Source organism: Micropterus salmoides, unplaced genomic scaffold (genome assembly GCF_014851395.1).
Source record: "Micropterus salmoides isolate LMB-PRFRI ecotype aquatic unplaced genomic scaffold, ASM1485139v1 Ms_hic_scaffold_18, whole genome shotgun sequence".
NCBI classification, from domain to species: Eukaryota; Metazoa; Chordata; class Actinopteri; order Centrarchiformes; family Centrarchidae; genus Micropterus; species Micropterus salmoides.
This window is the reverse complement of record NW_024040928.1, coordinates 29,248,044-29,536,401: the sequence shown is the minus strand read 5'-3', so window position 1 is coordinate 29,536,401 and position 288,358 is coordinate 29,248,044. Positions and strand designations below refer to the sequence as shown.

Here is a 288,358-nt window from a genome sequence, read left to right as displayed (position 1 = left end):
GCGGCCACACACTTACACAGCCAGTCCATTCCCCGGCTGGCTAGCCAGCCGTCTAACAGGAAGACCATGTTCAGGAACAACAAGGACGTGCTGAGGTTCATCAGGATCTTGGAAGGGTAGTCACGGCGTAGTTTTCTGTGAAAAGAGTTGTGGCATGATGTTGAAATAGGATTTAGAACTCGATTTGCTCACTTTCAGTTCCACATATTCACAGCCAGCCATCCAAACCACAAACCAAATTGTTTGGTTAAGTTTCTTGCCCAAAGCCTCGCCACATGGCACTGCTGATGTTCTCACAGACGTGTCCTGCTACAGATCGTTCCCAGTGATCAAAGGTTTTAAACTTCAGCACCAATTCACAAATTCTGCTTTCCTGGTAAAACTTTTTGAGGTAAAATATGGACATACACACATCTAGTAATTGAATTTACATCCCATTTAGCAAAGAACACAGAAAGTACAGGATGTTTGTCCCGTCCATTTATGTTCAGAAATTGAAAGTCTTTCACTGATGTAGTGGTTTGTTGACACTGTCACTGGGATAAAACTGATTTCTTCTGTTTTTTCTTTACATCGTGGTTTGATAACGCGACACCGCCTCCTAGTTCACACGTGTACATCGCGTTACACCCCCGATGGGCACAAGGGTAAAGTAAACACACATCAGCGTGTCCGAGCGACACCAGTGTACGTTCACTTATGTGCAACCCGGAGAAGCGTGATTCCAGTTCAACTGTGCATTCACGTGCTCCTCCTGCCATTTCCCAAGTTGTGAAGTCTTTCTTCCGACTTGGATGTGTTCATGTGCTCTAAAGTCGGAATGTGTTGGATTGTCATTGCCATCCAGGTATGATGCAACAGTTTGAAGGTTTCTCTTACAAAGTGATGTTTGTAACTGCACCAGTAAACTACCTGAAACCACAAAAATACTGCTTGTACTGCAAATACTGCTAATAAATAACTTGCCCACCGTGTTTCTACGTGTATGACGTCAACAACTCAGCAAATGTACAGTACGTACAAAGTGTTGAATTAGTTTCTTAATCAATATCCACTTGTTTAGGCAGTCCAAAGCATCCGGTCAAAGCTGCTCCAATCAATCAATTTTTACATTAAGAATCCATCAAACGACTAAACGTGACTCACTCGAAGGCGATGTAGGTGACCAGCGTGACAGCAGAGAAGATGGCGGAGATGCCGCAGCCGATGTAGGTGATGAAGGTCAGAATCTCGTTGTTCTTCGCGTCTATGTGGAGTGACGCTCCAGAAAAGTCCTGGAGACGGAGACAGAGCGATGCCAAGCACGATAACATCATGAGGAAGAAGTATTTTCATAGTTTCCTTAAGTGGAAGTAACATCACACTGTAAAAATACTCTGGTAGAAGTAAAAGTCCTGCATTCAAAATGTTATAAAAGCAGTAGCAAAGTACTCCTTAGGCAGCAGCCTGTCTCTGTATGATGCTGCATCATATGCACGATATTATCTGATTATTATTACTATAACATTAATATTAATGTTGAATCTGTTGAAGGTGGAGCTAATTTTGAACACCATAGTTATATTTTAGTTACTATTTGGTAGTTTCATTTTTTAAACTAATAACATGTTTTCTGTGTAAAAACTTGAAGTAAAGTAGCTTAAAACTGACATACTCAAGTAAAGTTCATCAACATTGTACTTGAGTAAATGTTGTTACTTCACAGCACTAAACAAAACCTGAACAACACATCTCATAAATAAATCCACATGTTGCTCATGATGTTTGAAGCATGAGCTCTGTGCAGCATCTGATCCATAACTGGTCCCTGAAAACTCTTTTTAGGAAGTAAAAACACCCAACAGGGATGTCTGTGGGGGTTCTCAGTCACCCAGGTCATAGTCCATGGTCACAGGTCATTGTGTAAAGAAGGACTGGTTATTTTAACCTAACAGGGAGTGACCTTCAAACTGAAGTCTGGTTCTTTCCTCCAAAACACAGCAGCTTCTGTTTCACGTCAGCATGATCTGCCACACAGTCTTACCATGAGGATGCCGAAGTGTGTCAGGTGGTCACAGAGACAGATGGTTCTGTTTCTGGTGGATTCGTTGGACACACGGCAGCCCGTTTCGTTCCAACCTCCAGCACCATCTAGTGGCAGCACAGAAGTATTAACGTACATTGCAATCACCTCTGTGCCGGGAACATTCAGAAGTTTTCAGGTTTCAACTACTGAAAATAAATGTTTTTCACCACCACAACCTCCTTTGGATTTATATAGAGTTGAATTTGGACTCCTGCTTGCTTTCTACCTCTGAACAGTTATTTTAAAATATCATCTGGGAACTGTTTGTGCAGCGGCTTCCAGAGCCATTTGTAATTTTTATGTATGTTAGCTGAGGTATGAACTGGGCAGCTGTACTATGTAGGGAAGAAATAAACACATGTGGAACAAAAAAGGATTTCAGATCAAACTCAGTATGAGCTGATATTAGACGAAGGTGCCGGGACATCTTTGACTTTAACTGTCACTTCTTAAATAGTCTCTAGATTTGAGGCCCGCTGACCTTCTCAGTATATCAACTCAACATCACTTCAGTCAACTGAGGCCCACAGCTTCAGTCATACAGACAGAAGCAGATAGTCACAATGCAGAAGCTGGCATGTGCCGACCCAGGGAGAGAATGTGATCGTATTTCTGCTTTTCTGAATAATTGATCATGACCCTAGCAGCATTAAAAATGTTTTTTAATTGGCACTGTTTTGTTCTCTGGACTTGGTTGGTTATTTGATTTTAAAGCTGCTTGCTGTCTGGCTTTCATACTTGACTCTGGTGGTCTGCTTAAATGCACAAAATGTTTTTTCCCACATATGTGGGGTTTATCTGCATGCACAGGCCTGAACCACAGATAGATAAATCAAAAGGAAGGGTCATTTAAGAACTTGCTCGACCACAGAGTTTCTAACTGACAGAATCCCCGTGGTGAAACTAATAGATGAGAAATTTTTCTCAGAACACTTGAGGTATGTTTTGTTTCTTGGTAAAGACATAAATGTCTCCCTGTAGATCGGAGAACCTGTACTGAACCTGAGGTTTAAAATGATGTGACGATGGACAGACTTACTGTTCATGCTGAAGTCCCAGAACATACAAACTGGATTCAGGTATTGCTGTCGGGGAAGAAGAATGCAATTTATCAAAAATTAATGTTTTCAGCAAGATGTTACTTGAGTTATCTTTTCAGCCCCCCCCCAGCACAACCCGACCCCCCTTTTAGAAAAGCAAAGCACAACGTTAACTTTTGCTCTGTGACCTTTTCAAAACCTTCTCCACACTGCCAGGAATTACATTCGGGTGGAAAAATTCAAACACCTGTACTTTGAGTCTACAAGTGTTGAGTGTGAATGTTAGTTTCCGTTTGAGCACTTAGGCTCAGTGTATGAATGTGTGTGACTGGTGAATGCAGATGTAGTGTAAAAGCGCTTTGAGTGGTCGAAAAGACTAGAAAGGCGCTATACAAGTACGGAGCATTTACATTTACCAAAACACCAAACCCACCCCCACCAAAATGCTATGTTACATGTTACGCAGCAGCAACAGGCTGAATTAATTATTAAATATATAATGTACATTTAAAAAATAAGAAAAAGATAAATGCTTGGAGAAAATATAAATAGGGAAAAAGAGAAAATAAAATGTATTCTTTAATGAAACACCTGGACACCTGACCCTCAGCCGGAGCCACACATATTGATCTGTACCTGCTCAATGTTGGTGTCAAGGTGAGCGATCTCAATCTTCACTGGCTGCTGCAGGTTACTGATGGAGACGTTCTGGACACTGCTGGCTACCACGTAGCTGTTTAAAGAGCGGCTGCCCTGCTTTTTCTGAAAAACCAGCCGACATAATCAGTAAACAACGCTTCTCAGGAGTTTATCGGGGTCACGTTCTGCTTTTTCGTGGTGTCGTGGTTAAATCAGACCGGGCTGACCTGGAACAGGTTGGTGCTGTTGAAGAAAATGAAGTTGATCCTGTACAGAGACGATCGGTCGGCGTCGCTCAGGGAGCCGCTGGACAGCAGGGACCGAGGGAGGGTGATCTGAGACAAAGGGTTAACCCTCTCTGATTGAAACTCAATCTGGGAGAGGAAAAAGAGAAGGAGAGGAACAATCAGCAATCCACAGACAGAAAGAAACACTTTCAGAAACAAGAGAAAGCTTCCTTCACAATAAAGTGAAGCTGCTTCCTGGGCCTCCCGCTGTTACCTGTGGGTTGGTGCTGTCTGGAGCGAGGAAGGCGCTGAAGGTGGTCCCGTTGAACGTGGAGGCGTTGAGGGCCGATATTCCCAAAGCCAGATGTTTGGAGGTGATGCTGACCGACGGGCCATCAAACTCCAGCTTCTCAACCAACTCATCCACCGTCTTCAGGGCTCTGAGGGGGGAAATGACTTCTGTTAACCAGTGTGAGGAAATGAAAATCCCCGTGACAACAAGAGAGTATAATAATAACCAAAAAACCACAGAATTGGCCAATCACAAAACAGATAACAAGTAACAAAGCACAATAGAGGTCAGTAGAGTACAGTAGAGTACAGCAGAGGTTAGTAGAGTACAGCAGAGGTCAGTAGAGTATAGCAGAGGTCAGTAGAGTATAGTAGAGTACAGTAGAGTACAGCAGAGGTTAGTAGAGTACAGCAGAGTACAGCAGAGGTCAGTAGAGTACAGCAGAGGTCAGTAGAGTATAGCAGAGGTCAGTAGAGTATAGTAGAGTACAGTAGAGTACAGCAGAGGTCAGTAGAGGTCAGTAGAGTACAGTAGAGTATAGTAGAGTACAGTAGAGTATAGTAGAGTACAGTAGAGTACAGCAGAGGTTAGTAGAGTACAGCAGAGGTCAGTAGAGTACAGCAGAGGTCAGTAGAGTATAGTAGAGTACAGTAGAGTACAGCAGAGGTCAGTAGAGTATAGCAGAGGTCAGTAGAGTATAGTAGAGTACAGTAGAGTACAGCAGAGGTTAGTAGAGTACAGCAGAGTACAGCAGAGGTCAGTAGAGTACAGCAGAGGTCAGTAGAGTATAGCAGAGGTCAGTAGAGTATAGTAGAGTACAGTAGAGTACAGCAGAGGTCAGTAGAGGTCAGTAGAGTACAGTAGAGTATAGTAGAGTACAGTAGAGGTCAGTAGAGTACAGTAGAGTACAGTAGAGTATAGTAGAGTACAGCAGAGGTCAGTAGAGGTCAGTAGAGCACAGTAGAGTACAGTAGAGTACAGCAGAGGTTAGTAGAGTACAGTAGAGGTCAGTAGAGTACAGTAGAGTACAGTAGAGTACAGCAGAGGTCAGTAGAGTACAGTAGAGTACAGCAGAGGTCAGTAGAGTACAGTAGAGTACAGCAGAGGTCAGTAGAGGTCAGTAGAGCACAGTAGAGTACAGCAGAGGTTAGTAGAGTACAGTAGAGGTCAGTAGAGTACAGTAGAGTACAGTAGAGTACAGCAGAGGTCAGTAGAGTACAGTAGAGGTCAGTAGAGTACAGTAGAGTACAGTAGAGTACAGCAGAGGTCAGTAGAGTACAGTAGAGTACAGTAGAGGTCAGTAGAGTACAGTAGAGTACAGCAGAGGTCAGTAGAGTACAGTAGAGTACAGTAGAGTACAGCAGAGGTCAGTAGAGTACAGTAGAGTACAGCAGAGGTCAGTAGAGTACAGTAGAGTACAGTAGAGTACAGCAGAGGTCAGTAGAGTACAGTAGAGTACAGCAGAGGTCAGTAGAGTACAGTAGAGGTCAGTAGAGTACAGTAGAGGTCAGTAGAGTACAGTAGAGTACAGCAGAGGTCAGTAGAGTACAGTAGAGTACAGTAGAGTACAGCAGAGGTCAGTAGAGTACAGCAGAGGTCAGTAGAGTACAGTAGAGTACAGCAGAGGTCAGTAGAGTACAGTAGAGGTCAGTAGAGTACAGCAGAGTACAGTAGAGTACAGCAGAGGTCAGTAGAGTACAGTAGAGTACAGTAGAGGTCAGTAGAGTACAGTAGAGTACAGCAGAGTACAGTAGAGTACAGTAGAGTACAGTAGAGTACAGTAGAGGTCAGTAGAGTACAGTAGAGTACAGTAGAGGTCAGTAGAGTACAGTTAAGTGACCCTACTCCTTGGAGGTGTTGGACAGAGCTGTCTCTGAGCTGGTCATGACGTTGGAGATGATCTTGACGACGGTGGAGGCCAGCGTGGTGTTGATCTTCGCCACGTTCACCAGCTGATTCACCTTGGCCACCACTTTGGACACCTGCAGAGAGGAGGAGGAGGAGGAGGAGGAGGAAGAGGAGGAGAGTTTAGTGACGCGTCTCGCAGCATCTCTGAGCAGCTGAGGAGAGAGCAGCGTGGACTCCCACCTCTTCGTTGGACAACTCGTTGTCGGTGATGTTGACGAGCTGCTGCGCCACGTCGGCCGCGTTTTCTGCTCAAACAAACACACGAGACACACGAGTCAGCAGGATTCAGGATCTGTCATGTTGAGTTCAGCATGTATCTCTTCTGTTAGTATCTAAGTGGATCTCTAGGCTCCTTCAAGTCCTGTAAGATGCGAGCCCGGCACACACAGTGATAATAATCAAGTCACTCTCGGGCAGAACTCAATGAGAGGGAACTGTGGGAACATCAGTCAGGTAAACCAGCACCAGCAACAAGACAGTTTTAACCAGTTTTATCCCATCGACTTGTCTGAGCTTTTACAAACAGTATGACAAATGAGAGTGTCCTCCAGCCCACTTGATGTAATACCTACAAAGTTTCTACTGAAAGTAATGGATTCTGTTGGGCCCCATTGATTGCAGATGGCAAATCAAATACTGCCATCTGCTGGTTCCCTAGTAAATCACATTAAGCCTGTGGCAAAGAACCTTGGTGTTTGGTTTGATAGTAATTTAAATTTCGAGCAGCACACCACAAAGCTTGTTCAATCATGTTTTTATCAACTTAGAAATATAGCAAAAATTCGATCTATGTTAACTTTTAAGGACACCGAGACCATTTTACACGCCTTCATCTCATCACGCCTGGATTATTGCAACAGCCTTTTCACCTGTTTAACCCAAAAATCTATTGATCGACTCCAGACTGTCCAGAACTCAGCTGCCAGGCTTTTAACCAGAACAAAGAAATATGACCACATTACTCCTATTTTAGCTTCATTACACTGGCTCCCAGTATGTTTTAGAATTGACTTTAAAATTCTATTGATCACTTTTAAAGCTCTTCATGGCCTCTCGCCTTGTTATATTTCTGACCTTTTAGTCCCATACGCACCAGCACGTACCTTGAGATCCTCGGGCAGAGGTCTGTTGTCTGTTCCAGAGTCTCGACTGAAAACTAAAGGGGACAGAGCGTTTGCTGTCAGGGCCCCGAGGCTCTGGAACAGCCTGCCCGAGGAAATCAGGTCGGCTGAGTCAGTGAACTCTTAAGTCCCTTCTTAAAACATACTTTTATAGGAGAGCCTTTCCCGATCTTATTTGACTTTATTTTATCCCTTTTATTTTATTGTATTTTACACAAACGTGTATTTTAGTATTTTCAATGTTTTCATGCTTTTATCTTGTTATTGTTTTTTTATTATTGTCTCTTGGGTATTATTGTCTTTACACTTAAAGCACTTTGTAACTTGTTTTTGAAAAGTGCTCTACAAATAAAGATTATTATTATTAAACGTGTTCTCTCCTCTCAAAGTCTGTCAGCAGATAACAGTAATGTTAAGTTAATGTGCAGCTGAGCAGCGCGTCTCTTGTCTGTCTGGGTCGCATGTCAAATGCAACTTTTGATTACGTTTGATAAACGCCGACGGGCCACAATTTATAAACTGTAGCTCGGGAAATTATACTGCATTGCACGTGGAAATGCGTTCATATGCGCGTACATGAAAGTAAACTTTCAGTATGGATGCACATCTCAGTAAATAATCAGATATCGAGCCCTGTCATTTTATAAATACTGTTTTATATATGAAAATGTAATGAAGGAAACCTGGAGGAGCCAGTTTGAATAGGCCTGATGCAGCTGATAACATTAATATATAGAAAATATCTATAATTGGGCAGCACGGTGGTCCAGTGGACAGCCTCACAGCAAGAAGGTCGCGGGGTCAAACCCCGGTCGTCCCGGCCTTTCTGTGTGGAGTCTGCGTGTTCTGGACACAACAGCAGAGCAATAACGTGGGCTAATCCTCCCGCAGTATAGGAAATATCCTCTTCCTTATTGTGATTCTCTGTAACTTACACTGCTGAACTCAAACCTGTCTTGAGTGAATTTAAAAAGACTGATTGCTTTTTGTAAGATCAATAGATTTGAATGTGTAGTTCTTTTTACTTTTGATTACTTAAAACCAGGTACTTATTTTACTTTTACTCAAGTAGGTTTATACTGGATGACTTTTACTTTTACTCGAGTAACATTTTTCATGTGGTATCTGTACTTTCACTTAAGTATGAAAATTTAGTACTTCTTCCACCACTGGATATATCCCACCGACTGCTAAGTGCCGTGGTTTGGAGATTCTACGGCTTGGATCGGCTTGATCTGGTTAAAAATAGGAACAACTGCATCAGAAAACATCTGGTTCTTTGATAAAAGGTCGACGCTACAAGCTCGTGCACAAACTAATTTTTGAGATAAGTTACCTACGAGTAAAACACACCTCTGACTGGATTTTTCTCCAAGACAAAGGCCGCTGAGGCTCATGGGTATTGCTGCATTTAAAGCCAAAATGATGGCTGAAACACGATTTCTCAAACAAATGTGATGTAACCGAAAGTGGTGGTCCAAACGTAAAACTATATGATCACTGCATTGTCCGGGAGAGTCCTGGGTTTCTGTTGTATTTACAGTATCCCACCCCTCACATTTTTGTAAATACTTGATTCTATCTTTCCATGTGACAACACTGAAGAAATGACTCTTTGCTACAGTGTAAAGTAGTGAGTGTGCAGCTTGTGTAACCAGGATCTAACAGGCTGGTTGCTGAGCGTACCTGCTGTCACCGGGATGTTGGCAATGTTCGTGCATTTACTGGAGTCTGGAGTTGTCCAGAAGGATGAGTAGTTCTGTGCACTGATCGAACTGACAAACAGAGAAATAGAGAGCATGATGACATATTGATTTATTGTATATATGTACAGTATATGTATATAATCCAAGGCAGGACTTGACAACCTACCAGAGCATCTGTATAGGTAGAGCTGAGTTTCAGCCATGAAAAGAAGGACTAGATAGAAGTGGCTGGCATTCATTCATTCATTAAAATAAAACCGCTTTAATAGAGCTTGAAAGAGCAGCAGTGGTGACTGTGTTGTTTTTCTGAAGAATTAGTGCTGTGGATAATAATAAAACCACTATTTGAGATATTTTAGGGTTTTTCAAGGACCTGCAGACATCTGGTCCACTGCATTAATAACTTTGGTTGTGTAAAATCTCACGGGGAAGAAAAGAATAGTAGTTGAACATCAGACTCTGGAGTTTGTATTCACACAGTATCTTCCACCCTGTGGACAAACAAGCCTCCATAAGGACTTCCTGCTGCCAGTGTGTTCTGTCAGAAGTGAAATTGGCCATCTGTTAGCTCTCTGCGAGGGCAAACGGAGCTATTGTTTGACTGTCAATGGTTACTGCAGAGATCCTCGCTGTGCACGCTGCTCCTGAAATCTCAGCAAATTAGATCACAAGGGTGTCTTGTTCTGGAAATGTCAGCGATAAAGTTGATCCTGATTAAATCTGCAGTTTGCAATCGAGTGTAATGAAGAGCCGCAAACAGGTTTTATTTCTGACGACAATGACTGTTGACTTTCTTAAAAAAGTAATTTTCATACACATGCATTTGGATATTTTGTGCATTCTTATTAAAGCACAATAAAGTGTTTAAAAAGAACAATGAAAAGCCATTTGTGTATGTCTCACAGCAACGTGTCAGTTAATGCATGGCGACTGAACCTACACTGTGGGAAAAAGCAATATAATATGGAAAATGGTGAAAACTGTTCCTTCAAGTCATCAATTTCTTTCCATTCATCTCAGTGGAATAATATTAGAGAGAAAATCAACTTACAGAAACCTGCTCGTGAGAGTTCTCTATACTAAATGATAAGTTGCCCCGGAAGCCGAAGTCAGACACAAGCTTTTATTATGATTAATGTAAAATGAGTAAAAAAAAAAGAGTTTATCTGGAAAGCTGTAGGAGGCGGCGCTGCTCACTCTGCCAGAGAAATACTGGAAGGTCTGGTTAGTTTCAGACAAACAGAAACCCTGGAATAGGTTGTAGTTTTGTCAAACTTTTTTAAAGAATGAACATCAATGTTTAACTTTGTACAGCTTCTGAGCTTAGATTTTGACAGATTCATCTCCACGACAAGTGAGCAAACTCCGTCCACTGATAAAGACCAGAAAAAGTGGTGGTGGGTGGGGATGGCGCAGCGGCACATGCCTTGGGTGTGAGAGACCCGGTTCCAAATCCACTGTGAGACACCTGACCTGGGCCCCTGCACCATGAAGTTCAACATACCCAGGATCTGTTTTCGTTATCTGGCTTCACTAACCCTAACGATGACCAGGATGAGCGGTCACACGAAGCTGGTTATGAACTCGGTAAGTCCACCCAGGCTTTCCTAATCCAGCCATGAGCGCGTTCATCAGAAAAGAGGCAGGGTTAGCAGCAGATGACCAATCACAGACATGAACAAGTCTACTGACATCACAGCGTCATATTTTACAAAGAGCAAACTGGAATGTTAAGACAAATCTGACATAAATAAGTAAGACAGCTGCCGATAAGGTGAATGTCTAAACGAACAGGCGTGTCCTATAATATGAATGTGTTGATGTGTTCTTCTCTTTCAGCTCGGCTGTGTGTCAGCGTTTCCACAATAAAAGCCTCAGGGCCTGAATAACATTTGTCTAAATTAACTTCTTAAAGCAACAAAACGAAGAATCCATTCATGCCATGAAATGTTCTCAAACGGTGGTCGAAAGACATTAATCCCACGTTACCTGCGCCCACATCGCAAAAGGCGGGGCGCTACATGCAGTCTCTTTACTGCAAGATAGCTACTAACCTAAAGCAAATGTTGAACTTAATAGGCCTACCAAACTGTATGCTTATAACATAAGAAATATGAAACCCATTTATTTTAACGGCTGTGACAGACTGGGAGCAAATTTCAAAGCAGTAAGTGGGCTTACTGTAAAAACCTACATTGGTAGCTTACAAGGCTTCCGATCAGTGTCTGTAGGATGAAAAGTTTCTCCACTTCACCGCAGCAAACATAAAAGCGGCCAATAAAAGTACGAAGTAAGATGTCATTTCCCAAGAGAGCTGATTCAGCGTAAGTTACCACGGTGATCTACTGCAGTAAGAAGTAAACCACCGTCGTGGTCCCAAAAACCCAGATTTAACCACTAAGGTACCTCGCTAAGCTCAAATCCTGCTTCGTGGTGCAGGCCTCACATCATAACAACAAACGTTTGATCGAAATAAAGTCTCTGATCTCTCCAAATGGATTTTCTTGACAGCCTGACATTAATGGAAACCAAACAAATGATATTACCAAAAACCTTGATTTAGTACAAAATCTGTGTGTGTGTGTGTGTGTGTGTGTGTGTGTGTGTGTGTGTTACCAGGTCCTGGAGGCCATCTGGTCCTTGTTGGGGAAGCAGGGCAGGTACTGAGTGATGGTGGGTCTGGTCTGAGGCCAGTTGTAGTGCACTAGACTCTCCCCCGGACAGTTTGCTATTATTTATTAGATATAGTTAGTTTAGTCATTTCACATTTAAATGGTCACAGAATGTAGAAAATGAACGAGAGTGCCAAACTAATCCCGAGAATCGAGGAGAGTCCCAAAACACAAACAAGAAGACAAGCAGCATGAAACTGGACAACAGAAATCTACAGGTAACAAAGCTCCAGACGGAGGACGAATGGGACCCAATCAACCAACAGAGGGAATAAATCAGAAAAGAAAAGACGTGGACGTGAGATGCAGAGGAAGAATCTGCGTGTGTTCAAAGCCAGAAAGACTGAACAGGGTGATAATAACATGGCTGCACATCTACTGTGCTACAGAGCGACTACTGATGTTCGTTACTTCAAGAGAATCATTTGAAGGCAGAAAACAGGAGATGTATTTTTTTAAGCATTGATCTGTTGTATATTAAATGAAAGAAATGAATATAACACTACATAGTTCCTCACCAATTAATCTGACATTGGTGGAATCGGGCTGGATCTGCAGACCGGCACCCATGAGCCCCTCTCTGCTGGACAGCGTGGCAGAAACATCAGCTTCACTCAGACTCCGATTGCCGTAAGGATAAACCAGCAGGGCCTGGCACGTGTAACTGGAGACAAGAGATGACACTGATGTCAAATGAGCTGCTGAAAGACTCAAAGATGTGAACAGACAATAACAGACTGAGAAACACTTTCAATATAACAGCATCCAAGGAAGGTTGAAGTCAAGGGCAACTGGACTTGGTTGAGGATACTTGAAGACGCTTCCTCGGTTCAGCTGTTTAACCTCTGCGGGTTCGACTGTCCAGCTGCCCTTGACTTTAACCTTCTTTGCATAACTATGACCTGGATGACTGAGCATCTTCACAGACAATATAAAAACATGTTTTACCTCTCCAGGTTACCTCTGCTCTGCAAATCAGGCTGGACACTGGAGAGAAACAAATGAGAAAGACGTAAGAAAATGTCTAACTGCGGTTATACATGACCAGAATAAACCTGTGAGGTCAACAAGACAAGATCTCTAGCTAGCTTGTGGGTCAACAGATCTTTTACTGATGCTACTGCCTTTCACCGGCTGTCACGTGATTAAAAACCCTGTTAAGTGCTGTTTTTGAAACTGGTGAAGACCATCAGAAAGACCTGAGAAAAGTAATTGAATGACAAAGCAGGTGAAAACAAGCAGTCATTGGCAAACAGTGGTGTTCGACGCACACATTGTTATACAAATGAAGCAGGAACCTTTGCTGGATTACCTGATGGAGTCGATGTAGACTGCATAGTTCCAGTTCTGAAACGTTTGATTTAGCTGTAAGAAGAAAACAAATCAATGAAATCACTCAAGTTATCACAAAAGTTATTTTCAGTATGTTCATTGGTCTGAATATGATGATTTGAAGACTCCACATTTTATTAAAATGTCTTCTTCTCTCAAGTTAACTGACTTGGCTGGTTCACTGATTGTCTCAAAATACTGACTCTGTGTGGCACTGAGAAAAGCTTGAGGGACGAAAACCTTTGCCGGCGATCTCAACCTCACTGTTTTGCGCACCTGTGAAGGCCTCATTACCCCGCACCGGGCCCCGGACCACAAAGACCGGTGATTTATTGTGTGTCTGTTGGTTTGTTCTAATTTAGTTGGTGAAGATGAAACAAAAAACGAAATGATCCGATTCTTAATGCTAAGGCTGGATCTGTACCTTGTCTACCTTTGGTGCAAACAGATTTGTGTTTAAGAAAATGATAATATAACCAGAGGGGGGTCAGCTGGGGCCCATAACACATTTTCAGCTAGATTTCAGTCCATGTTTTTTATGAGCGGTGAAACTGTTCCTGTTTTGGAAGTTCCACCAGACACTAAAACTTTTTCCCTTCTTGCTGCTTTCTGTGGGACACCAAAGGTTGAACTTGCATAAATCACCAGAGTAAAGCCACTGTGAAGTGCAGCGTTGGCTACATCATCTTACCCAGAGGGCCGCAGCTCGCTCAACATCAGCCAGGGTCAGCGTCGCGCCCCTGTCATCCACCACAAAAGAAATCCGGTAGAACTGCCTCTCTGCAGACGAAGACGAGGGCAAAGACAGACACAGAAAGAGAAAAAAATACTTCATTCTCAATCTGACACGTGCTATTTCACACATATAATGGAACTATTGTGCCACATAGCAGGAGATGAATCGAGCGGGTGGAGCTAATTGAGTTAAGGTAAAAATCCAATTAGACGGTGTAAAATAATCAGGAGGCCTGTGCTGCCTGACAGATAACAGCAGCAGAGGAGGAAGGCGCAGTCATTACGATTTGTTTTCTTGCTGAATGGGATCGTTCCGAATCAGAATAAGCTGCAGGAGAATATGTTTCTGTTGTTCACCATTTTACACTTTCAACACATCTGTGTGCCTGCAGTCTGACACCTCACCACATACAGAAGGAACCCCCCCCCCCACAAAACTCATGTTAGCCAAAAACATGTACTACATTTAAAACATCATTGTTTGTGAAACAAATAACTTAAGTAACAAAGTTCTTGTCATGTTGAAGTCTGTAATGTCCAAAATAAGTTTATTGGAAAGGGAAGTCGAGCAACATGTGTGAGTTTAGTGAGTCGTAGTGCTTTTAAGTTGAAGAAGAACTGTTAAAATCCTAATGACAACAAAAACTGAGGGATTCCTTCCAAGTAAAATAAACTTAACATTGGAAGTGTTTTCTCCCTATAAGTTGAATTCTAAGCTTGACATATCTGCATGCTCAGCTGATCTCCTCTGCACTAAACTAGGGTCGTTTTAGTCATACAGACCAATATCACAAATTTGCTCAAGGGGCTTTAAAATCTGTCAAGCGTACGACATCCTCTGTCCCCTCAAAAAATACAAAGAGTGATTCAATGTTCTTTTCAAATTTAAATTATGGATTATTTTGCTGCATTTCCATGATAAAAGCTTTATATTGAAAATAACTTTTTATTCAGCAATCATGAAAAAGAGGGAGACTGACCTGATTTTGTCAAACAAGTGTGATTTTCCCCAACAGCAGACACACAGTGTGTTGAGTTATTTATTTAAATGTCCCAAACAGAAGCTTGTTTGGTCATTTATTCTATGACAAGGTATTTTAGGGCTCTCAGCGCTCCTGCCATGCTTCACATTGGCCACTAGGTGTCCCTCCAGTATTTGTTAGTAAATGCTACTGAGCCGTCAAAAGAATTTATTTCTACTACTCCATCAGTTCTGGTGGGAGACCCTGCACGCTGCAGACTTTTAGTGATATGTTTTTTTACAAGCTTTAGGGAGCAGCTGGTCATTGCAAACATGTCCACTGGATTTCACAGCAGCCTGTAAAATGGAGATGAGGTGTCTCTTATTTACTGTCTGAGAGTACAAGCAGCAGAGCAGGACGTCTCTACCAAGAAGCTGGATGGACTAAAAAACTCAGAGAAGCACAGGGGGGGGTGAAATTGTAATGATGGACAGATAAAAGAGAAGTAAAAACGGAGGCAGAGCGAGAACAAAGCACCACAATGCATGTATGTCTCTAACTACAAGTACCAGGCTAAATACTACAGTCGGATTGGACAACTAGCATCAATTATAATGTCCTACACAGGGCTCAGAATCATCACGGACCAATCACCAGCCTGCAGCACCTGAGGGACCCATTCACCTGATTGACAGAGATCTACCATTCCAGTACAGGTAAAAACTATTGAGTCTAACTACTGCTGAAAACCAGCTGTACAGCTACTACACTGCTAAACCCAACCACCTGAAGTCATTTAATCATGTATTCAGTCTTAAAATCTTCACTTATTATCCATAGAATCGATCACCAGTTTCAAAATGTTTGTTTTGAATCAACCATTAACATACTACATGGCCAAAAGTCTGTGGACACCTGCACATTTCAGCCATAAGTGATAGTTGAACATGTGATTCCAAAACCATGGTCATTAATCTGCCGCTATGATCTCCAAGGCCTCCAAAGTGTTGGATGGGGTTGAGGTCAGGACTCTGTGGTCAGTCAAGCTCTTCCACACAAAATGAGTGAACCTTTTAATTATTTAAACGTGGCGCTAGTAGTTTTGAGCCATTTTGATACAGGAAAGGGCCAAACACAAACTGTTGCCAAACAGCTGGAAGAACATGTCTAAAATATCAGTGTATCCTGTAGCATTAAGATTCCACTTCACTGGAACTAAAGGAAAAACAAACGTGCACCAAAAGAACAATACAGTATGTGGGCAGGCGTGCCCATATACTTTTGGCCATATAGCTTATATTGCAATATGCAAGTATATCTCAACTGATTAAATACATTTTCTTAGGTTAACAGTCTTTCACCTGTTTTAAATAAATCGACTTTAAGACTAGATACAAGATACTATGATGGATTTTTTTTTACAGTACATGCTACTGTCAGTACAGTTGATTGTTTTATTATTCTCTACATCTACAGTGTTGTTACTGCGTGACATACTGTTCCCTGATGACAGTCCACACAGACATGTAAAATGAAAGCGATGTTTACATTGGCATGGCACCGCAGTCCTGGCTGCTGAAACCACGGGCGTAGGGCGCACCGTGGACTTTTTGATGCTGCTACTCCCTCCACTGCTGTCTGACACACTGCCTGCTTTAAATGGAGTCGCTCGTGAGGAGTTCTTTGTGGTTAAAAAACGGTGAGCACTGACGGCCACAGGTAGCGTGGGGGAAAGGTGGACATCTTTGTCATTGTTCACAAATACTCCTGAGCTCTGATTCTGACTGTGATTCGACACACTTGGACTTGAATTTGAACTTGAAATAGTTAAAATTGATGTGCTTGTATTCACACTGAGATCTGGCATTGGTTTGCTGCCTGTCATCTTCCCCAGAGATGCTTCTGTACTTCCATTTTCTGTCACAGTTGTAGCATTTGTGGTGTTTGTCATTTCAATTGGCACTGAAGTGGAGTTTTCGACAGTGGTTGCATTTGACATGAAGATATATTTGAGGCCCGCTGTGTTTGCGGTGTGGTTATCAGTCCGAGGAGGTAGGAGACCCTCTAACCCAGAAATGAAGCCTTGACCTGGAGCATCGTTAGAGGAACCAGTTGGAGATCTGGGGGCTGGCGTGGAAGAGGCAATATTAAGGCCAGAAGAGGGCAGGGGGTTGGGAATAACTGGAGCACCAGTGGGTTGTGTTGCTACTGCAGAGCTAGGCCGATAACTGGGTTTAGAAGTGGGGCAGGGAGAGGTAGTTTGCATTTCAACAGGAAATGTTTGAGAGTTCATGGCAGCTTCTGGGTTAAGACTTTCATTAGGCTGGAGGCCTATTGGAGCATTTAACTTTACATCCAGAGTAACATTGTCATTGATGTTCACTGCTGTAGAAGCCAGTCCTTCAACAGAGGTGTGTTCATCCGCAATATGTAATTTTGGAACAACATCCGCAGGGTCAAAAAAAGCAGAGAGATGTGACAGTTTCCCAGCTGCAGTGAGATTTCTTGATGCCTCTGGTGATGATACTGAACCATCGACAAACCTAGAAGCATCTGCTGTTTGCGAGTTGTTTGCAGTCTGCGGCAAAACATCGTCCTCGTCACGGGTTTTTGAGCGGCTGAATTTCAATTTATCATCAGGGAGTGCAGAAGCTTGGTCAAGAGGAAGTGATTGGATGACTGTGATGAACTGCCGGATTGACTGGCTCACAGAGTATGTGGTGGATCTTTGGAAGGTCTGTAAATGGTTTTCCAAGGGGGTCTGGCTTGTTGTGGGCTGCTGGAATTCAGCAGTCAGCCAGCTGGGTGACAAGGACGCAATATCTGCCTCTTCCATGCTGGCAGACGCTGTTGGCAATGCCACCCAGCTGGGGAGGAGAGGAGAGAGAGAAGGGGTGATGAAAGATGAGAGGGGAAGGGAGGAGACAGTTATGTGGGGAGGGATTGCAGGATAGATGGGAGAAAGTTGAAGAGAGGGAAAAGGAGGTGTGGGGGTTGCTGAAAGAGAAAGAGAAGGCGAAATGGAGGGCGAAAGCAGTGGGGGAGTAAGGGCCAAGGAAATAAAGCGGGATGAATGCTGCTGCACCCCCCCAACATCAACATGTGCCTCTGCATTTTGTGTGTCTTGCCCTGGCCTCTGATTTAAGTTTAGTTTCTCACTTGAACCCAAAAACTCGCTCACATGTGCCTGAGCGACCAAATGTGTGTGCATCTGTGCGTGTACTGAACCGTGGGTGTGAATCAGACGGCCGCGGTGTTCAGTGTTAGTTTGTGTCAAGCCTGAGTGGTGCGTATAATCCAGCCCTGAAGCGTGCTGCGGGGCTGCAGCGCTAAGCTGTGCACTTGGGCTGATGTAGAGTGCCAGCGTTTGGATCGTTGCCATGACAGATGGATTCAACAAAAGGGAAGTGGGGTGATTAAACGCATCGTCATAGCCAGCGAGTGCCTGAGAGCCGGTGGAGTTAAAGTGAGCACCAGCGGTGGTGTTTGTGTTCACCTGTTTGTCAGTGTGTAAATGGGAGATTGTATGCTGCAGGCTCCATGGATCTCTGCTAAAGGGCAGACTGGAAGTATGTCTGCCTTGTGACCCAGATGCAGATGTCTGAGCCGAGAGAGGAGAGTTCTCAGCCACAGGATTAAGGGAGGATGAGGAGGACGACGACACCGCGGTGTCCTCTCCGAACATCGGTTCTGTCATCCTAGCAGCTTGCATCACAGCTGCAGCAGGAAGAGTCTCAGAAGATACAGTGAGTGACAGGCTGTCAGGGTGATGGGAAAGGGGACTGGAAGTTGAAAGGACAGGATTTGAAGACAAAGAAGAAACAGCAGACAAAGAAGCAGAGAGCAAACATTGCGTTCTATCAGTATTTGGCTGGAGCAGAGCTGGAGTGTGTTCAGAGGCCCAAATGCCAGCTGTCGGCAGTGATGTAAAGCCAGTGGCAGACTGATGCACTTGATGTGACTCGTGTGGCAGAGTATGTGTGTCGCTCAAATCTCTCTGATCAGATTGAACCAAGAGCTGGCTGACTGAGGCTGCATGAGGAGAAGGCCACAAAACCACTGACGAACCCAACTCAGGGTCAATCCGCTCGGATACTGCAGTACTGGATATCAAATTCTCCATGGATAATCCTGAGGGAGTTGGTCGAATTTGACTGAAGGAAGAGTCTAAAAAAAGATCTAATGAACGGAGGAGCTGATCTGACTGGGTACCGAGCAGCTGATTACCCTCGGAGTAGGGCAACCGACTTCTGAAAGGCTTTGGTGTATTATTAGAGGACTCTTCAGCAGAGAGCGAGGGATATTCAGGGAGCAACGCACTGTCAACAACTGGCATCTGAGATTCAGTTTGGGCTTCAGAAAAGAGAGGAAGTGACAGCGTGGATGCTGTGTCAACCACAAAATCGATGTTACGGTCCGAGGTCAGAGACAGAGATGACAACACAGAAGGCTGAATGTTCCCGCTAACTCCATCTGACTCTGGAACGTGAGAAGATTCACCAACACCCTCTGTTTCTGAAAGCCTTCGTTTGGCCTGCTGGGAAGAGGAGGGTAGGAAGAGGAAGGGCTGCTGAGAATCAACAGCGGGTGGAAGAGGAACGGCGGTGGACCAGCGGGGAGGTGAGGATGAGAGAAGAGTGTTAGAAGAGTAGAGAGGAGGCGAGGTTGGAATTTGTAACGTAAGAGCAACGGGGGAGAAAGATGATGAAGAAGACAGAGGGATGGCATGAGAGGACGTGAAAAGAGTGGACGCTGACAAAAAGGGAAGTGAAGGGGATGGGGGGATAAGTGGTTGCAGGCGAGATGAGGAGTGGTGACGGATGTCAAGAGGGAATGCAAAAATGTTAGAAGGGGAAGTTTTGGGGAAAGCTGGAGAAGCAGAGGCGATAGGAGATATGGCTGTACTTATATATAAATTATTAATCAGTCTACTTCTGGCCACTGCAAGGTCGGCATCACTTCCAGTCATGTCTGATTCAGATACACTGTCCAGGGGGGTTGGAGAAAGCGATGAATACGATATGAGGGCCATGTCTTCCTTCTGTGGCTCTGAAGAAGAAAATATCTGCTTGGGGAAAGGAGAGGAGCTCAGCTGTACCATAGGCAGAGAAGGTGTTGGCTGTATGAGGAGAAGGGATGAAAGGGAGGGGGCAGGGAGAGGCAGCGTTGGTTGAAAGGTTTTCGGTTGTTGAGTGACAGCTTGTTTGTAGGAAATTTCCTCTTGCTTTTGTCCACTTGAACTAGTGTTGTTTAGAAGCCAGTGTTGAGTCTGAGCTTCTGTCAAAGTCTGGGAAAAAGTTGGAGTAACAGTTTGAGACTTGCTGATGAATGTATCTGCTTCTGGCACCAGTCTATCTCGTGAGTGGTTTAGAGAAAGCTTGCTGTCTGCTGCTAAGTCACTCGCTAGGGTTTCCAAATCATCATGAATATCTGTTTGGGCGAGCACTTCACTTCCTCCCTCAGAGGCAGTTAGAGGACGCGTGACAGGTATAAACGCATCTCGAGGGTCTGACGTGTTGAATGATTGTCGGTTTTTGGTGTCAGGGCCGATGAGCGTTGGAGGGATGGTGGCGGGTTCATCCGAGGAGTAGGCAGCATCTAACTCATACAAGCTAAAAGCGCCGGCCTGCTCCGTGAGCTCGGTCAAATCATACACAAACGGCTCGGACCCTGACGAGTGCTCATCGCCCAGCGGTTCCAGAGGGTCTGTCCAGTTACGCCTGGAAACTGTTTGGTTCCCCCCCCCGCTCGTGCTCAGCAGCGACCACTGTGGCGCTAAAGGTTTGTTCTTTCTGTTACTAAGCGCTGACGATGACGACAACAAGGATGATGATGAGGATGCCAGGGGTGCTGCCCCCACCACCGAGGAAGATTCCTTTGTATCTAATACCTCATCTCTATGTTGCAATGGAGATGACCCCTGAGACGAGACTGAAACCCCTGATTCAGGAGGTGGTTTTGGGTCTTGAGTGGTTGTAGGGGTCTCCTTGTTGGTGACTGGTTGGTGCGAAAAGTTTGGTCGTGATGTAGGTTGAGCTGATGAACGTAAGCGAGCAGACCCCAGCATGTGTGTTGCATTTTTCAACCCAGGTGCATGCGTGTACCCAGCCGTGTGTTTAAATGCACTTGTTTGTGTTGTGTATGTAGGCCTGGCTGTGGATTTGAGTTCTGTCGGCTGTGCAGCGGGTTTCGTGATGTGAGCCATGGGCCTGGGTGAAGCTCTGGTGGCCGCTGGACGTCTTCCTCCAGTCGGCCTCTTCCTCCCCTGCCAGATCAAAGGGGTGGAGATGAACCCCAGGGAGGCCTTGGAGCTGCGATGGCCTGGAGGCCTGGGGAGGGAGGCTGCAGGTCTAGGGTGAGAGGGTTCGGGTGGAGATGGGGGACCTGGGATGGGAGCTAAGAGTCTTGATTTAGATGCAGGGAGACTAGGGGCTTGGGTCGGAGGACTCAACGGACTGGATGCAAGGGACCTACGATGAAAGGCTCTTCCAGGGGGATTGGGAATGAAAGCAGGCCTAGTGTGTCTGATTACGGTGGCTGGAGGAGCTGGAGGTCCGTCTGCGTGAGAAACAGGGGATCCTACGACAGGTAATCCAAAAACATTCCTGGGTCTTCTATTGTGAGCTACTGGACCAGCGGCCAGAGGCTTGGACCGGGACGCCAGGGGTTCAGTCCGCTGAAGTGTAACTACAACAGCAGGCGCAGCGCTGGCTTTGGTTGGAGACTCCTCCGCTGTCACCGGGGCACGGCAAATCAAACCAGACGGTGTTTTGGTGAAAAAGCAGGGTACAGATAAAATAAAGGTAATAAACAGCAAAAGCTCAAAGCAGTAGAATAAACAGAACCACCTGACACATTTACATCAGATGACCATCTCCAATTTCCTTTACTCACGACAAGTGTAAGAATAAGAAAACTGTACTTTCATTCCAATTATGTTCCTATTTTTCTTTGCTTATCAGAGAAAATATATAATTACAGGAACAGAAAGAGCAAGAAAGGCTCAAAGCATGAAAAGTGGAAAACAAGTTTTTCTATGATTAGGCTAGACTGTCTTATGGATTCAGTTGTTAGCAGTTGTTAGCTGGATAAATGAAAGCTTAAAACAATGATAGCAACATTTCTTTATTTATGAGATTGATCACGGTTGGTCGGTTAGTAGTTACTAGAAGCAGCAGAGGAGTCGAAACCACAGGAAACAAGAGGAGAAAAGAGGAGAAGATGGAATAAAGATGGAATAAGACAGGAGGAGTAAGAAGCATTCTTAGTGCTGCGCATTTTGGAGGCAGTAGGGTGAGTGTTTTAGAAATGTAAATTATCAGCAGAATGCTAAAAGATCTAAAGGTGTTTTTTTAAATCAAAGAAATTCAAAACGTGATCAGACACCTTTTCAATCACAAGAGGTATATCACACAGGTCAAATATATCATTGTGTTAGAAGTAGTATTCATGCTGCTGTGGTATAAAAATAGACTAAATACGTTTACAGAGATGTCAAAAGGCTCAAGTTTAAGCATTATGATATTTTAAGAGAAATTTTGTTAAGCCGGGCTTCTTAACCTAACTTGGATATTCTTAGTAGCAAGTCCATGAATCAGTTGACTCATTGAATACCAGTCATAAGCATGCAGTTAAATTATGTATGCAGCCTATTTGGAAACAATTTTGTATGACATTAGAGTTTAATGACTCAGACCCCTTAAACACTGATGGTCCAGAGTCCAATCCTATATGTTTTTTGGACCTACCAGCACTTATGCCACCCAGATTTATTAGTGTTTTGTATGTAAAGCTTGCCAGTCTTAGCAGAGGCTTCACTCTCTGTTGCTCTTACCATGCGCTGTGGGGTTAGTAGCTGGTTGGTTAGTGGTAGCAGATGAAACAGTTGACGTGCTGCTGGTTGTCTGTGGAGCTACAGGGGAAGTAAACAATCACAGAATATCAGTCAGCTTAATAGAAGAATGCTGTACATAGAGTTTGCACCAATCTGGGGGAAGGTTGTCATATCAAAAGAAAAACACAGCTACACTGTTGGGATAACAAACTCAAACACAGCTTCAATGTGGAAAGTCAGCCACATTGTGGAGACGTCTCCCTAAAAACAAAGCTACATTGAGGAGACAACAACCACCAGGAGACAAAGGTCTGGTCCCCACAAGGTTAACATTTGAGAGTTAAGATGTAGTTTTAGCACAAAGGCCAGCATTAGGCTCAGGTTACGCTATGGTTAGGTACTGGGGTAAGGTATGGAGTGGTCAAACCAACATCCTCTTAAGCAGAGGCTTGATCATTACCTCTAGGTTAACTAGGGCCTTATGTATAACTCAATATGAACACAACCTGTTACAGTAATCCTATCCCTTCACTGTCCTTCCTATTATCTCTCCGACTTCCTCTTCCTCTTAAAAACATTGCAGACAACTGGACGTGAATCTTTTTAAGTTATTTAGAATAATTACAACTGGAAAAACTGGAAGAAACCAGCATGTTATGATTTGTTAAAGCACCGCTTACTTTCTTGATTAAAGCAATCTTTCGTCAGCATTCTGCCACAGGAACAAGGACATGCATCTTTCATTTCACTGACAAGTGACAAGAAAATTAAATGTATGAAGCGGACATAGTAATGCTGTCATTGGTGAGAGGATTGATTGTGACTGAAGAGGTAAACAGGAATCCCTGTATGAATCAATGCAAAAAAGCACTTCACACTGTATCTGTGGAGCGCCATTCAGTCCAAGGTATGGATGTCGATTAAAAGCTTTTTTAAACTTCTGCACACACACACACACACACACGCACAAGGATACACATTTTCAATACACTCAAATAAAAGTCCTTCATCTTATATAATAAGATGAATACACGTCTGCTGTATTCTTCCTCACCTTCAAGAATTTTATTGACAGCTACAGTTTATGTCAGTAAGTTTAATAGCACTGACTTCAATAGAGGCCTTCAGTGTGTGTTTTAAATGTAATTTCACAGGTCTTACTATAGCCCTAAACATAATTAAGAGAAAATGCTTTATATGTGTACAGGCTTGCAGTAATAAACACAGGACAAAATGTGAAACCATACAGTTTAAATACGCTAATACAAATGACAAAATAACACAATAAGATGATGTTAATGATAGCAGTGATGATGTAGATAATGAAGAAGGTAGTTATTATGCATACTAGTAAAGAACTGGAAGTTCTGCCATTCATTCATTCATTCATTTCATTTCTCAATTACACTTCCACACATTTGGTTTCTTTCATTTATCTTTTGTCTGAAGCATGATGATCACAATTTTCTGTCCATACCTACTATATTATGGGACAGAATGTGAGTACATCATTATTTTAATGAAGATGAAACAATGATTATCTTGTTAGCCTTGATAACTTCAGGCTCACATCATGTGGGTAGTGATAGAAGAAAAGAAATCCCTTATTAAAGCCTGTAATTCTTTTGTAGGAAATGATATGAGATGTTTTGTTTGTTGTTTTGGCTGAGCTGTGCGTCTATGTTCCCCAGATTGGTAAATAAATTTGGATGCATCAGTTGGGGCATTGGTCAGTCCATGGAGTGGGAAAAAGGGGGGAGACATTCTTATGTTGCACTCAGGTTTCCATTAGGCCTGGCGTAACAGTCATCAACCAACAAAAATGTATGGTAGTAAAACTGCTGAGTTGGCTGTGAGAGTAAAAAAAAATCCTTCTGTGCATTGATAATACAGGACTATGACCACAAAATGTGCATTTAAGGACCTGAAAAAAAGACATTGCACAAGTTAATTTGCTTATTCAGGCATCTACTTCGGCGCTTTAAGAGTTTCCCAGTTGTTGACTTGGTTCTTACAAGAAAGAAAAAACAGCAACTCCCACATGAGGTGAGTGCGTGCAGCTGTTGAATCATGTTTGATCTTAGTTAAAATAATGAAATAATCCTATCCTAATCACCACATATCATAGTAGCAATTCACATTTAACAGAAAACCTTATATCATATCATAACGACAGATGAAAGAAACCACTTGTGAGAAAACAGTGAGCACGCTTCTCTTGCTTATCATCAGAGTCTAGTGGGACAGAGGCCAGCTGTGAAACGCTAGCTTAAAACTAACCTCCAGTCTTTTGGAGAAATACAAATGAGGAAGCAAAAACAAAGTAAACACAATGATTTGAAGTTATCAATAACAGAACCGGACAAAATCAGCTAGTTAGCTTAGTGACAATATTTACATAGGGTCAGCTACCTTACCATGAGCCGTGCTGCTGGCAGAAGCAACGTTAGTGGCATGAGATGCAGGGGTAGCAGCGCTGGCGGTGATGGTGATGGTAGTGGCAGGCACAACTGATTAGCACAATAATTTGGCATGTCAGTAACAAAAACACACAACCACACTGGGGTAATGGGAAAAGCTCTTATTCTGTTTGGTTGCAGGGCCAATCTCCAAAGTCTTTCCTGATTCAGAGAAAAATAAATCTGGATCAGGGTAAGCCTTTTGATATTTGGTGCACAAACTGGGTTTCCCAAAAGCATCTAGGAGTCAATGCGTCTATTTGGTTAGAGGTTTTCTGTTTTCAGGGCTTGGATCCAGAACTGTTTCTGGTCTTAAGTATGTTGCAAATGATTTTGTACCCTGAATATTTAAAATTTAGGAGAGAAACATTCGTTACATTACGTTTTTTGTTCTTATTTGAATGGGAGGTCTAACGATGCTGATGGCAAACAACAAAGCAGCGAAGCAGATGGAGCCTTACCAGAGGAGGAGGAGCTGGTTGTGCTGGTGGTGGTGGTGGTACTGATGGTTGGGGTTAGTGGCATGCTAGTGGTAGATATGGTGGATGTAGATGTAGATGGAGTGATGGTAGAGAGAACTGGAGATGACAAATTAAAGGAAACAGAAGAACGAGAGGGACCACACATAAAATGGTTTTAATTCTGCCATGTGCAGATCAGAAACGCCTAACGGTGCAAATTTTGTTGCTTACAACAAGCATAAACTTTTGGCTAAACTTTGTGTTAACGGTATTTCCTGCTTCGGTTGAACTGCACTGTCTTTGTTAGAACAAAAGAAAATCCATATTACACTAATCAAAGAACAAGAGCTGATTTTCATAACTTCCTGGGAACATTCATTCACCACTACAACTTCTCAGATGGAAAAAGAATGACAAAGGTTAATCAAGTAATGAAAAGATTGGATGAACTAATTTTTTTAATGGAGTAGTAGATAATATTTATCTAATCTCAGTCGTCCTGAGTCAAACACATTCATCAGAACAGAATTAGCTGAATCTCCTCCCAGGTAAATGATGAATAATAGAGTGAACAAATGAATAATAGACGCTTTTGCTTTTCAGAGGAACATGAAAAGTAAAATGGCTCCGGGCAACTTTTCATGGGTCACTGAAAGGTCAAACTTAAGAGGGTTCTGATTTTTATGAGAGGAGCCTGTTCAAAAAACCCATTAGGGCTAATTGATTTTTGGTAATGAATTGCAAATGACTTCTTCGAAAAGAAGTCTTCCTTTTGTATCTCAGACGAGCCCCAAAGTTTATCCTAAATTTACAGATGAGGCAGAAGAGAAGGGGACTAAACAGGCCGTTTTGGCGTTAGTTGCTATTAACAAAAATCAAGAGATAAACCATCAAAGACAATCAGCACAGCAGCTGAAAAACAAAAATGAGCATTTTAAAAGAGGGGTACAGGGAGGCTTAAAAACTAGAGTAGGGGGAGGAATAAGAGGGTGATCAAACAGCAAAAGGAAAGTGCTAGAGTGAAAAGGGAAGGCATAAGGAAGAAAGGAATAAGAAGGTATGGATGAAGAGGAGGGAGAAGGGAAGAAGGAGGGCGAGGATGAGGGTTGCTTACCGTAGGTGCTGGCATTAGTAGCATTGATGTTGTTAGTGGAGTCAGTGGAGGAAGCGGTGGGAGAGGAAGTGGCTGGCGGTAGTGACAAGGGGTTGGGATGAGAGAGAGTGTGAGAGAGAGAGAGAGAGAGAGAGAGAGAGAAAGATGCAGAGGATGATGAATGGTTGTGAAGCTGCATGATCATCTTCAGTGTAGAAAGTAGGGGTTTACAGTAGAAATACGTTGCTGCAGGTTTCTGCTTTCAGTATTTTCGCTGTTGTTTCCCAGTTGCAAAAATTCATCATTAAAGACGAATACAGAGGACGTCAAACAAAATGGCAACAGTGCTGCGAAATTAATCCCAACAGGACGGGAGCTGATCAACAACACACAGGGGAAAAGTGTCTCGAGCTTTACAGATGATAGGCACAATGTCTGTCATGGAACATTTAACATAGGTTACAGCACTTGCCTTTGATTTAGGACTTCTTTGCACACACCTTGGATGGCCTAACTTCTATATTTACAGTTGCCATGTTCAAAGGTTTCATGACGGGACCTTTAAGGTTGTGTTTAGAGGCATAACAGGTTATGAGGAAAGACATACTGTTGCTCATCCTTCAATAAGGTCATTGTGGACAAGAACCCAACAATCAAGGTGATTCCTGAGTTGGGTTGCTATTACCGGGTATATTTCTTCCTGCTGCATTCTGTAAAAGGTAGAAGCATTGAGAAAATGTCTTTTTATGGCGGAATGAATACAACGTGTTAACCAACATGTGCTGCCAGAGGCTAATAATTGTGAATGGAGAACAGTCTTGAGCTGAATTTTGTAGTTAGACCGAAGGTATAGTGAGGTGATGCAATTTGGACAAGACAATCTCAACTGCCCATCAGTGGGATGTCGCAACATGATATCCACTATCAAACGTGTATTTTGAGACTTTTATTCTGCTGTTATTTGGTCTTGATATGGGGGACAGAGAGCAGGCCAGGGGAGCAACTGATAAATAATGATCCCACAAACAGCCTGTTCCAGGAGAACATAAACAAATGTAATATTTATTGGCATATAGTAGTCATACCAATTTATCCCAGAAAGTAGGTAAATGACAAAATTCTATTATCTTTCTTGTGGTTCTGTTTGATTTTATCCACTTACAGCTTCCTCCTCAAAGAGAGCTGCATTTTCCTGAAAGGTTCAACCTTGACGAAAGCTTTGTTTGCGGAAGCGTCTGTTCTCACTGAGATTAAGGTATCCTGGTGGCACAGGAACTACAAAGCCTGGCATTCAATCAAAATACATGCCACTGACTTCCTACCCAGCTCCTGGAGTGCTGGTCTTTAGATGACCTCGCACTCTGTAGAACAATCTAGTTCGTGGTCTTAATGTATAACCCTGTGAGTGTCTCTCCCATGGCCTGCTGACCTTCCATGGCTGCCGTAGTCGTTGATATTCTGGAACACAAACTGTAGCTTAATTGGTTCGACTCCTTTCCTCTCGTGAGCACAATCCCACAAAAACTGACCTTTAGAAAAATGTCTCTCTGAGGCCTCCATAGAACAGGATAGTGTGAGAACTGACATTTAGGGAGCCGGGTTGGGTCACGTCGTCAGCTGGCCCCCAGCTACTGTTCAAGTTCAAGTTCCAAATCACGTGACCTCCTGGAGCAAAGATTGGCTAGAGTGAGATTTTCTTTAAACCATGATCTGTGTATGGACAGTATTCCAGCTCTAATGGCTTTGGCCGGGAAGTAAGGGGCTCGGTGCTGCAGCTGTACAGCACCCTTTAAAACATTTTCTGGTTCCTTCAGATATGTTCCTCTCAGGACACAGAGGGACCATTAAAGTACGATACCATTAACAGAGCAAGAGATTCTTTTCCACATTGTTTGGAGAGAATTGCAAACTTTGTCCTCTTTTCCCCTCATCTGCAGACATTTGAACTTGTGAGGAAGGGTTAGGTAAGAACACGCAGAGTGGAGCATCTGTTTCCTTTTCAAGATTTTGCTCATTTCAACGATTAAGATTCCTGTTTTTGTTTGACTTCTTCTCTTCTCAAGCCAAGTCAGTTTCATTTATAGAGCCCAAAATCATCAATCAAGTCAAAGAGCTTTGCAATCTGTGCAACATATGACACCCAGTGGCCTTAGAACCTTGACTCGGATAAGAAAGTCTATAAGTTCCTTGCCGTCCTGTTTTAATGATCATTTTCAATTTGCGCATAAAGAAACCTCAGGGAAAACGCCAGAAATCCAAATAAAAGTCAAAATGTCCACAAAGGTTTAAAGCTTGGCTGGGGTATCGATTAAAAACAATCGTGACAAAGGTCAATGGAAACAGATGTACAGGAAGCATGTGACTTAAAGGTCACACAAGCTTCTGCTCAACTGAAGAAATGAAAAATCGCGCCAGACAAACACATCAGATCTCTGTGACACCCTGCTCCCATTAATTAAGTCAATTCACTTATTTTATTCACTCATTTTATTCTATCGTCCACTCTCCTCACCTTCTCCTTTTTTGCCTTCTTTCTCTTTTCAATCTTGTCTCTCATCTTCTTAGATTTTGCCTTTTTCGTCTCCTTTTCTCTTCAAACTAAGACATTAAATCTCTGGGACAGTTTGGGAGCAAGAACATGTCTGGGGCTTTGGGAAACGTGGAGGTTCTGTGGGGGGTTTGAGAGTTTCTCTTAACAACCCGTCTAGAAGTTTGGGTTAAGCAGCTTTGGGGGGGGCTGGGAAACCTCGGGGGTAGTGGAACTTAAGAAAGGAAAATCCATCATTCTGTGAATCTTAATGGCAAGTGTGAGGAAGTGATGCTGCCAAGGTTGAGAGTTTGATTCCCACTGGGTTCATCTGTATTAAATATGTATGTAGTCGTGGAGGAAAACATCAGTTATATACATCATTCTTGGCAGTGGGTTAGGGGTTTCATTCTTTACTTCAGTGAATAATTCAAGCTATGAACACTGCCAGGGTTCATTCCCACGCGGGTCGCCTATGATAATAATGTGGGCACTCGTGGTACCAAAAGGTTCTTTGGATAACAGCTTCAACTCAAAGTTTTATGCTGAAAAAAGCATGGCTCAGAGGTTAAGGAAAGAACGCATGGACGTGAAATGAGCTTTAGACTGTGTTGATGCAGCTGTATTGTAGAACAGTGGTTCCCCAGGGATCCTTGAGAGGTCTCCAGAGACTCGCCAGCAAAAAGGGGAACAATTTATTTTCACTATAATTCCATTTATAAGTAACACAATGACGTGTGAGGTATTTTGGTTACGGGTTTCATACACTTTCTGTAACAAAACATCTAAAAGCAAAAATCCTATCAGATGAGCGACCCTCGGACGAAATCTTATCAAATGGGGTCCAGTCTGAGAACCACTGTTGTAGAAGATATTTGAAACAAACCGTGTCATGCAAGCGATGAACTAAACTGAACAACAAAACTACCAGAAGCTGCAAGAAATGGTAGGTAGGGTTTACAGACAACTGAGTTTTGGGGGAAGTTGTTCAAGAAAACAGTCTGCAGTACTGATGGCAGATGGATGAGGTATACGTGTGAGAAGGGAAACCTCTGCAAGAAGAAAAGAAATAAAAGAAGTTTCTACCAACCCACTGCTCCCAGTGAGTATGATGTGGTGTTTATAAGATTGGTATGTATCTATATTATAACCGGTGTGAAAGTTACCATAGACATCTAGCTTAAATATTTCAGTGTAAAACCAGATTAGAAATTAGATTTAACCCAAATGTCTCTCAGTGTCTTCAGCCCTCGTGTGTTTATTTTTCCTACCTGGGCAGCCCAATCCAGAGGGGTTACAGCTGACAGTGAGTGGGACTGGTGTGCTGGATGGGGAGACACCTTTGGGGAGGGGAGGGAAGATTAAAAGACAAAAAGGTTAATCAGTTAAAAATGATTAGGGGACGTGGTTTTACTTTTGGGACATGTTAGCAAGAAATGTATTCACACTCAGTCATTTTAATACACTGACATTCATTTCAGTGCCTTCAGACACAGCTCTGGGAGTGATGCAGCAGCACACAAAATTCAATTAAATATTTGATGTCAGTTGGTTAATTTTACGTTGTATTTATAAATTGCTGGATACTTACATGTATGACTCATCAAATCAAACCCTCACATTGTTTAACTGAATGAAAATATAGCCTGATAATCAGAGACAGCCCAGAGATGTGGGCAGCTTTTTAAAACGTCTGGAACCATGGTAGATTTTCTTTTACTCCAAAATAGCATTTTTTGATTCAGGCCAGATGAAAATATTTGATATTACAGAGAACATGGAGTCAAGATGTTAATGTGGCTAAGAGTCCATAGCTATGCTATTGACTCAGGGAGCTAAATGCTAACGTCAGTGACAATGATGACGTCAATAACTATGCTAGTATGCTGAGGTCAAGCAAGTATAATTGTTACCGTGTTCACCATCTTAGTTTAGCATATTAGCGTGCTAAAAGTTGCTACTGAGCACAGAATGGGAATGGCATTAGTTTTGCCAGAAAATAAAAAATGGCAAAAACTATTTCCGCTTGCTTGCTCGAAGTGGTTTTTGTCTTTTTTCAAAAAGAGTTAATGGGCTAAGATGAAAACACCTTTGCCGAATAAGTTCTCTTTTTGTTGCAGAATGAGTTCTGATGTTGAACATCTACCTCACATGCCCAAAGATTTTCCACCTCTCTCCATTTTTATCAGATCCACGGTCTTTCGGTCCATGCGAATGGTTTTGTTTCTGATTTGCAACCTCTAGCCTACTTTTGTTTATTACAGCCATGCATAACATCAACTTCTGACAAAACTACACTTTGCGTAGCCCGGTTTATTCGCTCCAAACCAGCTGATGGAAACATGCCTAATTCGCATTTTCTTTTTGCTCTCTTTTTTGTGGCATTTTAAAAGTTCGCTAAAAAGTCGCTTGACAATTAGATGGAAACATGGCCAGCCAATCAGCAACAGGTAACAGTGGATTAGACACATGCCTTTGGTGTGGGAGATCTGGGTTCGATTCCCACCCAGATATCTACCAATGCGTCCCTAGCAAGACAATTAACCCCTAGTTACTCCAGAGGCGTGCGACCTCTGCCATGCACAGCAATATATATTTTTCCACCCGAGATCTGTTATCACGGCAGCAGGTGAGCCGCTCGCTTGTTAATGACGCAGCCTGTCAAACAACTCAAACAGCCGAAACCAACATCTGCACTCTGTGTTCAATGTTGCTTTAACGTTACCAGGTCAAGTTTTTAACCGAGTGAAGTCTGTGCGAGTGAACACACGCACCAACCCCCCCATGCCATCGTCCCAACCTTACTGACAATTGCGATTAATCGCAAGAAAATCATGCGATTAATCGCGATTAAAAATTTTAATCATTGCCCTAACTATCCATCCTTCCATCCTTCCATCCGTCCATCGTCAACCGCTTATCCTGCGTACAGGGGGGGCTGGAGCCAATCCCAGCTGACATCGGGTGCAAGGCAGGGTACACCCTGGACAGGTCGCCAGTCCATCGCATGGTCCTAATTATTATTATTATTATTAAGTAAAGTAAAGAAAAAAAGAAGTTATATGACAAGGCCAGGGTGAAGCACCGTGTCAACATCGGTGCAGCATTTCTAAGCTGGAGAAACCGACCAAAGTTTGCTGTGTTTCTGCTCGATCGGTGAGTTTGCTAACTTTTGTGATGGCTGAGCCCAACTGGTTAGGTTTGCAGCAGCAGTAGTCTAACCCACAACCGAGATAAGGAGTAGTTACATCAGTCATGTGCTGTCTGTTTGCAAACGGTTTTATGACCAGCTTAGCTTCTGATACAAACTTATCGTCCTGTTCTCAGTCACTGTGTTGTTGTGAAAACTATTTAAAATATCTCTAGCTAGTTTTTTTCACTTGGTTATGCACGTTAGGGTCATTCATTCTTTATCATATTATAATATGACTTAGGCGTTGGCTTAGATACGTATATATGTTGCTTCAATGTATTCTGTATTTAAATATTGCCAGACTGGTTCTCAGCACTTTCTACAGAACTGCAAAAACATGATGTCTTTTTAAGGCTAACTTACCCAGGCCCAGCAGGCGCCGTAGATACTGCCAAAATGTTATTTCATCAGGGACACTTCTGCGGCGCTTCGGAAGGAGCACTGAAGGGAGAGGTGAGTTTGTTTGGGTTGAGTTTAAATATCAACAATCTTTGTCCAGAATCGCAAAGATTCCTTTTAAGGGATTACCAGAGACAGCAGGATCCATGTGTGTATAGAAGTTAATGCCAATCCATCTATGAGACACTGAACTATTACACAAGGTAACTTTGAGCTTTTGGTGATGCTAAAGGAAAAGTCAGCGGCTCACCAGAGTCAGTAGGATTTATCCTCTAAGGGTCATGACTATCTGAACCAATTGTCCTTTAAATAGTTGCTCCTTAATAATAATAATAATAACCCTTCAAATAGTTGCTCAGACGTTTCAGTCTGGACCACAGTGGTGGAGCAACAGACCGAGTGACATCTACCAGCATAGCTAAAAATGGATAACAGCAAGAGAAGAACACTAAAAAGCTGATGTTAATTGTCATGATTTGATATAAGCACTTTAGCCATACTGCGTTTGATTTGTCACATTTCACAATCACATTACGTACATGTTTGGTGAAATACTTAGGTCTTAAAATGTACACGAAGTGGCCATGTTTTTATATTCAGGTACGTGTTCATTAAACTTCTTATCCTGTTCAGGTTTTTTGGTGAAGTGGAGCCTATCCCAGCGTGCATCGGACAAGAGCTGGAGTACACCCTGGATAAATAAAGTGATCATTTGTTTGTCAAAATGTTTGCTGAATCTCTGACAATCTGCATTTTAAGAAACTTTCTCACACTATGTTTTGATTGCATGCAGATTTCCAATCAATCAGACTGTGTGGGTTGTGGTGGAACACAGATTGGCTGCTCTCAGGGATCAAATTCCTGATGTTTTATTTCAGGGACAGTACGTCTAACCAACTGTGCGCTTAAAGCAGCCAAAAACCAAGCACTCGTCAAGCACTTTGGCCATTTGAAATGTAATCCCGAGCCTGGCTCCGTCCCACACATACTGTATATTCACAGGCCTACAGAGGGAGTGGGAGAACGGGCAGGCGGTGAAAGCAGAGACACAAACGCACACTGTAGCAGAAGGAATGTGTTCAAGTGAATGTCAGCAAATCACCTCAGTGATCAGCCGTGAAGAAGCAGGAATTCAGTAATCGTGGCTGGCATGCGGTTCAAAAGAGGTGAGAAGGGCTGAGGACTGTACCCTGTCACAATCCACCTTTCTCTTCTTCCTTTCCCTCCATCTCTACTCTCCTTTCTCTCTTTCAAGAACCGCTCACTCTCTTCCCTGACTCTCGTTTCTCGACCTCTTCTTGCCTTTCTGCCACCCTCACCTCGTTATTTCTTGCATGCTCCTCATGAATTAGGTGGTGCTGGATGGTTAGGGACTACTTAAGGGTACTGCTGCTGGTGGACAAACCATTAACTTATGCATTATTTTTTCCCCACCAGATCTTTGACAGCTCTTTTCTGGCTCTGATTGGCTGATTGGCTAACCCTAACTACACATAACCTTAACCAACCGAATCAACCGAGGCAATGAATACTAGACAACCAGAGGCAGAATTGTGGAAAATCTGGTGGGGATAACAAATAACGGCCACAACAGCCCACCAGCCAAACTTACTACCTGCCAGGTTTAACAAGCTAGCTAGCTTAGTTGCTAACTACACAATATTTTGAGGAAATAGGAAAGTTGAGAAGCAAAAAGAGATGCATTTGTATAATTTACTGGCTCATGATTGACCTGAAAGGTCAACATTGCAAAGATGATTGGTCGACAGTGTATGCTAAAGTGCTGAATAACAATAAAGACTCTTTCCTCTAAGATTTGCGTAGGGAACAATAAGTTTATTCAACGTCACGCCTCTTTTATTGAGCACTTGCTGCTCCTGCAGAGCCGCGTTAGCTCCTATATCAAACTGAATGATGCGACACAGCTAACATATCTTCCTGTTTTGTACTCTTGAGCTCATGGTGGCCTCAAAGTCCAGGGGTCTCATTTATAAAACTGTGTGTAGAAACCTCACTAAAAGCGTACGTGCGCTCAAAAGCCAAAAATATTCAGACTGCGTACGCACACTTGTAAGCAAGTTCCCTTTATAAACCACAATCTACTTGAAATGTGGTGCATGTGAGGGAGCTCAATCTCCGACCCTTCAAACGCCCATGGTTGCCTAAATGGTCAGTCAAGTCCTTCATATTCCAAAATTCTTCACACTAACAAGCACAATTAATAATAGTAATTAAATTATAGCTTTTCAAATTCACGCTTAATGATGTCGTGACAACTTGTGGGCTAGTTGGCGAGCTACCTCTCAGGTGATAACTAGCTAGCTGGTAACACTGTAGTAGTAGCCAGTGTGTATCTGGTGTGTTTCTCTTTGGATTATGTCGAGAACCGGCCAACCAATCGACCTCACACGTGGCGGGTGTGTTGTTAAATTTGGACACGAGACACATTTAGAATTAATAAACTTACAGTTCATTACAGCGCGACCCGCTCTGCTCTGCAACAGCACGGGCGGGATACGCCAGTGGGGGGGGCCATCTATGCTGCGATGTGGTAGTGAATTCCTACAACTGAGTTATCGTCATCACGCAGGTTAGATATATGTTAGAAACTTTTATAAACTGCTTTACAAACATTTCTCACAGAAGCTCCCCTGTTTACTGGGAGAAATGCCAGAATGCCAAATCATTGCAGCAAAATATTTCTCCTCATGCCACAAACTGAGGACAACCAGTGGAAACTCAGACTAGACCAAATATATTGAATAATATATAATTATTATTTTCGTTGTTTGTTACTTTTGTTTTTCTTTCAATTTCACATTTGATACTGATTATTTTTTTGTCTATTAATATAAATATAAATATTTATTTATATTAATTTTTTATAGTTTATTTAAATTTTTTAATACACACTCACACACTTTTATTGTTTTTGTTTTATTTATTTTATTTTATTTATTTGATGAACCATATGAATTGAATTCACAACACACATATTACTATTTTATTTTTTTTAATATTTATTTATTTATTTTTCACACACACAAACATGCTTACTATTTTATTTATCTATTTTTATTTTTATTTTTTTTATTTTAATTTATTTTTATTTATTTATTTTTTCACAAACACTCACTTTTACTGTTTTATTTATTTATTTTAATTTTTTATATTTTATTAAAAAATTTTAACACACACACACACTTTTATTGTTTTTGGGTTTTTTTGTTTTTATTTTATTTATTTGATGAACATATGAATTGAATTCACAACACAAACAAACTATTTTATTTATTCATTTTTATTTTTAATATTTATTTTTATTTTTTTCACACACACAAACACTCACTTTTACTGTTTTATTTACTTTATTTAATGAACTGTACGAAAAGATTTGTTCTTTTGTAATTTATTTGTAGCTTCGGCAATATTGTTGTTTTACATTCATGCCAATAAGCAGGATTGAACTGATGTGTTGAAAAGGAGTTGGAAGAGTTTTATGAAGTTCTAAGGAAGTGCTGAATATATAGTGGTATCGACCAACGCGAAAGCTCTCCGCGGATTTAGCTCACCTCCATGAGCGAATCCTGTGATGATTCCACTGAAATGAACTGATTTCGATCTGACATTTCACTATTATAAATGCTCGTGTGGTCGGGTCCCCTTCTTCCTCTCCAGCGCTCCTCCTCACATACGCCTTCAACCCCTCCTTTATTCCCTTCCTCTTCCTGATCACTCTCCCCTTCTTTTACTTACCCCTCTTCTGTTCTACTTCCTCACTCTCCTTTCTTCACCTTGCTCTCTCTCTCTCTCTCTCTCTCTTCATATCCCTTCCTTTTCTTTTCCTCTCTCATTTTTTCACCTTCCTCTTGTTCTCTCTATTCTGCTCTTGTCCTCCGTTATCTTCCTGTGAGCAGCATGTTGTGATTAGGGAAAATGAATGCCGCCTTTGTGCTGCTCTGCTGGTTTACCGAGCTCTTTAACAGGAGAAGGTGTTGGCCAGGATGGACGTAGACAAAGCAAACTATCAATAATAATGAGCTATAATTAGTCTAATCATTCAGCTCCAGGTAGCAGAGTAAAATCAACTGTCATACTGGCAAAAAGTGTATTTTATCTGCAAGAAGAGAGGCACACACGGCCATGTTTTACTGTTTTTTTCTTTGCTAAAATGACTAAACATTCACTCGTATTAAGCCTGTTTGAGAACTATTTGAATTTCAGAGCAATAATAAGAAGAGTAATGTGTCAAAGTAAAAGTGTTCAGAATGCAAACGACAGAAAAAATAAATAATGAGAAACACGTTTCCCTTTCAGTGTAAATAAAAACATGTATTTTCCAGCCAGCCTGTTTCCTCTGTATGTCTTTATCAGGGTGTCACGGTGTTGATAGCTGCTGATAAACTATAATTAATCTAATGACTCAACACCAGGCAGCGAGCGATAATTCACTGTCATTACTGGGAAAAACATGTTTATTATTTACAGGGAGAGAAGCTTTTACAGTTTAATAATATTCTGCAGCATTTTTACATAAACTAACAGTTGACACTTGCAATAACACTGTGGCTTTTTCACCAGTACCCAGTGTATTAAGCTTTTCCATTTGCTGTCTCCTAACACACAGCGCATGGATGGATTTAAGTGGGAAAATATCTCGTTCTGAACTGGCAAAGACAGACCAGGATTAAGATTCTCCCTTTGCCTGGCAGGGTCATGCATTAAAGGGACCCTGCGGAGCTTTTGACCACTAGTAGCAACATGGAGCAATGTTTCTAAGAGTGGGTCCCACCTGAATGCAAACATAACTTTTATGTTACGTGTGCAAGAAGAAAAAAAGCTCCAGAGGGCACCTCTTAAAGTAAGGGAGGTTGTAATGGACGACGCAGAGGCTAAGCAGAGTTCATTACAGCCATGGAGGGTTTTATCCCACATGTACCATGAACCATGCCAACAAAATGGGGGCAGTTTTTATTGGAGCTACTTTCTACTGAAATTTCTTTTTTGTTTTCTCTTGTGGTTTGAGTGAATGGTCCTTTAAGTTAAAAATGTTTACAGCAAAACTAGCATTTACTGAATATCTCTAAGTTTCAGCGCTCTGTGCAGAGCTGACGGCCTTTCCAAAGTTCGAGCTACACGTTGTTGAGGTTCAGTTTTTACTTTTTGAAAGGATCATTTCAGTCTCTTACATGTCAGGGCTTACAGTTATGTCCAACATTTCTTTTTAGTAATAACAATAGTGTACTCTGTGAGTACGAACACAAGTAAGCAGTAAGCAAGTCAAAGTTGAAGCAGGAACGTGGTCTGTAAGCTGTCGTCCTTTTGGGGTAAAATTTGATTAAAATAGATATTCCTTGCTTTTGAAACTATTTTCACCAGGTAAATTGACCTGTTTTTACTTCCCATATGAATCTTTTGTAAATTTTACTTTTATCATACTTCCCTAGGTTGCTTGTATGTTTTATGTAAAGCACTTTAAAACGCCTGGTTGTTCAAATGTACAATACAAATACATTTACCCGACGCTTTTATCCAAAGCGTATTACAATTGCTATACATGTCAGAGGTCGCACGCCTCTGGAGCAACGAGGGGTTAAGTGCCTTGCTCAGGGACACAATGGTGGATGGGTCACAGTGGGGGATTGAACCCAGGTCTCTCACACCAAAGGCATAGTCTTATTCACTTCCACATCACCAGCCCCGAAACTTGCCCTGCCTGTAAAGAACAGTTTAGGTATTAATTTTACTGTTCACCTCTGTTTTATCTTCAGGTTTCCAACCTGACTGCTCACATGTTCCTAAATCTCACGTTTTTTTTTTGGTACTGATAAAGAACTACCGAGAACAGAGCTGTAAGAAAAGCAAATTATCCTTCTCAGGGGCTGAGACTGAAAGGCACCATCACAAAGTCCATCTTTCCCCTCCGGCATCAATAAGATGAATATACACGTTTTAGCCTACACAACCGTTCCTTAACGCACTCATAGAGCTCGGCTGGCGTCTGGCGACAGCTCTTTCTCTCCATCAACAGCAGCCTCATTACCAGACCAAGATCAAAGAGCAACATAAACATGGCTTCAAATGGTCCAGAGTGCTTTTGTAGCCTCGTAAAAGGAAAACAACATTTTCATGGTAAACAAAATCAAGCGCACCTCGCTGTGCGGAAAGAAAAGGGAGTGTGAAATGTACTTTGAAGCTTTGGTGTCGCGATGAGGGGAAATCGTTTACTGCAGAGCCTGGATGTCCTGTCAACGACTGCTAAACCAGGTACAAAACATGAACAGGATTTCATTTTTAATTTGAGCATACATTCATTGTGACGAAGACTAATAAAAGTGAATATTGCAGCAGCCCATTAAAGTTAAAGATTTTCTTTTAATTTCCATTAAAGCCACTCAGGTGAAAGTGTTTTATAGCCGTCCTTTCATCTCTTGCCAGGAGACTGAACAAACACTGACAAAACCAACGACGATCATTTAGACTTGGTCTCACGTGACTCCGACGACCACAACTACTGTCGTTACAACAGCCAGGACGAACCGGCGGTATCGCTTTGATAACGACCCCACAGAGGGTCTACCTTCCTTGGATATTTAGTCTACACCGTTCGACAGGAAGCAGACAGAGAAACCCGGTCTCAGTACCAGAGTTGTCACTCGAAGGATTTGGAGATTCGGAGGCAACATTAGGTACTATAACATATTTAATGTTGCGTACATGTGTGTATAAAGTGTAAATCGCAAATGAATTCAGTTTGAAGAATTGTTAAGGGTGCTTGAACCATAGGCTACATGTAAATCCTATGGCTGCAAACTATTCCAACTATTTTTATTGAGTCTTTTATGCATCCCTGTATTGTTTTTTATTTGCAGTTTTCCACAGTTTTTCTTTTTAAATACTACTTTGCCATACCCGTCTTGCTCACAGCTCAGCAAAGACCCAATTTGATCATTAAGGCCCTTTATGAAAAATGCGTCTCCAGGACTTTGGCCAAGCAGCATATAGGAACATAACTGGATTTCATTAAACACAGTAAAGGAAATAAGTCTCAAAGCCATGAGAGAGAGAAAAACAATACTCCGTCAGCCAGCAGCAGCAGCAGCAACAGCAGCCATGAAACTTCCATTACGGAAGAACGGAAAATGTCAAAGTTTGTGGGCTCTCAGGCTGTAAACTTGCCTGTCAAAACAGCTTCATGTATGACCTTCTCTATCTGGTCTGATCATCCCTGGAGCTCTTTAAACCTCCATGTTAAAGGAGCTCAAAGGCTAAAACACAACATTTCTGTTTGTTTCTCCACAGCACGTCCCTGTTTCTGCTCACTGGATACTTTCACACGGCCTCTTTGTGCACATGATGTTTACATGTATTTACCTGAATGTGATTGTGTACTTATCTTATATCTGTCACCCTTATTTGAACCTTCTGCACCCAAACAAAAACCTGTGAACTGTTGGTGACATCAGAACATTTAATCTCTGAGCAGCAGAGTCGATACATCACCTTTCGTTCTACAAACTAATCTTCTGTTTCTGTTTCCAGCTGCTGTCTCCCCCTCAGGCATCAATTAAGCTCATCTCATCTTTATTTATTACTAATTCTGTAATAAATGCAGACCTGCATGTCTGGAGAGTCATGTGTGCCACTATTTCTGCTGTCAGTCAAATATCTTGCTTATTTAGGCCAGAAAACGGTCCTTCACAAGACCCCAGCTTTACGGTGATGTCTTCAAATTGACTTCTTTTGTCCGACCAACAGTCCAAAAACCAAAGACACTGAGTTTACTATGATATCACAAAGGGCAACGCAGCAAATCCTCACACCAGAGAAGCTGGAATCAGAGAATACTTTCAGTTATGGGTCAGGATTGAGAACAACCTTGGGGTTGCCAGTCTGTGAAAAGTCTTTTACTTCAAAGATTGTTTGACCACTTATTTAAGGAGAAGGCTGCAGACCAAAGGCTAGATATGATTCACAGTCTGGTGATGTTAGCGTATCAGGAATGAAACATTTTACTTAGTTAACAGAGACCAGATCAAGGCCCTTTGAACTGCCTGGACGGAGTTAACAGCAGAGGTATGTGTCCATGTGAGTGTGTGTTTGTGGTGTTCAGGCTGTGTGTCGGTGGTCTTCAGCAGGGCCTCTTTGATGAAGCAGTCAATCTCTAAGCTGCTGCAGACCCTGAACACAACATGCGGAGCTCTTTTAACTCCTGACCTGCTTACAGAACTCAGGGTGTTTGATTTTTTTGTTTACTTTTATCAAAACCTGCTGAAAACACTTCAGTCTGTCTGAATCACAGCAGACTCCTCTCATATATAGGTGAAAATTTAACTTCGGCTCATTTGGTCCAAAAGCCACTGAATCACTGAGGCGATAAAATCAAACCTCCCAAATGAGCTTAAACACCCTAAATATGTAAACGTCTACAGTCCTGTCTCAGCTGTCCAGGTGGCCACCATCATAGGCTGCATAAAAACAATGTCTAATCACGCTGCTACTGAAAGGAAAAAGAAACTGTCAAGAAATGTTGTGTTTTAGCTGTAGATGCGTTTACTGACCACCACTAACCATGACAAGTATCCTGATCTAAGGGTCCTGGATTTAAGTTCTTTTTATCTTGTGCCTGCATTGTGATCGGATCTCAAAATGCACATTAGGCGGACGGTCAGCAGTGTTGGGAGTAATTACAGTAATGTATTGCTTTTTGCTGTAACGCAGTAATATAATGCATTACTACAAAAGAATTTGGTAATATTATACCTGTTACAATCTCAGCAAAGTGCGTTACAACGCATTTTAACCCGCAATTAAGAGGTGTTTTGTTTTTTTAATAATTCACCAACACGAGAAACATTTCGGCACCAGAAAAACTAATCCATGAGTAAAAGAGTAACTTTATTTCCTGTTGCTGGAATCCGATGGTCGAGACTGTAGGCAGGCGGAGTCAGGTGACCTTTCAACTGGTTGTTTTTTTCTTATCAAGAAAAAGAAAGGTACAGGTATATAAACGGCCGCCCGGGTACATTTGGCGACCTATATTACATTTATTCATTTAGCTGACGCTTTTATCCAAAGCAACTTACGATTGCTATACATGTCAGAGGTCGCACGCCTCTGGAGCAACTGCAGGTTAAGTGTCTTGCTCAGGGACACATTGGTGGATGAGTCACAGCAGGGAATTGAACCTGGGTATCTCACAGTAAAGGCATGATTCTTATCCACTGCGCCATCACCACCAAATCTTTGCATTTCACAGAGAAACACAGAGAGAGAGATGTTTTCTATTACGTTAGAAGATGCCGACACAGTGGACATTTTACAGGCACGGACCAGGTAAAGTGACAGTGAACACACCAGTGCAGATGCCACTCTTTAGCTACCACGTTGGTTTTGATCGTTTCGATAGGCTACATCGTTAACGAGCCTCCTCTATCTGCGGCGCACCTGCTGCTGCAAACGGAATCTGCTTTGATTTAGACAGTATGATACCTTCCCAGGTCTCATCTCTCCAGAGGCGAAGCGCTCCTCAAAATGTTGTAACACCCCACCTGTGAGACATCTTTCATTGTAGGTTGGTTGGTTGGTGATAACCGGTTCCATTTGGTTCTTAATTGTTTAAACATTTGTCTAAAAGATCTCTCATGAAGCCTAATTTCTCTTTTATAAGGCAAATAGCAACGCAACAACATTTCTGATTGTAACTTAAATATTAAATAAATAATCTATCTTATTCAGATTTAATAGACATAATCAGCGCTGGTTTCATCAAACTCTATGAACTGTTGGCTTCTCCACCTGGAGAGCAACGACCTGTTCTAAGTTCTGTTCACATCTGTTGATACGGTCGAGTTGTTGTGTTTATATAATCTGGTAACCGCCTGTCACCTGTAGCTTTAGGGTCACATTGCTGCACGGCCTGCATCACTTTGACAGGAAGACTTTATCTGACTGACAGCTTGCTGGAGGTGAAAACCATTTCACTCGTGTCGTCCACATGTACAGAGTGTGTGCAGCGGGATGATTGACAGTGTGCACAATGAGCAGCAACGAGTGGAGGCTGCTCGATGTGCATCAGAACGTGTGAATCATTGTTGTTCCTGAGTGAACAAGGGGTTTAAAAACTACAATACATACAGCACAATCTTAACAAATAATTCAGTCACGAGACGTGCATAGGAAATGTTTCGTATGAGCGTACAGAAAAGTTGACATTTAAAGAGAGTTTTGCACTTTCTCATCCATGCATCACAGCTCTGTCAGCACAAGCAAATGTATACAGACATAGATTAGCAGGGTGTTAGCAGCACTCACCACTAGTTGGCGCAGCAGTGGTTAAGTGAATGCAATATGGGTAGCAGACTGTGAAGAGAAGCACAGATTAGTGGACATCAGTCAAAATAGCACCAGTTAATAAAAATGCAGGCGGTTGGTCACTTTGGGAAAATCCAATCCTGTTTTTAAAAGACATGAGGTCAATTAGTCAACGAGGCGATCAGGTAATAATGGCCGGTAAATTACACACAATGAGAAAAACTGCAACAATGAATTAAAATGACGCAAGGTCAAACTATCAATTACACAGCTCATTAATGACAGGCAGAACATAAGCAATGAGTCATTCATCAGTCGTGGAATAATGGGTTGAACATGAGGCAATACGCCAGACAAGCACAAGATAAAGGTTGTGTGAAGGTCCAGGAAATAGACACTGAGAAGATGCACATGGGGATCTTCAGTCACCTTGTGCGTGTTCAGGTAAAAAGTACATTTACGTCAGCCAAACGTGTTAATGAAGAACTGAGGAACGCACTTGTATACTATATTATTTATTATACATTTATTATTTATTTATTATATATATCTCTACCACCCAGTTCTCCTGTTGACCCAACCTGTTCTCACTGCCGACTCGTCACATGTGGTCGCATGGTCGAGACCCATCGGCGTCAGTTTGTAACGCACTGGGGATCCCTACAGGGTCATAGTTCAACACAATGGGGGAAGCCCTGTTTTTGACGGTAAAGGTAGGTATGTGATATTTAACAGAAGAGACTGAGTAAGGAGGTTTATTTTGAAAGTCTAACCGGACGTTGCATATTTATTGTTGCTAACCTTACCGGACGTTGTATATTTGTTGTTGTTAAGCGTTGCTACCTTGACCCACGGAGCCTTAAACGTCAAAAAATGATGCAAAGGGGTACCCAGGGAGTTAAAGCGACGCCTAGGGGCCTCGACCAAGCGTCACTATGTGATGAGTCGGGGGTGAGAACGTGTTGGCTGCTCAGTCTGGCCACTGATTTTATCTGCAAGTATGTTAAAACTGTACAAATCAAGGGAGTCACTTTGTGTTAAAAAGTGATGGGGACAAAATCAGCCATTTCAAAAAGTCCCCAGTGTAAATGACGCCTATGATGTAACAAAAGTCACAGCTACTATTATTGATGCTCAGGTGTTTGTGTGTCCTCTGTCTTGAATATCCACCATTAAAAATGACCATACCGATTATCGTACAAGCTGATTTCAGTCATTTCAAAATCAGTGTGTTTAAATTTGAGGACAGTTTTAGGCCCGTTTCTCTTCTCTACAGCAAGACAGCTGCACCGGTAGAAGTATTTATTCACCTGTTGTATTATTTAAACAATATGCATGTGAAAGTCAAATTTAAACTGAATTGCTGTTTTCTACCTTGAAGCTTAATCTTTCCTGGCGGTGCCCAAAGGCAGTTTAACACTTGTACATTATCAGAAAACCAAATTGTACTTGCACCCAACTTTCAAAAACTGATGCGTCTGTTATTCCATCTCGTGCGACTGTCTGGTCTATTTTTGGTAATGCACAATTTATTTTGCTTCGTTAATACTGACTTTACCTTGGTGATGTTCCCGTTAGATCAAATCCAACATACTGTATTAAAAACAAGACTGACACTGAGTTCAATCCTGCGTTGGTTTCGTACGTCGTACAATGTGTGTGTGTGACAGAGAGAGAGAGAGAGAGAGAGAGAGAGAGAGGAAACTTCGTGCAGAATCATGCATTTCTTGAAAACCACTGCAGGTCTCCAAGGCCTACAAGCACGCACACACACACAGGCCTGTTCTCCAGTGGATACAACATTGGCAGGAATTTCACTGAAACCTCTGTGGCTAACCTCCTGTGGCTGCACACTCATTTACCGCGCTTTAAATAAGAGGTACAGTACAACTCTGTGGACACACACACACACACAGTGTACTCTTACACTTTCTTTCATGGTTAATACTTAAATATGGTGAGAAAAAGGTTGATTATGTAAACTTGGTGTCAGGTTTTTCAGCGTGTCAAGAGAGTCTGTGGCCATTTATATCTGCGTGTGTGTGTAAAACGCATTTTAGAGGCTTATGTACTAATAATTGTACTAATAAACACTATGAAAAACCTTGCAACAAATAAGCAAGATGCTGTAACTGCACATGACTTGATCTTATTTCCTTTTTTAGATCATACAGCAGTGTCTGTGTGTGTGTTGTTAGAACAGAGCAGGAATCAGAAAGATGGCTGGTCAGCAGCCAAACTGGTTGCTGGAGTCAATTACCTTACCAGCCGCAGTCAAATTTGCCAGAGTCTGGTTGTAATTTTCCACCCTGATAGCAAACAGACTGAAACATTTAGCACTTTAAGTTCCTGCGTGGTACAACAGAGTGAGGTACTGCTTTACTAATATTACCACAGTATTTTGGTTAATAGCTATTTAATGATCTTAAGATAGTCATCTTCATTTTTTACTGAAAACAACAGATCAACTGGATCCATATTGGATTTTGATATGTCAACATAAATGGATGAAGATGCTGTGAATAATTTGCTTTGATACTGAAATGACTTTTATAGATGTTTTAATTTAAGTGTTCACTAATTCAATAAATGGCCTTTTTTTTATTTTAATAGCTTCATAAAATCTGACAAGGATGACATTTCACTTTATTTACACTAGATGAAGATTTATTATCATTTATAGAATTAGTCCTTTTATTTAAGCTTCTTTTTGGACTGGTTTCAAAATACTTTATTTGTGTTAAAGCAAAACAAAATTACTTGAACGACTTAAATTGTTTAAACCTTACAAAGTAACACATTCAATTAGTTTTTACAATGGGCATATTCTCCACACGTATTTTGGTGGAAAACTTGTCACCTTTTGTATCATGAGGTTATGAAGACGATGAATATCAAAACCCGTTTTAAAAAGTTGTCTGGTTTGTAGTGACATTTAAACCTCTACAACATGCTTTCAGATTTGTGATTGTGTTTATCTACGCATGTCTGTGCATCAGATTATCAGTTCTCCACATGCGTCCACTGCTCTGAGGTCAGACTGTGGCTGTTTGCTGTACTCACTGCAGTTGAGCGTGGCGTCCATCTGGGCCAGAGTGGACGGGATGGTCCAGTAGCTGTTGTCCCAGTCGATGACGTTCCCCACCGTGTCACAGTTTAACGCCCTGAGCTGCTGCTCTGTCATGGCGTAATCCCACAGCCGGAAGTTATAGATGTTCCCGTTGAGGCTCTGCTCCCCTGAACACAAAGACACACAGGAATCAGAAAACGTTCACACAAATCTATAGATTTCTGTTTCTGTTTTATAGATAACACTGGATTTATCTCTTTTTCAGCCGTGCTAGAGCAGTGTGGCAACTTCGGTTGGTTATACGAGCGTCTAAAAGACCCTTCCTCTTTCTCCCACGTTTAGCCTGCTTTTATTCTACGTTTCATTTAGACTACAACAAATATCGCAATATTATTTTTTTCAATAACAACATAACAGATGTTCAATAAATATTCAATAGATATTTGACTTTTATTAAGATGATTATTTAGTTGATTAAAAAGGACTGGAAAAAGCTTTTACCTAATTTCTCTTCTGCATATTTGACTCGCGTTGACCATAAAGAGGAGTTTAAACCACAATTAACCATCAGGTTTTTCCAGCTTTCACTCAGCAGCAAAAATCAGCCTCTAAACTCTATAGAACGATTTGATACTTGATAATTATCGATTTCAATATATTGATAATTATTGGCCATATCGTCCAGCCCTACATCAGACCTTAACATCACCAGTTAATGCTCACTGGCTGAAGAAGCCTCTTCTTCAAGACAAAATATTGTTTGATCTGAACTAACCAGACTGTCAGAGATCATTCATTAAAGGAGACCTATTATAATTTTCCACATTTTATGACTTATCTAGAATGTTACGATGTTGGATGTTCATGTTAAACATGGCCAGAGCTTCAAATAATGAGGTTAAAGTGTTTAAAAGAAATTCCTGTGAGCCAAAACCTCAGATTTCCTCCTGTTCTGTTCGCTCTGTTTTGAACTGCTTCTACGTATTACGGAGTTCCATATATGGTCATTTGCTCAGTCTGTCTGTACCGCTCAGCGGCAACAACAGCCTGGCAACACGCTTCAGGTCTTGGCCAATCAGAAGACAGTGGGCTTTGAGAGGGGGAGGGGCCCTAAAGAGACAGGAGCTTGTTTCAGACAGAGGCTGAAATGAAGGCCTACATGGAGAGCCAGTATAAGACAGAAAAATTTAATTTGAATCATGCAAATCTGCCATACAGGAGTCACAGAACTACAATATAGACCTGGAAAAGCAGTTTAATTGGTCTCCTGTAAAAGCTTAAATGGTAAAACTCCTCACCTCCTAACTGGAACACTCCACCAGCTGCCACAGAGAGCCCCGTAGAGGAGGCGCAGGTCTTGGCCCAGAACTCGTTATTGAAATAGACCGCCACCCGGCCGTTTGACGATGTCCAGAGCACACAGAAAGGCTTCATGGTGGAAGTGAAGACAGTGGTGGACATGATGGACTCGATCGAGCATTCCACTCCGCCAACAACCATCTTCGTTCCGGTTACATCAGAGCCCAAACTCAGCGCCACGTTGTTGTTAATGTCATAGTAGGTGAAGATCGACTCTTTCTGTTCAGGAACCAACATAATTCTTAATAATGAGCTTAAGGCAAAATACCACAAGTGGATATACTGTCATTTCAGAAATCACAAACAGCAGCTTCACCTGCTGGTGTAGCCACTGACATTTAAGCTTTAAGTCATTTCCAAAAAAGAACTGTTCACCATCTTGTGTTAATATTAACACGGAGGACCTGATCACGTTGTTCTGCTCGGATTTAAATTAGAGTCTTTTAATTTTTCCACAGGGCACCGTGTCGCTGAGCATCATGTCACCGCACAGGCAGAAGCAGTCAGAGGAAGCTCTTCTGGGTGAGTTGATGCGGGGAGGTAACGTATTCATATTCTTATGCACAGTTAAGATGTGTCGAAGCTGGGAAACAGGACAGTGGCGTATCTTGAATAAACACTTTACCTGCCTCTCGAGGAGTGTGGGTGTGGTTTCATCAGATTTGAGAAACAACAATCCAGTCATCAGATGCTACTACTGATTGGTGCATGGAAACATGGAACATGCTCTTTTTCCAAGTGAGTCCTGCCCACTTGGTGAGAAGCGGTCGGAGAAAACAAGAAATACAGAAACTCTGTGGGAGCCCGTCCCTCATAGGCAGAAGCTGATTGAGAACATATGTTTTGATGTTACAGAGAAATACTTTCAGTTTTCAGGAGCTTTAATGAACCACAAACTGTGGTCATGTGTAGAACTCATCACCCTCCCTGTAGACCTTTGTTTTGCGTACCTGTTTCTGACTGCTGCGTTGCAGCTCAAAGCACACGGTCAGCTGACTGAGCGTCGGTATAGAAATGGAGCTGGCAACCCTAGTGATCTGGCCTTTGCCGCTGGAAATGCTGACCTTCTGGTTCCTCAGGGCCACGGCAACTAGAAAGGAGAGGTGGAAGAAGTGAAGAAAGGAAAAGAGGGTGGAAGGATGGAAGAAAGGACAGAAGCCAAAGAAGAAGAGTAAAGAAAAAGACAAAGAAAGTACGTGGAGTCAGGAAGGAGAGAAGGACAGAAACACAGAAAGGGAAGCAGGCAAGGAAGAAAGGAAACAAGGAGTGTAAGCAAAAAATAAGGACAGGAAAAGTTAGGAGAAAATCAAGAAAAGAGGAAGAATGAGCAAAGAAAGGAAAAAATAACGAAGGCAGAAATGTAGGAAATAAGCAACACAGCAAAGAAAGAGAGAAGAAATAAAAAGCAAAAATAGGAAGGAAGAAAGGAGTTTAAGGGGCAGAACGAATAAAAAGCATGAAAAGAAAGAAAAGAACAAAGGAGGAGATAAATAAGTAAGGAAGTGAGGAGGAAAGAAAGTGAGAGAGGGGGAGTGAAAATCCATCATAACAAGAAGGGAAATATTTTATTTCAACTAATCGTCTAAATTAGAGAAACTTTTCATTTCTGTTTTATAAAGTGCACTTTAAATCTAAAGAAACATTTGAAACCTTTTTGATGAAAGTTTGACTGAATCTCAAAACATACAGATAGAAAAAGTGTTTCACACTGTTCTACCCTGAACACACACTTCACCCCCCGAGTACTGATGAATCAGAGAGTTTGTCTTTTAGAAATTTCACGTCTCAAAGCTTTTCCCAGCAGAACGACTCTGGCTGGAGCTGCTGGCCGAGAGCAACAAACCAACAGCCAGTGTGCAATGGAAAAACACCACACACACACACACACACACACACGCAGATGCACCAAAACTCCACAGCGACACCGCCGTGAGAGCGGCCAAGTCTTCCTTTGGTGGGTCGATACCTCAGACTGTGTGATGCTGATCCCCTCGCTGTCTGCCGTGCAGAAACCACTGATCTCTGTGGCTTCAAACTTAAATTAAAGCTGCGTTAAGTTTTTCTTTTTGGCACCTTGGCAGCAGAAGAGCTACACAAAAAGCCAAAAACGACCTCTGACTGAAACCTTCCTCAGTTCAAACTAAATACTTATTTTGTGAGAAAATCAGTTAACTTGCCTTTTCTGAGATTTCCACCGTGTTCAGAGTGAGACGCAGTCAACAGATAGGCCTCACTGTAATAAATCTTAAATGATTCATCCCATTCTGCCCACAGACGCAGTGCTGCTGTACAACATTTAACTGTCCAATAAAAAGACAAAGTCAGGTGGCAGCAACAAATATTAGCTTTCACCTACAGATCAAAGTTTATTTTGCAAAGAGAATTATATCTTATGTTTGTGTCGCAGAGACAGCAGCTCAGTTAAATCGACAGCAACATGTTTTTAGAAGCAAAGCATTCACTTTTTGTTTTATAAAATTTTGATTCTACATGAGAAGTTAGACTTAGGTTTATGATTGTAATCCCCAGCTGCATCCTTGGAGGCTCCTCTACACACCTGCATCATCTAAGTGCAATCACAGGATCGGCACTTTAAATCAGTTATTCAACTCTTTACCCATGTTGCCTTTATCTCAAAGTAAGACTTAACCGTCCCTCAAACTGCCAGGATCACTCTGATAACAGCGTGATAGGCCGGATCGGTTTACCCACCCTCTGAAGAACAGGGTCCTGGTGTCAGCCTGAACCTACCGTGTTGGAAGCTAACCCTGAACCCCCTCTTCTGCACGCTGAAGTCGGAGGTAAAGGACAGCTCCATCACGTCCCCTGTGGAGTTCAGCGTCAGCCCGTTGGCCGTCAGACCACAGAATCTAACGTCTGTCTTTCCCGTGTTCACCACCACCCGGTCGTAGATGCAGCCCGGCGCCTCCTCCAGCTCAAAGTGAAGGAAGGAGAGTTGGATGATGAAGCCGGCGGGGGCCCTCATGGTCCACCTACAGGCCTGCGAATTGGGGTATACCTGGGGGTAGCAGGGCGACGTGAATTCCCCCTTGGACTCCGTCAGCTCCATGTTACAGTTTGTCGGGATGCAGCCCAGCACTGAAGGTGATGGCAGGATGATACATTCATGAACTTTCAAAAAGGGACAACCTCCACCGAAGCTGTTAAAAGTAGGGTAACATCACTCAGAAGACAAGATGCTAGTAGACAAGGACAAGGACAACAGAGGACAGGAGGATAGGACCCATTCAAAGGGTTGTAGACAAGAGGTCGTAGGCAAAGGAGGCAAACACCCACTACCATTAGAAATCAGGAGGCAAGTGGACAGATATCAAGGACAAACACAGTGCAGTCGGCTGTGCGGGGCATCCTTTACGACTACCGAAGAGTCAAGGACAAAGAAGATGAAAACAAAAGTTTTCAAGAAGGTTACAAGGACCTTTAGGATTCAGGAGACAAACAAGGTTTTCTTTAAGGGGACAAAATCATTAGGAATTATCTTTTTTAGATCACACTCCAGGAATCAGGAGCAAACAAAGACGAAACGGGACAAGACAAGTCGTGCAGTTAGCTAAAAGTTCAGCAGCCCAGAGCGGAATCAGTCTATCAATCAGTCAACCGAGAGCAGATCGATCGGTTCAGACAGAAGTGGACTGAGAATGTTCACTTCCACCGAGTCACCACGAGCCACGTCCCACTTCTGTACGTTTTTACAACACACCAACTGCGGCACAACAAAACATGCACATGCAGAATAATCTTGCCGGTTAGATCGAGAAAAAGTCACCTTAATAAATAAAAGATTGAGCAGAGAGGACAGATCGATGAGTCAACCTTGATAATCAGATCTCTGGTGTTTCATCAGCATGAAATACCAGTGAGAGTTAAGCTGTTTCAAATAATCCTCCAAAACTATAGTAATATTTAAATATCTGTGCACTACAAAATGTGTAGAGGAGGTGCAGAGTGTACCGACCCTCAAGACAACCAGTGCTCTCGTGTATTGGGTTATATTGTCCTCACGTGGATTTTCCTTTGTTAACGTTACTGCTGAGACTCAATACTGAGCCGTAAAAGTCAAGTTAATGTGGTGCTGTGTTTAAGATCCTCTCTCTCTAGGAGTTTTTTGGTAATACCAGGTCAATCAAAGAAAAAGAGACACACAGAAAAGGTCGGTTTGTCAGAGAAAGTAACCGCTGATGGAGCTGGATTTGTTTTCCGATTTTTCACTCCAAACATAAAAACATGTTCATCATCTTCTATCACAGCTGGAAAGACGGGGGCCGTCCCTCACAAAAAATAATAACAGACAAGAGCTGAAATGGAAAGTGGAAAGAATGGTTCGTCTCTCGCTCGGGGTAACAATGGCCTCCGTTGATCTCTGGCTCGGCCTTTGCCACAGCCAAAACCACAGCCAACGCACTGGAGACGTCATAAACGGCGGCATGTGTTTTAACCCTTACTTATCCATGAAGAGCTGCCTGCTGTCACAACATGTTTCCACTTCCCCACATTCAGACACATTTCACCAACACGTCTGGCAGTTTGCAACCCTAAAGTCACTTCTATAACTTCTCAGCAGCTTCTGTTCCCAACAGAGAGCATGTTAGTAAGTTCATTTCTGGGTATTTTCACTTTCTAGATATACTTTCCGACTTCTGTAATGTTGCCTGGGAGTCAAGTAGGCTGAAACTTTTACAGAATCAGTTGTTAAAACCAGTGAATCAAACTTGTTGGGGAAAAAAGTAGTAAAATCATAAAATAAAGCTTGAAATAGTAATAGAGAGAACACATCTTCTGAATGCACTGAGGGAAACAGACAGCAGTGTTAATCCTGAACAGTCATATCAGCACATGGTTCAACCTGTCCTCCAACCTTAACGACAAAAATAGGTAGTTTATCCAAAACGACACTAGGCGACCGGACCTTAACTTCTTTAAGGTTTACGGGCAAATGCTCTGAAAGGCGCCTATAAATGTAATAACTAAGCTGCGTAAGTCACATGACATTAAACATGCGGTAAACGTTGTGAAAAACATTGTTTTGGGTTGATGTGAGTACATTACAAAACTCACGGAAGTCAGTATGTTAAAACTCCACTCGCACGCCGTTACCCTGCGTGAAAGCTTCACCTATCCAACCACCCCATCCTACCTTCTTACTTTGTCGCCATTTACAGTAAACTACCCTACATCCTCCTTTGCTACCGTTGTGTGGCCCCTGGAGATCACAGCCACAACAAACGTACAGACGGGTCGTAATAGCGTGGTTGTACAAACAACTCATATGGGCGTTTTAATAAAAAATTCTGTTGGTTGATGTAAAAAATCAAAATCCATCTTTAAATATGTTTGGTGACTCCGCCTAAAAATCTATCCAATCAAAACGCAGCGAGGCCGCTGGGAACCACCACGGCAGGGAAGATCAATCGCAGTTTACTGTTTCTTCTACTGTTGCTCCTGCTGAAGTTCACGAGTAAAGTGCAGCAGATCCTGTTTCTACCCTGAGCTCATTAACACGTCACTGATCCTGTCTCTAACTGTGACTGTCCACCTTCTTCATTGTGCATGTTCTGCTGTCAGGTTTAAGGAGTGTTGAACGTAACGCACATAAAGCATACGCCTCTGTTCAAGTCAAACCCTTTTCGACTCCTTGTGTGTGTTTTGTGTTTTGTGTGTGTGCGAGACAGAGAGACGGAGAGACGGAGACTAAACCTTCTGCAGCCATTAAAGCTGTTCGGCATGAAATTTCAGGAACATTTGGACGCAACATCAAAAAGCAGCAAACTCCTTTTTCCCACTAATGGAAAAACTAGAAGCAGCAACACGGTTCACATACCGAGCTCTCTCTCTCTCTCTCTCTCTCTCTTTCCAAGCACTGTTTAACACACACTGAGACAGCATAGTCCCCCCCCCCTCTCTCTCTCTGTCTCTCTCTCTCTCTCTTTCCAAGCACTGTTTAACACTGAGACAGCAGAGTCCCCCCCCCCCCCTCTCTCTCTGTCTCTCTGTCTCTCTCTTTCCAAGCACTGTTTAACACTGAGACAGCAGAGTCCCCCCCCCCTCTCTCTCTCTCTCTCTCTCTCTCTTTCCAAGCACTGTTTAACACTGAGACAGCAGAGTCCCCCCCCCCCCCCCTCTCTCTCTCTCTCTCTTTCCAAGCACTGTTTAACACTGAGACAGCAGAGCCCCCCCCCCCCCCTCTCTCTCTCTCTCTCTTTCCAAGCACTGTTTAACACACACTGAGACAGCAGAGTCCCCCCCCCCCTCTCTCTCTCTTTCCAAGCACTGTTTAACACTGAGACAGCAGAGTCCCCCCCCCCCCTCTCTCTCTCTTTCCAAGCACTGTTTAACACTGAGACAGCAGAGTCCCCCCCCCCCCCCCTCTCTCTCTCTTTCCAAGCACTGTTTAACACTGAGACAGCAGAGCCCCCCCCCCCTCTCTCTCTCTCTCTCGGGGAGTGTAGACTTCTCTTGGTCTACCCACGATCTCTCCTGATCCGCTCATTTCATTCAGCTTGTAGAGTAAGTAGCTTTGTGTGTGCGTGTTTGTGTGTGTTTGGCATACAATTCATCCTAAAAGCTGCCTCTCAAGTTTCTGGCAGCACAACCTCACGTTTCTCTTTATCCTCTCCAGTCCCGCTCTGGAAGCGGTGAACCTTTGACCCGCCCGGATCAACAGAACCAATCAGAACTGACGGTTCGGTCGTCAGTATGATGTGATCTCCAAGTTACAATGTTTGTCTTCAGCTGTACAGTTAGAACAGTTGAAGGAGTGAAATACTTCTTCGACGGTTTGACGTCGACACAGTCTTTTTCCTTGTTAAAGAGGAGGTGTTCAGAGGTTGTACCAGAGCAGGTTTACGTGGTTTATTTTTCAAACAACACCATATTTTTTGTCATACTGCGCGTTGCTGCAGCTCCTCTTTCACTCTGTGTGGAAGGCTTCGTTTAACCTATGGGGTGATACATCACGTCTCTACATGATCAACTGTGTGCTGTTTTTCCACCGCTGTTTTTGAGGGCGTGTCGGAGTAGCCGCTTGGCGAGCGTTATGTGAGGCGCATTTAGCTTTCATCCCTGTGTCGTCACAGGTATGAAAGGGAAGCGGCTGCACTACAAATGAGCTGTTTGTAGTTGTTATCAGTTCAGAGCAGAGTTTTCTGTGGGAGATGGGAACTCCCTTTGGGCTTTTTCACTTTGCAAACCTGTTACATGCACATAAAAGATATAAAACTCAATACAGGAAAGGGGAAAATACAAAAAGCAGAATATGACCTCTTTCAACTGGGCGCCTACATTATCCACAATGCAACTCAACACTTCAGTCTGAGACTGGGGTGTGTTTTGCTAGTAGCGGCTAATGCTAACTCCACACCAACACATTTGTATTAGTTTCAAACTTGTGGTCTTCACCCAACACTGACTCAAAGAACATCACTCCCAAACACCTGGAAACACCTGGAAACACCTGGAAACACCTGGAAGCAGATGCTGAGGTGGAATATCCACATCAGATGTCATCAGCGTGTCATAAAGCTACGTTACTTTTGGCGGCAGGACTCCCATCGTCACTGTGTACTTTGTAAATGAATATATTTACCTGTTTGTTGTATAAAAACAAACAAATTAAAATATAGAGCTATATCGCTGCCAGTGTAATGACTCACTCCCAACGCATCATATGCGCCAGCTTGGTCAGTGGCCGCATGCTTCAAGCCATGGAACCAATACAATTCCACTGTAGTCGTTTGGAAAAGTGGCGCTGTCCAGCGTGGCTTTATTTTACCTGGAAAAAGCCCGGCTGACACCTGTGAGACACTTTGTTCTTGTACGGGAGGCTGCACTACGAATATGAGTAAACACCTTCACCCTCATGGTGTAAAAATCAACAATACCGTGTTTGACGCGCTGCGCCGGTCTCTCCGTTCTGCCTCGCCCTCCTCGGACAGCCCTGAGCATAATATGGTATAATCAGGTAAGTGAAACTGTAGTGAAACAAGTTCTTTGACGAAATTCTTAAAATTGTGAACAACAGCGTTACTGTAATGTATTTTTTTACTTGTAGACAAATGTACGCAAACTGGAGACTCAGTGTGAAACTCCACCCACATTAGCCGTGGATCAGAATCGAGAATCGCGAAGAACCGGAATCGAAAGGAAGAATCGGACTTTAAATCCATATTGTCAAAATAAAAAATGATGCCTGACCATAGTTGTAGCCCTTTTACCATAATTTAGCAAATGTTCTGACGTGGTGTCAATGTATAAAGAGCGAGAAAAGCCTGCAGAGGGAGGAGGTCGTGGTGGTTTGATCGGTCAGACTGTACTTTACACCACAGCACTACTTTATTCTGAGAGCTTTACCATGGGTATCAGGTACCGAACCTTTGTGGACCCGATGCATTCACTCGTCTGTGGTTTCAGGTACACTCCGGTTCCCTCTGGCCTGCTGCGCCTGATCTGATCTTTTTAACCCTTTATTGTTTGAGTTTGAGGCCGATTAAAAACATAGAGTACAGCCGGAGCTGTGTAAAAGGACAGGAACCAACCTGACCGGTGCTGGCTGAGCAACTGATTAAACAAGACGAGTGTTGTTTTGATCCTGAGGTCTTTCACCACACGGACTCTCTTAGTCAGCAAACTAAACATCCTATCTTGTATCTTGTAGCGAACACCTCGCGCTGCGCAGGAAGCACCACCGCTGCCGACACACTGGTCACCATTGAGGCCCAGAAACCATCCATCTGTCCTGCATTACTGCTGAACACAGTGGCAGAACTGCTCCCCATCTTCACCTGTGATCTATTAGCCAAAGAAGAACGCTGCTTATTTAACATTACACAGTGAAAACGTTACATAGCTTAACACAGCTTCCTCCTTGTTGGCCCATAGTAAACTGACAGACAGGCAGACAGACAGACAGATGAGCAGACAGACAGACAGACAGGTGAGCGGACAGACAGACAGATAGACAGATGAGCAGACAGACAGACAGACAGACAGACAGACGAGCAGACAGACAGGTGAGCAGACAGACAGACAGGCAGACAGGCAGACAGACAGACAGACAGACAGACAGACAGACAGGTGAGCGGACAGACAGACAGACAGACAGACAGACAGGTGAGCGGACAGACAGACAGATAGACAGATGAGCAGACAGACAGACAGACAGACAGACAGGTGAGCGGACAGACAGACAGACAGACAGACAGACAGACAGACAGGTGAGCGGACAGACAGACAGACAGACAGACAGACAGGTGAGCGGACAGACAGACAGATAGACAGATGAGCAGACAGACAGACAGACAGACAGACAGACAGACAGGCGAGCAGACAGACAGACAGACAGACAGACAGGTGAGCGGACAGACAGACAGACAGACAGGTGAGCAGACAGACAGGCAGACAGACAGACAGACAGGCGAGCAGACAGACAGACAGATAGACAGACAGACAGACAGACAGACAGGTGAGCAGACAGACAGACAGACAGACAGACAGGTGAGCGGACAGACAGACAGACAGACAGGTGAGCAGACAGACAGGCAGACAGACAGACAGACAGGCGAGCAGACAGGTGAGCAGACAGACAGGCAGACAGACAGACAGACAGACAGGTGAGCAGACAGACAGGCAGACAGACAGACAGACAGACAGGCGAGCAGACAGGTGAGCAGACAGACAGGCAGACAGACAGACAGACAGGTGAGCAGACAGACAGACAGACAGACAGGCAGACAGACAGGCAGACAGACAGACAGGCAGACAGGCGAGCAGACAGACGAGCAGACAGACAGACAGACAGACAGACAGGTGAGCAGACAGACAGACAGGCAGGCAGGCAGACGGACAGACAGACAGACGAGCAGACAGACAGACAGACAGGTGAGCAGACAGACAGACAGACAGGCAGACAGACAGGCAGACAGACAGACAGGCAGACAGGCGAGCAGACAGACGAGCAGACAGACAGACAGGTGAGCAGACAGACAGACAGACAGACAGGTGAGCAGACAGACAGACAGACAGGCAGACGGACAGACAGACAGACGAGCAGACAGACAGACAGACAGATGAGCAGACAGACAGACAGACATCTTGGAAAGAACAGGAGTATAAAGCATGTACAGAAATCCAGTATGACTTCCTGAAGGGAGACTCCTCTCTTGACTTTGTCCAGGCTGCTGCTCAAACAGATGCTTCATCTGCTGCAGACGAGCGCTCTGATACATTTAAATCAGCTTCTGCTAAACTTGAACGGTTAATTAAGGACACCCCAGTTTTTAAACCAAGATAAAGTGAAGACTTGAGCTTTAATTCCTTCGTAAAGTTTATAATTTGATTCTAGACACACACACTCATCTTCTAACTTCCTCTCCTCTCTCCTCTCATTTCCCTCCCCTGTCCTCGTTTCCCTTTCTACCCACCCCATCATAGTCTCCTCTCCTCTTCTCTCCTCTCCTTGTTTTCTCTCCTTGTCTCCTTCCCTCCCCTCTTCTTTCCTCTCCCTCTCCTTTCCTCTCCTTGTCTCCTCCCCTCCCCTCTCTCTCTCTCTCTCCTTCACTCCCCTCTTCTGGGGCGGCGCGGTGGTGCAGTGGTTAGCATGTCAGCTGGGATTGGCTCGAGCCCCCCCACGATTTCCTCTTCTCCTCCCCTCTTCCTCTTTTCTCCTTGCATTCTCCCTTCTCCCTTCTTCCCTTGCCCCCTCCCCTCTCTCTCTCCACTTATTGCCTCCTTCACTCCCCTCTTCTTTCCCCTCCCCCTCCCCTCTCCCCCTCTCTCTCCTCCCCTTGCCTCCTCCCCTCTCTCTCTCCTCCCCTCTTCCTCTCTTCTCCTTGCCCTCAATTCAATTCAAATTCAAATTAGCTTTATTGGCATGAATGTGCAACAACAACATTTCCAAAGCATCATACATACAACATAAGAACAATCAACCCCAAACATTTCATTAAACAAGTGGTGCATTCTTCCTTCTCCTCTCCTCTCCTCTCTCCACTCCTTGTCTCCTCCCCTCTCCACCTGTTTGTGTTTAGCAGTGCTATAAAACAAATGCACCTCGTGTCTCCACCATTACAGGTGCGTTCAGTGCACCGTTAGTGAGGAGTTGTCTCAGCGGGGACAGCTCGATGCCTCCTCCCCGCCTCTCTGGCTGTAAGTCACCTTCAGTGCTGCGAATATAAAACTTTTCTGCTTCCTCTTCACTCTCTGATGAAACGCTGCTCTGCTGCTGGACTGTTAACTAACGAGGAGCGACAGGAGAGAGAAACCCGACCACAGAGAGAGAGAGGGTCCAAACTGTGATTTTAAATCCTCAGAGTTAATAACGCCGGGGTGTAATGACGGGAGGATTACACGTTTACATTTAGGTGGGTGGATTGGATTTGAGGGCAGCAGTTTGTCACAGAGTCAATGAAGACATATCCACCGTTAGCTAATTAATTTGAGATGTTAATATTTTACGGCCCTGACAGTATTGTGTTTAATGTTTCCTCTGATTGGGGTACGTTTCGGCTTGTGTGTGTTAATTGAATGAAATTGAATTTATTTACAGAACATGCAATGAAGCCTCAAATTATCAAGAGGTTGTGGTGACGACACAAAGATCTTAGGGAGAGGAGAGGTGAGGAAATGACAAATATAGAGTAGATATGGAGGGGAGAAGGAAAGGACAACATTTAGGATAGTGAATGAAAGGAGAACATGAGAAAGGAAATGAGAGAATAGTAGGAGGAGACGTTTCAAGGAGCGAAAGGAAAGGAAGGGACAAACGGGTCTTGAGAGGAAAGGACAGGAAAATGAGAAGGGAAAGAAAAGAAACAAGAGAAAATTGGGATAGACAGTACTTGGGGATAATTCTGCAAAGGAGTGGAAGACAGGAGAGAGTAGTGCAGGGAAGAAAATGAGAATAGAAAATATGTAAAAAGTAGGAGAAGTGATGGGAGAAGGTGAAATGGATTACGTTTTATTGCATCTCACCTCGTTCATGCTGATGTAGACAGGAGAGGAAATGTGTGTGATTGTGTGCAAGAATCAAGCGGAAACCTCCGGCTCTGAAAAGTGTCTACCACGGAGACCTGTCAATCAGGAAAGAGGCGACTCGTACAATTAACTATCCGTGAACTTGTCTTTGGGTGCTGGCGGTGCTTCTGTCTCAGAGCTTTGACCCTTTCACAGCGTATTTTCATTTTGGTACTAAAAACATTTCAGTTGTACTAAAAGACACTTTAAGGAGCTGGCTGTTTTGTCCGGTAAGTACATTTAGTTTTAAGCCTGTTTGTCATTAGCCAATGTTAGCATCCGGGTTAAATAAAGTTTACTTTCAATACAAATCCTAATGACTCATTTGTCTTTAAGTCAGTGGGTCAATTTGACCCTGAACAGTAGAGGAGTCTCATGTTAATTCATCAACATCAAAATAATAATAAAGTTGCTGCTTTGTCTTCTTCACCAAAAGCTTTGAAGCTGCTGCTACATTACATACATTTGAGGTCGCAAAGTGATGAAGAGAAAAAGAGCTCCAGCTTGTAGGAAAAAAAAACGACTTGAGGAAATAAAGAATCTGGATGATGTGAAAATGCTTGTTCATGTCTGAAATATACTGTGTCTGAGTTCATGCCATGAAATTCAAAATACATGTGGCGGAAAGCGTTATTTCTAACTTGTTCTTACTCCCACGCCGTAGCATATGGAGGAGACCCATTGGCGTCAGTTTGTAACGCTCTGTAGGAAGCCCAGTAGTGTCATCTTTGGAACGCTAAAGGGATTGATATTTAACAGAAACGTCAGCGTAAGGCGGTGGTTGGGGTGAGTGGACGCCCAGAAACGGACTTTCAACCAGGAGACAGTTTGTTCCAACGGGAAACAAAAAGTCAACATTTGATTTGGTTTTATTCAAGTTATGTAAGTCACGCAAGTTACGCAAGTAACGTTACTTTACTCGCGTAAGTTAACTGATGTAACTTGGTTATTTTAACCCAAACCGTGATGTTTTTTTTACACCTAACCAGGTACTTTTGGTGCCGTAAACTAACCAAACTGCGATGTTTACAACGTTAACAACGTGCCGTTTCAAAATTGCGATGTTTCGCAATGTTAACGTACTTTTATTTTCAAAGTCTAACCGGACTTTGCATGTTTATTGTTGAAAACGTGACCGCAGAACCCTACAAGTCCAAAAAGAACACTAAAGGCTACTCAGGCGGTTAAAAAGCGGCGCCTCCGCCAAGGGGTCTTGACCTTGTCCATATGCGAGGAGTTGGAGCGAGAATGTGTTGGTGTTTCATATTCATGTTTTTTATCTGGCACTTCGAGGGTTAAGGTTTGCTTTAGGTCCTGATCATGATCGCATTGACATGAAGTAAACATGTGAATGAACGTAAACATGGCAACTTCGCAGCAGCAGTTTCCTATTCAGTAATGAATTTCAAAGGGGAAAGTAACCTGGATGTCACTCCAGTTATGATTCACACAGCTACTAGAGGTCGTTGTCAGGTAAACAGAGATTATTTATGCAGCTGAACAATAAATGCTGTTGTTGCACTGCATCAACCATTTTACTGCTTAGTAGAGAAGGAAAACCAGAGTTAATAACACTTTACGCAGCTTCAGCTTCACACACACAAACTCTGGACAAAATGAAACACCACACCCGCTATTCTGAAGTTTTTTTATGTGTTTCAAAAGATGATTCAAAACCAGGTCTCCTCTGGTAAATACTACACGTTCACACGTACTCTGTTCAGCTGTATCGCACAAAAACCATCATCAAGGAAAGTAACAACATCAAACATTTAGGATCTTTCATTTTATAGTTTGACCCTGAACGAAAAGCCAACATGTAAAAGTGTTACAGCCATGAGTGTAAAAATCAACCCACAGAATAAAGAATTATATCAAGATGAGTTTTGGCAGCTAAACAAAGCAAAAGTGTACATTCCCAGCACGTATTTAAATGTGTAGGTAGCTGTCGTTTGCACTGGGGACGCATAATTTGTTAAACTACTTTCTGAAATATAGCTTGCAGTTAAATAACAAATAAAATGCCTTTAGAAAGAAAACATGCAACTTAAAGTAAAAAAACAAACAAGCTACTGATTAGAAAATGACCCAAAAACGTGCAGCAGCTGTCAGTAACTTTAACAACTTCTAAAGTTTTCTGTTCTCTCCCTGTGAACGTCACAAAAGAGGAGGGAAGACTAAATCATGGCTGTGTATGTGTTGCCTCAGCAGGGATGATATTACGTGAGAAAAGTTGATCTACAGGAGAATCAGATCTGAACAGAATAAATATAAATTACTTATATATTATTTATTATTATTTAAAATGTCACGTGCAACCTGAATTTTCTGTTTATAATATGTGATATGTGTCATAAATCTTTCCACAGAGAGCAGGAAATGGTCCCCACAGACCGCCCGCTCGTATAGCTCGCCATTGAGGATATCAACACGCTTTAAGGAACCTTTTTGTCTCGTTCTGGTGAACCTAACACAGGTTTGTTTACAGGTTTGAGGAAGTCCAAAATATCAGGATGAAAAGCCTTTCGGTTACTCAGATTTGCTGCGAGTACGTTGTGTTTACAGAGTGTTTCTTGAGAAAGTGTGCTTCAATAAAACTATGACCAAATACCTTCAGAGCACAGATGACTCAATAAAGTCAGTTCGCGTGTGTGTTTTCACAGCATGTGTGTGTGAGCATGGCTGTTTGGTATAAAGGGAGAGGTGAGATCAGGTTGGGCGCATGCATCTGGGATGGCCTGCTGTTTAATAAGCTTCTGTGTGTGTTTGTGTCACGCTTTCATTCGATCCAGCTACGTCAACATTTCCTGACACCTGTAAAAAAAATCCTGCGACACCACCAGCTTCATACAAACAACACGTCGCTCATTTAAGATGTGAAACCAGCTCAGAGGCCGAGGCTAATGACCAGCGCTGAGCGAGAGAGAGTGTGCGTGTGCTGCTAATTACTAGCTTCACTTGTTGAGTTGAGTTGACGATGTGTGTGTGTGTGTGTGTGTGTGTGTGTGTGTCTCCATCTATAATTACTCTCAGTTATACTGGAGGGAGAAAAATGTAGAAAATCCAATTAGTTTTTCAAGTATTCATTCTGAGGCATGACACTGTACTCACACGCAGCCGTGAGCCGTTGAGGGTTTGACGTGTTCACAGACCCTTTTCTTTATAAGCGTCAAAACAAGGTTGACTCCGCAAAAATTGAACAAACACATTTATTCATGGCAGGCTGACGGAGCTGTTTTTTAATAAGCACCCTGCTCAACATGACAGTATTTCTATTTGGCAGCTGTTACAACCGCAAGCTTGTGTGCTGGTGCCACTGAGCAGCTTGCTCAACAACAGGGCTGCAACTACAGATTATATTCATTATCAGAAAATCACTTTTAATGTCCTGGCGAATTGTGTTTATTAACTGGTAGAAGTAATTACCTAAGTGATCCTGTCTTCAAATTACTGAATTCCTCTGTCCAAGAGAAAGAGAAAATGTTATCAAACTGAAACTTGAACTCAACAGAAGTTGTTCGGCCAACAGGATGATATTTATTATGAATTTAACCTTGAAAATCACAGTGCGTCTACAGGAAGTAGAGAAAGATGCATCTTTATGCAGAACCACTAAGTTATGTTTCTTCTCCACGCAGAGATTTTCAATCGGCAGTAACGTTTTCAGGCGTTTTAAACACACATGATTTAGTCTTCTCTCCTCTTTGTGTCTTTGTTTGGGGAAGTAACCTCTTTAAATGTGCACGTGGGACCTTTTCACCTCAATGAGGAATGAATTCATTTAAATTCAGTCAGATTTATTAAAACGTTATTGCTCTTGTGATATGGTAGCATCCCTTTCAGACCGTCTGACAGACACGGCACTGGCCGGAGTTGATTTGCGCCGAGCTGAAAACTTCCTCTTGCGACGCCCCCCTCGACATTTCGAGCCCTTTGACTACGTAAAGCAACTTTAAACTAAGTGTTGATTGTCCCAGTCAGAGGCTTCCCAGTTCTCTACGGTGTACTTTGATGAGCTACCAGGACTTGAAGAAGAAAAGCACTTCGCTCAGCAGATGAAACTTCGTCATGCGGTGGTTTAAAGGCAACATCAGAAAAAATGCCTCATCACTTCCTCTTGGCCGATTCTTTGTCCGGCATTTGTTCCTGCTCTCTCGGATCTAAAAAAACCTAAACAGCTTGAAGCTGATATTAATTGTCAGTTCAATTTAACACTAAATGTGTGCAACTTCCATTCACTGAAGTGGTTTCAAAACATATATGTGGGCCTCCATAAACAGTGCATAGTAATTTCTCTTTCAGTTTTTAACATGTGGACCAATTTAAAAGGGGTTAATATGAAAAAGGACATAATTACAGTCCTACACTGTTTCAGTGTCTGTACAATTACAATTATCTGCGGTTTATAGTGATGCAATGGACTAGTGTTTTTGGAAAGCTGCACTTCCAGACATCCACTGGGAGACAGCCACCGGCCACTGACCAAATACAGCTACTCTCTGTCTGTCACCCACTCTGTCCAGTCCTATTGGACAGGACTGCTGGTAAAAAGAGAGAAGTGAGTGATGAGATTTAGGGATGAGCCAGCTGTTTCTCCTGCTGCGGCTGAAAACTCCGATGAAATGAAGAAGTGTGTTTTCTGCAGAAAGCTGTCCTCACAATAACCTCAACATGTGGGTAACACTTATCTGTCAGAGGCAGCGCCGAGCTACAACCCAAACTTCTGTTCATTTAGCCCGTCTGACAGAGACGGGAAACAAAAGGCCTTTGTTTCGCAGCTGACGTGGGAGACGGGAGGCTGGCTATGCTACAGCTCTGGCAGCGTGGCTTTTTTAGGAGAAGCTGCAATTATTGAAAAATAAGTAGAGGGGTGAAGGATGTAGAGAAGTGTACATTTTATTCCCTCTAGGCAGATTTACGGGAATAAAGTTTGGACGGGGCAGCATGGTGACACAGTTAATTAGCATCACGGCCTTACAGCAAAGTCCTGGTTTCATATCTGACCCGGGTTGTTGGGTTTCCAGCCTTTCACCATCCAAAATAAACATAAATACACGTTAATGGCGAAAGTAGACTCGACGGCACTGAGATTTTTAAGATGTGTGATCACAGAGAAGGTGCGGAAGCAACAAAAGGCTGTCGTTTTAAAAACAGACACGTAAATAAGCTGCATCTATGCTGTAAAACACAACTCTCATCTATATCATGTCGTGGCTGCTGAAGCATTTCCAACAGACACTGAATCTGCGGGCCATGACGAGCTGCAGCCGGAACATGGCGTGCTGTGTACATTCTGCATTAGTGTTACGCTACAAAAACTCTAGGTTAAGGTTAGGGAACCATGATGGTTGCAGGAAAGTCAGACCTGCTACACGTCCATCCACCGCGACCTCCGCAGTGATTTACATCCAGTGTCAACGTCAGCTTTAGATGTCAATCATGAGGTCCACAATTGTCCAATACTGGCGTAATTCCTAGGATGCTGTGGGTTTCTGTGTGAGTTTCTGGTGTCCCACATATTGTTTCACAGACCATGACAGGTCAGTTGAGTAAGAGGCTCTAAATTGCCCAATAGAGAGTCCCTCCCCTTCCGGCGGACGACCATGGGACCTTATTTTTGAAACAAATATGTTCGTTAGACAACGTCCAGAAACAACGGAAGTCGCAGGTTGTCGTAAAACTGTTGGATAAGAATGTGAAAATACGTAATTACAAAGACCACAAACCCAAAAGTAAAACTGTTTCTCTCACTGAAGCTAACGTCAAAGAGCTTCCATGTGTAGATGATGTGATGAAAGGACCAGGAGTCGTCGGATTAAAGCTAAGCTACCTGGCTAGTAGCAAGCAGGCGATGAACGTTAGATAGCATTGCAGCGCTAACATGTCCGTATATTGTGCGAGACGAGAGATGTTGTTCACTTAGCGCTTTCACACAAAACTAAATGTAACTTTACTGTTTTACAACAAACTGGGATTTTCTTGATGGGAAAAAAAAATATCTTTAAAACTGACAAACATCATGTGTGTAATTCAGAGGACAGTTCAAACGGGATAAAGAAAGTGTTTTCTGCTGTGGAAGTTACTGTAATTACCAGTTCACGATGTGCAAATACTGCCAAGGCTTCTGCAAGCTCAAATATATCCAACTTATTAAGTGTCTGAAAAGCAAACATGGACATCAGCCAAAGTCCGTCATTCAAGTTTGATGACTTAAGTGCCCAGAATTTCCTTACGCAGCAAAGTCATTCCCATCTCTTTCATCGAGTTCCCACCGCTCGATCCTGATATCCACACTTCATATTAGCTTTTGAGGAACGAACACGTCCTCCTATCGGGAGAAACTGAGTCCGCCAGGAGGATTATATTCAGCAAACACTGCAAGTGCAAAGGTCAAGGCCCTCTTAACGGAGACGTAACAAATCTTTCTTGTGACCCTGAAATGAGGAAGTCTGATAAAGAAGCGCCAGGAAACACGAGCTGAGCAGAAAAGGTGGAGAGGGCTTTTTAAAATCTCACTTTGTCCTTTTTTACATCATATCTGATCCCGAGCGGCTGCTGGCATTTCACTGTGACTCAAGGAGCTCGGTGATACTTCAACTGATATTCTTCAGCAACACAGAGGTACTAAAAATACTCAGACTTTAATCCTGTGGATTAGTCGGCTTCCATCAACCTGCCCTTCTCTCTTTTCACCTCTCTGTCCTTTCTAGCGTTTCTCTGGCATTCTTTGGCTTGCATTCCTCTCTCCTCCCTCATTCATTCCTCGTTCTCCCTCGGCCCTTTGTTGTTATCTCTCCGCTGCCTTCCTTTGCTTTCCTTCCTGCCTCCTACCAATGAAATACAGTTTTACCCACCCTGTGTACAGTTTCTACCAAATCAGAGCACAACAGCCCACCAGTACTTGGGACTGAAGTGAAATGTCTGTCTGGAGGACAAAGAAACCAGATTCATGCTTAAACTGTTCTTCAGTTAGACAAAACCTCAACGACTGCCTTTACAAACTGAGACAGTTTCCTCTGGAGGCAAAGCCTACAGTGTTTGAGGTTTCAACCTTCAACTTATACTTTAAGGAAAAAAAAAACATGTTTTATTCAGATTGCAGTTTAATCTGATAACGGTCTGCTCGAGACATACGTGTTTAAAGCTGTTCTGAGCAGCGACGCTCGGTGACCAAGACAGAGCGGCGAGACACGATGAATCGTACAAATGGTCGAGGACGGTCTCTCCTCGAAGGCATTCATGCTGTTGCACTTATCTGTGCATACAAAGATAAACAAAGTAGTTGTGAGAACTTGAGAGAAGTTCAAACTCCGCCTACATTCACCCCTGGCTTCACTCTGTAAAGTGGCCGTGAATGTTTGAAATATTCTGATGGTCCGACGCAGCGGAAATGAACATTAGCATCGGGCAACTGTTCATTACATCCTGTTTAGCGTGTCATAGTGGAAGATAACCAGTGCCGCTCCTGGGACTAACAAAACCTCCCCTCGCTGAGTGTGAGACCAACAGGAGGTTTTATACCAGTCTCCTCCTCACACATACTCGCCCTCTTTCTACTGACTGAAAGGATGATAGTCCCCACCCAGCGACCAGGGGAGGGTCCAGCCTCACCGTCGATCAGAAAAACCATGGAACCATGACCACGTCTGTACGTCGCTAAACAAGTGAAAGATCCGACATAGTGACCATCTTAAAAGACTAAAACGTTGTGTAGTCTGATCTCAGCGTCTGGCTTTCCCGGTTTGGGCCTCTCAGTTTCAGTCAAGGGAAAACAGTTTGTTTGTCTCCTTCCTGTTTCAACATAACAACACCCCCGTGCGCAGATCCCTGACCTCCACCCCGCCCGAGACCTTTGCGGGTCTGATTTTGAGCAAACACATAATGATGTAGCTGGACAGAACATTTAAACGAACACTAATGAGCTCAGTAGGAGAACAACACACCAGAGGGAGGAACTGAACTCTCTCTCTCCAGGTGAACGCTGACTCACTCTCCCAGGTGTTTCGTCTGCTCGTCCTCTCGTCTTTCACTAGGAGATAATTGAGAGCGGCATCCGAGGGGGAGGAGGTGAGGAGGTGAAAGGCGGAGATGACCGGAGAGGAATGATCAAGGAGAAGAGAAGAAGGCCAAGAACCAGCAGAGAGGACAGAGTAACGCCTTGTTTGTGTTTAATGCAACAGCCGAGGCACAGCGGCGAGTGCGCTGCCGCCGCCAACCTTCCAACGCTTTCCTTCAATATCCAGGGAAGTAGAAAGTCACGCCACAGCACAACGCAGCAGCAAAAGACAAAATATATGTCGCAGCTTGTGTATTTAATTCAGATCCCTCCGCTCAGAACGTCCCTGTGCTTGACGCTGAACAAACTAAGGGATTCTTGTCACGTGTTTATGTTTATCAAGGCTTTAAAAGTGATATTTCCACTTAATATCGACGGCAAATTCAGGCCTGAGTGAGTGAATGAATAACAGCGCCGCAGGTGTTTTGGAAGGAAAAGGCTAATAGAGATCTTTGGAAGGAAGACAAAAAGGGAAAGAGTAAAGGAAGATAACCAAAGACAAGAAGAAAAAGCTAAGACACCAGGAGAAAAGAGAAGAACACTGAGCAGAAGAGAAACGAGGGGAGGACAGCAGTCTGGCTGATACGATCTGGCTCGCCCTCAGCACCAGCACACGCCCACGAGATGTTATGAAATATGTATGAACGGACCCTCCTCTGCCCTCTCTCTCCCGGCTCTGCTGTACTGTCCCTCTCTCTCTCTGTCTGTCAGGACTTCGGGGAGGAGGAGGACTGACGGGAGAGTTTTGCCGACTGCAAAATGAATTAAAACGTCACTTCATCATGAAGATGTGGCGCCGCAGATGTGACTTTAATCATTAGCTGTTGACAAGAGTCTCATACAATATCCCCCTGTCTCTCCTCATCAACTTCACTCTGTCCAACATTCAAACGCTCTGAAAAATCCTCCTCAGTCTCTTTAATCCCCGTCTCTCCGCCTCACTCTAAACCGCCGTCAGTCTCTGAACTCTTGAGCTTAAGTGAATTTGCTTTACAGGCATGAAAGTACCTGGAGGCTAAAGCTGCCGAACACCAGGATAAACAACCATAAAATGATCATCTTCAGCTCAGTCAGTCACTTTTCCTCTCTCGTGTCAGTGTTGTGTGTCTGGTTTGTTTTCTGACCAACAAAATCAGTCTTTTAATTTGATTTTATGTGCAACAATAAACAAAATACTGTGGCTTTTCTGCAGCAGATTCAGATAGATGACTCTTAAAAACCACATATGGAAGCTGATCCAGCCCGGCAGTGAGACTCTTTGTGGTCTGAATCCAGTCACTGTCATAAAGATGAATTCCTTTTGGGGGTTTTATTGGATCTCAACAAACTCTGTTTTCGGGCGGGGAAGTTAACGGACCGTTTTGTTTGTGTGTGTGTGTTAAAGCTGCAGCTGGAATAAAGTTCTGTTGTGTCTGTTAATTTAATACAAACAACTAAATGAGGCAGCATTAGTATAGAGTTAAAAGTGCTCCAGTACTTACCAGAGAGGGAAGAAGGATTTTACTTTTTAACAGCTTTTGCTAATAGATCCATTAGAACCTCTTATATAGGCGTTAAAACCACTGAAATAAAGTTTATAATATAAACAGCCGACAGCTACATTTTGTGAATCTATAATCTGTTCTGTGTAATCTGGATCAGCTGCTCCGACAACAAATTTAAAAAAATAAAGAACAAAAAACAAGCTGGCGACCTGCCAACACGTCCGCAGACCTAAACAACGAGACAGGTCGATTATCAAGTGTTCCGAAACGACACAGAAGTCCGTTTGAAAGTACAACTATGTATGATAAAGGACCCCAAAACAACATGTACGTATCCTGTCCGCCAGACGACCCCAGCGTCTCGGCGCGGGTAACGGTAACTCTGTCTCGGACGTATCTGCATGGATGAAGGCTCGCCACCTTCAACTAAACCTCTCTAAGACTGAACTACACAAGTTAACGTTCCTTCTGGGCCGCTGCGCTCCTCCAACGAACGCCGCCTGGCTCTGCCAACCCCACTCCCTGTTCTCATCTGTGACTCCACGATGGTGGAACGAGCTACCTCACGCCATCAGAACAGCGGCGTCCCTCTCTGACTTCAAGAAGCTCCTGAAAACTCTGCAGAGAACACTTCCTCTGATAACACCTCTAACATGCACTTTTCTCTTCTTCTTCTGTCTCCTTACAATTTCCTTGTATTGATTGCACTTTTTGTTACCTGAAACTTCTCTCCCCGAGTTATTTACCCCATTGATGTGATATGTGCTGTGAGCTCTTACTAGTATTTATTGTCAGTTGGGTCGTAATAAGCTGCCAGAAATTAAGGTTTGCACAGAATTTAAATAAAGCCACTGTGAAGGTCCGACAGCCTGCATCAGAACCGGGGTTACTCTAGTGTTTGGAGACTGCAGGCCAAAGTGATCCACATCAGATCTTTTCCAGTTTGTCAGTCCGGTCAGTCACTCTAGAGCGAGCGCCTTTTCTCTGCATCACGGGCACGCTACTTCCGCCACTACGGTGGAAACAGTGTAGAGAGAGAGAGAGCTGAGCAGAGCCACAAGGTTGTAAACATTCATCATAAATTAAGAGAAATACGGGACATCAGGAGAATCGTGACCGCGGGAGGAAACCGAGCGAGGGCAATGAAAAACAGGAGTTTCCCGTGAAAAATCGCCGTATTCTGGCCGTGGCCAGTTCAGAAGCCACGTTTAGAAGATAATGTGAGCAGGCAATCCTTTGGTCAGAGTGTGGAGATACTCTGATCCCTTCAGATGTCTGAGTGGAAACACTTCAGCTACTCAGCTTCTAAATTTAACCCCTCTCTCTCTCTCAGATCCGTCATCGCCCGGAGACATTTACAGTTTCCTGGTCTTGTCCAGTTTATCCACTGGTCAGCAACACACACACACACACACACACACACACACACACACACACGTTGGGTTGTGTTCTTGTCACCAGAGCGTCCACCGCTAACCTCTGTGTGTGTGTGTGTGTGTGTGTGTGTGTGTGTGGTTTTGTACTGCTGGGAACTTTACGAGTGTGTGAACCGCTCGGTGTGGCCTGAGGCTGCTGGTAGGGTCTGGAAAATACATTAAACACACCCTCTCTCTCTCTCCCCCACCATCCCATCTTAATTTTCCCATTCAACGAGCGCTATTGGCACGAAAGTTGAAATCATCAACAGCCAAGAATGAAGACTCTCTCCACCTCCTGTCTCTGTCCTCGCTTTAAGAATAAAACATAACGCACCCCTGTCCAACACTTTGTGTTTCAACATGACGGCGCCTCCCGTTCACCAAGCAGCTCTGTGTCCTGACCTCGACCCCGTCCAGCACGAGCCGGACCCGATCGCTCTGGTGTCTGAATGGCAGCAAATCCCCGCAGCTGGTTCAACATCTGGTGGAAAGACGGACGCGAGCAGAGAGGAGGCCGCGGCGCGTGAATGAACGAGGAGTCACCGTCGCACGAGGAGGGAACGTTCAGGTGTCCGCGTACTTTCGGCCGAGACAGTCGGCTCCTTGCAAACCTTAGAAATAAAACTGTAATGAGACACATGTTATAGTTTGCTTTTGGCAAAACCAGCTTCTGCACTTTAAAGTTTCCACACGGACCTACTGACACACTGACCTCATCACCGGCCTGCTGCACACACACATAAACCTTAAGATTATTTGAACAAATTGAAAGAACAACAACAATCGAACAAACGACTGATTTTATTCAGGAATAAAATAAAGACAGTAAATGAAAATTTAACCAAGCAGGGACTGAGCCAACGATCGACAGACTGAACGAACAGACCAATGATCAAACAACTGGGCAGAAGAAAGGAATTAATTATCAGTAAATCAAATGAGCGATCGATCAGTGGAACAAACACGAGAACAATCAAACCAACCAATGAATGAAGGGAGATATGATTACAAAAATAAACTAATGAATGAATGAATGAAAATTTTATTGATCGACTGATCGAACGTGAGTCACCGTGACATTAATGATCAGTGATGTTAAAACTGACTTTCTGAAAGTTTCGGCACAAACTTACTGGCGTCTCGACGTCACTCTCAGGAGAACTAGAACAAACTAAACCCAGAAACATGAAGCTCTGCTTCACCAGCAGACGTTCAGGAGCAGCAGTTCTGCAACGTTTAGAAATGGAACACGGTGACAACAGAGGTGAAACTGGAAGCGTTTCTGACCATGTGTGGGAGGAATGAATGAAAGCGTGATTGCTGTGATGAAGCACTTCACAGCGATGAAGGAGTAAACCAGATGGAAATGATATCCGGCTGCAGATTTCATGAAAGAGCCGTGACTTTTTCTGCAACATGACAAGCGGTTTGGTTAATGGAAGCACATGACGGGGAGAAAACGAGGCATGCTCGGGCGCAGGGATGGAAAATATGAGTGAAAACAAACAAAAAAAAAGAAGAAGTGGGATGAAGCGAAGAGCAGACAAGCGAATGGAAGATGGAAACATGGGAAGAAGAAAAAGATGGAAATCATATAAATCACTGCTGTCAAGATGAAAACGCTGCATCTCTGAGACGGCTCCAGTGTATTTTTAAAAAGTACACTAAGAGCTTCTTAACGGGTTCGGAGGACTGTTTTCATGATGCCAGTGATTCTTTCATGAGGAAAGTGAAACACAGCGTTTTCTCCCGACAGCAGGAAAACATGAATTACATGAGAAACAAAACACGAGTGAAGGATGTCAACAAGAAAATCAAACTCTCAAACAGCAGAAGCATGAAACAAAAGTCAAACATCTTAGACTTCACAGAAGCCCTCTTTTCTTTCAGGTGCTGAGAATTCCTCAAATTATAATGTTCAGCCTGTACGGCCTCTTCACATAAAGATAAACACTCTCAGCTTCAATTAGCGAATTAAATGTCTCCACATCTCCAGATAATAGCGCTGGTGGACTTTGAATCATTACATTAAATTATTCATTCATAATTAACACCCAGCTCTGCTTATATCTGACTCGGGGCAACGGAGCGGATTTCATTAAGTCAGAAATATTTTTCAGTTTCTGCTGAGTTGCTCTCACAGCTGTTCATTTTCCAGGAAATAGGAACTCGAGTTGTTGTTTGCAGCTCTGTCTGTCTGACTGATGGTGATGAATGCTAGCTGGGAGGGGTGTGTGTTGTTTCTCGCCGTTTGCACACTACACTAAACTCTCCGTAGGCCCGACCCCATCGTTACGTCTACACTCTCGTCTGTGAAGGAGCTGCAGGAAACACCAAATGTGACGTTTCCTTGTTAAAAGGTTTACAGGTGAGTCTTCAACACGTTCTCACTCCCAGCACTCGCACCGTGGAAATGTCCTGCAGCGTCGTATTTCAACGCTAAAGGTAGGTGTGGGATATATCCTGTGCGAAACAAAAAGTCAACATTGATTGTTTTAACTTAAGTTACGTTACTTAATCATACCTGCAAACCCTCCCAAGATTATACCGTATTTTACCGTTCTATCCCACTGAGACACCACAGCCAATGCTGGCCAGTAGCAACTGCAGGACGCCACAGTACTGAGTAGAAAGCATTTCTATAAGCTGTAATTTTAGCTTTTAATTTTAGTGTCCCTTTAGCGTCTCGAGCTACGTCCAAACGTCTCAGTCAGAGTTTGTTTAAGGTAAGATTAAAGCGTTTGGTTTGAGGCCTTCGTGTGGGTAAAGGCAGACGTCGATGTGGATTTTAGGTGAACTAACAGTCTCCACCAGGACTCCTCTTTGTCGGTTTGACAGCTGTGAGAGCAACTTGTCTTCCTCCTGTCAGATTCGCTGCTCAGTTAAAGACAAAATCCACCTGCCCTGACATTTTCCTGTTCTGAGCCGGAGGAAAGGACCACATGGGGGGTAAGCCGGGTTCCTACCGTGCCCGAGCAGAGACATCCACAGCAGGACGACTGGGACAACATGACGGAGCCTCCACCTTCCTCCTCCTCCGCTGCCGCCGCCGGCTGTACTGGACTCCCTGCAGGAAGAGAGGGGGGACATCAGTCAGCACAGAACGCTTTATATTCAATATTTAGCTCGTTTACGCTCCCAAAGACCCAAAAAACTCATCATGTGGAAACACACTGATTTCTCAGTACAAATTGTTTTCCAATAAATTCAACAAGTTGTGTCCAGCGTGAGGACAGACACTAAAGGGCAGCTCCGCTTTAATCTCTGTTCATTACTCACTGTAACTTAAACTGTACGTCTGCAGCTAAACCGAGGCTCTGAGTGTGAGTATGTTGTGGCTAATTTACACAATCGAAAATATATTCACTTTTGTTTCACTGTTGTTTCCTGATGCTAGAAAGTCCCTATTGAAACCACCGTGTACTGTCATGGATATAACCCTGTGTGTGTGTGTGTGTGTTATTCCCACCAGCCACAGAATAAACAGGTGACCAGGGATCACACCTGGTAAACAACACTGTGTGTGTGTTTACACCTTCAGCTCAGAGATAAACGCCCCCAGAGAGCCAATCAAATGGCTCCATCAGGTGATGATAACGTTGTTACAAGCTAACAGACACGCTTGAGCTGCTGATGAGACGAAGCGTCTCGAGTTTCAAAGGTTTTCATGGCTCAGCTGTATGTTTAAAAAGGTACAACGTGTAGAAGCGCGACTCTGGGATGATCCTTTCTGCTGAAATGACAGAAATTCCGTCACTTAACGATGGTTCGGTTGTGTTTTCTGCACCGTGACGCTATTGCAACATGAAGAGATCATGAGTAACCCACGCGTTTCCATGCGCGCTGTTGGGAGTGCAGAAACCTGATATCTGAAGCTGAAAACACACAAGGAAACTTTCACAGATTAGAGTCCTGGACCAGAGCACTGCATGTCAAACGATCATAACAAATTAAACTTTGATAAAAGACAGAAGGTTCAGTCAGGAGATACGATTCCTAAAAATGAGGTGTAGTTACTGTCCACAGTATTTAATTTGATCACAGACCAATGCAGAAAGTGATGAATTTAGGTGCGAGGGGCCAAATCCCTGCTCTTCATCTGGTTTTGATCAATTCATGAGTTCAAATCTTGAGGTTAGGATTTAAAAATCCTTTTATTTGGAATCTTTGTTGACCAAATCCAGGATTTAGCAACAACATTTTTACTCAACACACTTCAGTATCAGTGGGAGGTCAGAGCACAGCGGGGTCGTCTGTTCCTCACCTCTGCTCTATATTTTATTATGTTTTATCAGCTCTGTTTGGATTCGACCCATCTATCACACACAGAGATATCATGAAAGGACTGACGCCTGAGTACGACACCGGCTGTCAGCCGCCTGACACCTGAGCTCATCTCTGCCTGTCTTGATGGAGGAGAAGTCGCCAGAGATTAAACCAAAAGGTGGAGGAAGCCCGTCATCCGCAGTTCATGGGGGTTCAGCGCCGACGCATCCAAAGCTCAGAAGTCTAACACAAGAAAGAGAAGCTGAGGTGAAGGAGAAAAACAGCATCGAGAGCGTTTTCATTCAGGAGAAGTGTCTTAACTTTAGAGTCTTTCCGCCTCTTCTGTCATGGTTGAGTTCTGTACACACTGACTTACATTTTTTATTTGACTCATTTGAATGATGCAGCGATGAGTTTTAACCTGAAAGAAATAAAAGCTTCCCAGAAATACCAGCATCCTTACAGCACGTCCTCTAAACGACATATGTCCATCGGAAAGTAGAACAACAGTTCCCCAGAACAACATGTGTGAGTGTTGGCGGGTACGGGTCCAGCGGCTGGCGTACAGGACCTTCAGTACGTTATGTAAGCCACGTGACATTTGGTCAGGTTTAGGCAACAAAACCACCTGGTAAGATTTAGGAAAAGATTTGGGTTTAATGTAAGTCACATGACAGTCGTCTACAAAATGTTATTCGACATCTCACGTTGGACTTTCGAACCTCCGTCTCCCGAGTGAAAGTCTTGAGTTTACTTGACTTATTCAACCCACCACCTCCTTACACGGACTTTGTCAGTCTTTATACTACGTCACCTGACTTCTTCTGCCTCTAGAGGTCACGCCCTATCTAAAAACATAAATATGGGTCGTAAGCTGCTGCGTGATCTACCTTCACAGCTGTTTCTCTGCTGAGGACGGGCTGTTTCTGTATCAGCTTTGGAAAACAAGTACTGGTCTGACTTCACCAACATCAGCAGGAAAAGTCCCCGTACGTGTTTATTGTATTTGGCAGATAAACTCAGTTGGACTCACATTTGTTCGGTGAAGAATAACACACCTTGTTTCATCTCAACACACTGTTCCTGTTTCAGCGTGCTGTTGCTCAACACAGCTGCTGCTGCTGTTTGTGTCCTGGGACAGAACAGACCAGAAAACACAGAAGACCCTACGGCGGCTTTTAAACGCCAAAGTACATCAAAACGTATTTGGCAGCTCGAGCAGAAAGAACAATGTGCTGATGTGAGCCTGCAGCTTATGATACGCTGTCTTATCTGGCACGAACAAACTGTTGAAAGATGAGGAGATAATCAAAAATATTGACCGTGGAAATGTCAGCTTGAGCCGTGCAAACCCTGCCTCTACTCAGCAACAAAGTCAAGTAATAAGTAACATGTTTGTAGTGAGACTAAGACAATCCAGATCAAGACAAAGACAATGACATGAAACTACTAGTGGAGTACCAGCCACACCGTCTCATTTCTGCTTTTCCTTTTTTAAAAAGTAATGAATTAGCCATACTGTACAAAGTAACCTTGTTCTCTCCTGGTTATCCTTAGTTAGCATCCACCCTGATGCTAATGTTAGCTCCCTACCTTTAGAAACTGTAAATAAATGAGTCGTGAACGTCACTTATCCTCAGCATCTGTATCTGGTTTTGACAGAGGAGCTCATTTCATGTTCACCGTGAGCCACGCAGCGCTGACAGTTGTTAGAGATGTCAGCGTTAAAGGATTCTACTGTCTGTGGAAAGTTTCTGCCGAACAGATCCATCTGACAGGATCACACACAGATCTGTGTGATACACAAGACATTTTAAGCACATTTCTCAGTGATAAAAAGCCTTTTGGTATTTATTAACTAACTCCAGACGATGTCAAGTGCAATCAAACACTGCTTAAAGCTGCGGTAGGCAGGGTTTTGTTATGTGTGTTGAAATTCTCTTTACATCCTGACAGCAATCCGTACATCTCCTGCTGGTTTCTCCAAAGATACTTTTTTAATCTTTGCGTAAATATAGTCAATGTCAAGATGTCTTGCTGTGTAGCAAGAAGTGATTATAATGCAAGAGAAATAAATACAAGAACTAGTCATGAATCACTGCCAGATCATTTTGTAATTATAATATGGCAGTAACCTACAAACCCTGACCTTGTTTGGGCAGTTAAGTCCAAGCCAAACCAGGCTTTTTGGTAAGTGATGGCCTTGTGTACTCCAGTGGAAACCAGCCCTGACTGCCCCCCATGAAGCTGCTGTGAGCTGCTTTAGCCCAGTCAAGGCCCCACATCATCCTGTAAATGCAGAGATATCTGTATATTCTGAGGGCGGTGCAGGAAAGGCTGCGAGGTCATCAAAACCATAAGGATTCATCCTCTGAGCACTATTACTATCTAATGTTGTCACGGCAAACAGTGACCTCATGGGGACGTCAGTAGCGAATGAAATATCTGCACAACTACTGAAAGAATCAAATGAATGAAGTTCTGTTCAGACATTCATGATCCCCAGAGGTTGAATCCTACCATCTCTGTTGATCCTGGACTTATTATCTGGTGCCACCGGCAGGTCACAGTTTTTACTTATTCAGTGAAATATCTCAACATCTACTGGATGGATTGGCACAAACGTTTGTACAATTCATGGTCCTCCTGATAATGATCCCACACTTTCATGTTCCCCTCAGGATAAAATGTAATAACTCTGGTGATTCTCTGACTTTTCCTCTTGCACCAGGTCAACAGTATAATGTGTCCAATACTTTGTTTAATGACCAAATTCCTGCAAAACCAATGACATTCCCATCAGCCTCGGCTGTATTTTGTGTTTTTATGGCTGATTAGCAAATGTTACCATGCTAACACGCTAACTTAACACACGGTAAACATTCCCTCTAAACATCCGTATGTTAACATTATCACAGTGAGCATGTTAGCATGCTGACATTAGCGGGTAGCACAGCCTCACAGAGACACTATCATGGCTTGTTATGCTGATGACACCCAATTGTATGTACCCAAAACAACTGGCGACACGAGATGGCAAGTGCAATTTATACTTGTGCGTCAAATCAATGGCGTAGCCTCTGCGTAGCCCCCTACCCTACGCCGTCACCTACGCCGTAGCCTGACGTGCACCTCCTCAAAAATGTAACAACACGTCGAGTTGATGCGGACCGTAAGTTCTGTGATTTGTTGGCTGGGTAGCCTTGCAATGCCTCCGAGCCAACAGGAAGAGCCCGTGCTTTGAAGTAACTTTTACTAGTGGCCAAAACGGCGGCTGTAACACAGTGGATCAATATATTTGAGCGTCACACCCGTACATAGCTATGCACGTAGACCCTACGCAGGAGTATTAATCAAGCTTTAGTCATTTTCATGTCCAACAATTTCCTCCAGATAAACAACAATAAATCAGAGAGCATAATATTCGGTCTGCCCAACCCCAACCAGCTGATCTGTAATAATCTTGGCAGTCTGTTAATAAACATTAAACCTGCAGCTAGAAAACCGGGACTGCTATTGAAGTTTTTTTGTAGGTCAAGGTTTGTAGGTTTTGTAGATTTTTGTAGGTCAAACATGTGGCAGCAATGTTATTAACTGATTAAAGAAAGCCCAATCACAATTGATTTTAATATTAAGAAATTAGGAGCTTTACTCGGTCAGGCCGTATGTTTTATTATCTCTGTGCTGAAATGCCGTGGCAATCCACCCTATAGTTGTTGAAATACCTGATGCTTTCTTAGCCGGCATGCATATAGCTTTAAGCCAAATGGCAGCTCCATCCTGACATTTTAGCATCTGGCTAGTCAACAATGAGTGTCCCATCAGCAGTAGCCTCAGTGCCGTGATTTAACGACATCACAAAGCATTAGCAGTCCGAAGGCCGAGGGTCAGAGGTCACGTTATCCAGACAACATAAAAAGTGAAGGAAAATGACATCATCTGTCTCTCTCTCTCTCAAACCGCCGACTTTCAGGCCCACAGTGAAACTAATCTAAACGCTGGGTTTGGTGTTTTCGTTGGCTGTAACACATTTAACTGTCACTGCTGTCAACAGACTGTAACACGGCGAGAACTGACAGCTGTGTGATGTCGAAGCCATAAAAACAGCAATCCAAGTCACCAGAGCGTGAACATAAACTCAACTCCTCCGTTAGAATCACAGAGTTACAGCATCTCACAGTACCATGCTGTAAATCACACAAAAATGGTGCTTGAGAGGAAATTAATTCACATAATTTAAAAATATCACTGGCTTTCGTTCAGTTGGTGGTTGTTTCCATTATTTGTTAATCACTGCAGTGCTGAAGTAATCAGTCTGTTCATCATTAGTGTGACAATAAGGTGAAAGAGTTCAGTATTTGCTGGTTACGCCTTCACTAATGTGAACAAGATCGTGCTTATTTGACTTTCATCATTATAAACTGAAACATGGGGGCTTCTCCAAACGAGCATTTCCTTAGCGATGCAATCAGCGTTTCACTGGAGTTCAGCACTTTGTTCCTAATTGAAATCTTTCAACAACTGTTGGCTGACTAATGGCTCTGTCTTTAAATCTCACTAACACATCGAATCTTGCTGTTGTGAACTGGACACAAACAAATAAATGTAAGAACACAGTAAAAGTTACGAGCTGGAACTGTTTCTTGATGACCAGCTGCTGGTCTCAGAGCCAGGCTACGTGTCCCCCCGCCCCCAGTGGTGGACATTACCTAAGAATATTTACTAAGGTACTGTACAGATTAGAGGTATTTGTACATGAGTATTTTCTTTTCATGCCACCAGGGAGATACTTTTTACTTCACTACATTCATCTGGCAGCTTCAGATACTTTACAAAGTCACATTTTTACGCACGAAACACATGAAGAGTTTATAAAATATGATGTTTTGTCATAAATTAAACTCCCAACAGTTTATACAAGTACAGCTAGTACAGTCGTTGCTTGACAGAAATTGTAGTAGTAGTAGTAGTAATTTTTCATATAAAAACAAGGGAAGGGAGCTCCTGAAAGATGAATCCATCTTCACTGCCGCTGGCCAAGCTCGGACTGCAGGACAAAGTTACTCAGATCTGATTCGTTTATAACAAGTCACTCTAGAGCGACCATTGCGTTTGTGAACGCAAACACGGAGGTCGTTTTAGGCTCTCGGTCATTGTGGCAACATTTCTCACTATTTTCAGTATTTTTACAATCGATTGATGGAGATTAGAAGATTAATACATAGTGAAACAAGTCATTAATCGCAGTCTGATACTAAATAGTTAATCCTGCTTATACATGAATGCATGAGTAATAATAATCTATTGAAATAATAACAGTCACAGGACAATTTTCTTTCTGCATCATACGAACATATTTTTACTTAAGTAACATTTTCATTGCAGTACTTTTACTTGTAACATAGTATTTTTACAGTGAGGTATTAGTACTTTTTACTTAAGTAAAGGATCTGAATACTTCATCCACTACAGCCCCACCTTTATGCTCTTCAGCTCTATACTTAATTCACAGATATGAGATGATATCCATCTGAACATTTCAGTGTTTCAAGAAAATATGCAATAAATAATAAAAAGCTGTTTGTGTCGCAGCTCTTATCAAACATAAGCTGTGATCAGCATCAGGAGGCCTGGAGTAAACCCAGACTTTGATCAGCCTCAAGCTAGTTCTGTACAGAAGACGTCCTGATGAGTGTTGACCTGCTGCAGTAAAACAGAGTGACTTTAATGCACTGCGAGAACAGACAGGAAGAAAACCCTCCGTCCGTCTCCAGAGCGTCTCGGCGGCGCGCTTAAAGAAGTTTAGGTTTCCTCGTCTCTGCCTGATCAAACTGATGAATTGTGAAACACATGATGGACTGAAGGTAAAGTAGTACAAGGTGTAGAAAGTAAAAAGAGACAGACTGAACTTTTAATTACATTTTTCTCTTTCCGTCTTTCACCACTGTGTGTGCATCATGAATATTTAAACCAGAGGGAACAGATTGCTTCGTCGCGTCCATCCAGCGCTGCAAATTCATGCAGCTCCTGACATTAAAGAAAACTCGCCTCTTTGTCAAGTCATGCGTCTTGTTTCCTTGTCCCACCCCCCCACCCCAATCCCCACCTCCCCCACCCCAATCCCCACCTCCATCTCCAGTATGGAAATGGGACTGAATGACAAGTGGAGCGAGGTCAGCGAGCGAGCCCGCGGCCTCGACCACATAAAGAGAGCGATTCATGTGTCTGCAGGGCTGGACGGCAGCCGGCAAACCCTCCGCCTCGAGTCAGACATTTTGTGGCCTGGTTCACACAGTCACACTGAGGGTTTCACACCACGTTCACGCAGAAATTCACCTTGAAATGAAGAAGTGCAGGGCTAACACGTCTTTTCACAGTGTCTCACGCCTGTTTACGTCCATAACCGTTCGATTCCCGACCTGATCTGTTTGAGTTTTAGAAAGATATCTCAAAAGTTAAGCGAGGGATTATTATCAGAGTTTTCATCCATATTTATTCCGCTGCGTTGGCGTGGTGGTGAAATCTCCACATCTGGTTTGTGTAATTAGTCTGCCGAGCAGCCTCGATTGCAAGTTTTGTATTCTAATCAAATGTGTGGGTGGATGCAAAGTGATGAGGCTCTTAAATTTCCAGCCGAGGCCCCGTCTCTGAAGTGTCGCAATTTAAAAGAATCTTTCAGCGTTGGAGGTCTGAGCTCCACGCAGAGGCCTCTGGTATCAACACTGCGGCCCCTGTCATACATGTGGCTGTAAATCTGTGCTCCCTGGTGAATTACACTGCGAGTGTATTAAATAAAACCGCTCCCCTTCACCCCCTGAACACATTTATACAGACTAATGCGCTTTCAGCAGCAGTATGTTTGGTTACCGTCTGCACTCTCCGATCTCATTCTTATAAATCCAGACGTCCAGTTTGGAGAAGACATGACTTTAAAGCGATCTGTGACGATTCTCAGTCATCCAGGTCTTAGTTTATCCAAGGTGGGTTAAAATCAAGAGACTTCTTTAAGACCCCAGAGAGGTTAAATAGCTGGGACTCCTTGTCCTGCAGTCAGAACTGAAGAAGCTTCTCAGATGAGACACAAAACGTCCTCAAGTATCTTCAACTAAGTCCAGTTGCCTTTGATTTTAACCCACATTGGAAACCTTTAAAGCTGCATTCATCGATTCTTGGCCACTAGGGGGCAGAATAACTTTTCAATAACCTGGCACATCATCCTTTTGTAAAGTCCTTCATGTTAGCAAACTCTGATCTTCACTCCCCTTTAGACTCTGGTTTGGTTAAGGAAACAGATCTGGCTCTTTAGCTGCTGGCTGTTTCATTTTCTACCTTTAAAAGAGATTGCAGATTTTCCTGTTAGACAGCGCAGATTTATTTCCCCCGCATGATTAAATGCATTTGACTAGCTGGTCTGACCTGGCCTATAGTTCACTGACGTCTAGATACGTTGAGGAATGGTGGCAGAAAACAACTCGGTCAGGTTTAGGAAGAGATCAATTTACACGGGACTTTAACACCAGCCTACTGTGTTGGTTTGACCCAGCTATCCACCCCAGACACCTCTTTACGTGGACTCTCTCGCGCTTCACACTACGTCATCGGACTTCCTCCTTTGATACCATCATACAACAACTAGAGGTCGCAGCCTGACGTACGAGATGAGAGATCTACAAGTGACGATAGATACTAGGAGGATCTGAAATGTCATCAGTGGGGTAAATACCTAGGGTAACAAGTGGGAGTTAACACCACAAGTTCCTTCGAGAAAAGTATTTGTTTAAAAGAAGACGATATGTAACGCTGTTGAGGTTGTTTTATATCAACAGGAGGAAACATTTTGAATCAACGGATCCTCCTGGTAGTTTCACATTTATTTATTTAGCTAACATTTCATGATGCACTTATTGTAACAGCGTCAGCTAAAGAAATCTAAAGCACGCCTGGTCAAGGTTAGAGAACTATTACTGTCCTATGGGACAAGAAGCACAGCAGGTTCAATATTTAACCAAAACCACCCTCTTTTTTGTAGCCTGAACGTGCAGACGGTGAACTGTTCTCTCAGGTGTAACCTGCTCTTGTCCTACAAATCATTTAGTAAAACATTTAGTTTAAATGTGAGTTTTAGGACAGGCCAGCATAAAGTCGGGGACGCTCTTCTTTATTTTCTGCATCGGCCAAAAACAAACCAGGGTGGATTTTTACATAAACATCTCACCTCATGCAGTTTCATGTTGGCGGCGGTTCCCCAGCTGGCCTGCTCTACTGACTACAGGGGGGAAAAGGGGGGAATGCCGCCTTCTTCTGCTCAGAATAATGTCATCAGGATCAAACTCAACCTGCAGGTGGGGAGATCAAATCTTCCCCTTCAGTTTAATTAAAGCACATTCCTCTCTGCGCCACCCGACTCACCTGGAACTCATTCAGCTACAGATTATTTGTCAAAAAGCTTCTGTACGTTTAATTTGATCAGCTAAAACAACACCTGTAAACCATCTTCAGGTGTCCCCATACACCTGAAGAACAGATAACCCCCCCCCCCCCCCCCGCCGCCGCCCCCAGCCATCACCTCGCGCCTCCTTTCAGAGACGTCTTGTTCAAACCTTCAACCTTCTGGGACCACAACATGTTCTCTGGGCGTATCTGCTCACACGTTGTGTAACAGCTGGCACAAACAGAGTCCACCTTAAACAGCACTTTCTTTGATAAAGTCCGACCCTGATAAAGTCCAGAGCATCACGTCACCGCAGAGGAACTGTGGAGACTTTTAACTCTTATCTACCACTCGAACAACCGTGTCATATTCTAATCAGGTGTCCGTTACATCCCTACATTTAGGTTTATCTCTCTGATCCCTCTGAAATGTTTCTAAACTGATCAGGAGCTGATTTTTATCATCCTGTCACTAACAAGATGTCAAGAAGTCAAACTGTTTTGACATTTGAGGGCACTGAAGACATCCTAAACAACGTGACTTTCCTAAATCTACCACGAAAATAGGAATATTTTCTATTTTATGATTTTTATGCACACAGACTCTGGTCTTCAGACTTGACCTATATTTATCTAAACTATTCTCTGGTTCAGCAGCGGGAGTCAAATCCAAGATAAAGGTGGTTACGAGGAAACACCTGAACAGAAAGGACTGCAGGACTGTTTTAACTCGGTGTTCCTGATAAACAGCGAAGGTGTCTGTTTTATATTCTGGTGAACGTCTGTTGGTGCCCAGCAGTGGTAAAGATTAAAGTACCCTGCAGGATTTTTACTTTGGAAGTACATTTAGCAGGTAATACTTTGATACTTGAACACACTCTGAAATGCAGGACTTGTACTGGAGTATTTTTACACAGTGGCAATGCTCTACTTTTATTTAAGTAAATGATCTGAATACTTGATACTGATTTTACCTCTTTATTCTCTACAGGAATTTTCTTTAGTACTATCAGTATCAGTCAAATATTCTTATGATGCTCCTGTGCACATAATATATAAAGTAGTATAAAGCTACAACAAACTATTTTTTATTCTCGATCAATCGGACGATCATTTTCTTGATTAATCGTTTGCTTTTATACATTTAAAAAGTGCAATTTTTGAGGATCCGTTCCACCTCAACACCACTAATACTCGTTATGTTTACTATTTATTAATTATTACAATTTACCATTACTGTACATATTTCCACACTCCTGTTTCTATTTTTTTATTATTATTTCCTTCACCTTAAATGCCGTGATGTGCAAGACTTTCCCCTCAGGGATCAATAAGGTGTTTCTGATTCTGACTCTTAAAAAGTCGTCTTCAAACTTCTTTTTTTTGTCTGAGAAACGAACCCGAAGAGATTCAGTAACTCACACAGGAGAGGCTGCAACAAATGATCAATCGATTAGATCAGTGGTTGTCAAACTCTTTCACATCCAGGACCCCTAATAGGACCCAAAGTAGACCACAGACCCCTGTTTGATAAGATTTTGTCCCTTTAAATTACTTATTTATTACAGAAAGTGCATGAGAAGAGCTAAAGAGCCCAAACTTCTGTCGTTGTGTTACATGGAATAATATGTGAAAATGAAAGATTCCCCTTTTTGCTGGGGAACCTCCTCAAGGATCCCTGGGGGTCCGCGGACCCCACTTTGATAGTTCATTCATTCTCTGTCAGTTGACTAATCTGTTCAGCTCTCTATCGCCGATTATATCCGAATACTGAAGGAACACAACCACTGAGGTCGCATCTCTCTGGGGCGTTTACATGGCAGAGAAACTCACACAAAGTGTTTCTGTTAAATGACGATCCAACTTTTTTTCAGTCTCAATACATTTAAATTCGATGACTTTTCAGAAAACAAAATACACAAAAGGGTTAAAGTAAAGTAGTTTGATGTAAAGATCCCACAGGTTACTGCTCTTTGTTGTTTAACCTAAATTTAAAAGCCAAACCAGAACGTTACATGACGACATCAGCTGCTTCTTCATCTGCAGCAAATAAACTCACAAATATATCAAGAAGTAATATCAGATTTTTGTTTCTGGCGTAGGGAAACCAAACAAAGACGTAGCTGAAGAGTTAACTGACTAAAAACATGATAAACTCTTGAGTTTCTGAATCCAGGACATTTTAATAATAACAGCCTTTATTTTTATATCACTGTTCTTTCAGAAAATGCAGCTGTTGTAGCAGAGAGGACAGACATAGAAATACATAAATAAAAATGTGTTTAATCAAATACAAAAAAAAGCATAATAGTCTTGAGCTGCTTTCTAAAACTCTCTATGGAGGCAGCTTCTCTTATGTGTAAAGAAAGTCAGTTTCAAGCCATAAAAACACAACCAAACTTTTTGCTGTTGGTTCTCGGTGCATTAAGCAGAGCTGCAGCAGAGGAACTGACAGAATGTGACCAGATGACAGGAATAACGACTCTATTACTAACAAATCTACAAAAGCGTCACCACACAGCTGCGATCAAATATCCTCTGCTGATCAGAAGCAGTGTTTTACACACAGGAGGAATCTGCTTTGGTGATGAGGTGCTACACGCAGACAAACATATAAATACGGAATAAACAGATGCAAAATACTTTGACACTAATATTACAAAGACTTCCCCTCAGAAGAGAATAAAGGCTCTCATGTAACTGCTCAGTGGAGACAGACTGTAAACGTGCAGCTACATGCAGCCAGCAGCATCATGGAAAACAGGATTTTTCCCCCTTTTTTCAGCTCTCAGGTCAGAAAAAAACCTTTATTTCTGTTTTCCTCATTAAAAACCCGCCAATCAAAAAAGCTTCACCAGAGAGAGAGAGATGAACATCTGTCCAGCTGCTGAAGCTGCAAATAAATACTGTTTCATCACAAACAACGAGCTCAGCCTGAACATGTTTCAGTTCAGAAGCATGATGAAGAAATTAAAAGTTGCACATCGGGAAGAACGAAAGCTGCCACATGAAGCTGTCTGCTGGGCTCTAATGGAGGTGAAACCATCACAAAAGACTTGAGCACTCACATGTTTTCACTGCAGCGGCAGCTGGTCCCCCTGCAGGATCATCCTCCCGCTCCCAAAACTCTGAGCGAACTTTTACTTGCGCCAAAAAGTTTGGAGACTCCAAATCAACGAAATCCAAAAGGCGCCTGGTTCACGCGCAAAAGTCTCCAAAGTTTTGGAGAGAGGTGGAGAAAGAGAGAGAGGCGGCCCTGCCCGGGTGGGTTCGCTTTGTTAATCCGGACTCCCCGGCTGCGGTGTGAGGATGCTGCTCTGAAGGCAGCGGAGACTCTGAGCGTCGCTTTGGGAGGAGAAGAGGAGTCAAGCTGCAACGACGGAAACCACGCACTTCCGGACACGGTTTCAAAATAAATACAGCCGGACAAACAAAACCAAACTTTCACAATAAAACCAGTGAGTCAGACACACGTTGAATCATCACCGCCCTTCAGACAAAGAACCTGTCCGCTCTGAGTTATTAGAGAAGACGTACAGGGCTACATACTCTTCAACAAGCGTGTGCGTGAGCTCAGGTTGGGTGATTTTCTTGCTGTATGTGTAAACACAGCCTGGATAAACACATCAAACGAAGCATCTTAACTTCTAAAAATACTCTGGAGTAAACTGCAACAAAGGAAAGAGTTATTAATATAGACAGTTAAGACACGTAGAACAATGCTCTACATCAGGAGGAGGTGAAACAGCATTATGTTACTTATCAAAAGCACCTGCTGTAGAACAGTGTGCGGTTTGGTTGAAGAGAGGCAGACGTTTACATGTCTAAGGACAGAGCTTTGTTGTCTGTGTCTGAGGCTGAAGCAGCAGTGTTAGCCTACTTTTAAATGGTAGGAAATATAACGAGGATCAGAATGAGGTCAGAGTATAATTACACATTATGGAGGGTCGGGGAAAATATTGCATAACGCTGCATCAAGTAGCAAAAACTCATTCTTTGCATTAACCCAAGCTTCGCCCGAGGACCAAGTCCAGATCTGCGCCAGGGCCCTGGTCAATGGCACTGACTGCTTTGATGGATGTACTTCCTGCAGCAGCTGAAGAAGTTCAGCCTGCCAAAGACAATGATGGTGCACTTCTACACCTCCTCCATCACCATCTGGTGCGCTGCTGCCACTGCCAGGGACAAGGGCATCATTCGCTCTGCAGAGAAGCTGATCGGCTGCAATCTTCAGGACCTGTACGCCTCCAGGACTCAGCTGACCCAGCTGACCCCTCCCACCCTGGACACAAGCCGTTTCAGACTCTCCCCTCTGGCAGGAGGCTGCTGTCCATCAGGACCAAAACCTCTCGCCACAAACAGCTTCTTCCCGTCTGCAGCCTCATCAACAAGGTCCGGGTTCCCCCACTGACACCCCCCCTTCAAATAATGCAAATGTCTCTGCACATGTAAATACTGTGTCATTTCATATCATGCACAAACCCGGCACGTTGCACAAATGTGTTGTTAATTGTTCATCTTTGTTGTTGTGTATTTTTATGTTGTCAATTTACAAATTTATGCACACAATATCCTCTTCGTTGCAACACGTCTGCACAACACAAACCAGAATAATGCACATGTAAATATCTGCCACGTTGTTCTTTCTCTGCAAATAAGTTGGATTATTTTCTAGTTTGGTCAGGAAACCCACACAGACACGGAGACAAGATGCAAACTCCACACAGACACGGAGACAAGATGCAAACTCCACACAAACACGGGGACAAGATGCAAACTCCACACAGACACGGGGACAAGATGCAAACTCCACACAGACACGGGGACAAGATGCAAACTCCACACAGACGACCAGGGTTTTTTTGTTACTTCTTTTGGACAACGCACACTTGTTTCTTCTATCTGGTACAAGCTACTTTTCTTTTTTACCAATTATGCTTTTAAGAAGTGATGGGGACAAAATCAGCCCTTGACACCTACGCTGTCGTGGCTCAATTGTTGATTGTCTCTGGGATAAAATAACATGATGAGGATCCCAAAGGTGTCCAGGAAGTGACTGAAAGCAAGTAAACCAAGGAGGAAGGAGGGGGGAGGGGCGGCGCCTTTTTCAAGCCACATCCCCAGACTTTGAGAACCCCTGTTTCTACCTACCTCTGCATATTGAAATAATCTAAGTGTGTCTGTCAGTGTAAGAGTAAAGTGTATGTTAGTGTTTCCACCATCAGGTGGTGCGTCCTGCAGGTGGGAGAGTGAAATCATCTGTTCGGCATCATCACAGAAACAGCATGTGAAGCCCCGCGTGGCATTTGATCGATCGCGATAACTCCGCTGTGATAAACGCGGAGCACAATGGAGACAGTGAAGCGAGCGTGAGCTGCTGCCTCTCATTTGCCTTCAAACGTCATGTGGTCAGATCTTCCAGCCTGATAGAAACATGGGAGCGGAGACGGGAGGAGGCTGCAGAGATTTGCATCATGATGAGTCCCTGCAGGAAAACCTCTCCATCATCCTCATCCTCATCACTCCCTCTCAGGGAGGGGACGGCCTCTGATGAAGCCGCTCTGCAGAAAGTGGAAAACATGGCTCAGACTTCATGAAAACTGTTCAGACGGCGGTAATGTGTCTGTGATGAGCTGCGATCGGTGAAGCTCTGGTCGCCACTTTCAAACTCAACAGGTGTTGATTTCCTGAGACTTCCTTTTCCGAAACACTGTCAGCAGATTCAAGCAGACCTAAAGTGCAGAATGATTCGCAGCCTGATGTCTCCTCTTCCCTCTCTGCTGCACTGGGTGACCTTCATCACCATGAACACACACTGCAGTTTATTCTGGCCCCACATTCACCATCCTGCCGCTCCAAACACTCACTACAGCACACGTGGATTCATCCGCCGCGGAAAATAGTCCCCAACTAACGCACATTTTCCTCCCGTTTGTCTGATACAAACTACAGCGAGCATGAAACTATACATGTGTGAGGTGTTTTCTGCAGACAGGAAGTCAGACAGTGTTGAGACGGACTGGCGTGGTTTTGGTTTTGGCCCTGAACCCTCACTGACTTCGCTGCCATCCTGTGGTAAGTGCTTCAGTGTGAGAGGCTCTAAGGGCCCGAGATGGTTTAATGGGACAGAACAGCATTTTGCGACCCATCACGTTACCTTGAGGACGCCAAAACAACTGCGGGTTTGGGACTTTTGAGTTTAACTTTTTTACTTCCTTCACAGCTGAGGAACTGAAGGGGCCGACTGCCCGATTTGAAGGGGCTCCTGCAGAGTAAACTGCTTATTTGGCTTATTAAAACTGCATCACACTTACATGTAAACTTCCTTATTCTCATAGTTGCTCCTTCCATGTCTGTTTACCTTTTCTCCTCCTGGTAACACTATGAACTGTGGGTCATTTCCTCAGGCAGAGTCTGCAGAGGTGCCGACTCACGGAAAGTCTGCTTAAAGGGCTCAAACGGTCGAGGACGGGGTGGTGGACGGGTGTGAAGTTTGCGTCCCGTGATTGTAACCGTTCATTCACAGTCTTTGAACAGGACTGAGGGACGTTCACCACGATGACCACGTGTTAACTTTCAAACACACAGTGACGTCATGTTGTCCCGTGAAATAACGAATGTTTGCTGCGTCTCTGAACTGGACCGGGAGCCGCTTCAGTTCCAGGAACACCGGCCTCCCGGAGCTTTTATACGAGTTAACTGAAGGCGCCACTTTCTGCCCCGGGCTGAGGACCTGACCCCACTCTGAAAAGAAAATACCTTCTTAAGAGACAGGAGTCTCAGTCAGAGGGCCGGGTTATGTAATATTAATAAAAAGAAGAAAACGTTTTGTCCCTGGCAGAAACACTCACAAAATAAAACCTGTTTTATGACAGTGGACTGAACAAGAAGTACAGAGACGAGAATCAGAGCACAAAGCATTAAAAAGGTCTTCGAGGTGAAACACTTGGCTGATTTATCGACCTGATTTATTAGTTTCTTCTAAAAATAGAAGCAAACGGGGACAAAAACCGACCAGGAGACACCAAATACACCCGGAGAGACAGAAAGACTTTTAATTTGAAAGGCAGATAATGGCAGACAGACAGACAGACAGACAGACAGACAGACAGACAGACAGACAGACAGACAGGAAGACAGGAAGACAGACAGGAAGACAGGCAGACAGGCAGACAGGCAGGCAGACAGACAGACAGGAAGACAGACAGGAAGACAGGCAGACAGACAGACAGACACAGACAGACAGGCAGACAGACAGGAAGACAGGCAGACAGGCAGACAGGCAGGCAGACAGACAGACAGACAGGAAGACAGACAGGAAGACAGGCAGACAGACAGACAGACAGACAGACAGACACAGACAGACAGGCAGACAGACAGACAGACAGACAGACAGACAGCTTCAGATGTAGTTTAGAGGAAGTTAGTGATGATCTGAAAATGTCTCTGAATGAAGAGGACACCTGTTGTCTTCATGGTTTCTGCTGAACCACCAAATCCATTTTATACCACAAGCTTTGCAGCCAGAAATGTTAATCACAATCTTTGGCACTCTGAGTGATCAGCTGTCAAAGGTTAAAGGATCCCTCTCGGAAAAGCAAAATCTCTGAATAAAACAACATTTGTTATCCTCCCAAAACAACACGATTGTTTCCTGTAGCAGCCCACGACTAGCGACCGGAACTAAACGACGTTACGCAAGTCACATGACATTAAACACGCGGTTAACGTGAAACAGTCGCAGTTTGGTGAGATTGAGGGAAAACGTCGTGGTTCGGGTTAAAATCAAGGGAGTAAGCGAGAGTTCAAACAGTGAAGCTGACCACAGCCTGCATGGAGGAGTCATCAGGCCCCAAAAGATAAGAAGCTGTCGGGCAATCTAAAAAACCTGTTCTGACATCAGTGACGCCAGCTGGTAGCCTTGTAGTCGTACTACCAAGCGGGAAGCTTACGGTCAGAGAACTGATGCGAACGCAGAAGTCCCTTAAACCAGAATTATATAGAACGGCCAGCAGGGGGCGACTCTACCGATTACAAAAAGAAGTCCGGCTCCATTAGAAATTATGGTAAAATGTTTCTACTTGTCAGCTGATTTATTCCCTCAGTAAACACTTTCCTGATGAGTTTATGGTCTCAGTCGCTAGTTTCAAGTCTTCTTCACCACAGCGTGATGTTCATTTAGTAAATTATGGTCCCATTTAGAGCTAATCTAGGTAGCTAGCTCAGCACGTCCAAATACGGTCACGTCTGGTGCCACTGGTTGCAAAAACTCAACATGGCGGCACCCTATAGGCCAAATTTGAGGCTTCAAAACGGCATACCATACGTGTGACATCACCATGACTACGCCCACTTCTTATATACAGTCTGTGCGTACTACACAGGACCAAAACTGGCTTCACTGCTCTCCATTCAAACCCACAGAGAAGCTTCGTCCTTTAATTATATTGTGAAGGTTTAAGAACATTACGTCAGTCACGTGACGGGAGTCAGTAACGCTATTTAACTTTCTCGCTATTTAAACTAGTCGCTAATATATAATCTCCCTACTTCCTCTTTTGCTTCCGTCGTACTAACGGAAGTTTCCACAGATCAGTCAAAGTGTTTTCAGACTGTCGTCCCGAGGACCTGGAGCTACATTCTTAAGCTAATGTTTTCATTTCTGTCAAAGTAAAGACACTTAACACGTTTCCATCGGCTAACTTTTCAAAAACAGAAGAATCTCTTTTTTAAACTTAAAAGTTTTAAAGTACAGACAACAAACTGAGAAGAGCAGCGAGACATTTAAAAATGGACAAACATGTCAGGGTTTTTTTTTGTTTTTTTTTACAGTGCAGTGACAGATTTAGGGTTTAGAAGTAAAGATGGACTTTATGTGAACTTGTTTTAATGCGTTTTAAGACGAGCTGGGACACTTTGAACTTTAGGTTTGTAACCCCCCCCTACTTTCCTCAGAAAACACCATGACGACCCAAACTGGAACCACCTGCTTCCCTCCATTACACAAGCCTTCACCTCCAGCATCGCTGACTTCCTCTCATGACGTCTGAGTCCCCTTTGTGACGACTGTATTTTGAAATTTAACAAATGAGGTTAAAGTTCACAGGTTCCGCTCCTGAAACTTTAGTGTCTCGTTCCGGGGACATCCGAGACCCCAGAAACTGAAAATAGGAGACTTTTTGGTGACAAAGGGGAAAAAAAATTATATTTAAGCTTTTAGAGCCACTTTGTCTGAGCCGGTGGATTTATCTATCAAAGATCTAGAAGTTGGACAAAAGATATAATAAACACTAGGCTATAGATCATTTGGTGGCAACTGAGAAAGCAGTTTCAGCTTAGTTCATGTTCTAAAATAGAGTATTTTATATAAAGCATATTTTGAGGTCAATCAGGCGTCGGCTTTCTGCTCGTACTGACTCTGAAGCTGAAAGGCAACAAACTTTCAGAATATGAGCTTCAACATTTTAAACCAGACATCCAACTTTTCATAAAATAATAAATGAAAAACAGGAGAGGAGAGTTCAGGCTCTTTGTTTCAGCAGGTTTGTGCCACAAACACACATTTTAAAATCAGTGTTTTGCAGGAAGTTGAATTCAAACTTCATCTAGAAAAACAGAGAGAACAGCTCCATTACTGGGGCTTCAAACGAGCGTTTTATTGGAAACCAGTCTACTTACCAGGAGTCAGTGGTTCTGGGGTGACGTAGAGCCTCCTCAGGGGGGTCGTGGACGTTGAGCGGTCCTAAATGATGATGCTAGCAAGGCTATGTTGCTAACCTGAATCTTCTTTATTTCTGCATTGTAAATGATTGATACACATTAAATCCACTTTAGGTGGCGTTTCTGTTGATGTCTCCCAGCAGGCTGAGCTAATGTTATCTAGAGACCCTGAAGAAGGTGTTTCTGATACTGATGTGGTGTATAACTGAGATCTGCCAGCATTAGCTGTTGTCAGGACTCTACCCCGTTTATCACTCTGCTGGTGGTTATGAACATCCTAACTAATCCATAACAGCTCATTTGTTGGCAATAAGAAATAAATGCAAACTGCATCGATCCTGTGCCTGATTTTATGGAGAAAACTGGTTCACATCTTATTTTGGTTATGTCATGTTCATGTTAGCTGGCTCAAACCCTGAACTTGAATTAATTTATATAAAAAACAAACAGATAAAACCTTTGTTTAGAAGACTGGAAATGATTGGAGCCTCCCGGTGCACGAGCTCGGCTACAGATACCCACGCACAAACGCCAACAACACAAAGCATCATTTCAAATATTTTATTCAAATGAACTTGAACCACTCTGATGATGAGATATGAGAGAACACCCTTAAAGTCCTGCCCACTACAATAAGTTCTGAGAAACTTAAATTAATTGTTAAATAACAAGCAGAAACTAAATCACGGCCTCAGAGACAGAGATATGTCAACACTAAATCAAAGTGTAACCCAAATGTAGTCAAACACATTCTGAACTGCATTTTACAGGTAAAGAAAAGAAAGAAAAAGGTTTGAGGGTCAGTTCTTCCGTTAAGAATACAATGGAGGAAGATGTGGCCGCTGTCAACTAACTCAGCTGCAGAGGACGAGAAGAATCTGAAGAAACCGGCTTCTGGAAAGCTGCTCGGCAGTCAGATTCATCACCTGCATGCAAGAGGAACTGCTCCACGAGTCAGCCGGCTCAGTCAGTCAGAGTTTAGTCCGTAGCAAACGTCAGTCGGTGGTCAGCTGTGATTTCCTGCTCTAGCTAAGTCACGCGTCATGTTCGTCAGTCTGCTGGGGGCGGCTGTAGTTTTTGAAACATGCTTCTTCTTGTAGAGTCCGATGAGAAGACGGCGATGAAGGCAGAGCCAGGTTCAGAAAGAAGAATCTGATGATTCACACCATTAGAGTCAGTTTATCAACACTAAACCAGAGAGAGGAGCCGGACGTTAGCAGACGACGGGGGAAGAAGCGCAGGATCTGAGCGCAGAAACAGAATCTGATCGCAAACTATTTCTGGATTTAATTTTAATGTTTTGTTTTGATCCTGTCTTATGACTTATTTAGTGTAAATTGTAAACCACACTGAACGGCCACTGTGTATGAAATGAGTGCGCTCTATTAAACTACTTCTATTTGGCTGCATCACAACAATGTCTGTATGTGAGGATCCTGATGAATCTGGAATAAGCCAATAACGGGTCAATAAAGAAGCTCTGCCCTGCTGTTTGGGCTCTAATAGCCGTCAGTCTGTCAGTCAGTCAGTCAGAGCGACGCAGGGTCGGACACTGGCAGCCATTGTTGCAGACTGATTTCCATCATGTCCTCTGACGGCGAGCTGAACGGCCTCAGTGTGTGTGTGTGAGTGTGTGTGCGTCCTCAGATCAGTGCAGATAGAGAGAGCGGCGCTGCTGGAGAGAAAAAGGGGAGGGAGGCGTGGAAGGAGGGATTGGATCGGAGGAGGACAAAGGTTTCATTCTTTGCCGGTGGTGAGGAGCTGCAGGGCTTTCTGGAGGTTCTGGATGGCCGTGCCGACGTCCTCGTACTGCAGGGCGCTGCCGGCGTACTTGCAGTACTTCTGGGCCTTGGTGAAGTCGTCTGGGGAGAGATGAACGCCGCCTGGAGGGAGGGATGATGGGAGGGCGGGGTGACAGGAAGGAAGAATTGGAAGATAGCAGGAGGAGGGGAAACAGAGTCAGATATCAGCTAATCAGAGGAATCGGGGATGATTACCGAGGCTGCGACCAGCGGCGCGAAGACTGATGCTGACATAAATCATCAAACCGTTATCACCAGAAACATTTCAGTGAATGTTTGTCTCTTCTTCTCACACACAGAAAACATCCACAACAGCTTCCTGTGCTTCTGTAAACCTGAATCACAACCTGGACCTTGAGTCTGATACAAATAACAATTCTATGCATTTTAGATCCCATAATAAATAAATAATCACACGTTTGGTCAGTAAAATGTCAGAAAATACAGAATTATGATCATTAAAAGTTGTCAGATCTCAAAAAGATTCAGTTATAATGAAACAGAGGATACTTTGGAAAACGAATGAACGAATAATTGATCAAACATTTCTGTCAACTGAGTCATCTTTTTACAGTTTTTAAAGACGCCGTTTCCAGAAAACTAAAACAACCTAAAACAGGACAGAAAAATCTTGGAAGTGGAAACAACAGATTTTACATTTTGTGTTTCGTTGACTAAATTGATTTCTGAATAATAATAATAAGACATCATGTTCCAGAGAGAGACAGTAAAGAGAGAAGAAGAAACTCGGCGTCCCTTTTTAACGCCCTGGGTAGCCTTATGCAACGTCCAGATAATAAAAGTAGTGGTTACTACGTTACTTATGTGACTCCAGTGAAGTAAATTATGTAACATCACTAAAAAGAATCAATGTTGACTTTTTGACTTTTGACAAAGCGTCCGTATGTGACGCCCTGAGAATGAGGACGGGCTGGAACGTCTTTTGGAATAATTTTATATACAGTATCTCCCAAAAGTGAGTACACCCCTCACATTTTTATACAAATACACAATCTTCACAAAATTACTCACTGTTGTTGCCAGCGGTTTGGACATTAACGGCTGTGTGACGTGTTATTTTGAGGGGACAGCAAATTTACACTGAGCTGCACACTCACTACTTTACACTGTAGCAAAGTGTCATTTCTTCAGCGTTGTCACATGAAAAGATAGAATCAGATATTTACAAAAATGTGAGGGGTGGACTCACTTTTGTGAGATCCCGTAGACACAGTTAGATTTAATTAAATAACCATTTCCTGTGGCCTTAGTTTGATTCCCTACATGTTTTAAAGTTACACTTTTGGGATTTGTGCAGCGAGATCCTCAAAGCTTCACCTCCACCAACAAGTTCAATTTAGTCTTTGACTTAACTCAAGTGTAACAACTGAAATCACTAAACCAGCGCTGGATTACTGGAGCGCTGAGAAGGTGATTTAACAGTTTCTGCTAGAGAGATGGGGTTTTCTGGAAAGATAAATCTTGACACTCCTCTCTTTCTTTTTGTTTTAAATTTAATTCAGCGTTTATTGGCATGAAGTTCTGAACATAAAACAGAACACCAAAGCAGATCTGTTTCTCTGTCTGCTGCCACTTGTTCACTAAAATGTTTGCTTGTGTGTAACGACAGTCACAGTCCTCCCGTCCTCCCGTCCTTTGTCCAATGCAAGTAACATTACACATTTTCACAGCTGCAGACTCAGAGTTAGAAAGGCTGATAAGAGCTCCTGCTAACGTGGGAGCACTTGTCTTTTTTTGGTCTTTATCGTTGGGGTCCACGCAGACATCGTGGCCTCATCTTTCCACACGGAGTTTGCCTTTAATAAAGGCCATCAACAACAGCTCTAACCCTAAAAGCCGGCACTCGGCCGGGACTCCCCTGAAATATGAAGCCGTGCAAGTCACTGAATGTTTCATGACACAGTCCTGAAAATATTTCACAATAAAAGCCCCGTTAAGAAATGAAAGGATTCCGTCCATATAGAGGGTTTTAATTTGAGGATGATCCAGGACTGCAGGACAAACTGACTGCAGTATCAATAAGAGTATTCTCATCAATTAAGTCCTCACTTTGGGAACGGCAAGGGATCAAAAAGACCACGTTAAAATAGAAAGTGTAGTCTGGCTCCAGAAGGATTTAGGTGCTCTCCTGGTACATGTATTATTACATTTATACAGGTCCATTATGAGCTGCGCTGTCGCCACTGAGGCGAACGTGGAAGTACCTGCTGCAGAGCTCAGGGGGCGCCGTCATCTGAACCTTTTAAAATAAAGACTGATCTGTGATCTGCCTGATGACGGGAGCTGTCAGCGAGGAGGCGTGACTACTTACACTGTGTATAAGTACACGGTGCAGCTTCCCTTTGATCAACTCTCATCACTGCGGTATTTAATAAAGAGAGACCAGCGCTGTCCTATAACCTCTGAGACAGACCCCTCCCTGTGAGCTCATCAGGTCCACAACATGCACCCCCACCCTCCCTCTGTAAACCTATGACCCACAAACCTTAGCTCAAGTATGACACAAACATGCTCAATATGTACACACTACTCTAGTTTTTGTTTACTTATCTATACTTTGCACTGTGTACTATACATAATGTGCATGTACTATTTGGCAGAAAGACTTCAGCTGTGAAATAACTCAAGGGCTTGGTCAAAAGTCCTGTGGAATACAGGGAAGTATAAGTAAGTAAGTTGGAGGGAAGTTTACTCAATACAAGTTACTCCTTCTAAACTCCACAGGATGGCTTAGCTGGAAATGTGAGACAGTCACAAACTTGTTTGGGGAAGAGGTCATAGAACACACAGGGAAAAGGTTAGTTATGACAATATCTGAACCACCCGAGTGATTGTTATAATATTGGGAAAGTACCTCCAGAGTTTAAGCAATGAATCAGAAATCGTGTCCTATGAACACACGTTGGCCAGAATCAGTAACGAAGCTTTGAGAGGTCATGGGAACGCTTCCTTGCTTGCAGTATTACTTTATTTATTAATGTACTTTGATTATTGAATTGTTATTTGGGTGAAATATACTGAACAAAATTATAAAGGCAACACTTTTGTTTTTGCACCCGTTCATCATGAGCTGAACTCAAAGAGCTGAGACTTTCTCTTTGTACACAAAAGGCAAAATCTGTCAAAATCTGTGTTAGTGAGCGCTTCTCCTTTGCCGAGATAATCCATCCACCTCATAGGTGTGGCGTATCAAGATGCTGATCAGACAGCAGGGGGATTGCACAATATCATTTTAGCACCCTTGAAAGAATGCAATGTCCAGCAAGTCAAATAAGCTCAACCACAACTTATTTGCTGATGTTTTCAAAAAGGAAAACTTGCACGGTTCTCATTTTCCATGACTTTTCTAGGATTAAATTATGTCACATCAGAGAGATTTCTCTGATTTAATGGTTCTTGGATAAACAACGTTTGTTGCTAATGAGTGACAAGCAGGCTCTACATGAGTCTCCCAAGGTGAGCGGGTTCAAATATATATTTTATCTTTGTCTGATGTCCAAAGCAACAGCCTTGCACTAAAGAATCTCTGTAATTACATTTAACAGCTGCGTTTTACTCTGCGTGTTTCTGCAGCTTATTACACTCACAGCCCTCCACCCATCCCTGGAGGAACCACTACGTCTTATAGTGACACTATAAACTGCGTAGAACCTCCTTCACCTACAGGATTCCAGTGTACGCTATAGGAGGGCAGGACTCATCACTGCAAACCCCCCTCAAAGATCCGTCTAAGGACTCCGTCAGTCATTTTATTAGGTTTTCCCTCGTCTCTCTCGTTTGCTCTTTAAGAACTGGCTGTGAAGGTTCATCGACCCTCTCTCTTCTGGTTCTAAGGGCGTACTCACACTTAGCAAGCGATTCATAGTTTTCACGTGACGTCAGGTTCCAAGAGGAACGCGGCCTCGGAGGGCACAAAAGACAAAATGCCGGATGCTCTGATCGGCGAGGCGAGGCGTAAGGTGAGGGATTCTCCACCAGGTAAACGTAAACATCACCGTGGTCGAGCCCAGGCAGGGAGCTGCCGAATTTTAACGGCAGAAATACGGCAGCAGGTGCTGTATGTGGATCGCACGTGCCCAACACCTGCATATCTTTCTTGTTCTTGAGTTGAGAGGTGATCCCAAATAATCGTGGGAAAGGAAATTTAACGGCTCCAGTGATCACGCTAGATGTGTACCCGAGCCGGTTAAACGTCCTTGCGCACGGTACGTACGCCCTTAGAGACTGTCCTCCCAAGAAGAACGACTCATCTCTACCGTCGACCATCTTCTCTCGTATATTGAACCTTTTTTCTCTTCTTATTTCGTTCCAACACATTTCTCTCCTCCCTTCTGTCGCTTGCCTCCTTACTAATTAATCCTCCATTAAACCCTCGATTTCTCTTTCTCATTACATATCTCGTCTTTCTAACCCCATCCTGCCTTTTTAATGTAAGCCCATTCATTCAGCGGGTGCTTTATTGGTGCACAATCTGCTAAACCAGTGTTATCTCTAACTGAGAAATCTGGCAGTGCTAATATAATACAGCTGCTGAAAGTGGCTCTGCCAGGATTAATTCAAGTGTTTCTATTTAAAAAGGATGTGAAACATATACTGTGGATATTTTGTATTTTGGATATATTCTTTCTCTGTCTCTACTCATTTATCTCTTTTCTGCCCTCCTCTTCTTTCATCTGTCCCCCCTTCTGTTCCCTATATCTTAAGTCCTTTCTTTATTCCTTTCCCATCTACTTCTTTCCCTCCCCCAATCCGTCCTCCCTTCCCCAGAGGACTCTCTTTAACTCGAACCATGCCTCCACACTGCGCTCTGCAAACAGTGCGTGAGACTCTCCATATCAAACACACTGGATCCTACAGCTGCAGATCTCTGCTGCACGTTTCCAGCCACGAAATGACTGACGGCGCAAAATCAAAACACATTACTGAAGAATAATATACATAAGAACTCGGCTTCGCGGCTGACAGGACAGTTTTATAGCAGATCCTCTTATTTTAGAAAGACTGAATCTGATTAAAGTGTATCTGAGTTTGAGGATTACATTCGCTGCTACTGCGTGAGGCTAACGAACCTCCTTTTAAAAGGGTGTTTCCAGAACCAGTGTCTCAGTTACTCTAAATAATCCACAGGCCACGTCGGGAACAGTTTTCATTGGAACTACTTTCTATCGGAGAAATCGTACCAATTCAAACTGTTCTGTGGATGTTCAGCAACACTTGTAGGGCCAAGTAAAACCTAAACCATCTGAGTGTCTCGATGAAACCAGCTGTAAATGAGCACATGTGTTTTCTATTCGATTTTTATTTTTATTTTTTTTTTAGATAATGTCACGGTTCAATCAGTCGCCACATTTTCAAACCTGTGACATTTGGAAATCAAAGACAATTTGTTTTCCACCTAAACACCTCATGTCACCTCTATTCCACGACCATCAGTGGTCGTGGTGGTGGGCTAGTGAGCGTGTATAGGAAATATTTTAAATGTACGCTGTGATGAATTTAACTCCTTTGAAGTTCTCACTCTTAAAGTTGGAGGGCTGCATCATATTTGTTATAATTTATCGCCCCCCAAAACCGCCTGGAGGATTTTTATCAGAACTTCCTGAATTTTTATCTACTCTGGTTTTAAATTATGACAGAATTGTTCTTTGTGGCGATTATAATATTCATGTTGATGACCCCACCAATGTTAATGCAACTGACTTTTTAAATATGGCCACTTCTTTTAACTTCATATCTGCTTGTCGTCACTAAATATTACTGCTCCTCTAAAGGTTAGGCCTACGTCTAAAGCTAGTAAGCAACCCTGGATAAATGACAGCATTCGCAGCCTAAAAAGGGAATGCAGGAAAGCAGAGCGCTGATGGAAAAAATCCAGTCTCAAGTCCATTACCTCAGTCTGAAGGATTTATTAATTAACTACAATAACATGGTTAAGGATGTGAGAACACACTATTTTTCTGAACTCATTACTACACATAAACACAATCCCAGGTTTCTGTTTAAGACTGTGGATCAGCTGGTAAACCCAACCCCTCCTTGTGCCTCAGCTGGAAGTAATGATGACTGTGAATAGCTTTTATCTTATTTTACCAATAAGGTGGTGTCAATCAGAGCCTCTATTACCCCCGCGGCCTCTTACTCAGAGGTTCCTCACCAGCAACAAGAGAGTTTTAACCAGTTTTATCCCATCGACTTGTCTGAGCTTTTAAAAACAGTATCACAAATGAGAGTGTCCTCCAGCCCACTTGATATAATACCTACAAAGTTTCTACTGAAAGTAATAGATTCTGTTGGGCCCCATTTGATCTCTGTTTTCAACAGCTCCTATCTACTGGTTGTGTCCCTGATTATTTTAAAACGGCTTGCGTGAACCCACTTTTAAAGAAACCTGGTTTAGATCCCTCCCTCCCACATAATTTTAGACCAATTTCAAAACCTTTTATTGCAAAGATTCTAGACAGAATTGTGTCCAAACAGCTGCTCACTGTGCTGGAAAATAACAAAATATTTGAAAAGTTTCAGTCTGGTTTTAGGAAGTACCACAGCACTGAGGCTGCCCTGCTTAAAGTCACCAATGACCTTTTAATGTCTGCTGATGAAGGTATGTGCTCAGTCCTTGTACTCCTGGACCTTAGCGCTGCTTTTGACACCATTGATCACAACATCATGTTAGACAGACTGAGGCACTGGGTGTGGATCTCTGGTACGGCCCTAGAATGGTTTTCATCCTACCTGTCAAATAGGAAGTTTTGTGTGTCTGTAAACAACTATGTCTCTTCGTTCTGTCCAGTTAAATATGGTGTGCCTCAGGGGTCGGTCTTAGGACCCATTTTGTTTTCCTTGTATCTGCTTCCCCTTGGACATATTATCCATAAACATGGCATTTCTTTTCATATTTATGCTGATGACACACAAATATACTTGCCCGTCTGATCCACAGACCCTGGAATGCTGAGTTCACTTGACAACTGCCTTTGTGAAGTTAAAAAATGGATGTCAAATAATTTCCTCCAGCTGAACTCAGACAAAACAGAAATCCTGGTCATCGGGTCTCAGCAGATGGCAAATCAAATACTGCCATCTGCTGGTTCCCTAGTAAATCACATTAAGCCTGTGGCAAAGAACCTTGGTGTTTGGTTTGATAGTAATTTAAATTTCGAGCAGCACACCACAAAGCTTGTTCAATCATGTTTTTATCAACTTAGAAATATAGCTAAAATTCGATCTATGTTAACTTTTAAGGACACTGAGACCATTTTACACGCCTTCATCTCATCACGCCTGGATTATTGCAACAGCCTTTTCACCTGTTTAACCCAAAAATCTATTGATCGACTCCAGACTGTCCAGAACTCAGCTGCCAGGCTTTTAACCAGAACAAAGAAATATGACCACATTACTCCTATTTTAGCTTCATTACACTGGCTCCCAGTATGTTTTAGAATTGACTTTAAAATTCTATTGATCACTTTTAAAGCTCTTCATGGCCTCTCGCCTTGTTATATTTCTGACCTTTTAGTCCCATACGCACCAGCACGTACCTTGAGATCCTCGGGCAGAGGTCTGTTGTCTGTTCCAGAGTCTCGACTGAAAACTAAAGGGGACAGAGCGTTTGCTGTCAGGGCCCCGAGGCTCTGGAACAGCCTGCCCGAGGAAATCAGGTCGGCTGAGTCAGTGAACTCTTTTAAGTCCCTTCTTAAAACATACTTTTATAGGAGAGCCTTTCCCGATCTTATTTGACTTTATTTTATCCCTTTTATTTTATTGTATTTTACTTAAACGTGTATTTTAGTATTTTCAATGTTTTCATGCTTTTATCTTGTATTGTTTTTGTATTATTATATTATTATATATATAATTATTATTATTATTACTCTTGGGTATTATTGTCTTTACACTTGTTAAAGCACTTTGTAACTTGTTTTTGAAAAGTGCTCTACAAATAAAGATTATTATTATTATAATTATTATTATTATTCCGCAACAAGTCAAACAATGTCATGACTGTGGCATGCGGGATAAAACACCACTGGTTTGGCAGGGGCAACACGGAGCCATGTGGAGAGTGCGAGAACGTTGCTTATTATGATTGTATAGTTTGTGTTAATATGCTTCGGCAGCGCTGTATTGTCCGGGGTATCTGTATCGATAGGGCAGGTACAGCAGCTCAAGAAGAAAAATCTGAGGAGCGTCCAAGAAAAGTTATGGATGCTCTAGATAAACTATGAAACGGCGTTAACCACAAATGAAGCTTTTCCTCGCTTGAGAGTGCCGAGAGAAGACGAGGACTGAGGGCAAACGTGATGTCGCATTATTACATTTACTCTACCTAAATAACGAATTATCGTCTTGGAACTGAGGACTTCTCTCTGTATTTTCTGACCCATTTCTGAACACGAGCCAAGACAAACTTTGCGCTCTGCAGGTTAAAGAACCAAAACCTTCTCATGTGGGCTCAGTAGGACAAAATATTTTATTGTTATTGAAGTCTTCAGTGCAGGTAGACATTAATATCGGGTTTGGAGTTAGACACCGGTGTAATTTTAACCCTGCTTGGTAGCTACCACCAAACTTGCATCTTCTTTGTGCTGAAGTGATTGTTCACTGGTTTAACTAAGAAGTCACTGCTGTATTTTGGGTTGTACTAACCACTAGGGGTGGGGAAAAGACATCGATACAGCATAGTACTGCAATACTTTCCGTGGCAATACCGTATCGATACAGAGACGCCAAGTATCAATCTTTTATTATATAAGTTGTACGTTAGAATTTTACTTTTTCTGTACTATAATAATAAAATCAGCTGCTTTTTCAGTCCTGTAGAAAAACACAATTATTTAAGAAAAAAGTAATAAATTCCAATACATCACGAGATGTTTAAAATCGCAAAAATTGTGCCATAAGTATTGTGATAATATCGTATTGTTATATCTGATGATCCCCTCCCACCCCCACTAACATCAGCAGGCAGCGGTTCAAAACATGGCTTTCCTTCCACGCAGCAGAGGGGATAAATCTGAAGACCAGCACAGCCAATGCTTCTCTCATAGAGTTAATGTCTAGCACATGAAATAATAACGACACCAAATGATTCTTCTTCTTTAATGTTAACATGGCGGGACCCCACTTGCAGAACTTGGAGTGCCGACTACTGGAACAGAGCAACAGATAATGTCTCTCTTGGCGGAGTAATGCTCATAAAACACGGCCCTCTGCTCTTAAAAATGTCCTGGAGAAGAAGAGGAAAAAACCTGATTGAATAGTGTTGCACCATAAGCCCCTAATCCCATGGCTGATTTCTCTTCTCCTCGAAGACTCGCAAAAATGCTGACTGCATACTCCCAAGGATGGGAAGAGGTTGAGAGGAGGAGGAGGGGAGTGTCATGGAGGAGGAAAAATGAAGAGAGAAAGTCAGGAAAGAAACGAGACACAGCCAGAAACCACAGCGCTTGACAAGGAGAGACATTTAGGGAGTGACGGCATCAAAAAGGAGCCTATGATAAAAAACACTAAATATCATTTTCTAACTATCTGTAATATTTCTAAATCATGAGTAAAATAACAAAGCTGACCATCAGTTTCTGTGTCAACGCTCTCAGCAGGATGACGGTGTTTCAGTACAGCTGCGATTAATACATTTTATTTTCAATTAGGATTTTATGAAAACAAGATAATGGAGATTAAACGATTACTGTGCCTCAGTCAGTTTCGCAACGCTGCCCTCGATTTAAACTGCAGACACTTTTGTAAGATCTGTAACTTTGGCGAGCAGAAAGAGGAGACCAGCTGAAGAGGACCGCTGAGTGAATAAATCACAACGTTTCACACCTCATGAATGAACAGAAAATGCAGAACAGATGAGCTGCTGAGCAGAAAACGTGCTTACGGGGTAATTTTTCTCTTCTTTTCAGGCTGGTTGACATGTTTTAAAGGAGTGCCTTTTCCTCGGTTTATCTGTGCAGACTAAGGTTTAATGTATTCCTCAAAAGAGGCTTTTTCATTTTAATTGTAACAGCTATCGGACAAAAGTGTAATTGCGTGAGTCACACACGGTTTATCTGGCACGCCTGAATTCAAGTAGAGAAAAAGTGCAGTGCTGAAAAGAGAAAACTACTTTTCCCTCGCCGGTTAAGTCTGAGTCAAATCTTGAAAAGACCATGAATTATTCATTGTACCTATTTATCCAGAGTTCTGTTGAGCTTGCATGGTCAAATTTATAGAAAAATATCAAGCTATTTCCACACGTATCTCTCGTTCTACAGTATCTGCAATATTCCACTATTCAGTACTTCAGTTAGATTTTACCATCATAAATCCATGACGGGCTGCAGCTAACGATTATTTTAATTGTCGATTTATCTGCTGAATGTCAGAAATTGGTGAAAAATATTGATCAGTGTTTCCCAAAGCCCGACATGACCTGCTCAAATGTCTTGTTTCCGTCCACAATGCAAAGAGATTTTTCATTTCACAGTCAAAGTTTGTAATTTACTATAAAATGCATGTTGCCGGCTCGTCAGGAGAAGATTTAAGGTTCTCCGTCTTGCTCAACAGGAGACCTAAACTCCACAACCACCCGAGCCACTGCTGCCCCCAAACGTTTCAAGAGTTAACGCCGTTAAGCAAACGGCGCAGCGCTCCGCGGCGCTGATGATGGAGCGGCGAGTGCTCGTCTTTCTACTTTTCCCACCAAGACTAAACTTGCTGATTGAGAGGGTTGAACTGGACACTTTCCTGTAGGACGTCTACCACAGTAACCTCTCTCGGCCACACGCTGCAGATGACTAACCGATTTTACGTTTTGGCGAGCGCTTGAGAGGAGAAAGAAAAGCAGCAGGATGAAAGAAACAATCGTTACTCATATTGGTGCATTAATGCTAAATGCTAAAATTATTGCGTATTAGAAACTTGGCAGTTGTTGAAGGAGAGAAATATTTAGCCAAGAGTGAATTATGGGAAAAGGATGGACTAGAAGCTCTCCACCACTCCTTCCATTTACTCCTCAGTGTCTCGTCGCCTCCCTCTCCTCCTCACTCTCTGCGGCTAACCACCAGCAGCTAATGGTAGACTAGACGGCAGCAAAGTGGTTAAGATTATAGGTTAGATGGCAGACAGATGGTGCAGGGACCAATCAGACGACGACCATCAGCATCACCACCATCTCCTGCAGGGTCACTTTTTCAGCGGTTACTCGCCGGTTACTTTACATCTTCTGGTGTTCAGAAGAAGAGTGCTATTTTTTTTACGAGGGCAGCTTAGTCATGGAAGCCATCTTTTCCAACCTTCTCCCCCGGCTCACTGTGGACCATCAGCTGCCTGCAGCTCTTCTACACAGAATAACGCCACATCTGCTTTTAACATGATTTTACAGGGATAAAAATCTCTGCTCATCAGCACACACGGTCTCCGACAGCAGGTTCTGTTTTGGATCCGGTTCCAGGTTGATAAAATATGTTGATTCACTGAGCTCTAAATGAATCCTGCCTGTCGTTGCTCTTTTTTATGAACAATGTGCAAAACATTCTTCAGGCCATTAGGTTCTTTAACGCTCATTGGTCGATAACGTGCCTTGCATGGCTGACAAACTGCACTGATGTCACTTCATTCTGCTGCTTCTTTACAGTAGGGCTGGCCCGAATGTCATTGTTTGAGCTTCGACGCTTCGATAGTAATTAACAGTGAATAATCGAAGCTTCAAATCTTTGTTTTTAACTTTGTGATGGCAAGGATGGCAGACCCATGTGCAGGACTAAGAAAGGGAGGACTTAGATAAAAGAGTGATATTTATTGCAGGGTAAAAAGATCGGATATTTAGTAGGTGAAGAGCGAGGCAGAGTGAAAATAGATGTGTGCCGAACCGGGTTGGTGGCTGCCGTACAGAGTCTGATCCAGCAGGTCCAGAGCAGAAAACGAGAATAGTTTAGCCGGGCGGGGTCCAGCAGACAGGATGAGTATTCTATATATATATATATATTTATTTATTATAGTACAGTATTTGGTGCTTTTGTAAATTGTGCTATTTCAACAAATCACACGTAAGTAAGATCAGTAATTTTAGAATATTATCCCCTCACCGGCAGAAATCTAGCATGCTAAACAGCTGGAGCCGTCGGCCGACTCGACATCCAGCCAATGAGAGCAGGCAGCTACTTTTTCACCGCAAAACCTTTTTTACTCCCCTCCAGCTCTCTATGAAGCTCAGACGATGCCTGCTGCCTGATCCATTCTTTCACCCAGATTCTTCTCTTTATAATTAATCGCCTGTGGTTTGGCATCATTTCCCGAGTCACTTTTCAAATGTTTTTCATGACAAAACGTGGTTTGGAGACCGGACAGAGTCGTTGTCAGCTCACACCACAGCAGTGGTGTAGTCTGCACCAGGCTTGAGATCGTTTGTGAGAAATGAGAAGCACCTGTGTTACGTCACTTTACATTTTACGCAGACCGTGTTTACACGCAGCGAGGCGTCTTTGCTGAAACGACAGAGGTTTCTGTAGGCTGAATGTGCCAGATAAACGTTCTCTCATATCAAAATCAATAACTGAAGATGATCAAGTTAAAATTTCCGGTATTTGGATCTGCGTTGGATTCAGTGGGCTCTGGCTGTGTCAGATACAGTGTAATCAACATTTACCGTTTTCTGCTGTTCGTCTATTTTGTCGGGTTGTAGGTGAAGGATTTGAAGCGAGCTGCCACTCAAAACTGTTCCTGCATATTCATCAGCTGAATCATTGAGTTTTAGTGATTTTTGTCACGAATGCTAAACGCATTAGAATCTAATTAGATTCCATTAGGGATTCAAACGAATTTTGATTTCATACACATTTTCATTTTCAACTGTCCCTCTTGTTTCTGTCTCCCACCTGCCCTCTCTGATTTCGCCTTGCCTCGGTCTCCGTCTTCTTTACGCACTCTGCCTTTGTTCCACCTTTGAAAACATCTGAGAGTTAAGCTACCAGGTGACCTCAAAACACCGCCACAACTTCAAAGTGGGCTTCAAAGGCACATCGGGACGGACCGGACGTGTATGCTCTACCAACTACGCGAAACACTGATGTTGTGAAATGCAAAGTACATACACTGTGCATGAAAAAGTGGGAAAATGTTAAAGTTTACTGCACAGACGCAGGCAGAACCAGGACACGGAGATCTCCCAGTGGAAAGTCAAAAGCGCCATGTTTTCAGTTAGGTTTTTACTTTCTGACTCCCAAGACTTTGTAGTGATGACAGCAACAAGAGGAAATAGCGTGTTGAGTCTGTGCCACCGTCTCACGGAGAAAAGTTCAAATGCTGCTCTACGTTTCAGATTTAACGCTAGAACACGTTAATCTGACAGCAGTATTTTCAGACTCGTGCCGTGTTGAAAGTGATACGGAAATGTTGCAGGTCGGATCGAGCAACAGTCCCGTCGTGACCTTTACATAAACGTGACCGTGATGCTTGTTCAGACATGAGACTGACGTGTTAAATGGCAGTCGGATTAAAGTAAAGGGGTTCGTGCCTGAAAGGAGCTTTAAATACACTGGAGTGGATTATTTTACCAGACTATGTGTTAACCTTGCAGTTTTCAGCACCACCTGCTTCTGCACACATGCACAGGTGTATATTCACGACAAAAGCTTAAAAGTGTATTTTATCTTTAGACAAACACGCGTGTCTCGTCATTAAATTGTAAAAAAGAGGTAATGGTTTAATGAAAGCCAACAGGGCTCAATCGCAGGAATTCATTCCAACTATGCACAGCTTCAAAGTTTCTTTTGTTTTTGTAACAGATTGCTCCCACGTGGACCAGAGGGGGCTTCAGAGTTGTATAAAATATTTTTTGGCCCTAAACTACAGAGACGGGTATTTTAAAATCCAATCTATACGAGACCAGAAATCACTGCAGATGTCAGAGAGCTGGTGGAGGATACTAACCTTTGCAGCTGAGCTGTAGTCAGTTTTGGGGAATTAAAAGAGAAGCCAGTTGGAAAGAGAGGAAGGAAAGAATGTGTGTGTGTGTGTGTGTTTGCAGGGTCAATGGGAATTATCTGTAAGCAGTGTATTTTGTATACGTGTGCGTTCTTACCCTGCTGCTGGGCGTTGAGCAGTGTGGGGTCAACAGTGGGCACTGATCGGGGGAGAGGCACTGGTTTAACGGCTTCTGCTGGTCAACAAAAACACTTCAAATTATAAACAACAAATACTAAAAAAGATATTCCTACTAATAATCACTTGTTAAACACTTAACTAGGATAAACGGCCATGAGCAAGAAATAAACGGAGGAAAAAAGGCTTTACAGTTGCTGCTGAACTCAAACATTGCTGATTTTTAATACCCCGATGTCCACGTTAAAGAGACAAAGACCTCTGGCAGCCGCAGGAATTAAGACTCAGGGGCGACGGATGGGTCAACAAAACATTGGGACGTTGCCTCTGGACACGACTACCAGCAACGTTACTGTCACCCTTAGGCCCCGCCCACAATACTGCGTTTTGGTTTCAAAGCCTTTTGAGAGACCTTTTGCTGCGTTTGCACCTCCCGTCCAGACTGAAACGGCGAAAACGAAGACCTAAAACGATGAAGTTTGGAAACGCTGCCGACCCCATTTTGCATTTTAAACTTCGGGTAGCGTTTTAGTGCAGACGGGCAAAAACGGAGGACTAAAGAAACGATGACGCTCGGCTCTCTGATTGGCTCTCATAAGTCATGCAAAGCAGAAACACGATGCTGCTGACAGAGTTTTTGATTTGGTATTTTTACTACAATATTTTGTACCGTGAAAATAACCACTCTATAGCCTACACTTGTACCGTGTACGACGCCGTGTACGACGCCGTTTACTTTGTGTCGCTTTTAACTCACGCTTTACATTCAGTAACAGTCCCAGCTCCTTATTGGTCCATGCAAAATAAAATCTGGTCTGATTGTTCGTCTGTAGTACTTTATTCTTCCGCCAAATCTTCTGTAACTGCAGAACAGACCACCTGCTTCATGTTTACAGCGCCACGCTCACGCCCAGTGTTCCTGAACGGCCACTAGATGTGCGTTTTCGGTCGTTTTAATGTAGACGGAGATAAACTCTGATACGCAGCTGAAACGCTGCTGTGGACGGAGATCGGATTCGTTTTAAAAGTTCTTAAACAAAACAAAACCAGAGTAGTGTGGGCGGGGCCTTAGTTTCTTTTGACCACGAGTGTTTCCTGACTTTAATCATGTGGTTATATAAACTCATGCAGGAAACTAAGACTTACTCTCTCCATTAACCAGTGCCTGTGCGTCTGTGTTTGTGGGGAAGGGTGTTTGAGTTTTCTGTCACCAGCTCTTTGTGCAGAAGCTTGTGTAATCTATTAATCACCCTAGACGACCTTTTGTGTTAAGCACATACAGACTAATCCCCACACTTTGTCTAATGCTCCATTCATCATCAGGGGAAACAAAATCAAAACTTCCTCTCAACCCTTTGTGTTTACACTCACATTTGCCACAGGGGTACGATTAAGTCTTACAGTGAGCACAGATTGCTTTGATAACTCAATATCTTTATGTCAACATCTCAATAATTACAGTCATTGCTGGACTTTACATGAACTCTGCTTCAGGAGTAAAACCTGACCGCAGATAAGATCCTCCGATCCTCTCTTTGGCGCGCTGCCCTCCTCTTTGTTTCCTCATGACGACAATGGCAAACATTTGCACAAAGGCAACAGCCTGAAAACAAACACACACACACTCTCGCCGTGAGGAGAGGAAGTGTGTTATTCGGTCACATAGTTGACGTTATCAGGGGAAATTCCAAGACAGATGATAAGAAGAGCTGATGAGTCACAACAGTGCCAATCATGTATTTTGGCTTAGGCTATAAATTTATGGGAGAATAATGGGAAGCTGGAAACACAACGTCAGTAATGGTTATCATTCTATAGGAACGGTCATCACAGACCCAGCCCTCTTTCCAGGGAGTTTCAGATACAGTCAAGTAAACGCATCACAGCTGGACCTGGACATGCTTGACTCACATCCAGTTAGGCCAACCAGGAACCTCAGAAACTCTACTCAGCAGGTTTATTTAGTTTGTAGTGGAGATGGACTCTGTTCCCCAAATGTCAGACTTTTTAACCTGAAGATGAAACCAGATTATCATCCGGTTTCTGCTCTTTACATTCTCTCAGACGCAAATTCAGCAAATGCACTGCAGAACGTTCTGGGGGGATACGTGTCTGTATGTACAACTGGATAAAGTGTTTTAATTCTATGTTAGCATATTTTAACATACACTTAATTATATGTTGTGTGTGTTGCTGTAAAATGACAAATAAACAACTTTGTACTTCTTTAGAATAAAAGGAGCTGCGGTTATTAATCGACCGCTGTCAGTTATTGTGAAAACTTAGTGTCCAGGTTTATAGATGAAACCTGCTCCTGAGGTCTAAAGATCTCACGATCCATGTCTAAGCTAGCCGTGACCCTTCGACTCGGCCATCGACTCGCCCCTTTTGTGAACCGTGTTTAACCAGCAACAATCCAGGGCTGATGGGACATTGGGTTTATTACAGGCAGCTACAAACAGAAATGTTGAATGATACCGGGTTCTGTTTTCCATTACTGTCCTTATCTTAACCTTCTGCACGCACTACACGGTCTGTCAGTCTGTGCAGGGAGGGCTGGAGTTTATGTTATTTTGATTAGAAATCTATTTCAGATATTTCACTGCCATCTCAACAGTTAGTGTGGCTAAAGGCTTTGCGTCATCATACCTGTGGGTGGAGGCAGCTCGGCCGGAGTGTTGGCCGGTGCGTGGGCCCCTGGTGGGATGTGGATGTTGTTGAAGTTGGTGGTGGGGGCCGACGGCCCTGGACCTGGACTAAAGCCAATACCCGGGGCAGGACCCGGCCCCAAACTCTGGTCCTGGTTGTCCTGGTGGTCCCTGAAGGAACCCCCGTGGGAGAGACCCTGGCCTGAGAAACCTTCAGCTCCAAACTCATCTAGCAGAGAGACAGAAGGAGAGAAGGCGGTGTTGAGACTGTTGCACCTTTCTTTTGAGGAACTGTGACTTGATGATTAAGGGAGGCAAAAAGTCAAATTCAACACAAAATGAAAGCGTTCATTAATGCTTTACGAAACACCCAGAAGGTCGATTCATTCGGCAGAACGTTCCAACAACAACAGAAAAGATGTTCTACATCAAACACCGTCACATTGCTGTAGCCTGGTTCCACACCTCTTGAATTGCCGCCAACATCTCTGATCGTTTCAATGATTCAAACAGGCTCCGTGTTCATTACTGGCTGTTTTTCTCAGTTGGAGAAACAACGGAGCCAATCAGAGCTCTGCAGACGGGATTAGGAACACGGACACCATCTTCCTGTGCCTGAGCCAGAAAGCCACAGAAAAGGTGACCAGCGGCACTGACCGACCATCTTCCGGTTTTGCCTGCGCGTTGATTCTTTTTGGGAATGTGGGAAACACCTGATGTCCAGGACACTCTATTTTATTTTATTTACTTTATCTTTATGGCTGCAAGTCAAAAATCTGTTACTGGATGCAGTCTCCAGAGAAGCCCCCTATGGACCTTTACAAAACATGCTTTACACCCACTTACTACTAAAGAGACAAGGGTGAAAAATACCAGATGAACTGGAACTGTTATTCTCCTTGTTGTTTTAAATATTCAATTGTGACAGCGCCTAAATCTCTGTGAACAGTGTTTGTCTAAATTTAGCCGACCTCATGCTAGTCCTGTTTTCATTCTGCATCTCATGTTGTGTGACGTTAAAATGCTACAAAAAGAAAAATTTATCGGAACAACTGCAGATAAGATATCCACGCAGCTGTGTAGGTTGTTGTAGAACGCCTTGAGGAACATTAACATATTTCTTGGATTGGATACTTTCTCACAAACTGAGATTGCTGAGTGAAGCTGGTGGGACGTTGGTCTGTTTGTTCTGCTCAAAATAACCTCACCTTCCAAACAGAAAACAACGCCTAACAAGAAGTGAACGCAGACGAAAGAAGGACATGATCTTGGACGACATAACTTCATACTATTAACCAGGTTCTTTTGGTCAAGCTTACATGAAACTAGCAGTTAGGTGAATGAGAAAATAAATAAAGGCATTTCAGTCTACGCAACTCACATCTCTCAGATTCACAACACAGCTGCAGTGTTTTCCCTAAAGCAGTCATTTCCTGTTCCTGATGTGTTCATCTAATTGCTCACCCTTTGCTTGTACAGAGGTGTTAAAAAGACATGAGGTGCTGTAGGAATGAATCTTTGCTGCTACAGAAGCGTTCAACAGATTGGCGGAAACCCCCTTCGGGTGATTCAAAAAAAGAGTTTAGGCGAAATGATTAGAATTCATGAGATTGAGATTGAAGTGGCCGGCCAGAAAGAGAGTAAATCACATTCATAGAGATTCAATCAGAAACTGATTTCAGATGAGAAATGTGGCATGAAGCGGGGACTTTCTCGGCCTTTCCCTGTGTGCAGCACGACTGCTGATGACTGCATCATATTATTATTACTATGCTTCTGCATTTGTTACCAACACTTCTGAATTCTGGACATAAGAATGTGTTGAATAACACTGCACAGAACGTTGTGTATTTTCTCAATTCTCATGTTTCTTATGCTACATTTTACTCTCTCAAACTGGTGAGGGAGTTTTTGGTTGTCTTACATATTTGCAGTTGTTTTCCTGCGCTTTGAGCTCTCTCAGCCACCATAGTTCAGCAGTAGGCGGAGCTCTATGAAATCTGGACACCTGTATATACACTCACCTAAAGGATTATTAGGAACACCAGACTAATACTGTGTTTGACCCCCTTTTGCCTTCAGAACTGCCTTAATTCTCCGTGGCATTGATTCAACAAGGTGCTGAAAGCATTCTTTAGAAATGTTGGCCCATATTGATGGATAGCATCTTGCAGTTGATGGAGATTTGTGGGATGCACATCCAGGGCACGAAGCTCCCGTTCCACCACATCCCAAAGATGCTCTATTGGGTTGAGATCTGGTGACTGTGGGGGCCATTTTAGTACAGTGAACTCATTGTCATGTTTGAAATGATTGGAGCTTTGTGACATGGTGCATTATCCTGCTGGAAGTAGCCATCAGAGGATGGGTACATGGTGGCCATAAAGGGATGGACATGGTCAGAAACAATGCTCAGGTAGGCCGTGGCATTTAAACCATGCCCAATTGGCACTAAGGGGCCTAAAGTGTGCCAAGAAAACATCCCCCACACCATTACACCACCACCACCAGCCTGCACAGTGGTAACAAGGCATGATGGATCCATGTTCTCATTCTGTTTACGCCAAATTCTGACTCTACCATCTGAATGTCTCAACAGAAATCGAGACTCATCAGACCAGGCGACATTTTTCCAGTCTTCAACTGTCCAATTTTGGTGAGCTCTTGCAAATTGTAGCCTCTGTTTCCTATTTGTAGTGGAGATGAGTGGTACCCGGTGGGGTCTTCTGCTGTTGTAGTCCATCCGCCTCAAGGTTGTGCGTGTTGTGGCTTCACAAATGCTTTGCTGCATACCTCGGTTGTAACGAGCGGTTATTTCAGTCAAAGTTGCTCTTCTATCAGCTTGAATCGGTCGGCCCATTCTCCTCTGACCTCTAGCATCAACGAGGCATTTTCGCCCACAGGACTGCCGCATACTGGATGTTTTTCCCTTTTCACATCATTCTTTGTAAACCCTAGAAATGGTTGCGTGTGAAAATCCCAGTAACTGAGCAGATTGTGAAATACTCAGACCGGCCCGTCTGGCACCAACAAGCATGCCACGCTCAAAATGGTTTAAATCACCTTTCTTTCCCATTCTGACATTCAGTTTGGAGTTCAGGAGGTTGTCTTGACCAGGACCACACCCCTAAATGCATTGAAGCAACTGCCATGTGATTGGTTGATTAGATAATTGCATTAATGAGAAATTGAACAGGTGTTCCTAATAATCCTTTAGGTGAGTGTAGTTTAATGATGGAAACGATGGAGAAACTTGCAAATGAAGAGGTAATGGAAAATGGAAACTTTGGTGTTTCCTTATTTTACCTCTTTACTTAAGATTTCATTTAAAGTCTCTCAAAACAAAGAGGAAGATGTTGGCTAGATAGTGAAAATAAATATGAAACTCCAGTATCTCACAAAAGAGAGTACACCACTCACATTTTTCTAAATATTTGATCTTTTCATGTGACAACACTGAAGAAATGACTCTTTGCTACAGTGTAAAGTAGTGAGTGTGCAGCTTGTGTAACAGTGTAAATTTGCTGTCCCCTCAAAATAACACATCACACAGCCGTTAATGTCTAAACTGCTGGAAACAAAAGGGAGGACACCCCTAAGTGAAAATGTCTTAAACTCCTAAACTCTAGATTTCTATGAAGTAAAAAAAAAAAATCAGGTCTGAATTCAAACAATATAACTAAGCTTGTTTACTAAATATTTAAGTCAATGCTGATCCATGGTAGGAAGTGCATATTTGGATGGATGCTATCGTCTCTTCTTGCCAATAAAGAATGACAGTAACTGAATTGTTCGGGTTACACTGGAACAAATTGCTCCACAATTTAAATCATCAACTCAGCAGAAAATTAATAAAACAAGAAGAAAAAAATTAATCATACAACTAAAAAAGATATTACGCACAGGTGGGGACCACAGATACGTTTAAGATTAGGAGTTAACTTATGGAAGATCTCAGAGTTAGAGAAACACCAACAGAGAAAAGAAATAAAGAAGCTTCAAACCAAAATAATAAAAGAGAGAGAGAGGACTTTAAAAAGAAAGACGAAAAGAAGGAAAGAAACGACGTCTGGAGTTTTCATCCTGCGAACACGAGCCTCACGCTGAAAGCTTCTCCACACCTGAGGCAAAGAAAACATTTCTTGACAGCCAAAAGATGTTTTGACAGATTAAAAAAAACGCCGGCCGGATTTGCAGACACAGGCTGGATTTGACACCATGTTAAGACCCGACCTCGGTCATTAATGCATTACAGGCAGGAAGGGTGGCGGGCATTAGGAGGAGATCTGACACTCAACAAACACTAGCTGGCAGATTTAGTCTTTCATTAAAGCGTTATACTTTGTTTATCCAGAGAAAGTTAAGTGAGCACTTTCTCTGCGTCACACATATTCACTACTATGTGGACACACACACACACACACACACACACACACACACACACCGATTACATTATTTTACTGCTGAAATGTTTTTAGTAATAAATAAGAGTATATTAGCAGACTGGACGTTGGACGAAGTGTCTTCACGAGTCTGTTTGTAGCAGATGGAGTAAGTGTGTGTACTGTGTGTTTTCTCAACCTGGACTGGATTAAGACTGAGGTTAAGTGCTGGGATTTGAACAAGCTGAATAAACAATGAGATATCTAACACAGAGCATCGATCAGCGGTGCAGAATCAGAGCAGCAAAGGAACGATGAGCACACATCCAGACTGACAAAACCTTTTTAACCATCATTTTTCACCAGTAAACAAAACAGCTGTGTGTAAAAATCAGTCTTTATATTTTGAGATAATGAGGAGTTCTTTATTTTCCAGTGTTTCAAAAGGGACACGACCATAAGGTTAGCCTAAGTCCGTCACTTCCGCTTCCGCCCCACGGGACATTATTTACATTAAAAATATTTTATTTATCCAGTTTGAGCTGTGCCCTGAATTACACACATGACGTTTGTTTATTAAAAAGATAATTTTGTCCGTCAAGGAAGTTGCAGTTTGTCGCACTGCTAAGCTAACGTTCGTTGTTTGGTTGTTACTAGCTAAGTAACTTAGCCATGTTCCCCGCAGAAATGTTTCTCACCTGATGCGTTTCATCCAACCACTCTTGGTACACATGGAAGTTATTTGACGTTAGCTTCAGTCACTGAGAGAAAAACTTATGACGTCACAAACGCTCTTTGTAATTATGTATTTTCACAGTTTTACATCAAATTACAACATGATGGGTATACGTTCAGTGAAGGCAATGACTTACCTAATGACTGAAATCTATTTCTGACCATTTGATAAACAAAATATAATACATATAACATATGGCATTAAATAGAAAGTATAATAATAATATATTTACATGTTACACTTTATTTGGATGATCTGCCTACAGATAGTTTATTAGTCGAGATTTAGCTGTTTCACAAATAAAACCATTTTCTAATATCAGCCTACACCATTGTGGTTAAGGTTTGATTAGTGTATTCATTATAATTTCAGATAATAGTACAGGCTACTATAGTTTACCATTAGTAGCCTAATATTAATTCCAGTTGGACAAAACAGCAGTTTGTGTTGGTTGTTTTCAGTCACTAAATTATTGTGTAAGAAAAATGCTCTACATGGTCAGTCTCTCACTTGTTTATGCAAATTAAAAAACTGTGCATACAGAACGACGAGTTAAACTTTTCTAAAGTTTGCTGTAGTGCCTCAACCTTTTTTTAATGTCCCGCCTCCTCCGGGCTGTGATTGGTTGGTTAATGAAAAGTGACTTTGACGAGCCTTAGAGAGGGCAGAGGAGAGGAAATGTAAAAGTGACAGTACCGGTGAATACCGACACACTTCAAGCACAAACGGCTTTTATCTTGTGGGAAATAACAGGAAGTCATTAGCGCGAGCTTTCAGACGCGGTCAAACAAACACAGCAGCTGGTTTATTAATCCAGCTGCTGTAGATGAGAGGAAAGGTGACTGTTGGACATCGTATTGAAGTTTATGTACTGCTTGCTCAACAGCTGTTTGACAAATGGCTGTTAAAACACATTTAAAAGGTTGTTTTGTTTTTCAATTCTGATCATTTTGGCGCTGAGGATTTTCCTTTGGCGCTCGCTAAAACCTCTTTGGGGGCCGCCAAAAAATTCTCTATGCAGGAAAAACCCTGCAGTGTGTTCCACCGGACGGTGAGTGACTTAGGCCCTCTGTACTGTTGTTTTCCTGTGCAGAGAGACACAGGAAAACAAATAAGGCTCCGATAATCTGTATGAAGTGCCGGTTTGTTTGCAGCTTGTCCGATTATCCGACTGCTCGTGTTTCTTATTTTTAATAACGTCACCGTCACCATCTTCACTCAATATTCAGGGTCCTGTATTTTCTGTAATGTTAAAAACACCGACAGAGTCACAGAATTTGAAATAAAATTGGAATCAACTGTAAAACCCAGATTATCGTGGAATCTGCCAAAATGCGGACGCAATTTATAGAAACCAGAAGTAATAACCTGTTCATTAGGACAATTCAAAGAACATGTGAACATTGTAACATTGTTTCTGAATGAATACTGATTAAAAAAAAAATGGACAGCTACGAAAATAAACTCAATGAATAATAAACCACAGTTTTCCTTTTGCAAAGTTTTGGACAGGGACAAGAGGCATACATAGCAATAATAAATGCATTCAGAGGCATGGCTGCAGACATGTTCAGCCACGTGCATTAAGAGAAGATTAACACCAGATGTAAAGATGACAGGTTAACAGTGCGTGTGCGCCTGTATCAGTACATGTGCTATCATTTAGACTGCGGGACAACACAACATCAAAAAGGGAAAGAAGAAGTCTTGTCCCTTTTTTTATGTGTATATATTTGTACCAGAGCAGTTGATTAAGATTAGCAAGGGAAACCACCAGCAGCCAAGTTCTGAGTGCTGGTTGTAGCTTCTGGTTGGATGGTATGTTGGTGAACTAACCACTTTGGTGGCTAAAGCCATCATTTGGAGGTTTTTATTCTCTTCTAAAAACTGTATTTGGTTGGCGTTATCCCCACAGTGGCTGGTGAATTTAGGAAATAAGCAGCCTCTGTGGCCGGTTTGGGCTGAAAAAGTCTGCTTCCTGCCATCCCGAAGAAGTCGTCCTTGTTTACAGCAGCAGGGAGGATGATTCACAGGACAACTGCTCTGCTGCTGGAGACTGAGCAGCTCCTCCGGGACACTTAGCGGCTGAGTGTGTTGCCAAAGGGCACTTTTGACAATAGCTTCTGAGCTCTGCATGGTTCTGTCCTTTCAGTCAGTCATCCAGCTGCTCTTAAAGTTATGTTGGCTGACAAACATCACCAGTGTAGAAAGGACATTTAGATCATTCCTTCACGGGTCCTGGTTTTGCCCGAGCTGTTGTGGTCCTGCATGGAACCACGACCGACCCCAGCCGACCTGAGACGGTCTCGCTCCTCAAACCAACACAGTGTCTTGTACCCGAAATCTTTGTCTGTGACCAGAGAGGAAGTTGTATATCCTCAACTCTAAGTGAAATGACTCTTAGCAGTTTAGTTTCACTCCTAGGTTCATGTCTGTTCTTTCCTAAGGGATCGAAGCATCGACTCTGAACCCCTGAAGTTACATAACGCGACCCACCAATCCTCCCGGGACTTAAAGAAACAATTTCCAGTTTCACTCCTGAAACATTGATGGGATAGCTAACTTCCTGTTAAGTTTAGTTTTTTATTCACTCAGTGAGTAAATGTAATGCAGTAACATTAATTAGCTGGTCAGTCACCGTTAACCAGCAAGTTTTACAGTCTGAATAAAAACATTTTAATGAAAGTCACTTGTGTCACCGTCCCTCAGCTTCTCCATGCGTCTCACTGGACCTGACCGCAGTGATTTCACAACCATTTCAATACGTTTTCCTCTGACAGCTGGGTCACAGAACACGTCCTTTATCTTTTGGAAAGCCAGACTTCAGCTGCTGCGAGACAATGGTTTTTCTGTAAGGACCGCTGCTATATTTGTGAGTTGGTGAGCGTGTGCGCTAGTGAGAGGCAGTTTTTGTGTGCGTTTCAACCACGGTCATACTCCCCGGATGTCAATTAACCTACTTTAACTGGTTCATATCACTGCAGTCCAACAGAACCGCTTTTCACCTGTGGAGAGCCGGAGTCATGAGGTTTAAAGTACGCGTACAGTAAGTGCAACTCGTCTGCAGTACTGTAGTATGAACAAAAGCGTGTTCCACAGCGGTCTTAGTCCATATTGAGCTATGAACAAATAGCTTACATAGTCAGGGGTTCAGTATCTTTGGATTGAACCACCGACCTTCCGATTAACTGGCAACCATCAACCCAAGCTCTACCTCCTGAGCCACAGTCGCCCCCTAATTACGACGGATATTTGGTGTCCAAGAGAAAACTTGAAAACTTTCTTGGTATGCTCAGAAAGTCAGTCAGACAGAATCCATGCATGGATATTTCAAAAGCTAAGTTGGTGTTAGACAGTATACCGTGTAACTGTAACGTCCCTGGGTCGACTGCAGCCGTCCACTTGATCTCCCGTCATGTTTCTTGTCTATCCCTTGTCAAATGAAGACACATTTTAAACAGCTGGCGGTTTGTGTCAAACCTAAACCACAAAAATGACCTCCACAGTCAACAGTTAATCTAAAACGATCATGATAGGGGGGACAGATGTGCTCTCTCTCTCTGTCACAAGCACACAAAGCAACAAACATCTGGGCTGATTTATGTGTCCGTAAGAAAAGACAGAAAGAAAAACGCTGACGTAATCCTGATAGAGACGAGAGAAAGACAGACAGACCAGGGAGTAAGACACGCACTCAGACACGTGCTGGGTGGATGATATGAGCTGTGTGCTGGCGGTGCAATCCATCAGAGGGAATAGGCTATCATGATGTCATACTGACACAGAGACCCTAATGCACCCTGGGAGTGAATGCATGTAATGCATGTAAGCAAACAGCGTGATGGGGGAAAGAGTCTGGGTGCACATCCAGGCAGGTTCCTCGCGGTGAGGTCATGGGTGATGTGCGACATTTGGGTCAAACACACCCACGTGTATGTGGAGTGAGTGGGCGAGGGCGAGCAGATGGCCGTTATTTTAGAGAGAGGAATTGGTCAACATCAGTTCACTGACATTAAAAATACGTCTCGAGTTTCCCCTACATGGACTTCGGGAACTGTGCATTAGCCCGTAGGTGTTCATGTCATGAAGCATTCCTGTTCGGTCTTCCCGAGAGGCATGATGCAATATCTAGCCCTCACAGTGCAATCTGAAAATGAGTCCAGATGCCAGAGTCCCACGCGGCCCAGTATAAAGTCTACTCTAGGCTCTAGGGTCCTGGAATTACCAAAATAATCGCACAAGTAACCAAACAGAGTGCTGCGCTGTTTTCCAAAGCCATCACACTACATTTCACTTGTTTTGAACGTGAAAACTCATCCGATTCTCTTCATCTCCTCCTCAGGGATCAGAACTCATGTGCTGAAATGAAGGATTGATCAGAATTGTAATCAAGGGAGTATTCCAAATATTTACACGCCGTATATCATCAACACTTAATTAAACCTGAAAACAAACTCTAAAGCCAGACTTTATTTCCAGCATGCCACTAAGACGATGGTAATCAAACACTTTTTCTAGTAGCTTATTTCACTATTTTAATTCTCCGCCTTATTTTACCGTTTACTTACTGCTTGCCTCTGCCCAATTTCCCTTCAGTTGCCTTTTATCAAAACGAAACCAACGCGGTAGCTAACAGATGACATCTGCACCGGTGAGTTCACCGTCGCTTTACCTGATCCGTGCTTGTAAAATATCTACCGTGTCCACGTCTTGTCTCTCTGCGTTTCTCTGCAAAATGCTATACCTGGGCAGCCCGTCTATATGTGGGAAACATGGACAGGCTTGTGAGACCATAAACTCTACCGAGTTTACCGAGAAGCAACCAGATGTGTACGATGCATGAAAATGAAAAATGCAATTTAAACTTTGCTGACAAGTCAGTCACATCGCCTGGCAGCATCACTCGTTTTTCATTTCCTCGTTACAAATCTGTCCACTGACCCAACAAGTCTAACTGAAGATAGTGAGTATAAGTGACTGATAATGTGCAGTATTTCAGATTTAGATTTTAAAAAATAACAGAAGATATACTATACTTGATGCTACAGACACATTAGTGTTTAAAACTCAGACCTTCTCTGTAAAGGAACGGAAGAAATAGCCTACAAACCACGGGAATGTATGAAAAGCTGCAGTACATAATAAATAAATAGGAGTATCCACGATGGGAGGGAAAATGAAAGAACATGTAGCATAGGTAAAATATTACATAAATTGTGCAGAGGCCTAAAAAGATGGAATGGGGCAGATGAGAGACAAAGAAATGGAAAAACACACCTGAGACTATTTGGTGTGGATTCTAAGTTTAACCCAAGGCAGACATCAAACTGAATTACCTCCTGCCAAAAGACAAATGCTGGTAAGCCTTGAGGATAGCTGGGAAATTGGACCACTCAAACAGTCACTCATGCAGAAAGCCATCATTTGGAGGTCCTAATATATTGCAAATCTCTTGTCGGCAACAGGAGCAATAAAGCAAAGGGAGAAGCGAGCCCTGTTGCAGCCAAACAAAAAGGTTAGTTTCCCACCACACAGAACAGAATGAACTTTAAAAGCTGCAATGGCCATTTTGCTGTCTAATTTGTTCAGTCAATCTCCTCAGGATCTAGGGGTGCTTTCCCGTGCTTTTCTTTCTCCTAAAAGGTTATGTTTCTCAGTGTAAGCATGGCCTGAGAGGCCAGAGCTTTTCTATGTGATAAAAGGTCGGGCAGTTGATCCACGCTGGATATGAGGTGAAGGTAGAAAAACAAAATAAATATCAGGCCAATCTCACGCTCAGCACAGCCTCAGTACATTCAGACACACAGACCCAATGCCATAGGCAGTCATTTTCTCTGGCACACAAACATGAACTTACTTTCTATGTAAGAACACTTGACTAATCAACTGAATGCAGACTTCTAATCTCCCAGACTCTCAGGTTTCTACCGCAGGGCTTTCCTGAAACAGTCCCAGCCAAAACAGCACAACAATAACAAAGACAGAGCCAAGCTTCATACCCCTAGAAGACGTAGACAACACCATGTCAACAAAAGGAAGCTGGTCTCAGCGTTCTGTAAAGAGCAAGCCGAGGAGACAAAGAAAAGGGTTTGTGTGTGTGTGACTTCCAGTGCCATATCAGTGTGTCCAACCTGCTTCCTCGTCCTGGTCCATGCCGATGGGCCCGGCCTGAGGGGTCTCGCCATTCTTCAAACAGTTGTGGATGTAGGTGGCCTTCCAGCGGGCGTACTTCCTGTGCTGGACGTTCTGGTAGAGGTTCAATAAGAGGGGAGAGAAACAAAAAAGGGGACTATCAGTTATTTTATAAGTTAGTTTCCAGGGAGAAAGGGTAATAAATTGTAGGTGATAGTTGGTGAGTAGTTAGGGGCTGGAGTAATTAGTAGGAATTTGATAATTGGTTGTGATTGGAAAGTGGGTATGTATGGGCAGGAAGCAGAGGTTAACAGGGTAAATGTAAGGGTCAGGTGGTGTATGTTGGTGATTTTGGGGTGTGTGGGTGATACGCCGTAGACATTAACTGGAAGCAAGTAAGAGACAAGAATAAGTCAAAGGGAATTAGTTGGTGGGGACAATAAGGTTGGTTTTTAGGGCATTAGAAATGCGATATTTGTTTTAAGTATAAGAAGAAGTCATTAGTGGTAGGAGAAAATGACACTAAGGAAAATGGTTGAGAAATGATTTGAGAAAGTGAGTTGGCCAGGGTTTAAAAGAAAAGTATTATTGGTTGGGGACATAAATATTTATCATGTGGGGTAGAGGTGAAAGTTCTTATGGACATTAGGATTAGACTAATTGTTAGGGGCAGGATGGAAGAAGAGGGGCTATAATTGGGTTAATAGATAATGGGTGAAAAAAATGACTTTAGGCTTGTATTGAAATGGGTTAGTATTAAGTTTTAGGAGCAGGGGTTGACAAAGGAAGGTCCTTATTATTAGCTGAAAACATTACGATTAGGCCAAGGATTTGAAAATGTGGGTATCATTTGTTGAAGAAATGAGCAGGTGTAGTAGGGGTAGTTAAGAGGAAAAAAAGTACGTGTTAGTTTTAGGGAATGTCATACTTTGGGTAATTGTTGGGTTCAGAGGTTAAAAGGGGAAAAGGGAGGTAACAATTGTTGGGGACATTAACAGTGAAGAAATCCTTTACGGCCACGACTGAAAAAAGGTACATATTAGGTCGAGTAAGTAAGGAGGTGATGTGTAAGTAAGTAGAGTAAGACGTAGTAAAAAGATACCACACAATGTGCGGTGAGTACTACAAACTCCACATGTCGGAGACAGAGGACATGGTAGACGAGAGCGAGACATTCTACCCGCAACCGCAAAAAGTTAGGTCGCCAGAGTGGGAGTTTTTCCAATTCCATAAAAAATAAATAAATAAATAAACAAAAAGACTGGTTGTTGGTGGACACCCCAGTCTGAAGGAAGTGCCATCAACAGTAACCACAAGTGGGGCAATACCACAAGCCTGTTCAGTGTTCACCCACCTTCGTCTCCATCATCCTGCAGATTTTGCTTCGGTAGAGAGAGCAGTTGCAGTTAGTTTGCTCGCCATGACACGGAAAACGTTTAGGTCACAGTAAGGTCTTAGCTAGTTGTGTTGTTAAGTTGTTTGGCTGTGATAATCGTGTAGTGAAAAATTTGGTACATTGAGAGGAGAAAGCAATTGGATTGGTTAAAAAAAGGAAACTGATATTCTGTAAGAATGTTAGTTGGTTGAAAAAGGTTAGTATTACTGGCTGAGAATATTAAAAACAGACACAGATCCTTTTGGACAGGGTTAAAAGGGCGGACATTGGATGTTTGGGCATTAAAGGAAGGTTGTTCAAATGCTCAGTGCCATTTGTTGAGAATTTTAAGGGTGGCAAAATCATTTTTGAAAGAAATCAAGGGGTATTTTAGTTGTTGGGGCATTAAAAGGGTGGATGGTGATGGGGCAGTGGATAAGACACATGCCTTTGGTGTGCGAGACCCGGGTTCAAATCCCTACTGTGACACGTCCTACAATGTGTCCCTGAGCAAGACACTTAACCCCTAGTTGCTCCAGAGGCGTGCGACCTCTGACATAAATAGCAAATATAAGATGCTTGGGATAAAAGTAAAATGTAAATTTAAAAGTAGCAGCATATGATGAGACATTCAATGTTGGGCAATGGGGGTAACGGTTGTAATGGGACAGTAAGCAGAGGTCGTAGGGGGTTACCTGGGGTAAAGGTGGTAAGGATACTTGAGAATGTGTTAAAGAGGCAGGATGTTTGAAAGAGGAAAAGTGTTGGAGAGGCTTGACAGAGATTGAAGAGTGACTAGAGAAATTCCTGCTGCCACCGGATGACATTTTTCAGCAGGTGCTAAGACACAATGGCATACTTCAGTGCTGAGGTCATTTCTGAGGTAAAGTTGTGCGAAAGAGCAGCTAAAGGTGCTCTTTTCCACTTTAAAATGACTTTGTTGAAATTATACCACACAATGGAAGGAAGGAAGTTTTTATGTGACCATTACATAAATTCAGGAGAGAGGTGATTCACTGAGATGATTTATTTAATCTTCCTAGACATGAAGGTTTCGGTTTCCCAAACTGTGCAGGTTCTTTCCAACTGCAGAATTTACCAGTTTACCATACAAATAAAACTAAGGCCTCCAGAACATCATTTGAATACATCACAAAACTATTGTATGCTATTCTGTCCGTGGTCCATCTGGCAGTTCATTAAAACATCAAAACAGTCCCACGACACAAAAAAAGAAGGCCACATGAGGAGAGAGATTAAAAGAGAGTACCTGAGCTTTAAGCAAGCCAGTTGCCTTTTGACTCAAGTGCATCCCTGCTGTGACTCTTGAGCTACACCCTGAGTAATGCTGGATTCTACAGGCTAAATCAATATTTAAAAAAGCTTTATAAACATGAATATGATACGTCAGTCAGTAATATTCTAAACATAAAATAAAATGACTGGAGTCGTCTCCCATCTCCACCAACAGACTCTATCCTCATTCTGTTCTGACGTGATTGTACATGGTCAATAATGTACAATGTTATTACATTTAATTGTATATAATGTGTTTTGATTCCAGCTTCTAAAATGTGAATATTTTCGGCTTCCTTTAATTCTCTGATGGTAAAAACTGAATCTTTGGTTTGTGGACAAATCAAGCCATTTGACAGCATACAGGAAACACATTTATTAGACCAAACAACTAATTCACAGATTAATCGGTTATGAAAATAATCGTTAGCTGCAGCCCTAGTAGAAATAAACTCTTCAGTGCTTGCTGGTGGTATGTATGTATTTATGTATGTAATATCTGATCTCATCTGTAATAAGATCAACTTCCCACCATAAAACATGAAAAATGTGGTTTATATAACAGATACCATAAATGAAGTGGAAACAGGTCTGTTCAATCTAACCTGCAGGATTTTAAATTTTCTATTTGGTGACAAAAGTTGGTTTAAAACATGATGAGTCTGAATTTGATTTATGCGTTTGATGCACATATTCGTTTGACTCCAGACAGTCTAGAGTTAAGATTCCAGAGGACCGTCAGAGCTAGTTGTCAGAGTGGGTTAGGTAAAGCTGACGTGGGTAAACACAGGCAGTTTACAGACATGTCGCCTTTACTCGGTTTGTCTACCTGTAAAGTCAAATGCTCTGTAAGGAGAGCAGACTTTAAAACGTCTGAATGTGGAACGTATGGCCTGACACTGTCAGGGCGCACTAACGCATGGTGGAAAACGATAATCACATTTGTAGGCAGCTAAGACTGATAAGAGACAGATGGTCAACACTGCCTTTGTCTGCCGTGACAGCCTGGGTGATGCAGATATGGCTTCCTGCTGAAACACAGTGCTGTTGACATGTTGCTGCCGTCCTCTGCCAGGCTCCAACCCCGGCAGGGTTAAGAGCTCTTTTTATTCAAAGAAGATTTCAGAGCCTGAGATTCTTTGGCAGAGCCGTCCTAGAAGGTCAAAAGGTCCGGAGGGAGGAGGAACGGTGTGCAGGTCGTCTCTGGTCTCTTGAGGCTGAAGCTTATGCTTGTGTTTAGCGTTCAGAGCGTAATTTGGGCAGTTTGTGGTGATGGTGCAGTGGATAAGACCCATGCCTTTTCCTACATTTAGTTAGAAATACTTTAACTGCTGTGTCAGCATGCTTTCTGGGGTTAAATTCACAATGAACATTTTTCTGTCACATGATTGAGTCCAAAACAGAAATTTCACTTGTTGCTCCAAAAGCAGAAAGGAAGAGACAAGAGTCAGTGTTTGCCGTCCTGTCTATGTCACAGATCTGCCAGCTGATTTGCACTCTTAATTCCCTTTAACAAGGTTGCAAAGGAACAAAATTAGACCATTTTATGCCCAGGATGCTGCTGAAATGCTGACACATAATCCGCGCTAATGCCGACGCGGGCTGTAGGCCTGCACGCCGCACACAGCGATGCACAGGCATCATTATCTGTAACCCCTAACCGTGAGCAACATTTAGAAATGAACATCAGATTTGACTGGAATATAATGAAAAACTACAGGCTGTGCTCGACCATTAAAGCGGCTTATAGGGAGTATAATGAAGAGACGGCGATAAAGATCGTTACACATTTAATAACAACCTGGATAAAGCCATCAAGTTCTTAAAATAACTCCAGCACAGAGAAATCTAATCAAAAATAAAACCCAGACAGTTTGGAAGGTTTTTAAAACATTCCCAGACGTGAGAGCTGCAGATCAGCTGCAGCTCTGTTCCACTTGTTTTGGAAAGGCGGAGGCCGACTTCAGCTCCGTGTAAAAACTTCCTGAATGATGAAAACTTGAAACAACAACTTTGGACCCAGTATTGAGCGTAACTCCATCAGCTGTTTGCTGCAAACACATCGCTGCGCGCTGGCTGCTGTTTCCCAGCAACACATTTAATGATTGTCATTTTAAAGTCCTTTACATCATCGAGCTCCCTCATATAGCAGCGACTGCCTCTCGTTTAGCGAACCAACCAGAACTCTCAGATCTTCCTCTGCCGTTCTTTTAGAAGTTCCTCGTGTTTCCCACAATTAATCAGGTGAAGCTGTTTATGGCCCTAAACTCCCCTGGACCTCACAGCAGACAGCTCCTTTAATTTGGGTTGACTCTGCAAGTATTAATTCCTTTTTTGTCTTGTTTTTTTCTGTTTTCAAACTGTTCCTGTTTGCCTTTGCTATTTCTTATGGATATATTTTTACCTATTGTAATTGTAATCCTGTTTTGTTTAGCACTTTGCATGAAATGTGCTCTACTACTACTAAAGCTGTTTTTTAAAAGTATTAAACAGCGTAGAAGTGGTCCCGCCTTTGTCATCAGGACTCCAGTGGTTTTGAAAAACCTTTCTGCGGAGAACGGGCCACCCAAATCCCTCGTCTTTGAAATGAACGATCAAAACTTGTTACAGCCTTTTATTATTATTGTTGTTATGACCCTAAAATTGTCCTTCGGTGTGGATGTAAGTGTGACTGGTTGTTTGTCTGTGTGGCCCTGCGATGGACTGGCGACCTGTCCAGGGTGGACCCCGCCTTTCGCCCCATGTCAGCTGGGATTGGCTCCAGCCCCCCCCTGCGACCCTGTACGCAGGATAAGCGGCTGAAGATGGATGGAGTCGCTTCATGAGGGTGAATTTTGTCTTGAACCTGGTTCCTCCTCCTCTCTACACCACAGTGCAGCCCAGAGGGAGAGCAGTCAGTGGGCGAAAGGCTTCCTGACAGCGTTACAGAACACTCTGCCAGCTCGCCTGATCACTGACTCCACTCAGCTCGGCCGGGAAGCTGCTGAAAACCTCTTTTTACTGCCTGAAACTCAATCACTCCTGACTGTCTGTCTGCAGAGCACTCACCGCCGGCCACTCTGAGGACTCTTTGTCTGATGGCGGACTCAGCGTGTATGTGTGTGTGTGTGTGTGTGTGTCCATCAGGCCTCACTCCAGCTGACTGGACGGACGCAAGTGTCCTGTTGATGTTTTAATGGCTTCTGGGTGACTTTTACACCAGGTGGAGAAAGAGCCGCTGTGTGTCACGCATTCATATGGAGATGGATAGGTGTGTGTCCTTGTGTGTGCGTGTGTTTGTGTGTGTGTTACACAACCTCTGAAAAACACATCACCTCCTGGCACTTTCCACGATACAAGAGTCCCTACTCGTGTTTCTCGATGCTTGTACACGGTAAATAGTAAACGGACTTGACATGTAGTGTAAAGCACTCAAAGCGCTTTACACTACATGTCACCTCATTCGCACACATTCATGCACAACGGGAACACCACCGATTTCACACAGTTCTGCTGTACATGTTTTAAAAAGCTGCGTGACGCCTTTAGTGTCTGCAGAGAGTAGGGGTGCGAATCTCTGGGCGTCTCATGATTCCATTACGACTCAGAGGGCTGCGATTATTATTATTATTATTATTATTACTACAACGATTATCGATGCATCTTTTTTTTTTTTTACGCAGGATCTCTGGATAATTACTAAGCATTTAATTTGCACATTAAAATCCTAATTAGCTTGAAAGGACAAGTCCCTAATTGACTTCATTAACCTCATCTCCATGGTCACCACCTTCATTTCTTTAACGACCGGTCGTCAGACTCTGAAAACTGAAATATAATTACCAGGATGTTCAGTGTGTTTACAGGACAGAGCTGTACACCAGTTTAGTCTAAGCTTGTTCCTGATGTTCTCAACGCTTGTAGGTTTGAACTAGGGCTGAACGATTAACCGTTGTAAATTCAAAATTGCGATTTGAAAGAACGCGATCAACTAATTGTGACGACGGCGGTTAAAATGTAGGTTAGTCATGCAGCGCATCTGACCTGTTTTACAGCTACAGATTCAGTCCGTTGTCGTCCTTGTGTGGCAGATCTGCTCGCCAATCACAAGCGGCACGCGCCTCCAGTTACGGTCCTACTCAGCAATCAGAGCGGGCACAGGGCGTGTGCATTTCAACAAACGAAGCTAGAGGAGAACGTGGGATAATGGCGCCTGCTGAACAGACACAACTCACACTGAAGTGTTTCTGCAGCGGAGCGTTTAGCCTACACCTCGTTAACGTGTTGTCAATTTGTCGTTCTGTGTGCAGCTCTCTGAGAGCTCGTTTTGAGTTTTAGTTTCAGTCTAAAAGACACAGATGCAGAATGAGCATCAGTCTTAGACAACACAGACTAAATAAAGCCAGCTGAATCCTTTAACAAAGGATCTGCTTTCCTGCCTTAATCTGAGGTTTTCACTTCAGAGAGTTTGCAAACAGTTTGCAGGGATCAAACTGGTGATTCCCACCAGGGCCTTTATCTTACCTCCTCCGACAACTCCCCGAACACAGACACGACATCCAGCAGCAAACTGGCAGAGTAGAAAGATTTGATCATGTTCCTGCAGAAAGAGAGGAGGCGGAGGAGGACAAGGAATGTAGAAGGAGGGTTTAGGAATTAGGAGGGATATGAGAAGTTACAGAGGGAGAGAGAGGAAAAACAAACTATTAGTTCAATGTTTCATTGAGTTCAACCTGCAGGAGAAAGGTTCTTTCTCTCTCCCCACTTCCAATAAAACCACATTACAGATGAGGGCTAAACTCTACTTTCAAAAATCAACATTAAAAACAGATCCAGTAGCAAAGAAATGTCTCACTGACAAGCCCAAATGTGAAGTGAGGATCACTATTTGTTCTTCAGGAAACAAAGTGGATTTAATGACTTACTGACCTTTAATAAGAAGAATCTACTTTAACAATCAATTAACTGTAACACAACCTTAAAGACCTGGAAAACAGGGATCAGGATCATTCAGTCACCTCTGATTTAATGCAACCCTGAAAAGTTTCACATCTTTCGATATCGATAATTATCACGATAAGGATCAAATCTTTATTTCTTTCGAGTTTAAAGGCAGATTTTTGCAGCTGAGGAAAAGTTGAAGAAACCTGATGGTTAATTGTGGTTTAAACTCGTCTTTACGGTCAGAACAAACACTTGATGCCAAACAGTGGATCACTTCACAAATCTGAGGCAGAACATTCAAAACTATTGTGATAAAATCTTTGTCAACCAATATGTACGAGTAAAATTACTGTTTTATTGTCCAGCTCCAATTAAAATATACGGATGTTACATCTGGGATAAAGACAGCACTGGTGTTTGGAGTGAGAAAGAGGTGAATTGATGCATCTCTACTGGAAAAAAAACAACAACATCTGAGATACATCTGGACATTACCAGAACAAATTCATTATTATTAAATCAAATATAATATAATATGATATTGATTAATTTCCCTGTTCTATCCTATAGCCAATGGTCGTACAGCAGCTGTGCAAACTGTCAGTGATCCAATACATGAGTTTAAACTGCAGCCACAGCCCAGATTTACCGGCACCAGGTAAAAGGCGACTTCCCATCACGCCACACAGACACACACACACAGTTAAGGCAGGGATATGAATGGGTTCCTTGTAGCAGAGTGTTCGAGTTTCCCATAACCATTCACCTCTGTGCCTCGACGTGTTTGTGTGTCCTGAACATGTGTGCTGCAGCTTGTTTTTCTGTTTAAGTATCTGTGCCTGTGTATATGCTGTCTCTATTTTTCTGTCCGAATGTAGGCCTGCTTCCTGTAAAACCACAGGCTGTTTGTGTTCCCTCTTCGGCGGAACAGAAGTATTACCCAATCCTGCTTAATATACCTGCTGCAAACAGAGAGCTTCTGATTGCTTATTTACACCGCAAACAAGTCGCCTGCGTCCGTTCATCCTCCACGAGCTGCTCACGCTGACAGGAAGAGAAACTAACGCTCCTGTTGATCCCGGAGTTTATTGGGTCATTTCAAGAGTTCATGAGGGAGAAACTCAGAGTCTCAAACCCCCACATGTTGTTTAACCTGGACTTAATCGCCACTGCTCGCAAATCTGGTGAACTCAAAGCTGCAGAGATACAACGCAAAATCGGACCTGCTAGAAATACATCCCAGAGCCAGATCGCTGATCATTCGGGTGATCGATCAGACGCCGTAACTTCTCCAACTGCACGACAAACAGCAACCGATCTCACAGCAGTTCCTCCCAATTCTTTTTTTCCTTTTCAGAGCACTCTGAATCCAGTTCGTTCCATTCTCTGCAGCGTTTCCGGAGCTGATTTTTATATTTCCGAATATGTGAAACAACGTCTTCCTGTCGTTGAAAGCTAAACTCTAAAACTTCCAAAGTCTGAACAACATACGACGCAGAAACATTTGAAATGATGAAGGCACTTCAGGTCATACAAAATGTCAACCGTACTTTGGTGTTTTTCTCTAAGGTTTAAATTAAACTCAATGAACCAATACAAAGTGGAAGATCTTGAGTAGATAACTGGTTTTAAACCTCTCTAAACTAAAAACAAATCAGCACTATTATTCAGCTTGTTTACTAAATATTTAGTCCATGCTGATCCATCCATAAAGTGGATAATCTTTGGATAGATGGCAAACAGGGTTGGGCCAATGTCGAGGCGGCATTGTGAGTCTAACCACCTCCCCCCCTCTCTGCCTCTGACCTTCTCCGTCAGCAGTATGTTTTATAAAGTCGCCCAAAGTTGACAAAGAACTCGTCAGTTTTCCTCCCGCAATCCGTTATCGCAGCAGCAGGTGAGCCGCACGCCGGCTTGTTAATGGCGTAGTCTATCAAACAATTGAAACCAATATTTGCACCAGGTGTTCACTGTTGCTGTACCTGGTCCGTGCTTGTAAAATGTCCACCGTTTCCGCAACTTGTAACATGCACAAATAAAACTGTAACAAATGTGTAACAAATAAAACGGAAATCCTACAATTAAAAAGATATAACCATAAACATTTAAAAGTGATTGCTGTGTTCGGCTTCCCAAAAGGCAAAACAATTAAGACAAAGGCACATTTCAAAAGGCAGATGTAGCACCTTCAGGCAAGAACCAGAAGTGACAAAATGGCAACCGCAACAACTAACTTGCACAAATTATTTATTAACCGATACTCCGGATTTGAGTAAATAGACTTAAATCAGGTTCCGCTCCATAGAAAGACGCCGCCTCATTTTAGTCCTCCTGATCATGCCTCTGACTTCAGTGGGGATATTTAGAGGAAATATCAGTCAAGCTTAAGAAAACAGAAAAAGGTAAAAGGATAAACATGGAGGATGTGGTGTTACCATGTGAAAGACACAAGGACTCCCCAGATATTTCCTGTCAGGAAAAGAGCCCACAGAAACTCCACATATCATATTCCAGCTGATAAGAGGAAAGAAAGGAATGCACCGGGGGGGATCGTCCAGTGAAACTAAACTTTCATCCAACGTGCCCAATTACTTAAATCTGGTTTCTTGCAGGCCTGCGTCTTTAAATATGACGACTCGACTAATCTGTGAGAGAGCCCTGATGGATTCATTAATGACCGGTCAAAGACAGATGAATTATTGAAAGTGCTGAAATATTAAAAAACTAAATCTGATTTGGGCCTACAGGTCAACAATCAAATCATTTTGCTTAAACGCTTCCCTTTCCTCCTGGTTTCCCTCAGCGCTTACTCATTTCTGTGGAAGGGAAGTGAAGAAAGTGAAGGAAACTATTGGCATTTCCCGTTTCCATCATTTCAATCGTGCACTGTTAACACTCCTGCTTTCAGTCAATACCTGTGAAAGCGCTCTTATCACGCTCACATGTAAGCACACACACATTCATATTAAATCAACAGGCTGCTCGCACGCTGGCGGAGGTGGCTTCCTGACCTAAACCCTGTAGACGGAGCAAACATTTCCTCTTCTCTGGAAGGCGAAGTGTCCGGCTGAACGGACTGAGCCAAATGTGTGATTCTGGGCTATGAAAATAAAATAATTGACCCAAAAGATTTGAGAAGCACGTTTTAATTTCCTCGACTTGTCTGAAGAAATCTGGGTGAAGAAATCGGTGCAGACGAGTGAGAGAATGAAAAGCAGGGTGTTAAAGTTAAAGGTTTATGAGTGCGTTGAATGCGAGAAGAGGAGCTCTACAGCGCCAACACTGAGCAGCAGGTGTGGACACGCAGACGTCCGACGCGTTCCTTACTTGTGGAATCGGCCTGATCGGTCCTCGTTGTCGGCGTAGAGGAAGAGCTTTAAGGCGTAGTTTTCGATGTGGGCGTTACCGACCACCTCCTGAGTGATGGAGTCGTTGTCACTCAGCTCCTTCTTCATCTGGAAGACAAAAAACAAACACACTCAGAGACGAGTCATCGCGCAAGAATTCACGAGCCAAATAAGTACATGTAATGTAACGAACCAGCGAGGAGATTGAACAATATGGGAATAAATAAGATCCAACTTCATGAAAATAAAAATACACATTTTGTTACTTACAAAGAAAACAGACTTCTGGTTTCTCAGTGATGCTTAAACATTTTAACTCCCTTTGCTTTGCATGTATTTTCTCTACCTGTAATTACATTAAACTCTCTCTCTCTCTCTCTCTCTCTCTCTCTCTCTCTCCACACCAGACTCCAACAGGGCTTCAGGTTTCTTGTAAAACCACTAACGCAAACCCGCTGGTTCCCTACAGCAGGTGGACCCTGAACAGCCTGAATAGATTCACTGTTCACTGGCTTAATCAATCGCTGTGTGCAGGTGTGTGCAGGTGTGTGCAGGTGTGTGCAGGTGTGTGCGGCGGAGGAATGTAAAACCACTGGGCTGAGTGCAGAATGAAGGAAGGACAACTGGTCGGGCAAAATAAAGGATCTGGGATCAAAGGAAACTCACTTCCCCGAACAGCATCTCACAGGCTCCGTCTCACTCTTACAGTCCATCCGACTGTTAACCAAACCACAGGGAACTACATGAATTTCAGCAACTTTAAATGTAAATGTGTTTTATTTTTATATAGTGGAAAGATAAAAGTATTTTAAAATAGTGAAACAGACTGATTAATTGGCTGATATCTGGCATTTTGAGATAATCTTTAATTTTGAGAATAGCACGAGCCATTAGCAGAACTACATGGTCCAAATCATCTTGCGTCCCCTGACCTTCTCTCCTGCTTACCGTCTCTTATTTTCTCAGCTAGTTTCTCTCAATCTGAAGTCCAACACGAACGTTTTCTGGTTATTCAGAAAGAGATATTTCTGTGCTTGTGTCATGTGCTTCTGTGCACTAATCAATATTTGAAAATCAAAATGTGATGGCCAAGCCACTGTCAATCAAACCCGATCAATGCACATCCACACAGACCTGTTTTTGGACTATTAAACTAAACAATAAAACAGAATGTTTCAACCCCCAAACTCTGCTTGTTGCTTATTTCGTTTAACGTTACAGAGAAATGCGTTTTAACAAAGCAGCGCTGAGTCAGGTTATGAGCTGAGGAAGCAAAACAGAACGCAGCAGGTGCTGTTGAATAATTAACAGCTTGAATCACAGCAGCAAGAAGTGTTTGACAGCTAGACGTCATTATAAAGAGAAATCTTCATCAAACATCCCAGTCACAAGCAGGGCTGCGACGAATCTGCCAACTATTTTCACGATTAATTGACTTAAAAGTCTATAAAATGTCAAGAAATTGTGAAAAATGCTCATCACAATTTTCCAGAGCCCAAAGTGACGTCTTCAAATTGCTTCTTTGGTCCAACCAACAGTCCAAAACCGACAGACTCTTCATTTACTATCATAAGTGACAAAGAGTAGCAGCAGTTCCTCAATTTAAGAAGATGAAACCAGCAAATCTTTCACATTTTTGCATTGTTTTAATTTTTTTATTTAATTTTCTTTCGACCGACTAATCGAATAATCGACTTGCAGCTCAAGTCACAACGCCACACATTCATTGACAGGCTATTAAAAGAACATGCAAATATATTTTTAGACCACTGCCTCTGACAAACCTCTAAATTTAGCAGCATCTGATTTTAAAGCAAGTGATTTTCCACCGTCCCAGTGAGAGCGAGGCCTCGCCGAGTTGAAAATATGGTGGAAAATATAATCGAGTCCTGCATGTGTTGTAGGTATGAGTCAGGTCATCAGGGAAAGAGAGAGCAGAGAGGCTGCTTGTGTCCTGACTCACTCTGCAGAAATGAGTCACAACTACCAGTGACAGTTCATTAAGAAGTGGACCACATAAAACAGTAAACCTCAGGGTGTCCCCGTGTTTCAGGAAGCGGCACTGACAGAAAACTTTTCAGACAAAATGTTTTACAGCAAAACGTGTCGCTCGCTTGGCCTCCTTCAAGACAATATTTAACATTGCCTACAAAATAAAAGCGTGAGAATATTTGTTGCAGTAATGCAAACGAGTCCGACTTTATTTAGCATGAAAATAATAATTCAGCTACATTATCTTTAAATCTGGCACTCGGCGTCCATGGTGAAAAAGCTCAAACCCTTCACCATCTAATAATTTAACTCACTACAGCCGATCGAACACACGTGACTCAATACACCTCGTCGGCGGTTAGAAAGTTTTCTATTCAGTCAAACAGGCTCTGTTGTAAAGCTGTTTACAATAAACCGCACACAATGGATATTTTCTTTCTTCTTTGTTCTGTCATTTATTATTTCATTACTTTTCCTGATGTTTTAGATTTTTGCCGTGGGATCGTTTCAGTATCGGCATCGTTGATATTTAGATATTGTCGTCTGTGTTTATGCTGCTGACTTATGAAGGTCTTCTTGTGTCTTGTGTTTTGAGATCTTACTTTTTTTTTTGTCCCAAAAAGTTTTAATTGCTATCATGTCATATTATTTGAATGCAAGTCAAATGGTTTTCCTTGCGAGTCAGAAAGTTTTGCAGGTTAAACCGTGAGAGAGTTTTACGAGTCAAAAATGGCCAACATAAGAGATTCTCTGCCCTTGTTTGGGAGCATTTTTGGTTTAGTCCTGATGATAAAGGTTCATTATTCTATGAGCCACAAGTATTTAAACCCTGCAAGCCTTGTGTAAGGAGGCTAACTGCATATTAGACACAGCATTGTAGGCTAGACAACGGCGTTTTTCTTTTCTTTACACAGATACTGCCATATAAACCGTCCACCCCGGTGAAATGTCAGGACGGTTTGAAGCCTACTCTGAGCACAAAGACACTCCAACACCAGCAGCAGCTAACAGGATCACACGCATCAAAGCGGCGGATGCGAGTCCTGTTGCGAGAGGCCTCCTGAGTGCGTGACAGTAATGAAGATCCCTGGAGGGCTCCAGGTGTTTGCATGTTGTCCTTAATTGGCTCCGAGTGATCAATAAAACGAGTCCAGCATTGCTGCGGGATTTCCAACCTCCCCTACAGGAAAACCCCCTCCTCCTCCTCCTCCTCCTCTCTCACCACTATGGGACCGATTTGTTAAACACGGAGGTGGAGCATTGTCTGAAATATTTCTCCTCAGCGTTTCAGCAAAGTATCTCCTTCGACGTGTACAGCAGGCCGGGCGCCACAGGAGAGAAATGACTTGTCCTGTGCAGCTCCGTCACCTCTCCTTCTGTTCCTTTCAGTCCCGAGATAAAAGGCTCATTTGTTTGACCCCCATTGGGACTCCGAGCCCGTTCACCTCCACTCGTCTCATCTCACCTCCTCCCTCTTCCCCTCCTCACCATAACAACTCTATAAAATCTAATTACTGTGGCCCCTGTTGACAATCCAGACAGTAAATGTGTGTCAGATGAAAGCCGGGGCCTCGCCACAGCGCTGTAACCTGATAGGTCGGTGCAGTGTTTGCAAACCCAAACAGCTCTACTGGATACAGCGTCAGCGTCAAGAGAACGTGTAAAATGAACAGAAGTGCGACAGCAAGATTAGCAGTATTTGTTGTGTTTGTACCTACTTATTTAAAATATATATTATTATTATTATAGAATATATATTCCCATTCTGAGTATCTTATGGTGTTTAATTCAGCTCAAAACCTGTGCACATAAAAGCCAAGGGTGCACATGAGTGACACGAGCACGCAGGACAGCGTCTACTGTTCAAAAGGACCTGCTCTTAACCATGAAGGTGATCTTTCCCTTAACTTTACCCCCGGGCTTGGCAATAAATCAATAATGATAATTAAGGCAATATAATTTTCCTCAATAAGAATATAACAAAGATTCAATATATCGTCAATAAATGTTTGATTTAATTCATTTGAAGCACTTAAATGAAATCAAATGAATAAAAAAATAAAAAAAGATTTGTTCAGCGATCCACTACTTGGCGAGCGTTTGTCGTGTTCTGACCATAAAGAAGTAACCACTTTTAACTTGGAAGAAATAATAATGTGTCATTTATCGTGATAATTATCGATAGGTATGAAATTTTATATCGCCCAGCTCTACCTTTACCAGACCTTAACCACGGAGGTGGTAGATCAGAAATAGATTTTGGTAACAGTAGGAGGCAAGAAACTGTGACTTTTATAATAATAACTAACGTGAATGAAGCTCTTGCTTTCGCAAACTGACTGCAGCATTTTATTTTCTGTGGAACCAAACCTCGCCACCACATTGACGTACGTTGTTAACTAGTCATTTCATTTTGCCTCCTACAGTAAAAGGCCTACGTTCTGCCTGAGCCGCGGTTAGGTTCAAACTTCTGAAACTGTTTGTTTTTGCATGTCAGAAATGTTTTTCTTTAAAGACCAGAATGTAATGCGGCGCTTAGATGCACTAAATGTGTTTAGTTTTGACAGATAATATTCATGTCTGCAATTTAAGCAATAAAATGAAGATTTTTCTAAAAAAGAAACCAATTAGTTGTTAATTTTTAGAGACCTGTCTTATTTTCTGGTTTGCATACTGACTATATTTTTTCTTCATGATTTATTAGTAGAATACTCAATCGCTAAATTAATCAATAGCTGCAGCCCAAGTTGAAAACAGGTGCCAGTATCATGTTGTGTGTTATCCATGTGATACTCAGCGCACAACTGATGTTTTCATATTTCATATTCAGAATACCAGGAAATAACACGTGTTCAAAAACCAAAAGGACCTGCTTTGGTATCGATCACACTTTGCGACGTGCTCTTTATTGATCACTGCAAAGCAAAAGTACGATGTGATCGATCTGAGCCACCAAATCCTGAAACATCTCATCTTGTTATCGGTGTAATTTGTAGGTCGGCAATAGGCCTTAAGTGACTGTGCCTACAAAATGAAAGCGCGAGATGTTTTTGCAGCAGTACTTTATGTCCTGTTTAATTGAGACCTGGCTTGCTTGATACACCTCTGAAAAAGCCATCAGACAGCGTGACGTCGGATTCCCCTGAATGAGAAATGGTTGCTGTGGACCACTCGCCGGGACGCACACACTCCTGCACATGCTTCATTGTGCTTGATGTAAAAAGATCTCTTCATAATCAATTTGTTGGAAACGTAGAAAAAAAAAATACTAGCTGCAAGCGGGGATCGAACACACAACCCCTCGAACGGGAGTCCTGTGCACTACTGACTGAGCAGAGGAGGCACATGCTGAATTATGGATCAGAAATAATCAATTGACGATGTTCTGGCCCGCCATCTAATGACTAGAAGAAAATCTGGCCCGATGCCAGACTTATTTGCCGAACCCTGTTCTAGATGAAGGTCGTAACCGTCACCTTGCTCATTAAATACGAGGAAGGTCACAGTGAGCTTTGACCGCTAAACTCCCATCAGTTCATCCTCGTGTCCATGTGGACGTTTGTGCCATTTGGACACAACCCGATAACTGCCGGCGCGGAGGCATAGAAATAACCTGATCTTCCAGAAGGCTTTTTGTCCGTCATCGCTTACAACAGCTCACACAGCTGAGACTTTGTCTGACTCACACAGAGCTTTAGATCAATGATCACAGTATGTGTGCTGCACTGAAAGAGACAGAGAGCAAACAAGATGTGTTAAATTCTTGGAGACTTACTTTGATTTAACCATTTTTATTTAATAAAAGGAAAAAAAAAGAAACTATTGTCCTTTTTTGCCTGGTAACAAACTATAATCTGGAGCCCTCGTTCAAGTTACCTTCCTGTTCTGTGGTAAATCCAACCTGATAAGACCAACAGGCAAATCTCAAGCCTTTTAGGTGTGTGCGTTTCTGTGTGTATTCATTACATCGGGCCCTAGCATTAGAGCTCTGCAGTGTGTTTCGTAAGAAAGAAGCCATTCATCCATGCGGTTCTGTGGTAAAGGTGCCTCTGCAGACAGCCATCCAGCAGCTTTTTTCACTTTATAAAGCCATACCTCTGTTCAGTCCACTGATGTATGCAGTAACAAAGGCTGTCAGCTGAAATTGGAGCTCTTCAGTAGGCCATATATACAGTATATATATATATATATATATGTCACCTGAAACTCTGTGTAATGTATATAAGTGATTAGGAAACTGAGCGAGAGCGTTACCAAACCTTCATCCAGTTTCTCTAAAGACCTCTCTTCTTAAAAAGTATTTGAATCTCCTTCTAGCTACTAGCTTTTTAACTGGACACACTGGTGTGGTGTTCTCACATCTGCGATATATATACACCGATGAGCCATAACATTTTGTCCACCTGCTCCCCTTTGCCACCAAAACAGTCCTGAGTCCTCTTCAGCAGTCTGACCTACAGCAGCTCGTCTGTTGGATCTGTTCGATCCCTTCGCTCCCCACGTGCGTCAATGAGCCTCGGCCGCCGCCGACCGTGTCCCCGGTTCCCTTGGACCACTTCTGACAGGTACTGGTCGTCTAGCCATCACACTTTGGTCCTTGTCTCTAAGTCGCTCGAATCCTCACGCTGCCCATTTTTCCTGCTTCCAACACATCAGCTATGGGGACACAATGTTCACCTGCTGCCTGATAGATCCCACCCACTGACAGGTGTCACGGTTATTCACTATATTCACTGGTCGTAATGTTATGGCTGATCGGTGGATTTAAAATAAAGCTGAAACTTGTGTAACTTTTACAAACGCTGGGCAATAAACAATAATTATTTTTAATAAGCTGATAATCTATATACCACTACTAAAACAGTGACTGTCTTTTTGTGGCCCAGCCCTACTAGAGGACCCCAGCCAGGGAGAAACAGCACCTGAAGTCTGGCTAACTTACCGTCTCCAGCTGGTCCATGAGTTTGACCAGGAACTTTCGGCACTCTGGTGTTTTGCTGTCCAGCTTCATGCCTGTCTGCATAGCATAGAGTCGACCTGCAGGAGAGGACAGGAGAGGACAGGAGGGGGGGGGTGAAAGGTGAAGAGAATTAAATATCTTTTTACTGCTCAGTAAAGTCCATCCCTCTACAGCCTACAGCGTCCTGATGAATCTTTCTCCACAACGCTGCCCCATGACAGGCCGCGCATGTTTTCTTCTCCTCTGCATGGGATCCAACACAAAACCACACCGGACGGAGGTGAGAAAGATTTCCACCTGAGCCACCCCAAGCCTGATGGTGAAGAGCAGACTTTCTGTCAGAACTCCAACTCCCACAATCCCTCGTCTGTCAATTAGTTCTGCAGTCAGATGATGAAACGCCTTAAACTTTACAGCTAGATGATCTGCGCAGCAGCAGAAAGCGTCTGTCTGTGTTTGTAACACGGGGAGATTATAGAGTTGGCTGATAGGTTCAACTTTCCCAACCGGCCACCATCAGCCCCAAAACAGATGATTGCTAATATACTGGTGCAGCGGGTGTGCGGCTTTAAAATTATAATAATATTATATATCTTTGCAAATATCTGAAAATGCTTCCAACATGCAGCCCTCATGTCACCAGTTCTGAAAGGCTCGATTACAGGGGGGCAAATCTGATTTTAACAACCTTCAGAGAGGACATTTCCTCCGGTCTGTCTGACTGTCAAGACTTCGGTTTTAGGGTTTGAGGTGAGAATAAGTTTTTATACTTCAAGTCTACGCCGTGGCCTACAGTAAACACTGTCACGCTAAATTTATTTCGAGTAATAATCATCAGGCTTGAATTCGACCTTGTTTCACTCCCAAGTCATGGCGGTGAGGTTTCGATGTTCCACTGCGTTAACGTCCCCGGCTGTCTAACTTTGTTTAGTCCTCCGCTGACTGAACGGGGGTTAAATAATAATCGCAGGCTCTTCTAGACTTTTCAAACGCTACTGGACCGAACGGATCAAATTCATTTTGCAGGGGTTGTAGGTTTGGCACTTCCTGAAAGCGATGCTGTCTCGCAGACCAGTCACACTTCTTGCGGTCTGTGTCTCAGTGACATGTAGTGAAATTTCTGGGTAGGTGCGTGTCAGGCCAGAAATATTTCAAGCCAAGGTTGTGGTTGGGTTAGTTTGAGGGTCCTCACGTTAAACTGAATATTCTCCATCACTGATCGAATTTTTAAACGATTACGGACAAATCTGAAGGGCGCTCTATCATGTTGACAGATTAAACGAAGGGCGCTCTATCGTAACATTAAGTCATTCACATGCAACCCCCCCCCCGACCAGAGTAACATCCTCGATGTCCAGCTGGCATCGCAGCAAGGAGGTAACTCCTTCATCTGCCCTTACAGCTACGTGCGTCATCTGTAAGTTAAACTGTATTTTAAATGTTACTGTGATCTAGTTGTTTTTTGAAAATTAAGAGCCATTAACTCTGTTACATGTCTCATTATCATAAAAAAAATTATTAACGGGTGTTACGGCTGCCGAGGGCAGCCGTCTGTGTGTCACTGCTGCTGTGTTTCTCCCCGCATGTGTTACACTGTGAGGCGGGGGATTGGCTGGACTTCGGCAAGCCTTGTTGATCCCGCCTCCCACCTCCGACGATTCTGATTGGAGCGCACACCACCCTTTCTCCAATCGCCAAGCTGCCTGCAGGACCGCCTTTGTGCCTTCCCCCTCAAATAGGCTGGTCTGCTGCTGATTCGGGGCAGCTACCTTTTGCCATGTGGTTTGCCCTGACGCTGGTCCTAACCTTGAACTCTGTGTGTGCGCGTATCCTCAGCAACAGCTTCTGTGTTTGTGAGATCTGTGTGTTACTGAGAGTTGGTAACTCACCTGGGCTGATCCCAGTAGGTGGTCTACAGACTTGGGCTAGGGGAAGCTCGTTCACTGATTACCCACACCAGTTAGTTAAATACTTGTTTAGTGACACTAGGTTTAGGGCTGCTGCGCTCCCTGTGTTTTTTCCACTTCTGAACAACGGCTAGAGAGGTTTTTGTTTATCTTTTTTCAAGTAGTTTAGTAATCCCCCACGTAGGAGGGATCTCTTTTTGTTATATTTGGTTCTTTGTTTTACGCAGCACCCACTTGCCCATTTTCTGTTTGACTATTTTGTGTGTATCAGACTGCTTAATAAATAATCTTTCCACCCATACCAAATCCATCTGGTTTATGTTTACGTCCCTCCTACCCCTAGACAGCGGGGACGTAACAACGGGTAATAATTAAGATTATGACGGACAACGAGAAAGTCAAACGCAACCTGTGGACCTCACAAGTGTAGAAGTACAAATACGTGAAAGCCTTTTTGTGTGCTGTGGGATTATGCAGCGCAAACATGTAAGAAAGATCTATTCTACACACACAACAAGATGCACACACACACGCGCACACACACACACACACACACACACACAGCTTCCCTCTTCAACAGCAAAAATTATCAATGGGTTGTTATAGTGGAATAAAAACTTCCAGTAGCACTAAATCAGCATGTCAGCCAGGTACACACACACACACACACACACACACACACACACACAGGTGAGTATGAGTTGTGTGTGTGTGTGTGTGTGTGTGTGTGTGTGTGTGTGTGTGTGTGTGTGTGTGTGTGTTACACCCTTAACAGGCAGAATGTGCTTTGTGCAGCAAAGCCACGTCAGCGCTGCACATCGGTCTGAGGCGAGGGGAAACGTCCTTAGACTCTTGTCCCTGCAGTCAGAGAGGATGCTGGGAGGATTATCAGCTTGCGTGGAGACACATTACATTACCTCAACAGTTTACTTGTTACAGCTCGCCGTGTGTGTCCAGCCAATAACGGACGTCTCCGCCTTGCCTGAAAAGTGCTCCACTAAGGCTCAGACTTTATGACGTTTTAAAATAAACTTCACTGGATCTCATGAGGAAATCTGCTGGGATCTCTTGCCAAAAATAAAACAGCATGAGCAAATACTTTCTGTTTATTATTGCTGGGTGGAAAAACAAAATAAACATTAGATTGTTTGGAAGAAAATGTAAATTTCTGTTGACTTGTTCAGAGTAAGGCAGTAAGCTTCAACCATCTGCTGCAGCAACAGGAGACAAATTATTTCCAGTTATTTGTGAGCTGCTTTCACACCCAGGTTTGTCACATGGTTAGAGTCCGTTACCAGGCCACTGTGCACGGTAGGCCCTCTGTTTCCACCTCATGTTTAGTGTTTGAGTCACAGCACGGCGTCGCTGTCCTGCACAACATCCACAGAACAATGTCCCATTTCAACGACGGGGAGTCACCGCCAAGCCCCCGTACCGCTCAAGATTTCCAAAAGAACACCAGTTACACACATGTATGCGTGTAGTCATGTGGACGCTAACCAGAGCGCAGAGAGTCCTCAGCTACCGAAGCGGCCAGTTAGCCGGTCACCAAGTGACAAAGAAACCCTTTGTGCCGTTACACCCATACAGGCAACATTCACACACAGAAGGCTTTGACAGCAGAGAGGATGTAAGGCCACAGAAACTGAACAACTACAGCCAAGACTGACCTGCCCCCCTCTCAGACTTTCAGATGTGCTCCCTGCCCAAAGCCGGAGCCCTCCTGTGGTCACTAAAAGGTACTGTGGGTTTATTTTCATTGCTCAGTTCTCACTAAAATCTGTTTTGTATAACAAACATTTGCACATTCTTGTATTCTTGCATTGTCTGCAATAGTTTCCAGAGTCTGGCTTAGCTTCGACACAGCAAAATGCAACAGCTGCAGTAAGGAGGTTTGGTGCGAGGGAGGAAGCAGCTCCGACACGACGAAGCGTTTCCTTCAGATTCACGCCGTGTTCAACGTGTATGACGCCCCAGATCCACGCTACGCTAACAGTAGCAACAAAACACAGGTGAGCCGACGTTCAGCTTTTATACTGAAGGGAAACCAACGACGGCTACAAAGGAGACGAGTCCCCAGAGACGCCGCTCTAGGACAGAGACTCCTTTCACTTTAGAGACGTGAAGGGGAAGATGAGCGAGGAGGAAGAGGATGAAGGTCACCGAGCGCTGACCAGATCTGTGGTGAAGGGGTTGGAGTCAGAACAGAGATCGATAAAATTGAATTGATACACAACCACGATACGGTCCACAAGTGTTTGTAACTGCTGAAAATGGCCTTAAGAACTTTCCAGGCTGTTATTTACTGAGATGAAATGGTCTTTGGCGGCAGTTTCCACTCTGCCGCACCTCTTTTCCAAGTAAAAATGTTTTTTTTTGCTACTTCCTATTCCATTTTATAGCACTAATGGCTCTAAAACAACAACCTGGAGATCAAGGACTCCTGCTGATGCTGCTGCCAACTTCAGTTGGTAAGGAAGGATGTGAAAGCCTGAACTTTCTAGACTGAAGCTGTGCAGATGAATGACTTTGTCGAGGGCTTTTCATCAGTATCTGGATGATAAAAACATCCTCAAATCACAAATGGCCATTTTCAAGCACAGGAAAGAAACAAAGTCATTCCAAAATTTCCCTCCCACCTCATTTCACACCTTTGATTTCTCTGTTATCAGTCTTCTTTGCCTAATCTTTGGTCCTTGACATGGAAACACAAACACAAGTTTTGGAACTATTAGGTCCCAGGGGGGTTTTTACAGGACGGGGTTGCAAACTTCAAAGCCTCATTTACTGGCAGCAGGAGCTTTTACAGTTGATGTGTGTTGGTTGGGTTGCACGATACAAATCTGAGCATGTCGAGCCCAATTAATACCAATTAGTGAACAAACGGGAGGCGCAACAGGAACACAGAGGCTGCCAATCATCTCACTAATCGACGTTTAGAGTAATTGTACTAATTTCTCAAAATGAAGGCAGTACAGGTAGAAAACTGTTTTAAAATGGTTTCATGTGTCCGGATCGGGGAGTTGAACCCCCAAACTCCAGTGTCAGTGTTCCTGCTCAGGAAGGATTAAACCTCTTTTCAAGAGGATCGACTACATTTCTTTAAAATCCATCTCAGAGTGGCAGCTGTCTGTGAGAATACAGTTTTAGAAAGCAAAGAATTAACTCTAGCATAAAGTGTGCTGGCACAGCGCCACGGTCTCCGCGCAATGTTGACGTTGGTCATGGAGAATCTGTGCCAGTCTGAATGTGGGCCAACGCAGTCCGTCACACAAACGACAAGGATGTTATTATTCAGGGTGGCTGCGTCGCTGCGAGCGTTTCCCCTCTCAGTCACTCACAACCAGACAGAGTGAGAAGAAGAGAGGACGACCAAATCAGAGACTCTCAGGAAAAGCTGTCTGCATAAACACCGCTGAATCTGAAACCCTGCAGCCGGTTCTGATATGACGACTAGAGTGCAGTAAAACAAACACACTCTACCATCTTCCTCCAAACTGGACCACGCCGACCCCTTTACAGAAACATCACCATGACAACAACAAATAACCGTAACGTCACAGGCAGCAGAGGGTATAAAAGAAGTGGATGTAGCCACCGTTGTGACGTGACCATATTTGGTCATGTCTGGTTAAATGTACACAGAGCAGTGGATATGAGTCCACAGGTGACCCTGACGATCAGCTTGTAGCCCCGCCCTAAAGCCTCACCTGCTTCCTGGTCTCTGTTCCTCTAAATGGGACCATGATTTACTAAATGAACATCACGCTGTGTTGAAGAAGACTTGAAACTAGCGACTGAGACCGTAAACTCATCAGGAAAGTGTTTACTGAGGGAATAAATCAGCTGACAAGTAGAAACATGTTACCAGAGACTTCACTGGAGTCGCCCCCTGCTGCAGGTTTAAGGCTCATCCATCACTTTTCAGACCTGGAGGTTGAATATCAGAAATTGCTTGGCCATTATGTACAAATAAGATTTAAAATAAAAATAGAGCGGACTCCCCAGAGGCAGAGGCAGGGTGCCTGTGTTCGGCCTCAGCTCCAGAGCTCATTAATAATGTCAACCATCCAATCTGTGTGAAACAGCGGTTGAAACGCAGCCAAACGCTGTCAGCCAGGGAGCTCCTGGTGAATTACACCGCTTCATTACAGCAAAACAAATCATGGCTGTGACTCAACCCGCTATTGATAGGCCTGTTCTGGGGTGGAGGTGAGGTAAAATACTGGCCTGCATTAGTGAGCTAATTTAGATGGACCTGCTGATGAATGGCTGAGGCTGAGCGACGGATAAAATGCATCAAACAAAAAGGACGCAAGCGCGACGGCCCGATCTGACTTGTAGACTGACGGGACGGCTCCTCTAGCTCAGAGTCACTTTATAACAAATGAAGAAGCAAGTCACTCAGCAAAATGCTGGCTGAAAAGACACTGACATAATACACATTAATAAACTCCCACTGAATATGTAAATCTTTACAGGGCAGAGAGACACTAATCTGTAGAGCGCGACTACATTCGTGCCGGCGTACCGAACATTTCGCAGGACTATTCTTTTGTCTATCTCATGGAAGAAGGTGAGAAGAGACGCTCAAATACACTCTGCCGGTGACCTGACGCAGATAACTCTGGCGTTGGGGTCTGTGTCGCTCTGCAATCCCACCGCCAAAACACTAGTTCCACTGTTTGACTTGCTGGCTAACTTCTAGTGTAGCCCGCCGCTAACTTGAATGGGGGTAAAATAATAATAAGAATACCGAATGGATCGAACTCTGATAGTGAAACGAGTCATGTCGCAGGTGTTGTGATGCTGAAAAGGAAGTATCCACCGTCTTACAGCTGCTTGTTCGGGCCGCTGGTAAAACTGGCTTCACAGCACAAAGTAGTTCCTGGGAACTCGGAGGAAATGCGACTCTCCCGAGCCGACCAATCGCAGGTCATGAATTTACATTTTTCAGAGGTGCAGAGAGAAGCACACACTTTTGAGGTGTTTTTGAACTTCCAGTTGGGAAAGTTTTTTAATTTTGTTTTACAACAATGACGTTTGTGCTGTGATTTAAGTAAAGATAAACATTTACCTGCAGGTGTGACATTTACATTTAATCATTTAGCGACTTACAATTGCTGTACATGTCAGAGGTCGCACGCCTCTGGAGCAACTAGAGGTTAGGTGTCTTGCTAGTAAATGTGTCACAGTGGGGGAATTGAACCTGGGTCTCTCACGCCAAAGGCATGTGTCTTATCCACTGCTCCATCACCACCCTGTGTTCCTGTTAACAATCATTTGCAGAACTTTCCATGTGTGACCGTTTCTGCTGCTCCCTGATAAAAGAAAAATGTTTCTGCTGATTCCTGTTCAGAAAAACAGATTTATTTATGTTAACCTGTTGCTCTGAAGATTCCTGTTATGATGTGGAAAATATTGTGATTTTTTTAACCAACATTGCGATTTAAAATGCGTTTCATTTTTAAGCTCTTTAACTTCTGTATTATTCAGAACGGACAAGCAGTAAATCAGTGTTCAGTCTGACCAACACAATATTAGATAGATTAAACATACACTTCTGGGTCAGGCCTGTGTTATTATGAAATTAGATGATGCATGAATTATTAATATGCAGTGGTGGAGAGGAAGTATCAAATTTTTATTATATGAGATAGATAATTTGAGTCAAGTCCTGGCATTAAATAATATGATATTATATCATCAGGTCGGCCTGCTAAACACAAGAAAAACTAACGCGTCCTCATCTCAGTTCAAATAGGAAACCACACGTTATTGCACTTTTAGCAGTACATTTAAATTAAAAGTGCGCAATACACTACTTTAGAATTCATTACTCAATTCTGCGCATAACTATGTGATTAATTAATAGAAAAATCATGGGATTAATAATCATTTTAATCGTTGCCCAGCACTGCTTAAAATACAACAAAAATGATGTGTGGCATCTAGCCGTGAGCTGAATACCGCTCGCCTTCCAAGCGTGTAGGAGACATTACGCTGGCCACGAAAAACACACGAGAACCTGAGGAACAGTACATGTTTTATTTCATCTTATTTTTCTAATTTGCAGCATAATTAATATTATTTGCTGAGCCCATCGCGTCCATGCTCCACAGCAACAGGCACAATGAATCAAAGCTTCTTTCTGAGGCCTCAATGTGATGAACACACACACTCAGTTAGACCAGTTAAGCTTCATGTGGCCTCCCCCTGTCACGCACCACACAGAGCCACAGCCGGGCTCAGAGGCCCAGACACATGGTGCTGCTGACCTCCAGTGGTCTGGCTGGATCACTGGTCCGCACAGCCAACATGTCAAACAGCACACCGACAGGACCGCCTGCTCCTGAATCACCTCCAGAAACAATCTGCACGAGAGGGAAAAATGCTGTCTAATGCACGTTATAAATAACCCCAACCCACTCCTGTACAACTCTCTTCACCTTCCAGGAAGCCCTGTCAATCACTTTTACTGGAGATCAATGAGAAAAAGTTGTTCTTGCTTTGAAGATAAAGTTAATCCACTTATCTGCTGCATACTGAGCAAACCCTGTGCACAGTATAAGCAGTCAAACCCCTTTCTCTGGGTCTTATTTAATCCAGTAAGGACCCTTTATCAGAGGACGCCGGCCTGACAGCAGCATCTGACTGACAGCTGATCTCCAGGACTTCACTGCTAAACACAACGACGTCGTCTAGCGTAACGTTTCATAAACTATCAAGACGCCTCAGCAGCGGTTCAACAAAGTGGCCAAAATTGAACGGCTGTAATGTTGTAAACACCCAAATGCTGTCGCAGCTTGTTAAAATGCCCCGATACGACACTGCGTACTGATCCAACAGCAGTTTAAACAGCACTGTTCAGAACTTTTCAGTAAAAATCTGAGCAGGTCTCTGAACCGTCGTCCGGCTTCGTCCACACTACTACATTTTTACAACGGAGACCTTTTGCTATGTCTGCACCTCCTGTCCGGGCTAAAACAGCGAACGCAAAGACCTAAAACGGATTAGTTTAAAAACGCTGCTGACCCCGTTTTGGTTTTAAACTCCGGGGTAGCGTATTAGTGCGAAGAGAAAATGGAAAACTTTAAAAACGATGATGCAGACGCTCACGTTTGGCTTCCTGATTGGCTCTTATCAGTCATGCAAAGCAGCAACTACATGCTACTGAAAGAGTTTTAGTTTTGGTGTTTTTATCAAAATATTTTGTACTGTGTAAATAACACTTGTACTGTGCATGTCTCCGTATTTGCTTCGTCTCTTTTCCGCCGCCACAGGCTCCTCGTGCTCCTGTGTTACTTTTACACTTTCACCTGGTTGTCGGTCCATCAAAAGAAATCTCTGGTGAAATACTTTGTCTCTAGTAGTACTTTCTTCTGCAACTGCAGAGAAGTCAACCTGCTTCATGTTTACACCGGCACGCACATGTTCATTGTACATGAACGACCACTTGATGTGCGTTTTCGGTCTTATAATATAGACGGAGAGCAACTCTGATACGCAGTTTTTGAACTAAACTGTAGCAGCGTAGATGTACCCTGAGGAAACAGCTTCTTTCCATCTACTGTACGGCTGCTGAACTCTGTGACTTCCCATCACTAACTACACCCACCTTTGTAGTACTGGACTTGCTGCCTTACAAGTCTAATAAGAAAGTTTTCAGTGGTGTTAACTGTACGTGTCATCGCTGCTATTTCTGTATTTTATTTGCACTGACTTGCACCTTAAACTGGCGCTCTTTGCACATTTAGAGCCCTGGCTTTTCTTTGCCTAAACCTATATGAAAAGCCGTTTTGATTCTTTTGATCGTTGGACCTTTGCAGACTAAAAGGGATTTTTTTTTTGAATTACAATTGCTGTATATATCAGAGGTCGCACGCCTCTGGAGCAACGAGGGGTTAAGTCCCAAACAGAGCGGGCTGCGCTTCAGTTTTTAGATGTTTATATTGCAGAACTCCACCAGCTACATTATTACTCCGTCACTTAATTACCATCACAGTGTACGCTGGGGTCACATCAGCTGGGCAGAGCGAGTCCATGAGGTGACGGTTGTACATTTGTTTTTCACTGTGTGAGAAAATTGATGTCAATTTCATGAGTCTGGCGAGAGAGCTTTGAACCTGCCGAGAAATGTCGCCACACCCTTACTAAATACCCTGGTATACCGTAATTAGTGCCAATAAATCAATACAGCAATATATCGTTATACATTTTTCCATGATACTGTATCGGTATTCCAGCGCTTAATATCGATATATTTTTAAAATAAAGAATAGCGCTTTGACGGTTAGCTCAATGCTAACATATAATGGGAATCTCCATTAACGTGCTAACGGACATTCTGCGATCACAAAATATAATCTTAAATAAACTACACATCTGTGTGAAATAAAAAAGAGCTGCTAACTTCACGGGCTTGATCTGCTTCTCTGCTGCTTCTGCACTCCACACAGACCAGCTACAGCAACCCCAAAGGGTCAAAACTCAAACCCAAAATTCCCTGTGGCCTAAAAATACAGCTACCACCAGGTGGTACACAACTAAGCCTAATATGTATTTTCAGCAGAAAAATTCAGTAAATTCAGTGACTAAAGAAATGTTTTTATTTAATTTTTCATAGTTGCGCTGTAGTTTTAATTTATAGACTGAAAAATGTGTGCCGCAGAATTGTGCTGTTTTCTAACAGTTTGCAGCAAACAACTTTTTCATGGGCATTTTGTATTAATAGTAAGACAGAAAACCTGATTATCATTTTAGGATTGTCCAGTGATTTATCAATTATCGCAGAATTTCTGTATCGTGACATTCTGGTTATCGTGAGCCATGTATCGTGTATCGTATCATGAGGTACCCTTTGATTCCCACCCCTAACCGTAATACCTTCATACCGCCGAAGCCTAACTGATACTGATCTTTAAAATATGCCCAGATCGGCCCCAAACACAGATACTCAGGACGCCTCTACTTTTAATGTAGATATACATGTTGTTATCCTCAGTTTCAAGGTGCAGAAGTTTACATGTCCACGAGGCTGACTCGTTCTGCTGGCATCAGACTGAAAAGAAGGACATCCTTTGTGTCCTGGTTTGTCATTTACATATATTACATATATTTACCCCCCTTCCTCCTCTTTGTCTGTGTTTTCCTGGTTCCACCAGGGTTCTTTTTAAGACCTTTTAAGACCTAAACAAATATGTTTCTTTGATAGAAAAGAGATGCAATAATGATAATTATTGTGATCCAATCTTCCTCAATAACAAAATAACAAATGATCAATAAATATTTTATTTAATTCATTTGAATCACGAACAAATTAGCGCTTTCTTTTCTATTAAGATATTTATTTTGTTGACGAAAAGGGGCTGAAAAATTATTTTAATTACTTCTACCACAGATTTTTGAAGTGATCCAGTGTTTGATATCAGGCTGCTGTTTGTCATGTTCTGACCATAAAGAAAAGTTTAAAAGCACAATTAACCATCTTGTTTCTTCAACTTTCCCTCAGAAGCAAAAATCAGCCTTTAAACCTATAATAATAAAAAAAAGATTAAATAATGATTTGACATTTATGATTTAATTTTTACTGTTTAACCCAGTGATTTGTATATATTGTGTTTAACTCAATATAACCTACTAAAAATAGTAGCTTGCACATTATAAAGGAAGGTAGCAAGAAACCGACGCCAGCCCGAACTTAAGTTTCACTTTCCGGCCGGGCTAATACACACGTAGGCGCACGCAATCCATGGAGGAAAACTAATCACGGTCAAAGACACTCTTTAGAAAGCTATTTTAACCTGTAGTTATAGATATAGATTTTTTGGACATGCAGCCAGATGTCTGCAGCAAACGTAAACGTAACATATGGATTATATAAATGGCGGGGTTGTCAAATACAAAAAAAATCTCACAAATACACGCTAATTAGGCGTCTTTGGCACACCAGCCTTAAAAAGCACCATCGGTAAATATAATACAACAAATTTACGGTAAATTGAAGACAATTTAAGACCTTAATTTCTCTGATTTTATTTTAAGACCTTTTAAGAGTTTTAGGAGCTGCAGGAACCCTGTCTGCACAGACCCTAACCCTGCATGCTACTCTAAGGCTTTAGTGATTTTCCATCGGTAAATCCCTGCTGGGAGCTCCAGAGAACAGCTGAGGGATAAGATCCTTGAACTTTCAGCAAAGTGAGGATGATGACAGAAGGCAGAGCCCCAAGGACTTCAAAGGTTCCCTCCTGCTGAGGACCTGAATCCTAAATATCTGAACTTAGATAGCTAACCATCTGTTAGTATGATTCTCCTGATAAAATCCTAGTATTAGCAGCCGACTGTTGATATTTTGAGGACGTATGGACTTGAAATGAAAATGCCAAACACAGATAAAGAGTTCTTTGTTCCCTCGGCTGTCAGAAGAAACAGGCACATTTCCCCGTCAGCAGCACGGCAGCGGACAAGCGGTTTTGATCTGACAGCTTTTTGTTTTTTATGCTTTTCCATACCTTTTCGTGTGCATCTCGCCTCGAGCGGCTCCCCCATGTCGCAGCTCAACTAGGTCAGACGCAGACCCCTGCTGTAACCTGTGCCCTGTATACCATCAAGCAGAAGTCATCTCAGATAGGTTGCCCTACTTCCTGGGAAACTGGGCCATCCTTTAGGCTACCTGATGCACCAAATATTATATGGTGATCATATGTAGACCTGCAGATATCATGTTCATATAAATCTACTCAAGCTCAAGGTAACATGGCTGTGCATGATGTGCTCTTCCTGGTAAATCCTTATGTGTTTCATGGAGGCTTTAATCTGAATGCACACTAACCGATGGGGATTCTTGTCCCCATGGGGATAAAAATAGAGATCCCCACAGGTAGAGATGCTTTTTGGGGGGTTAACACTTGGTTTAGGATGCAGGTTAGAGTTAAGTTAAGGTTAGGGGCTGGGGAGATGTTCCCATAAGTGAAACTCACAGGCTGTTCCGAGGTTTACCGTAGAAATGTGTCTCAAGGCTTCATTTACTTTCAGAGATCAAGTAATGAGTTATTCTGCAGCAGTGGAAGGAAATGGAGCCTTGAAACACGTTTCTACAGTAAACACCTTGCAGCCTGTTAATACACCCTCAGAAGACTTTGCTTTGTACGATACTGAATGAAGGTTGATCCTACAGTGAAATAACGAACAAAACTCCATTTAATTGCTTAGTTTTATATGTGAAAATGTTGTTTTTAGATTTGGCAGTTTGCATCTTACTTTACCTGTACCATCTGAAGCTTTTCACTGGACCGAAGTGCTTATATTTCAATACAAACTACAAACATGTTCCAAAACTTTTGACCGGTAGTGTATATAGTACTTTCTTTAGTACGGTTTCCTTCCAAGTAGTGTGACTTATTGTACCTTCTTCTATTCCTGTTTCATCTTTATCTTTACTTACGTCAGTCTTATTAATGGAGGGGCTAAAAGTCATTGTTCAGTCCTGTAATTTATAGCCGCCATAATGCTGAACAAACCAGTTTTAATATTTTAAACAGAGATAATTTCAATGTTTGGATAAAATCTGTGATTTATTTTGTACATGGCGGAGGGGTTTCTCCTCAGGAAATTGTTGAGCGGAGGCGATAACCCAGCCAGATGACGACACATCCCGTCACATGATCAACGTGGTGACAGCCTAAACACTGGTCAAACTTATCAAATACGTGATATTTGTTGTGAAATAGCACCTGTGTGCTCTCTCTCCGACAGCTGCTGGGATATCTTATTAAATGTATTATTTTTTATGATGTTTTCTTTATGTACGGAGATCCACCTCTATAAATAAGAGGGGCTGCTTCTTTAAGGGGGCAAAGGTCAACACAAAAAGAGGTTTAGAAATATACAGGTAATGTGTTTTTTTAAAAGCTCAGCAGTTCACTAAAACAGGTGGGCCCTTTTTAACAAATGTTACTCAAACAGAAGAAATGGTGCTTTTGTTGGGGATTATTTTCAGCAGCAGATTAATTCTGCATTCTGCAGATTTTGGAGAAATAAACACGCGCAGTCAGACGGGATTCTGCTCTGACAACCGAGCCGTTTACCGGCAGGACGATCTCAGACTTATTAAATTAACTTTTTACTTATTTTTGGGATTAAAACATTGATTCATCTTCACTCGCGCTTCTCAGCTGCGAGCCACCGTGTGTTTCCTGGTCCACTGTTGTTATTGTTGTGTCAGTGAGCTCTGACTTCATATTTATATAAAAACAGGAAAAAAAGTGAGTTGAACTAGCTGGTAAGTTTGGAAAATGTGTTTGTTACTTGAATCCAGCTATTGTTGTACTTTACTGTGAACAAGTTAGCACAGTATAGCTCTGATCAGCCTGAACTCCATTCAGAAAACAAACATTTAATAAGTTGTTGTCCTGCTGTCTCGCTGACAGACCTGACAAAGCATGAATGTCAGTGTTTCCCATTAATTAACGAGACCATGGTGCCATAGTTTCAAAATGAACCGAAAGTATTTTCCCCCTCTTAACAACATTTCAGACCTCTAACGCTGTGTTTTGTGGGCGCTGCTGTAAGCTCGCACGTTCACACACTTTGGCATCCGACTCGAGACAACCACGTTTCTTTTGAGGTAACTACGGTAACAGGACTGTCACTCGTTTGTGAGAACGCGATTAATGGCGGTTTATGATTAAATTGTTTACTAGAGTGCAACATTGTACACAAGAGTGCAAAGTTTTTTATAGATAGCCTCTTAATTTTGCACTAAATCAATGCATTTAACTTTAAAATGTACAAAGTTTTCTTCCAGGAGGGCACGCCCCCGGAGCCCCCGGGAAGGTCCGAGGTCAACCCACCATAGTCTCTTGAAATCCTGTGGGAAACACTGTATGTTTCACAAATCAGCATCATGTTGTAGATATTTCAGCATCATTTTGATCCGTTTATTGTAATTAAATCACAGAAAAAGGTTTATTTTGGGTTCATAGCGCTGTTATGTTTAGCCTTGTTTTACAAGCGTTGTATGAAAACAGCAGGCGAGTAGTCCACAGATGAAACTCAAGCGAGTCACATGGCGCAAAGATTAGATTTGCATTTGGTCTGAATGAACAGTGAGCTATGTGTCAGGCTTTTGCTACACTTTGTGTAATATAATACAGAATATCACGAGACATTTGAGAACTATTGTTAAATGAAACAACAGGTGAGGTTTATCTTGTTGAAACTGCAACAGCACAAGTAAAAGAAAACAGAATTTTACATCTGGCTGCAGAAGAATAGCAGTTTTAACCTACTACACTGCAAACACTGTGTGTTAAACAAACTGATAAGTCACCGATGAGATTGTCTGATTCATCATGAAGTGATTCAGCAGGACAGTGGGGTGGAGCCCATTCTTTACAGCTGACTGTGTTACTGTAGATAGGTAACACACCACAACAAACAAGCTGGACCAGAAATCTACTTCAGATGCTGGACTCCAGGCCTCTGAGGCACAACTGTGATTAACTGGAGAACTTCTACCCAGGAGCCAGACATGGTGTTTAAAGTTAGCAGAATCAAAGCAGGGCAGGTAAAGCCTTATAAAACCCAGGAGGAGTCCACACACCTTCTAAATGTCTGCCTCGGTGAATGAAACAGGGGAACTCCCCACACGTTAGCCGGAGATGAAGTTTGAACTGCCGGAGCTAACAACACCGGGGCTTCGGGCTTTGGTTAGCCGACGTTAAGAGTGCAGGTCGATTTCTATCTCGTTAACGATCTGAAACTGTCGTTGTCTGTAAGCTGACAATGTTTAAATTAAAGTTAAGAGGCTAAACCAACACACTCAGGGCAACGAAGCTGGGATGCTAACAAAGTAGCTGCGGCTAACGTTAGCCAGCAAACACAAACTTACAGTAATAAGCCACGACCGGGTCCCGTTTCTCGTGCTCCTGTGCGGTCCGCAGGTAGTGCTGGATGCCCTTCAGCTGAGCCGGTAAAGCCATGTCTGTTTAAAAACCCTCCAGGAGACAAAAACACATCAAAAACTGCGAGACAGCTCGTTGTTGTTGTTAGCAAGTGTTTCCCCCTCAACTTCCGCGTGTTTAGCCAATGGGAGCAGCCGCCTACTCGGGACAGATGACGTCACCGTCAGGCGCCACTCCTGGATTCAGGACTGTTGGTTTCTGTCATCCAGTAAAACAAAACTGTTTCCCATCTGCACTCCCATCTTTCATTAGATTTACACATTTTATAAGAAGAAAGATTAGCACACGATCCATCTGCCAGATAAGGACATCATTCTGAATTTTTGTAGGCAACAAGATGGATAAAGATTACATTTTAACTGCCTTTGTTAATGAGGAAATTCTCCAAACCTTTAAAGACTTTTTCCAAGAACTATGTGGATCTGGATATGACACCAAACAATAATAATAATAATAACTATTATTATTATTGTTGTTGTTATTTTACATTTTCTTTTTAATGCACTTTGCAGTTGAAACACATCTCGATGTGCTGAAGGTAAGATCATAAAAGCAAGGTAAAAACATCAATATAAAATACAACGACTTGCAAGGTTAATTAAAGAGGTGGTATTCTGCTCATTTTCAGGTTCATCGTTTTATTTATAGGTTGTACCAGAACGTTCTATCTAGATCATTTTAGCTATGGAGTGATGCATCTGTCTCTAAATGATCTTTGTTGGGAGTTGCACATGTGCAGTTCCTAGTTAAGGACTACTAGCCAATCAGAAGCAGAGAAGGGCGGGTCAGTGAGAACCCGGTAAACAGCTCGGGTTCAGCTGTACGTGTTGCCGACCAGCTTGGCAAAAAAGATAAATACTCAATAAAGGAGAGCGAAAAAGCCAAAAAGCAGAATATCACTTCTTTAAAGCTCAAAAGTTCTGCTAAAAAAAAATGTTTCAAGTCGTTTTTTAAAAGTCTCGGTAGTCTGAGGTGCCCTCAGATGATCGGAGAGGGCGTTCGAGATCTGAGGAGCAGCAGAACAGAAAGCCCGATCACCCATGGTGCTGAGCTTAGTCCTGGGGAGAAGGAAGCACTTTGAGTTTGCTGAGTGGAGAGATCGTGTTGAGGTTAGAGGGGTGAGTAGTAGTAGTAGTGGGGGGCATTTCTCTCATCAGGATCCTTGCAGCACTGTTCTGAACATATTGCAGTCTCTGCAGACTCTTGTTAGGAGTGCATTACAGTAATCCAGTCTCCGGTCTCCAAACTCTGATTTGTTTCAGTTCAGTTCAGTTCAGTTGGTTTATTTAGCTGGTAGAGATTCAGACACAAGTGGACTTTGGATCACTCCGGATTAGACCTGTTTCAAAGTTCCACTCAGAATATTCAGGTTTGAGGTAAAGTTAAAACTATGAGTCTTCCAGCTGAGTTTGCAGTCAGACGTAAAAGCCAAAAAAATATTCACAATAAAAAAAAATGAGGACAGACTGCACAAGTCAAATCACAACGAGCACTACAAATTGGACAAAACTGCATTTCCCAGAAAGTGTGTGGGAGTTCATGGTGTAACTGACAACTTGGGTCTGTTTAGTTTGAGGTTGAGTGAACCTGTGACCTGACCGGCACAACAAACTATAACAGTTTGACGTTCTCTGGGCTTTTAATAAAGCCCCTTATGTTATGACTTTGCTAGGGCCTGTCTGCTGGGTGCCAGTATTTCCTTTTGTACAAACCATTCTGGAAAACCTTTGCATGTTTGTATGGTTCGTTTAGGTTCACGCTGCCCAGTTTCTGGTGAACCAAGGCACGGAAACAAAAGTCACATGGATTTTGGAGAGCAGTTGTGGTTAGGGGTTTGGCCAGGAGTTATTGAGAGAATCCACAAAGACTCTGGTCCAAGCCCACCCACTTCATGCGAGGTGATTCATATTTGAACATTTTGGACGTTATCCCTTCCTTCATTCGACAGTATCGGTGTAGCTGAGCTTGGCCTCGCCCTACCAGAGCTGCTAGATATATACAGACAAAGAGAAGCTAAATTCGTATTCCAGTGTTGGGGGTGTCTCATTAAAGTCAAATTAACATAACAGATTGTGATTGTTGTTAGATTTTAGTATTTTGAAGAAAATATTTTTCAGGGGTCGCATCCTTCGAAGGACCAAACTGAGCGCTGTTCTGGTCTACAAAGTGCAGCTCCTGTCTCCGAACAACTTTGACAGCTAGTAGAGATGGAACTAATAGAGATGTAATCCTCAGTCAGTGTTAGGTTTAGGTTATAGAAGACCATCCAGGTCATAGAAGGTTAAAGTCAAGGGCAACTGGACTTCATCCAAAGGACTTCTTCAGTTCTGACTGCCTGGCAGGCAAACTCAGCTATTTAACCTCAGTGGGGTCGTTTGCCAGGATCGTCGATACTGCTGGTTCGTTAGTGTTCCTGGTTGCTGTGACGACAGTCTTCACCTGAGGCCAATAGGTTACGTTTGCATTGTAAGTGGGGGATAAGTGGTTCAATGACGAAACGTCTTCCAGTATCTTCAACCAAGTCCAGTTGCCCTTGACTTTAACCTTCGTTGGATAGGTTTAGGTTAGTTTCTCTTTTTGGAAAGAATCTATTATCTGCTGGAAATTTGGGAAAAGATGGCTGCAATTCTTGGCGTCATTTGAAGGAAACAGGACGGCCTTGTCGCACCACTGTGATTCGGTCTTCAATGAAGCCTTTGAGGCATGCCATCCCCCCAGACTTCCCTGGACCTGGACGTTCCTGTAAATTCCTAGAGCTGTCCAAATCCACAATTCCAGATTTACAATATAGATGTGACTATGTACAATGAGGGAATAATAATGAAAACATATAATAATAAAGGACTCATCCAATGATGTTTTTAACAAAGTAAATGCTACAGTCCAAATGTTCTCCTTTGTGTGTTTGATGTTGAAGTTTATTGACCCAGCAAGGTTTGGTATTGCCCACATGCAGGGTATATGTAAAGTTAATACTTTGGATTTGCTTGTTATAATCGGCAGAATAAGATAGACAAAAGTTGGTTTCCATCCTGCTGAGAAAACTATAGGGCCATCTGTGATGTGAGGATCTTCAGCTGAAGGTTTCATGTGGACTGTTATTGTTAATGTGAAGGGAAAGCTTTACTGCGTATCGACCATCTATCTCTGTTGTATAAAGCAGCAGACCCTGAACATATCTGCTAATGTCCATGCAGAAACATACTTTAAATCGTTGCAAGAATTTAAATTAATATGCTAATGAGGTTTAAAGGCCCGTTGCATAGATCATTTATCCACTCATGTCCCAGCACCCAAAGTCCGTAAGGTTCAGTCCACGAGTCCAGAGTGTGGACACTTGGATTGATCCAGAGAGAAAGAGAGAGAGAGTTGCAAAAGTCTGAAAGTGTGCCTCCTTCCTTTCACCTACACTAACTTTGTGTCCTTTCTTTGCCTTCCATTAAGCTTGTTTTGTATAAAGCACTCTATAATTTAATGTAATTTGATTTAAGAGACCTGTCAGTTAAAATGGGGTTAGGCTTTGTTTACTGCTGAGCAGCTGTGGACATGGAGTATGTACTCACTGACTTTCTCCTGCAAAGAACCAATCTGTCTCTCTATTCATTTATCTAATCTTCTTCTGAATAGGAGACCATTTGTACCACTTAGTCATTAGTTTATTAAATGAAAACTCAAGTAGGGCCAAAACAAATGTGACGTCTTCAGTTTTCTTGTCTTCTCTTGTTCAACTCACTCCAAAACCCCAAACAGCTGATTACAATGATATAAAACAGAGAAAAGCAGGAAATCATTACATCTGGGGAGCAGGAAACAGTTAATGTTTGCATTTTTGAATAAATAAATGACATAAAGTATGTATTGAAAATTGGTTCAATTTATGTACCAGTTATTTAGGTTCTAAACATAAAGCATAGTTATATTTGTTACATTTATTAAATTCTTTCTTTACATCCCGACAGCAATCAATAAAATAAACGATCTGATACAAAAATGAAAATACTCAGGTATCTGAAGCTGTCACAGGACTGTAATAAGCAGCATTTACATTTATTTTTATGCCTCTGACTGGTCAGCACTTGTTGCCTCCATTGGTTAGGCTTAGGGTGGGGTTAGGGTTAGCCAATCAGAGGCACAGTAGGGGGCATGAGTCAATGCAAAGCTGGTGTCTGACAAAAGAAAGTTGTCTCTGGGATGAGACACTGCCCTAATGTTGATAATCCCAATATATCAATATATCAGGTGTGTAGACAAAAAGTGAACAGGATTTGCGGCGCCGTCTGGACGAGTGTTGGTGCACAGCCGTTGCACCGCTGTGTTAAGCCATTTCCAATTTGCAGAGCTTACAGAGCACCACGTTGTTGGGGCTCTGTCTAAAGTACTCCCAAAGGTTTTTTAGCTGCAGGTGCAGAACTTTATTGCAAAACGCCTACACACGTTATGCAAATCGACGCATTTCCGTAATCAGTGACGTCCATTACGTGAATGAGTCGTCCCAGCCCTACTAGGAATCATCCTCAAGGTATCAAAAACTTAAAATATCCTATTGTACCAAAATACACATGCATAACAAAAAGAAAACACACTTGGTAAAATGATTTTATGTAATGTTTAACAAGGCGATTAATCATTGTATTTTGATTTGTACATTTCTTCTAAAACCCTTTTTAGAGTAAACATTTCCACGTCCCATATCCAGTCAATAACTCAATCGAAAGTGAAACAAAGACAATTGTAGGACATTTTAATCAATCATCTCAAGACAAAACAAATAGGAGAGTAACTGGTCACCTAAACAATATCACTCTGAAAGACCGAGTTTTCTTTCAATATGTATGCGTTGGTCATAAAGTGTGCCTCTTTTTCTTTGACATAGCTGCGAGTTGAAGGACAACATGAGAGACAGACAGAAGTTGATGAAAAATAAAACGAGTCTTAGCTCTATTTTTACAACTAACATGTAACAACATCAGTTAAAATTCAAAGATAAAAATTGAAAGATGAATTGTCAGTGTGGTGTCCTGTATGATGCATTATAGTTGATTCATTTCCACAAATGACACTGATTTTGGGGGTCAAAAGAAGCATCAACACATATTAAAGATACACTTCCTGTGAATAGTTCCAATGTACCTCCCAGTGAAAGGTTGATATTTTACAACTCAGTACAGTTTACAGTCAAGTTCAGGAAACAGATCAGGATTTGGTGGCACTATTTAAAAAAACAGGGGTGTATCTTTATTTTCTGCAAAAGACCAAAATTAAAAACTTCAATCTCTACAGTTATTCACCAGAATCAATGACTCAAACTGCTTTCCAAGGTACTAACTGTAAGTCGATCATTCTGAAACAGTTAATCACAGCTTCATGTACAAAGTTCTTTACCAAGACTTGCCCGTATAGCATGTGGAATACATTTTTATTACAAGCCAAAAAATAAAAACCTGAAGCTTTGGCAACCTGAGCAAAATATTGCCTTATGATGATTAATTATGTATTTTAAATGGTTTGCTTTTGGTCTAATAGTTAGTGAATAACTTGGTCACACCAGAAAGTGGCACAGCTGCTAGTCAGTATAGCAGCTCTCCATCCTAGTTAGCTTTACTAGCTGTAAGTTAGTATGCTACCTAGCTTGGTTGCTAACTTTCTTTCAAAGGTAAGCCTGTCTAGATTGTTTGCTAACAGTCAATTGTGCAAATGAATGCTCATCAAAGTTGAACGCAATGTAAATTGTCTAAAATCCAGTGAGTTTGTGTTTCAACAATCTTTACGGAGTGAATTTTTTTAACTGAAATGTTTGGGTTCTGGAAGATGACAATCCTGAACTGATCAGTAGTGTGAGGATCTTGGATCCAGACTATATTTACACCAAATAGCATAAGTTTTTTTTACATGCCACAATTTCCTGCTTCAACTGAACAGTTCAGATGCAATACTTGTAAACAGGGTTTAAACCTTGGTGACAGAACTTTCAGAGGCAAAATTTAAAACCATCCTCCATTAACAGATCCCAGAACGCAGACGAACCCAAACCACAGGAGTCACATACCTGTTTTAAATCCTCCTAAACCCTATCAGACCAACCAGGCCTTTAGAACTGTAGGTTGGGATCAACTGGAGACGCCTCTCAGTGCTGGAAAAGCTTTTCTAAGGGTTTAAAAGGATTTGAAATGAGGGTTTGATCCACTTTTGTCTGGTAATGCAATTTTGTACCTGAGATGATAAACAGATTGCGGAAAACTTCATAACAAAAGTTGGATGGATGTCTGATAAAAAAAAACAACATTACAAAACATGAGAGGTAATCATTTTCAAAACACATCGACAGTGACACTGAAGGCAAAATTACAATAAGTATTATATGTAATACTACAAGCTAGGGAAGGGTGGTATAAATAGAGTGTGGGGTAGAGATGGTTGAGATCTGACATGGACAAAAGCTCAACTACAGCTTCAAATATATCTGGACTGAATAAGCACTTTGTTTCACTTCTCAGCCATAAAATAATGATAATTTCATCCTATATGAGACCAATAGGGCCTTGAAACTCTAAAAACTTCAAATTTCTATGCTGATTTTGTCCATGTCTGTTAGAAACTACACTACACAGTGATATTTTTAACACTAGTCTCACCTTGGATGTTGGGACATTAAATTTGTTTGCACGATCGCGCAGCGTTTCGTCTTACAGGCAGTGGATGATTTTTTCAGATACTTAAAAAACATTTCAACTTAAGTAATATTTTCATTCCAACACATTTTTATACCCAAATCTAAATAATACTTTGGTGTAGCTCCTTCAGACTTTTAGATTATGAAATCAACCCATTTTATCTTCATTTTGTATCTTTGGGGAGATATTTACCCTCAAAAACTAAAACACTACATTTCAATCATTTTTAGTGATGGCATTACTGTCAAAATACTTTGTTGTTCAAAGATGCCTTTACATCTCATGGAAGTAAACTGTGCTATTTGTTTCAGCCTTTCTGGCGCATGAGATTGGTGGCCTGTTTGGGACAGCCTTCAAGTCAAGACAAGTCAGGTTGTTTAAATAAGGCCAAGCTGAAACAGATATTTGACAAGGCTGACAACCCCATCAAATGTCCACAACAAAGTTGTGGTGCTCCTGTTGATGACAGTATAGGTCAGAACAGGCTAGAAGCAATAGCGATAGACATATTGGAGGCGATAACTGTCACACTTGGAAGTGTCAGGAGCAATGGCACCTGCAATTCCCTCGCCCATGGGTAAGGTTGCTGGATCACAGTTTCTTAAAAATGAAGTGAGCGATAATCCATCGCCAGCTCTATAGTCTGCCTGTCACATTTGATCAGCACGTGGAAGACAAGCTAGACTATAGTGTTTATCTGCACTTCTATACAGAATGATGTGACGAGCTAAATGATTTGCATTGTTGGCTGTTATTACATTACATGAAGAACTTATGCCTTTCGATAAAAGCTTTTTGAAACGTTAGAAATCTCCCGACCTAGAGCTGTGTAGGTCCTATGTTTGCCCTCCATAAGTGAACAAAGCCCAGAGAAGATGCATCAAGTTGGTTTGACACCATTAAGGCTAAATGTGTGCAGCTAATGCTTCCAGGGTGTTACTTATGTAAGAGTATCAGACCACAGGTACACCAGGGTACAACTCTAAGAACAGGGTTTTAGTGACCCTAATACTGTTATGGGCTACCAGGTTTGTGACAAACTGGGCTTTTCTTGTGCTCTAATTCGACCATGGTCGCAGGTTTTAGTAGCACCATGAAGTTGACGCCTGTCTTTCAGTCATCTTGCGGAAAATAAGAAAATCTTTTTATCTCATCCCCCAACAGAGTCAGGGGCGCATATTCTCTGGCCATCATGTCCACACAACACCCTCGGACACAGCCAGTTCAGACCCACTGATATCTGAAATACCACCTGGGGTGATCACACTTTAGTTATGGGCAAAAACACCTAGAGAATATTTCAGACGGTCAAGCTATGACATTGTTGCATATTCTCAAATTTCTTGGTGCAACTCACTCACGATGGACCACAGGTGAGGTTTTGCTCTTATGTTAGCTTCCTGTTTGATAAAAATCCAGCAGTAGCTAACAAAGAGCCTGATAAAATCTGGCAGACATAGTGTCATATACTTCACCCTTAGTCATTTCATGTGTGCTTCTGCCAGTGTGTCATTGGGTGTTGAGAAAACCAAGCCGTCGGCAGAGTATCTCAAATATCTCGGCTACACAGAGAAGTATGGTGATCACAGTGAAGGTGTACATGGCACTGAGGAAGATGGTTTTCTCAAAGTGTTCAGGCACCATGCACTTAGTCACATTAAAGGCCTTTTCCAAAGCACTGGCATCACACATGTACAGCGGGTGGACCTGGGGGGGGAAAAAGAAACACTGGTTGTACAATTCTTAAATGTCTCTTTGATTTATATAAATGGCACTGTGCAAATTTCCTGTGTAACATTCTCAGCCTTATTATTATTATTATTATAAAACACTGTAGTTTTGTCCTTCCTAGTACTTTCTGGCTGTACCTAGCATGAAAAACTAACAGGTCCAGTGTGTACCGGGCAAGGCCACCAGCTCCAGAGTAGCCAAGGCTGAATTTTACATGAAAATGCTCCACTTGAATCAAGTGTGACAATGTATAGATGTTTCATCAACAGTCATTTTACAAACTTCTCCTGGCAACTGTGGAAATACGGAGAACCCAACCCATGTCCAAAGATGCTCTTTTGTGCTGTTATAACTTGGAGTATTGTGCAGGGTACTGAAGAAGAATGATGTCACTGTCATGTTCCAGGAACCGTCTTGAAACGCTAAAAGCTTTCATTATCTGGCAGAATAACCATGTTAAAGATCTGACTGGGGCCATTTTCCACCACCTGGTATCACTGACTTCAAACAGGGTGGATGCATGGATTCTTGGTAAACACTACTGACTGCCCTCTTCAGTCCACCTCTTTGGACGACCACATGCCTTGCAAGCTTCTTCTTCTTGTTTTTTGCTGAGAGGAGTAGAGCCCAGTGGTTCCCCTCATCCGGCTGCTGACCTACTTCATGAGATGTTTATTCCAGGATTCTTCATTCTTTGTACTACACAGGTACTACCTACTCAGCAGGGGTGGTGATGGAGCAGTGGATAAGACGCAGTTGCTCCAGAGGCCTGCGACCTCGCTTTGGATAAAAGCGTTGGCTAAATGAATAAATTTAATGTCATGTAATGTACTACAGTTTGTCTTCTCGCTCACTCTATTCTGTCTGGTATTCTGATGGCTTTTAGCAGTGTTTCTCAAAACTTTACAAATGAATTTACGCGCACATTTGTCGAGTTTGTGGCCACTGGGAAAGAAATAACAAAGTATCCTGACAACTGCACTCACTGAGGTTTCTCAAAAAAGTGGCTGGCCTAACAAGGGTCAATATTTTGAGGATCTCAATGATATGAATCCAAATTGATGTTATTTGGGCACCTAGTAAGAGTGTCCCTAGGTCCCCTATGTCTTCAGAGTTGTTCCAGGTATAACAAAGTGGGAAAGCCGCCCTTGGCAACACAGCTCTTGCCTTGCTGGAAGGATTACATCTTCTGGCCGGGGAGAACGTTTCTTCTTCTCCTCCTCTGAAGAACTTGAGGAATTCCCCGGGGGAAAAGGCTGAAAGGGGTACTCTGCCTTGTCACCATGACCATGACTGTGAGAGAGGGAACTTGAACATGGATGGATGGATGCATAACTGTGACATGGAGAAGCACTTTATTGGGTTCATTCGTCAAGTTCTGAATCACTACAAATATACAGACCTGGAAGCCAAAGAGGTGGCTTTGTAGCCAGAAGGCGACGACTTCCAGAATGATGCGTAGAAGAACAGAAATGATGTAGAAGACGGTGTAGATGGGTCGTTCGAGGATCTCTTCCTGGTCAATGTTCTTACAGGCTGCGTAGAGGTGGAACACCGCCCCAGGAACGAGCACTGTTACCAGCTGTAACGCCCAAAAGACCTGCAGAGGTCACAATGAAGGGAAGGGAGGAGTGAGGAAAGGTAATGGAAGGAGAAAATATGATGTAGAAAGGAGGAATCGTGAAATATATGATGGAAGACGGCAGGAAGGAAGAAGTGGCGTGGGTGAGTGAAGGTAAAAAGTTAGGAGGTTGGAGGAGGAAGAGAAAAGAAAAGAGCAAAGAGAGACTGAGCAAGAATAAATGAGGGAAAATAATGTTTGCACATTCATTTTTCATTACTTGGCCATCCAGATGGAGCAGGTAAATAAAATATGCAATTTGTGTCTTCGGTAACTGAGACTCGCAGGACCCAGCCGAGTTCAAAGATCGCTGAAACCTCTCCCAAATGTCATTTTCTACCTATACGGAAAAACCATCATGCTGATCCCAGCCTGTGACTGTTTTCTGGACACTTTATCGTCTGTCCCTAAAGATGCCTAACGTGGAATATTCAGAATTTTCCCTGATCAGTTTATAAAGCTGTACCTTCCAGCAGTCGAATTTAGCCAATCACACAAAGCTGATTTTGTTTAAGCTCATCTTATTTTAGCATAAGTTAGTTTATGTTAAGTCAGCTGCACATGTGATGTTATGGGTCTGAAACAGATGCACCAATAACAAATGAGTATAACTTCGTATATTCCTAAGGCAAGCAACCAGCAGTGTTATGGGTCTGAGTGTGCATAAGCTTAGTTTTTTATTTTCTAGCATAGGTAAGCTTTACTAGAGCACGTGTTTTAGTTCTGATATAGTTTTGTTAAGGTACACCTACTGTGGTACTAGTGTAACCTAGATAGCTTAGTTTAGTTTTGTATATGCAGTTAAGGGTCTCTCTGCTATTGCAGTCCTACATACAATAGTTATAACATTTGTTTAGGTATTCTTGATGTGATCTTGTGGCAATACCGCCTGTTAAATCTGGTTTACTGTAGTTTAGTTGTACCTGCGGTGTTAAAGATCTGAGCTACTGTGTGTACCTGAAGCTTTAGGTGGTTTAGCCGATAACTTCTGCTGATTATAACCTACTGATTTACAGTCTGTGATGAAGGACTTATTGTACCAGTAGGCTTCATTCCTGTGTAATTTAGTTGTACATTTTAGTTTAGGTTGATTTGGGTTAATTTAGCTACAGCCAAAAGGTAAACTGTGGTGGTGTTTGGGGTCTGACCTTTGAACCCGTAGTTACAGCTTAGCTTCTGATCTTATTTTAACTAAGCATTGTTTATCTTAGCTGATATTATGGGTCTGAAATCGTCTGATTAGTGACACCTGCTGTGATCTACGACCTGTTCAATGTATCTTCTAGCTGTAGCTTTGGTTAAAATGGCCCCACAGTTACTGGGATGCCAAAACAATATCAACACCTAACATGAAGAGTTTGATTAGGATCTCTTATATTGTTTTCTTTTCAGTAATGGTGACCATCTGTGGTACTTAAGGGGATATTAACCGTTTAGAGATAAGCTTGTCAGTGCTCTCTGGTGGACTACGTAATGGAATCCATGTTTCTAAATGCAGATATTATATTACTTCTAAAAGGTAGTTTATCTTATTTTAGCATCTATTAGCTTAGCTTTCCTTAGTTCTATTAGATATATGACATAAGAGGACTGAAAAAGTGGCACGTCTGTGTAATTTAGTTTAGTCCTACCTGAGGTGTTATGGGTCTGAACTGGTTGTAGCAGTACAGGTTGAGTTCTCGGCGATCAGGGTCGCAGCTGAAGTGCAGTGCCTCATTCCCGTAGACGGCGAAGCCAAGAACGCCCAGAAAGAACATCCGCACCGAGCCGAAGAACAAGGTGTGGAACTGGCCTATCACCGTAGGAGGCCTGAGCTGGAACACACGCACACACACACACACACACACACACACACAGGTAAGCGAGCATAAACAGCACACACAATTATACAAAGCAACACACATGCACATTAATGTTGGCATGGATACATACAGACAGGAACACACACACAGTCAGAGACAAAGAGAAAATAGCTTTTGTCAGCCAGATAAATGCAGCTGCAACAGAGGCTCACTGAGGCCCTGAGCTCTGAAGGCTAAAACAAAACCCATTCAGAGGAAACATTTCCCATCTCCTCTTTTCACCTGCTCTGTTCTGACACTAACTCTGAGGCTTGCTCACCAGAAAAAGGCCTAAACGACACTCTCACAAAGCAGCCAGAGAGCCTTACGCAAATATGCCACCCTGCTACATGAAGAGGGAGGGGAAACGAGATGGATTAAAACGCTGAGGATGATTTCGTTTTAAGCCTCGAGAGGGATAATTGTTCAGCGTCGCTCCTCTGTAACTCTCAAATCTGTAAAGGTAACAATAAAACCTTAGCCATCAGCCCTTGTGATCTACTTACGCATCCTTCATAGAAGTTTTTGATGTAGTTTAAAGACATGGTTTGCCTGTCGATCTCTCCTGTTTAATTCTAGGGCTGCTCTGGGCCCTCATGGCCGGTTTGCTGCTGGCACCAGTTAAAGGCCACCAACAGTAGCGTTACAAAAATCTCCTACTGACCCCTCTCCCTCTTTCTCTCTCTCTGCCCTGAAAGCCCATGTCAATGCATATTTTTTTGCCCTTTATCCCTCCATCAATTGACTCACTCAGTAGAAAAAGGACAACAGAGACAGGGGCCAACAAAGGCCTGGGGGGGGCATGTGGTCCCTGCATTATAATCCCTATAGAACTATGTCAGCGAAAAAAACAACTCCTGTCACACACAATGCAGAGGGAGAGAGAGAGGTGGCAAGCGTGCAACAAAAATACAATGCACCCAGATGGGTAAAGGAGCAACTTTTTGTTATTTTAAAGACTTTGAGCTTTATTTTGAAAAGTACCTGTAGCTGGGATAAAATTCTAATAAAGTGGCTTCTTCAAATGTGATAAATAAATCATCTGGGTTACTCTTCAAAAACGTTTTGACACAAATGCTTACTTTTTGGTTTTGTGCAGTTTGTTTACGTGGACACATGACTAAATCAGATCAGAAAAATAAAGAGTCAAAAACAAGAGTGACAACACACCCTGCACTGCAAATACTTCTGGAAGAGCATTGACGGAGCTGCTGTTGTCCCAAATACAGTCCCCTTGGCGAGCTACGAGCGACCAGCCACCAACACAGAAAGAAACCCCGATCGAAATTCAAATTCCAAAGCCAAAACTGGACAAAGTGAAATAAAATGGAAGTCCACACACCAACCGTAATCCTGGCGGCGTGTTGTTCATTCCCCCCTCTTTTTTCCACTCAGGGATCCTAAACTCATGCCAGTTGCGGGACCTTGCTGGACAGAGAGCAGAGTCAAGCCGAGCGGGATTAACTTGGGTCTCTTCCGGTCACTTCTTTCAAAATAATCACAGGTGCTCGACAAGAACGGCCTAAACTGGAGAGAAACAAATAAAAAGTAATCCATCTCTGTGGAAATCAGGTCGGTCCAGCTGTTTGTTACTGCTACTGTGGAAAATAAAAATTAAGTGGCTGATAACATCACTCCACTATTTGAAACTATACTGTAAAAGTGAAAAGCAGACAGTCACGTAGGCTATTTATACTGAAAACAAAAAATAATATTGAGCCACAAACAGAAAAAATAAAACATGAGTAAATACATGAATACTTTCTAAAAATCCTCCTTTTAAAAAAACAACAACAAATAAAACGATCCTCAGTTTGCCAACACGAGAAACTGCATGTGATGCTTTTATTTTAAAGGTTCAGTCCCAGTGCTTCCGGCGTAACCCGTACTACTTATGGGTCGCTTGATCCAGCTTTGGCAGCCAACTTCTGCTGGCTCGTAGCGGCTGTGCGCTCCGGGGCAGCAGGACCAACTCCGTGCGTAAAAGCGCCACGGCTCAGACTCCACGCGACTGTCAGCAAGAAGGTAAACGTGGTTACGTCACGCACACATAACTGATAGGTCTGACGGGAGGTCAGGTAACTGAGTCTGATGTTGGCAACTGAGTCTTTTAATACCAGACGTGCAATACTTTAAAGAGAGAAACAATAAAAACCAAGCATCCTGCAACCATTACAACAGAACACCACCTACTGTAATAAATAAAGTTCAAAGATATTTTTGTCTTTTCAAAGCAACGTTACGCTCATAGGAACACAATGGGTCAGATCTGGTATGGGTACAATCCCAAAGGGCAACGCAGAAATATCAGTTAACTACGGACTAGTTTGGCCACAGAGCACAGGGGACTGTCCTTGTGCTCTGTAGCCAAACTAATCTATAGCTGTGCCACTACTGCACAGCTCCTCCTACACCTGCTCTCCTACAGTCCAGTTCCTTTGAATCTTACAGATGTATGAGAAACTCTGGAACATGCCGTCACTACCACATTGACTGAAACCAACACTGGACTAAACCTGCATTATTAATATTTTCTGGTGTTAAAAGTTTGTTCACATCAGTTTAAAAAAAAACACAGCAGAAAAAACACCTTCTGGTTGAATCACAAAAAACAATCTGATTTCTAATAACTCTTACTTTTAAATGATGCATCTCAACCTGCGTCACACGGACAGTATGTGGTCAAAAATGGGTTTTTGAAAGCTGAGACCTTCATGATCAAATTCCAGCTCCTGTGGTGCCGTCTCCTGCTATAAGGAAACGCTGCCATCTGTGACCGTGGGTGGCACTTTAAAGATGAATTCACAAAAAGCCAGTTTATTGCGATATTCAGTTTGCAAATGTACCTCTGAGTATGACAGGCTTAGAGATACTGGATGAAGTTCAGATGGAGATTCTTAAACATATTCTAACCCTGGGCAGGTGTCCTTGTGTCTAGAGAGCCTCGTTCTGCCTCTGTCTGCTGAACACCAACAGTTACTGATTACACGGGAGGGGAAGTCGAAGGCTGAGCGAAGAAAAGACAAGGTCTTATATAAATCAGTAATTCATACAGACATTAATATAAGGCAGCATAAAGTGAAGCAGGTTTTAAACTGCCAACACACTGTGAAAAACAGACAGAGATACTCTTGGCCTGTAAAAGTGAACTTTTAAGTCCATTTGTGCTCATTGAAGCGCCAGAATCACAAGCACCAGATGGCGCCTTGATCTTAAAACCTCACAGTACAGGGAGAAAAGTTAGCAAGTAAAGTTAGTAAGTACGGAAAAAGTAAATTAAAGACCTCATGAATCTTGTTATGAATCATAATTCCCTCTGTTTCTACCGTGAGCCTTATCTTTGCCAGACCACCAGTCCATGTATTAACTGACTATTTCATTTGATTCAGAGGTGTCAGTGACCAAAAGCACTTATGGGAACTGGACCGACCCCGGAGCTGTTAGAGCTGCTTTTTGTGTGACTTTATCCCCGAACCCACCACTGTTTCCCCTGTTGTTTTTCATTAAGTGCATTCATCTTATTTTCTAATGAAACAACAGAACCTGAAGACGAAGGGAAGAGCCGACTGCTCCAATAGAGTTTTCACAACATGCAGCATCAAAACAAAAGGAATGATGTGGTTTGAAATGGGAGAAGAGAACGGAAATCAACACAAAACTGACTCCATTTTCTTTCCCTCAACATCCCTGACAGAGATGCAAACATCCAGGAGCAGAGGACGCAGTGTTGTGGGAAACCTGGACATCTAATGATACGGTGAATTAGTCCACACAAAGGAGACAAACATGCAGGTGTTAGCAGAAGATAAGCCCATCAATATATGTAATCCCACTCTGCTGTGGATTTTCATGCTTCTTCTGGACTCCCGGATGTGAGTTAAATCTCATTCACCACCTACCTGCAGCTTTTCAGGCCCGATCACTGGCAGGGTTTTGTACAAAAATCTTGGAAATGCATTGCAGCTTTTTGCAGGATCACATCTTAAAAGACTGTGTGACATTAATGTTCCATGTCTGCCAGTCTTCAGCCAGTCAGCTAACCTGCAGCTTGATAGCCACCAGCCCTCACTCTGGCCCAGTGGCCTCCATCCTGCATCCCTGCCTGCCATCCTCTCTGCCCTGCAGCGCCACATAACCTCAAACTCTTCACTGCCCAGAGCTACAGAGCTGCGACCAGGCCTGTCAGGTTCCCAGTCACACCTGTTCCTGGCTCCTAGTCGGCGGACGGGCTCCCAGAATCCCCATCTACAGAGCTGTATTCTAGAGTTCCCGAACCATGGCGGTCTCCAGTTCCTGCGCAACAACAGCAATCTCCTGTTCCTGCAGTTCCTGTGGTTGCTGCAGTCTCCGGTTTCCCTGGCTCCACCTGCGCGACTACCAGTCATTGCCCTCCAGTTCTGCAGCCCTGTCGCTGGCTTCCTGCTCTGCTCTCCAGCCGCCGGTCTCTGCTTCTACTCTCCATCCTCGTCGCTGGCCTCCACCTATGCCGCCGGCTTCCAGGTCATCTTCCCGGCTGTCCTCCGGTACTGCTTCGCTCTTCGGCCCTGCATTCCTGGTTGCCCTCCAGACCTGCTCTGCTCACCTGCCCAGCCTCCTGCTCCGCCCCTGGAGCTGAGTGAATGACAAACTTTTATCAGTCGCCAGTGTCAATTGCAGGTTTTTAAAATGTTTAATGAAGACTTAATAGAGACAGATCTTTATAAATCACACGCTACGTGATTTTATCTGACACAGTGAGCAGAGATAAACGGAAATATAAAGACCATTTACTTCAGAATAGGAGCAGATTCATCCCCAACATCCAAATGAGAAGGAGGCTATTTTAGTCGTGCATAGAAATTAACCAACCCAGCGTCTCTCCCTCTCTCTCTCGTCCTCACACACATGCTATTAATTTATTATGTAAATTTAAAACAGTTTGGACAGCATCATTTATTCCACACCAGCCCTCAGTCCCCCCCCCCCTCTCTCTCCATCACCCCCAGTATCTCTCTGTCAATCTCCCAGTTTCTCTCTCCATGTCTTCCTCTCTCTACCTCCCCCTCTCTCTTATTATCTCATTATGTTCACATTGTCCCATCTGTCTTGTTCCTCTGTCTTCCCTCCCTTTGTCTCATCTACTTTCCTCCTCATGCATGGCCAAAAGTACAAGGACATGATGATGATGTGCAACATGTCATTCCAAACCCATGGGTTTTAATCTGCTGCTCTATCAGCCTCCAGTCTTCTGGGCTGACGTCAGGACCAGTCAGGTTCTTTCACACCAAACTGGTAAAAAGCATTTTGTTATGGGACTGCTTTGTGCACAGGGACACTGTCATGTTGGAACAGGAAAGAGACTGACACAAACTGTTGACACTAATGTTGGAACAACAATGTTTCTGAAATAGCAATGTGATTTAAAATCCCTGCAACTAAGGCTTCTAGAACAAACCACATATTTTTCTGCCATATTGTGTATCTATCTCTCTGTCTGTCTGTCTATCCTAACCTTTTATTCTTTCTCTTTACTCCCTCTCTTCTGCTCTCCTGTTTTCTATCTCTCTCACATACAGAGGGAGAGCGAGGGAGAGAGAGAGTCAGTCTATGTTACCAGTGTCAAAGAAGTGCCTCCTTCTCTGTAGCGTCAGTCGCCTCTCACCCTTCAGTCACTAGTCAGCTCATCAGCTGGTAGAAAAAGTTTATTTCTCTCTCGGCAGCTTGCGTCAAAGAGAAAACCCCGGTTGCCACTGCGTCTTTACGCACGGAGGATCCCGTTGCGCGCCCTGCAGCCAGAACCCCCTGTCCAGTTGACTCATCGCCGGAGCGCTCCTCTGTGGATATTCCCGCTCCGCGCAGGAAGAGCGCACCCCGGCGATGGACGACGAGTTCCTCTCCAACTTACCCCCGGCCCTGTCCGGAGACTCCGAGGCTCTGAGTCCCAACTCCACCGAGGAGCCCGGCTGGTGGGCGTCCTCGGACGGCGGGGAGACGGTCCACTTCGCCGTGCGCTGCGTCATGACCTCGGTATACATCCTGATCATCACCGTGGGTCTCCTGGGCAACATCACTCTGGTGAAGATCTTCATCACCAACAGCGCCATGCGCAGCGTGCCCAACATCTTCATCTCCAGCCTGGCGGCGGGGGACCTGCTGCTGCTGGTCACCTGCGTGCCCGTGGACGCCTTCCGCTACTTCTCCGAGGAGTGGGTGTTCGGCGAGGCGGCGTGCAAACTCATCCCCGTCATCCAGCTCACCTCGGTCGGCGTGTCCGTGTTCACGCTCACGGCGCTCAGCGCGGACAGGTAGGAGGAGTGGACCAGTTTATCCTCATTTTTGGTATCCTAAATTTCTTGCAAATCATTCAGAAAATGACTTTGTGAGACTTTTCCTACATTCCTCCTATATTCTAATGATATTTCCCAATTAAAGGAATGAAATCCTAATAATTTTTGAAAGGACTGAGACAGCTGTTAATCTTTCATACTTCTTTTGTTTGGTCATTCAGTGAGCATTCCTTGATTTACCAGTATCTGTAATATCTTTATATAAATATAATATTAATAAATAAATAAATTGCAGTATAAAACTCATTTATTTTAAGTACTAGATTTTCACTGCAGGTCTTTCACTTCTGATCTGAAAACTTCCTCCGCCGCTGATCTCAGATTAACATCATTCCCATGATGCTGAGAAGCAGAGTGAGAGCAGTGTGAGTTAAATAGCTGCAACCTGAATCACATCTTCACTCATCTTCCTCTTCCTGCAACTCCCTATGTCCCCTCTCCTCTTTTTGGTGCAAGGTATTATAAGTACATGAGTACAATTTTAAGGTACTTGTACTTTACTTAGGTATTTCCATGATACTGTATACTTCTACTACTCTATATTTATGAGGAAAATATTGGACTCTTTACAATCACTGCAATTATTTAACAGTTTAAGACTGTGGTCTTATTCTATAACTCGTTTTTATCTGGCTTTAACATTAGCTTCATGTTTTGGGTAGTGTCCTTGCGTCCTTCCTTCTCTCACCTCATGGACATGCAGTGGTCACAGCAGGACTCTCTGCTCTGACTGTGATCATGAAGACAAATTGAACTGCAGCTGTTTTGACTCACTGTACCTCAGCAGAGCGGCTCCTAAAGAAAATCTAATGCACATTTTCTCACTGCAAGAAAATATCGGAAGGACATCTAATTAGGAGGAGACGTTGATTCCCCAGCAGGTGTCACATGCTGGACGTTCTGCGTCGCTGGGTAAAGAGATATTCTTTCTAGATTAAACAGTGAGTCAGTTTTAAAATGACTGTTTAATGAATTTGTGATTTACTTGGAGCTGCACACAAAGAGTCTCTGGAGCCTTGCACGAACTATGCTGCATAATTACATCTGCTTAAGCTGATTTGTGGTGCAGCATTGATTCATAACAGATAATGTCCATTTCTCGAAGATGATCAGAGACAGCAAAGGAAAAGAAGCAGGAAGGAAACACCGAAGAGAAGAGTGATAAAGCTTTGCAGGATTACAGCAAAAAGAAAACAATAGAAGACAATAGAGCAGAAAATAATCCAGTAAAATAAAAATGAGATTGTTGCGGGAAATGCTTTCACATTTTCCTCCCTTTACACATTGAAATATGATGGAAGTGATGTGTGTTTGTGTGCATTTCTATCTTTATGGGGACTAAAGATTTCACATTTCTTCAACAAAATGATATTTTTGGGAAGTGTGGACACAAGGAACATTTAGAAAAGTGAGAATATTTTTATAAAGCTTCACTCGTATTTGGAAAATAAGGTCATTTTTGGAAAGTTAGTCAGGACATTTGTTAAGATACAAGTAAGGTCATTTTCATTCACAGTCCTCACAGGCCTTTTTAAAGGTGAATACTTTAGGGTTAGCCTTTTAATTAGATTCAGGCTAGATATTGCATTATGTCAACGAGGGTCCTCATTGTATAGAAATACAATTGTGAGTCCCTCAACAGCTCATTCATGTCCCTGAACATGAAATATTTATATACTCTGTCATGTTTAAGGACCTCTGCTCAGCTCTGAGCCCAGTCAATCATCGAAGGTTATAACTCCAAAAGAAGTCTCTGTGTGTGCGTCAGAAATATTCAGAGAATGATGAAGGATAAGGTGTGTGTGTGTGTGTGTGTGTGTGTGTGTGTGTGTGTGTTACTCTCAGCCGGGATAAGAGATAGATTAAATGATTATGATGAGGCAAAATTTCATGACAGAATGATGAAACAGAAAATTCAAATTGAGAAATTGAACCTGGCAGAAAGAAACGCAGAGTGAGAGAGAGACCGGAGAGAGTATTACATGTGCTGGAGGATCAGTGTTAGCCTGCTGTCATTAACTGGTTTGATCGTTTTTCAGTTGGTGTATTTTACATCATCAGTCTGGTTGGAGTCTTGATGCTGGAGGCTGCTGGGAAGGTGGCGTTCACATGTGAGCGTCGGGAGCGTCAGCAGCTCCATGAGCAGCTTGCTGAGTTAATTAAGAAGAGAGCAGTGGTGGTTTTGGGCTTTCTTGGCTGGGTACCAAGGGCAAAAGCAGTCACCGTACCCCCATTCAAACCTGGGCCTACAGGGTGCTGAACCAGGCTCGTTGGCGTCGCAGTCAACACCGTCACAGAGAAGGAGATAAATGACTGAACAGAAAGCGAGAGTCAGGGGCCAGGCGACGTCATGAATGAATAATGAAGAAAATAAAAGCACAGCATTCCTCCTGATGGAGTCAGGAGGAATAATAAGGGGAGTGGTAGCAGTTTTACTCGAAGTATAAATAGTAAACATAGCTCATCAGCTGAAACAGCAGAAGCAGGAGTATTACAACCAATAGATGTAGAAGTACTTTTTAGCTGTTACAGTCTAATATGTAAGGTGTAATTATCAGCAGGGTTAGCAGCTGTATCAGTAGCGTTCAGACAGCGTGATTAAAGTCTGACGGCTGGTTTCAGCTCATCACAGCTGACATCAGTGTGTTGTAAGACGCCCAGTAACAGAGGAATAACTGTCAGTGTCAATGAAAGAAGCAAGTGTGTTCGTTATGTTACAAAATGGGAAGTGTGTGTGTGTGTGTGTGTGTGTGTGTGTGTGTGTGTGTGTGTGTGTGTGTGTGTGTGTGGAGGATGGGGTGGTGTTTAAGTTTTCTAAATGTAGTCTTGCCATAACCGGAATCTTTCCCTCAGCTCGACCAAAGTGTGGCTGCCGAGAGCAAGAATTGAACATGGTTATTGGGCGTTAAGACGTTGAACGGGGTCAATCTGGGGTTTTTGTCACACTGTGTCTGTTCTGCTTTGTTCATTTAGTTTTCAGTCCTGTTATTCGTAGTCCCTTCTGTATCTGTTGTTTAGTCTGTGTTTTGGTTCCATGTCTTAGTTCCCAGTCCGGTGTTACATTTACATTCCTGTCTGTGGACATGGATGGCCGCCATGCAAAAAGAAATGTCATCACATTAATACTCACCCTTTTTAAACTGAAATTATGGTTTTGTTTGTATGGAAGTTCCAAATATGGTACGACAAAAGTTATTTTAAAGGGACAGTATGTCAGAATTGGCCACCTGTCAAATTCATACTCCAAACAAATAGGGGACAGCATGTTGCCATAGTAACCGCTAACTGTAGCTACCGTAAGCTAGTTAGCTCAGTTAGCCATGCAGCTAGCAGTCCTATTGCTCGCTGACTCTGCCCGGACTGGGAGCTCGGAGCACTGAGAGAGAGGGAGGTCAGCGCCCACCTCCTGAGACCTAAGAAGGGGTTACAGCGCGGTCAGCCCCCAGGAGCCAGGAGCCAAACCCGGAAAAACCCACCTCGGTGAAGGAAGACTGGATGCTACGGTGACTCACTACTGCAGCTTGAGATACAGAATAGTATTGCAAGAAAGGATCGGCTAGGGGCTAGCTGGTTAGCATGCTAACCTGAGCGGATATCTTTGATTCAATACATACAGAACGTCAGAACTGTGCTTTCTTCAAATTCTGTTGATAATTTTAGTTAGAAACATAAAGCTATGCTCATGTAAAGCAAAACTGCGACGCTGCAAAATCAGAACGCTCTCGACCTGCTAAACTGCTTTCATGACACGAGTGGATGTCACAAAATTTCACGCAGCTATATGCTGACAGAGATACTGATCGTCTTGGTTCACTGTCCTATTCAATAACTCTGCAATGCAGACAAACACACAGCGGTTCAGTCCTGTTTTCATCATCTCAGAATTATTTCAAGGACCAGATCTGCAAAAGTTCTGAGGGAAATCCGGAAACTGCTTTCATAACTAGTCGGTAAGATTACTGTAACCCTCTGCTCTCTGCTGCCATCGTCTGAGCCCTGAGAGGTCTAGCCCCAGCAGATCTTTTAGGGCCCTCCGTCCCTTCCCGCTCCCTGGGATCCTCGGATGTGCTGTTCCTCGTTGTCCCAAGGTCCAGATTTATACTGAAAGTTGATGGAGGCTTTGCAGTTGGAGCTCAGAGTCTGTCTGAGGAGATCAGGGCTGCAAACTCTGTCTTTTAAATCACTTTTAAAACTTGCTTTTTTTTAAATGGCGCCTTGTTGATTGATGCTTTATGATGTTTGTGTGCTTCACTTCCTGTCTCTGCGTTTTCCCCCGTTCTGTATCATGTTTTTATTGTGTCATTTATTCTTCTTTCCCCTTGTGTGTGGAGCATTTTCATGTCTTTCAGTTACTCCTTCTTTGTATTATCTGGGGTTTTTCTAAGCTTCCTGTATTAGTGTTCTGCCTCGTGTGTCTTGTCTAAACTTTGCTTCCTGTCTGTGTTGAGTGTTTCCACCTGTGTCTCGTGGATCACCTCCCTCTTGTGTACTAAAGTCTATTGCTGTGTCTCAATTCGGGTACTTCCTAACATGCAGTACACTGTGTACACTATGTACTTTCTTGCTTAGTGCGTTAATTTTGACAGAGTAGTGTTGTCTCAAATCAAACACTGCTGTTTTGTACTAACTGGAAATGCCCCCCAGCGCAGAGCCTGCTAACGACAGTCCCCTTTTCATACTATGTTGGTTGTTTATTTATTTATTTTTTTTAAGTTTCACAAGCCAAGAATTTTCTGTACATCACGAGCCAGATGTCTCTACGAAGTACGCAGTACGAACATTTAAACTATCTTCCCGCTGTGTTGTCCTCTGCCGTTGTTGCTGCAGAGGTCTGCGTGACTGCGGGACCAGAGGGCTCTCTAGCCTCGCTAGCTCCTCCCGCGGGTTGGCGTGAGCTTCGTTCAAGCACATTTTTGATCCGCCGTCACTTTTCGTAAAACTGTCAGTATTCGACATCTACACAGTTAATTTCAAAACTTCTCAGAAGTGGATTTAGTGATGAAATAGTGTACGAAACTTGTGAAAGCCGTTCTGTTGTTGGCCTCTCCCTCTGCTGCTTCCCGCTTCTCCCGTGTTGTTGGTCCCGCCCGTTCCGCTACGTAGCTAAAATGGCGGTCGTTGAGGGTGAGAAGTGTCCACCGTTCCACACTCAACTTTTGAGCCGTTATGAGTACACCATCCGGGTCCTCACAGTGCTGCAGTTTGCCATACTTCTCAGTGTGAACACATTTATGTAAGTATGGAAGTGCGCGAATTGAGACACAGCATTTGTCTTTTAACAGTCTCTCAAGCTACACTGCAGTCACTTTACCTATTGTTTGCATAGAGCTGTCTGTCCTCAGTTCGTCTCATGGACACTGTTCGTCCCGACCTGGATTTCGTCTCTCACCTGCCTTCTCAGCTTGGATTTCTGCTTTTCATTTGGTTTCTGGATTGCTGATTTATTTAGCCTTTTGGACTGACTGCCTGCCTGATCCCCCGTTTCCCTGTGCTGGGCCAAATGCAACAGTTTGAGGAAACACATGTCCCAGCTGAGGTGCTGAAAAAACTTTCCACAAACATGTGGGTTTGGAGGGGAAGTTATTTTCATTAATAAATAATGAAAACTGCATGATCTGAATTCTGGACTTCCTGTGCCTACACTGCAGAACCAGTGGAAGCCAAGGCTCCGCTTTCCCAGCTCTTTAGAGCAGAACAACTATTTAATTTATGCTCTCAGCAGTGTGGTGGCTGACTCAGGCTCTGCAGACAGCAACAACTCACTGTCTGACACTCAACAAACACTTAACATGCACAGGGGTTTATAATTTGCCTACGAGCTGGGAGCCGAATGTGTGAGTTCCCTCTCAGGTCTTTGGTATGTGATGTCTGCTGCCACTGCTGGCATCGTGAGAAGATGTTATTTCCAGGATGTACTCCCAACCAGTGATCACCATCTGTCTGTATGATGGAGAGAAACTACTCCTTTCTAACCAATGACGCATGAAACACTCCCTTAATTAGCAATTAATAACCTAATGCTCTATGAAATATTTAGCCCACGGTCACTTCAGCACGCCTTATTAGAATCAAGCAGGGAGCTGTAGTTAAGACTTCCTCTCTGCTTTAAATCCAAGGTCAGTTCTGTCGGGAAACTGTATGAAAGAAGCAGCACACAAGCGGAGGAGAGAAAACAGCAAAATGCCAGAATCTCGTTTTGTTTTGGGACGTAAACCGGAGCTGACAGCCAGATCTCCCTCGGGCCGGCACGTGGACTAACGGGCTTCTGAGGGTAAATTTGATTTGCCCGCACAGTTTGCAAACCAGATAAACCACTGTAACAGCCAATAAAGCATACGTGTAACACAGAAATTTGGATTTTCAAATAACTGATTATTAGGTTAAAAAGTCTTATTATGTTAATACAACAAGCAAAACCATGCTTTTCTTTCAGAGGTGAAAAGTTCAGTAAGCGTGTGACTTATGGAAGACATGTCTGCATATATATGATATTCTGGGAAAGATGCAATATCTTTCTTGTTTAAGGCAACAATTACTAATTATTTTAATATGGATTAATATGCTGATAGTATGATATATGACGTATTCAGTTTGCTTTTGTAAAACTAAAAACATGCTTCTTTATAAGCGTATAAAACTACGGGCAGGACATTTGGGGAAAAATGGGATTTCATGATTGTAGCAGATTAATTATCTGCTATTTTATCATTTAATCCACTTATTATCTAATAATAATCTCTGCAGCCGACTAACACAACACAAAAATCATTGAAAACTTAATCCAGTGGATAAAAGTTTTGATGTTTTCCTGATGTGTCTGGAAGAAAGAGAAAATGTGGACACCCAAACATCCCATCCATATGTAATAGATGCACATGTTATTGTGACACCGTGGTCATTAAACAGCCTCCAGCCTGATCAGTCTTTCCAGCAGATGTTGAACCAGCTGCAGGATGTAGGAGAAACACTATTTTAATAAAGTCTCGTCCCGGGGCCACCACCCAGTTTATAGAAAACAGGGAAAACAAACCGGACTAATTAAAGCTTGATTATTTATTTGATCAGTCTCTTCAGAAGGAATTGAATCCTTTCGATAGATTGACCTTCTGCTTCAAAGAAAACACACAAACAACTTCATACAGATTAAATGAGGGTATATATTTAGAGCTAAATACCTAGCAAATGAATGAGTGAGGATTAATAAGGACAATAAACAAACACAACAGATGAACAGCAGATATGAAATCAACCTGATGTGATTTGAAGTATGTGACCTAATAAAAACACACCAGTAAAACGCTAATGTATCTCTAGGGCAATTAACTTCTCTAAACTTGTTATCTGACATCAGCTCTCACAGCAGAAATCTTTGTTCACTGGCAAAGACGAGATGCTCCAGCTGGCGCTCCGGCGTTGTGTGTAGGGCGGAGGCCGCCGTGCAGCGGGGATATCGGGTGGGATCAAAGAGACCGTTTTTTCCCTATAACACCAGTTGTTTTGGAGCCTAAACCTTAACCTTAACGGTATCAGATCACCAAACACTTTTAATTTTCCAGCAGTTTAGAAGACACTGACAATTACCGGCGTCGTCGCAGATCGGGATTTCAGATTATAGGTCATTCTGAGACGGAACTACCCGTTTAGGCTCCAAATGAAGTTGGGTAACAGATTGCAAAATTAAGGCCTGACGCACTCATTAGGCCTAATGGATGTGTCACCCCTCCTGGAATTATGATAACATGAATTCTTGTTTGGTTTTGTAACATGTTGAGCAGGTCAGAAGTCGCTCATGTGTGTCTGGTGCTTTGTATGTGGGTTAGAAGATAATACAAAGTGGTAGAAATGCATCAGTAATTCTAAACGTGTCTCGCCTCTGCTGAATGAAGAGATTCGCTTTGAAACAACAGCTCAGGAGAGTCAGTCAGGGTAAACCAGACCGGTGAGCAGCGCTGTGACTGCTAATGTCTGAACAGGAAGTCATCGCACACTAAATGTGGTGTGTATCTATGAAGTACACAAGCAGCTGCAGTTTCAGATGAATGTTTCTGAGAAATCCAAGAGAAGCTAACTGCATGTGTCACTCCAGCTCTCTGCAGACAGTAGATGCAGTGTGTAGCTGTGGGGCGAGAGACTAGGAAAAAAGTGGTGAGAGAAAGAGAAGCTGAAGTTGGACAGGAGTAAGAAGCAAGTCTACAGCTGCGTCACAGCTTGAACAGATTATTAGGGTGCAGTTGACCTTTACATGCACAGTATCTGTTAGAATTTAGCCTGGTTTTAATAATATTCAGGAGACGATATGAAGGAAAACAAACCTGGTAATTTATGTCCCAGTATGATGCTTTTCATTTCAGTACTGAGGTACAAATATTTTCACCACTTTGTTCAGGATTAAAATATCTCTGGATGAATTGCCATGATGTTCACCTCAGCAGAGGGGAAATTATACAACACATTCGGGTGCCCCATACGTCCGGAGTCACCAAGTATTTTAGTGCAAAACTGCCAGAAAGTCAGACCAGCACACACACAACACAGACCCAGAACCAAAGGCACTATCATAAAATACAGGCTGCATTATCATCTCTAATACCTGATTTTTACCGTATCAAGTTTTAGGTTTCAACTTGCTCTTTTTTTAGCACCAAAAAGTGTTGAATAGCTCCTTTCTTCTGTGAATGAAATAACACACCTGGATTTGAACATTTTTCAGTTACCATGAGTGAAAGAAGGTAGGCAGCGGGGTTGCAGAATCTGGAACACGTTGCTGGCAAGCCGACCCAGGACAGGCAAGCTGGTTGCTGGCAGGCCGAGATGTAAGCAGGTCAGGAGTCAGGCTGGCAGATGCTGGCTGGCTGGTTGTTAGCAGGCCGAGGTGCAGACTAGGACTGGGCGATATGGACCAAAAAGTCATATCCCGGTACTGTTAGGCATCAGTATTTTCTGATAAGTTGGCAGCGGGGGGGTCAGTTTTAGGGGCATGTTTTTATTATTTGTAGGAACTTAGCTTGGTTGTTATTTCACCGTTTTAATTTTACTTTATTTTCCATTTTATTAAAGCGTCACTCACTTATTTAATCCGCCTCCTCCAGTTCTCTTCACGCTCACGTACCTCTGCTGCAAACACGTCGGCGTGACCCGCTTCTTTCCGTCTCTCCATCAATAAACTTTCTCCATCAGTAGGCTACGCTGTATAAAGTCGCAGAAAAAAAACCAGAACTTGTCGTCTGGACTTTTCCTCCCGCGATTCCGTTCACAGCAGCAGCTACGCCGCATGTTAGCCTTTCAAAACAAAATCATCGTGGTAGCTAACGAATTACATCTGCACTAGTGTGTTCACTGTCGCTTTACCTGCTCCGTGCTTCTATAATCGGTGCGGTGAGGGAGAGAGAGGAGCAAACGCTGGCAGGACTTTACGAAACATTAACTAACTCAACATCATCACTCAATATCTCTTTTGAAATTATATCGGTATACCGATATACTGACTAGCCCACTGGAAACTAGCTGGCTGGTTGCTAGCATGCTGAAGACTACCCGAGCCTGGAAATGGAGCCGGCTTCGATGCTCAGCCTCACTGTGGTTGGTTGACTCAAACTGCAAACTTGTCTTGAAGTTAGTTATGGCTGCTAACAGTTCAACCTAGATAGGAAAGTTGAAAAATCTGGGCCGTGACAGAAATCTTTTTTCCATTAACAAGGAAACAAATTTAGTCTATTAGTGGTGTAACAGATCGTAGTTTATGGTTTGGCATGCAGGTGAACTGAGGATTCATTGCAAAGTTCAACCATCATAGTGTGAAAAACAGTTTTACTGCCGCTGATACTTTGTAAAGAAATAATAATTCCATAAATGGCAATGCAGAGTTGCAGTGAAAATTTTAAAAGACAAATGCATGCAATGTTTAACTCTGAAGCGCCGTGACTGAGTGAGGAGAGAATGACTGGGTGAAACCCCGTAGGCTGTGTTTAGTGCAGCGACACTACAGAGCGGTGACTACAGACAGAGAGAGGCAGCTATTTCAGAGCCAAAGTAGCACATGTTCAAATTAATTCAACCCTTTTATTTGTTTTTCGCTGAACCAAAAAAATGATTCAGTCGTGGTATGACCCGAACCGTGAGTTCTGTGATCTGTTGCAACCCTATTGTCTATCATCCACAGAGTCTGTTATGCTCGTGTATAACCTCTCAATCGTAGAGCTCACGTCTTTAAGCTCTTCCGCAACAAACTGGATGTCTGGATGCTGGGTCTATAATTGGCATCATCATTTGGTTAAATACATGCGCTGGTCCTATATTGTTTCTCCTGTGTTGCGTTGCAGGATGAACAACATGAACACCCGAATGCAGCACAACATGAAACAAAACAGGCTGCTTTTACATTCAAATTCCATTTAGAAAGTGTTTCAGCTACATTTAGGTTTAATATATCAAACTAAAGATTTGCCATTTCTGACCTGAAGAGGTCCTACTGTAATGAGGAGCAAAGCGTTGGACACCAGCATCTGAGTGTAGCTTCACATGCGTGTCTGACATTGAAATGCTGGATTTAGGCTTCGGGTTTAGCTTGAGACAGAATAATCAAATTTAATCAAAATGTTATTTTAATTGTCAGTTGTAGCTGCAGTATTGTAAGTGTTTGTTGTTTACTTATCCTAATCGTGCTGTTTATGTGGATAGACATGACAGGGTGCAGGAGACACGAGTCAACAAAACAAACCAAGACACGGACAGAAACACTCCTGCTCTGATTCAAGGATAGACAGCCCGGACCTCAGGGGACAGACTTTGTAGCTAAGTGAAAGTCAGGGCAGTGTGTGTGTTTCTGTGTGTGTCCTGCAGTAAAGGTAAAGGTCAGTGCATTATGTGTCGTGCATGGGAGCAGCTGAAATCTTCAGAATGTTAATGTAACTAGATTCCAGTTTAGGACTTGACTTTTACATGCAAACCCAGACAGGAAACACAACCAGGTTTACATTTATTCACCAGCTCTGTGTCTGTTTGTCTTGCTTTCTAACATCTCGGGGCAAATGTTGGAAATAAGTGTTCTCCCTTTAGCATGTTGTCTCTTATTCTCCTGGTTTAATGCTGTGTAGATTCATTAATAAATCCAATCAAAGGAAAAAACAAAGACATAATTTGAACTGAGAGCCGTCACAAAAGTCAAAAAAACTTATTTCAGCTGCAACTACATGAAACTAAACCGATGTTAACCTTTTACTGATGTTTCTCCTTGAAGGTGCTTTTCTCTGTGATTATATATTATGCTATATAATCAGCAGAATTTAGTTGTTCTCTGATGCTGAGCTCAAGTACATCCGCTGAAGTTGTATTTCCAAGGTGGGAGAGCCTGTACGCATTATTCTTGGCCATCACATAGTTTAAAAAGTGAGAGCTGACCAAACGGCCACTAAAATGGATACTGCAGTTTTTCCTTTCTCTTTTTTCTCTCTCATGTTCTCTACCTTTCCACCTTAAAGTATTCTAGGGTTCAAATCCCTCTGATGGATCTAAATCTAGAACTAGATCAAAATTATTGAATCTGGTGTGATGCGATAGCAACAGCCATGTTTCATTTTTGGCTTTTTGGCAAGTAACTTAATTAATTTAAGTATCCAGTCAGGACAACTTTCATCAAAGAAACTGATATTTGCTCTGCAGTAAGTTATGTTTGGCAGTATGGCTCTGTTTTGGGAGCTCCCTGTCCATCCACATGCCTACGTGGAAAGACGTAAGATGGGGAGATCACACCTCTCCGCCCTTCTACATACCTTCGTGGAACAGCGCTGGCCCTACGGTCGAGGAGGAAAAGGAGCCAGCTGTGCCAGGAAAACTCTACTTGTTGAGCAGGCCAAACCGGACTACAGGACTTGGATTCCAGAGTTCATGCTGATGAGCGATGACTGGATGCTGGACAAGCCTGGGCCTCAAACTCTTCTGGGCGGTGGAGTGTAGTGGAGTTTTTCTTTTTTCAGTGGCTTCCCAGACGAGAGCTCCCGCAGATAGGAATGGGTGTCTCCTTGCAGATGGCTTCCTCTGCTTTATATTGCTGATGCTGTGAGTCCATGATGCAGTCGACCTGGGACTTGACATGTTCTTGAAAAGGAGAGTAGAGATTAGTCAGACTTGAAGCTTAGCAAACTGAAGTATTTGATCTACTAGATCCACACCTAAAGTTGTGCTTTAAATATCCACATCCTGGTAAAAACACTAGCAATGAACATGTATGGCTGCATACATCATAAAAGTTGCTCTTGCTAAGCAGTGAACACCAAATCTCTAGGTTGTGCAAATTGACAGTTCGTGTGAGTGCTGTAAAAACAAACCCACTAGGAGGCGATAATATCTCAGGCAAAGTCTGCTCTTCTTTGATGTTAATTCCTGTTTTTGACCAAGTCCCTTTTCCATAAATGTTGACTGTCGACTGTTGTTGATGAGGTTCCTGTGTCCTGCTTGAAATCTGACTTTTTGGCGACCAGACGGACTCTAAAGTCCTTAAAACGTGTTTTTATGTGAACATAAAAAATGTTATTGGGCTTTAGTTTACATAACTGATACTGTCACTCCTCTTGGGAGGAACGTCTCCTGAATTCAGATGGCTAAATGAATGAGTAGTTTTAATTTCCTAGCCCTGCTGTGTCACGTGAGTGGAAGCTGTAGCACTCAAAAGCACCGCTGGGTCTCCTGTTCCCTCTTGTTTACCAACAGGCAGCGTCGTCGTCCGTCTAAAATGTTGTGATATCAGCTTGTTATCGGGAAACTCATTTCCTGATCACACAGCTGCGGGCAGCGATCTGGCTGTGTGTCTGAACTTGATGGCCTTTAATGAGCCCCTAATGAGACTAAGGGCCACTAACGACCCCATAACGGCCCCTAACTTGCCTGAAGGTCCATGACGAGCGTAATGAGCCCTAATGGATAATTAGCATAATGATTGGAGTGGCTACTGGAACCCCAATCACTTCCTATCAACATGATGCACACAAACTCTCTGTTTAGCCAAATATGTCCACAAACACGTCAGCTGACTGCGGCTGGGCGGCCCTCTGTGATGAGGTGGTAAAACAGTGACAGTAAAAACTCATCGATATGAAAAAACATAAAATGTGTACTACGCTGAGCTTGCACGAGTTTGTCCTCGCATTTCCAAACTAGATATTTACTCTCTATGTCCAACATGGACTGACAGCAACCTCTGGCAACCTCGCGGGCTGTTTCCAATCTAGCAACCTGATGATGGCTCTAGATCAAAGGTAAACATGTATAATACATTATTACTAGTTACTTATATTCCATCTTCTCCCCATTAAATAAGTAAATCGTTAAAGCACACACACACGCACAGCCTATAGAAATCTATTTACACATGATCCATCAGGGGAGCTACTGTCTTGTTGTTCCCCCGTAGTTTTTCTGGTGATGAAATGTTTCTCATTGTTGGTGAATAATTAAAAATACAAAACACCTCTTCATTTCGGGTTAAAATGTGTTGTAACAGATTGTAACGGGTATTTATTATAGATTTTTTTTTCAAGGATCATGCCATTTTTGGTGATATGGGGTTGCTCAACATCTGATTTTACATAGAACTATCTTTTTTCTCCAGCCTATTACAATAAACATTTCAAGGTTTAATGCTGTAAACAAACATTTAAAAAAAAAAAGCTTTTAATAAATGTTTTTAAAGTGCGTGAATAAATCCAAAATTATTAAGAACAGGGGGCCGGTGCGCATGTGTAGGCGTAGCTTGTATGTGTAGCCACAGCCTCACCGCTGTTGTGCCGAGTTGTCCGCACCTCACGGGACGTTCGGATCATTTCCCACCCCTGATGAACCACACAAAGAATATTATATCTTCTTTTTAAATAGTACTTGAAATAGACCCGGGAGGAACCGCGACAGGCACGCAGTTGCTCATGATCAACAATGAGCCTCAGTTGAGCTGGAAATTTACAGTGTAAGTTCCAGAGACTCATGAATAGAGACTGAAGCTTCAGGATTAAAGGCGACCATGAATGTGTGAACCAAATTGTATGGTACCGTTGAGACATTCCACTTAAAAACGCAAATGTCAACTTCATGGCAGCTCTGGAGGAAACGTCAAAAGCATCAGGTTTCATCGTCTGGTAACCTTGAGCAAAACCTCCCGGTGATTAATTGTTGAGATATTTCAGTCTGGGTTGGGGTTGGGGTATTAGGGTAGATGCAAAATTGGCAGTCCACAGTTGGTCAGACCTACAACCGACATACCTTACAACCACCTCACAAGTGCACCATTACTGTTTTCAAAAGACAGACAGGTAGGCTCTAGGGTCAGCATCAATATCTAATCAAAGGACGTAGGAGTCCTTCTGTCTGCCAAATCTACTTTAGTTTTTGTGATGTATTGTTGAGAGACTGACTCTTAGATCATCAAGTTTATGAGCAACCAGTTCTGCACCGGGATCAGAGGTCGCATCCTCTCGAGAACAGAGGGAACAAAGTATTCCTGCAGCCCTGCAGGACGGGTTTGTGTCACGGAGAATTGGCAGGAAAAGAAATCAAAGGCAGAGTTGGAAAGGAGGAAAGGATTTCTTCCCAGCTTTGTTTGTGGAATTGATTTTTCTTTCAGCTTTCTGCCACTAAAGCAGTGACAGCAGGAGTCCTGATGGAGAAGAGAATCTGATGCTCTGCTTTTCGGAGTGATGGCGAAGCCTAAACACACCTGACAAAGGGCTGTAATAGCCTAAGATGGCTTTTTCTGAAAGGGTGGTCAGAAGATATCAAAGATGATATCAGATGGAAAGAAACCGAAGCAAACAGCAAAGATGTAAAGTCGAGAAGTGGAATGAGTAAAAGAGGTGATTAAACTGTGAAACGAAGTGATTGAATGAAGTTTGTCCTGTCACAGTCTGGAAAAATCTCCTTCAAGCCAATGAGGAAAAAATATAGTTTTCCTTCACGACTGTACCGTCAATTTCCTTCATCTTAGAAAAACATTTGTTGCTTTTCTGACAAAATACCATCTTGATAAACTTTTGTCTTGATCTTTTTTCTCTTTCAGAGTTCCTTTGTTTTTTGTTATATCCAAACAAAAAACAGAAAAGGCAGAAAGTAAACCCAGAAAAGCTTTAGTATTCACCACAAGGCCGCTCCACTAGGACACGGTGCCATCTTTCAGTCTCTGTGTCTACAGGTTGATTCATGACTCACCAGCCTGGGGGTCGCTGTCAGAACGGCCTCAGAGTCAAGACAATTACCTTCTCCACATGCTGAGAGCGTTGTCTGCATTCACAGCTGTAATTATGACTCGGTGACAAAGCCTTTCTTTAAAAAAATAAAGTTTTTAGGTTTGCAACAGATCGGTAGCTGCGGTAGATTTGGATGCTGGTGGATTACGAAGCCTTTAAATGGAACATGGAGCCAAGTGAAAAAGCATCAGCTGCAGGTGAGTTCCATGATGTGTGGTACAAAACACAGCCTCAGGTGTATCAGTGAATGGAGCCGTTTTAGCTACTGTGGCTACTGAACTTAGTTATTTGGGTCATGTCTCAGGAAGCTTGGGGTTCAGTTCCTCACTTAAAGCCACCTCAAAGATGGGAATGAGGAAGAAGCAAGTGTTCTTTATTCACTTTACTACTTTTTGAGACCTTTAGTTAGCCCTGAAAGTGTTTAATCAGCCAGCTTTAGTTCATCAGCCGATCACAGATAGCTGATGTGCCTGTTTTGGATGTTACCCGTGCTTGAAGTTGGCCGGTATGCTCCGGTACGCAGTACCGGCACCTCAGCGCTTCACTCTATGGGGCATTTTCTTGCATACCAGGACTTCTCCCAAGATGCCAGTCCTCTCCTCTGCCCTCTCCATATCAGGTTCTCTGGGCGCTACGCGACGGTAATAACTTTACATTGTGCCTCTAATTCATCCAGGGACAAACACCAGTGGTGGCACAGCTGGCAGGCAGGTGTTGGCCTCACCGTTGGGAGCAGTTGTGGTTAAGTGTCTTGCTCAAGGACACTTCTAAACTTTGAAGCCTGTATATCATTACAGCGCCGTAAAACCTCTTTGTGAGGAGGAAGGGGTTGGTGGTCGTTTGTACAATGACAGTGACACCAACATCCATGGTGTATGGCAATCTTTTCAGACCTTAACCCAGGACCTCAACCTTTTTTTTTATTTAACAAACAGATACAGTATGACAGTGGCGTCTGACTCTCCGCCAGAAAACTATCAAGCGTATTTATAGCTAATAACAGCTGCTGCACTGTGACTGTATTTTTAAGCTAAGATTGTCCTTCGCGCCCATAACTAACGTCTGACTCAGGTGACAGAACGTGACCAGAAAGCTCAACAGGACATTCAAACCTCCCTCCCACTCTGTACCTGCTGTGATTCACAATCATACCAAAACTCAAGTACACACCCAATAATTTCAATCCTCAGCACCAATTTCAGCCTCAACAGATTAAACTGAGTTTGGCTCAAACAGTCTCCTCAGCACTTCTGAGACAGATTTATCCTAACAGCAGCAGCTGGCATGAAAGGAGAACCCACTTTTTTATGAAAATGGTATTTCAGCCACACAATTTTCAGTTGTGTTTTGATGTTCCTGCTGAGCATTTTAACTTTAACACCTCTCATCAAATATATTTTGGCGACAGAGGGACTTTGCTCTGCTAGCAGCACAGCCTGGCAAAGATTGTGATGGTCAGTCTGTCAATCCCAACACATTTTGGTACAGAGAAAGATTTTACAACCACTGGTCAGATTGCCCCCAAATTTCCTCTAGATATTCACAGTCCCAGAGAATCCAGATGCTTTGGTCTAGTGCCAATACTTCAGCCACAAGATATTGAAATATTAAATTTAGTGTGCGAGGGCAAGTTCCTGGAGTGTCAGCGCTTGTCCACAGGAAATATTAAATAGTAATTCTACAAACACATTCCTGCTCCACAGAGGACGTGAGCTTTCTTCTAAAACCTTAGATTAACTCTGTGGAGCCGACGTTTAAAAAGTCATGAATGGAGTTCAGGAAAAATATAACTGAAGGATGAATCTTATTATACCGACTGTGTAGCAACATGTCAGCAGCAGCAGCTTCGGTCCCTATCAGCATTACAGCTGAGCACTCAGTTCTCAGTGCACATTCACTGTAGTTACACACTTAAGTCCTAAAAAAAAAAGATTTCTTGCCACAGCAACAAGCCAAATTTGTCTCCTAGAAATTACAACCATGTGCTATGAGTCATTTGAAAGAAACGGTACGGTGCCTGAATGACGATCTTTGTCAACATAATGAAGATTTGTAAAATGTTCATGCTGAATTTATCTACAAAATAGTGACTGATAATATATCTGGTATGTTTTCCCTCAATGTCTGCTTTTGCAGTACCTTATCTTGGAGCAACTATAGCATTATTCATATTTGTTATAGCTACGTTCAGACACTCTCTGAACTCAGATGTAAGAACTCAAAAGCAAGACTGTGTGTGTGTGTGTGTGTGTGTGTGTGTGTGTGTGTGTGTGTGTGTGTGTGTGTTTGAATGTGGAGACCGAAAGCCTGACAGCTCAGCCTGTAACAAGGCTCAGTATAGTTTGCCAACAGCACCGGCTTACAGCTTTTCCCCACTCTACCATTGGATCTGCTCTGTGCGTGTGAAGAAGAATACTGTAAAGCCGTGCATGTGGGTCGCAACTTCCTGATGCGGGAGTGTGTAACTGAATGAATGTGAAGCAGTAGGTGCAGAAAACATTTAAGAAGGTATGAATCCACCAGGTGTGATAAACAGAAGGTTTCAGGTTTGTTGTTGCTTAAATACGCAAGACAAGATAAATGCTCAAGGTTCTGACTTTGTGTTTCAGCAAGAGCCATTCATAAAGTTAACGCTTATTTAGTCAGTAGAAGCTGGACTGGTGGACTGACCACAAGCACGTTCTCTTATATTTAATATACTTATACTTAGGATCATTTCCGGCGGTGTGCTGATGTTTGATTCATAAAAGATACTGAACATAAATACTGTTGCAAATTAGGGTTTAGTCTGGAATAGCCGTGGACCAAAAGAGAAAAGCAAACTTGTAACGTGTAACACCTGGCAGACTGAATATTGGGTTGACGCAAAGCTAAACGCTTAGCTTGGGAGTGGTCATTTGTGTCACATTGTTCATCAAGCAAATGCAAAGTTCACCACAGGATTGGGCGCTTAAGTGTCCCAAACTACAGTACTTAGGCCCCGCCCACACTACTGCGTTTTGGTTTTAAAACGGAGACCTTTTGCTACGTTTGCACCTCCCGTCCAGACTAAAACGGTGAAAACGAAGACCTAAAACGGAGAAGTTTGGAAACGCTGCCGACTCCGTTTTTTGTTTTAAAACTCAAAAACGGAAGACTTTAGAAACGATGACGCTCACGCTCGGCTCTCTGATTGGGTCTCATAAGTCACGCCAAGCAGAAACACGATGCTACTGACAGAGTTTTTGACACATATCGCCGTGTTTACTTTGCGGCGACTCCCAGTCTGTTTTGCGCCGCCACAGTCTCTTTAACTTGACATTCAGTAACAGTCCCAGCTCGTTATTGGTCCATGCAAAATAAAATCTGGTGCGCTTCTTCGTCTGCAGTACTTTATTCTTTCGCCAAATCTTCTGTAACAACGGAGTAGACCGTCTGCCATGTCCAGCATACGTGAACGGCCACTAGATGTGCGTTTTCAGTCGTTTTAATGTAGACGCTGAAACGCTGCTGTGGACGGAGATCGGATTCCTTTCACGGAGTAGTGTGGATGTGGCTTTAGAGATATGATAATTATGTTAAAGGAAGGTTTTACTAATAAGTACTGACAGGTGGTTTCTGTGTTTATGCTTAAAATCAGAATCTGTTTTTTGTAAACGGAGGCCTAAGATGTGCTTTGTGTGTCTGTCATTCAGGATGTCTAACGAACACAAATTGTCATTTAGTCACAAACAGAAGAGGAATTAAAAGGGAATGAAATTAGGTAGTGTCAGTTCAGTCTTCTTAACGGTCTCATAATTACAAATCCTTGTTTTCCTAGAAATTACATTTATATAGAAGACTACTTTGTTCTGCTAAAGATGTTCTGAGGTAAACATACTGTAATCACAGGATGGATCGTGTTCAGTGGGAATGTTTTCTCCTGATACGCTTCCTCATTAAGTTGATAAAAAAGGGTAATCCGGATGACATTAAGTTTCTCTCGACAGATATTTGCTGTTGCTATTTAGTGGTTTATAATTGTAATTTCTGGCTGACAGGGTTGAATTATGAGATGTGTGTCTAATAATTACAATATAAGGATCCCATAATTAAGAGCTTTTTCTTTCTTTCTTTCTTTAGGAGCTTGGAAATCAGCATTTTGAGATAAATAAAGCAGCAGTAAGTGAGACAGTGTCCAGGTGTTTGTTCAGGTGTTCTTTGGGTAATGCAGTAGGGAACCTGCTCTCACAGTCAATGTAACGTTAGACAACAACTAAATTAAAGCGATTTAAAGTTTATCCAGTCATGTTTGTAAACACAGGAGAGAGAAAAACAGGGCCTCAGTCCTGCTCCAGCGTTGAGAGGGTTGCAAATAAGAAAGTGCAGCAGTGGGTTTTTTTTATTTGAAGGGCACACTCCATTACTCTGAACATTTGGACAGATGCAGACCGATGATACTGACCCTGGAGCTGAGGTACACAATGCAGCTTTTCTGTGAAAGAATATATCCTGAGGGACTGTCCCAGAAGGTTATCCTCCCCACTGTTTACTGGTGTGGTGACTGCGTGGGTGTTGTTGTTTAGGGGACATTTAGTTTTAGCGTTTTTCCTGGTTTGGCCCAACATCAGTGTTAGACTTCACTAATGCTCTGCTGTCTAAATGGGATAGAGTTCCTCTACCCCCCGTGGGGACCTCCTGTTGGCATAATGCATTCCCTAACTCCTCATCCCAACCTTAACCATCACAACTACATGCCTGGCCCTTATTCCAACTCTAACCCTACATCCGAGTCTTAACCCTCAAACAGTTCTTCAAACTTATGAGCTCAAACATTTTGGTGCCAACAATGCTGTCAGACCACACAAGTATTGTGTGATCCGGGTTTCTGGACCCCACGAATATACTTAAACAATCCACACACACACATTTTAATCCTCAAATAAAAACATTACATTTTTTTATTTAATAAACATGGTGTCACATGTTTAACTATCACGTGCGGATGTATTTGGCTGTCACTGCACTGCACAATCCTCTAAACTATGATGGGTTAAATGTAGGGAACAAATGTGACAATGTTATTCTTATTATCATCATTTGTTATTTTAATCGATAAAAATGAAAAAAATAAATAAAAATACTTGCACATTCCTGCCAGCAGTGTTTCCAGGCCTTCTCCAACATCAGCTCCAGACTGTCCACATAGTCACCCTTCCTACTACCTGAAACACACCTGCATCGCTGAGTGATGTGCCAAAACGTACTGCCTGGGGACAAAATGTCAAATGTATAGCTTCTACATCACATAAATAATCAACCAATCATAACATCAATGAAACATGAAGTGAGATACAGCACACGATGATGGGCAGGAGAGGACACAGAGAGAATGAATGAAATCCAACCTCGCTGTGAACCGTCTCTGTCAATAAATCCAGCAGGAAGAGAACGACTAGTTTAATTTTAAAAAGATGTGAAAGGATGAGTAATCAAACGGAACACAAGTGCACAATATCCTGACGGAGATACAAGGTCAAGTCATGACACCAGCTCTGGAAACAGTCAGTTACATAAACACAGTTTAACATCCTGACAGTGTAATACAAGCAGCGGGCTGAAAGAGGGCTCGACATCACATTTACAAATAATCAGCCTTTCCTTTGCAACACGCGCACATATAGGCTAGATAGAAGAAGCGTCTCACTGAGATTAACTCTCTTTTCCTTCTCCTGGCCCAGACAGCAGCAGCACACGGAACATAAAACAGGAAGGTTACACAAAGTGACATCATATCAGATCGAATGTGATGAGAATTTCATTTTCAAGGAGTGTAGAATCAGATATGCGATTGATTAAAATAAATCAACCCGTCCTTGTACCTAAACGACAAAATAGTTCGACTGTTAGTGACTCCTGAAACAACATACGACTGTTGGAAAGTAACGGCCCAGCGACAGTTGTACTGGACCTCAAGTTTGTCACGCAAGTCTTGTTCAGCAGTTTGGTTAGGCTTTAGCAGAGACATTTTATTGAGGAGACACTTTAAGAATCCTCAGTACAACTCTATAGGGAAATCCCTCAACACCAAAGATCGGAAAACATATTTTAGCCAATCGTGTGGCTCCACTAAGGTAAGGGTCTATTACACATGCGTCATTACTACCGTGCATGTGTAGCAGAAATCTAACCTGTGGGGAAAAACGCTTTTTAAATATTATTTTGGGACAAAGTAAGCAAACTTGTTTAGCGATTTTACTGCTGATTCTATAAATGCAGTTTTTATGACAAGACAAACTGCAGTTAGCAAGTCCAAAATGACATTGGCAACTCTGGTCCGAGCAGGACTGGCGACTCTCCGGTTCCCAGCCTAATCCTTACAGACTGAGCTACTGCTGCCCCAAAACCTATGACTGTGAAAGTTCTCAGTCATCCAGGTCAGAGTTATATCCAAGGCAGCTTCAAATCAAGGACAACTGGACTTGTTTGAAGATACTTGAAGACGTTTCGCCTCTAATCCAAGAGGCTTGTTCAGTTCTGACTGACTGGCAGGGAGTCTAAGCCATTTAACCTCTGAGGGGTCATTATCAAGGAGATGGATACCTCTTGGTTCGTTAGCGTTCACATGTAAATTGGCATTCTGAGTAGCCTGACAAGAAAACACTAAATGCCTTAGACATGTAGTGCCTTTCTGAACAGTTGCAACACATTCTCACTCCTGACTCGTCACATATTGAGCTTCACACAACAGTTAGCAACAATAAATATGCAACATCCAGTTAGACTTTCAAAATAAAACGCTAGCGTTTCGAAACGGCACGTTATTAAAGTCGTGAAGCGTTGCAGTTTGGTTAGGTTTACGCACAAAACTACTTGGTTAAGGTTAAGAAAAGATCATGTTTGGGTTTAGATAACTACATACGTCAGTTAACACCCAACTTAACTTATGTCACTTGCATAACTGACACAATTTACGTTGTCATGACCAGGTTCAAAGACCATGACAAAAAGTGGGAAAAGACACAACGCCTCAAAGAGCAAGGTTTATTGTAACATGAGAGAACCAAAATAACGCTTAAATTGTGAGATGGGTTAGTCAGCTAAATCAGTAATGTCATCGTGTTACCCGATCCGGGAGGGACCACTGCAATCAGCTCCTCTAACAGAAAAACCCATCACCATTGCAGTAGTGACAAACATACACAGTCAAGCCACACAGGGGCGTCACAACGCAACTTAAATAAAAATACTTAATGTGTGTGTCTCACACAGGACACGAACCCTGGTCTCCTGGTTCAAAGTCCGGGTTCTGGCCATTCATCCATTCATCCACCCCAACCACCTCCTCACCCAGTCTGTTCTGTTAAACATCATATACCTGCCTTTACCATCAAAAACTGACACTACAGGGCTCCCCACTACGACCCTATAGGCACGCCCCGTGCATTACAAACTGATGCCGATGGGTCTTGACCTTGCGAGAACCGGTTGTAGTGGATGCCCTTTTGGCTTCGAACAAACCCTTTCCTCATTTTAATTTTTCATTCTAAATGCAACAATCTAACATGTGAGATATAAACCTGAGCCAGCTGCATCAACAGGCGGCTGTTACTCACTGCTATGAGTCCTACACTCTGTCCCCGTCCAGCTAATTGGCTCTTTCTAATGAGGACTCTAAAATGCAGCTCAATGATTACACATAACGAATAATTACTATTTGAGTGACAAAGCGCTATTGTTTCCTCCCTTTGTCCTGCAGTCTGCAGCCACAGCCGTGCGATGGCTGCCAGAATTCATTAACTCCCAAAGAGCCTGGAGCCACTAATGCTGTCAAGAAAAAGTATGATTGGTAGATGATTTATATTTGTTTTCCGCCCAGAAAACTCGAAAGGGGACGACAGGCTCGTTTCATGTTTTTATGTCAATTAATGTGCATATCTACAGCAGCAGCCTTTTAATGTCTAATTTAATCTCTTTGTTCACAGATCCGTGTTGAAATACAGCCAAAATATTTCAGTGTGTTTGCTGCAGAATAATAAAAAGTGTGGGGTTGTGATAGGAAGTTTGTTGAACACTGCGCTCCCTCAGCATCACAGGGAGAAGGAGTTCCTTCTGGTAGCTTAGGGAGCTGAAAGGTCACAGGTAGTAGATAATGAGGGTTCAGTGTTGCTGGTGCACTCCGCAGCAATGCACCATGGGAAGTGACCTGCCCTGTAGGAGCAGCTGTACCCTCCAGAACTGCTGCAAGGTGTTTCACCTGAATGTGTCTGTGCTTTTGAGGATGTGCTTCATGAAGATGGATCAGTGTGTTCATACTGTAAGACCAGGCAGTTGTCATGTGAAAACAACAGCAGATATTAATACCCAGCAAAGAGGCTGACAGGAACACTGAGTTTAGATGAGACAGTATTGTTCTGATTTCTGATGATCATGTTCTATCCATAAAAACCTAGCAAGTCAAAAACTTAGCAACAAGGAATAGGACCCCGGTGGAGACTCACTGACGGAACAGGATGGTCTTTGGTCAATATAAAGGCCGGGTCACACCAGCATTTAATCAGTTCATGTTAATCGGCTCAATCCGTGGATCCACCCATCACTGAATCTGTGTGAATTTTGGTGTCGATTTCGACTTTTGCGACATTAACATGGAAATTTGCCACCTTGACGTTTCTCTCCCTGTCTCCATCAGGTACAAGGCGATAGTGAACCCGATGGACATCCAGACGTCCAGTGCTGTCTTCTGGACGTGTCTGAAGGCTGTTTCTATCTGGCTGCTGTCCGTCCTGTTGGCTGTTCCTGAGGCCATTTTCTCACAAGTTGTCTCCATGCAGGTAAAATAAAGACACTGGAAATACAACAAACACTTCTGAAATACTACAACAACAACCACCATACCTACAATAATGAAGTAACGCCCCCATACAAACGTTTTCTTCTTGAGGATTGGTCTCTAACCCCGGCCCCAAATTAAGGGCGGCACTTTGATATTATCATATATAATATTTCAGTGGAATTATGATACAATCGTATGGTGCAGGGGTGTGACGAGAACTCGTGCCACGAGATATCGCAAGATTAAATCAGATTAAAAAGCTCGCGAGACTCGCGCATATTACATGTTTCACACATCGTCAAGCCGCACATTAATTTTTTCATGCAGTGAAATACAAATGTAGAACTGATAAGATTAAACTCACAGAGCGAAATCAACTCCGCCCAGCTGTTAGACACCAGCTGAACCTGCTCACGCTGTGAGTCCAGACTTTTTCATATACAGTCAGTGGTCCAGACAGAGTGCAGGAGACAAAGCTGGAGTAACGACCCCCACCACCACCACATGTTTAGTTTACTTGGTAAATTTGCTTAATTCCTGGATTCCTGTGGGGTGGTGATTATATTTTTTGATCGAGAGAACACAGACATGTTGGAGAGATTCTGAATGTGCAGAAAGTTTTGACCATGAGCAGAAAATCTGCTGAAACACAGGAGCTATTAAAGTCCAGGAGTTTAGAGTGCGAACTATGGGGGAGCCAATGGGAGCTTAGCTCCCCTACAAGCATGATTTGTGATATTTTGAAGGGTCTCTAAAATATTGACAGCATGATTTATTGCCATTAATCTCTATATTTCTCTATCATCATGGATCCGTGCGTAAAACCAGGAGTGTCAGACTTCATTCAGCCAGAGGGAACGATCACCGACCGTACGCAGCAGGCCGGTCGCTCTGCGATCTCCTGTCCCTGGTCCGCCTCGCTCCCTCTCCGGTACTGGTTGTGCCGCTAGTACGACCGACACGCTGTGAACGGTTTGTGATCGTTCCCTCTGGCTGGATGAATATTATGCATGGTGATCCGTGCACTACTGCAGCTGGAATTTCTAAATTCTTCCCTCTCACGGGATAAAGAAAGGTCAGGTCACAAACACAACCGCAGCGTGTGAAGCGTAATTGTAGCAAAATGGCTACATATGATAATAATATAATAAGACAAACATGCTGCAGCTATTAATGATTCAGCAGTAAGAATCACAGTCTGGTGACGACAGGCTGATCTAACATTTATGAACTTTGATCTACTAAAATGAATGTATATTTTGTGATAGTGCACTGGTGGTGTATCAATATTCCATCCGTCCATCCATCGTCAACCGCTTATCCTGCGTACAGGGTCGCGGGGGGGCTGGAGCCAATCCCAGCTTACATCGGGCGCAAGGCGGGGTACACCCTGGACAGGTCGCCAGTCCATCGCAGGGCTGTATCAATATTATCAATATTAATTAATTAACAGAATTTTGGTTTTAGTCTTTTTGAATCAATTAATGGGAGAGTTGTTGTCAAAATAATGTGTACTGTGACACAGCCATCTAGCAAACAGCTGGATTTGGCTGTAACATGATCTGATCCTGACCTTCTGAGCGTTCAGACTAAATGTGTGCTGTTCATCACTTACTGCTGAAGGCTCACCGTCTCCGTGGGGCTTCCCTCCAGACAAACGCTCCCCTGACAGCCGTAAACTCTTTCAGAGTCAGATTTCTGAATGAGCTTCCATCTGTTTTATGATCGTTACTGATGTGTTGGCTGTTCTCTCCTTTACGCTCCTTTTCTCCTTCACTTTTCTCTCTACTTCTGCTCCTTCTTCTCATCTCTTCTTCCCTTTGCTCCTCTTCTGTTTGCTTTCTCTGTGTTCTCTATCATCATTGCTGTTTTCTTCTGATTCACTCTCATCTCCTTGTCTCCTCCCCTCTGCTCTCCACTCCTGGTCTCCTTTTCTTTTCTCATCTCCTCTCCCCGTCTCCTTTCCTTGCCTCTTGTCCTCCCCTCTGCTCTCCCCTCTCCTCTCTCAGGGTCACAGGGACAACACTAACGTCACCTTTGTGAACTGCGTGCCCTACCCGCTGTCCAATCAGATGCATCCCAAGATTCACTCTGTGATGATCTTCCTGGTTTACTTCCTGATCCCTCTGGCCATCATCTCGGTGTATTACTACCACATCGCCCGCACGCTCATCAAGAGCGCCCATGACATGCCGGGGGAGGTCAGCGAACACACCAAGAGACAGGTGACAGATGAATGAATGAATGAATGAGCTCTTTGTCACATGAGATTCTGAAGGCACTTTGTGGAGAGCATGCTTGCGTATGAGGCTTTATAACGCTAACAGCATTTATATGTTTTGTCAAAACAGATTTTCAACCAAACATCTGTTGTTTCCTTCTGCAAAATGACGTGTGTGTGTTTGTTTACAGCAGTTTATGAAACCTGAGGTTCTCTCGTGGCAATAATGTCTCACAAAGAGCGTTGAAAAAAGAAACTGACAAACTACTTTGTTTATTATTATTAGCGAAGATTTTAATGAATCTTCCTGGGGTCCAGAGCTGACACACTTTACATAACTCATTACATTAAAGTCAGTGGTGTATAAAGATCACAGAGAGCCGTGGCGTGTTTCCTCTGTCAGTGTCTTATCTTGTTGGATTAATCTCATGTAGCCTTGTTATTCTGGCTTTTCCGGTTAAGTTAGCGAGACAACCAGCTGATCAGTAATTGGCAATAAAACGTTAGCTAAACTTTTACTGCTCTGGTAGAAATGTAGTTGGATTAACTTCATGTAGTTGTTCTGCAGCGCTCTGTTACGGCTTTGTGACGTGGACAGAAATGTGCCGTTACCTTCCTGAGATAAACAGATATTCTGAATATTATTGGCAATAAAACGGTAACAGCAGGGAAGCTCAGATCAGCAGCTAAACTTCACATTTTACTGCCCTGCTGGAAAACATGTATTTCTTTTTACTGCTAATGTTGATATATAACAAGACCGCGTGCCTGTCAAGTGACCAATAATAAATACTTTCAGAATTAGAATTTTTTTTTTATAGTGCCTCACCACTGTGCACACAACTGTGTAATTTGTACTTTCACATTAAAAACGTTGCACCGTTTTACTACAAGCTGAAATTATGGCTGTCAGTACGACTTTGTGTTTCTGTTGTATTTTTAAATATTTAAAAAAAACATTTTGGTAAGATTTGCAGATTGCTTATCTAATTAATTAAACACAGCCAGATCCTCACCAATGCCTCTGTAAACTTCATGTATTATGTTATTTATAATGGACTGTGGTGCAGAAACAGTGAGGCCTACATTGTCCTGGTATCTGTCAGTGGCCGTACTTGATGTGACAGTGTTTCTGAGATGTGAGATGTCATTTACTTTGGTATGTCAGTCCAGATGATCAAACCCTTCCAAGATGTAAAATCCTGTATTACAGGAGTGTGAGACATCATGTAGCACTTCATTTCTTCATGTGGCTGTTGTTTATTAATGAACAAGTAACAATAATATTCATAAAAAACATTTGTTTTTACTGTAGCTATACAACTCGCTCGGATGCCACAACCTTTAACGTGTATTAATAAAACCACCTCATTGTGACTGAACATGAATCTACATCAATAAAAAAAAAAAGTGCATTTATTGTTTAAAACATTCATGTACAGTTCCAGTCACCACTGAACATACAGATTAGGTGGAATATTTATTGAAATAATCAAAAGAATGAGAGTTCATATAAAAACGGAGCACGAATAGTGAGAAACTGGCAGAGTTATGCTTCCTTCTGTTAAGCGGGTCATCTACGTACCAAAAGATGTCTCTTCATATTCTTTTTGAGAGATAATTTATTTTGTATTATATTTGGGTGTAAATTAGTTAAACTGTTAGTCCTTAGGCCGGGTACCAAAATATGAGCATCACCAGCCAATCTGTTGTTGTGTTCCTGCAGTCGACTATTTATTGGAATAAAAACGTTCTGTGAGTTAATGGAGCAGCCATGTTTCAGGAAATCCTTTGCTCAGCGGTGAGCCATGAGAGGCTGGAGTGTAACTTTTCAGCACAGACAGAGCTTCCCAGAACCAGTCTTGCAGCTCTGTTTTGTGCGACTTGTAATTTTGGTTTAAAGAATGGAGATTATAAAATCTGATCTGCAGCATTATTAAAGCAAGGCAAGGCCACATTTCAACAAGGTAATCCACAGTGCTTTACATAAAACATAAAAGCAACAGGGAAATATAACAAAAAAAGTTTTAAAAGAGTTCACTGGCAGGTTCACTGAAAATCTAAAAACAAAGAAAAATAAAACAGGGAAGTGAAAGTTATCAATCTACAGCTTTAAATTTGATCCCGTGGTAAAAAGAAAAGTCTTCAGTCTGGAATTAAAAGAACTGAGAGTTTCAGCAGACCTGCAGTTTTCTGGGAGTTTGTTCCAGATATACGGAGCATAAAAACTAAACACTGCTTCTCCTTGTTTAGATTTGACTCTGGGGACAGAAAGCAGACCTGATCCAGACCACCTGAGAGGTCTGGAAAGATCAGAAATGTATTTTGGCCCTAAACCGTTCAGTGCAGTACTTTGAAATCAATCCTCTGACAGACAGGTGTAAAGACCTCAGAACTGGAGTGATGTGATCCACCTTTTTGGTCTTAGTGAGGACTTTTTTGGACGTAGTCGAGTCGACTGAAGATAAATGCATGGATAGTTTTTTCCAGGTCCTGCTGAGACATTTAATCCTTGATATATTCTTCAGGTGATAGTAGGCTGACTTTGTAATTGTCTTAATGTGGCTGCTTAAATTCAGGTCCATGACTACACCAAGATTTCTTGCTTGATTTGTGGTTCTTAACATTACTGACTGAAGCTGAGCGCTGACTTTCAATCATTCTTCCTTCGCTCCAAAAGCAGCACATGTGGTTACCACTGTTTTATGTTATACAGTATTACAGATCACTGAGTTCAGATGGAACAACCGAGGGCATCAAACATGTCCAAAATAAAACAGAACAACAACTGGTGTTAATTAATTCATTTATCACTAAGTAACCATGAACCATTTATTAATCACAGAGGGTTTAACAAAACTTTATTCAAGACCCTCTATAAAAACTAAAGACTCTGTGTTCAGATGAGGAAAAATATAATAAAGAAGACGGTTAACAACGTTGTCTGACACTCGCATGATCGTGTGCCTGCCCCAGCTTTTGTCTTCTTACTTGCATGATTTCTTTCCTGCCATGTAAATCCGAGAAAGGCGAGCTCCACCACCCAACGTTCACTAAATAGATATTCACTAGCATGGACCACACCATCAACAGATCTCTTTAAATGATTTATTGATGAACAAAAAGAATGTGCGAGGCTTGGACTCGCTGAAAGCAGTGTTTCTATGGTGCTGTGGGGAAGCTTCGATAGGAAATCTGCCGCAGCACCCGGGCACGACGGACCCACTCTAAACCCCACGGAGAGGAAGAAGGAGGCGAGGAAACAAGATGTCTGCAGAATATAAGAGCAAAGAAGAGGAGTTGGGTTATGAGGGTATGAGTGGTGTGATTGAGGTGCGGTCCTGCTCCTGAAACTCTGCTGAAAAGTTTCACTTTTCACCATAAATAGATTAAAAAATAGGTTTCATATGAAAATATAAAAAATCCAAATCACCCATCAATACACATTAACGCATTCTCAATCTGTAACGATCTTTTCAAATCCAAAATTAACAGACTGTAAGTGCAACGGACCATTTGAATGAGTTCGAACTGAACCTGCTGCAAGATATATTACCCTGTGAGAAAACCGGGCTGCTGTTAGTCTCTCAGAGAGTAACAAGATTATAGATAAAGGCTGTTCGAGGACTATGTAGACTCCAACACGTCGGAGTTAGCCTGAGTTTAGGATCTAAAGGGCTGCATAAGAATTAGTTTGCAGGAGTTATTCACTCAAACTTTATATTCATTTTTAAAAAGTAAATGCACCGGTGGACAGAGAGAAAGGGCAAAATAAAACCAAAAGACTGTAAGTGCAGTCTGGCATTTCTAACACTTCCAAAAGAGATAAACAGTCTGAAAGTTTACTTTAATGGGGATCAACTGGGACGTGATGCTTTTTGCACCCACACCTCCTACTCCCACGGCTGCCTCGGTAAATATCTCAGCCGTGAGGGAGGTCTGGTGGAGGACTGTGTCAGCCGGAGTGAGTAATCACTTCACACCAGTTTGATCTTCACAGACGGAGGAGAGGTCAGAGGGAGAGGGGAGCTGAATTATTAAAGACCAAACTGCAGCAGGTCAGATCAGGTGCATGTGATCCATGATGGAGTGGCAGGGCCGGGAATTACTGCCACAGCCGAAGGGATTACCACGATAATAACCATTGTTAATGATTCAGTATGATACAGTCCTACAGCGCTAAGTCGGTACAACGGGGCGGGGCGGGGGGGGCTTGACTTGTTTCAAGTGACGTTAAACTTGTTTCAGGGGATTAGAGACATGGAGATGTTTCAGATGACTTAAGGCGTTTGGCTTTCCCCTTTACATTATTGTGTCATATATCTGTTGTGCATGTAATAGTTTTGCAGAGCGAAAAAGTCCACCCCAAAGGGAGTTCCCATCTCCCACAGAAACCGCTGCTCTTGAACTGCCAGAAAACAGCTCGATCGTAGTCCAGCCTTTCACTTCCATAATGGATACTCGTCATGATGCTCGCCTGGCGGCTAGTGTGGCACGCCCTCAAAAACACCCTACCGAACGTTAGAGACCCTCCAGGCAGTGGACATAATGTTGTTAAGTGATGTAGAGACAGCTCTTTCTCCGGGTTACTCTGCTTCTGATTGGCTAGTAGTCCTTACCCAGGTACCGCGCATGTCCAACATAGATTGAATAGAAGTGAGATGCTTCACTCCATAGCTAAAACAGGGTGAAAATAGGAGCTGCAGTATGACAAATATATTTATATGTTGTTTTTTTTAATAAAACCATGTAAAGCTGTCCTGGTATGAACCTGAGAATGAGCAGAATATGACCTCTTTAAGACTGGACTTGTTTCCAACGGCTGGAGACTTGATTTGGACTTGTTTCAACTGACCAGTAAGTTTTTTTCAAAAATAGTTAAGACTTGAACTTGGACCTATTTTAAAAGCCCAGTGACTTTGAAATGTTTTGCAACTGGACTCTAAATTACTTGGAGTTGAAAATGAATTGAGACATGAACTAGACTTGCCCTGGTGGTTGTTGCATGTAAGTTAGGGTAAAAACTTGTTGTTATAAGTTGTTATTTTTCATACTCTGTGTGGAGCCCATTAACCGAAGGCGTCAACCTAAAACACATAAATACAGGCATTTCAGCGACATAAAGATCAGAGTTCTGCTGCAGCCCTGTGTGTCTGAGGGGCCACTTTGCAGTGAAGTTGACCTCGACACACTCAGGGTTAATGGAGAGTCGCTGACTAACAAACAGTGAATCAACATGTGACGCTGAGTGCTGAGAGAGGAGGATCATCGGAGACGCTCACTGAAACGTGAAACACACACTCTGATGGGCGGAAGCATTCGTCTTATGCTGCAGCTGTACATAGATAACACCCTCATTTTGGTCTGCTCTTATCATTTACAAGCAGTCATCAGTCGGGCATGAGGATCAGAAGCAAAAACTACTTGAGAGAGACCCAAAATATTCCTGAGTCTGTGATGATCATTTCTAGGAAACTGTCCCGGTGAGAAGTTGATTCATAAATTCATTTACACAACAGAACCATCACATTGACTTTGTGAAGAAATAAAGCAACCCCTTGCCTCCGATGATCTCGAGTATAAGCTATACTACAAGGCCTAATGCATGTGGACGCCACTGTCTACATATGTTTGTGGTCTAGGCCGCTAAATTCTAATTACAGGGAAATCTAGATGCTGCAGCATACAATCGTATTTTACATAATAGAGCCCTTCCAACTTTGTTGCAACAGGAAGACTTTTATTTACAGCTTTTAATGCCCTTGTTCACAAATTCTTTATTTCTCCAGGACGTTTTCTGGAAATAACAGCCTGTTCTCATTCCCAGAGCATCAAATACCTACACTTTGTCACTTTCTTTAGTGTCTGGTACCAACACACATGGCACTTATTTGCATAGTCATAAGAACTGGAGGAAGAAGCCCTTTAGTGCCTTTGTTTAACACTAAAAGAGCTACTATAAATAACAGAAAAGTCAGAGTAAGGAGGTGGTTGGGGTGGACCCCAGGTGGCCAGTGTTTGTTTCCTGTGTGAAATAAAAATCAACACCGACTGTTTTTGGCCCTATGTAGATACGTAACTTATTTAACTTAAGTACCACAATTATTTTAACCCAAACTATGGTCTTTTCCGATACTAAACCAAGTAGTTTTGGTGCCTAAACATCAGCAAACGGTGCCGTTTCACACCGTTAGCCACTGTTTTGAAGTCTAACCACAATCTACTACATACATTACCAAATGTTTTGGGTCACCTTTGCACAATGCAGACAGGCAAGTACCTTTCTACTGGCAACCGCCAAACCCAGACTCAGCCATCGGATTGCCAGACAGAGAAGCGTGATTCGTCAGTCCAGAGAACACGTCTCCACCGCTCTAGTGTCCAGTGCATCCGACGCTTTGCATTGCACTTGGTGATGCAAAGCTTGGATGCAGCTGCTCGGCCATGGAAACCCGTTCCATGAAGCTCTCCATGCACTGTTTTCAGCTAATCCGAAGGCTACTCTGCGTTTGGAGGCCTGTAGCTATTGTCTCTGCAGAAACTTGGAGACGTCTGCTCACTGTGCGCCTCAGCATGAGCTCACCCAGCTCTGGGATTTTATGTGGCCGACCACTTCATGGCTGAGTTTCTGTTGTTCCCAATCGCTTCCACTTTGTAATAATACCACTAACAGTTGATCGTGGAATATTTTGTAGTGAGGAAATTTCACGAATGAACTTATTGCACAGGTGGCAACCTATCACGCTTGAATTCACTGAGCTCCTGAGGGCGACCCATTCTTTCACAACCAAGTGGCCATGGAAGTGATTGGAACTCCTGAATTCACTGATTGAAGGCTCACCAGGACATTAAAAAGCAACTCCAAGGGATCTTGACCAAGTGTTCGTATGTGATGCTCTGGGGTGAGAACAGGTTGGAAAGAAACAGCTCGCGCTCAACAGATAAATGGCTGCATAGGTCGATTATGCAGCAGCTTATTACGACTCATATTTACATTTTGTTTGGCCACAACCTCTAGAGCCAGAAGAAGTCGGGTGATGTAGTATAAAGAGCAACAAAGTCCATGTAAGGAGGTGGTGAGGTGGATGTATGTGTCCTATGTGGAAGATAAGTTAAATAACGTTTTGTAGATGACTTATGTCATGTAAGTTGTGTAATGTACTTATTTTAACCCAAACCATGATCTTTTCCTAACCGTAACCAGCCGTTTTTTTTAGCTTAAACCAAACGTCACGTGACATAACGCACTAAAGGTCCGGCACGCCTGTTGCTGGACTGGTACCTGCCAACGCTCGTACGTGTCATTTTGAGGAATGGTCATACATGTAGCTATACTTCCAATGGTCATATATGTCGTTTAGGGACACTTGATAATCAACCTATTTTGTTGTCTGGGTATGAGGATGTGTTGAAAGAACCATAATTGCACTTGACTGGTCACCGGGACAGAAAACCTGCATGTATAGAATCAGCAGTAAAATCTGATAAAATCTCTGGATGACTTTGCCCTAAAATAAGGTTTTCCCCACCGGTTATACTTCTATGCATGGTAGAAGTGACGCACGTGTACTGGACCCTTCCGTCAGTGGAACCCCACGATTGGTTGAAATACGTTTCCCGCCTCGGCTGTTAAAAGCAAAAGATTGGCTTTCTAACTGGAGGGGCGGGACCTCTATGGCATTATGGGCTTTCCCCATAGATTGTATTGAGGATTCTGAAAGAGGCGGGTTTCCTCTTAAAACGTCTCTGGCTGAATATGCAAACATTTGTGGTTTGTCCACAGGCGAGCATACAATGCAAGAATGAAGAAAATTTCATTAAATTATTAGGAAACTGAGCCAACACGAGCCAGTCCTGATCACCAGCACTAATGTTGGACCTCACTGATGCTCTGGTGTCTGAATGGGAGCGAATCCCTGCAGCTGGTTCAACATCTGGTGGAAAGACTGTTACCGGCAGAGTGAACGCTGATAGAGCAGCACACTAACGAAGATGGTCGAACATGGCGGTACCCTGTCCAACAAATACTGTAACATTTTTAACATTAAAAATCTCCCTCCTCACTTCCTCCCTCTGTGTCTCGGTCCATCTCGTCAAATCGTGTGTCAAATTCCTCTCACTGCAGTTAAATCCATCTGTGCTGCCTTGTGGGCGGGGGCGGGGGTGATGATGCTATCAGTGCTTTGTTAAATGGGAAAAGCTTCACATCTATAGGATGTTAGGAGCCAATTGCTACATTAACTGCAGACGCCCACATCAATACCAAACACGCTTACCATCTTATCTGAGAGCAAAGCTAATTCATTATGTTCCCAGAGATAAGAAATAGATTAGAGGACACACAAACAGCAGCTGCACGCACACACACCAGAGTAGGGATGCTACATGTCAGACCACATTATCTATAGTCAGAGGATGCCTTCCCGAAGACGTTCACAGAAATTAATAAGAAATACTTTACCTCAGAAGTACTATTTAAAGTAAACAAGACGAAAGGTAAGCTAAGACTTCTCCTACAAACTCAGAGAAACAGAATTACTTTAGACACAAACATTAAGGGATAGAAACGCTACTACAAAAGAAAAACACAAATTAGCCAAATCACTGGAATATAAAGCAAGAAGTTAAGATTGTCTAGTAAAAATGTGAATGAAATGAAAATAGGTCCCTCCAAATATCACTGAGTGCTGACATTTATACATTAAATAGTCTGTAGTTTGTTGATGCTGAAGAGATTATAAAGTTTGTGACAATAAGAAGAGCAAGTTATCTAACAAATTCCTTACTTCCCAGTACAGTATTATGGAAATTTAACAATAATATGTCGCAAGAAGGTGAGAGTGATTTGTTGAGAGATGTTCCATGACAGTTTGTCATCAATGAATAAATTGATTGCTGATTAATATAAGTGTGTCATCTTAATAATAATCACCTTGACCACGACCTTTGAAAAACACAATTTGATTTATTCAATTAAAGGCGGCGACTCGTTTATTTTAAACCTTTTCTTCAGACATGATCACGACACAGTAATGTGAAATGATGAGAGTTGGAAGATCAATGAAAATAGCAGTGGTCCATGAATAGAACCTGCATGGTTTTACATCGATTATCACACAATGACTGCTGATAAGGTAGCAGGACGCAGGAGACTGGGCCCAAATGCAGATAACGGATACAGATACAGTTGAGTTTTTAATTAAAAAAATAAACACAGCAGGCCGGTGATATGAGGAAAAACTGGGGAAGCAGTCCAAGAAGCAAACAAATCCAGAGAGCAGGTAAGAACTGAAATCCAGAATCCAAAGTCCAGAATCAGGTGGCTAAAAATCACTAGAAATGCACAAACCAGGACACACAAGGAAGAGGGAAAAGACTAAATAACTGGTGGGACAGTACATTTTCTAAGTACTGTTAGTACTGTACTTTGAGGTACCTGTACTTTACTTGAGTATTTCCTTTTCGTGGCGAGGGAGATATTGCACTTTTTACTTCACTACATTTATCTGACTGCTTCAGGTACTTTACAAATTAAGGTTTTTACTCACAAAACACATGAGGAGTTTATAAAATATGATGTTTTTTTATACGTTAAACTACGTTTAAAGAAGTACAGCTAAAACGATTAGTCATTTTTCATGCAGAAACATTGGATTGGTTGAATGCAGCTTTAATAATGTTGAAGTTTAGGACTGTTGGTAGGACAAGACTGGGTACTGTCAGAATTTTAACAAACAATTAATCGATTAATGAATTAATGATTAATTTCAGCAAATTAATTCATGTTGAAAATAATAGTTCAAAATGAGCTCCAGTTTCAACTGTAAAATCCTGCTTTTACATTAAAGCATGAGGACTAATTATTAGAATCACATGGGACATTTTTCTGCATTGACCTACTTTTACTTTTAATACTTATGTACATTTTCCTGATTATCCAGTGGATGTAAAAAAAATATAAGTCCACACACCCCTGTTAAAATGCCAGGTTCTTGGTTCCAGGTGATGTAAAATAACGAGACAAAGATAAATCACGTCAGAACTTTTTCCACCTTTAATGTGAACAATTGAATTAAAAAAACAAACTGAAATCTTCGAGGCGGAAAAATGACAAATAAAAACCTTACAATAAGTGTGCACACCCTCTTATAACTGGGGATGTGGCTGTGTTCAGAATTAACCAATCACATTCAAACTCAGGTTATCTACAAGTCATTACACACCTGCCGTCATTTAAAGTGACTCTGATTAATCATAAATAAAGTTCAGCAGTTCTAGGAGGATTTTCTTAGTTGCCTCTCAGGCCCTTTCTACATGAACACGGGTATTTTAATCGACAAGTGGTCCCAACTTTCTGTCATTTTCATTACGGCTTCTAATCCCTAGCATCTCTCTGTCCACTGTGTCCGCACGGACAAGTAGCATGTACATAACTCAGAAGAGAGCTCGCGGTCCGCTGGATTTTAGGTGTAAGAAAGGCAATTTGTGAGTAAATGACAGCAAGGTACAGAAGAAAGAGAGACGTGTGTATTAATGGCTTGTTGTGGAGTTATTTCGTTCACCGCGGCTCTGTCTACAGCAGAACAGCTGCTCTAGAGTGACGTCAAAGTCGCATCAATTCCGTGGTCAGACTCAGGCCGCATTTAAAAAGATCCGATCTGTATCGGATTTGGACCACATATGGAAGTGGCCCAAATCCGAACTGGAAAAGATCAGATTCCATGTGACTTGGCCTGTTTTCACTGTCAAAAAAAATTCACTTTGGCCTGCAGTTTGAACGCAGCCTTTGATGTAAACAGACCCTCAAACCATTTCAACACACTGCCTTTTAAATCGTAGCCACATAATTTAGTAAGCAAATGTTGAACTTTCGAAATCTGTAGATGAAGAGTATTTCTTTCAAAAAGGACAGGTGAGTAGAGGGCAATCTGAGGGTTAATACTTGGGTTTTAGGCGTAGTGTTAGAATTAGATTAAGGTCAGGGGTAGAGTTGGACTCCTAATTGTTATGGTAAGGGTCTAGGGAATGCATTAAGTCAGTCCCCATGAACACAGTGACAAATGGACTAATGTAAGTGTGTGTGCTGTAATGAAAAGAACAAAAATGACTTTGAAGTCTACTAAATAAAACACTCACAGCATCGCTCCTTGCTTCCAGACAGAAGGATGTACTTAACCGCAATGAGATGAATTAGATGAGCCACATTACAGTGATAGTGAAAGAGAGACGGAGGAGGATTTCTAACGTTCAGCAGATGTTGGAGGTTAAATGCAGCTGAATTTTTTTTTTTTTTTTTTTTTTTTTACCCGAGAGCTGAAATTAACTCTTCAGGTTTGCAGCTATCAATTTTAAAAGCTGGTGGAGAAACTAAAAGCCTGCAGCAGATCCTCGGGAAAATTAAAGCATTTACCTGTGAGGTGTTATAACGGAGCAGACATCCAGAGAAGTGTTACTGGTGATATGGAAGCCCGGCAAAAAGTGCTTCCAGAGATAAACTGGAGCTCTAAAAAAGCTCTAGAAAGACAACAGTAAGAAAAGGCAACTGATGAAAAGATCAGATTCCATGTGACAAAAATGGTCTTGTTACGTTGTCAAGGGTCCAGACGATCCAATCCAGTAAAAACCTTTAGTCCAAAACACACTATTCATCAATAAATCCCCAGCAGCCATGGCTCGTATGTCATAACCGTAATAAGTCCGATTTGAATGTAAACAACTACGATAGCTTGTATTCAAAGTCACCGCTGAACTCTGACCTTTTGAGTGACACCAAATCCGACTAAATAGGAGCTCACATGTCCGTTTAACCGCCCTGTAAGGAAGGGCCAGCCCCTATTATTTCATGGGTAGGCCGAGCCAGTTGCAACCAGTTGTGCCGATGACTGGCACTTCATGTAGCCAATAAAATTCTGAAAGTAACGATATCCACCTTTAAGTAGGAAGTTCATGATCTACCAGCAAAAAAACCAAGGGGGTAAGCCACAGTTGAAACAGTGAAGCCCACCAAAGCCTGCACGGACGGTTCCATGTAGGCCCAAAACCCTGGGACATCCCGTTGCGCACGAGAGATGGAACCGCATTGCTTAGATTATAAACTTTCAGTGAATCTAAAACAACTATTCGGCGATCGGTGATGCTACGTTGGTGTTTGTCAGGTGAGCCTCGTAAGTGGGCGGATTAATCAGTGACGATCCGAGTTAGTCAAACACACTGAGCCATGAACGTTTTTGTTGGCGCATCTCTGCAGCTACCAGAATTACGGTGTTTCTGCTGTTGCTTTACGTCATTAAACCACGGTTATGCTGCGCGATCACGCGCAGTAGACGCTAGTGCCAACAGGAAGTAGCCCTGTAGTAGTATTTTATTGGTCCAAAACTGGCTTCACTGCTCTCCATTCAAATCAGCGGGGTGGCTTTGTCCAGTAATATACTGTCAATGAAAAAAACACGTCTGCGTCGAGCTGTCGGCTGATACGGAGCGATGCGATTTAGTGTGTTTAAACTTTTATTAATCAATTCAAGCAGCACTTACAGTCATTCTGACTTTTGGGTTAGACACTCAAGAGTGTTAAGCCCATAACATGCATATACTCCAAATGGTTCAACAACTACATTCAATTTACTTTGGATATGCCTTGAATAGGCATTTTGCATGAATTTACAGGAGGAATTAGGGGTTAAGTGTCTTGCTCCGGGACACAACGGTAGATGTCACGGTGGGAATTGAACCCAGGTCTCCCACACCAAAGGCTCTGCCACCCCATGTAAAGACAATGACTTGATAAGATGTGTAATAGGAACACAAAGTTAATAGATTTTGTAAAATGCCATATGAATATTGATAACTTGTGTAGCACCATGAAGTTTCTGATGAAAACACACGGCTTTGCTTCACAAAAGAACACTTTGTCGTTATCGACTGGCCACTTCAGCAGCAGCCTTGACTCTCATTTTAGGCGACAGCTGACTGACAGCTCCAGAACAACAACAGTAATTGCACGCTCAGGTGTCTGACAGAAAAATACATAAAACCGATTATCATTTTCAGCGAGATTTGGCTGCAGAATCAATCAGACTGCAGGCATCGACTTGGCAAGGAGCTTTCTGGCGACTCTTGGCACACAACATCTAAAACAAACACAGAAGGAAAAAAAACCCCTTTGCTTCACCCCACAGGAGGTCTAACAAATAAGAACAGCTGATAATGAAAAATGTAAAAGAGGGAGACAGAAGGCGGGAGGTGCAATTGATTTTAGATTTGACTCAGCACTTCTCATGCAGAGCATTCCAACACTTCACAAAATACAACTAATTGCTACTGATGATGCCATTTACCTTCGCCTCCAGCCGTCCGGGCTCACTTTTAGTTTACTAAAAGGTTTTTAGTTTACCATGAAGAACCTTTCCCTGACCTTACCGGTAAAAGATACGGTCTGGGATTCACGCACAACAAATCCCAATTTTAGTTTAGGGTTGTTCAGGCAGTTGGGGCCCTGACATATCATCATATACTGCCACATCCTGCTGGAGTAGTGTTTGTGTTGGGGACATAAGGGCTCCGATTAGTGGCATGATGATACATTTGGGTCATGAGACGTGACGATGCACGAGAACAAGGCAAGAAGATTTGTAGCACTATTTAGATGTGTGGGGGGGTCTGGGTGTCCTTCCCCCGAAGATTTTGAGCATTAAACTGGTTATTTCCTGCATTCTGGAGACAGTTTCTGCTCTAACTTACAGTGGAAATGTCTTTTTTATATGAGGGAAAACTATACTGCATTGCATGTTTTCTTATTGTGCAAATCAACGTTTCTCAAAGCATTTTCATTTGTCAGTTAACATTTCTTGGTGCTATTTTTCCGAACATTTTCAACAAACGCTTTCAAAAAGTGATGGGGACTAAATCAGCCATTTCAAAATGTGGCGGGGACATGTCCCCAGCGTCCCCAGCGTCCCCAGTGTAAATGACCCCTGTGCCTGATGAACATAAGTCCAACATTCACTCTCTTTTAGCTGTTTGTGGTTTTTACCAGCTCCTGAGAAACAAATATGGCTCTTTGGCTGCTAAATGTCTAACTGTGTCTGACTGGCTTTATCAGAGCTTGTTTGCTCTTATTTTTATGTTTTCTGCTAAAAAGCTCTCATAAGCTGAAGAATTAGTGACAGTTCTCCTGGGGTTTGTCAATGAGAGTGGAACCCTTAACATTATAAGTACAGAGTCATTATCTGATGGGGAAAAAAGCTTTAATATAGTAAGTAAGTCATATTTATGGCTTGTTTATGAGAAAAATTTTCACCAGATTAACATTTTGCTCCAGAGGTTTCCACTTCCACTTTTGTTTCTGGAAGCTTGTGCTAGCTGAGCAGACAGTGCAGCGTCAGAGTCAATTCAAGGGACAGCTGATTGACAGCTGCAGGATTCAACAAAATGACTGCACAAGCAGGCGAGTGACAGGAACTGCCTTAAACCTACTGTCAGTTTCTGTGTGGTTTGGCTGCAGGTGATGCAGAGTGCAGGACACTGAGGCGCTGAGCTGGCAGGCAGCCACGACTCAGGGTGCGACCAGCACAAGGCGGACTTACAGCATTTAATAAAAAACACACAGCAAGCCAGACCTGCACTCTGCAGTCACCCATAAGAGCTGGGAAATTCAGGAGGTTGCAGGCAGCATTGTGGTCTGCTAAATGTTTTCACTAACAGAAAGTGCACTCGAGATCAAGACAAAATCACATTTATGATGCACAATATGCAAAGTCTGATTAAAAATAAAAGGTGTACAGTCCAAAGTTTAGAAGCTTTATTTGCGTTCTATTTTTAAGCTTCTCATATGTAAGTGACCATGTGGCCAAAAGTATGTGGACATGTTAACATTTTTGTCCAGATGTGATCGCGACACCGTGGTCATCAGTGTGCTGCTCTAACAGCCTCTGCTCTGCTGGTTTCAGTCAGACACAAAAGAGCATCAGTGAGGTCCAGCACTGGGGTTGGGGATCAGGTCTGGCTCACAAACACAGGTGTTGGATGGGGTTCAGGTCAGGGCTGTCTTTTAACAAAGTTGGAAGAACACTAAAATATCATTGTTCACTGGAATTAAGAGGCAGAAACCAGTAAAAACACACTGAGGCCAAGGCCTGACACGTGATCTGTTTCTAGATACGTTATCTGGATTAACACATCTGATCTTAGGGTCTTTGCATTTACACTTGGTATTAAAATGTCGTTATCTCGATTGTACTTACATTGTGATCTAAATATGTGCATTAGTTAGGCGTAGCTGCCAGTAGACACGGTGCGTCCCAGGTCAACAGAAGCAACCAACAGACCTCAATCATTTCTTAACCACTTCAGGGAAGACTTGTTAGCTACTGCTGCTACCTGTAGCTTTTGCTGGGTCAGCAGGAAGAGGCGGAGTCAGGTGACACATTCTCACTCCCGACTCGTCACATATTGACGCTTGGTCAAGGCCCTGTGGCGTCCCTTTTTAACGCCCTGGGTAGGCCTTCAGCTTAATTTTTAGACGTTTTAAGGTTCCGCAATCAAGTTAGCAACGCTAAGCAACAATAAATATGCAACGTCCGGCGCCATTTTGAAACGGCACATTATTAAAATCGGGAAACGTTGCAGTTTGGTTAGGTCTAAGCAGAAAACTACTTCATGGTTTGTGTTAAAATAACTAGTTAACACGTAAGTTAACGTTCGCAATTTACATAAGTCGCGTAAGTTAATTAAAAATGTTTAACGTCGACTTTGTTTCACACGGGACATGAACCCCGGTCTCCTGGATCAAAGTCCGGGTTCTGGCCCTCCATCCACCCACCCCAAACACCTCCTTACTCAGTCTTTTCTGTTAAATATTAGATTCCGTGCCTTTACCATCAAAAACCGACGGTACAGGGCTTCCCCCACTGCGTTGAACGATGACTCTATAGGGACGCCCAGTGCGTTACAAGCTCGAGGGAGTAAGAAGGGGTTGGTAAAACTTGTTGTGTTTTTTTCCTTCTCATGAATGTGGTCACCCTGTTCAAGTTGCATTTACACCTGCTGAGATCTGATCACAATGTGAGGCTGACCAGCTCCACCGGTTGATCCAGTCACATTCTGCATGCATTAACCCGTGTTTGTCCTTATCCAGATCACATCCAGATACAGATCACAAGTGTAAATGGGGTACAGAAGTATGTGGACAGGGCTCATGTGGAGCTTGTCAGAGTGGTTTTTGAATTGGGAGGTTTTAAGGTATTTTGGGGTCAGCTGCCACAAGAGAAAAGTAAAAGTTTGTAGTGATAACTTGTCACTTTATGAAACACTTTGCTGGCTCAGACTTCTACTTCTGAGACTTCAAGTCCCCTCACAGCCTAAAATCTTTTCAAACTGCTCCGTGTCGCTCGCTGACTGATGACACTGCAGGTCAATGTTGAATCTTTACTCGCTGCAGACGCACAAACCAACTTCTGCAGAGAAAGTGACCTCCAGTACAGTCATGCGCTGGATGAGATGTCTGCTAATGTCAAGTTGATTCAGTTTATCATCACGTTAATATCTCATTTCTCCTGCTGAGTGTGAGTTGCCAGATACAACTGCAATCATCTGCATTTTCACTGTAGAGCTGTTATGCAGAAACACAACATACAAATATGATCTTGTCAGTGTCGAAATACAACAATAAATACAAAGCAAAACAAGATACATAAATGACACGAGACAGCAGAATCACCTGCAGACACACTAAATAATAAGTTGTTCTCTGCAGACATCTACCTGCTTCTCCAGGTTTTGTGTTTCGCTGCACATTTTCTTGAAAGATAAAAATAAGTTATGAGTCAGTGGAAATCATGACCTCTTTCACCAGCTCTTAACATAACTGTCGAATTGAAAGTTGAAAAAATGGCAATGCAGACAGCGACAGGATTCTCCGAGAGTCTCTCAAATTACATCTTTCTCTCCTCTCGTCCCTCTGGAGTCCTTCAGTATAAAAACATCAACACTTACTAACATCATCCTCCTGCAGGTGAATATATCACCACGCCCTTAATGTCTCACTGCGTCTTCCAAAAAACGCATCACCTTCCTCTGCAGATGTCTTCAACAGCCCGCTGAGGGTGTTTCAGGTCTGGACATTAACAGGTTGTAATAAAAAAACACGTACTGTGTGTTTTTTTTTTTTTTTTTAAAGGCTAACCTTTTCCTTAAAGCTGCACTGGGAGAAATTTTCATGCCTTACCGTACATTTTAACGGTTCAGCCTCCATGTAAATCATTTCAACAGCCTGCACTGACTCTCTGAGCTCAACTGCAGGCTCCAGTAAGTTCCCCGTTTATTGTTGCTGTGGCATGAATGTAGCTTGTAGCGGAGACTTTTCCAATCATGTTTGGAGTTGTTTGACTGACATGTTTTGAGTTGAAAACACAGCTCATTTCTAACTGATTAAGTGACTTTCCTCTTTTGAAAGACACCGCACGCAATCTAAATATTAACAGAAGGAAAATCTGCGTGTGTCCAAATCCATACTACCTAAAATTGTTTACAGTATACACTATATAATTAACTTTATAGCATAGTGCTTTTACAGTTAGTATACAACATGAACTAATGGCGTAAAATGTAATGCAGTGATACTTAACGTCTTCTGTCAGCCTCTCAGCCAAGTACAGGCAGTAGAAAACACACATTATTCTGCATCTGTATTGTCTCGCATACATTCATCAACAGCACCAACAAGACAAAAACAGAAATAACAGAACACGTATAACAACAACAACAACAACATCAAACAAACGACTCGTTGCAGCAGTTGAACTCAGACAGCCCTGTTCTTCTGCTTCTGATATAAAAATAATGACAAGAGTTCATGTTTATTCATGAAACCTCGGCGAAAGAAAAACCAGAAGGAACCTCAGGCAACACAGTTTACAGAAATAAGCTGCAGACTGCACTGTGTGTGTGTGTGTGTGTGTGTGTGTGTGTGTGTGTGTGTCCGCACAATGAGGAGAGCCGTGACGTCTTTCAGATTCTCGTCCGTGAATGAAATCAGGCAGTTTTTTTATTTCCTCGAGTTTATAGCACAAGTACAAACTGTGTGTGTGTGTGTGAGTGTGACTAAATGCTCTGCTGTGCCACTATTCCAGCCACATTAATAGATACTGTAGAGATGGGTGAATCTATAACAAAAGTATCAATACCACCAATAATACTGCGCTGCATTTTGCCACAGTTTTGCTGCAGTCGCTCATTGTTAAAGACTCACAGACTCAGCAGCCCTCCTCATCTCTACACAGCTGTTCAGCCTCTCTCAGTGCAGAGTTGTGGTTTTTACAGCACATTTCCAGTCTCTGGTTCAGTCTCTGCGTCTTCAGCAGAAAACAAGCTCTGATAAAGGCATATACACGAGCTGCTCAGCTCCCACACAGCAGACAGACACAGCGAGAGATGAGCTGGTGGACACAGCGGAGCGTTCAGCAGATAATGAGCCTGATATTTTGGTGGAGGCCGAATGAATTGGAGAGTGAATGTCGGACCTACATTCATCAGGTGGACACAAACACAACTCCGACGTTCACGCTGCCGTCTGCTGGTATTTAAATAGGCAACTGTTACCATGATGTGTCACTGTGTTTGCAGCTTTTAGGGGTGCAGAAGACCATCGCTTGATACAAAAGTGAGATGCATCAGAGAGAGAGAGAGAGACGGAGCATGAATACAGACACAGAAGCACATTCTCACTCCCAACATGTCACATATGAGCGCTTGGTCGAGACCTTTGGCATCGTTTTTGGATGTGTAGCGCTGCGCGGTCAACTTAGCAAGAATAAATAATAATATATGGTTAGACTGTCAAAAGAAAGCTAGTTGGTTAGGTTGAGGAAAAGATCATGGTTTGTGTTTAAATAACTGCATCACTTACTTGACATAAATGAAGTGACGCAACTTACGTAAGTGACATTACCTATAGGGCTGACCCCAAATAGTCAAAGATTCGATGCTTCGATGGGCGGAGCCTGATTCGACAGTCAATCTCACAGGTGAAGCGAGGATCACGCCATTTTGGCGATATGGGGGAGCTCAACGTCTGATTTTACATAGAACCACCAGTTTTCTCCCAATGAGTTAATATACAGCCTGTTACAATCTACATTTCAATAAATGTTTTTAAAGTGCATGAATAAATCCCAAATTGTAACCCTAACCCTGGAGCGTCAGTGCGCACGTGTGCAGCGGCAGGAGGAACACTTGCTGAAGAGACCGAGCCCCGGCTTCATGGTGTCGTGCAGAGTTATCCGCACCTCGCGGGTCTTTATCACCGTTGATGAACCACACAAATAATAGTGTCGTTTTTAAATAGCCGGCTACTTGAAATAGACCCAGGGGGAACGACGACGTGTCGGCAGCAGTAATGCACGTAAAACTCTGCAGAAGACCGGTGAATGACAGGCGAGAGAGAGAAAAGGGTCTTCTAAAAGCCTCAGTTCAGCTGGAAATATACAGTGTAAGTTGAATGAAAAGAGACTGCAGCTCTGCAGCTTCTTAAGATTAAAGCGGAGCTAGCGTTTGATGTAACGGTTATAAAGGAAACCTCTGAAGACTCGAAGACTATTCCCTTCTTCATAGAATGCAGCCGATAAGTTTTCCCAGTGGATTTGGAGAAAAGCTTTCAAATAAACTAGTAGCAAGAAAACCACTTAGAGGGAATTACACTAATGTACAGTACAGTTGTGTGGTTCATCAGACTCTGATAACACTGACAGACTGGTCTCCTCTCTGAAACAGCTGGATCCTCACCGCGCTGCATTATTAGAAGGATGAACTGGTTGTGGTCACATCCGTCTCTCCTGAATCACTTCCTGTTGTTGACGGTCTAGCTGCTGTGGCTGCTTTCAGCATCTTGGTGTTCAGGTGCAAATCATTCTCAGTTCATTATTAGATATAAGATATCTTGGCCATTCAAATTAATACAAAGAAAAGAAAAGAATATTGCGCTCCAGTTAGTATGACGTTATTATAGTCTGACCTGTCAGCTCCCCTGACTGTGACTGACTTCCAGCGCCCCGGGCCTCCGTCTGTGTCATGACCCTCATTCTTGCAGCGCATCATAGCAGTCTCACAGAAAGTAGATACTGAAGGGAGTTCAGAGTCTTCACATTTCAATCGTACCCTCTGGAAGAAGATTTAGGTCCCCCAGAGCAGAACTGACTCCTGCCAGTTTCCATTAAGATTCTCCAAACAGGTGATGTAGGTCATGTGTTGCTGAGATCTTCTGGTAAACTGCAGGACGAAGTCCAGAATTAAAAGTATATCTTTTCTATAATCTGTTAACACTTAAGTTTATTGTGACTTTCCTCAACATATAAATTTACATATCTGGAGTTGTGTACAGAATAATTTATATGAAATGAATGAAGGAAAATAATTGACATAACTCATTTTGTCACTACAAAAACAAGCCAGTATCAACAGAGATTTATTTTTATTCTAAGCTCGACTTTGCAGTGATTGGTTTGCTGGAAAATTTCAAATCAAATGCATCACCACAAATTTATTTTGTGTGTTCAGTGTGAGGAAAGCTGGAACCAGAGTGAGATTAGAGTTTCCCATGACCTGACGCCACGACTGAAGAGTTTTGGAGAAAATTTAAATTAAGGCTTCAAAAAGGATCCAAGAGCTGCTTTGAACCATCCAGCCTGGATATTACCATATGAACCGTGAACGTGGCATAAAGATAGATAATGATGTACAGCAGAAAAACATATCGGACATTGTCTCATTTGGCCGTTTGAAGATGAGCAGTTGCGTCTCTATTGAACGTGGCGGAGCTGCAGCTCTTCAGTATCCAGTGAAGACCTTTGATCTGTGAGGATAAATGCTCTAATCAACACTTCGGAGCACCATCTACACTTCTTGATGAGTAGCAGGTGTAAGGAGACAACAACAAGGTTCTTAAATGAGCTTTTTTTATTGAAAAATAAATTAAATCTGGGAATAGAAGAAGATTAAAGACGCAAAGCAACCCACAGCCACACTAGCTGCTTTTTGAGGCTGTAATTTAGCAGTTACAATCTTTACCATTTACACAGTCTTAATTAAGCACACTTCATTTTCAGTACAGCTGGAGCTGATGATAATGTCAAAAACCAAAGGACTGGACCTGATGATGGCGCTAGATGAATGATCACAATAGACATAGACAGATATATTTTTGCTGCCTGGTCGAAGGTGTGATTTATGTGAGTTGATTTGGGGAGGGGGGTTATGTCGGAGGCTTTAGTCTGTTCCTAGTGTGAGTGTCTGAGCTTCCATACCAGACAGTGAGACATGATGGCTTTACAGAAGAGGACCAGCAGTTGTTTTTGGAAATGGTACTGTTCGGTCTTTGCTGGGCCTTTCTGATGATATTCCATTTCAGAGTGTTACTGATTTGGATGCTGAGGAGTTAGAAGGAGTCTGTCAGGGTTATGGGCTGCTCAGAGATATCACTGACTATGTCTTGATGTTTGTCCTCCTCCTGAAGTCTACAGATATTTCCATCATTAAGTTATTACAATTCACCCTGAATGTCAAAATTTCATGGCAATCTGTCCAGTAGGGGAGAGCGTGGTGAGTTGAGATGTCTTTAAAGTGAGGACATGACAGTAATGTCTCCAACTAAAATATGTGCATATATTTTAGGATGTGGTGCGTCCCTGGGAATAATCAGTTTAGATCTAAAATAAACTGTTTTCAAAATATGGCTTTCCAAAAAAAGAGTGGACTCTCGGCTGAACTTGCTCCACATGAGGGGTAGGATGAGCCACACTAATGTCATTTCATCGTGCAAACTGAACATTTAATTGCACTTAGATAGTGAAACATCTTTCCTGGTTGTTTCATATCAAGGTTTTAACAAATTTGTGTCATCCAGCAGTTTAAGAGTAACGTCACGCTAACAGTATAGCTTCATATTGTAACTTCCTAAAGCTCAAACCTGGCTGAAATTGTTCAGACACAACATAAAAAAAGCATTTTGAACGGCAAAAAAAGGGCGAGTAAAATGATTAACTCTTCAAAAATGTTTGGTCATATGACCAATTTTGTCTATGGTTGCCGAGAAACAAGGGGTGGCTCAACTTCCCCACAGGCTCAAATCATCCCGCTCTCCCCTACTTTTCAAACCTTGAGCCGTTCTGCTGGCGTGGCTGAAAACCAAAGTCATTTTTTACAGAATGGTAGATGTCAAGAACCGCAGGGGGCGTCACATCAGAACCATAACCACAATCCAAAGTAATTAAGCAAAAAAAAAAGCTGGATGTTTCACCAAAGCATGTGGAAAAACAAACCGTTTACAAGATCCTGTTTCGTACCTGCAGTCGAGTTGTTGGTTTCTTTTAACCATTTACTCGTTACCACGACAGTGCTGCCCAGTTCATTCATGTTTTACACATTTAAATTTTAGACACAACAAATCTGTGAGAAGGTCAAGACTTCATCTATGATGCATCTGTAAAACAACACCATCAACAGAGCCTAACCAAAGTGGTGTCGGATCACATGAATCATTCTAGGTGCGTCTTCCAGCAGTGTGAAGCTGAATCAGGTTCAATTCAGTCCAAAGGAAAGAAAATTAATTTGCAGTCTTTAATAGTGACCAGTGTTTAGACACTATTGTGTTTTCATCAGAGTCAAAATGGATGAAGACATGAGGCAAACACAACACACGCTAGAACAGATCAAATGTTCAAATATATTTTTATAATGGATTTCCAGAGTGGGAGTTCTCCGGAGCCAATGTCCAGGCGTCACATCCTATGCACTGTAATCCCATCAGAAACAATAGAACACAGACTTTTTAAAGATTAAACTAAGTTAAAAATACCTCATTAGAGGAAACATGACAAATTCAGTTCTTCTTTTAGGCCGAATCAGTGACAAGTGATCACCCGTTCAAGGTTAAATATACTAGAATAAATCACCATTTGGGTGCAACCTATCAACTTGTCTCTCCCCTGCACCCTGAGCCTTTTCCCTCTGTACCCCAGCCCTGTCCATTGCTTTCACCCTCAGCCTCCCGTGATGTTCCTTGACCACCTGGCCCCACCCAATAAATAAAAACAAATAGCAAACAAATAAGGTGGTGGATAGAAATATATTTTATTATAAAAGTTAAAACTTGACTTGAAAAGTGTTGAGGTTGTTGACAGTAGATGCACAGAATTACATTAGCTCTTTATACACAGTGTTGCCTGTTATGCCCTCCGCATTTCCTTCAATAAAAACGGTCTCTCTTTCCCCTGGATGAGGCTGTGAGGAGCTGGCCACGAGCGAACACATGCTGAGGAAGGTAGATGCCAACTCATTTGTCATTTCTCTGTCCCTGACCTTTGTTTATTGTAACTGAGCCAGCCTGACAGGGAAGTGTCACCTGCCAAAGGTGCAGGGACGTAGGAAGACCCTTTGACTCCTGTTTGTCCCCAGAGAAATTTTGCATCTTGTCCATCATCTGCATCACTACCGTTTGAGAGTCTAGTCAGGACCTGCTAGCAGGTTCCTAAGCAGCATGATTGAAGTTCCTACTTCATTTCATGGTCAGGCTCAGGGCCGCTGTATAGAGGGGGAAAGTTAGGACAATTCCAAGAGCCCCTGACTGACAGGGGCCCCAAAAAAGGTAAAAACTAATATAAAATAATATTATACATTATATAAACCTAAGACTGAGCATATATATATATATATTTCAAATATAATAATAAAATCAATGATCTCTTTGTTTTTGGCAATAAAAGTTAACCAAAATCTGGTTTTCAAAAAAGGACAGAGAGAAAGGAAAGACAAAGGAAAGGATGTCAATGTGTAACCCAGTTTTTCACCTAGAAAGGTGGGCGGCCTTTAGTCTGTGAGTGGTGTTAACCTGTTGGCTTCTAGTGTTAGCCTACATTTCATCAACATTTAATCAGTGCAGGGAAAAGTTTAGCAAGATATTCATATTAAATCATTGTCCCTGCTCCTTTTATCAGACTAACAGATGAGTCAGCAGCAGCCCAGTGTTCCCATAACTGTAGCCTCCCTGTCCCAGTGAAGAAGGGGAGCAGCACTGTGTGAATGACAGGCCAGTTAGCATCATTGCAGAGTCTGTGGGAATTTATCTGGCTCTCTTGCTTTTTTTACCGTTACAAAAAAAGAAAATGCAATTGTTAAATACAGAAGTTCAAACTAATTATTTTCTCACATAATGATCATTATGAAATAAAAATAAACAAAACTGGAGGCTTGACATTTGGAAACAGTGAGTAGCTCACCTCTGCCTACATGTAGGTTACAGACAATATTAAAATAATCCAGTTTGATATGTTCATTTAGATTTAACTATGACCGCTACATCACATCTATACAATAGCTATATCAAATAGTGAACTGCATCCTGTATGCAGACTTGCATGTACAAATCACCAGCAGTAAATATTGTGCTATTACTAGTATTGAACTACAAGAGGCGGGAAAGTTGCAAGCCTTTAATTAGAGTTATGTAAAGCTTTTGATGGGACATATTTTTGTCATGGGGCCCTAATTTCCTGGTCAGACATTTCCAGATGGTGTTACTGAATTTAGGAACTCTACAGGCAGTGCGTCCTTGTGATTATCCTCCAGAACTGAGTGTTACGTCACCGTGCATCAACACACGCGTGGCACTGGGCACAGTGTTTGAATAGGCTGTGACACATCTGAGGTTGTTGCTAATGAAAACACAATTGTTACAATGAGTAACTACTGTATATCTTGGACATCAATAGACAGAGACAGTGTGCACCGTCGGTCTGTCTAACTGTGTACATCGCACCAACTGCACGGAGCATGAAACATGAACGCTGAGCTCGTTAGCTAGCTACTTTGTTAGCATTAGAACGCCAAACAGCATGCAAGAAATGGTTAGGCTTGCTATATACTTTAGAATTCTTTTTGCTACCACACGCCAATCTCTTGCATTTGGTGGCACGACTTGCTGACAGTCCTCAGCACTTCTTCTTAGCCGTGACGTAGCCTTGGAACGTTAGTAGTAGCTCGCAAGTTTCTTCTTTGGTGTTTTATGGTGGTCGGCATTCATAAATGTTGCATTACTGCGACCTACTGGGTTAAACAGTTTCCCAGTGTGAAATATTTACCCACCTAACAAAGCTTACAGTTTGTCTGTGCATGTTAAAAAACACAGGTAACAAACACCATCTGCGGCCCCCTGGTCCTTTGATTGGGGCAAGTTTGGAAGGGATGGAGGAATGTGGACGAGAGGAATGACACACAAATGCACAAACCGCTCTCATATTTATAGTAGTAGGATATGTGTTTTTCCTTATATCTAGGGCGATGATTTGAGTATTCGAAGCTTCGATAGATTATTTCAACGATTCATCGATGCTTGCCCCCCCCCGTAACGGGATCAGCTGTGCTTCATAGGTGATAGATATTTATTGGCCCTTTCGGAAATTCATAGTGTGTCATCCAGCAAACATCAGACCAACAACCAGACAGCTGCTTTACAAACACACACATCACCCGAGTGCTACAAGTTATACTACAGGCTCGTGCAGACTACACGACTTTCAGCGTTGGCCGATGGCCGTGGCGTTCACACAACTTGCTGTCATATGACGGCAGTCTTGAAGTTGTGTGGTGCTCGCGCAGGTTTCCAAACCACGTTTTGTCAAGAAAACACACGTGAAATGTGAAACGGGAAATGAGCGATCCTGCACACGAAACAGCTGTTTGTTATTATAAAGATACCAGTTATAAATGGGTGAAAGGATGGATTAGGACACACAGGGAGCAGGGATCGTCTGAGCTACAGAGAGAGCTGGAGGGGAGTTAAAAGGTGCAGCTGCCCGACACCCAGTTAACTCCTGACTGTGAGGTCACAACAAACGCACGTGTGAACATTTTCAGCTCAGGACTGCGGCTTACTATACAGACGGTAACATTACAGAGTTGTTGTTTTCTTTAGCTTCAAATAATCCCAGACTTCGGACACTTTCTTCTTTTGTCCCTCGCTGTTTTCTCTCTCTTCCTCCACTTTGCAAACAGCGCATATATACGTCACGTTCACAGCGTAAGCGCGATGTGCGACTGTAATAAATGTCCCTGCGAAACACTGTGCCGTAAAATTACATGGATTAAACGAAGCATCGATGCAAAGAATTTGTGTCGAAGCATTTTATTAATCGATTTAATCGATGAATCGTTTCAGCCATGTCTTCGTCCATTTTGAGTCTGATGAAGACACAGTAGTGAAGGAGATGTTTGTTGAGACATTAAAGAGCAGCACATTACATACATTACGTACATTATCCCTGTTGACAGAAAGCTTTTTCAGTCATGCTTCTATCACCTTGGAAATATCGCTAAGATAAAACCTTAATCTTAAATGCCAGAGATGCAGAAACGGGTACACATGCTTTTATTTCATCTGCAACAGCCTGTTCTCATGTCTAAAGAAAAAAACTGAACCGCTTACAGTTAGTGCAGAACTCAGCTGCTAGATTATTAACCCAAACTAGGAAGTACGACCACATCACTCCGATTTTAATGTCTTTACATCGGCTCTCTGTCTGTTTCAGGATTGATTTTAAGTTCTTATTGATTACTTTTAAAGCTCTTAATGGCCTGGCTCCAGAATACATCCTTGACCTCTTAACCCCTTACGATCCTCCGGCAGGGGTCTTCTGTGCATCCCTGAGTCCAGGCTGAAAACACGAGGAGCCTTTGCGGTCAGGGCCCCCAAGGCTCTGGAATGACTGCCTGATGACATCAGGGTGTCGGAGTCAGTGTCTTCTTTTAAGTCTCGCCTGAAAACGTATTTATCCCAGAAAGCGTTTTCTGATTTTATCTGATAGGCTAAGCCCTTTTATTGTTTTAATTTCATTTTAATTTGTGCATGTATTGTTGTATTTTTAACTGTTATGATTAATGTTTTTATCTTCTGTGAAAGCACTTTATACTCTGTTTTGATAAGTGCTCTACAAATAAAGTTATTATTATGTAATAACCTTCCAAGCTACTAGAGGCGGGCTACTGTATTAGTTGATTAGTTAGTTGCAAAAGGAGATCACATAGAATAGCCTACATGTGTGAGAGTTCAGAGATACAGTAGTTTACGGTAGTCAGAAACTAATAAATGCCTTAGGACAGAGCTTTTTTAAAACTATTTGGTGTAGTCAGAAGTTATGTCAAACAGCCATATTAGGCTATTTTGGGTCAAACGTTGAGGGAACGGGATCAAATAATATCATGAAACTTACCAAGTATATTAAAGATGTGGTGGGGGGGAGCTTTGTCTGACGGGAGGCCCGCAGTCTCAGACTTTGAAAACCCCTGCTCTAGAGGATAGGGGAGACCGGGGGCAATTGTAACACACTAAATTCCTCCAATCAGAAACAAGCTAGAGTGATGACACTCAATCTGCACATGCTTCTGGTAGTTGACTGCAAATTTAAACTTTTTTCAGTCACTAACATTTTATCTCTAGGTTCTTGATTAACAATTAACACTAACAAACTATGCTAATATAGCTGTGGCTAGCGGGCATACAAGATTTTATCATGGCTGCAACATCCAGCCACAAGGCCCAATGTAAGCAGTTTTGACATACGTTTGTTGGAAAATGAACATTTCACTAAATTTAAATGTAAAACTACATTAAAAAAGGGTGTATCAAAAGAAATGGATTTGTTCTAGTATAAACAAAGCATCAATTAACATTAGCTTTGTATAAAATAATGTGTGTTTTATGTGTTTAACAGAAAGTTGAGTATTATATAGGCCTGCAAAAGTAAAGTTTCCTTCCTGTCAGTTTGTCTGTATAGTGAATTTAAAGTAGATAATACAGAGTAAAAGGACGAACGTAGTATAAAGAGGGACAAAGTCAAACACAGGACTTTGACATTGGAGACCGGAGTTTGTTTCCCGTGTGAAACCTAAGGTCAATGTTGATTGTTCTCTGGAACCTAAACTATGATCAAGTGTCTAAACATAACCATCACATAAATCTAATGTTTCTCAGCAAGCTGCACATTGCATGTTTGTTATTGCTGTCTCGACCGCGGAATGAGAACGTGTTGATAAAGTGACACTGCCCCGCCTAGGTGAGGTCCGGAGGCGTGGATCAGTGGGTGCATTACGAGCTTTGGTGTGATACCTGGTTGTGAAGAGACACAATGGTGATTGTAACCCACTCACACACAATCTTAACAACACCATCCACCATGAAAACATACTTCACCCTCCCATTCATGTCTCTGTTTATACTTTAACACTGAATGCATCATTACTTTCATTTAGCTGACCATGTTTCTACTTTACTGTCAACACTTATATATCTGGTTGTTAAATATGTCATTTCAACCATTAGAAGTAATGGATTCAGCACAGATACAGAATAAAGTCTGATGGAGGCTTTTACACACGTGCATGATGGGAGACTTTGCTGTACAGTAGCTGTATTTCATCTGACAGGATGACAAATACAAATGAATAAATGTTGGCTTCAGATTTGTGGCATTTTTCAGCATTTAGAGCATAATGGAAATGTGACAACTTGACTGCTCGCTGCACTGCAGTCACCTCAGGTGGCGATCTGTCTCAAACGTGCCTCGAATGGGAGCTGGCAGCCCTCAACTCCCAGGTGGATTTGCAGACTCACCCTCTGTGACAACAGGGAGAGAACTCTGAAGATTTATCATCAATGAGCTGAGGAGAAACTCTATTACAGACACCTGAATTGACTCGCAGCTCTGGAAGCAGCTGCAGGTGTGTGATGAATACGCACATGACGCTGCATATACAGAGAAACTAAGAATGTATATTCAAACCTCTGAGAATGCATGCACAGCAACATTTACACACACACACACACACACATAATCCACCCGTCCAGATGAGTTGTGGCTCGGAAATGCAGGTGCCTAAAAGGATCTTGGGAAAAATGCCAAATTCTGTCCGGCCGCTGGCAGCAAATCAGAGCAAACACAAATCAGCAGCAGTCTGGAGAGCAGAGATGATCCCTGCCCCGTAATCAGCAAAGTTAGCGAGCGAGTGAGTGAGTGAGTCAAGGTGAGATGCCGCCGGGCGCCGTTAAAGTTTCTGATGATAAGAAGAACCCGCCTCTGTTCTTTACTGAGCAGAACCTAATTAATTTAAGAAGTGTTTATTGTAAGAATGTAATCCTCCTGAATCAAATGCTTCACCAAACTCTCACCATCTTCTTATTGTGTGCAAATTACTTTTGGATGGCGTCGCATCAGGTGAGCATTACAGAGATGTCAGAGGGTCAAATTCCAAAAAGGAAACAATAGACTGGCACATTTTTACTCCCCAACGTCCAATTTGATGTCCTGTGAACATACACAGTTGTTATCAACTCATACGCCAGCGCGGTGACAGTCAAAGACTTTTTGCTTTTGGGGGCTTTTTTGCCTTTATTTTGTGACAGGACAGATGAGAGAGAGACAGGAAACATGTTATATGCAGTTTTTGTACATGGAGCTCACTGGCACACTATAAAGAGGCTTTTAGATGTACTCATTTAGCCGACGCTTATCTAAATCGACATACAATTGCTATACATGTCAAAGGTCGCACTCCTCTGGAGCAGCTAAGGGTTAAGAGTCTTGCTCAGAGACACAATGGTGGACGTGTTGCAGTGGGAATCACCACCCCACCCCCATCTTTACCCATCAACTATAAAAAATCAATAATAAGGCTTTTAATGTGTGTTTTTTCCTTGCTCTCCCTCTGAGAACCTGAAGTGCACTTCTTTTTGCACGACTTATGTGTGTCATCAGAAAGGAAACATGCAATTAAAGAAATTGATTGACATTTTGGGAAATATGCTTATTGGTTTTCAATATGAGGCAATCTGCACCACTCTAGTATCTGTAGGATAAAGATGTAGCCGGAGCAATTTTACAGGGGTTATGTCTCCGGGCCAAGAAAATAATCTGGCCCGTAACCCCCATAAAATGGCAACATGTTGTTGCCCCCTAACCCGCTTTTTGCAGGATTAAACGAATCAAGTATAACTTTGGAATTTATCACCTTTGGAATGAACCACGCTAGCTGTTTCCTGTCTTTATGCTAAGCTCGGCGCTTTCTCCTAATTCATGTTTACTGTACAGACATGGGGGTGGTATCAATCTTCTCTTCTAACTCTTGGCTAGAAAATCACTTTAAGCACATGAACAGGAGGGAGGTATGTGGATCAGCAATGCTAACGCTAATGCCAAGGAATTGAAATGTTGTTTTTCTGCAATTTCTGTGTACGGTTACTTTTAATAAAAAGGAGAGTATTAATTGCAGGTCTGTGACAGCAGAGGAACTCTGCTCTCTTATGTCAGTCTGACATGTGCTCCCATCCACCAGCTCAACCTTTACACCTGGCTACACAAGTCGCACACAACGTCCTGTGTTGGCACTGAACGTTGGCATACAGCGTGAGAATAATCTAATATAAACATGATTCCTGGGAATACTGAGCTTGCTTGTTCTGCAGTGAACATCTATTGTGTCTATTGTGTGGTAACATTACATTTTGTAAAATCTAAGGCTCTGTTTTATCAGTGTATATAGCGCATTTTCATGTAACTTTTCATGGTACTATTGTTACATTTTATTTTGGCAGGCCCAAGAGCAGACACAGAAAACAGCAGCCAAAGTAAAAATAAAAGGGTTTATTAACTAACGAGTTGAAGGAAGTGGTGGCTGGTGGAGCTGACGAGGGCAAGAGGCAGGCAGGCTGGAGATGGCGTGGTCCGGTAGTAGTTGGCTGTGGGGGTTGAGTCCTGAGGCAGAGAAAGAGCCAACAGGAATCACTCAGAGGGCAAGAGATAATCACAAAAACAGGCTTCAGGAAAACCCACTGGAGGCTGAAATAGCTAGAGGTACTCTACCACATGAGGTTAGGAACAATCTGGCTGTGAGTCCCAGGAAACCAGGAGTATTTGACCAGGGAGTTGACCAGCTGATTGGTAACAGGTGTGTTGTTCTGCCAGGTTCATCCTGATCATGACATCTTTATTTAGACAATTAACTGATAGAGCAACTACAAGTTGGAAATAAATCTCAGTGGAAAGAGTGACCATTTGATCTGACTCAGTTCAGGTTTTGGACTCTTGGCCTTCATCACATTAATAAGCCTGTATTAACAGCACAGACTCTGATGAACTCCTCGTGCGTCTTTGACCTGGTCAGAACAAGCCGGCAGTGCGGACACAAGCCCCTGTAGCCCCTTGACACTCAGGTTACACTGCACCGCTAGATTGCTACTGACAAACTATATTTTTCCTTCCAGTTCACTGCAGTGACATCCAGTTCAGCGATTCGCCGAAATATCAAAGAGAGAAGAGCTGCCTGTACCTGAGGGAAATAAATATCCTCCAAGTGCTCGATGTGTCCTCATGTGTTCGCAATGCTCTGAGCTGATTTCTCTATTTTTCTCTACATGTTTGTTTGTAGTGAGAAGGTCTTACGTGCTCCTCGGCTGCTCTATAATGGATTTAGAAGCATGTAAAATTTGTCTGTTGCTCTGAAATATCTCCATTGTTTTAACATCAGGAGCGTGTACGTCAGAAGGTCTGAAGGTCTGAAGTGTTTGATGTCCGTAATATTCAGAGAAGCACTTTGAAGAACCCTGTTGACATTTTCTTGTGTGTTTGAGTTGAGTTGGATCCTTACGTCCAGAGATGGGTGACCTGTGTAAAGTGCAAGTGCATAATGGACCTTTTTCATATGTCTCTGGCAAACTCTGAGCAGCCGCATGAAGGTCAAACTCCTTCTACGTTGATGTACACGTAATAGATTTGGTGTTTAACCATGATTCCAGATGCGTTGTCTTCCTCTGTCCATCTCTGTTTCCATCTATTTCATCATTGGACATTTGGAGGAAGCTTTTAGCAATCAGGTCCCGCTGGAAGTCAAACCTTTAGCCTTGTCAAGCACGATTACATTTTCCCTCTAAACTATGTGACTGTGGGTGTAAAATAAGTGCTTTTAACCATGTGGATTTACGGCTTGTATCAGTTATTTCTGCTTTTAAACACATCATGCGTGATGGATTTTGAAGCTGCAGTGAAAAATCTGAAGCCATTTGTAGCTCAACATTTTAGCAGGTATTGACGTTCTGCCTGCATTACTTAGATTTACTGGTTACTTAACGAACTCCTCCAAGGGAATTAAACCAATCAACTTCAAATGTTGGAAGACGCACTGATAATGGAAAGTTGATCTATCTGTGATTTGCCATGAAACAGGAAGTTGTTTTAACTTCAATGTACATCCATCCAACATCACCGCTTATCCTGCGTACTGGGTGGCGGGGGGCTGGAGCCAGTCCCAGCTGACATTGGGCGAAAGGCGGGGTACATCCTGAACAAGTCGCCAATCCCTTCAATGTACATCTAAATCAAATTTAACATATTTTATTAGAGTCAATATTCATATTTATTTTTAACGCCCTGGCCCTTTTGCGTCATTTATTGACGTTTAGGGCTCCGCGGTCAAGTTAGCAACGCTTAGCAACAACAAATATACAACTTCCGGTAAGGTTAACAACAATAAATATGCAACGTCTGGTTAGACTTTCAAAATAAAACGCTAGCGTTTCAAAGCGTCGTCATTTTGAAACGGCGCGTTATTAAAGTCATGAAGCGTTGCAGTTTGGTTGGGTTTAGGCACAAAAAGTACTTGGTAAAGGTTGGAAAAGATCATGGTTTGGGTTAAAAGAACTACGTACGTCAGTTAACACGTAAGTTAACTTGCGTCAATTTACATAATTTGCCTAAATAAAAATGTTTAATGTTGACTTTGTTTCTCACGGGACACGAACGGTCTCTTGGTTCAAAGTCGGGGCCTGGCCCTCCATCCACCCCAACCACCTCCTTACTCAGTCTTTTCGGTTAAATATCATACACCTGCCTTTACCGTCAAAAACTGACTCTGCAGGGCTTCCCACACTATGTTGAACTGGGATGGTAAAGGGATCCCCGTTGCGTCACCAACTGACGACTGGCACTTGACCAAGCGTCCATTTGTGACGACTGAGAGTGAGAACGGGTTGAATAAGGCCATGCCTTGAGTTAGCAGAACATTTATGTATGCTCACTAATGTGTAAATGAACACTGATTGAAGCACAAGACAGAGCATGTTTTCTTTTGAAATTATAACTAAAACCTCCATATTTCACATCTTAATAAAGTTTTTTCCCCTTACAACTTGAAGGACGCGAACCTTCTTTGACTGGAAAAACCATCGCCAGTGAACATATCAGTACATTTGTCCTCCAAAACAATTTAGAAGTATGTGAGGTTGTGTTTAGGAAACAGCTTTGTTAAGTATGTAATTAGTCTCTTGTACAAAAAGTCCAACAAGAATAAATAAACTTCATGTTCTTGTGTGATGTCAGAGGACCTGTGTTCTGCACAACACCACAAACATTATATATTCATTCATTTGTGCATAAAAATCAATCACCAGTGAGAAAATAGCTTTTTCCACTGATGACTACCACAGCTATCATATCACTGTACACTGTTCAGGTCAGGGGATCATGTTTAGAGCCAAAGGATTAATTATAGTATCTGCAGTATATTATGCACATGAATAGTATCACATTAAGGACACAAACTCTCTGTGGTGACGACTATAGTGCTTGAGCAGCTCTCTATATCTCCCTAAATATAAAATGAAAATGAAGCTGCTGTGTTGATCATTTCTCATTGTTTCTTTTTATCGCTGCTCCTCCAGATGGAGACGAGGAAGCGTCTGGCCAAGATCGTGTTGGTGTTCGTGGGCCTCTTCGCCCTGTGCTGGTTCCCCAACCACGTGCTCTACATGTACCGCTCCTTCCACTACCACGAGATGGATCTGTCCCTGGCTCACCTCGTCGTCACCCTGCTGGCCAGAGTCCTCAGCTTCTCCTCGTCCTGCGTCAACCCGTTCGCCCTGTACCTGCTCAGCGAGAGCTTCCGCAGGCACTTCAACAGGTTGGACAGAGTTTCTGGATCATTCCATGCTTTCATTTAAATGAGAATTTAAGCCATTGGTTGTATGGTAGCACATGGAAACATACAGATATACATACAAAAGGAAAAGGCTGGTTGAAAGGACCAAACCCAACAACCTGTCTGTGGCTCTCAGCTCCAAACCCATTGGTTGCCACTGGAGACATGAATCTTAAAATATTTGTAGCAGCCGGCGGCATTATAAATATGGCTGGACATCACTTGTTAGCTGGTAGCCAAACAGCCAACTAACGCAAGCCCAACTTCAGTGCTGTGCCTGAACTAATGCCGGGCTCTTGTTTGTCTCATTCTGTGGTGGCTGTGCTCAGGGGGTAGAGCGGGTCGCCCGCTAATCAGAAGATCGGCGCTTCAATCCCCGGCTCCTCCAGGATCCATGTCCAACTGTCCTTGGGCAAGACACTGAACCCCAAATTGCCCCCGATGGCTGTTCTAATCGGTGTATGAATGTTTGTGAATGGGTGAATGCCATGTAGTGTAGCATTTACATTCATCTTCAAAAATATTATATATACATATGATAACTTCACCAGTACATGTTTATAATACCCATTTTAAGAGTCCATGGTTAAAATCAAGGGGACCTGGTTAAAGAAACGTGAAGACGTCCAAGTATCTCTTCCAAGAGGCTCTAAAGAACTGAAGCAGCCACTTGGATAAAAGGTGAAAAATCTTTGACCAAGTCCAGTTGCTCTTGACCTTCATTGGATAACTGTGACATGGATGACTGAGGACCTTAACATAAATGAGAGGTCGGGCTGAATTTACAGCTCCTATTTATTTTTACAGTGGATACAGAAACGTTCAGATCTAGATATATTACCTTATTCTCAAAATAATGAACTACTTTTAACTTATGTTGCTGAGCAGCTCAATGTTATGCTTCAGTATTTCAGGCTCCATTGTATTATTGCTCAGATTAACTGCCCTTCCCATAAAAAATATCCGGGTAATCACTTGAACAATTCTTTTTTTCTCTATTAATTGTAACAATAACATGTTAATAATAAAATGCACTGATGTTACAAGGATATAGATGAAAAGGCCTGCAGACAGTTGACAAGCTGCTGCTTAGTATTGGCAGGGTGTTGCTGATGTTTTTCCACTCTGTGTACAGACCATAGTAAATTGCAATTGTCAACTAATCAAAACTTTCCAGAAGGCTGAACATTTGTGGAACTCTGAGCACTCAGAAATAGATTCAGGAAAAAAAAGTGCTCTATTTTCCATACCTCCATAACCTTCGTCGTAAGATGAAGTAATCATGGCCTCGTCATTTTCTAAATCTCCTTTGGAGTGCTCCCACTTTCACTAAACATCCTGCTACTTATGATTATTATTCCGCGGCAGGATGGAAACTTCTTTACTCCAGCGCAATCCTCCCTAAAAACTATGACTGTCACAGTGAGAAACAGAAACCCGGGGACCGGCATTATGCTTTCATTTGGGTCAGATATGAAAGCAAATCCTGACACCTCAGAAGCAGCAGAGAATAGGCTGGAAAAATAAGATGTGCCTTCAGGAAGCAATTATAGTGGGGTTGTAGCGTGAAGCGCGCGGCATAATTCACCTGTCTTTGGACGTATTTCTCATTACTCAAAAGGAAGTTTCAGGATTTCCACAAGTACAGACATCTTAAGCCCTCACCTTTTGTACCAAAGGAGCCAATCTCTAAAAAGTCTGACTGCTGGAGTTTGTGTTAAATTGTTTGCATTTGACTTGGACTTTTAAAAATAAAAATCCTTTGTAAGTGCTGGAAAGCTGACTTGCCAAATTGTCAGATTTGAGAGCCTTTTGTTGCCATTTCTCCTTAAAAAATGACCAGGACATTTAATCGATTATCAAAATAAATGTCGATTAGTTTTTGTTCTATTGATTTACTGGTGGTTTCAGCTTTACGCTCCATACAGATACGTCTGTGCTGCAAGGGGCAGCTGTGACCAGGGCCAGATGTTTTATACACAACATGTGTCGCACAGTAAACGTTGTTAGAACAGTAATAAGAACACGTCACGTGTTAAAACTGTTTTGCAGTCTTATTTCTATCTTTTGACACAGAAAATACGGCTCCAACAGCACGGTAAAGGAGAGCAGGCTGGAAAGCAATAAGACTACGATCTCTTTGTGAAAAATGTAAGAAGAGGGGACATAGTAATAAAAAAAACATCTTTTGCATTGCACAACATTGTGGGCCCTAATTGTTGATGACTACATATTATAACAATCAGATTAAGGTACCCCGTGGAGTATTTGACCACTAGTCTCCATTTTGTTTGCACCAGCATGTACAAGGACGCGCATGTGACCCAAAGAAAAAGTAGCAATGCACCGGCAAAAGACAGGAAAGAAGAAGACTGCCGGCCGATGGAAAGAGGCGTAAACAATGCAGGTTTGAAGATGTTTAAAAACAAATTTAAAATCGACTTTGTAAATGTTTTACGTGGAAGGAAATGCATTCAACAAGCGTCATGTAGGCACAAAAATACACACAATCAAGTCAAGTCAGGTTTATTTATATAGCACATTTCATGTGCTTCAAAATAAAAAGCAGACACTGATGATGCAGATGTTTGCAGTTCTGAATTAATGCGACAGTATTGAAATGTAGGTAAAGACAACATCAGTATCATCCCTTACTTGCGGTGCACCTTATTCTGGACTAATGCTTTACTCTGGTCCAGTTTTTAATACCATTCTTTTTCTTCGCGAGGTCGATTTTCTTCCTCTGTGCTTTTGTGCTGTTTTGCTCTAGTAATTTAAATCTGTTTTGGTACCATTTATGAAAGCTGTATTTCAGAGTCTCTTTGGAGCCAAGGTATTGAAACGAAAGGTACAAAAACTGCCTATTTCTGATTGAATAAAAAGATGAAAAATTCTAAAATGTCCGTTTACCAAAATGTGAATAATGTTTGATAATGGAAAGTGGAAACAAAGCAGATTAAGTTCTTTTCCCCCGTTTGTTTTAACTTTATTAAATATCACCAAATATTTCATTTGCAAAAGATCTGTTAATACTGCAATTAAATTGTTTGTAATTAAAGAAGTACATTAGTTATTGTATTATGACCTGATCAATCAAACCTCTGAAGTCTATAAAGATGTTGTTGCTGATGGATCCTTCAGGACTTTTCAAGGCCTTGCAGATGCCTTGTGCGCTCAGTTAACTCTTTCTTCTTCCTCTTCTTTAGTCAGCTGCAATGTGGTCGAGGTCCCCGCCCCGAGCGCCAAGCCAGCTACCTGCATAGCACCTCCCACATCCGCCTCACCTCCATCAAGAAGACCACGCCCACTGCCGCCATCATCGCTCCAGCGGCCAATGGCAACTCCAGCAGACAAGAAGTGGCTCTGTGATTTTCATCCTGCAAACACAGGACTCCCGCAGCTGTGAGAGCAGGACAGATATTTTGGTGTGTAGTCTGTGTGGATGGGTACAGGAAACGCTCCAGGCCTCGTATCGGTTGAATGATTGTGCCAGTCGCTCCTGTCATACTTCATCATCTACATCCTCAACTTGGCAACCAAACAAAAAGTGCCTCTTTTTAAATACAAGTTCAGACATCAAAAGGAACAGCCAAAATCATCAGATCTCCAGATTTACTGAAATATGTTTGCTGAAAGTAGAAGTTAAAGTTTCAAGGAACGCTTTAACGCACCACGAGCCCGAGGCTGAGAGGACAGGCAGTCTTGTTGACAGCATGGTTACCACATTAGCACGTCTGCAGTGTTTTTTTTCTGTGCTAAGTTGCTGTAATTGCTCTTCATCTATTTACTGACACAGTATTGATCCACAGAAAGGGGAAATTTCGCCTGTCGTTTTGTCTGCTGCCTCTTGATAAGGAGGGTCACACACAGAGCCACGTCCCCAGAGACCTCTTACTCAAGGACGTTTCAGAGAATGTCTTGGACCGCTGAAGGACTGAACGTTTGACTCTCCAGTTATGGGATGGTGTATCTGAACTCCTGCTACGACGACTACAGGAGATTAAGGGAATGCATTTGTAGCAGCTAAAAACTACACAGAGCCTTGTAAACCAAAAATATCTCCCTGTGTGGAGGAAAATCTCTTTGGTACATGTTTGGTTTGGGGCTCTGTTGCTCCCTGTGTCCACCAGGCGCAACAGTTTGATAGCTGATGGCACTAAACGGATTCTTGTGGGCTTTATTTTCTGTTGTTTGACTTCACATCAGTGGGAGCATGTGCTGTACGCTTTTGCTAAACAGAAGAAAAAAAAAACTCACATAAGTGCAGTTGTGTGAAATGATGTGCCATAATCCAGCACTGACTGCAACCTTGACTGGAGGAGTTTGCCCATCCAGTCTACATGTGGATTGTGGATTTGCAGGGTTAGGGTTGCAGCCGAGTGTGAAGCAGCGGGGGGGTGTCATGCCCTCCAAGTCTAAGGCCTCGGTACTCCACCTAAACTGGGGATTTCTCCCTCTGGGCTGGGAGTGTGATTCTGCCCCAGTCAAAGGAGGATCTCTGTTTACGAGTGAGGGTAAGATACAACGTTGAGTTTTTTAGTGAATGCCGGGTAAAAGGCCGGTACCCCTACTAAACTGGCTCATGTGGCAAATTCAACATTCACCACTCTGCTTCTCTGAGTTTTTATTTCTAATGAAAAACTATTCTTACTCACAAACTCATTAATTAAGAGAGGGAAAGGGATTAGGTTTCTCAAGCCACCGGAGGGCTTTTAATCTGAAACACAACACAAATGAATGAAGTGTTTACTTCAACAGAACCAGCAGCAAATCCATTTCAGGGACAATATCAATTGTCTTCATGACCGCCATCTAAACATTCGTTTATTATTCATTTATTATGGAAGACTTAATTCTCCATGTGTGTTGAATTCTGTGCTTGCCTGTGGATAAATGTAGCATTCGTGCATGACCTGCTGTGCACTGAGCTAAAAATCCTGTCCAGTTTATGGTAGCAAGGATTTGGAATGAATTACCTGGTACCAACTGACGTCTCTATTTTCACTAGTCCATAATAATTACATTCCAGGAAACTATGTTTCTTATAAGTTATTAAAGTTAAAATAAAGCGACAGAGAAACATTTGTTTATATATATTCTCAACAAGTGGGACATTTGAAGTGAAGACTTTCAATTATAGATCCCATCAGTGATGAGGCACCTTTTCCCCGGGTAACTCGACATATTCCGATAATCCTGCTACCTGCATTTGCTGTCAACCAAAGCAGAATCACTTTTGTGTCATGTGGTCAGATAATCTTCTTAAGAATACTCTCAGCTCTCCGTGGAACAAGATGGCCACCGCCGCCTAGCACCTGGTGCTCCGAGAGCCAATACCCGCACCGAGCTCTGCACGCATGCGTCTGTTTCTTTCCTGTAAAAATAAGTCCCTGATGAATCTGCCATCGTACAGAGACTAACAGACCCGTGTAGAGGACTATTGTCAGTGCTTTGTGTTGCTGCTTTGGCTGAACTGAAGGTGATGAAGTGTGTGTGCTCAGATCGACGTGACGTTTCTTCAAAACAGCCGCTTACAGAAAAAGAACATTTACGTGATGTACAGTTGATTACATGTTGATGTTGTCATTTCTTTTTGCTTCTTTAAAATGTTTGATGTGTTTTTCAGCGCCAAGCATGCTTCATATTTCTGTGTTTGAAAATGATGCTTGAATCTCATCAACATACATAATAAATGTTCCTTTGCGGGCGCACATACACAGAACAAGACTGCAGCAATTTGCCCGTTCTTGTACAGAAATACTCCCCCCCCCCTTTTTTTAAGCGACATTAAAGGCTGAGGTAGGACACATTTCAGGGAAGCCTAACTTACTGGTTGTCGCTTCAGCCTCTTAGCTTCAAATGATCAGGTGCAAGTGCAGCTGCAATTACAGTAGGTAGGTGGGTGGGTGTCAATGTGTCTGAATGCAGCTGTTGGTGGCTGTCAATATGCCCATAGTATAGAGTGGTGGAGCGGTGGGGGGCTAGACAGCTGCTGGTCCCTCATTAACCGGAGGGAAGTTGAAGATCAAAGCCTCGTTTCACAGACATTATCTAGACCGACTCATTACAAGTGAGGACAGGGCTTCTGTGATTTACATGAGGGCTTAAACCTGTGACCCACCTCCTGGTCACGCTGATGGTTGCAGCACCCCCCTGCTTCACACGCAGAGTACAACAGGAAAGGCCACACGGTGTTATCCGTGTTAACGAAGGGCATACTTGCCAACCTGGAGACCTCCAGCATGGGGATGATTTAGAAACCAAAGCGGGGAGTCTGGGGTCCAGAGACGTTTGCATCATGGTCCTTTTTTAAAGAAATAAAAAGCATAATTGTAAGTACACTGCCACAGCACTTTATGTTAAATACTTTGGATTTTACTTCTCAGGAAAGAAAACAGAATAATACACCCTTCTGGCCGAATCTCTTCCAGGATGTAGTATTAGTTTCTCTTAGTACTTTCCATTTCTCTCCCCATCTCTCACTCACTGGAGAAGGTGAGAGGTGCGAGCAGCTCTCTTAGACGCCACCTGACAGGAACTGACATTTGGTGCAGCCGTATTCTTGTCTGGGTGGAAACAGAAGACTTTTAGAGTTGTAAAGCTTATACACGCTGTACAATCAGAAACAGCTTGCGATAACAAAGGGAGGAAAAAACGTGACGAATTGTGACCCAGAGAAGAAACCAGGAGAGGGCCATGAAAATCTGGAGGGTTGGCAAGTATGATGAAGGGGCCTCGTCTTCACAAAGCAGAGGGGTGCTCAGGGATATTTGTTGTATTCCCCTGATCCATAGGAACACTTGTTAGTCTGGTCCAGATTTAAAACTGCTAACAGTTTAGACGCAGAGATGATGAGACACTTCACACATGAGACACATTAATCAGCCACTGGCTATGCTGCTCCGCCCTAGCTGCGCTGGCTGAAGCTGTGGATCTGCTTATTGATCAGACTACGGCTGCATTTGTGGTTGAATTTATGATGCTATGGAAATGGCGACATCAGCTACACCGTGACTATTGTTTACTGCTGCTACGGACAGGATTTGAACCTGCAGATATCTCACGTGTTACCAAAACACCAGGACTTCATACAGCAGCTTCAAGACAACGCTCAGCTAGCACAACTATGCCAGCTAGTTCCCTCTGTAGCTGCAATGTTACAGCTGAGGTCAGGCCCACTGGTGCAGTGCCCACAGCCAGCGGCGGCCTAATAAATAATGCATAATACTACATCATAATACAGCTCAGCCTTTCTCTATGGATCAGAGGGAATGCAAAATAATATCAGAAATCAAATCCTACCATGACCATACCGAGGACTTTGTCACTTGAAGTTGCGCCCTGCTGCGCAGACTTTAATACAATATGATGGAACATTTGACCACAGAAGAAATAGGAACACAGTTTTTAAATGCAATTGTGCCACCATGCTATTAATCAAATATTTTATGTTTTTGCTCATAATTCTTGAAGCTTGAGGGACTGAAGCAATTTCTTTCACATGAATTTCTTCACTTTTTTTTTCTCAAAACTCTCAGGTTTTCCCAATGGTTGAGAAACATTTAATCTGCATGTTATATACGCCAGCTCCTGGATGTGCAACAAGAGCAGACTCTGTCCTGAGAATCAATAAGCTGAAAGTCTACGAGGAGACTACTGTGCATACGTGTAGAATTAGCTTGGTACTTAAAGTAAATATGTTTATTCACTCTCTGATAATGCCTGCCTTCTGTGCATCCAATCACACCAATCTTTCTGAGAAAACACAAATCACTTCTCTGTTTCTCCTCTCAGGCTTCACTTTTACATTTTTCTCTTCTATTTTCTCTCTTCTTCCTCCTGCAGGTGATCACATGATCACATGTATGTGTCTATAGCACTGGCCTTAGCAAAACATCGTGTCTACTGCATGTGACCGTTTGTTGTTACATTGTTGGTGTTTATGATCCCACGAGAAAAAAACAACGTTGGAGACTTTTCATCGGGCTCCACAAACACTTAAAGAGTTATACTTTTTCTGCTGATAGTTATGTTTATAAAGTCCAGTCATAAGCCAGACTGGGCGACTTCCCACACAACTGGGCTACATTTTTACTTGAGGTAAAAATAGTTTTAGGCGTACTTTTCATAAAATTTATGTGGTTTGTACTGACAAAACTTGAGGCAAAGTTCAGATAGCTCAGCTCAAATGACGAAAACAAATGTCATTATAGTTTTTTAAACTTTTTCCATTCCAATTATTCATGTTTTTCCACTGACTTTGTGTGTAATTGTGCCAAATCTAATATTCACTTCAGTGAACATCAGATTGAGTTATCAAGATTAGCGTATGATGATTTCAGCATTATAAGATTACAATGCTGCAAATGTTTGTTAATATGCGATACATTAGCACATTACATGCTAATTACATGATACACATCTGCAGACATGCATCCAGTTTTTTTCCCCCCATACTAGCCTTTTAAATGAGTGATCAACTCGTACAATAGCATAGGCCGACCCAAACATCAGCAGGGACGGTGTTATTGGCAGATTGGAGCATCAGCCGTCTAACTTGTTCCTTTTCTATTCTTTTTTCAATCTCACGGCTTCTCTTTGACTTTGCTGTCAGTTTGCCGTCAATCTCTCTCCTCTCCACCTTGTGTACATATCTCCCTGAACCCCCACCACATTTTAAAGTAGACCTTCTTTTTTTCCGTAATAGGAAAAGGCATGGCATCAGGCATGTTTAAAGTATGAGTCTAGTGATATTATATATTTTTCTAATTGTCAACAAATCCCACGGAAAGACTAAAACCAACAGCGAATGAATCTGCTAACAACATGAGGAACAGTAGGTACAGCCAGCCCGTTCTCAATCTCGAGCAAACCTGTCATCACTGGGTTTTAAAAATAAGAAAACAAACATAAAAAAAAACAAAAAGCGCTCCGCACATGTGTGTTTTTAGGGCTCCAATGCATCATCCAACTTGAACCCCTCAAAGCTGCTCTTCTTCCTCCTCTTCTTGTCACTTAGCCATGTTTCCATCCAATTGCGAATTTTAAGCATACTTTTGGAATGTCGCGGGAAAAAACAAAACTAAAGCATTTGCGAAATCTGTGCGCTTCCATCAGCCTGTTCGGAGCGAATAAACCAGGCTACGGCGAGCGTAGCTACGGCGAGCGTAGTTACGTCGGTTTGATGTTACACATGGCTGTAATAAACAAGACGTACAGGTTCCAAACCAGAAACAAAATCTGTCGCATGAACCTGATGGTCATTTATCTTGGAAAAATGGAGAGAGGTCCTCAGGAATGTGTTTGAAGCGGGCAAGTTGCTACCAGCCATATCTCCGCACGTTATGGGAATATCCGGTGTTATGCCGAGTTTTGCAAGCACCTCTAATTACTGCTTTTAAACGCTATAATATCCTTTGTAGGGTTAATGGTGATAAAGTATGTATTTTATGAACGTTTAGAGTCATTAATATTTTATTACACTCAGTAGAAGCAGCAGAAGTGAGATTCATCTAAAATATGCGGTGATAACCGCGTTTGATCAGTGTGCAGAGCAAAGTGTATGAAAAGGACATTTAAGAGGTGAATGCATAATTCAGCAGAACAGCTGATGAAGGCTACCTGCCCAGATCTGCATCCACCTCTTTTCTCAGCACAAATGAGCTGCAGGAAATTCTCAGCAGACGTGCAGAACTCTGCACAACCGGGCAAGACAGCAGAAACAGCCGATCAGACGCGAGTTACATGTTCGCTGCGTCAGAACTTATTCGGAAAAAGTGTTTCCATCTCCAATTTAGCGCATTTACCCTTTTCGACAAAGGCAATAACCACCTCAAGCGAGCGTGAAAACATTTTTGCGTTTCCATCGACCTTTTCTAATGCAATACTTCAAAATGCGCATTAAAAAACGTTGATGGAAACACGGCCAGTGTTACAGCTAACGCTCTACATACTGCCACCTGCTTTACTGGAGGGTAGAAACATTTCAACGGGATTGAACTGGAAAATCCAGGAGAATCGCAGTAAAACAGGAGGGTTAACAGGTATGATCCAATGGCGTCAAGTACTTATGCTTTGTCACGTCTTACAGCATCTGGTACCAACGCAAATGGCAGCCTTTATGGTCATAGTTCAACCCACTGGGGGAAGCCCTTTAGCATCATTGTTTAAAGCTAAAAGCAGGTTTACGGGCACATTTACCAGGAGACCGGTGTTGGTTTGTATGAAACAATAAGTCAACATTGATTGTTTTTAGTTAAGTTACATAAGAAACGTTATTTTAACCCAAACTATGATCTTTCCCTAAACCTAACCAGTTAGTTTTGTGGCCTTAAATCTAACCAAATTGAGACACAACGTTAACCACTAATTTTATTGTGGAAGTCTAACCGGACATTTATTTACTGTTGCTAACTTGACCGCCCTGCCCTGCCCTGGGATGAGAACGGGTTGTTACAGCAACAAACCTAACCTTAAACACTTTAATATAACTTGAAGCTCAAACTGAACATCGTTTTTTAAAAGTGTAACATTATCCAACAGTAATTAAAAGCTTTTAAAATTAGAGGGGATGCATCAGAGTATATTGCATCATTTGGGGTTGATCAGTTTAATTTAGCCCATCACACCTCCAGAAGATGAGCGGTCTAATAAATGAGAAGCTCTTATTCCTCTGCACAAACGTAAACCCTGTTAACTACTCATCCAATCAGTGCCCAACATGGAAACAGGGATGTATTAGTCATCTGTGGATAGAGGTCTGGGACACAGTTCTGGGCCCAGGGCCAAGGGGACCAATGTGCAATTAACACATTCAAGACTTTCATTAGCAAGGATCAAAGGATCAGAAGCTCTGTTCTCCTCCTAGGAATAAAACTGACCCGTGTGAATGTTTGAATTTTATCTTTCACTGCTTCGGTCCCGGAGTCAAACTGAGTTTCTGCACACACGGAGGAAACGTCACTGACAAACTGAAAACGTTCCGATGCTGCTTAAGTAAAGATTATTTGCTTTTCAATTTTTAAAAAGTGAATGAAAACTTTGAATCAGTTAAACCAACACATTCTCACTCCCAACTCGTCACATATTGACGCTTGGTCAAGGCCCTTTGGCGTCGCTTTTTAAAGTCCTGGGTACCTCTTTAGCGTCATGTTTAGACGTTTAGGGCTCCGCGGTCAAGTTAGTAACGCTTAGCAACAACAAATATGCAACGTCCGGTGAAGGTAGCAACAATACATTTACAACGTCCGAATTTCAAAATAAAACGCTAGCGTCTCGAAACATCCGCATTTTGAAATGGCTCGTTATTAAAGTTGCAAAATGTTGCAATTTGGTTGGGTTTAGGCAACAAAAACTAGTTGGTTAGGGTTACGAAAGGATCATGGTTTGGGTTAAAGTAACTATGTAGGCCAGTTAACATGTAAGTTAACTTCCGTAACTTAAACAAAAGTAGTTAATGTTGACTTTTAGTTTGACACTGGACACGAACCCTGGTCTCCAGGTTCCACCTCCTTACTCAGTCTGTTAAATATCATGTACCTGCCTTTACTGTCACAAACCAACACTACAGGGCTTCCCCCACTGCGTTGAACTACGACGCTATAGGGATCCCCAGTGCGTTCCAAGTTGACGCCGATGGGTCTCGACCATGCGTCCATATGTGACGAGTCGGGGAGTGAGAACGGGTTGGTAAAACACAGATAACAGGAAGTGAAGGACAAAAACACAATGAAAAAGTAAATGTTTAAACTAGTTAATGATAGAAAAGAAACCCGTGGCTTTCAGCTGGAAGAATGTTACGTGATGAAACTGCATTGTGTTGAATTATATCTTGTGTGTTAAGGTGTTGTACTATGTGGGTTATGGTTTAATAATACTGTCTGAATTAAGTTTTCTCTGTATTATTTGTGTATTTTTGATGCTTTTCTAAATGTGTTGCCTCCACAATGATGCTTATTGTAATGTGCCCTTAATAAAGTACAATCACAGCTTTCCAGCTTTGCATACGTGTATGTGAGAGAGAGAGATTAACAGACACGTGGCTATAATCAATATTTTTATATTAATCACATGATTAATTGTATGTGAAAGGTATCATTTGTGATAATGAACCTACATTCAATGAGAGAGCATTTGGACAGAAACCATTCGGAGGCATGCATATGTATTTTGCTGCTAATAAGACAATAGGTGAGTTCATTTATTGTAATGTCTGAGATGGATGAGACTGTCAATGAAAGTGGAAAAGGCAGTAAGTGACAAATTAATTCTTTTCAGAGTATTTTGTTAAGGAATGTCAGCCCTCTAATGCACATTGGACAGCTATTGATGAGAAGTTGGATGAGACACGACAGATGGATTCTACTTAATGGAAACTATTCACAGGGAGGTTTGTAGTTTAAATGTGTAGATGTTGTATTTCACAAGAACTCACAGTTGTCCTGGTGTCTTAAACCTGTTACTGCGGTCAGGTAAAACCAACGGCTTGAAAAACATATGACGCAAACCTGACCCGACAGGTGAGCAGAGCGTGGGATGCTTCTCAGGTCTCCAGGAAATCGACATGCCAACAGGGTGTTTGTTTCTTTCAAAGGAGACCTGACGTGAAAATGAAGCAGTGCTTATGGGAGCTTTTGTAGACAAGAAAAAAAAGGATATATTTATATAAATATGTATGGTAGTCAACGGCTAGAGAAAACAAATTTTTTTAACACATTTGAATTGTCCCCTGAATTACACACATGATATTTGTCAGTTTAAAAGATAATTTAAGTCAAGAAAGTCGCAGTTTGTTGAAAAAAAAAAGTAATTTAGTTTTGTGTAAAAGCGCTCTGTCTTTGGTGTTGCAACTTTTTACTTTCACTTCGTTACATTTCAAAGGCAAACATCGACTTTCTACTACGTTACATTTCAAAGGCAAACATCGACTTTCTACTACGTTACATTTCTATTAGTCGCCTATGCAGCGCACCCGAGTGGAGCAGCACTGAAAAACAAATGTAAACTGATAAAGCCGACTCGCCGCAAATCTACTTCAGCCAGCTGATGCATCTCTGGACTAATGCAAGATGAGAAGCAGGGGAGTCACATTGACTCTGCTGGACAGACTGCACATATCTCAGTAAATAATAAGCGTCACATATTCAGCCAAGTAATTTTGAAAAAGTGTTTTATATTTGAAAATGTATTGAAGGAAACCTGGAGGAGCCAGTTTGAATGGGCCTGATGCAGCTGATTAATATATAGAAAATATCTATAATCTACAGGGCTGTTCTGAAGACTGTCAGTAGAGTAGATGCTGGATCATCAGCCAGTACAGGAACAGACAGCTGATCCACATCCAGCCTCAGCCAGTACCAGCCAGAAATGTACAGTCAGCATCAGATAGAAGCAGGTCACACAGTAATGGAACAGTTGCTGCTCCACCAAATGACCCAGCAGATTGGCCCCCAGTCTTAACAGACTGGAGGTTTTTATTCAGGCTTCAGGAGGATTGTAGTGAGAGGTTTGTGGCGTCAGGTGTGACTATGCTGCAGCCAGTTTGTGACTTGTGCACCTCCAACGACTCCTTTTATCACATCATCTACACATGGAGGCTCTTTGACGTTAGCTTCAGCAAAGTTAGCTTCTGTAACTTTAGCTTCAGTCATTGAGAGAAACAAATAGGCGACTTTTGGGTTTGTGGTCTTTGTAACTACATATTTTCACAGTCTTGTACATCAATAGTTTTGTGACAAACTCTGACTTGCAAAATTATATTTGAAGTTCAGGGCACAAAAATCTAAAAATGTGCCGTCTCTCGCCGTTGAGAAGATATACTTCACGTTTACACGCTTATAGCAAGAGTGAAACAAATTATTTGGTCTATTCGTGAAAATAGAAGTGGATCCATTCCTTTTGCATTTGGGAGGGACAACTGAAAACATGGCTGAAAAGTGGACGGCTTATCAGCTTGAGACGGCTTGCTTGGTTACCAGCTTGAAATGGCGTGGGAAAGTTCAGGTCAGGTAATTACACACAGGTGACACGAATAAGGACATCAACAGGACGGACACAGACATACAAGAAGTAACCCAACAAAACCCCTACACCACAACAATCATATCAATATTTTTCCCCTAAAATCCACCAACTCTAGCTACGGCGTGGTTGCTGGAGCTAATCTCAGCCATTAGGAATAGGTAGCAGGTCTGCTTTTGCCACGTCAAGCAACACAGAGCAGATCGAACCAGGCAGGAAGTCAGACACAGAACGACATAGAGAATCGAGTCAATTTTCAAAATAAGTCCCTGACGAGACTCACGATCGTAAAACAACAATAAACATTAAATAATTTAACTACATAGCCGACTTAATCATAGTAGAAGCACAAAATGCAAACACTCATTACCAAATCTGCAAAATCAGGCAGAACCTTCTCCTTGTGAGAAATGCAGCCTGAATTTGACGGAACGAAACGGGGTCACAGAAAGCTGTGAAGAAGGTAGTAGAAGCACAAAAGGGACAAATTAATAACAAGTCAATAACGTGGGGCAGGCGGCACGCTCCGCTGCTGAGACGCTTCCAGTGGACTTTGACGCCGGGCTGAGGACGCATCAAAACCGTGGCGCAGGCCTAATGTGCTGGAGTCAGTGGATTCCTGGTGTTGGTCTTGTAGGCGGTGCGCGTGGCTTTAAAACTAATTACAATGATCTTCTCTACTCAACAAACAAATACAGAATGCATTTTAATTATTTACAGACAGAATACGTCAGTAATTCAGCGTATAACTGCACTTTAAAAAAAACCATACAGGATGCAGAGAGCTCCTAAGTAGCCTTCACTAATTACCCCCTGCACTAATACACCACAGGAAAAACCATGTTGCAGCATAAACATTTACCCAGCACTAATCAACATTATCGATCCTCTGTGTAATACACCAGGGACTGTAGACAGAGTGAGTGGGGAAGTGGCACTCTTTGATAATGGGGTTTCAGTTAAAACCCTTCATGGTCTGTTTCTGATCAATACAGCCTATTTAAACTGTCTGCGATATATTTATCACTGAGATAAAAAAACAACAACAACCACCTTATGTTAAACGCATCATGATCAGCACTTCTCTAGAGCTAAGACAACATGGCGGTTTTGGGGGGAGCCAACAGGGGCCACTGGCCCCTGTAACACAGACCTCAGATTTCATTCAATAAAACTATAATTGAGTTACTGAGAATCCTGTTTCTGAAACAAATAACTGCAATTTACTGAAACATACTAAAACATTTAATCATACACTAAACAAGACATTTGGAAAGAACTGCCACTGGACATACGGTGTATTTATATGCAAATACATGAGAAATAAAGTGTTTGTCAGCACAATGTCTGAGGGAGTTTGTGATGTGTGGTAAAATGGAGACAAGCCAATCAGCACTTAATGAGAAGCACATACTATTTTATTGATTAGTACACACATCGACCAGTGACCTTGCTACTGAAACTGATTTTTGGTCTGTCATTTAGAGAAAGGTCACTGATTTAAGTCATTATTAAATGTATCTGTTTGACATGGAAATATGTGCATGTCCATTTTCAGATAGGATGGGATAGACTTTATTGATCCCACACTGGGGAAATTGACACAAATTACAGCAGCTCCAGATCCGACACAACATTAAATAAACATAGAATAGAAAAATAAAAAGATGTGCAGAGAACAGTCAACAAACAATTGCTCATTTACACATCCATCAGACACTGAGCAACATAACCATCCTGGTGGAGGGGCGTTTGTGTCCACCTGATTAATTTAAGTCCGATGTTTACTCTCCTCTAAGCTCCGTTTATTGATCTCCCCCAACTCCTGTCTCTTTAGCTGCTAGAGTTTTCACCTTCTTCACCTGCTTCTGCAGCTGCGTCTGTCTGCTGCAGGTTTGACCCGTGATGACTATAGGTGTGTTTTGACTTCATGCGACGCATGCTGGACTTAAAATACGGCATGCTGGTTAGAAACTTTCGCCGGCGCTGCAAAATATCACCATGTCACATGACATTTAAACCTCACGGAAGCAAGGTGGCTGCAGGCGCAGGTAGAATGTGTCCAACTTGACGGCGCTGTTTTCGTACCCCGCCCGCACCTTAAAAGAGGCCTACAAGCTGGAACCGCTATCGGCATCTACTCCGAGACAATCTCAAGGAAAATCATGTGTCTGTATTTAAGGAATCCTTTTATTTATTACTGCAATGTGGCTCTAACGTTGGGGAAAAGAAGGTGTCTATCAGACACACTCAGGCAGAGACCCTATATTAACATGAGGCATAGTTCAGACAATGAAAATACTTCAGTGACAGCAGTAAAGAATATTTCAGCAGATTAGAAGCATGATAAAGCACAGCTGGGTGAGTTAAAGTGATGTGGCCTGAACCAGGGTTGTCTCCCGCCTGACAACCATCCTGTCACTTTTTTAAAAATGTCCTGACAGATTGAATCTGGGCTTCTAAACAGGATAAAACCAACATGATGAAGTCTGGCCTACTGTCAGCTGTCGGGTCTAGATGTCGGTGAAGCCGACCTCTGCTCGTCACATAAACCTGCATCAGCATTCACGTCCACTTCTGTTCATGGTTCATAGAGTGTCAGAACTGATTTTAATAATAAATCTAAAACATTTATCCTAACAAAAAGATATTACAGTAACATGTGGTTTGAGTTCTCAAGTTGAGTCTGAGATATCTGTCACAACTAAAACAATGAAAGGGTCATACTGTACTGTACAAACGCATTGTGATCAAACAAATACTATTCGACCCCGCAGTGTCCTGCTCCACGGCTGAGGATCAGCAGTGTCCACTGTACAGGGATGTGAGAATCAGGTGTAAGATTTTCATTAAAACCAAAGACTTCCTTTGATTAAACCTTCCTTCTCTTTGGCTCATTGGGTTGGGCAGATGCGAGATGTGCACAAAGAGTGAAGTGAAACACGTTGGTGGGAAAATTTGGGGGGGGGGGGGGGGCGTATGAAGCAATCTGGAATGTGACTGCTCGGGCTTTCATCTATTGTACCAAAGTGATGTCTACAGGAGGCAAACCATTTCCTGCTTCAGATTTAGAGCGATAAGACCCGCCTGTGACTATTGCTCAGATGAGGCATTTAAGAATCACTGGGTCGAAGATGATGTTCATTACCTACCGGTGGAAAACCTTATTGATCTGTCCACAAGCCTTTATGAAGCAGAATGGGACTCGAATCACCTGCCCAGCTACGCTGCGTTCAGCCCTACGCCAGATGATTACTCTATTTCTGTCAGCCCATGTCCGTCTTTCTTTCTTCCACCCCTTACAGCTTAGAGCACACATTTGTCTTCTCTGGATTTGTTTGTCTGGATCGTTTGAATTTTTTGTCTTTAGCATCTCAACCTTAGTGTTTAAATCAAATATATTAGCCTCAGAGAGTGAGAGGAGATATCAGCAGCAATCTACTACAGTCTGTTCACACATGACAGTATTATGAAATAAATGATATCAATGACGACGCCTATACGAAGGAGTGTCACGTTTCGTAAGAGGTAAAAAGGGATAGTACCCAAATGCAAACTCGCAGCTCAGTTATAAGGAATTTATTTTAATCTAAAACAAGGTGAACCAACTTACACAGATGGTGAAGCAAGCAGACAACAAACAAAACAGGATAGCAATCCAAAACTCAACACCAAACATATCCACAGAAACAGGCAGGAAGGGAATCAAGTCCAAATATTCCAAAATCCTCAAAGTCCATATGAAAAGCCAAACTACATCCACAGTAATCCAGTAAAGGTAGGGAACCAGGCATAGACACTCGACAGTCAACAAAGACAAAACAACAATAAACAATTGGGAGACAAAGACTTATCTACACTAGGTGGCAGGATGATTAAACACAGGTGAAAGGAATAGAGTCAATCCACCAGGGATACACAGGCAGGAAGTAAAGTCCAGACAAGACTCAAAAGGAAGACAATTTCAAAATAAAAACAGGAAACAAAAGCCGAACACAAACCAAAACCATGACAAGGAGGTGACAACCTCTCCTTAAATGTTGATTGATTTTAGAAGGTCCAAAATGGCTCAGACACCAGTTCACAATATGAAGAACCAGATGGAGCCTATCCTTTGAGATGTCCACAAAACCCTGGTCAGTTTTTACCAGACAACCATGAGACATACAGGTGTGGTTTGGCAACCTGACTGAACAAGACCACAAACAACTGACATGGATAGTAAAATCAGCTTCAGGACATGCACACCACCCGCTGCAGAAGGAAGGCATTAAGTATCATGGAGAACACCAGCTACCCAGCGCATTGTCTGTTCTCACTCCTTACCTCAGGAAAACGCTGACAGAGCATCAGACCAGCAGCCTTTCTACCCCCCGGCAGTCAGAATGACAAAGAGTAGGCACTTTGCATACCTCGCAGTGACGTTATGTATTTATTTATATATAGTTTTAAGGTGTAAGAGAGCCGGGACACAAGTGTATATAACAATAAGCTTTAACTCAAACCTACTGGTGTGGTTTCCCAATATATTCTTAAAGCAGAACCAGCACCCAGACAAAATGCTTGAAATTTAAAATGTAAAGCTGTTTGTTTTATTTGTTCGGTTTTTAGTTTTGGGTTCTCTTTATTTTCTGCTAAGATTTACACAATGCACCCAACAGTGCAAATTTAGTTGCAATTCAAGTATGAGTGTTAGTTTCTGTTTGAGCACTTAGGCTCAGTGTATGAATGTGTGAATATGATGTAGTGAAAAATATGGAGCATTTTACATTTACATTGAAAAATATTAAATAGTATCATCTGTATAAAGATGTATATGACAATCAGGAGAGAAATATACAGAAACAAATGGTGAAAAGCCCAGAATTCATCCCTACTGGACCCCCCTCTGCAAGAACTGAAGCTAAACAGAATAAGTATGTTTTGCGAGTTAATATCAATGCTCCTCTATTTTGTGGTGCAATTTCAATTAAATGTTGCCGGGTGAAATTGTAATGACACTGGACACAAACTGTATTCTGGGTTTTTTATTTCTCGACCACTCTCCACATGGGAGATTTCACAAAGATTCTCCTATACAATCAAATTTACCACTTTATCAGTCTCACATTAACTTAAAATGTCCTTACAAACTGTGCTGAATTAGTGAATCCATTTAGTGCAGAACTTCAGTGTATAGTTTTCCAGTCCATACATAACTGTATTGGTAACAGAAAATAAACAAAACCAGATACCATCAGTTTCAGATGGAACAATAAAGATTTGTTACATTAATATCATCCAAAAAGTTGCAGTATAACAACATATACTCACTACAGTTTGCCTTGGTGCTAACTCAAATGCACGTGTACCATCAATTTTGAAAGCTGAAAACACCCCCTGAGACACTGGTGAGTAGCTCGTAACGGGAGGCTCTTCACTTCCTGTCTTGCTTTCTTTACTTCCTGCTTTCGCTTCCTCCTCTGGGGCCCAATCCCAATGTCCCCCCTAAGCCCTGAACCCTAACAGACTTTACTGACGCAGCACTTTGCCACTTTATCACAAAACACGTAGCACACTTTTTATTTTATGTTTTTGGCTTATTTTTAAGTCCTGCAGGCTCTTGTCCTACAGAGTGGAGGACAGCTAAATGTCAATATATAACTGTCAATAATCATTAATACACTATTGTTGGCATCATTAAGCAAAAACTATAATAAACAGTTGAATAAACCCAGTGTGTAATAAGGTGATTGCATTCCTCTGACTTCATGTGTTCTATGCAGCATCTTAAGTTAAGAAAACTTTTAACAATCCTGACATCAGCATAGGTGTTGATCAGTTTTCTTCTCTTATAACGCCGATTTGCTGTGATATTTCTCTCGCTTCGCGGCTTCCCCTGGTAACCCCCGTGTTTCACGTCATACCGCTATGAACTGTGGGCAATTCCCTCGGCCTAAGTCTACAGAAATGTGGACTTACGAAAAGGGTCTAAAAAGGGCTCAAAATGTCCGCGAGAGAGCCCTCGCGCACTTGACGATTTGACAGTGGGACGGCCCTAAGCCCTCACGGACTTCCCGTGAACGCGCCTCAAAGTCTCTAAGGGGGGACGTTGGGATTGGGCCGTGAACACCTCAAATTGCGGATACCCGACCAAAAGGGCACAGCGCTCACTAGTGGCTGTAGTGTGAACATGACATTTTCCACTACATAAAGAACATTTAAAGTCAAATATCTGTATTCTCTGAGCTGCCCTCTCGGGAAACTGACCTGCAGATGAATTCTTGCAGCAGGGGGTGGTGGTGCCGCATAGATAAGATCCCTTTAGTGTGGGAGACCCGGGTTCAGTTCCCACTGTGAGACATCCACCAATGTGTCCCTGAGCAAGACACTTAACCACTAGTTGCTCCAGAGGCGTGCGACTTCTGACATGTCTAGCAATTGTAAGTCGCTTTGCATAAAAGCGTCAGCTAAATGAATAAATGTAAATTTGAAAAGACATATCAAAGCTACTTAATAAGTTAATTTAGATAAATACTTATCATTTACAATGTGGATTTATCTTTAAAAAAATAGTTAGTCTGCACCTGTCAAGAAATGAAGAGAGGTTGAATAGACTGGGATGTGGTTCTGATTGACTTAACACCATTGTCACGCTTTATCGGTCACTCACAAAAGCATTCAGTTTTATTCACTCAGGAACACTAGCCAAAGCAAATATCACAGAGTGAGAGCAACTATCTTAACTCTACACATGAGGAGTTTAGAATGAAACGCAAGACTGGTTGGATTATTCAAGCTTGCTGAAAAGACAATTTACATGGTTCCCAGATAATTTGAAATGACTTAATGTTTGTGTCCACAACGTGAGGCAACATCAGCAGAATCACAGCAGCATGTCACAATGTTGAATGAGCCATGAGTTAGGAATACAGCCACACATCCTGCGAGAGTGCACTTTATTAATCGAGAAAGAAAGTAATCATTAGTTGCAGCCCTGCTCGTTCGTAGATGGTTGTGGATGCATTATAGTCTGGAAACAGACCTGTGTTTAATCATCCTTCTGTCCCCTTTTGTCCGTGTGAAGTCTGCCTCTTCCTCATCAGCCTGGCTTTCTGCCTCTTCCTCCTCCAGTTGGCTGCTATCAGTGCCGAACAGGACATCCTCCGGCTGGCAGGAGATCCAGAAACTCCATCATTTGGTGTTATTTCCACAGTTAGCAGTGACCCTCCTGCTGTACCATTTTTCTTTGCTCTTCAGTCTTTTTGCAACAGATACAACTTGTTTTTGTCTCTGTAAGCTTTTTGTATTTTGGGCTGCTCAATGTTTCATACACTCCCAAAAAACAATAACACGAAAGTCTTATAATGGTCTTATAACTGTCACCATTAGATTGTCATAGCCAAATTCATGCTGTGTAAAAGAGGTTTGTGTCTATATGTAGAGTAAATAACAGAAAAGTCCAAGTAAGGAGGTAGTTGGGATGGACGTGTGGGCCAGAAACTGGACTGTCTCTAATCAGCCACCATTCTCTATTTCATAGCTGCTCATACTGTTATATTGTAAATACTGTATACCAAATCCACCTCATGTACATAACACCTGCACATAATATTTATTTATTCCAGCATTCTTTGCACTCAGTGTAACTAATTACTTTTCCAAAACAGTAATATTATTACTAGTTACTAAGGCAAGTCACGCTGCGTTACTCGTTACTGAACGCACCATCCTTGACGTAAATCCACGGCTGTGCGGCAGCTCAGCGGCACCTGGCTTGTTCATGTCCGCTGATAGCCAAAACTTAAGGAAGAGAGTAAAACGAGGGAGAGGGGAGTTCTTTCCAAAGCTGTAAGTAGCTGCTGCCATTATTGTGTCACAGTCTGACATGCAAAGAACATTGTCGTCTGTTGTAAACTCTGTGCGAGCAGCAAAAAGCTTTCAACCGTGAAAAACTCAACATCTGATTTATTGAAGCAGCACAGCGACTTGAAACTTACAGAAAGAAACTCCGGCAGCTGCTGTCACTGATGCTTGGACTCGTCGGGAGAGAGCGGCGTTAACGTAACTGCTTGTAACTGCTGAATACTGCTCTTATAAACAGGCTACATGTGCAGAAAAAAACGCTGTTTAAAAAGTCGGGATTTTCAGGCCTAGGCTATACTTTATAAAAACCACACTCCTTGCTGCTGTTATGAATATGATATTAGTTAAAAAGTTATGAGAGACTGCTTTGTTTGGGGGTGAAAGCAGCGTTTCCCATAATTAGCCTATAATTTGGAAAATTATCAACACTGACCGCCACAAATTGATTATATTTTTTTTGCTAGGTGTATTAAAATCATCTTTGATTGAGTAGCATATATTCGTGCAGCACCTCCTCGCTCCCTCTTTCTCTCTCCCTGTCTCTCGTGAACACCGCTGCACAAAGTTTACCCCACCCCCGCTGTCATTCTGTGGGAAACACTGGAAAGTAATATAGTAACGTAAGTCGTTACTTTTATCACCCATTAATAAGTAAACTTTACTTTAAGGAGTAATAAGTAACTAGTAATATTACAATTTCTGAGTAACTTAACCAACACTGATTGTCTCAATCTGTCTATATTGCTTTTGTTTATAATGTGTATATATGTGTTCTCTATACTGTAGCCTGTGTTTATTTTTATTACTGTATTATTGTATAAGTAAGCACATGGTGAGCTTTGTACAATCCAGAGTCAATAAAGCTGATTCTGATTCTATTTTGAAAGAGGTTGTATATTTATTACCGCTAACTTGACTGCAGAGGCCTACACGTCCAAAAATAATGCAAACGGGAACTCAGGGCGTTAAAAAGTAACTATGGGGTCTTGAGCAAGCGTTTATATACGATGAGTTGGAAATGAGAATGTGATGCAGAAACATTGATGAAGTTAAAGTGAACCTTTCTTTTTTTATATAATTGGGAGTTCATGTGGTGCGACAAGTCAGCCTTGCTGCTAATTTAACCCAGTGGCCAAACATTGTACTGCAACTAAAAAATACCCCTCCCCCCAGAGACCAACATTAGAGCCATCATCAGGACACCTTGAACCTCAAACAAGGTCACTAATTGCTTGTTGTGTGAAACCTTTTCCGTTTAAAACCTCCACAGATGAATCTCATTTTGTCACTACACCCTTTAAAACCATAAATAAACAACACTGGGCGTCTTTGACACGTGAGTGCGGCTTTTAATTTGTAATCCCACACATGAGCAGCTACAAAAAGGAGAAGAAAACCTTGTTTTTCTTTGTTGCTCATAAAAACTCCCCAAATTCTCTCCAGCACTCATGCATTTATTGTTGAGTGCTGTTATTTCATCTGCCGGAGGTCTTAGGATCACTCATCCTTATATACCACTACATCACTGAGTCAAATTGTGTTTCACAAACTCAACAGTGAGACAGTGTTACTGCTGTCTTTCTAAAGATGCAGTCAGATACCAAGAAACAGACTGTCCAGGAAAAATAAAGCTTAAATTCAATCATCTTCACTGTCCCACACACACCTCCATTGTCCACTCCCATTTCACAGGACTCCCATTAGAACTAATGAGACAGTCATGAATAAATTAGCATGTCATTGGTGGGAGAAAGAGAAAAACACTGATTCAGTTGGGTATGGATTTAGGACATTATGTGAGCTGTGCGTGTGTCTTTCCGCTTTGTCCACATGGCCACACAAAGTGTTTGTGAATTCACCGCTAGCAATGACTTTATCAAGTACAGCTAACGTGACAGCAAATCAACCCACACTTCTATTTTAAGAAGCTTTTAGCTCGATAAATAAGAAGAACCTGTCCAGTGGTTTTTGTAATGTTGTTGGTGGTGTTCATGTGTGTGAAGCTGACAGTGCAGGGTGACAACATGTGAGTTAAAGGAACATTCCTCCAAATATCTGTAGTAAAACAGGTTGTGTATCCGAAAGTAAAATAACACGTCCTCATTCCCAAATGTCAACATACGTCGATTGTCAAGTGTCCCAAAACAACATTGGCAGTGTTGACAGATGTACCACACCTCAAGGACGTTATGCAAGTCACATGAAACGGTGGTAGTTTGGTTAGATTTAGGAAAAGATGGTGGTTTGGGTTAAAATAAGTACAATACGTAAGTCACGTGACGTTAGTGGTCCACAAAATGTTATTTAACTTAAACATGTCAACTTTGACTTTCTTCTACGCAGGACTCAAACCTCACTCGTCTATCCACCCCACCACCTCCTTACATGGACTTTGTCGCTCTTTTAGCCTGTTATCATCTCAGGGCGTCATATAGCGATGATTTGAGAAAGAGTGACAATTATTTAACAGTAAAGGTAACCTTTAGCGTCTGTGTGAGACGCACCGGGTGCATCTCTGAGACACTCTGGGGCGTCTCGTACAGACCGGAAGTGCTAGTTAGCTAGCGGTAGCTAGCTAGCTAAAATTCACGATAAAAGGTGTTGACAGCCCCCCGAAGCCCCTACCCTTACCAAAACCATCAGAAATGTTAGTACCTAAACCTAAGTCACTGAATGTATGCATGTCGACCGGCTAACCCGACAGCTGCGCCGTGAGGCCGATGCGCTAACAGGTAGGGTTAGCCTCCCTTGTGTTGCTGCAACGTAGCAAACGGGGGCGTTTCATACGGATGCTGAAGGATACCGTAGGCGTAAAATCCTTACTCTTTGTCACGCTGTCTGAAAGCGTTACCTGACTTATTCTCCCACTAGAGGTCGCTGTCCAACAAAAAATGTAAATGCGGGTCGTAATAAGCTGCTGCATAATCAGCCTACCCGGCCGTTTCTCTGGTGAGGATGGGCTGTAAAATTCAGAGACAAAACAGGTAAAGTAAAAACAAATTTTATTGTTCTGTAAAAGGCAAAAAAGGGCAAAGAATGCACGAAATGGGTAAGGCAGGAAACAATTGCTTTACCTCTCTCTAAGCCCTACCCCTTTAGTGAATTTTGACTGTGAAGCTTCATTTCACACAGAAGCAAAATGAATTTCTCATTTAAACGGATTATTGCTTAATCACCTTGCTGACTTTTAAATGTTTCCAGCTGAAAACATTTTAAAAATGAAAGCACTTGTGTTTGGAAAGGTGATGAAAAAGACACGACCGTTCAGTCTTGTGAGTTTCAGAGCGTCATACTTATTAAAGTCTCATGAACATGGCTTCAACGCTTGGAAAAAACTGCTGTGCCCAGTCACATTTGTGGAGCTGTGATTGGACAGTTTGGGGAGGGGTTTAGCAAATGTTGGGAACAGGTATGAAGGTGGAAATGCGGGAACGCACTGGGGACAACTGGTGGACAGGGAGTTCTCCAAAGACTTTAGTTACTTTAGTGAGATTGGTAGAGCTGCAACGATTAATGAAATAATCGATTAATCGCCAACTATTGGGATAATCAAATTATCGGTTTGAGTCTTTTTTCAAAGAAAAATTCTGATTCCAGCTTCCTAAATGTGAGTATTTTCTTGTTTCTTTGCTCCTCTGTGACAGTAAACTGAATGTTTGGTTTGTAGAAAAAACAAGACATCTTGGGCGTTGGGATACACTGATCGACATTTTCACAACTTTCTGACATTTTATAGACCAAACAACTAATCGATTAATTGAGAAAATAATTACGAGATTAATCAACATTGAAAATAATCGTTAGCTGCAGCCATAGAGATCAGTGACTGGAGCAGAAAGTTATGAACTGACTGTCACCATGACACTTGATGGTATTTGCCTGCTCAGACTGACCAGAAACATAATTGGCTTTTTAAACTAAAAAATGACAAAAATACATAACAAGCTTATTTCTTTCAGTAGCAAACATAATAACTGACAGGGTTTTAGTTAGCTTTTTTTAAAAATCATTCAAAAGAAGTGACAGTAATGTTCTAGAAAAAGCAAAGTGTTATGAACCATGTGTCTTGAAAACAAACAGCTTTGTGAGAAAGGTTGTATATTTGCCAGAAAAACACTTCTCTGTATTTATAGTATATTAAACCAGCCACAGCTACACTTTATGAAAAGTTCTTTGCAACTAATGCTGGTGAGAAACTGTTTAGGAGAAACCTCCACAGCGTACATTAATAAATAAAAATAATATTCTGTGGGCTGCCAGTTCAACAGAAATAAAAGAAACATTCTTGTCTTCAGACACTTGAGCTTCTTGATCTTCTCTCCTCATTATGTGTGACTTTAGTCTGAATCCAGGACAGACTGCAGAGATTTAACAGTCACCTCGGAGTCAGTAATTGTTATCTCTGCAGCTTTAAAAAGTATATCTGTCGGTGTTGGGTTTAATGAAGGAACAAAGGCCGCCCTATCCTGCTCGTTTAGAAGACCAGTAAACCGCACGCTGGCCTTTTCAGCTGCCTAATTAAAGTGATTAAAAGTCAAGGAGTCTTAATCACACTGACAGAGGAGCTGTGTGTGTGTGTGTGTGTGTGTGTGTGTGTGTGTGTGTGTGTGTGTGTGTGTGTGTATCTGGTGTCACTGACATTTTGACTGGTCTGATTTGACAAGGCGTTGCAGTTTCATGCAACACCAGCACCAGTCAGTCCTTTACAGCTCTCATCCTGCCTCCGGGTTCAGAGATTGTGTGTGTGTGTGTGACAGAGAGGCAGATCCTTCACCACACAGTATGTCGTGGTTATTTTTCAAGCTGTATGTCTGAACCTGAGGGTGAATCTAGATATCCGACAGCTTGTGGTACCCACCTAACGACAGATTTGATCAGCTTCATTGATTACATTTGTTTATATTTGAATGTGTGTGAGTCCACGTGTGTAATCTACCTGAGCCTCGATGGAGAATGTCTGTGGCCCATGATGTGTATGCGCCACCTAAAATTAACAAATTTAAATAACTTGAATGTTGCTACAACATTAAACAACGTTATTATCGCCTTAAGACATAACTTAACGCCGATAATTATTTTGAAAGTCCGCTGCTCGCTGGCTCTGAAAACACATCCAGTCAAACCACGGGTCACAGGAGGGGCGGGATGTTGATCAGCCTGCAAATCAGCCACCCGAACAAGCAGCAGAGGGAGGCTTCGGCAGACTACGCTGGATGCAGCATGTGGAAGGAGATAAACAAAAGCAAGACAAGCGATCAAACGCCACAGCGCAGTGGACAGCTGCACAACGCATGCTGGTTAGTGTTGGGGAAGGTGTCGACCTGAGGAACGTTCTTAAAAACACAACGTAGTCTCTGCTCAGGTGACCAGGAGAGTAAACGGCAGGCGCTCTGTGGATTGTAACCACGGCAACGGCTTCTGTAGCCTGTTTAACTTAAGTTAAAATGAAAGGCTACGTAACTTTACCCGACAGGCGTTCATCTGACGCTCTGCCGTGTGAATTCCCTCCTGCTGATGTCCTCTTTAGTTAAACAGTGATAGATTCTGGAGACTCCCAAACAGCGAGGATCAGTCTCTCTTCCAATCATTCGTGCTGCGCGTCGCGTACAAAAAGGTCAAGACAGCTTTGGCGGCGTGCGTGAGGCGAGCACTTCAGCTCACTCTAACAGGGACACTTGCTGCTGAACACAGACTGTTTCTGCTGCTCCCTGATAAAAGAAAAATGTTTCTGCTGATTCCTGTTCAGAAAACAAACAAATAAGAAAACTGGACTCTGATGGTAACTTGTTTTAACAAGCTAGATAAAAGGTAACGCCCTGGCAGAGACAAATACCTTTTTTATATTTGATTTAATTACATTAATGTTTCAGTTGAGATTTACAAGAAATATTTTATTGCTGCTGGTAAAAAGCAGCTTATTTTAATATTTAATTTAAACTTAGTATTTGTTAAATGTACTGCCAACACACACCTATATATATATATATATATATATATATATATATATATATATATATATATATATATATATATATATATATATATATATATATATATATATATATACACACACACACACACCTACACCTCTCTCTTGAAACCCACCTCGACTGCCACGCTCCAAAGTCCACACTGGGACAAGCACCGTCTTCTGCTGCAGCTTATCTGCAGTGCGTTTAAGCCTATTTTGCCATAAAAAAATCTTTTAGCTGTGGGTTTAGTTTTATCAGTGTCAGGCTGTCAGGAGGAGTTCTCCCCTCCTTCCTCCGTCTGATGGTGTTTAGTGTATCAAGCAATGAGGCAGAAAGACCATTAAAATCCCCTTGAAGGAAAGTAGTGTTTTGGGGCTGTCAGAGTTCATTGGCCTGTTCAGCTATTAGCTATGGAACAAAAAGTCACGGAAATATGCATGCTTACACACACACACAAAACTAGACAAAAATACATTTAATAAAAATAAAGGTAAATAACCCGGGATAATTATTCTAACAGTAACGTAGACAAAAAGAATAAACCATGAGGGGGGATAAAGAAAACAAAATCTAATTATAAAACAGGCAGGTTTTTTAACACTTTTTTTTTTAAAGATAGCATAAAGATCAAATTAGAAATTAGAGAGGATGTACACAGCATTGTTTATTGAAACCCAGCTGGGGAGAATGGTGACAACACACAGGCGTTACCCGTATAACCAAAACCAATCTGTCTGGGGATATTTATCCTTCCCAGACCTACAGAGTCACTCAGGGTCCAAAGAAAGTTATTGTTCAACCCTCTATACCAACTCATTCTCATCTCAGGGTGTAAGATATCATTTGATGCACAAAGTACCCTTCAGCGTCTGTATGAAACGCCTTTTAAAGATGTGGTCGCAGTTTGGTTTGGGTTAGGAAAACATGATTTTGGTTTAAGTAAGTACATTATGCTTTTTAACTCACGTATGTAATGTTATGTAAATAAAACTTTAAATGACTCAACTATGACTTTTGGTTTCAGACGGCAGATGCATTACACTGGACTAATTTGAAAGCTCGGGGCGTCTCATCCGGACACTGAAGGGGACCTTGTGAGTCAAATACCGATGCTTTGTCAAAGCCTAGCTTTCGGTATCTAACGCTCTGGGCATGTGGACGGAGACGGAAGGTGTCAGTCTCCAGATCCTAGTTCAAGATCACCTCGTAGATCGTAAATTAAGACTTTTTAAATCGCAAATTACACAATCAACAACAAATTAAACAATGTAAGAAACCACTTTTTAGCATTTTAACCCCTTTTAAATCACATAACATTTTGACTATATAACCCAATTTTATGGTTTTAGGCCATTTTTATGAACTTCTGCAGTATGTATTACCGTTTTTTAACATCAGCACTCATTTCAGCATCACAGACCATGAATTTACTATATTTAATTATCTTATGCTCATTAATATATTTTTTTTTAACTAGTCACAACACTTTTTACATAGAGCCAGTCAGTCTCTATAACAAAACAAAGATAATCTCGACCTTGAGTTCCGACCTTGTCCGCGGGGTCTTAAAAAGCCTTAGAAGGTAATAAATGAATTGTGAAAAGTAATGCCATAAAAACGTATTAAATGTCTTAATCGCCATTTAAATTTTGTAAAACCACCACCATAAAAACTCATTCACAATATCAATACATTATAAGAAGGAAAATCTTTTCTTTGTACTACCCCAAAGTTGTATTTTGTCTTCACTATTTTCACAGATCCAAATAAAAATCATTACATAGATAATCAACCCTGCTACTCCAACAGGCCAAACTACAATAAGTTCCCATGGTTCTTGTAGAGCGCCTGTGGCTTTCACCTTACACAGTAAGTACAGCTCAAATTGAATTATTCACAGTAAATCAATAAGTTTTCATGGGAGAAAAACAAGAGCTTGTCAGACCACTCCTGCAGCGTAGTCCACCTCTCTTCTGTCACATTCAGTATGTTCCAAACACCTACTGAAATATGGCTGAAGACGCTTCTTCTCTATGCTCAAACGCTCACAGAAGACAACAAAACGTTCATTACATTAGTGTGCTTTTCCATCAACTGCATGTGTGTCTAAATATAAGAATGTGAAACACTTTTAACACAATTAAAGAAAGCCTCAATGGTCCACAGTGGTGGAAAGTAACAAAATACAAATACTTTGTTACTGTACTTAAGTATTTTTTTGGTATCTTTACTTGAGTATTTTTAGTTGTTGCAACTTTTTACTTTAACTTCGCTACATTTCAAAGCCAAACATCGACTTTCTACTCCGTTACATTCTGCACGAGACCTCGTTACATTGGTGTTAGTAGCCTATGCAGCGCACCCGAGTGGAGCGGCACTGAAAAACAAATGTAAACTGATAAAGTCGACTCGGCACGAGTCAACTTCAGCCAGCTGATGCGACACCGGCAGACGCAGTGAAAGTCCAGCGCAGAGCTGGACGGCCCCGCCTCACTTTCCTGTCAAAGGTGAATGCTTTGAGAGGATGAAGAGGGTTAGGGTTAGGCACAAGAAGAGTGACGTGCGGGAACAGCAGTCAGGTAAACTTGTGTTCTCTCCTCTACAAGTCATGTAGATCACACTCCGCCTAATGTGCAGCTGCAGTGAATCTCTGTCTGTCCTGCTAACCAGCTGAGCAGCGCAGCTCTTGTCTGTCTGTGTTTTGGTTGCTTGTCAGACTGTGACTGAACAGTGTTGAGTGAAATACGACTATTTATTACGTTTATTAAAACAGTGGCCCGTCTGTGTTTATCAAACTGTTGCTCACGAAGATGATCGTGTTGCACGTGGAAATGCGTTCATATGCGCGAGCAAGGAACATCTGTAGGACCAGTCCAGACAGGATGTGAGGACACTCCTCATGCATCATTTCAAAACAAGACAGTGAAGTTTAGTTACAACTCTGGACTAATGCAAGATGGGAAGCAGTGGATTCTTTTGAATATTAAAATCTTGATTAGCTGGGCAGACTGGGCAACATGGATGCACATATCTCAGTAAATAATAAGCTTCACATATTCAGCCCAGTCATTTTATAAAAAGCACTGGCTGGATCATCAGTATCAGTATAAGGACAGTTAATCCACATCCAGCCTCAGCCAGTACCAGCACAGACCCAGTCCAGAATTCTTTAGCAGGTCAGAGACCCAGGTGAAACACAGGCAGCCTCAGCCCGAGATGTACAGCCAGCATCAGTAATTAATGCAGATGGTTTTTGGTGAAATTGTGAATTGCAAAGTGTTTCAGTTAGTTTTGGTTTCTGCCTCCTTGTCTCATCCTTACATACCCAAAGTCCCAAATGAGGTTCTGTGTCTGTCAGACAGTCTGAAGGGGCTACTACAACAGTATGGAAGATTTTATTGGACTTTAATATTTGTAAGCCACAAAAAACAATCCACAAATGTTTACTCTGATGCGCAAATATTTCACCATCTACAAATATGAATTTTTACATTTGTGATGTGTAAAATCAAATCCCCAAAAATACAGAATTACTTCTAAACACAACAGTTTTTGCACATTTGCAGATTGCTTTGTGTCAATTTATGGGTCATGTTACATTTGTAACTTCCTTTTTACACATTTGTGGATTTGTGTACTGCGGAGATCTGTAAAAAAAAAAAAAAAAAAAGAAAAAAAGAAATATATACACAAATATCTCACAACCCAAAATGTGTGTTTTTATATTTGTGTTAAATCATTTCCACAAAAATACAGTGCAATTTGCAAATATGTACAAGTTACTCTGTACACACATTTTAATTTTACATTCAAAGTGTTATTTATGCATTTGTGAATCAATTTTTACGCACAAAACAGTTTTTGCACATTTGCGGAAAGCTCTGTACATCCTCAGCTGCTGAACTACAAGCTGCTAAGGAGCCAATTGGAAGCGTGACCACAAATCAAATGACAAATGATGAAAGCAGAGACGGAGTAAAAACATTGTGAGAGATGTGTCATTTGTCTAAGTGCCAGACATGAATCCAGGAAGTGAAGAGTCGAAGGGCCGCAAGATACAGAAAGAGACACCACTTTGACAGCAAGCCAGAGCACATACAGAAAACAGAACTCTCAGTTCCCAGAAACACAATGACCTCCGGCTGAAACTCAGAGAGACGTCTCGCTGCAAACAGCAGTGATGGAAGGTGTTCATGTGTTAAAACTACAAGTGACAGATGAGGAAATGATCAACAAATGTATCAAATATGTTACCACATATTATTTTAAGTGTCTTGCCCCCTTGTTCTTTCTAGAAATCCTGCCTCCTCATTCAAAAGACTCAACATATTACCACAGCAAAAAAAAATAAAAAAGATTTTGCTGTTAACTCCTCAGGTCACTGCTGTTTTGTGCAATTTTGTGAAACTTACTTTGGACAGGCAACCTTCTCTGTACAGGGATCACAATGTGGAGCTCATCACCTCAAAATGGTTCATGACTGGGATCCTTTTAAAGGTTTTTACCGGGGGATAAGTCATGTTATTATGATTAGGGTATAAATGCTGTGCAGCATGTACCATTGGTCCATGCTATGTACAGCTTGTCTTTATGCCATTATGTGGTTTGGAAGGCCCTGACCTGCTGATGGGGCCGTCGGACCAGAAAACAGTCATAAGGGGGGGTTTGGAGAATAGGGAACATTGACAAGCATGTCGACAGAGCCAATTCAAGATAAGGTTCAATGACAAGTTTGTTACGTCCTGTGCCAACATTTTTTAAATTCTGTGCGCACAGCAACTAAAATATGGTATAAATTAAGGAAAGATTGTAGCTACGGTTTATAGAAACGTAGAGGTTGTAATACTGCCAGGCAGGATTTTACAACTCTTTCAACTCATTTCAGCGTGATGATCGCAGTAAACCGTAGAAATTCAGCATTCATGTTACAATGAAATCACCAAGAATGTGCGCTTGCTCGAGTACTTAAGACCCCTTTTTGATAGTCTTGGTCTCGTCTCGGACTCGACCTCATTTGCACTCGGTCTTGTCTCGGTCATTGACGACTCGGGATTTTAGTTCAAGACCATAACTTTGGGAATATCAATAAATTGCTTTTGCATCGTCTGATTTATTTGATTATTATTTAACATCCTAACTCTGATTGGAAGTAAAACATATTGCTTCCAATAACCTCCCCGCGATGCTTACGTTGATTTCAGCTCTTAGTGTGGGTGTTTTAATGGAATGTGGATCTTTCAGATCAATTTTTGAAGTACCTGTGATCTCGTTCCACATTTTATTGAGTGCAATGCAGGGAACTGGTCTTGGTCTCGACTGCTCTCAGCCCCTAAAAGTCTTGCTCTCGACTTGGTCTCAGTTTGGGCAGTCTTGACTACAACACTACTTGCTCGTCTTCAATTCGCACAACTCAGTGCCTTACTGGATGATGTGTTATGTCAAAGGTTGAGTCTGGTTCAACCGGACAAACCCTGCGACTCGACCAACTAAATGAGAGCGCTGCCTTTTTCCACGCAAGGCTTAGTGGTCTGAAAGTGGCTTTACTTTCTACTCCCTGCGATGGCATGGACCTCCTCAGGGATAATCACTGCTTATTCCAGATGTCCTGGTCCCATAGCTCTTTGTCATTTTTGCTGCGTTAACTCTATATAAAATGCAAGTCATAACAAAATAAAGCAGTTAAAGTGTCACAGTTTGCAGAAAAAAAATAAGGACCTAAATTTAAGTAGGCAAATATTGGATTGACAAATTAAGTCATTCTAACAAATATGCTGGCAGGTATGAGTTAAACAAACCATAACTGTTTCGAGCTTAGTGAAAGTTCAATAAGAATCAGAAGGATGGTGCTACGAAGGGCTTTTGTTGTCCAATCATGAGGTTTCTCTAAATATTAGATGGAGCCGGTGCTTAAGAAAACAAATGATTTATCGTCTGCAATTTAGGATTTACTGACAATCCTTTATATTGATAAACTAGGTCTTAATCTTAAGTCCTTAGTCTTAAGATAGGATGGGAGAGACAACCAGCACAGAGATTCAATTGGGGAACAAATTCATCATCATGTCCGAGTCATGCCTGTAACCAGCAGAGCAGAACAACACACGACAGACAGACAGCTGGGAGACAGAAACCATCGCAGAGGAAGTCATAGCATGTGGTTCTCTGGGACGAGAGGTTGGAGACGGACTTCCGCCCCAAAACATCAGAATACACACAAAAGGTTGGAGTCCAATTTAGAGACAGCGGATAAAAAGTGGTTCTGATTTGTGTGGCTATTATTGCACGTTGTTGCAACAAGGACAGAAAGGATTCAGAGCCATGTAAAGAGAAACAAAATTACCAAAAGGATTACAGAGGTTACCAAATACAGAGGACGATGACATCATTCACTGCTCAGCTGGAAGCAAATCCGGAAACAAACTGTGTATTACGCAAGTCGCAGACATGGGGAGAGCAATTATTTGAAGGCCAGTAAAATAAATAGGGACGGCAGAAAGAGCGGTGTGCAAAAGAAACATTATGTGACTCTGCAAAGCAAAATTTGGAAGAATTAATCACAAAACAACAAGCACTTGCTGTTTTCAGATGAACAGAGAGGATGACATGAACTGCTGAAGGTGGAAGAACAGGAAAACTTGTACAGAAACATAAATTCATATTCTGATGTGGCAATGGATTGTTTGAGACAACTTGGGTCTTAATAAGAATATTGCACTCTGTTAACTGCTGAGATCTGGGAATACAAGAAGCAACACGAGCAGTCAGAAGGTCAGACAGGTTGGACACAAACAGACATGATGTGCACACGCATCACACTTTACAGACAAGTTTCCCTTTGCAGTGACAGATTACTGACATTTCAGCTGCGCTCACTTTCAGTTTGACGTCCTAATAAAGTGGTTTAGTTGCCACCGTGCTCCCACGTGCCAGATGTTACTTTGATTACAGTATATTATAAGCACAGTCCGAGATGCAAAAAAAAAAATTAAAAAATGGCAGAGTTTAAGGCCCAAGACACTACAGGGAGCTGATAGTTTGTTTTAATAAGCTTTACAGAAAGCCAATCTTCACAAAGGAGTGCATGGCAGGCAAACAGCCCAACAAAAGGTTGTAACCCATTAACATAAATCCAAACTGAGTAGAATAATCCTAACTTCAAAACAGTACAGAACACGGAGCACAAGCAGAAACAAGCAGGCACACGGACTAAAACCTGACGTGCTAATGAAGATCTCTGCAAAGCTCCACTGAACCAGCGCCGTCACCGCAAGATTTTATGCATTTATGAATAAGAGGAGCTTTGATGGTGCACGAAAGCGGAGCAAACCCAAACCCTGAATCACAGCACATAAGTGCCTCTAAAGCGGCCATCCATTTGATCCGCCAGCAGTACCCAGCTACCGCACTGCTGAAACGACACTGCCCGGAAAAAACTGTCCCCAGAATGAATCGCATCAAAAATCTACTGGACAAAAACAGGCTGAGCCCAAAATTGTGCCGCTCATGTATTATGATTAAATGCATTTCCTAATCCAAGCTAAAATGACCGGGATTGTCGCAACTTAAAAAATGGTTCAAAAAGATTTTTTGTTTCTCACAGCAAACAGAATATGTTTTCATCCAGAAAGTTTGAGGGACTTTAACAACAATTACTGCTGACCCTTAAACAACCTTTTTCAAACATCTCTTCAGAGACAGGGAAGCTCAGCTCAGCATGAGATGCACAAACTATGGCTGGTAGAGGAGTGTATAGGAGAATATTTTATTTACCTCATTTAAATATATAAGTGAAAATGCAATTTCACTGACGCCCTGAGAGGAAATGGAGAAACTCATCGTCTCTGACTTGGAAACATATCTGTTCTGTGTGCTGAACAAGTGAGGGACGTCAGAAATGCTTTAAAACACACTGCTGGTGGTAATTGTTCTGAAGAGCCTCAAGTTTTTATTAAGAACGGAACAGGAAGGTATCAACATTTCACATGTAGAACAACAAAGACAAAATGTGACTAAAAGGATCTTTACTTTAATAACCTTTTCAAAAGCTGCTCCTTTTCTCTTCTCTTCGTTTCCACACAGGATCAATAAAGTTTCATCTCGCCTTTTCGATTCTGAAAATAAAGTGTCTTCACTGACACAAAAGTTATTTGCAAGCAACTCAGAAGACTGTGACACGAGAACACCTTGTTTTAGAAGCATATCCCCCAACAGAAAAGTAATCAATACAGCATTTTGGTGTGTGCGGAAGATGGACCGATGAAAAATACTCAGTTGCCTGACCCCAGGTCTCCGTGAGCAAACAGCCCTTTCATCCATTCTCAGCCTGTGAATAATTCATGAGCGGCACAAGCTGACGCATCTTTCAGCTGTGTTTATGGGGCATTTTGATTAACATTTGACATGTCACACAGTGGTTAATCAGAACAGCAGCGCAGCAGATCAGAGACATTACAGCAAACAGGACGGATGTTAAAGCTCAAAGCAACAGGTGAATCGTGATGACTGCAATCAGCATCTTTTTATCTCCATTAAGTGTTTTGTTTTTGTAAAAAACCTGCAAAATTAATATTCACATTAATAGAGATGGGGATGGTGAGTGGCGCTGCAATATGCAAAATATGGAGCAAGCAACATTAATTAAGACTCCTCAATTCTGATAACCCGCACGGTTAAAGTTGAACAAATACCTACCTTACAGAAATGGTGTAACACAACAACAAATGTCCATTTAAAAGTTTGACTTATAAGTTATAGATTAATGCCTTTGGGGAGCTTTTATCTCAACCAATTAATACTTCTATGCAAAAAAAGGTCTGTATTTTTATGAGTCAGTCGTGCTTGCATAGAGAGCTACTGTAAGTTGAAAAGCTTGCTTAACTTTTTTTTTTCTTGATTTGACAGGCAGTTTTACTCGCACTCATTTTGCAATTTCATCCTGATTGAGTTCCACAGTGTTAAGCCCATGAGGGATTTCCAGTGCAAGTGGCCTTAACATGAAGGATCAATCATTCCCAGTGTGTGGGCAGGGTCTCGTGGGTCATCTTTCCTTCAGTAATGAGCTCTCGGCTGACTGAGCTTCTTTCTTCCTGCTCCTTCTCACATCTCTCCTCGACTTGCTCTTCTGTCTCTTTCTTCCCTTTATTGTTGTCTCTCTTTGTTGCTTTTAGCCGCTCTCCCGATAATGCACAAATCCAGCTCCATAAAGAAATGTTTTTTCCCAGTTTGGTGTGGAAGAACTCGACTGGCCTGCACAGGAGCCGGACCTCCACCCCATCCACCACCTTCGGGATGAACTGAGAACTGTGTTTTTCCCGAACAAAGTCCTCATCTTTTGATGACTCCAACAAAAACAGTCCGACAATCACAGTGAAATGTAAAGACACTGTTGCTGTCATGTATTGCAGGACCTGCATGAGTGCAGATGTCCTGGGAACCTGAAGTTGGTTGGAAAAACGATTGGCTGTAAGGCTGCATTCAGACACGCAGTAACCCCGACTGAAAAAAATGCTTAAATAATTTGAGTAGATCCAGATTTGTCAAGCCCCCATACAGAGGTTGTGCTGAAAAGGAGCTCGTTATTATGGCGTCAGGGCCCAGATAGCATGAAAGGTAAAGACTCCCCTTTCATCAACGCTGCCCAGCCGACAGACTGACAGTCTAAAGTAGCAGCTTTATTATTCACTGAAAAATACAACAAACTGGACACAAGCAAAGCCCTGAACATGAGATGGCATCAAAACAGGACGAGCAGCATGACAGAGTGTCAGTCCAAAGTAGCACTTTTATTTTTCTGTTCAAAGCTTCAGGGGGAGAAATGGCAAAACAAACTAAGGAAACTACACACCAAACCCACAACATAACAGAAATAAAATAACTGCTGAAACAACTCCCTGGAGCACTACAGGAAAAATCAAATAACCCAATGAAAAAACCAGCATGTCATGTTGTTTACATATATTTAACATGACCTCAAATGCAGCCTCAGCTCAGCAGTGTGCCAAAAATGTACCTTTTCTCTTTGAATTGTTATTTTAATTATTTTCCATTACATTTTCAAAATTGTTTGCATTTTGTACTTTAATATAAGCCTGTTGAAAATGTGTTAATTTGATTCATTTCCTATTTTGTAGTTTATGCAGATCTAATCCTAGTGAGCTAGACAGCAGTATAGCACGGTTTGATAGGTTTTAATTTATTTGCAGTCACATTTTCTGCATTTTGATTATTTTTTAATTTGATTAGTTTGAAATGAAATTTGTCTCTTAGTATTTTATGTAGAGCATTATCAGCATAAACAGACTGACTTGAAACTAAAAACTTTAGTGCCAGACTGTATTGCTTTTGATTTCTTATTTTCTTGCTATCCAAGCAAATGCTCTTGAATGTCTGATCCTGAGAGGGTTTTAATCTTTGAGCACAAGCACTTTAGTGTTTAAATCTATACATTAATTTGGTAAGAGTTACAGTAGAATACAGCCAGGTTTAGGTGTATTGTATGTACTTCAGCAATAAAAAAGTATTCTCTCTTTTTGTCTCCGTCTTTCAGACAGGGAACAGGATTTCTTTCTGCTGTTCTGGTGGATGCTGAACAGGTCTGCAGATCTCACCGAGCCACAGACCCATCATCTTTTTTTGTGCCGACACCAAAGCAATGTAGGCATTTCACGGTACAGTGCCCGTGTCTGGAGACGCTCAACCTAAAACCCAAACTTCTGGCCGGTGAACTGCTGTTTGTTCCTCTGGGACTTTCCAGAGACTCTTCTACTTTTTTTTTAAAGAAAGAAAGAAATATGGACAGAAATATTCAACAGAATGTTTTACTCCTTTGTTGTCTGCAACAAAACCATTTGAAATACTACTTGCACCCTTGATAACAAATAGAATTTGAATACTGATGTATGGGAAAGGAATCAGGTGTTCTGAAAGTAAATTGTATCTGAGCCGATTCCCTATTGTATGTTGTGACTGATTAATTTCATCTGATGGAAGCACATCAGGAGGTCTGTTGGTTCAGGAAAATGTTTGAGAGATAAGGTGACTTTTGCAATTGCTACCAGAGTTCTGTCTTTATAAGTTAAGTTAAGTTTTTATGGAAAACAAACCTGAACTAATTGTCCTTGTCGGTCTTTAGTGTTGTAGTTTTAATCTAGTTCTATACGATAACTGAAGACATGTGGTCTAGTTTTAATGTCTTTTTCACCAGAGCAGGCTGATCATTCAGAAGCTGGCTTGACTCACTTGTTGACGAGTTAAAATTACCAATTAATGCAATAATATTCCTTCAGTTAACATCGAGAATTTAGATAACTGACGGCCTGCTTTATTCCTCCATTCATGCAGAAAGCAACACAAACAGGCAACAGGAAGTAAATTTGACATAACACAGCTGTGAACTCTGTGTTGATGCTTCTTGACCAATTTCAGAGTTTAGTCCATAAGTCTGTTGAATGTAAAGTGGGTGATCTGTTGTAGCTATTTCATTTGTCCGTTTGTTCGTCATCATTGGGTTATTTCTTGCAAAATGTAATATTTCATAATGTTTTTAATTTCAAAAGGTTGCTTTTTGGTCATGAATGTTCGATGAAAAGCAACAGTGATAATATGTAAGCCACTCCCAAAACAAAGCGATGCACATCACTCTTATTTAAAGAGGTTTGTGGGATAATATAACGGAGGGCAGGGCGCCGTTTTGTCTCAGATAGGTGGAGGTTCCCCTACATTTAATACGACACATAAAACGTCACATGCTGATTGGACCAGACCAGAGTCAAGGGCTTGTGCTGAACAAAAAGCAAACATGGATACTTTACTTTTTTTTTTTTAAATAATTTTATTCACCCTTAGAGTGAAGAGATATTCCAGATGACCTTTGCTCACTCTGGATGGCAGCAAACACCTAAAATATAAAATGTAAGTAGGGTTTATGAGCAGAGGGGACAGCTGTTCTCTTATTTATTGCAACTAATCAGATATGCTGTGGGGCAGTCAGAGGAAGCTAATAGCTTTGTTCTTTGAAACTCCCACATGCTATCATTGTGTGCCATTTATTTTCCCCACATAATGATGTTTATCATTTGCATCACACTTCTGTTTTCAGATTTTACCTGATAATGTGGCAATGAGGGCAGCAGCTGACGGGCTCTAATGCATGGATTTAAATCTGTTCAGTTCACTTGTACCTGATTATTCAGGTGCAACACGTTCTGATCCCAGGGCGTCGGTATTTAACACTTGAGGTACCCCTCAGCTTTAGGAAAAGGTGGTTTGGGTTGAGACGACTACATTATGTGACATAATGCTATGTAACAAAACTTTGAATAACGTTGTTTCAGACAGCAGATGGATTATATTGTGGTGGATGAATGTGTCAAATAAAAAAATTTAAAAAAAAGGACTTCACCCAGGAGAATGGGGCATGTGAAGCCAAAAGTGTAACGACCCGGCTCAATAAAGGGAGGCAGCAACACGTAATTGGGATTGGAAATGAGGTGGAATGCGACAGCTGGAAGATTCTGGTTCAAGTCAGGTGTTTAATTAACCGGGAGAGTGCGCTTACACAAGGAAATACAACGGAAAGAGCCTATTCAGGTGCTGACAAATGACCAATACACAAAAAGTGAACAAAAGAGTCTTGTCCAAAGATAGTACTTAGCTTTAGGCTCACAAATACACTAAAGAACAAAGCAGTTACTCTGCAACTTAGGTCTCAAACTAAAGAGCGTCCAACTGTTGGTGCATTATATCTCAACTAGGTGATTTACAAAAAGGTACCCAAAACCGGCTGTAACGAATGTCAAAAAAGTGATTATTGAAGAGGCATTTTTTCATTAAAATACTCAGAACCTTTTCTCCAAGGGGATGTTTTACTTTTATTTATTATGTGGTTGGGAACTGGGCCTCAGTCACCTTTCCCCTGAGGCCTGTGGAATCAGTACCACCACAACATGGTAAAATAATACTGCAAAGAAAGCTCTCCTGTACGCAGGAAACAAACTGAGCAGACTATATTAATGACGTGGTCACTGCAACCCACACACAGCTTTATGAGAGGCCAGAGACTGACAGTATCTGTACGTGCTTTGCTCAAGGTAAGGAGGTACTCTACCCGCACATTTATTTAAATTTAAATGGGGATGTGGGCATTGAACCGGTAACCGTACAGCCATAAGCCCAAGAGAAGAATACCAAATCAGCACCAGCAAGTAGGACCCTGCCAGACCCAATGAAATGCCACTTCAGCGTTATAATCCATTTACATTTTGTCTGAGTAAACATGCATTTATTTTCACATCATTCATATTTTTTTCATAGTTTAAGTTATTAGGAGTGTGAGTTTCATAGTGTGTGTGTCTGTAGATTAAAATAAAAAAGTATTACTGTGAAAGCCAACTAATCCACCTTCTCTTATGAAATCACAATGAACCTGTTGTCTTTTCCAGCTTTTCAAATTTCCTGATCTATTCTGTAAAGTAAACTCCTTCCTGTTTTAATGCTGACTCATTAACTAAATTGCAGGCATCACAAAGAGTAATTTGATACAAATTTAACATCATATTCAGTGCATACAACCCTGCAGCAAATAATATGCATCTTCATACTGGAAGACTTAATTGCATTTCTGGCGGCGCAACACTGAGCTCTAATTGGACATCTCATCTCTGCAGCTAAACGCATTTGTCTGTTTCTGAATGATATGACGGCAAATGATGCGTTCAGTTGAATGGACAGAAAAACCTGTGGGCACGCCGTAAAGGAGGAGGCGGATCATTAAATGAGGGAAGTGAATGACATCTAATTATCCACTGTTGAAATAATATGCTAATATCCCGATGGAGATGTGAATGGATGATCAAAATGCTTGTGTTTGATGTGGGGGTGCAGTACAACGTGAATCAGTCAAACCATCCATGCGTCTGTCCATTAACCATCCACCAAATGACTCACAAAAGCGCCCTTGTCCACATGTTCATCCACACGTTTCACCAACCATCCAGCGGGTCAGATATTACCTGTGGCTCGGGATGAAAACCGCCCTTTAAAGTTCACAAAACCCGCCTGACGTGAAAAACAAAAATACGCTCCTAATAATTAGCTGTGTCACCTCGTTCACATTTAATTTAGTCAAATATAAGGGGATAAACGAGGGGGCTGCACACGGTGATGCTTTTACAGAGTGGGTGAGGAAAAATGAGAGCATTGCTGGAGCAGAAACGAAGCAGAAAACATTTTAGTCCAAGGGTGTTCAGATGGATTAACAGAACAACAATGCTGACTGTTAATATTTTTTAGGCACAGTGTGCAAGATGCCTGAAGACGTAATCTATCGATTTCACAGAGATGGGTTTGAAACCTGTGCAAGTTATATTTATCTTTGTCATAGAGGCAACAAAAGCTCTCAGGGATTGATTCATTAAAGTACTTTTATTGATCTCATGCTGTCTGTTTTAATATTTGTTTGTAATGAAGACTTGAGAACACGCATCATCTTCATAAGCCCAGAAATGTTCACACATACTCAGAATATGAAGTCTTTCATTCTCCGTTTTGTCCTTTTACCTTCATGTGAATCATGTCATAAATGCAGTGATTGTTGGGACAGTTGGGTAATTAGTGAGTGTTTGGAGATGGTCTACTCTACTCTACTTTACTACTCTACTGTCCTTGGGGCCACATGTCCTATAGGTTATACTGAAAATGACAAGAAAGCCACAATTCACAGCGACTAAACCGACTGTGTCAGTCGACCTCGTCAGCAAACAAAAAGAAATTTGTTTTCTCAGTAAAAAATGGTTGGAAGAGGAGTACGGCTGAGGTAAGGGCTAGATGGCGCGACTATGCTAGCATCATGTAACGCAAAGCAGCAGCACGGAGGAAGGAGCAAGAGAGGACTGGTGGTGGGAGCACCTTGCCATCCCGGTCATTAACATCTGTGGCTTGCAAACTTCCTGGACATCAGTACCCCACACCCCAATCCCAACACCACTTGGCCCTCTACCTCATCCATCCACCCCCCCCTCCATCCATTCCTCCCTCCACAGGCCACTGCAACACCGAGCCTCCTCCAGCATGGCCATCAGTTCTCCAGTGTTAGGGCGTCACCCCACTTCCAGACCCACCAGCGCAGAACCATCCACTGCCAGTGCAATGCAGAGCTCCTCAGGTCTGAGGGGCATCAGGGAGGAACGGGCAGCCTTCAGGCAGCAGATTGAAAAGCACCGCCAGGAGACAATGGCCTGCAGGGTAGATAATCTGGCCTTGCTGGCCCAACAGCTCAGCAGGCCTAGTGTCATAATGTACCTCCCCGCCTCTGAAAGTCAGTTATTAGTGAGATGGTGTACGTGAATACATTCATAGGCACCATGTTTAACCTCCTTGAAATCCTTTCGCAATCACCCGAAAGTATCGCCTCACTCGGCCGAAGATAGAAGAGTTGGTTAATTTTGTCCACCCTCATCTGGTGAGGGTCACTAGTAACTTGGCATTGACCCCAACTGTGCTTCAGGCTGCACTGCGATTTTATGCCTGAGTTTTTTTTGACCTGAAGGTGTTTTACCTATTGTTTTTTTTCCCCCCATTGTCATTTGTGTTTTATAACAGTCCTCCTGACTGTTTCCTCCACTGCCGTCAGTGACTTCATGCAGAGACTAGTCATGTGCAACCAGAGAATCGGCCTATTAAAGGTCATAAATGGCTTACACTCAGGTGAACACTGCCTTCAACACACACACACACACACACACACACACCCCCAGTTAGGACACTCTTTCACTTCAGGAGGTGTGAGATTATAATGATGAAGGCTGGAGGTGAGAAGCTGCAGAGGAAGAAAAGTGCTGCTATTCAGTCACTTGGATGGTTGCTCCCCTCTTCTCTTTCATTCCTCCTAAAGCAGAAAAGGAGGGATGACGGTAATGACGAGAGGAAAGAAGACAGTGTGTGCAAATTGTCATCCCAGCCAAAGATCACAGCAGGTGATTTCACTTATTAGATGCTTTTTGTGTTCCTCCCTCTGGGTGCTAATCAGTGAAATCACCTGCTATTGTCTGTGGCTCGGTAACAGCCTCCATAAATGTATGCACAGGCTTGTGATGGAGCCTCTGTGGCCTTTTCCTTTCTTCATTCTCATACTATCACACAGCAGGGAGTTATGTGGCCAGTTTTCATGACCCGTTTCCAGTTTAAAATTTGTGTTGAATAAAACTAGACAAAACCATGAATTTAACTGCGGCACACCAAAGACTGCTACAGCTAAATCCATCCACACTGCTAAGTGACACATGGTTTTAGAGGCTTTGAAGTAGTGAACACTCGCAGGGCAACTTGCTGAACAACTGTCGCTAACGACTAACACACTGGCATGCTGGGAAACACACTGGCAGTAGACAGTCACATCTGCTGTATGTTCTGTTTTCTCTGTACTGGCATTGTAAATAATTTGTACATTTTTCCAATCAATACATTTATAGTCAAATTAAAACACCAAGCTAAATCAAGCTAGTTAAGCACAATAAGTGTGCACAGTTTATTCAAAAGAATTAACTTGCATGTGCAACAGTTTTCAATCTGGCAGAGGAGCTTCAGTAAAACGGGATGGCGACACAGTAAGCTATGATAGCTCAAAGCTAGGCACCATCCTGCAAAGTTTAACTCTGATTCAGCAAATACATCAAAAAAAGGTATTTGATTTTGTTTAAACGCTGGTGTGATTTGAAGTTTTGGGTGATAAAAAAAAAAATAAAAAAATATCACATTGTTCACACGAGCAGAAGAGTTTGCTGAGCAGGAAAGTGTATGACCATTCTGGTGAGGATAGTTTCAAACTCTTTAACAAGCAGCTTCCTCTATATTGTTTAGGCACACACTCGGGGATGGCTGTGGGAAGGATAACTGGCTTCGGGGGGGATGTCAAAAGTAACATAGCCAGCGTGAACAAGGGTCCTACAAATGCAGTTCCGGTCCTAGGATTGCGGTCCTGAAACTGCAGCCTCTGGTACTGCAGCTACATACTACTCCCCGTCTTGTGGGTGTGTGCCCCCCTCCAGCCAGCGACGTCACTAATAAATAAAGAGGGAGGCCCGTTCCTGCAGATCAGTTATAAAAGTGGTGGAACTCCGGTGCCCCCTTTCCTCTGGGGCACAAGCGTTCTGTGGAAGTGCTGGTTTTTTTTTTTGTTTTTTTACCCACCAAACAGCTTCACCAAAAGGAACGTCAGGTTCACATTCAGTTAAATCTCATTTTGTAGCTTTTCCGTCAGAATTTGCCTCCTTTTCTTCATGCAGTCAGGACGTATTAATATTAATGAGGGGCGTTTAACTGACTATTTATGGGCAACCATGGGCGTTTGAAGGGTCGGACATTGAGCTCCCTCACATGCACCACATTTCAAGTAGATTGTGGTTTAGAAAGGTAACTTGCTTACAGATGTGCGTACGCACGGTTTTAAAAGTCTGAATTTTTTGGCGTACGCCATTTTGCTTTTAGGCGCACGTACGCTTTTAGTGAGGAATCTAGGCACAGTTTTATAAATGAGACCCCTGAGCTCTTCGAACCATCAAAGTTTACTGCAGATTTTAGCCGAAAAGGCTTTATTAATCAAAGAAATGGACTGTCAGCAGGTAAAAGACGTCAGTCTCACCTGAGCAGAGTGCATGTGTGAGAGGAAGACAGTTCATGTAAATCCTCACATTTTGACCACTCTGGCCAGAAAAATAAGATCTACCTGTCGCCTTCACACACTCTTCAACTCACTCTGTTTTATTGACATTGATTTAAAACCTGTGTTGTCAAAGCAATATCTGTTCAGGTGTACAGCAACACATCTCTGACGCAGGAAGCAGGTGTGTTGGTCAAATTGTTCTATAAAAAGGGCAGAAATATCAGTTTATTTAATATACGCACAGAGGCTATTACGTTACAATCTTTATTTCATCTGGTTACAGATCTGTCAGCAGGTGATTGTGTCCCTTTTTAGTTCAGGCTGGACAATGTTATAAAGTTAGGGTAACATAATATAACTCAATCTGCATGACAAAACCTGCTGCAAATACACAATAGGTATTAATTTACAACAAGAAGTTTTTTAAAATGCTTATAATTAGATTCCTAACTGATTCACACTTATTTGTTAACATTGCTGTCTTTGTGATAACGTCAGCTTAGCAGGCTTAATAAGCGTTATGGCTTTGTGGGTAGAACAAATGCAGCTAATTATCGCTCTTTACACAAGATTAAATTAGACAAACTGAAAAGTTGCTAAGCCTGGCCTCACATACTGCATACTACTATGAAATGCGGAATTGTATTACATACTGCATAATCAATATGTTTATAAGTCTTTAAATAAAGGAAGCCTTAAATAAGTACAAATGAATCACTAAGAATCTGTTTTGTCATGCTGCTGTTTCCACACAATTCATCCATCTTTTGATTTTCCACTGCAGCACTAAAAGAAATCCATATGCGACACATTCACCATGTATAGAGACACTGTCTGAAATAATTTTTTCCTGCCTTGTAAGTGGTTGATAAGTGCCAACAATTTACCAGCAGTTGACAGGTGCTAATTTCAGAGCCTGAATACTGAGGTCATAATGTTAGATCAACTCTTACAGTATACAATCTTGACCATCTGTCTGCTGTGATTAAAATAAATGAAACACCCAGATACATGAACATAGACAAATTGAAGGGTACAATAATATCTATAAAATGGCTGACCACAGATCTGATCATAAACACTGACTCCCACATGCTGCTGCTGAAAAAGAGGATCTTCACTTGCAGACGCTTAATGCTCTGCTGTGGTCTGCGAGTTGTTGTGAAGGAGAGGTCTAAAATAGAGGTGGAACGACTCTAAAAAGGGTCTCCACGGCCTGTACATTGCCTGAGAGCCAAAACCCAGGGCAGAAAAAGAAACAGCCTCACTCGTTGCTGCCTGTAATAAATGAAGGCTGCTGTATCAACACTGATCAGCTCCTCTCATTGTTTTTGGAAGGTGAACAGTCAGGACAGTTCAGAGGGGGATTAAACTCAAACTGTTCAGGAGAGAGAAAATAGGAATTTAAAAAAAAATTTGGTTAAAAGTGAATATATCTAGTATGTGAAGAAAAACATTTTGACAACAGCCAGCTGAAGCTGCTCGTCGTCACAAAGTGTTGACAGGCTTCCTCCTCACACCATCCCTCCATCCTGTTCTCTTCTGTCTCTGGCCATCACTTCACCCATCAGTCTGTCAAGAGCCGTTCAATAACGTGTAAACACACGTACACAAATAGATTCACACATGCACATGATGGACACACAACCCCCCCCCCCCCCCCCCATTTATTGGCACAATCATTGTCCATGTCACAGCAGGTACATGACCCATAATGCACTGGGGTTGGAGAGTGTGTTCAGAAATAAAACTCGTCTCACCTCCTCCACACCGTCAGAGAATCATCCACAAGAACTAATAAGAACAAAACTCAAAACACTGTTATGTCACAATTTGTCCAGAGCTTGGTCGTTAAAACGGCCACTAAAATTAGAAATGGCTGAATAATTTGGGACATTTGTCAATCTAAGTTATTTTATCTTCTGATGCAATATAATCATGAAACACAATGGCTGAGCTTCCCTTCAGGCTGCGTACAGATAAACTGCAAAGATTTCTTTTACATTTGAAAATACAGATAAAAGTGAAGGAGCTGTGGTTAATTCTGTTATTGAAGTTGTGAAATTCTATGTACATAAATGTAAATTAGATATTTAACCACAAGATGAGATTCAAGATTGGGTTCACGAGATAGAGACGAGATTTTAACACTTAAGAAATCTTTAAAGCTGAGTTATATGAACCTTTTCTGCTTTTATTTATATAGACAGAAACACAATTCAGGTGCCGATTAACGAGTAACCTAAATAACGGAGTCATTCTGCGCTGCTCTCAGATCTGTTTCTCCTGTAGATCATATTATTTAGTCTTCCCTCCTCTTTGTGTCTTTGTTTGAGGAAGTAACCTCTTTATCAGTGAGGTGAAAAGGTGCCAGTCACTATTTAAAGTATTTATTTTTAATTCTGTTATAAACTCCTGGACTTTAATAGCTCCTGTGGTTCAGCAGATTTTCTGCTCATGTTCAAAACTTTCTGCACATTCTCCTACGTGTTCTGACAGGTCCAGAGAAAAGGCAGAATATCACCAGATTAACATCATCATTTAATGAGAAGTCTACCTGCCCTTTACTCTGCGGTGCATTACGTTATTAATCCGCTGGTAGTAATGTTATCCCCTTCAGACAGGCATGTCGCATGTGAAACCAAAACTAAATGAAACACTTGATCAGGCAGAAATCTTACCACAAATCCAAACATGTTAACTTCAGCAGCTCAAAGTCCCAATCAGAGCAAGGTTGCACCTCAGTTTTTAGATGTTTATGTTGCAAAACTCTACCAGCAACGTTACCACCAGTCACAACTGTCTGGTGCAATTGATTACTATCAGGGCGTACGCCGACGTTGCATCAGCTGGGCGGAGTTGATTCACTCTGAATCTCTCTTTCTGTTATAATTACTTTTGCATTTCACTGCGTGAGAAAATTAATGTGCAGCTTGACAGCATGTGAAAATGTCAGTTGTTGAGTCTCACGAGACAGCTTTTTACCTGACGAGAAATATTGTCATAGCTTAATCTTGCGAGATCTTGTCAAACCCCTATTAAACTTTATTGATCCGCAAGTGGAAATTTGTTCTCTGCATTAAACCCATCCTAATTAGGAGCCGTGGGCAGCCACTGAGCAGTCAAATGTAAATTTGAGAGACCAGCAGCCAGTTTCTCTTCCAATTAAAAAGGGGCAGTCCAGCAATTTAGTATTGCTTTTTCATAAAGTTGGGAGACAGTTTAATGATCCGATCCATTAGGTTGCATTCATGAGTTAGCGTAAATATTAACTTCCAAATAGTGACTGTCACAGCTCCACCAGACTCCCTTTCTTTCCAGTGGAGATGCAGAGAGCTGCTTCTCATCCTACAGTCGCCGCTCCCTCACTCCTGTTGCATTTTTTAAATATGCTATGAGGAGAAGTTCTTGCTGAATAGGAGGGGTGTAGTTACCCATTAAAATTTCAAAATCCAACTGTAAATGTGGAAGAAGGGAAATGTTCATCCTTGATGCGGACTGTGATGAATTGCTGTAACACTTTTCCATGGACACATTACTGCCCAACACTGCTGACTAATTCACTTCCTGCATTTAAGGTATTAACCAAGGACAGCTGAATGGTTTTGTCATTGTCTGAAGGTGCAATTAATCAGAAACCTGAACAGGCTGTAAAACCTGTGAAGACCAGTTTTATCTACTGACACAGTGAATGTTCTTTGTTACGTAGAGAAACAAATGAACAAAATGATCGCAGCTGCTCTGACAGAAGCTGGAAAGGGAGTTGTGCAGAATAAGAGGTTGTCATTTAGACCTGGTATGTTGTTTTCCTTTGGGAAACAAGTGAAAGGGGAAAAACAAAGTTCTTCTCGCTTCTTTAGAGGTCTCTAGACACTGTACCCAAAATGCAATAACACCAGGCTACTGAAGAAGCAGCTCTATGGCACACATGCTGTAGAGCTGCTTAACAGTGTGACAGACAACTTTAAACGGTTGCTCCGGGGCCTCTCTGCTAGGGACAAGAGCAGGCCTACTCTGCAGAAACAGGGGACCAGCAACACGGCAAGGTTCAATGTGTTGCGGCAGGACCTGCCATTCATAATGAGCCTTTTGGACAAAGCTGTGGAAGAGGCAAACTCCTGCCATTTTTTGCAAGTGATGCTGACACTAAACCAGTTTGGCCAAAAAGACCCCGATCCACTGGAACTAACAGACATTGTGGATGTGACAGATGTTAAGGCAGTGACAGTCCACCTTGCCTTGAAGTTTGTGGCAACTGACTACGACCAACACATATTGTTCTCCCGTTATGGCCTGCAGGACCTGGTAGGAGCCAGGGGGAAACTGTTCTCCATCCTTGGGATGCATGAGGCCACAAACTTTCAGACCAATCTGGACCACCTGCCCTTAGATGTAGCTAAGCCTCTTCTGGCAGTGCTCAGCAAAGAGGGGAAGCTGAACTTCCTTCAACCCATATTGTCACTTGCAGATGCCATTCAAACATCCCGTGAGTGGCGCCATAGTGACATGTGGGCTGTCACACCCAAATTCACAAATGGCTATACTCTCCAGGGCATCGACGTACTTGCGCCACATGACGGACCTTAAAGAAAGGCTGGTGGCACAGCTGGGGTGCCGTATAGAGCAGGTCCTTAGGTTTGAGGGGGATGTACCACTGTTTGTTGACCCCGCAGCCCATTTTGACCTTGAAGGTCTGCACACTTTGCTGCGGCAGCGTGCCATGCTGGTCCCCTTAAAGGACACTGCCCTTGGTCAGGGTCTCCTGTCCATCTTGGATGGCGTTTTGGGCTCACTCATTGACACCCTCACCAGTGCCTACAGTTCCAGTGAGGGTAGGTTCGATGAGTAATGGAAGGCTTTCCAGTGTGAGCTAGCCCTTGAGGAAATGTTCTATGGCCACCCTCTGTCATCCGAGGACTTTTTTCTAAGTGCAAGCTTGGGAACAAGTACAGTGATGGACCGAAGTCTGACACACCAGAGAGGTTTCATTGGCCTGGCACCTCACTCGAGTGCTAGCTCAGAGGAAACACCTCCCCCACTTTATCACTGGACCAGGGATGACCTCCAGAAGCTTCGGATTGAGCGCCTCTGGCCTCTGTGCCAGATCTTGGAGGCAGGACCAGCTGTCATTGGTGCGGCGCTAATTCGTGTGCTTCTTGGCGACCTGTACACATCCCGATGTCATCTTTCAGCTCCGACTCTCCACCTGGCAAGCTGGTAGGTGCTATGAGCCTGGAGAGTCTATCCAAGGACCTTGCAACGAAAAACTCATTTCCTGTCCCTAACACCTTTCACCGTGCAGAAGGCAGGAAAGTCTGTTGAGGACTGTCTGTTGCAGGGGTTCATTGCAGAGAAGCTTCACTTCTTCCCAGCCATCAAGTTCAGGGACATTAGGGGTGGAAAGAAGATCTGGTGGAACTTCAAAGACTTTTTACAGGTCCACCTAGGAGCAGAGAAACCTTTCCCAATGTCTGAGATCGCCACCAGAACCCTGCAAGTATGCACAGAGATAGAGAGACGGTCTCTGGCATACTCCCGGTCATTAGAAAAATACCGGGACCATGGAATGCCATGGATGGCGAAAACACTGCAGCGGCTGCCACCAACACTGAAAGGGAACTTTCTAGTGACCGTTCTCACCTTCATCAGCTCAGTTGGCATGCTCCAGAATAATGATTTTGTAGATTATAACCACCTAAAGGACCTCCTTCAGGATATTAGCTAGCAAGGCATGGCCCAGGACAAACTACAAAAGCTCCAGATCTTAGGTAGGTTCACCATACAGAAGGTCTATAGGCCCATCATCTGGAAGCTGCATCACAACATTCCCGTCAGGCTACAGCAGGAAACCCCACGCTTACTAAGCCTCAGACCACCAACCAAGCAGGAAGAGGGAGAGGTCCTCCAGCCTGAGGAGGACGTCCAGGCTGTCGAGGATCAAAATGACATCAGACCTCCTGTCAAGTCTCAGGCAATGTGCCTGCCTGCCAATTCCTCCAAATTGTGGACAGAGGATGAGTGTGCTATGGCCTGGACAAATGTACAACATCAAGGCAGGCGTACACAGCATATGTCAAACGGTGCATGGAACTCAAAGAGCCATCAAGGACCTTTTAATGCCTTCAGACAAAAAAGGAAGGCACTACAAAAGAAATAAACACAACGTCTGTTGCATGTCGAAGGACACACAAGTAGGTGCTCGAATTTGGCTCCATGGGCCGTCTACCAGCACCCAAACAGACCATGGGGTGCAAGCACTGTGGGAACACAAACTCCAGCCCTTCCCCTTCTTAAGTGCCACCCCAATGCCCCAGACACAAATGCTTGTCCCTTCCATCACCACCAGACCCTCAGCCTGGGGAAGCATTCTCAACCGCTAGGTTAAGTTTCCTTTTGTGTGATTGGGACCAGGAACTACAGCTCTGTCTTCCTACCTCCAGCTGAACCTGATGTTGCATGTCAGCTCTAAAAGCCAACAGTTTTGTTTTATATGTGTTAAATACTTTGTATACACATCACTTGTTTAAAAAAACTATTTTTTTAATATTTGTTTTTTGAAGATATCAATCCTTTGTAAATGTCCTGTCTCAAGGTAATAGCATTTGTATTATTTAACTGTCTGGAAATGGCAATATAATATTGAATTTGCCCCACCTGCCCCTAAGACACCCTGTCCATGGGAGAGATAATTTTAGACCTACTGCTCTAACTTCTGTGGTGAAGATTCATACAAACATGAGATTCAGAACTTTGTCCATTGGTGTGACAAACTTCCTCATCCTCAATGTCAGGAACAGAGGAGATGGTATTTGATGTGCGGATCGATACTAAAGCATCGATATTTCTGATACGAACGTTTCCTGCTCTGGGATCTATACTCCTAAAAGGATCGATATCTAAACTCAGTCATTTGAAGTGAGTGTGTGTTTTATCATAAGTGTCTTACTGTCACCAGAATGGTCTAATTATACTCCGATAGGAACTACTTCTCCTTCCACCTGTCAAAGTCATGCTTGCGCTGCGGCTCTGTGACGGAGCTTCTTTCAAGTGAGCCGCTGCAGCCCTTTACATTCCCCCCCCCATTGATTACTGACTCTGGCTGTAAAGAGTCACGTCTGGCTGCATTTTAGCTGTGAAGGTAATGATTCTCTGTGTGAAATACTTTGGCAAAACAGCAAACTTCGCTAAACTTCTGAGATTAGGTCAAAATAGTATGTTATGAAGCGGTAGGTCTGAGCAGGATATTTTTATTATTACAGAATATGACAGTAGTTTGATGTCTTGTCATTATGCAGCTATTATTTGGAATTGGCTAAAGCCTACTCCTTCTTTCCCTCTTAAATACAGAAACGGGATGGGGGAGGTCACATTAAACTAGAAATAATATGTAAAAAAGTAATGTTGTAATTCAATGTTTAATATATCCACACCACATGCATGTCTGCATGCGCAAAAGGACCCATGTCTTTCAGTACATGACAATCACGCCACCTTACTTAACCAGGTATTTCAATTAAAGAGGCATGATCAATAAGCCTGTGACCCTGTACACAGGATAAGCGGTTGACGATGGATGGATGGATGATCAATAAGCCTATATCATTATTACAGTATGTGTCAGCCATGTTAGAGGTGGTATTATGCTTGTCCCCTCTTCTTTAATCAACTTCTATACCTTTTATTGTGGCTGTTTTCAATGACAAAGTCCAAGGCCACTATTCTGCAAGAAGTTCATCGCAGCCTGACATGTGTCCACCCATGTGTGTCCCAATATACACACTCCAAGAGTCAAGAAAAGGTTTGAGTTTACCTTTTTAATTCAGAGTATACAAAAGGCTTGGTCCATTACCAGGCCAATGCAGTCCACCAAAAAGTTACTCACACATTTTGCAGAACATGGTCAAACACTCTTGCAGATCTCTCCTAAACTCTCCCATATTACTTTTTTCCTACTGACCATATGCAGCACAATTACTCACCCACCCATCAGTTACAAAAAAACGTCTGCATGACCCATGAACATATAGCATGTGATTAACAATTTAGC

At 42.4% G+C, this 288,358-nt stretch overlaps 4 protein-coding genes across 11 annotated transcripts in view; 1 reads left to right on the top strand and 3 right to left on the bottom strand.

Moving 5' to 3' along the window:
* The window catches only part of adgrg6 (adhesion G protein-coupled receptor G6), a 117,054-nt gene extending 30,626 nt beyond the window's left edge, over positions 1-86,428 (bottom strand). Inside the window, exons 1-24 of one of the 7 annotated variants that reach the window (XM_038726108.1) lie at positions 86,158-86,428; positions 73,360-73,460; positions 50,160-50,507; positions 48,359-48,498; positions 47,348-47,627; positions 46,043-46,216; positions 32,630-32,707; positions 30,345-30,413; positions 22,534-22,611; positions 13,694-13,782; positions 12,983-13,035; positions 12,619-12,657; positions 12,189-12,334; positions 11,615-11,726; positions 8,979-9,067; positions 6,352-6,416; positions 6,109-6,245; positions 4,246-4,411; positions 3,972-4,118; positions 3,742-3,867; positions 3,105-3,150; positions 2,024-2,130; positions 1,147-1,274; positions 1-135 (exon numbers count right to left, since the gene is read on the bottom strand). The exon at positions 1-135 is cut by the window's left edge and continues 134 nt beyond it. In XM_038726108.1, coding sequence (XP_038582036.1) covers positions 1-135; positions 1,147-1,274; positions 2,024-2,130; positions 3,105-3,150; positions 3,742-3,867; positions 3,972-4,118; positions 4,246-4,411; positions 6,109-6,245; positions 6,352-6,416; positions 8,979-9,067; positions 11,615-11,726; positions 12,189-12,334; positions 12,619-12,657; positions 12,983-13,035; positions 13,694-13,782; positions 22,534-22,611; positions 30,345-30,413; positions 32,630-32,707; positions 46,043-46,216; positions 47,348-47,627; positions 48,359-48,498; positions 50,160-50,507; positions 73,360-73,460; positions 86,158-86,159 — 2,855 coding nt within the window. In that variant the 5' untranslated portion in view covers positions 86,160-86,428. The remainder of the gene's footprint in view (positions 136-1,146; positions 1,275-2,023; positions 2,131-3,104; positions 3,151-3,741; positions 3,868-3,971; positions 4,119-4,245; positions 4,412-6,108; positions 6,246-6,351; positions 6,417-8,978; positions 9,068-11,614; positions 11,727-12,188; positions 12,335-12,618; positions 12,658-12,982; positions 13,036-13,693; positions 13,783-22,533; positions 22,612-30,344; positions 30,414-32,629; positions 32,708-46,042; positions 46,217-47,347; positions 47,628-48,358; positions 48,499-50,159; positions 50,508-73,359; positions 73,461-86,157) is intronic. The other 6 variants (XM_038726104.1, XM_038726105.1, XM_038726106.1 and 3 more) reach the window with 6 other exon arrangements.
* Positions 86,429-93,355: 6,927 nt separating this feature from the next.
* vta1 (vesicle (multivesicular body) trafficking 1) lies at positions 93,356-156,400 on the bottom strand. Of its 2 annotated transcripts, none has more exons than XM_038726687.1 (8): positions 156,310-156,400; positions 140,494-140,588; positions 133,540-133,667; positions 129,793-129,868; positions 122,618-122,732; positions 111,370-111,597; positions 108,701-108,778; positions 93,356-94,692 (listed from the first exon to the last, which is right to left on the bottom strand). In XM_038726687.1, exons 1-8 carry the CDS (start codon positions 156,398-156,400, stop codon positions 94,547-94,549), a joined length of 957 nt encoding a protein of 318 aa, XP_038582615.1. In that variant the 3' UTR covers positions 93,356-94,546. The 2 variants fall into 2 exon arrangements, with proteins under 2 accessions (XP_038582615.1, XP_038582616.1); XM_038726688.1 differs by having other exon boundaries at positions 108,701-108,775.
* A 4,575-nt stretch (positions 156,401-160,975) lies between these two features.
* On the bottom strand, positions 160,976-170,720 carry gje1 (gap junction protein epsilon 1). The gene is made up of 5 exons (XM_038726365.1): positions 170,696-170,720; positions 169,589-169,674; positions 168,037-168,219; positions 166,187-166,384; positions 160,976-164,760 (listed from the first exon to the last, which is right to left on the bottom strand). Exons 1-5 carry the CDS (start codon positions 170,718-170,720, stop codon positions 164,563-164,565), a joined length of 690 nt encoding a protein of 229 aa, XP_038582293.1. The 3' UTR covers positions 160,976-164,562.
* Positions 170,721-173,801: 3,081 nt separating this feature from the next.
* Positions 173,802-246,811, top strand: nmbr (neuromedin B receptor). Its single transcript, XM_038727764.1, has 5 exons — positions 173,802-174,530; positions 198,450-198,591; positions 200,603-200,818; positions 234,563-234,801; positions 238,026-246,811. Exons 1-5 carry the CDS (start codon positions 174,103-174,105, stop codon positions 238,186-238,188), a joined length of 1,188 nt encoding a protein of 395 aa, XP_038583692.1. The 5' UTR covers positions 173,802-174,102; the 3' UTR covers positions 238,189-246,811.
* Positions 246,812-288,358: the final 41,547 nt, after the last annotated feature.

Bases quoted from the DNA above. Each gene is read 5' to 3' on its own strand.
- vta1 (XM_038726687.1), bottom strand. From the start codon at position 156,400: ATGGCTTTACCGGCTCAGCTGAAGGGCATCCAGCACTACCTGCGGACC. The intron at 140,589-156,309 runs GTAAGTTTGTGT...CCTCTCCTGCAG, and splicing joins CCCGGTCGTGGCTTATTACT to GTCGACTCTATGCTATGCAG. The intron at 122,733-129,792 runs GTAAGATAAAGG...AACCTCTACCAG, and splicing joins TCGGGGAGTTGTCGGAGGAG to AACGTCCAGCACAGGAAGTA.
- nmbr (XM_038727764.1), top strand. From the start codon at position 174,103: ATGGACGACGAGTTCCTCTCCAACTTACCCCCGGCCCTGTCCGGAGAC. The intron at 174,531-198,449 runs GTAGGAGGAGTG...TGTCTCCATCAG, and splicing joins ACGGCGCTCAGCGCGGACAG to GTACAAGGCGATAGTGAACC. The intron at 234,802-238,025 runs GTTGGACAGAGT...CCTCTTCTTTAG, and splicing joins TTCCGCAGGCACTTCAACAG to TCAGCTGCAATGTGGTCGAG.
- gje1 (XM_038726365.1), bottom strand. From the start codon at position 170,720: ATGTTCCAGAGTTTCTCATACATCT. The intron at 169,675-170,695 runs GTAAGATTCAAA...CTCTCTGTCCAG, and splicing joins CCAGAGTTTCTCATACATCT to CAAGGTCCCGCAACTGGCAT. The intron at 168,220-169,588 runs GTGTGTGGACTT...CGTGTGTTCCAG, and splicing joins CGCCGCCAGGATTACGGTTG to CTCAGGCCTCCTACGGTGAT.